This window comes from Perca flavescens, chromosome 22 (genome assembly GCF_004354835.1).
Source record: "Perca flavescens isolate YP-PL-M2 chromosome 22, PFLA_1.0, whole genome shotgun sequence".
Lineage (NCBI taxonomy): Eukaryota > Metazoa > Chordata > Actinopteri > Perciformes > Percidae > Perca > Perca flavescens.
The window spans coordinates 1,860,335-2,088,895 of record NC_041352.1 but is presented as its reverse complement, the minus strand read 5'-3'; the positions used below and the strand labels follow the sequence as shown (position 1 = coordinate 2,088,895).

At 41.3% G+C, this 228,561-nt stretch overlaps 5 protein-coding genes and 2 long non-coding RNA genes across 20 annotated transcripts in view; 4 read left to right on the top strand and 3 right to left on the bottom strand.

The window, feature by feature from the left end:
* Positions 1-14,296: 14,296 nt before the first annotated feature.
* aoc1 (amine oxidase copper containing 1) lies at positions 14,297-34,302 on the bottom strand. Of its 8 annotated transcripts, none has more exons than XM_028568813.1 (6): positions 33,854-34,302; positions 27,461-27,545; positions 20,784-22,322; positions 19,629-19,917; positions 18,447-18,579; positions 14,297-14,783 (listed from the first exon to the last, which is right to left on the bottom strand). In XM_028568813.1, the coding sequence occupies exons 3-6, from the start codon at positions 22,318-22,320 to the stop codon at positions 14,514-14,516; spliced, it is 2,229 nt and encodes a 742-aa protein (XP_028424614.1). In that variant the 5' UTR covers positions 22,321-22,322; positions 27,461-27,545; positions 33,854-34,302; the 3' UTR covers positions 14,297-14,513. The 8 variants fall into 8 exon arrangements, with proteins under 8 accessions (XP_028424614.1, XP_028424613.1, XP_028424609.1 ...); XM_028568812.1 differs by having other exon boundaries at positions 27,461-27,541; XM_028568808.1 differs by lacking the exon at positions 33,854-34,302 and adding an exon at positions 29,306-29,451.
* sspo (SCO-spondin) lies at positions 33,878-138,505 on the top strand. 6 transcript variants are annotated; one of them, XM_028568803.1, is made up of 118 exons: positions 33,878-34,719; positions 34,997-35,081; positions 38,423-38,632; positions 39,576-39,658; positions 40,753-40,923; positions 41,672-41,895; positions 42,227-42,329; positions 43,005-43,163; positions 46,500-46,585; positions 46,869-46,994; positions 48,299-48,455; positions 48,627-48,879; positions 48,998-49,139; positions 49,245-49,377; positions 49,998-50,170; positions 50,306-50,524; positions 51,786-51,951; positions 52,519-52,771; positions 55,970-56,180; positions 60,213-60,307; positions 60,392-60,648; positions 60,732-60,866; positions 61,741-61,943; positions 62,063-62,190; positions 64,602-64,711; positions 64,851-65,000; positions 66,923-67,016; positions 67,115-67,324; positions 70,364-70,569; positions 70,837-70,951; positions 71,134-71,255; positions 71,374-71,547; positions 71,633-71,866; positions 71,991-72,113; positions 72,424-72,521; positions 73,193-73,424; positions 73,559-73,711; positions 74,109-74,246; positions 74,382-74,564; positions 74,707-74,857; positions 75,070-75,229; positions 75,410-75,458; positions 76,201-76,305; positions 76,441-76,568; positions 77,266-77,386; positions 83,791-83,918; positions 84,030-84,171; positions 84,286-84,417; positions 84,629-84,803; positions 85,031-85,106; positions 86,048-86,069; positions 86,256-86,376; positions 86,540-86,753; positions 87,183-87,324; positions 87,503-87,679; positions 89,003-89,179; positions 89,310-89,387; positions 89,493-89,648; positions 89,913-90,071; positions 90,526-90,690; positions 90,783-90,974; positions 91,117-91,239; positions 92,048-92,177; positions 92,470-92,595; positions 93,469-93,560; positions 93,781-93,984; positions 95,724-95,894; positions 96,079-96,334; positions 96,493-96,539; positions 96,689-96,859; positions 97,013-97,147; positions 97,542-97,678; positions 97,785-97,879; positions 98,022-98,071; positions 98,358-98,528; positions 99,102-99,272; positions 99,413-99,492; positions 99,606-99,775; positions 99,894-99,940; positions 100,178-100,378; positions 101,364-101,534; positions 102,064-102,264; positions 102,370-102,481; positions 103,199-103,419; positions 104,221-104,373; positions 104,493-104,659; positions 104,910-105,055; positions 105,221-105,441; positions 105,735-105,770; positions 106,039-106,203; positions 108,565-108,777; positions 111,259-111,426; positions 111,735-111,872; positions 112,269-112,506; positions 112,714-112,866; positions 112,988-113,034; positions 113,308-113,478; positions 113,726-113,902; positions 115,677-115,832; positions 115,938-116,062; positions 116,444-116,583; positions 116,873-116,919; positions 116,997-117,239; positions 119,574-119,735; positions 119,870-119,986; positions 120,130-120,268; positions 120,508-120,704; positions 122,706-122,876; positions 123,211-123,338; positions 123,485-123,639; positions 124,490-124,536; positions 126,053-126,217; positions 128,688-128,897; positions 130,619-130,716; positions 135,458-135,518; positions 136,034-136,164; positions 136,725-136,875; positions 138,099-138,505. In XM_028568803.1, exons 2-118 carry the CDS (start codon positions 35,029-35,031, stop codon positions 138,119-138,121), a joined length of 17,193 nt encoding a protein of 5,730 aa, XP_028424604.1. In that variant the 5' UTR covers positions 33,878-34,719; positions 34,997-35,028; the 3' UTR covers positions 138,122-138,505. The 6 variants fall into 6 exon arrangements, with proteins under 6 accessions (XP_028424604.1, XP_028424603.1, XP_028424605.1 ...); XM_028568802.1 differs by having other exon boundaries at positions 88,985-89,179; XM_028568804.1 differs by lacking the exon at positions 126,053-126,217 and having other exon boundaries at positions 88,985-89,179.
* Positions 108,205-109,953, bottom strand: LOC114548837 (uncharacterized). The gene is made up of 2 exons (XR_003691431.1): positions 109,914-109,953; positions 108,205-108,769 (listed from the first exon to the last, which is right to left on the bottom strand). It is a non-coding gene; the product is annotated as an uncharacterized LOC114548837 (long non-coding RNA).
* A 5,273-nt stretch (positions 138,506-143,778) lies between the features above and the next one.
* On the bottom strand, positions 143,779-152,461 carry LOC114549419 (amiloride-sensitive amine oxidase [copper-containing]). The gene is made up of 4 exons (XM_028569722.1): positions 150,935-152,461; positions 149,417-149,705; positions 148,114-148,246; positions 143,779-144,220 (listed from the first exon to the last, which is right to left on the bottom strand). Exons 1-4 carry the CDS (start codon positions 152,457-152,459, stop codon positions 143,951-143,953), a joined length of 2,217 nt encoding a protein of 738 aa, XP_028425523.1. The 5' UTR covers positions 152,460-152,461; the 3' UTR covers positions 143,779-143,950.
* Positions 152,462-157,658: 5,197 nt separating this feature from the next.
* On the top strand, positions 157,659-171,631 carry LOC114549550 (uncharacterized). The gene is made up of 4 exons (XR_003691566.1): positions 157,659-157,857; positions 158,020-158,039; positions 164,651-164,776; positions 171,102-171,631. It is a non-coding gene; the product is annotated as an uncharacterized LOC114549550 (long non-coding RNA).
* Positions 171,632-171,776: 145 nt separating this feature from the next.
* LOC114549310 (SCO-spondin) lies at positions 171,777-203,028 on the top strand. 2 transcript variants are annotated; one of them, XM_028569559.1, is made up of 16 exons: positions 171,777-171,816; positions 172,478-172,673; positions 173,216-173,355; positions 173,641-173,687; positions 173,765-173,962; positions 175,881-176,042; positions 177,032-177,228; positions 177,509-177,623; positions 177,935-178,074; positions 182,454-182,500; positions 185,849-186,055; positions 187,170-187,265; positions 195,375-195,435; positions 195,962-196,092; positions 200,699-200,849; positions 202,532-203,028. In XM_028569559.1, the coding sequence occupies exons 10-16, from the start codon at positions 182,498-182,500 to the stop codon at positions 202,549-202,551; spliced, it is 669 nt and encodes a 222-aa protein (XP_028425360.1). In that variant the 5' UTR covers positions 171,777-171,816; positions 172,478-172,673; positions 173,216-173,355; positions 173,641-173,687; positions 173,765-173,962; positions 175,881-176,042; positions 177,032-177,228; positions 177,509-177,623; positions 177,935-178,074; positions 182,454-182,497; the 3' UTR covers positions 202,552-203,028. The 2 variants fall into 2 exon arrangements, with proteins under 2 accessions (XP_028425360.1, XP_028425361.1); XM_028569560.1 differs by lacking the exons at positions 171,777-171,816; positions 172,478-172,673; positions 173,216-173,355; positions 173,641-173,687; positions 173,765-173,962 and adding an exon at positions 175,569-175,751.
* Positions 203,029-207,479: 4,451 nt separating this feature from the next.
* Positions 207,480-228,561, top strand: part of kcnh2b (potassium voltage-gated channel, subfamily H (eag-related), member 2b) — a 321,502-nt gene continuing 300,420 nt past the window's right edge. Inside the window, exon 1 of the mRNA XM_028568846.1 lies at positions 207,480-208,217. Coding sequence (XP_028424647.1) covers positions 208,142-208,217 — 76 coding nt within the window. The 5' untranslated portion in view covers positions 207,480-208,141. The remainder of the gene's footprint in view (positions 208,218-228,561) is intronic.

The window sequence follows — 228,561 nt, the reverse complement described above, 5'->3', positions numbered from 1 at the left end:
CCCAGAGCACTAACTATAGTGACATTATAACGTTAGAAGTGAAATTTGGAATAACAAGTACGCTAGCTAACATTAGACTCATTGGTAATAACATTAACACCTAACATTAAATCAAAATAACTCAACCTTATCAGGCTAATTAACAGTCCCATGCTTGTCATATATATTTATATATAAAAGCCAATTAATAATATTATAATCTCATAATTCGGCTAACTATTTCAAAATGTTGTCTTATTATTTCACAACCTTGACTTAGTAATTCAAAGCCTTGACTGATGATGAGAATCTTTATGTTGAACGTTCCATATATTATTATGTCTGTTCTTGGCAGAAATGGGCTTCCGTAGATTCCTGTACAGCAACAGGGCATTTATTGTTATTGCATTCGTGGAGCGGAGAGCCTACTTAAGCTATCTTCTTTGTGACAATATAATTTCTTTAATTTCTTTCTTTTTCTAAATAAAATAATATTGTTGTACATTTGCTGAATTACATCAGCTATGAAAAGAACAGGAATGTTGTATTCATACTGAAAGAAATGAGCAGGTTTGACTGGATTTTGCATGATGAGTCTTGGCTCATTAGAAATAAAGATCAGCAGTCTACAAACAGTCTCCTCTCATACCTTTTCTGTTGTCACAGAGACTGTCCTCTGGGAGGGAACTGAATAAACTGGCTGCTGAGGTGGAGCTGTTGTCAGGGTGCTTGAGTGAGACACATTTAGCCCTCTTGACCTAGCTTTCTGTTTTCAATGTCAAAACCGAACAAAATGAAGATTATCACACGGTTGAGTGTGTTGTCCTATTTATTGTAATTATCTGGAAGTTGCCTTTCTAGTGATACCAACTTTGTATTTTTGTATCATTCTAGTTTTTTTTTAACTGAAAATAAATGTTTAAGCTGAATCTACTCTCAGCATTTGTTCATAGTCTCTTTTTATTATTATTATGTTATACAACAGTGCTCATGTTAATGTCAATACTTGACTGCTTTCCTCCAGATTTCTAAATCCAGAGTGGGTAGGCAGTTACACTCAGTGCTCTATGGCAGCAACCAGGTCATTTACGCTTCTAGGCTAGTGGGAAGGCACTGAAAATCTAGAGAAAGAGAGAAAGCGCACCTGTGAAGCTTGACAAAAAACATGTGTGTGGATATGTGATTATAGTCTTAGTAACATAACACCCTGTCAAAATAACAGTGCGTGTGTTTGTGTGTCTGTCTGTGTGTGTGTGTGTGTGTGTGTGTGTGTGTGTGTGTGTGTGTGTGTGTGTGAGAGAGAGAGAGAGAGAGAGAGAGAGAGAGAGAGAGAGAGAGAGAGAGAGAGAGAGAAAGAAAGCCCTTTTTAATATTCCAATAATGTTAATACAGGGGTGGAAGAAGTACTCAGATTTTTTTTTTACTTAAGTAAAAGTATCAATACTACACTATTCCCATTTCAGAAGTATATATAGATAGCTAGATATGCATATATATTTAGAGATTTTTTATTTATTCATTCAAGCTATTCACATTGTGTTTGATCACTTCTTTTATTTATGGGGTGTGTCACAATATCTGTCAGTTTAACCCCTTTTGCATTCAAATGTTTTTATACAAGACTCAATGTAATATGTGGGAGATCTAAGAGAATATGAAAAACATTGCTGTGCTTTGTTCTACCTCCGGTAGGGGTATCTCAATAACTAAAGCACTTTTATGGGTCTTCCCTCCAGCCTATTGAGCTGTGTTGGGGAAATGATTGGACCCAACGATGCGTGCCTGGAGTGTATGTAGGTCAGCGCTATAGCATGAAAGGAAGCTTTCACCATGAAAAGGGTCCCCCATTGCTGTGTCATTGTGCCCCCCCTGTCACAACAGACAGTGGCGGGTCATCAGCAGCACATCCGGGGCTCTGTAGTCTGAACAAATCTCAGAGGGGAACATGACGTAAGAGTGTACGGAGATGCTGTGAGGAGCAGAGACCCAGCTGCCACACCTACATGTGGTTGGTAGAGCACCCCCGGTACCCAAGACTCAAAGGCTTCATACTAGGGATAGAGCGATTATCGGCCCTGGCTGATTATCGGGCCGTTTTTTTGGCAGTTTGCAGATGATCTGTATCAGCGTTTTATTTACCTGATAACTGATAAAGTGAATGAATTAAAAAGTGTTCTACTCTGGCTCTGCTACAGCTCTGTGTCTGACCCTCTTCTTCAGTTTCACTCCCCACTGAGTCTGACTTCATGTCCCCCCCACAACACTATCTGACTCTCTGTTACTGGGGATTATGGTGAACGTTTCTCATTTATTAAATAATTGCTTAAAGTATTTAAACTAAGTTTTGTGTTGGAGTTTGCAACATTCCAAAGTCTAATTTTGACTTTAAGATTTTCATTTTCACTGTAAATACATATTGGTTCCAAATATCTGTCATCGGCTTCATTAACTGATCGGTATCGGGCCTGAAAAAACAGTATTGGTCAATCCCTACTTCATTCTGTTTAACACTAAAAAGGTCTGTTGGTCTGTCTGGTTGTTTTATTTTTTAAATTAAAATGTCTGCACACAAATCAGGGGAAGATTTACAAAGTCACACATGCTAACACTGCATAGTTCAGATGATATAAATTATATAGCTGCATAATCATTGCTTTTTGTGTATCATAAAATGAAGAAATATTTTGGTAAAAACTCAAATTGAATGATCTTCATTTCTTAATTTAGGTGTGTGTGTGTGTGTGTGTGTGTGTGTGTGTGTGTGTGTGTGTGTGTATGTGTATGTGTATGTGTGTGTGTGTGTTTTTGCCCCAAAGTCGCCTTCCAGGCAGCGCGGCAATGGTTATGTTTAGGGTTAAGGTTAGGGTTAGCTGTCTGGAATGTGATGTTGGAGGCAAAAAACCCATTGAGCGTGTGTGCGTGTGTGTGTGTGTGTGATGAGGAAATTCTAGGCTACATCTTTCATTCATGAAATCTATTGGTAACTTTCATAAAAATAGCTTTTTGTCATATTTGCTCACACTTTTGCTATATTTTGACAGTACTACATGAATCAGATAATCGGTGAAAAATCGGTTACTGTGGCCAATCTGTCAAACTTGGCAGCGCTGTGGCCAGGTTGGCTCAGTGGGTGGAGCGGGCGCACATGTACTGAGAGGTTTATGCCTCGCCGCGGAGGTCCTGGGTTTGAGTGCGACCTGTGACGATTTCCTGCATGTCTTCCCCCTCTCTCTCCCCTTTCTCAAATATGAATCAAGAAACATTTGGGGTGAGAAATAGACAATGCAGTAACAGAATCGTGATTGGAGATTGATTAGCGCTGCCTGACAGTTTGATCGCAGTTCACCAGCTCTCACTGACACTGCGTTAGAGACTCCTCGGCTCTGATTGGTTGTTAATCTACGGGCACAATGGGGGAGGCAGAGGAACCTGATTTCACAGATTATCTGTCATATGGGCTACTGTCAGGATATAGTGAAAGTTTCAGCAAGTATTACAGATGAAAGATATTTTCATAAACGTTACCTACTGAACCTTTAAGCTTTTATAATTCTGATACGATGAACCAGGAAATGCAGCAATCCAAAAACAATAATACTTTTTTTTTTACACATTAATATGCAGTATAAAAAAAATCATGTGTACAACACTGTAATGTACAGTATGTAAAGGTAGTTTAAGCTATAGTGCGTAGTTTCTGTTGCCTCCATGAGGAATTCTAAGTAATAACACTGTGATCGCACCCCCCACCCCTCCTCCACACACTTGCTAACATGGAGGATTGAAAAATCATGATGGATCCTTCAAAAGAGGTCATTTTTATGTCCTTTTTGTCTCCAAAACTGTTGTCCTTTCTCAGCGGTGACGTAAAACGCATCACTCGAGCTGCTGCGTGCGAAAGTCATCAGCTTTGTAGCAACTCATTTAGAAATGGATGGAATGTAACGGACGTTCATTAATATCAAAAAGTTACGCACTGAAGCTTTAAAGCCGGCAAAACCATAACTTTGAATGTGTGCCACAGGACATAATGTGTGTAAGAGCTATGATTGTGAATCAAAGGTTGATTGGCTGAAAACCCAGCCCACAGGGGACGACATGCTGAAGCTGAGAGGTAGTGATTTCAGAGGAGGATGGAGACATTAAGAGGACTTGTTTTTTAGAAACAGTTTGCAGATGGCACGCTGCTTGTAACAAGATCCCACGGGATGCACTATTCATAAGGGACACTGTGTGTGTGTGTGTGTGTCTGTGTAGAATTTGAGTACCCTTTACAATTGGACTTACATATATAGTGTGTGACAGTAACTGCCTTTACAATGTGTAGGTAAATCACAGATGGGTGAGTCTGCAGCCAGGCAGCTAAATCATTTTAAGTTGCCTGGCTGACGACAAAACTGCCATGATGCTGAAAAAACTGCAACACTAATCAAATTTTCCACACGTTGCAAGCGAAAAGTGTGTTTTTATCGCATATTCAAATACTTTATATGCACTCCTTAAATCAAACTGCTTGTAAATGTAGTGGGGATTGTAGTTGAAGTTCATCTTTCCTACTTTTTCTACTTTAAAAAGAGGTGGAGCTGAGTTGGAGGCTGGGGCTTACGGGGCTTGAGCCCCAAATGGTTTTAGCAAACCCCAAATCCCATGTTGCTTTTTTGAGATCGCTTTTTGAGGGAGGTTTTGTGGTTATGAAAGTCTGTCAAAACCACTTATTACACTGAATGTCACATCACAGTTATTATGAATAGCACACTGAAGTAATAAACATCTTGGAGTTGTGAGGACATTTTATTTTACAAAAAGAATGTAACGTATTTCAACACAGAAGTAGACTGACGCACAAGGCACTCACATGCGCTAATATGCACCCACGGCGGGTTGCCTATCCAGGGGCGTAGCACAAAATTCTGGGCCATGTAGAAAGGCATTTTCAATGGGCCCCTCCCCGCATCCACAGCTATTCATTCTAGCATCTTTTTGGGCCCTCCGAACATTTAAAACAAGCAACAAACTGGAAAAGGTATACAAGTATACGAGTACACAACCTTGCTGAGACACGCAGCATGCCACCTGCATAAAGTTTCCCTGGATAACACGCATACATCATTTTCCTGTGACTCTGAATCTAATCCAGCACGGGAGCGCAGGACTCCGCCACTATTCTCTGAGCTGGAAAACAATCATTTTCAACACAACGATGTACCTTCAAGGATTTTGGCCGAGCGAATAATCTTTTACATTGAGAACACCAGTATGGTTTCTCTCTAGCGACTGAAACCCTTTTCACACTGATCACACTGGTATGGCTTCTCTCCGGTGTGGACACGCTGGTGGTCCTTGCAACTACTTAAAGTGTAACTCTCGCCAAAATGCAACCTAGGGTGTTTTTGTGAATGTACCCAAGTCAAACTTTCGTTTAAAAGCATATTTAGGACAGAATTGCCACTTTTAAGATTCACCGTATTCTCGTTTTTTGGTCAAATGGCCTTTTGAATGGGAGTGCTTAGGGCACTACTATGATCGCATCAAAATCACTATTTTTAAAACACTAAGAAGGCTCGACACAAAAAGGAGGTTTCGAGCAACTCACATTATAAGATGTTGTTTACGCTATCCGCCATTTTCCCAGTCAAAAATAGGTGATCTCCGAATGCGAATGAACGGACTCCATGGCCCTCATTTATCAACCTAACGTAGAAACCAGCGCAGATATGAGCGCAGAAATCATCTTACAACAGGCTTCACGTGGGATTCATGAAAAGTTCGTATCACACCAATCCGAGCGTAAGAATGGTCGTACATTGATAAATGCGGCGGCTGGAAACGATCGTCATTTAAATATCACGCCCCAATATATTCTGGGTTTTGAGGCCTCGCCCCTACAATTTACGACATGGCGAGACATAATCCGGCTGAGAAGCGGAACTTTTCAGAGATTGAAACCCTGATATCTCCGGTTCATTTGCACTAACGTGTGTACTATTTGGCAGCCTGAAAACTGGACTCCAGCTGAAGTTTAGCCTATTTAATTTATACATCCTTGACACATTTTCTATAGTCCTAATAGTAATATACAGGCTTCTATTGCAATCTCTTAGGCCTACATGTAGGTGTACCTATAATTAAATAAACACACGGTAGCGGAGTTTATGCAGTGTCTTTTATTTTAATCGTGTTCGTCGGAACGAGGCAACAGCTGAGGGAGAGCGCGTGTCCTCCGCCCCCCCGTGCTGGACCCGGTCTCCTGACAGCAGAGGGGCTGGAAAAACAAGCCAAAATAACTCGGTCAATGGCAGAAATAAATCATTCACTTGAAAGAGAAACAAAAACCTGAAGAATAAATAAAAATGTTGTGCATCGTCATGTTTCCTGTATTGAATATCATTGCCAAACATGACACTATAGGCTACCTTTTAAAAGTGAGGAATAATATCCTGTCTCCTTCATATAGCCCTCAGTTGGGGCTGTGCTGGACACTGCTCTCTGGACATCGGCTCATCTGGCTCCATCGCTACATTTATGGCACTGTGTTTTCCTGTGTGATGTTGTGCAGAACCCCCCCAGGCTAAAACAATGTTGCAGACCGGCGCATAGAGGTCTTCTAAAAGAGCCAGATCTGCCATTGCTGATACGTGATCAACTGATGACTTCTCCTTCTCCTGTTAAACTGATTATATGCTGCACCCCAAGGCCACACTGACTCGAAAACTTGCGTACACGAGTTCAGACCAGACGTGAGATTTGATCGCAGCCTACGCTCATGTCCAAATTGATAAATGCCGAGCTTTGCGTAGGAATCGACGTACGCCCGTCGTACGCCTGTTTTAGGTCGTACCCACGTTTCATAAATGAGGGCCCATAGGAGGAAATGTCATTCTTATATGAGGCTCCTTTTTTAACTACGAGGCCAATATTGTGTTTCACTAATGACAAAATAACGGTCATGGAAGGCTTGTATCATGTGAACGATCCAACAGTTTTGTAACTAGAATTCCTCATGGGGGCGACAGAAACTACGCACTATAGCTTGTTTACATATTGTCTTTATAAATCCATTCCACAGCACTAATTCCATCAGTACATCAAGTCAAACTCGCCATCTGTCGCCCTGAGTTTCTTGACTCTACAGCCCTTTTCCGACGTGGACATACGTAACATTGCTGACTTCATCTATCTTAAGATTTATTTATTTGAATAGGACAATGCACATTAATTAACATTTCTGTAAATGCGCCAGTGTTAGCCAGTCGGCTAATTTTCACCTGTAGATCTATCTGTTAAAGTGACGGCTTTTTGTTATTCACACTGGTGACTTTTACATGTACCTTATGGCTTTATTCAGACATGACAGGACATTCAGTGTAAGACCCAAAATGGTCACGCTACATCACATGATATTTGTGCACCAGGTGCATAAGGGGGAGCAGAGAGAAAGAGAGAGACAACAATCGAGTCAAAAATGTTATGAGAGCAAGGAACAAGAGGGTTATGTTCTTTCACACATTTCATTTGAATTGTATCGAGTTATTTGATGCCTGTTGCCTGCATGACATCCGTGCACGGTGTGATGTGTTTGGTTACTGTTATGTTCACAGGCTGTAATGTGAAGCTTTTTGCTAGATATTCATTTATTCATCCATGCAGTTGGACTAAAAGTTAAAAATATAGAGAGACTGTTATTATATATATATATAGATTATTACTAAGGTTGAACAAGATTTATTAACCTCTTTTGCCACAATCACATCCAATTTATTTTTTATAGACTGATCTGATATGAGAAGGAACTTCAAACTGGTGGTTTATTAATCTGATAACTTGTATTTTATTTGTGCTTAAGAAATGTAGATTGAGATAATACACAGTTATCACAGTGATGTTAGAAGGCAGTACAAGACACACGTCTCTCTCTCTCTCTCTCTCTCTCTCAATCTCTCTCTCTCTCAATCGCAATCAGCACAATCCTTATGTAAATTCAATGCTGTGTGCAGCAAAAAGTATACTGGATAATGTTAATGTAATTTGATTTGACCTTTTCTAAAGAACTCATTTCTTATTGGTCAAAGTTTACATCTTCCAGATGCTTTTCTCACATGTCAGCTCTGAAATCATCAAATAAAGGCAGACTGGTCAGAGCAGGATCACCCACTGAACTAGTAATAATACTGCCGCTAGACATGACCTAGGCAGAATTCAATAATTGAGTTTTATGCTTTATTAGAAGTATGCCTGGTCAATAAAACAATAGTAATATACCGCGATAGACAAGTCATCAATAGCATTAAGACATTTTTTGATAGCAATAGAACGTTGGCACGCAAACAGCCAATCATTTGACAGCTGTAGTTTGATTGCACCATCAACATGTGACACAACAACAGAGTAAATTCTTAGTAAAAAAAAAAGAAAAGGTCAGCTCGCCAGTTTCGCTGGTGGAACTTTCTCTCTCTCCCTATCATTTCCTTTCTAGAGTAGGGTTTAAAGTTGTATTTGCACGTCACACAAATATACTTCCATTTTATTAAATGAATCAATCCACACTCACCGTGCTTTTTTTAATGCTTCGAGTCTATTTTTCCACATTAAGTGAAATGTAATCTGCATGTATATATTGTTTAAATCACACAAATATCCAACTATACATGTGTTTTGAATGTATCGAGCGTATCTACATTTATTGATCTAGGTTCCCAGTAGGGCTGGGTGATATCACGATATTCTTTACCAAATACCTTGTGGTTGCTATTGTAACAATATTATATATGTAGGGTTGACAATTGGTGCTTTGACAAAATATCTTCACAATTAGATTTAAGATAAATAATGTAATGACTAAGTGGGTAAAGGCAAATAACAGAACAGCTAGAACAGTCTGGTAAGTTCAGAAAATGACATCACTTTACTGTAATGCAGCCTTTAAAAACAAGTACGTTGGAAGTGTAAGAGGAGACCAGAGCTGTGTCTAAAGAACCATGACCTTGGTTGACCTGATACATGTTCAGATTGATGACTCACTAGCACATTTACACCAATGACACCAGCATACTTATTTCAGTGACAGGACATTTTTTACACCACCAAACCTAAAATGATATCTAAACTAAACTGAACAGGTGTCAGGGCTGATTTATAGATCGCATGTCCTCCTTAGAAATGTGTGGAATTCCTGTTTATCGAGACGAAAAGTATATATATATATTAGCCAACACAGTTCCACTCTTCTACTGTTGACCTTTGGACACTAGTTCAGGGTTGAGAGTTTTTCCTAAAAGCATCATGTAAAACATGAACCAAAAAAACAACCAAATCAACCGAAGCAAAACATGCAGTAGCAAGTTGCTGGCTATCCTGGTATTTAAGCTCTGGTGGCAGATGATATGAGACCAGTTAATATCCTCATTGGATATTAGCTATCCCTCTATCCCTCTTCTAGCTCTCTTTTTGTTTTGTGCGGCCTGTCTGAAGTTTTGTCTCAGCTGCCGTTGGGGGGCTATTTTGAGAAGTAGACAAAGAGGAATGGGATGGTTGGCATACCATCGGGGACAAACACCACCATGCACCCATCTACAGATGCACGCATGCATGCGCACACACACACACACACACACACACACACACACACACACACACACACACACACACACACACACACACACACACTAACATGCACTTGCACACATACTTGATGAGGGGCAGTCTTATTATAAAGATATTTTCAGTTTATATTATATGTGCACTCCTGCTTGATGAATGAATTTTACAACAGTGTTGTTGTCATTACTTAGAATTCCTCATGGGGGAGACAGAAACTACGCACTATAGCTTTAAAACAACACCAAAGATTCTTTTGTACCTTAAAATAATGTTTCCAAAATCGTTTCAGTGGTTCATCAACTCGTAACAGAGTGAAAGGCACTTCTGCATTCGCTTTGCGGCTCTCTATCGGCTTTAACCGCACTGTGCACAGGTTTGCCAGATCAGGTAGTGGATCTGTAGTTCGAATGATGGTAATCGTAATGGTAACGGTAATGGACAATTCTGCTTCCAACCTGTAGGGGGACCGAAGAGGAAAAGTGCTTTGGTGTTGCTTTAAAGCGTAACTCTCTCCAAAATGCATCCTAGGGTATTTTTGTGAATGTACGTGAGTCAAACTTTAGTTTAAAAGCATATTTATATTTAACAACAGCTGCGGTGAGTTGCTCAAAAACTTTTTTTTTAGTAAATCTGCGTACACAAACAATGTTGTCAATGCTTGCTTTAAGGTGTAGAGCCCCTGGTGATACTTTGGAGCAAAGTTTCATGTTGTGTTGAGCCTTCTTAGTATTTCGAATATAGCTATTTTGACACTAGCATGAGAGTGCCCGTAGCACTCCCATTCAAAAGGCCATTTGACCCAAAAAACGAGAATACGGTGAATCTTAAAAGTGGCGCTTTGGTCCTAATTATGCTTTGAACTAAAGTTTGACTCACGTACATTCACAAAAACACCCTAGGATGCGTTTTGGAGAGAGTTTAAGTGAGGGAATTGACGTGAAATCCTGGCCACTGGTTACACATCCGAACTGTGACTATTGCACAGTAGCGCAATGTTCCCTGCAGGCCTGTTGTGAGGAAATATAGACAGGGGATAACATTTTCCAAATTGGGCTCCCTAATTCCCCCCCCCCTCATCCCCTTCAGCACCACAGACCTTACAACAAGGTGAGAAGTTTAATAATAATTAAAACAAATGATTAGTGCAGCTTTAATGAATAAACAAACTGTTTGTCTGATATGTTATCAGGAATTATGCCAGAATAAAAAGTGCAGGATTTACAGTCAAATGATACCTCAAAATCATTTATATAATTACAGAGTCTTATGTAAATGAAGCCTCCTACCAAACCGCAACTCCTTCAACAACATTATGTTCTGACGTACAGAAGAAGTTTTAGAATATCATTTTACAATTAACATGTTGTAATATGATGACAGAGAGACAGTGAGTTGAAAGGCAGGAAATAAAGGCGTACGCTTACCTCAGCTGTCGGACATCTGGTCCAGTAATACATTCCTTCCGTACAAATGTGTTTACTGTCACATCTTTCTTTTATGCACCACTGGAAATACTCTGCTGTTTCTCTGAGTCATTATCACATCACATTCATAGCTGGGACTTAGAGGATCTCGAACAGGATGTATTGAAACACCGGATCATTCAAACATATGTGACATTTTCATATTCAAGTGACACTGGGATTCACACAAAGGCTTAAATGAATGGGGTTAATCATCTATTGATGATAACAGATGATTAAAGCAAAGTCACAAAACTGGAAATAGAAGGGGAAAGATGAACTTAGTAACGCGGGAAGGAAGGATGCGTCCTGCTGAACCCTGCTACGTCCTGCTGAACCCTGCTACGTCCTGCTACGTCCTGCTGAACCCTGCTACGTCCTGCTACGTCCTGCTGAACCCTGCTACGTCCTGCTACGTCCTGCTGAACCCTGCTACGTCCTGCTACGTCCTGCTGAACCCTGCTACGTCCTGCTGAACCCTGCTGAACCCTGCTACGCCCTGCTGAACGTCCTGCTGAACCCTGCTACGTCCTGCTGAACCCTGCTACGCCCTGCTACGCCCTGCTGAACCCTGCTACGCCCTGCTACGCCCTGCTGAACCCTGCTACGTCCTGCTACGTCCTGCTGAACCCTGCTACGTCCTGCTACGTCCTGCTGAACCCTGCTACGTCCTGCTACGTCCTGCTGAACCCTGCAGTGTCCTGCTACGTCCTGCTGAACCCTGCTACGTCCTGCTACGTCCTGCTGAACCCTGCAGTGTCCTGCTACGTCCACCCATGCTCTGCTGGGCCACGCTACATCCTGTAACTAGGGATGGCTGACGCGAAACTGACGTTCCGAAGCTTTGTCGAGATCCCGAAGCGCAGAGTTTCAAAACACTGATCCGAAGCGTGATTCAAAACACCCATGTCACGTGACTACGGCTAAATGAAGCATCGGAGTGTTTCACAAGTGTTTCGACAGGTGGCATGGTCCGCCGAATCAGCGTTTGATTGACAGGGTCTGGAACAAACCACACAATCGCACATCAGTATAAAAGTGAAGTCAATACATCTTGACCTCTTGGTTTTAGGAGTTTGATTTTGAGATAGCGGATTTTTGGTGATATAGTGACATTTATAGTGCGATTTGTTTAGTTATATTTAGGCTTACATTTAAATTTACACATTGACTGATAGGCTAGAAACAGACAGAGTATACATACAGTGACACATAGATAGATAGATAGATAGATAGATAGATAGATAGATAGATAGATAGATAGATAGATAGATAAAAATGGAAGTGACCACTAGGTGTCATCGTTGAGACAGGTGTTGGATTGTTTCGAAGCCTCGACACAATATGGCACATTTGCTTCAACTGTTTCATTGTTTCACGAAGCCTCGATTTGGTGGGCAGATCGAGGCTTCGTGTAACACATTTTCTAGCATCATCTTGGAAGTCCCAATGGAAATGAGTTGCTCTAAGATGAGAGAATCCTAAAGTTCCATCCGTCAGGAGCATACAAGTTAAAAGCATTCTTTTCTAATTTACAATTGCTGCGTGCCGTGATAAGTCTAATGCGTGTCTGTGAGCGAGTCTGATATGTTGTGTTAGTAAAATGTATGAAATGAAAAGACAACCAGGAAAAAGAAAAAGAAAAAAAGTATGAGCATCATTGTTAAAACATTTTTGCACGCTAGTTTGAAGAAACTGAAAAATCATAAGAAATATAATGCAAATCTTTAAAGCACATTCATGGCATGGCATGTGTCTAGGGTCAATATATCATCCAACAATTATCCAAGGAACCGCTAGATGGCAACAAAGCACCATTTAAGCTTCCAGGCTTTTTATTCAGGCCCAAAAATACCTTTTCTCATCCTCTAGAGTCTAAGCTAGAAATATTTCATGTGGAAATATCAAAATATTATTTGTTCCATTGTTTGTGTTCTTTGGCAGATAGCCTTTTGAAATGTTCTTTATTGGTATCTTTGAGACTAGACCCTATATTATCATGATACTATAATTTGTGAGACATTATGTGCTGTCTTGTCTTATATGTCAGATTAAAATTTGACAGAACCCAGAGAATGTATTAAGGCCATGAGTGAAATGAAATGTCACATTGTTATTTGGATGTTTTTGTACATGTAACTGTGAACTACATGTCACTTTAGAATAAATAAACTGTTGTCTGTCTGTTGTGGCGTCAAGCCCATCATTGCCATGGGAATAGCTATTGGAATGCTTGTTACCCAATTCACATTGTTTTTTTTTGTCTTCTCTGCTAGCCCTGTCCATTCACTCATGCATGCATAGCGCTCATACTATGACTCTTTTACCATGAACACTGTAAAACATCAGCACACACTTATTAAAAGGGTTTTTAGATTGGATTCCCTTTCCCTAGTCCAAAAAACACTCAATTACCCTTCAAACAATCTGACTGCCACTGCGAAATCAACCTTCTTTTTGGCTGTTATAGTTTGTTGGCTAACATAAACATGTTTATTAATCATTGTTTAATACAGAAATGTAATAAATCAAAAACATACAATATGACATTTTGATTTATTTATTTGGCACTTTATTATCTTTTGCTTGAGAACTGTTAAGTGACATTGCTATGTTAGGAATGCGTACATAAAGGAACAGTAACATGAGCTGTTATTGATTCTCTGTATATTGTGTCACATTGTATGTAAAGTTAGGTTTCCAGGGGCGATGGGGCAGCCAGGTGGTATCCTGGACTGTTTGCGGGGAAGGATCCGGAATCAGGCTGTTTGCTCTGTAAGGCCTGTTGTCTTTCCAGGAGAAAAAAATCCCACCATGGGGACAAGACGAGCATAGTGAGGGACAGCAGTTTACTACAAGCAGGGCGGATACAGAGCATCCTGCATCCTGGATGCTTGCTGCTGCTAAACCTCAGCCATGGAGACCCAACATGGGATTAGAGGAGCTCTCAAGGCCCGCATGCTCCCCTTCCCCCTGCCAGGTTACATGTGTAGTTTGATTTGGTATGGTGGTACAGTAACTTTAACATTAACATTAACTTTACATATAAATGATTTGGGTTAAAATCCCTGTTTTTTTCTTCATTTGACACAGCAGGAAAGATTGGAGAGTTACAGGGAGAAATGCATAACCAACACGTGCGATTTATGCAACTTGCAATGTGTGGAGTCTGCAGCTAAATAATTAAAAAATGTTGTTTATATATAACCAGCCACAACAGGCTCATTTATGACAAAAACACAAAATCAACTTTTTTTAAATGCTCTAATTCTTTATTCTTTTCTTAATACATGGATTTAGTTTCTTTCACAAATTTAAACATTGCACAAAATCTCATAAGGCTGTCACATTGTAAGACATTGTTAAGAATAAATCTGACCTTGTATATTATAAATTGATTGTTATATAATCTGAGATCCTTGCAAAAATTGTATTAGAGCCAAAATACTTTTTGGGAAACCCAAAGAAACACCTCTAGACTCCTGCATGAGTGCCATTGTAAAAGAATGGCTTGTCTGTCACACAGTGACCTACGACCTCAGGTGTCCATCTCTGGATCTTGGGCTTGCCGTCCTGTCCTGGCCGGACAATGATGGTGCTTCTGGAAGACAAGGAAGGGTCTTCATCGAAGAAGTTGAAGGGCCGGAGGAAGAAGCCCACTGCGTTGCCGGGTGTTGCCGTGTTGGGGATGTCTTCTGAATGAGGCACATGCAGGAAGCCCACTGTCACCCAGGCTACCAGGTCCTGCACAAAGCAGAGCAAACATTACATGACAAGTTTTAGAATACGACACATTACAGGTGGGGTTTATCTACTTAAAAGTGCAAACAGAAGAAAATGTCAGCATTCGTGAGTTACCATCATGGTGAGTGACCAAAACTGGTGAACAAATTCTTTTAGGAAGAGCAAACATGAACCAATGACGTAAACTCTAAAATACCCCAACCCCCGCAATGTAAACCACAGTTTTAGGAATCCATTTAACACATCACAAAGGATGCTGTCCATTAGTGGATTGTGACTCATGCATCAGTACAAAAGAGGGCATTTAGCCTGAATCATCACTAACCCCCCAAATCTCAAAAACCATGTAACAATATGGTGATTGAACTGTTACCAGGGTTGGTGATCATGAGATCCTATTGTATCATCTAATAACGTTCTGGATAGATTTATGCTCACAGATTTTGAAGTAATTAAGTGTTAATTGACATTAGTGTTTGAAAAAAAAAATGAATGGCTTTAAATGCACAGCATGTCATTTCTGCCACTAGGGGGTCTCTCAATCAAAACAATAATAAAAGACACCAGACTTTGACGAATCATGTAACGTAGAAAGTAGCATGGGATTATGGGAGTTGTCTTCATTAACAGCCACCATTGAGATGAGAATCTATCTGACATGACTCAATCTGAAATTATGTTCAAAGACAAGTAGTGTGTAACAACGTTTTATTCACTTCACCATTCATGTTTATTTATGTTCTGTAATTTCATTTTAAAGAAATTGCCACATAATTAGATTCTATTTGTGGTGGTAGGTGTGGAGGGGACACAGACCTTCAGATTACGGTTCCATAGGAAAGTGAGATGGCGACTCTCAGCTCTCGGTTTTGGTGTATAGTTTTCCTAATGGCATGGATGTTTTTGTGTGTACGAGTGTGTGTGAGTGAGATAAAACACACCTACACCCCAGCTCTGCTGAAGAAGGTGGGATTCTCATGTTGGGTGGACATTACGATGGAGTACCAGCGACTCCACAACATTCCGCTGGGCGTAGCGAGATCGCCGGGCACACCCTGGATTGTTGTCGGGCCTAAGAGGTGGCGCAGAGAGCGGAGGCAGAAGCGAGGCTGCAGGGGCGGCCTACTAGCAGGGCTAAGGAAACAGCCCTACAAACCCCCGCTACCATGCATCTTCCTAACAAATGCCAGGTCCATCGTCCACAAAAACTGACAAACTGGAGTTACTGATGGCAAACAACTGAAACACCCGTGACTGCAGTGTGATGATTATCAGCTGGCTACACCCGCCGTTCAGCTAACTGGCCGCTCCATGCACCGCTTTGACAGGAATAAAAGCTCTGGTAAGAGCAGAGGAGGGGGGCTCTGTATTCATGCTCATATGGACTGGTGTACAGGCAGTAGGGTCATACTCACACAATGCTCCCCGGATCTAGAAGTGCAGTGTAGACCCTTTTACATGCCCAGAGAGCTTACAACGGTGACCATCGCTGCTGTGTATATTCAACCAGATGCTAATGTTAGCACAGCGCTCTCCCAGCTGTACGCCACCATAAACAAACAAATGCAGGCCCATCCAGAGGGAGCCTTTCTTGTGATTGGGGACTTCAACCGAGCTTGCCTTAAGACCGTGTTCCCTAACTTTGTACAGTACGTACAGTGCTCCACCAGAGGGAAGAACACATTAGACCATGTTTATTCCAACTTGAAGCAAGCCTACAGGGCAGTACCCCTCCCACACCTGGGCATGTCGGACCATCTCTCACTGCTCCTGGTCCCTGCATACACCCCCTTCAGGAAGAAATCCAAACCTGCCACCAAGAACATTAAAATATGGCCTGAAGGAGCACTCTCTCAGCTTCAAGATTGCTTTGAGCGCATTGAGTGGAGCATATTTGATCATCTCGATCTAAAGGAGTACACAGAGACTGTTCTTTTCTACATAAATATATATACCCCAACCAAAAACCATGGATGACATCTGATGTCCGGACACTCCTGAGAACCCGCAACTCTGCCTTCAAGTCAGGTGACAAAGAACAGTACAGCGTGGCGAGGGCAGAGCTGCAGAGAGGCATCAAAACTGCTAAGGCGGCTCATAAGAGGAAAGTGGAGGACCCTCTCGCCAACAACAACCCGTGGCTGGTGTGGCAGGGGCTACAGAGCATCACCAACTACAAAGGCTCCACACCCGTCACTACCATCGCTGACGCATGGCTGGCTGAGGAATTGAACATTTTCTTTTCCCGCTTCGAGATAGAGGCTCCACACATAGCTGCACGGCCACCACAGACCTCCAGTCACAGCACACTGTGGAAGGAACAGCAGGCGAAACAGATGCTGATGACTGTGAACACCAGAAAAGCAGCCGGTCCGGAGGACGCCATCGCTACAGCTCTTCACACAGCACTTAGCCACCTCGAGCAGCCGGGGAGCTACGTCAGGATGCTGTTCACAGACTACAGCTTGGCATTCAACACCATTGTTCCTGACATCCTGGTGGACAAGCTGACCAACATTGCTCTCCACCCGTGCCTGGGTCAAGAACTTCCTGACTGACCGCCCTCAAACGGTTAAGGTAGGCACCACCTGCTCCTCCACCCTGACCCTCAGCACAGGCTCCCGCCAGGGCTGTGTGCGTATAGGGACGAGGTCAACAGGCTGGCAGGTTCGTCCTCTGAACACAACCTGCTGTTCAACACCAGCAAAACTAAGGAGATGGTTTTAGACTTCAGGATACGCAAGGGGGAACCAGCCCCACTGAGCATCAACGGGGACTGTGTTCAGCAGGTGTCCTTATACAAATTCCTTGGGACATATATAGCCGAGGACCTCTACTGGTCTGCAAAGACATCCGTGGTGGTAAAAAATGCCCGACAATGACTTCACTTCCTAAGGATACTTAGAAGGAACCATCTGGAGGAGAAACTGTTAGTGGCCTTTTACCGCAGCACCATCAAGAGCGTCCTGGCGTACTGCAATACGACTTGGTATGCCAACTGTAATATGGCGGGCAGAAAGAACCTGCAGAGGGTCATAAAGACAGCATATCATATCACTGGCAGTCCCCTACCCTCGCTAGAAGACATCGCCAGTGTCTCAGGAGAGCTAGGGCAATCACTGCCGACCTCTCACACCCAAGACAACACCTGTTCAACCTCCTGCCCTCTGGTGCCTCGAGAGCAGGACTAACAAAAAACAGTTTCTTTCCCTGGGCCATGAGGTCCCTGAATTCATAAAGTGTGTGTGAGCTATAATGTGTCAATTATGTATATACTGTATTGCTTACTTCTCACCTTTTATTGTTTATATTTATTATGCACTGGCCGAAGAAGCACTGACAATAAAGATTACTTATCTTATCTTATGCTCCGGCTCAAGTTCTGCTATCCACTGTATGTGTACAGTATGTACTTTGAGCACCGCTGTTGAGTAAACTCTTTAGGGGCCAAATTTAAAATGAAATGGAAATGGGTTAAAGGACATTTTGGAAAATAGGTTTGCTTACTTTCATTTCAAGAATACTGAAATCAATCAAATGTCCGTCATGAGCATTGTGGACAGAAACTACTGTCCCTATTGACTTGTCTTCTTCTTGTGGAGATGTGTGACATAGACATTAACAGGGGATGTACATGTGTCTAATATTAATGTACTACTGTACCTGGTTGACTATGTCTTCATTGTTGCGGATGTAGTCCTCAAAGGACACAACAGGTTCCCATGGGTCACACTGGGTGTATATGCTGCTGCTGGTGGCTTCACTATCTTTATGACGAGTCACAGCCAGAGGATACCTGCAGAGAGAAAGCTTTTTTGTTCAGTTTGCCAGGTTATTTTACCATTTAGCATAGTAATCTCCCACTTGGTGTTTGGGAACACTAGCAGTTTTCCTGAGGCAACTTAAAACGACACCATAACTTTTGCTGAGCAGCTGCAACAGTAGCCACTGCTGCCACAAGTAGTATGACACTGGGGCATTTCAATCTGTTGATATCTGAGCGGTGAGGGGTACCACATTATTCTAACAAGAAGCAGGAAACAATCAGAAAGAGGGAACAGTCTCTGACACAAGACAGAGATGGAGAGGAAAGGATGTGACATCCCTTGCCATGCATATGCCTGATCTGATTACATCTGAACCCACAGCAGCTGTGTGCTAAACTGTAGCTACTAACAGATAGCGTTAATCTCCAAAGCCCACTGACTGAGTGTCGGGCAAAAGGTAATGGTCTTACCTCAACAGGGGTGACGACTCAAGCCATGGCAACAGGCAGTGAGTTAATCATTTGAATATGTCCCACTCACATTACAATCCACATCCTCTTTAAACACTACAGAAAATACAGTCTGATGATTGTAAGTATCTAATTTGGCTCTGTTGATAACGATAAATCACATATTGGAGAGCTGGCAAGCTACCGTAATTCACTGAAGAGCTGATAAATAAAGTGAACTCTAATGTTTGTTTACATTGTAGCAGTAACCCTCATAATCGTAAAAAATTTCCTAACTATTTACTTTGATAGCCAAGCAGTGATAGTCTACTATTAGGTAAGGAATGACAATATTCAACAAAATGTTGCTGCACCTCTGTTGACTCTCTCTAACTCTGATTTAAACTGATTTCTAACTCCCTCCAAATCCAGAAATGCTCAAATGCACAGAACCTGAAACTTACCAGATATCACAATGTGTCTAAACATACCAAGTATGAGGGGGAAGTATAAGATGTTGGACAAGCCATCTGGAATGGTGGCAACAATAAAAACATGGCATATTGGGTTTAAATATTTTACTCTTTTTTTTTTCTAGCTACATATATAGGGATAAACATTTTGATTACCTTGACCAACTAATGCCATTTTCCTCTCTCCAGCCTCTTGGAAGAACACTGTCGGCATGTGAGTTAAACTGAATCCGGTATCCCTTCTGGTGTCCCCATTTATTTTTCTCATTGGCATTGTAAAAGTGCACATAACGGGGGAACTTTTTGCCAAAGCGGAAAGCGGCAGATCGCTCGGTCTTGTGCTCTGTTCTGTGGAGTTTGGACTGGACGATGAAATGGTTTGGGCTCCAGGGATTGGTGAAGTTGACATATTTCAGATCAATCGTCTCAAAGCTGTTCTCTCGCCCTGTGTTGTGAAGGCAAAGAGTTGTAGTTAGTAAGTGAAGTTAGATGTCAGGGTATAATTTGAGACAATACAGTACATTTACATTTGCATCAGAAGTCTTCCTAGGATTAAGTTGTTGAATTATGTATGGCAGATTGCCTTGATCTCAGATAGCCTTGACTACATATTTTAACAGAAGAATTTCACAGGCTTGATAGGCTAAGCCACGTCTTTGTCTGTTTATGACTGGGTAAAGTCTGGAAAAACATTTTTATCTGGACTGGCAACAATAAAAGTCTCAAAGCTAAGTTTCTGTCTGCACTTTTTTTTACCTCATTTCACAGCCCTCAGATTAAAAAAACTAAACACAATTATTAGGATTGATGTCAATGGAATAATTAGTCACTTTGAAGACCACACTGGAGGGCATACTTGTAACCCATTGTATTCTTCACAGAAATATTGTGTGATGGTTTCCAACCCCTATTATCAGTGTTTTTCCCTAGTTTTTTATGACCAGTTGCAACAATTAATGTCATACTCACTTTCAACATTTGTTTTTACATACATTTACATAGCAACTAGGGTATGGGAAATAATTGTGGTTATGGAAAATAAATAATGGTTAAGGAATGGTTAGAGTCTTTCTACTAAAACATTTGGTTCAGGTTGGGGAAAGATTGTGGTTGTTACAGTAAATAAAAAGCAAATGTTAATTGTAGGGCATGACAGGTCCGGTCTGAGACATAAATCGTGAGGTGCAGAATCATTCCATATTGCTGTAATTCATTTCCACTGTTTTCCACTGATCTTGACTTTAGCTTTTTTTTAATTAAGTCATAGGTCAATAAAGAGATACTGCTTTACAATTGTAACATAATACTCACCAGCAATATCCAGGTCCACTTTATAATGGATGAGGTGTGTGTGCAGGTTACCCAGCACATAGTTGTACACCTTGGTACCATAGTGAAGTCCGTTAGGTGTAAAGAAAGTGGCATGGATGTATCCGGTAGCGCTGACCTTTACCTCCATCACCCCATTCTGGTAGAAGAGGAAGTCCCAGATGTAATCATAGTTGTAAACCGTTGAGGTTGTCCGCAACACCAGCACCGTGTTATCCAGCCCTCCATAGAAGTTGTATCCGCCCTTAAAGTTGGAGTTAAAATGCCTTCTCAAAGGCACAGCAGTGGTCATCTCAAAAATACAGAGTGCATTTTTGTGACGCACAGGTTTGTCGGTGTCATAGTAGTGGTAAAGGTCAACAAAGGTGGCAATTTCTGGACAGTCGATTCCAGGCGCCAGCTCGTAGGATAAGGTGCCCATTGCCCAACCAGCATCTATGTACTTTGTTTGCATGGCAGCGGGAGTATCACCAGAATAAAAGGCAATTGCTTCTTGGAGGCTTATCTCATAGGCAATCCTTTCTCCATTAAAACGAAGGTCAAAGACTTGAAGCCCAGCTGATGAGCGGACTCGGTAGGCGAAAGACCATCCGGCATATTCAACAAAGTTGCGGTCAACTTCATAGCGATGCCCCTGAGGCTCCACAAGCTTCGGACCATGGACATTAGTGTGAGTGTTGCTGTGGCCCCGGGGGATGAAGGTGGAGAAGAGGTCCTTGTCGTCATGATCGGGCAGTTTGATCTTCTCCACACCTCCTGATTCATATTTTTCTATCAGTTCCTCAACACTGTCAAAGTACATGCTGTTGTACCAGACCTTCTCAACAGTCCACTTTTCTGGATCCAGATCCTGGTGGTTGATCAGAACCTCAAACCCAACTGGGTGGATGAAATACCCCTCCACAAACTTCTGCAACATGATCCAGCTTCTCCTCTCACCTGAATCCAGCCCACGGGGAGCTATGTCTGAGAACGTCAGGCAGCGGTCAGAGCAGTTAGTGTAGGAAAACCCTCCTGTGGTCTCAAACAGAAGCTTGTGAGCTTTAATCGCAATCTTCTCGAGCAAATCTTCAATATGGTCATACTCTACTGCAGAAATAGGCCTTGACTCAAAGCGGACAGGCCTATCCCCCTTGAAAGTCTTGACTTCGTGGGTCTTTGGGGTCGGCAGAGGACTGACAATGTACTCAGTAATGTTGGGGTTGGTTTGGTTCCCGAACTGGATGATCACACGCGCTTGACGTGGGGGTTTGGCCTGTCCACGGTCCAGAGCTCTCAGGGCTTCATGCTTTCTTGGCACATGGAGTTCTATCAGGAGGATGCTGTTTTTCATCAGAGTCTTGCTACGAGCGTCAGTGAGCTCCAGCTCTTGAATACCATGCAGGTAGGCCCGAACAGCTTTCATCTCACGTACTGTGAGGTCGGCAAACATGGGAGCGCCATGATGAGCCCAATCTCTTGATGTAGATGTACTACAACCAGCCAAGCAGACCAGCTGCAGTAGACAGAAAAGCCTCATGGCTGTAATATAATGACAAAACAATATCAAACTCAGAATTAGATTTATGTTACGCATATTTTTAACAGTTTGACTTAGGGAGCTTCGGAAAGAAGAAATCTTTCTATTCAAACTATTTTACATCCTAAAGCAGGGTTCTACTATAGAATAGAATAGAATACACTTTATTGTACCTGAGGGGATATTTGTCTTGGACATAGTGCTACAATCTGTTGCTTCACAACATAAACAACATGTAACATAAAAACATTCTCAAATTAACTAAAATAAAAATACAAATACAATACAATAAGATAAAATCAACAGGAAAGTGAGATCAGCAGGGCGTCATAAGACACAAAAGAAGGACACACATGACAGCACAGACAACACAACATCCTAAGAATTAACTGTAATAATTAAAGTGCGAAGTGCAAAAAGTGCTGGTATATTTACTGCACCCCTGCTCTGCTGGGCTAGGATTTACTATTGGAGTTCAGCAGCTTGAAGGAAGTTGGAATAAACGATAACTTTAGTCTGTTTGTTTTGACATCTTGGCACACGGAATCTTCTCCCTGATGGCAGAAGTTCATATTCAGGAAAGAGAGGGTGTAGAGAGACTGCAGTGATTCTTTCAGCTTGTTTTCTGACGTACAGGATCTGTGTGGGCTTGTACTCTTTCCTGATCTGGCTGCTTACTCCATACAGTCTCAGTCGCCTTAAAAAGTATAATCTCTGCTGCAGTCTATTGCACAGGTGGTCAATGTGTGTTTTCCAGCAGAGAAGATTGTCTATATGGACATCTAAGTATTTTTAAGACATTACCTTGATTTTTAGATTTTTTTATGACAACTGGCTCATGGTCAATCACTTGCCTTGGGTCAAGGATCATCTCCTGTGTTTGTGTGACATTTAAGATAATGGTGGTTGGTGTCACACCACTTGATAAAGGTGTCTATCTCATCATGGTACACAGAAGGATTTGTGTCCTTCTGGAAGACTCCAGAAGGACACAAATCCTTCTGTGTACCTTAAAATTGCTGTATCATCTGCAAATTTTATAATATAGTTATTTGGGTGTACTTTCCTGCAGTCATTGGTATACTATGCTTTTAGACCATGGCCCCCTTAACTGAAAGAGAGACAGAGCAGGGACCCCTACTACATATTGTATCAAATTCAGTTGCATATTAAACTGGGCCAGATAGATGAAAATTGATGTACAGTATAGATATTCATGTATTATTTATACATCATGTTTTGATGTTAAACATATGGAAGTCCATACTATGGGATAAGTTTTGTGACTTTAATTCCAAGCAAAACTTCTCAAGTATCAAAGAAAAAACACTAACTCAAGCAAAAAAAATTGTCACCTCAAAGGTAAAACTTAAAACTTGCAAACAAAACATTTGTGTAGTTGTAAACTATTGGTCTTATATTTGTTTGATATGATGTCCTTTTGTTTACAGTTCCCTCTGCTTCTTTCTCAATGATCAGTCTTTTGCTCTCTCCATCACGTTTGCAGTCATGCTCCCAGCTTTCTCCTTTGCGCTCCCTGAGTTTTTGCTTGCGATTCTGACACAAATATCTCGCGTGGGCGGGTCTTACAGGGGTGCGTCCCCATTGGCTAATGAGTGTTAAGGGAAAATTTGAATGACAGCTCAGCCTCAGTGCATGTAAACTAATGTTAGAGACTCAGAGTATATGGAGGAAATATTTATTCATAATTCAAATTGAAAGTCCAAAGATAAATTGAAAGTCCAAAGGGAAAACAAAGCGAGATCAAATTAAAAATATTATTATTATTTTTAAAATTTTCCATTTGGCTTTGGCTTTTGAATTTAATATTTGGCTTTTGAATTTCAATTTATCATTGGCTTTTAATTTTCATTTAATAATTGGCTTTTGAATTTTAATTTAATATTGGATTTTAATTTTCATTTAATATTTGGCTTTTGAATTTCAATTTAACATTGGATTTTAATTTTCATTTGGCTTTTGAATTTCAATTTAACATTGGATTTTAATTTTCATTTAATATTTGGCTTTTGAATTTCAATTTAACATTGGATTTTAATTTTTATTTAATATTTGGCTTTTGAATTTCCATTTAACATTGCCTTTTCATTTGGACTTGACACATGTCAATGTAAATGAGGAGGCGTGGCCCAAAGGCTGGTGGGAGGGTCTGAAACGAAGGGAGTGCAGAGGCACCTTATGAGCAGCAGGGGGAGCTTACTGCTAAGGAGCACACTGTTAAGCATCTGTCTGCAGATTCACCACTAGGCTGGCTCTTGTTTAAACATGATAGAAAATGATGATGTAAGCTAAACACAAACCACATTTCATGCAACAACCGTGAAGTTTTCATGTAGTTACTATAATGAGGACTAGATTAGGACTGGATTTAAAGCTGATTCTGGTTCCCAACTTCGCCCCAGGTGTGTCTGTTTAAAATATGACTCAGACAACTTCTCTCTTTTGATGTTATATTTAATTAAGCAACAGTAGAAACATGGGTGTGGGTAGCTCTGCTTACGTGTGTTTGTGTGTGGTCAGATCTCGAGGACGCACACACACACAATCTCAACCGGATAGTCATCGTCCGAACTGCGACCTCTCCTTTTTCTTTCTCTCACTTTTTTCTCCGGGTGGTGCGCGCGGTGTGAGGTGCGTGTCCGCGCTATTATAAAAAAGCAATCGATTCTATGGGCTATCTAGATCGGGAGTTTGCCGTATTAGCAGCAGCAGCAAACAACTGGAAACTTTTTACAATTTTCATCTGCAATTCCACCACTAAATTCACTATTGAGACTTTTTTATGCGATAAATTAACTGTGTAGAGTCTGAATATGGGCAGTTTTACAAACGTTGATGCCCAACTGCACATTTTCTCCGATGTTGTCAGAAGCTTCAGTCTGACGGGACAGCCAGCTGGTGGCGGCCGGGATCGCCTCCCTGCTGGCCGGCCAGTGATGCTCACAGACACCGCTGTTAGCTGGAAGTCTAAAAAAGTACACGGGCTGTACAAAAGGCCGTCAATCAGGAGTGATTGTTGTGAGGAGGCTCCATGTTGGAGAATAGCGCGGACACGCACCTCACACCGCGCGCACCACCCGGAGAAAAAAGTGAGAGAAAGAAAAAGGAGAGGTCGCAGTTCGGACGATGACTATCCGGTTGAGATTGTGTGTATGTGCGTCCTCGAGATCTGACCACACACAAACACACGTAAGCAGAGCTACCCACACAAAGTATTTGTCAAGGGCCTGGTGTGTTAGTTAAAGTACATAGTTTGGACAGTAGTAACACTATGCATTAATTCTAAATATTGTTGACATTTACAGTGCTAAAAAATACAAAAAAATACGTCCGTTATCTGCCATCTTAAGGTAGTGCAAAGAAAGAAGAAACAGTGTGTACAGATGGAACATTATCTAATGTATGTGTCGAACTCTAAATATAATATATTACATTCACAGCTTCTACATTGTACAACTTAACCAATACCCTAGCATTGTGTATTATCAGGCCAATAGCAACCACAACAATTATTAGTTAGCTGGATAATCATTTTTCCTAATAGACCATAATATAGCTACGTTACTAACCTAAGGTAACCTGGGAGAGCATCGTAGCTCTGCTCGGGTCCTGCAGGTCTCTACAGAGAGAAGTCGATAATTAATACAGCTCCATTGAGTAAGGCCTCACGAAGAATACATGATTCCCATGGTAAATTAGCTCAGAAGGTAGCCGGTGGCTACAAGTTTTAGATAACGTTAGCAGTATAGCTACCGTTAAATGCTAACTTAAAAAAGCTTTACTAGCTAGCTAGCTAGTAACTTAACACAACGAAACAACAAATGTCTAGTAACCATGCTTGCAACGTAGATCACAGATAATAGGTATATATATGATCAATACTTACACTTTATTAATCTTGTAGGAATCCCCTGTGGAGTGGCTTGTGTCTCCTCTATGACCAGACTCTGAGTCTCTAACATTAGTTTACCTGCACTGAGGCTGAGCTGTCACTCAAACTTTCCCTTAACTTTCCCTTAACACTCATTAGCCAATGGGGACGCACCTCTGTAAGACCCGCCCACGCAAGATATTTGTGTCAGAATCGCAAGCAAAAACTCAAGGAGCGCAAAGGAGAAAGCTGGGAGCATGACTGCAAACGTGATGGAGAGAGCAAAAGACCATTGAGAAAGAAGCAGAGGGAACTGTAAACAAAAGGACATAATATCAAACAAATATAAGACCAATAGTTTACAACTACACAAATGTTTTGTTTGCAAGTTTTATGTTTTACCTTTGAGGTGACAATTTTTTTGCTTGAGTTAGTGTTTTTTGTTTGATACTTGAGAAGTTTTGCTTGGAATTAAAGTCACAAAACTAATCCCATAGAAGTCACAGTAAATCCCTAAGCTTAACTGGGTCTGTGGATAGCTACCATAGTGGCTTCCTTACCTATAGTAAGCCTATCATCAATGTTGTGTAAATTAAATGTATTTTTGTTTTTATGTATAGGTCGATTCATCTTTGCTAATAATATGTTGGATTTATGTTATTGTATATGTTCGGACATGGAAGAAAAAAAACTTTCCAAAAATGATCAAACCCCAGCTGAAACTCTGAGGACCCCTTAGGGGCCACAGACCCCTTGTTAAAGATCTCTTGCCTAACGAATCAAAAGCTAGAGTAATCTCTGTCCTGCAGAATTCCAAGAACATTAGGCCATTTTTCTTTCTCCCATTTCTTCTTTTCACAGCTGGAAAAGCAATTCTTGTTTTGGCACTTCTCACTCTATCTGTTTTTTGTTATATCAGTCTCTCCTATACTTCTCAGGAACACAAATGGTATGTATGAGCCTCTGTTATAAGACACTCACCTCAACATGGTCTATCTCTATGCTCTTTGCTTGTCTTCCTGCACTGTTTTGACATGAACTTCCAAGATAATATTCATCTAATTCCAATATTCCCATCAAGTTCTAAAAGCAATTTTGTCACATTCTGCAGAACTAATTAGAGTTTATAACAGTTTTACACAATAGTATTTATGTAATAATGTTAATAACTTTTGAGTAGTTTCATGCTTCCTTAAAAAAACATGCACTTCTGAATCACGAACAAAGAAATAGACCAAGCTACTGTACCTGTAGTCGTCCTCCTGCTTCACGTGCTTTGTATAACAGGGGTGATCAGTCAGATCGTCCTGCTTCAGCAATTGAAGAAACCTTTCTAATGGAAACAGGAATCAGTGCACTGCAGCTAATATTTAACCACCTACTTTGCATTGACGGAGGCTGATGATTGGGCAACAGCAAGTTGTAAATATGATGAAATAACAGATGCAGAAGGCAGGTTTATGTATAGCACCTTTCAACTACAGTTCAAAGTGCTTTACGTAAGACATAAAAGTAATTAAGAAAAAAGACATAAGGTGATATAAAACATAGACATATATAATGTAAAAAGAGTAAAATAAAATAGAAGATAAAATACAATAATAAAGAATAGAACTGGCAATGCAGTGCAAGATGTGAATAAATCAAAGACATTTTTGAATGCAAGGAAGTGTCAAACCAAAGTTTTCATACCTGATACCACTGATTAAAGTGAGTGAGATTTGCAGCAGATCTCAGGTTTGTTTCAGATATGTGATGCACAAAAAGTTAAAACTACCATGTTTAGTTTTTGGGGGGGTGATCAATGTTTCTGCCAAACTACCAAGCCAAGGCCAATAAGGTGGTGGGGAGTTTTGAAGAAGCTGGACAGGAAGCTCTTTAAGTGCAACAACTGTTGTGTTTATTAAAGGTCCCATGACATGCTGCTTTTTGGATGCTTTTATGTAGGCCTTAGTGGTCCCCTAATACTGTATCTGAAGTCTCTTTTATATAGGCCTTAGTGGTCCCCTAATACTGTATCTGAAGTCTCTTTTATATAGACCTTAGTGGTCCCCTAATACTGTATCTGAAGTCTCTTTTATATAGACCTTAGTGGTCCCCTAATACTGTATCTGAAGACTCTTTTATATAGACCTTAGTGGTCCCCTAATACTGTATCTGAAGTCTCTTTTATATAGACCTTAGTGGTCCCCTAATACTGTATCTGAAGTCTCTTTTGTATAGACCTTAGTGGTCCCCTAATACTGTATCTGAAGTCTCTTTTATATAGGCCTTAGTGGTCCCATAATACTGTATCTGAAGTCTCTTTTATATAGACCTTAGTGGTCCCATAATACTGTATCTGAAGTCTCTTTTCCGAAATTCAGCCTTGGTGCAGAATTACAGCCTCTACGAGCCAGTCCCACAATGAGCTTTCCTTAGGATGTGCCATTTCTGCGTCTATAGCTTTAAATGCTATGAGGAGGAGAGAGGGGGTAAAGGTGGGTGATAGGGGTGTGGCCTTGACCAACTGCCATGCTTCGCCTGTTTGCAAGCCATGATGTTGCTCTCTTTGTCATGGTGGGCCAAACTCTCTGGGCGGGCAAAGCAGAGAAAGGGGAGGTAACCTTGCTCCTTATGACCTCATAAAGGGAAGATTCCAGATCGGTCCATCTGAGCTTTCATTTTCTCAAAGGCAGAGCAGGATACCCAGGGCTCGGTTTACACCTATCACCATTTCTAGCCACTGGGGGACCATAGGCAGGCTGGGGGAACTCAAATTAATGTTAAAAAAAACCTCATAAAGGGAAATTTTCATGCCATGGGACCTTTAACAAAACAAAAAAAACATTCTCAAACAACGGGCACAAACTGAACCCAGATAGATACAAAAACTAAATTAAACTGAGGCAAATAACAACAAACAACAAAACAGCAACCTCTCAGCAAGCTGTCCAATCCTTCATCTCTAGCTCATTCTCCTGAAGCTCTTTTAAAGTGCTCATATTATGCTTTTTGGCTTTTTCCCTTTCCTTTATTGTGTTATATATCTTTGTGTGCATGTTATAGGTTTACAAAGTGAAAAAGCCCAAATTCCCCCCAAAAGGGACTTACCATTACCAACAGAAAACACTGTGCACACACCTAATTGGCACCTACCACATGTATTCGTAGCCTGGGGTAAGCACAACAAAAAACACTCAGTTCTTGAAAATACCACAACCTGTGTGTACAAGCATTGTGCACCCCACATAATTGCAGAAAACCCATAGTGATACATCTTAGTAGTGCCCTGCCCCTGCTTGCTGAAGAGCATCATCATGCAAACCTGCAGGCACTCTTCTTAATTGCACCACCATGGTTGGTGGTGTAACCTGGTTTGTCTGCATTTCTGGGGACAGACGAGATAAGTCTCAGCTGCAGGCAGAAACTGATCAGTTTGATCCTCCTCAGATTTTACAGCCCTGACCAAGAGCTGCTGGCTGGGTTGAAAAGTTTTTGCCTGCCATTCTTTGAGAAGATTTACATGATACGTCTGCTTCTTCTTCAGATGGTAAGGCATGTCAAGTTCATACATTGCAGAACCCATCTTTTGGGGAGAACCTTAAAGGGCCCCTGCCACTTGTCCAGCAGCTTGTTGTCTGTGGTTGGAAGAAGCAGCAGGACATCTTGCCCTGACTGGAAAACTCTATCCTTTGCCTTCTTATCAAATGAGTCTTTTCCATCCTCAACCACAAACTTCCTTAGCATTGCCTTTTTTTATTTGGTTGTTCCTCTCCACTAATTCATCAGTCTGGGGGTGGTAAGGAGTTGTCCTAATACTTTTAACCCCTAACAAGCGATACACCTGCTGTAAAGTCTGGGATAGAAAAGCAGTACCCTGGTCTGTCACTATCTGTTGGGGAATACCAACTCTGGAAAAGAGTTGCAAGAGAACAGTTGCTAATGGCCCTGGCTTTAATTCGTCTCAAAGGAAATGCTTTGGGGTAGTGAGTAGCACAATTCCATAAAACCAGTATTTACTTATAACGTGTCTTAGACCTCTCTAAGGGCCTAGAAAATGGGACATCAGTTATTGGCATGGGCTGCAATGGGCACTGCCTAACTTTCTGATGACTTGCCAACTGGCACTCAGAACAGGTTTTACAAAATATTTGGACATCAGTGTACAAACCTGGCTAAATAAATAATACTAGTATTATGGTCTAAGGTTTTAACACTGCCCAGATGACCCGGCCATGGTGTGCAAGGCTGGATAGCTTCATTGATAAAAAATAAATGAAAAAATTCACTAATGGACAGTCAACATGGGTTCAGATCAAGTAGATCAGTGTCTATGGCACAAATCGTAGATAAATTAGTAGAAATATTAACTTTAAAAAAAACATTTGATACTGTTGATCATGAAATACTGTTACACAAAATGGAAAGGCATGACACCAGAGGTGTGGCCTATGACTGGATAAAAAGCTAAGTTAAAAACAGGAGTCAGTTTGGGACATCACAGGTCAGTGCGCTTCAGCATTTCCTGTGGCGTCCCACACGGGTCAGCGTTGGGTCCAAAAATGTTTATCCTCTACCTTAATAACATTTGTAAAGTATCATATATATTAAAATGTATTGTTTTGCAGATGACACAACTATTTGTGGTTGCAGGGTGACTTTACAGCACATCTTCAAAGTGGTCCCAAAAGAAATGAATACATTTAAACTTGGTTTATCTAAATTAAATACATTATCTAAATTATCTAAATTAAATACATGTTATTTCGAAATAGCACAATAAACACAAATGTAACAGAGTAATTGATAATGAAAAAAAATTGAGTCTATGAAAATAAGTTTCGGGGTCTCGTACTTGACCACCAGCTGTGCTGGAAGCCCCACCTTAAATATCTGTGCAAGGTGGCCAGGAGCATTGGAATATTTAAAAAAACTACATACATCTTGAACCAGAAAATACTACTCTGTACTACACACTCACTTCACCATATCTGTTCTATTGTGTGGAAGGGTAATCTATATAATTTAATCCGAGTACACAAACTTTGAAATGACTGAAAATGCCCATCCCTACTAGTAGCAGTGATAAATTAGGGTAAGGCGCAATGCTTGCCTGCACTCGCCTGATCTGGAGGAAATTATCTTTTAAATTAATCACCTTCTCCGGTAATGAAACTGTTAAAGATGCCAATTTGTTTTTAGGTTGGGTAGAATTAATCTCTGTTAATCCAGTTTGTTTGTTTGCTGCTATATCATGGCTGCAGCATGTCTGCGTTTAATGTCTGGCAGCCTGGGACATTCCCGGAATAAAAAAAAGGAGAAAATACTGCCTGTAGCATTGCTGTTAGGGGAAATTGTATTTCAACATGTTTCCTTAATAGCTGATGATATATTGTGGTATTTTTTTAATTTAATACAGTAAATATATTACATATTGGATCTTTAAGGTATCAAAAGTACTTCTGCTACTTGGGCGGAGTGATTTGCTCGCAGCACCTGAGAAGCCCCGTGGTGAGGAGCAGAGAGTAACAACGGTGTTGTACTAATCACTCCGCTCAAGTAGCAGTGCTTTGCCTTCTGAGAATATAGTTCCCAGGTTAGAAGATGGCTGTCTCATGTGACCTTGTTATTTGTACACGCTGTGACTATACAAATCACAACATGTAAATAGGAACATGTTGGCATTATTTTGTGACTTATTGGGAGCAGTAGGCTAGATGGAGCCGGTTGCCTCCAGGATCTGGGCTAAGCTAGGCTAGTGGTGGGTGCGTCAGACAGAGTTACGACACACACGGAGATGAGAAGGTTATGTATGGACTTATCGAACTCTGGGGGATACGGGGAATAAGACAAAGTCTCAATAAGTCGCCATGTTCCTTTTTAAATACTGCTTAGTGGTTTAATCTGTAACAATGCATCATATGTTTATGTAAATTTAGCAATAGAGCTCGGGCGTAGACGTTATGGAACGGTGCATTGTGGGTAGCGGCGGCCATTTTAGAGGCAACGCAAACGCCGGTTGGGAATAAGATAATAGCGTAGCTGGCCGGTCTCCACCTCCACCGGCACGGAGAAAGAGTTATGGACCGTGACAAAAAAAAAAAAATTGGCTATACCGTATACTGACAAACTTAATAGTGAAGCCAAACAACGCTACTTAAAAAAAATGAGGACATATTTATGTATGTCATAAAAATATCAGTTAGCGTTAGCCGCGATGCTAACGGAGTTGACCGCAAAGCAAAAAGACCCCAGCTTTGATAATAATACATTAACTTTGTGAAAGTGCCGTGAGCTTGTCAGTGTCAGTCTGTGTGGTAGCTAGTTCCCTTAGCCAGGCAAGCAGCCTTCATCCCCCTCCTGCAGTCGACAAAAATCTCCAGAGTGCCCGGTGGTCTGGTGGATGTCCTGCATAGGACAGATCATAACTTCATAGCGAAAAGTTTAGTTTATTTCCCCCTCAAAATTGGTAAATGAGCACTGTAGTGGTTATGACCATATCAGTGACTATGTAACTACATGGAAACGGGATAAACGATGTCTGTGGCTTGCACAGTAATAGCGTTACTGAAGCTTAGCTAGCTGAAAAAAAAGGTAATAGTGTGCAGATTGGAGCGTAGTGTGTGAAGAGCGGAGTTGTTTACAAGGGAAGAAGCTTGGAGTAACGTAAATATGGAGAATATAGCAGATATACAACACACTGAAGAGCCTTTTGAGTTTGATGGTCATCCTTATTTATTCAAACCCGAGTATACAGACGAAGAACTAGCCTCACAAGAGTTTGATAGAACGAGTCAGACAGAGGGGCAACAGGCAGATGAACTTGCTGCTCCAAGCGCAAGCTAAAGCTAGCCTTCAGTAACTGGAGGACATAGCCACACCACCACCGCTCCGTGGATTGTTATTGGGATGATTTTTATCACAGAAGCCTGTCTGAATACACTCACCGGACGGCAGCTAGCAGCTAACGCATATCAGCTAGCAGGGCAGTTAGCAGCTAATGGCTATCAGCTAGCAGGGCAACCTAGCTACTGGCAGGATCGAGACAGGGACCAGGGTAGGTGAATTTAAACAATGTCTGAGTTGAAAACGCATCTTGTTGTTGATGCGTAGGGGCACTGTTCATGTGGCACAGACATATTCATTTTATTTTGTATCTGTTAAGAGGCACAAAGGCACTCTAAATCTTGCTCCGAAAACTGCCGTTTTAGCTCAGGGGACGCTTCTACACGTAGCTGCAGCTTCTCCGTGTTACCTGCACTGATTCGGGTCGGGTTTTTTTCTATCGAAAGTACTCGCGTAGCTATAGCAATCAAGATTAACGTAAAAATTGGCCGGAATTCTCCTTTTAAAATAACCTAAATAAAACCTAATATTCTCAAATGACCAACGTTACAATTTCAATTACCTACTGCCTACTATCAGCCTACTATACAGTACATCTACTTCCGTACAGTGATTCCCACAATGCATTGCGACGTGACGAAACAATCCCGAACTCTATAAGATAATTAGCAATAGCAGGGTATGTTTTATGTAAAATTTTGAAACCTCCTTTGTCATTTTTTTTTAAACTGAAAATTAGTCATCCATGACCAAAATAGTCATACGTTTTGTCATTGCGTTACTTATGGATGAAATTATAAAGAAAATAGTCACCTTTTTGCTGGGGGCCCCCTGTAACCTCCTCAAGGACCCCTGGTGGTCCCCGGACCCTACTTTGGAAACCAGTAAGGTAACTCGTTCAATGCAGGTGACAGTTACTGGTGGGGATGTAGCTAGCTAACGTAACGATAGCTTGACTGGGATGCTGCTAACAGTATCAGCATCAGACTGTCGTCTCCAACTAGCTAAATCACAGACTAACGACCAAACAGTTGGTTATGAATATCAGGTTGGTTATTTACAGACAAAACTTAGCTAGCGATAGTGACTCAGTCAAATATGTAGCCTAGCCTACTGTATGTACAGATAAGCAATATGTGTCGGGTAAATAGCCCGAGGGGACATGGCGGCTGTTGTACACTATTCGACGAGGCAACAGACTTCATAGACACAACTTATGAAAACAACACTGAAGTACTGGGAGGCTGGTTTGGACGTCGATAACCATGGCAACGGTCACTCTTCGAAGCATTCGGGTCAGCCCGAGATGGCACGCTTCATTGAATAAATGCCTTCATCATCATCATCCTTCCCTTAAACGCCTCTCTTTACAAGATTAGGCTGTGCTAAACATCTCTTTATTAAGTGGCTGAGGCTCCAGTGGCCCCGCCATCCCCAGCACCCTACACCGCCCTCCAGTAATGTTTGACGGGGCGAGGTCAGTGGATGTGCCCGGCCGTCACAGGTCCGCTGACCAATGCCTGTCCTCCCAGCTGTGACTTTGCCACTTCTATCCAATGGCAGCAGGTTCACATGCTACTGTGCACCCCATGAGTCACCCCCGCTCCCCCTACCCCACATTTAAAACCCTGCATCTGGGGCTCCGCAAGGACTTTTTTATGGCAAGGGCTTCCTAAAAGGTAAGTGGACCTTTTGTTTATTGTAGCAGGACAATACGATTATAAAAAACATTTTAAGGAATTTAAGATGTATTGGGTTGATCACTCACAATGAAATACAGCAACAACATCGGATTGATTGGTAAAAGTCCATAGGCATACTCATTAGGCCTGAACCTGCCTGACTGAAGAATTTCTTCAGCTGCTAATTATGGGGACTTTATTTCCTTTAAGACAAAAATGATATTTAATTAGAAATTATGAATACAAAGACTTGACCGCAAACTTTTTTTTACAGGAATTCTGAGCACAAACATTCAGCAGAGGACCATGGGGACTCTACTGCTGACTCTCCTTGGACTGCAGATAGTGATGGGAATGGGGTAAGCATGATTCAGACCAGTCAAAGCTGGATTAAGCCCATTCTTTAGACTGTTTACTGGGGCAGGGGTCTTCAGTGATTTTTAGTCCAAGGACCCCTTAGCTGAAAGTCAGACATAGCAGGGACCCCCTACTTCATATATTGTGCATAAAATGCAGTTGCACCAGGCCAACAATAACGTGTAGGGCGGCCTAAAGCCTTTACATGTAGCCTACCTTTTTATGATACGTACAATACTAATCTCAAAGTAATAATTATTGATATCATGTTGTAATGTTAAACATACATGTGGAATGCACAGTAACTGCATCTGTGGATGGCTAGCTTACTGGCTATCTGTAGGCCAGTAACTCTATCAAACACGTTGTGTAAGTGAAATTAGTTAGCTTTTTCCATGAATAGGCAGATTTATCTTTGCTAATAATACGTTGGATTAAAAAAAAAAAACTCAAAAAACTCTGAGGACCCCCTAGGGGTCACATACGCCCTGTTGAAGATCTCTATAGAGCAGGGGTCTTCAACATTTTCAAGCCAAGGACCCCTTAACTGAAAGAGAGACGGAGTAGGGACCCCCTACTACATATATAGTGCCCTCCACAATTATTGGCACCCCTGTTTAAGATGGGGTCATGGACTTCTAAAAATTCTCCTTCTTTTTAAACAACATAGAACCCAAATGCAAAAAAAGAGAAAAATCCAACCTTTTATTTAAATACATTACTTTGGTGGTAAAAAAAAAATCACATTTAGAAAAAAAAAACTTGAAATCATGTGTCCCACAATTATTGGCACCCCTAACAATTCCGCTGAAAAATTTAATTGATTTTTTTTTAAATATATTTTTCTGTAGTGGCTAAAGTTGGTCAGGGTATCTAGGAACTTTTAAATAGTAATTCATGACTTCCTGTTTCCCTGGTGTATAAATATGACGTGACACAGAGTCCTAATTCTCTTACCCATTTGTCAACATGGCAAAGACAAGAGAACACACAATTCAAGTAAGGCAGATGTGTGTTGACCTTCATAAGTCAGGCAATTGCTACAAGAAAATAGCCACTCGCCTTAACTTGCCCGTATCTACAGTCAGAGGAATCATTAAGAAGTTTAAAACAACTGGAACAGTGACAAACAAGGCTGGAAGAGGTCCCAAGTTCATCTTGCCACAACGCACAGTGAGGAGGATGGTAAGAGAAGTAAATAAAAGTCCTAAGCTCACTGTCACAGAATTGCATCAAAGAGTGGCATCTTGGGGTCACGAAGTCTCCAAAACAACCATCAGACGCTCTCTACATGCCAACAAGCTGTTTGAGAGGCATGCAAGGAAAAAGCCTTTTCTCACTAACACTCACAAACGTAAACGTCTGGAGTTTGCTAAGCGGCACTCGGACTTCAACTGGGATTGTGTGCTTTGGTCAGATGAGACTAAGATTGAGCTTTTTGGCAACAAACACTCTAAGTGGGTCTGGCGTAAAACAAAAGATGAGTATGCCGAAAAGCCCCTCATGCCCACCGTGAAGTATGGTGGCGCTTTGGGGCTGTTTCTCTTCCAAAGGCCCTGGGAACCTTGTTAGGGTGCATGGCATTATGAATGCTTTGAACAACCAGGACATTTTAAATAAAAACCTGATGGCCTCTGCCAGAAAGCTGAAGATGGGTCGTCACTGGGTCTTTCAGCAGGATAATGATCCTAAACATGTGGCAAAATCTACACAAAAATGGTTCAGCAGTCACAAACTCAAGGTCCTCCCATGGCCATCTCAGTCCCCAGACCTCAACCCAATCGAAAACCTGTGGGGTGAGCTAAAGAGGAGAGTGCATGAGAGAGGACCCAGGACTCTGGATGATCTAGAAAGATTGTGCAAAGAAGAATGGTCAAAGATCCCTCTCTCTGTGTGCTCCAATCTTGTGAAATGTTATAGAAGGAGATTAAGTGCTGTCTTGTTGGCAAAAGGGGGTTGTACAAAGTATTAACATCAGGGTTGCCAATAATTGTGGGACACATGATTTCAAGTTTTTTTTTTTTCTAAATGTGTGATATTTATTTATTTTTTTTTACCACCAAAGTAATGTACTTAAATAAAAGGTTGGATTTTTCTCTTTTTTTGCATTTGGGTTCTATGTTTAAAAAAAGGAGAATTTTTAGAAGTCCATGACCCCATCTTAAACAGGGGTGCCAATAATTGTGGAGGGCACTGTATTGTATAAAATGAAGTTGCATCTTAAACTGGGCCTACAAAAACCTGTGGGTCCACCTAAAACCTTTTATACATGTATTTTTGCATGGAATACTAAGCTATTAAAATTATTTTATAAATCAGGTTTTAATGTTACACATACATGTAGCACTGTGAATCCTTATACTGTATCTGGGGATGACATTAGTGGCATCCTTACCAATAGGCCAGTAAGCCTGTCATCAGTATAATAATATGTTGGATTCATTTTAGGACTTTTTCATTTTTTAAATTGAAAATAATTACAAAACGTAACAATAATTTAGAGGCCCCCCTGCATTGACTCTGAGGACCCCCTAGGGATCACGGACCCCCTGTTGAAGATCCCTGCATTAGAGTATACTGTAGAGATGAGGAAGGTGAGAAAGATATAATGTGAAAACGGTAATGAGCAAGACTCACCTGTCTGAGTGCATACTGTGTAAATCATAGTAAGTTCATATTAAAATAATGCTTCTCCAAGCACAAGGCCCTAACCCCCCCGACCAACCAGTTTCAGTAGAAATACTTGTTACAGTAGATAGTCCAAAACACATCAGGCTCTATACTGAAGGTAAAGCTGTTAAGGTTTTAATAGTGCTTAGGATTTAGTTTTTGAATAATGTAAATGGCTGAATGTGCTTCATAGACTGGAGTGTATTGAAGTAATGAGCAGTTGCAGCAAATGAGACAATATTGTAACGCTTAACTCTATTATTCTGTTAAAACACATTATAGAAAAAACTAGTTACATTAATAAGCTTCCACTTCCATGTTCTGTGTATCAGTAAGGAACTTGTTTATATGTTGCTTGCCATAATAAAATTACATAAGAACGGCTACTGATGATATTTTTCTTCTAATTCCGTGTCTTTTTATTACAGAACTTCATTACAACCTAATTACATTTGCACTATCAGTCAACACATACCTTACTAACTTTGTCTGTTGCTGTCTTGGTATGTGTTTTATAATAGGGATCTTTTATGCAAGTAGTGAGCAGAAGTATCTTCTTGGCCCTCAGTATTCAGGACCTTGAATTCAACTTTATGCAAGTACCAATGTGGACAACAGTTCACTTGAAAATGAAGTATTAGAGAGGACATTAAATCTATGTATTGTGCTTCAGACACTGGTGTGAACACACGGTGGAGGAGAGAGTGGAGCGAGTCCTTTCCCCACGCCTGCAACTTGAAGTGAGCTGTTCACAGGTGTATCAGTACAGCACCCAGGGCTGGAGGCTGGATGTGGACAGGATGCGCATCAAACACGGCGGTGATGATGGCATCGCACTCTACTACATACAACAGGGTCTGAACGCATCCTGTTTCTTGTACAAGTAAGTGAAAAGTTAAGTCATTGTCAGTCTGTTGGTATGTCTCTTCGTCTTTCATGTTTGAAGAGTTTCTGGTAAACAGAGTAACTCGGGGTGTTCTCAGTTCTTGACTTCAAAAGCATAATGGAAGTATGGCTGGTGTTGATTATATTAGAGATGTTACAATTCCATTTTTTTCTTCCTGTAACCGATTCTCATTCCGATACCTGAACCTGTGCATGGCCGGTACCGAGTACCGATCAGACACCAGTGCGTAAAAAACGTTATAGATATTATTATTTTTTTAACAGTTGTACACTACTAACCATGTATGGATGTGATATGATATTTTAACTTTCTTTTGTTGTCTACTTTGATAGTAGAGATAAAGAACATAAAGAAACTACTTTATCTTTCCAATTTCAGATGAAAAAGCCAGCATGAAACATTTCCCAGATCACATTTCCTCTAGTATTATGTGTTGTGGTGGGAATGTGGTGACGGATCACGTTTCGGTTGGTAAGGGCACGTTTGGGTAAGGTGGGCGTGGGTAGGATTAAGGGGGAACAGCTGGAACATAAATGATATGTGTATATTACACCCTCCTGGGGAAACCAACTTAACAACCAACCCAGTGCAGAGAATAGTTATATACAATGATCCAAATCTGGAAAATTCCACCAAATTCAGCGTCCGCAAATTCTGTGTTGCCCTGGTTATTGCCTTCACAAAAGTGAGACATTTCTTAAAACAATGCCTAATGCTATGTGTTTTCTTTAAAGGTGTACACGTTTGGTCAGCTCGGGTAGATGATGTACTTTTGAACATACAACAGTATCCAATTAACTGGCTTTAAAGGATAACATGCTGAATCTGTAAGGGAAGCTGGTCCATAATGCCCGTAATTCATAGCAATGCAGTATGCAGTACCTATTGGCTCTTCACCTGATGTGTCTGTTGTTCTAAGGTCCCCAGAGATGGAGATCCAGATGGTGAACCAGACAGTGAGGGCATGTTGTGAGGGCTGGGGCGGACCACGCTGCACTGAAGGTGAGAACAAGAAACTAACCAATCAAGATGCATGTACAGTATGCCTGCATCATGCTTAGTTTACATGTGAAATAAAATTGTGGTTAGGTTCAGGGACAGATACAGGTTCCACAGTTACCTGATTTAGGTTACAGGGACAGGTTCTGGATTCTGGTACAGGTAACTGTACAGGTTCAGATGGCATGGCAGGGAATGTGTGGAAATGGACCAGTTATACTGCAGGGCTAATGAGACAAAGTGGAAACAGGTGAGCAGGTGAAAGAGAGACAAAGTCAGGATGGATGGAAATGCAGGGTGCTGGGGTGGTGAGACTGTGGCTGAAGGGTGGGAATGACTGAGGACGACTATGTGACATTGTCATTTCAAATGAAGTACTAAATATTATACTCAAAGAAGTATAGCAGCGTATGACATTACACATGACATTGTGTCTTAGGAAATAAGCCTATAAGAAAAGTATTACAAATCACTGTAACTACTTTGAATTACCAATTAATAATACGAAAACAACCTACCAATGACTTTTCCACAGGTTTCTTTCAAGATCTAATCTGGATTTAATAAAACACTATTTCTCACGTATTTTAAAGATCTAAAGACAGTGACTACACCAGGATAGTCTATATCCTCGATGTTCCACTTCCGGGATTGCTCTGGTGCCGTGGGAAATTCAGCTGGATGCATGTATTTTCCGTCCCCCTTCCTCTTTCTTTGCGTTGGCGTTCTAACCTCTGGTGGATTGGTGAGGACTATGGTTAACTGCTCCTCAGATCTCTGCAGGGTAAATCCAGACAGCTAGCTAGACTATCTGTCTAGTTTTTGACTATTTTTATTTTCTTAAAAAAAAAAGAAAAGAAAAATGCCATTAAACCAGAGCACCTTATCCTCCCATCCCCGAATGCTATGTGGAGTAGCCAGACCTTCCTTCAGTATGCTTTGGAGGAGGGTCTGGCAAAGCGAGACTAACACCAGGATGTTCCTGTCCCATTTTCTTTTCTCATATATATATTTTTTCATCCTTCTTCTCTCTAACCCATTTCCTCTACATTTCCATCCTTTTTATAACATTTTTCTCTCTGTCCTCCACCCCCCAGGTGTGGGTGTACGTGGCCAGTGTTACTCTACGTGGAGTTGTGAGAAGTTCCCTGGGGTTCAGAACTCCTCTCTCATGCCCATGGAGCAGTGCTGCAGCAGCCTGTGGGGGCTGAGCTGGAGGAATGCCTCCGACCACACCTGCTTGTCTTGCACCTATACTCTTGTCCCTGGTCAGAGAGCATCCATGCACATCTGCACACACATGCACATACACATACTCAGTGGTGGAATACGTATTCAGATCCTTGACTTAAGTAAAAGTACTAATACCACACTGTAGAAATACTCTGTTACGAGTAAAAGCCCTGCATTGAAAATGTTACTGAAGTAAAAGTGTGTAAGTATTATCAGGTAAATTTACTTAAAGTATTTATTATTTATTTGAGTAGTGCTCAATGCAGAAAAATCCTCCCATTTTAGAAACTGGACACAACAATAGTTCTGTTTTTAATCGGCTAGTCCTTTCAGCTGTACAGGCCTGTATATTGTTGGGTAGTTTAATTTATAATAAAACATCAGATTTTATGCAAAAAAAAAAAAGTAACTAAAGCTGTCAGATGAATGTAATGGAGTAAAAAGTACAATATTTCTCTCTGAAATGTAGCGGAGTAAAAGTAGAAAGTGGCATGAAGAGAAAAGACTCAAGTAAAATACAAGTACCTCAAATTTGTACTTAAGTACAGTACTTGATTAAATGTACTTCGTTACATTCCACCACTGCACATACCGGACCTACGTACCTGTTTTTGTTGTTGTTTAAGCATTGATTAATGGCATATGAATTAATTTCTCTTATTCTTAAAATCTCTCTTTTTTTAGTCGTAGTTTTCTTTAATGCACTGAGAAGACTGCAGATGCTCACTGCTTGTATTTCATATATCACATAACTTACAAAGACTACTTATCCCTCCCCCACAGACTCCCAGTCCTCCCCTGTGGTGCGGGGCGGTCTGCTGGGTAGCGTCAGGGTGCCTCAGAGCTCAGCCACCTGCATGTCCTGGGGTGGGGCCCACTACCAGACTTTTGATAGGAAACACTTCCACTTCCAGGGCAGCTGCACTTACCTGTTGGCCTCATCTACTGATGGCACCTGGGCAGTCTACATCAGAACAGTCTGTCACGGTACAGGAAACTGCAGTAAGGTATGTAACATAACAGATTCCACGGCTCAAGATGTTGATGAAGCGGTATAATTATTATTATTATTATTATTAGTCACAAATCCTTGAACTTTTTACTAGAATTTTCCCACAAGTAGCCATAATATAGCAGTAGTGAATATGCATTAACAATGATAGCGACATTGTGGAGCTTAGCTGGGTGCCAGTGATAGACAGTCTGGCTTTGCTTATGATTTGGTAATGTGCAATAATATAGGCCGTTTGTTAGAAAAGTAATAATGGAATTGTCTGCTTATAACTTGTAATATGTATGTGTGTACATACTAAGGTGTCTGTGGTTCTCTGCTTTCAGGCTTTGAGGATGATGCTGGGTCTAGATTTGGTTTCAATTCATCAAAAGAGCTTATTGCTGAACAACCTCACTGTTCAAAATGGAGAACCACTCTTCCAGAACGGTAAACTATTTCAGGAAAGCTCTTTTTTAAGTTCCATTTCTTGTCTGATATTGTTAACCAGGCAACATGAGACTAGGTTCAAATTATATTGCTCTTACAAATTGGTATCTGCACTGAACCTACTGGACAGAGTATACTTAAATCAACATTTTGGGTCTTAATAAATTGATATTTAAATTTAAGTGTCTTATAGCATCATTCAAAAAGTTTATATAATACACTTTTTTTTTTATTTAACACATCTTATTGGAAGGTAGGCCAATAAATATATTATATATTATAAAAAATGAACAAAATACATATGTGTAACAAAAGAAGTTCCTCATATATCCAAGAGTACAGTGTTTAATGTGAATCCTGTTTGTTTTCTATTTACATACATTGTTAAATGTTCATGATGTTGGGTGTACATGTATATGCAATAATTAGCTGCATTTTTACAATATATATATCAACATATGGATGGATGGCTGGCTGGCTGGCTGGCTGGCTGGCTGGTTGAATGAATGGATGGATGGATGGATGGTTGTACATACTGGTTGTTTGCTTTCTTCAACTCCACTAGAAATACTATTCACTGAACGTACAAAAATGAAATGCTGTTGATTATATTGCACTACAAAGTAGAAACTTGCAACACAAGAACTTTTTTTGGTTATTGTTTTAATCTTACAGGAGTGAGTGTTCATTGGCTGGGGGACTTTGTCTTTGTGGAGAGCGGCCTGGGAGTAAGAGTGAAGTTTGACCTGACCAACACAGTCTACCTGACAGTGACCGCCGAGCACCTGGCAGCCACCAGGGGGCTCTGTGGAGTCTACAACAACAATGCTGACGGTGCGGGAAGTGGAACAGATACAATCGATGCAAACACACACAAAACAAAGCAGTAGAGGAGAATAAACCTCCATTTTCGATGCACGCAGAATTTAAAAATTACATTTAAATAACACAACAGCAACATCTATTTTTGAAAAACTATTTTTGCATTCTGTCTTAAGATAGTCTATAGACCGCTTTCTGACCGGAGGGATTTTTGCATTTCCTAAAACATAACATTCCTAGAACGCTTTTCTTCTTGTGTTCCAACTGGACCAATTTGGGGATTATTAAGTTCCTCTGGCCACAGTTCCTGTAAAGGTGTCTACACAGCAACCAGACGGCCGACCCTCGGCAGAAAAGCCAGTCGAAATGATCAGTCTCCCCATGTTGGTCCAAAAAGTGCCACAGAACACACCAAAAAGATGAGACGAGACGTAATACGGCGCTAATCTGTATTGTTGCCCAGGAAATGAAAACCGGCAGCTGATTGGACGAACGCGTCACATGGGGTTTGTTTTCACCTGTCATGGCGGCCGTTCAGAATACGATCTCATATTGTACTAAAATAGTTCACTGAAACATGTTTCTGAAAACATTTTAAGCGAGAAGTAGGCCATGCAGTTGCTGAATCTGTCTTCATTTCAGATCAACAAAGGTCAGTTTAAAAGATTTTGTCAGATTTTGAGAGACTCTAGTTACCTCATTCCGCTCCCCATTTCCGGGTGAGTCCTGACTGCCCTGCCGGCGACGGAACATGTCAGGTCGGCCAAAATGAACGCCGACAGCCCCTCAGACTGACGATGGCACGGGACACACCGAACAGATTTGCGTCACTGACCTCGCCAGACTGTCTAACGGCCGATAATCGGCTAAGTGTGTCCCGGCTATAACTCTATAGCTCCTACTTCAGGGCACGGTCTTTTCCCTTTTCCCCTTTACGCATAGTGGAGGTTAGATTGTATGGAGTTAGAATTATGCCAAAACCTCACACACACACAAAAGATGTTTTACTCACGCACAACGATTCACAAACAAACTCAGTGTGGTTTGCAAATGCAAAACATCATTCACAAACTAATGCATTTTGTTCTGCAAATAAGAAACCTACCTATCAAACAAATACAGTATGTTTTACACATACAAAAACGTATTTCTTCAATGACTAAAAATATCTTGCAAGTACAAACTAAAATCTTTCAAGTACAAAAAAAAATCCATCAAGTACAAAAAAAAATCCTACAAGTACAAAACAAATTCTACAAGTACAAAAAACTGTCACGTGACTTTTGGCACTAACTTTCCGCCTTGCTGACCGACACACAAATGTCCTCAGATCCACACACAAATGCAGGTAAATTTTCTAACAAATGCCCTGTAATTCGCACTCCACAACAGCAGGTGGCGCTGTTAAGTCAATTTAAGCCTACCAGGACCATAAATATATACACACGCGGATTTTTTTAAACGTTATTATGGTGCATAACTTACTGGAACAAAACTGAGCAACGTGTTGTTGCTGATGACAAAACCACTGATTATATATATATATGTATATTGAAGCGATGCTGGCGTTAAAGACCCGCTGATTGTTGTCTGATTCTCTGAAATGAATGCCGGCATTGCATTGTGGGAAATCGGCTTTGCATGCGCCCAACTCTGATCATATCGTGTTCTGTCTTACAGCCTACTGTAATATTTCACCAGTAATAAGACCAAAATAATATTATTAAAGTAAAGAAATACATACTATGATAATATCTACATATATGTTGCTAGATGTAGTATTATAGTTTAAAAAATATCAAAACAACAAAGCAGCTTCCCTGGCCGAAATAGACCGAAATAATAACATTAAAAGAAATACAATTAAACCATGATAAGATCTGGTGAATAAATGTTGATTAAAACAGCGGTTATTGGGCTAAAAATACCAATAACAGCAAAGCTGTATACAGTACAGCTTCTCTGTACAGAAAGAAACGTGCTGTGATCAGGGAATCTGTGCGTAGACCACGGATGATGATGATGTCATTGACCTGCCACAGTTTTTGAGTTAAGGGGCCATGTTCATTTCGCAGAATTCTGTGAGACCGGCAGCCTGTAGGCAAGAAGCAAGATCAACATGCTGGATTTCTTCAGTTACCCGGCTTCACCTAACCTAACAACCGGGGTCCTGCATAAGCTGTGTCACGACGCTGGTTATCAACTAGTGACGCAGTGATGGTAACGGTGGATCAGTTGTTACCGGGTACAATCACCGTGTTTTGTTCCAGTAAGTTATGCACCATAATAACGTTTAAAAAAATCTGCGTGTATATATCTATGGTCCTGGTAGGCTTAAATTGACTTAACAGCGCCACCTGCTGTTGTGGAGTGCGAATTACAGGGCATTTGTTAGAAAATTTACCTGCATTTGTGTGTGGATCTGAGGGCATTTGTGTGTGGATCAGCAAGGCGGACAGTTAGTGCCAAAAGTCACGTGACAGTTTTTTGTACTTGTAGAATTTGTTTTGTACTTGTAGGATTTGTTTTTGTAGTTGACGGATTTTTTTTTGTACTTGAAAGATTTTAGTTTGTACTTGCAGGATGTTTTTTGTCATTGAAGAAATACGTTTTTGTATGTGTAAAACATACTGTATTTGTTTGATAGGTAGGTTTCTTATTTGCAGAACAAAACGCATTAGTTTGTGAATGATGTTTTGCATTTGCAAACCACACTGAGTTTGTTTGTGAATCGTTGGGCGTGAGTAAAACACGTTTTGTGTGTGTGTGAGGTTTTGGCATGATTCTAACTCCATAGGTGGCTGTGATTATAATAACAAAAGGTCAGTCCCTATGGCCACTTGGCCAGTGTGAATGCAAATGGTAAAAACGGTTTTGGGGGAGAGTAGTTAGTAGAACTGTTTAGAAGTGGACTGTTCCTATATCTACGTTCCTGTAACTACTTGGTTGGAAAGAGGCTGTTGTGAACAGTTTTGATAGGGACTATTTTTTTTTGTAGAAAAAATTCCAACCAGGGTGTAGTCAAGTTTGTTCTCTAAATTACCAAAACCAACTGCATTGTTGAATACCATTATACAATACAAAATTTAGGTAAATTGACCCTTTGCAATGTGAATTTGAACTTAGGGTTAACAGCAACCAGGCTCATTCAGTTACAGCTTGTGCACCTCAAACAAACACACACACACACACACACACACACACACGTACTGTTTTTTACTGTCTCCGACCCAGGGTTATTTGTTCCCCATTTTCTCACGATTTAACTTAGCTAACCCTAATTCTTAGATGTTTTAATGTTCACACACCTTTGCAACGCATTAGTAACCACTTTGTGTCTTGCTATAGATGATTTCACCACAATGGATGGAACTGTGTCCCAGTACGCCGCCAGCTTCGGCAACTCGTGGAAAGTTCCTGACGAGCAGAGTGAGGTACTACACTGAATGCATTAAAGGAGTATTTCACTTTTGTTGCAACATTATGGCTTTTTGTTACCACTATACATTTTATTTACCAGTTTGAGATATATCTGCTCTCTGAATACACACTTACAACCAAACACAGCATTTTGATGCTTCTAACAAAAAGCAAAACAACAACAAACCATCTGGTTGTAGGAGATGAATGGTTCAGCAGCTGTTTTTGAGTTCTGTGATATTTCTACTGTATGTGTCCTCTGTAATTGAGCTTCTCCGTGTGCCATGCTTCCCTCAGGGCTGCAGCGATGCGGCTGAGCTCGGTCACAGCTGTGACGTCTCAGGAGACCCTTCCCTACGCAGCCGGGCAGAGTCAGTGTGTCACCGACTACTGGAAAACCCCTTCGCACACTGCCGCCTCCGGGTCAGACACACTTGATACTTACTTATCAACTGTTTTTTTTTCATTCCATGGTAGTCCTTTTGGTTATGCTTTAATTGAATTTCTTTGAAAGCAAAGCTTGTAGTTAGCTGAAAATCAAAATGCTCCTGGAAGTAAACAATTGACCAGGTGTTAACAGTTAACTGTTAGAGCAGAAATGGGTTAGATTGCTATAAGCCATGGGACTTTCTTACTGACTATTGAACTGTAATGACTAAATGTAAAGCACTAACTCATAGCTGAGTGTCAGTTGCAGAATTAATTACTAGTTTTAGTTCAACCTCCTTTTAGAATTGTCTTGAAATTTGTTTGAAATCTCTCTGGCTTTATCTTTATTTATATTATATAGGTTATCTTTATTTTGGGTGTTAGATGGGTGTTGTAATACCATTGCAGCTAAGGGCCTAAAGGAACACGCAGACTTATTGGGAATTTAGCTTATTCACCGTAACCCCCAGGGTTAGACATGTCGATACATATCCTGTCTAACTCTGGGGGTTATGGTGAATAAGCTAAATTCCCAATAAGTCAGCGTGTTACTTTAAAGCATAGTGCCATCCAGTTAATAAAGTGTCAAAATTGAATCTGGAGAGGATTTGGAAAAGGTATGGCCATTCCAGCCTGGAAAAGGCTTTTTCTAATTTTGCAATGCCAGACACCTTTTCCAAAGCCGTAAAAGGTCTATCTAGAATATCTCAATCCTCTTCTGCGAAGTTGGGCCATTCTACATAGGAAAGAAATGTGTCCAGCTCTGAAGTGTTGTTCAATGCTTCAGAGTTATAGAGCTAAGAATAGTACTGTTTTAATCATTTATTTTCCTCAGAAGTGGATGTTGTGCTGCCCTTGTCTGTTTCTCTGGCCTTATCTTACACTGAAAATAAAGTTCAATAAAATTCTGGTTAATAATTTATGTGATTTCTCTATAGCCTACCTCTCACTGTCTTTACTTGCCACCTATTATTGGTACACTCGTTATTTGTATGGTAACATATTGTAGTGCATAATATGCATCTTTGCATAACCTTGTTTGTATGCATGTATTTTGTAAGGAAGGATTAAAAATAATCGATACTCTGTCTGCCTCTCAGTAAGTCCACATAAGAATAATCAATACTGTGTGTGTATCTCTGTTGATTAAAGCCTACATGTGCAGGAATACTTACATTTCTGACCTTGGAAACTCCTAGTTCAGTCAAATTTTCTTTTCTTTTTTTACATGCAATATTTGATGCAGGTTTGCCATAAATAACCCAGAAGTGATAAGTTTGAGTCTTTGTGTCTTTCAGGTGGACCCAGCAGTGTACATAGACACCTGTCTCTATCTGTACTGTAGCCTGCCACCCAAAGAGAGAGATTCGGCAGTGTGTGACACCATGGCCAGCTATGTCCGAGAGTGTGCTCAGCAACACGTCATCATAACATGGAGGACAGCCACCCTATGTGGTAATGAAATATAACCATATTAGTATCCTGTGGACTATGTGCGCAAAGCAATATTAATAATACAGTGTAAGCAATCACAGTTGTCTTTATGAGACTGGCAGCAGGAATGTGAAGTACATTGGCATGGTCCTTTTTATCTCTGTTTAATCCTCTTTTTCTCTGTCTTTCCAGGTCGTGTCTGTCCCAGAGATCAGGTGTTTTCGGACTGTGTGTCCCTCTGTCCCCCTAGCTGTTTGTCTCCCCAGCACCCCGGGCCTGCTGCATCCATGGGCCAGTGCAGGGAGGAGTGTGTGGGGGGCTGTGAGTGTCCGCCGGGCCTCTACCTTCACCAGGGACTCTGTCTGAAAAGAGACAATTGTCCCTGTTTCCATCGCAGACGCTCCTACCAGCCAGGGGACAGAATACAGCAGAGATGCAACACTTGGTAAGGGCTGACCGTTTGTGTGTTTCCTAAGTCCCTTCTCCCCATATATTTCTCTTTCACCCATTCCCATGCTTCTCTTTCTGAATCTGCATCCTTCTGTCTACTTATTTACTCCCAGTGTGTGCAGAGCAGGCCAGTGGCAGTGCACTGGGGAGAAGTGCGCAGCTCAGTGCAGCTTAATGGGGGCGCTACAGGTGACCACCTTTGACAAAAAGAAGTATTCACTACAGGGAGGAGACTGTCCCTTTATTGCTGTGGAGGTAAGATACATAACATGCAACCATGCACACAGTTATATACACTATGAGATGCATTTGTGTGTGACAGCCACGTCTCCTTTGTGCTGATGTTCTGTGTGTGTTTAGGACTTTGTTGATAGGAAGCTGGTGGTAAGTGTGCGCTGTGGGAAGTGTGCAGCCAGAGGAGGAGGAGGCCTGGGTTGTCTAAGGGAGGTGTCAGTCACAGCACTCCGCACCACAGTCACCATCACAGACATTGGTGAGTTATACGCTGCGACCTGACTACTTATGCCTGTCAGCACTTTATAGTTACATGATCATTTTACACTTTGACATTGGGGACAGTAAACTTTAGTAAACTAAACATTAAAGCCCCTGTGTGTAGAATTGTGATAACATTACTGTCTGTTCCTAGAGAAATTAAATCATTCCAGTGAAGAGTTTCCATGTTGTTCTCAGCCAATTCGTTTTTAGTAACTGGATCAGATCTGTGGGTGGGAGAAGGTGTCTTTTTTTTTATGAATAATGGCTCAAATAACTTATGTCTAGTGACAAACCCACAGAAACTCAACTCTGTAGGTCCTCTCAGTTCTATGGAGCCTTTATACAGTCTTCCTGCTAAATATTTTGATTTTAAATCACATAATCTTACTGTTTTGGTTTCACTCTTACTGTATGCTCTCTTTTTAAATTGTTCTTAGGGTAAACTTACAACCTATCTACTAAAGTCAGAAACTTTTTCAAATTCCACACACGCTTTAACTTCTTACGAAAAAAACATATAATTTGATCAATAAAAGCTACTGGCAAGGACTTTTAAAACTAGCCTTTTAATTCTTTTTGAATGTGATTACTTACAGATGGTATTGTTGCTTCCAGGTACAGTGACATTGAATGGCCTGAGCAAGCCGTTGCCTGTGGTGACGGGGGACCTGGTTGTGCGTAGGGTCTCCTCTTCATTTCTCCTCATTCAGACTTTTGGAGCCCAGCTGCTCTGGTACCTAGATGGACCTTTGGCCCTCATCACCCTGCAACCTGGCTTCGCAGATAAGGTGACCCTCACACCTCATATGGTTCTTTCACTTATGCCCTTTGAGTCCCAAAGTGGTTCTTTTTAACTTGAGAACTTGCACTTGTGCCATTGAGTTATTTGTTTCAGCTAAAGAGTGTGAAATGCTGTATTTAAGGTGCGCGGCCTGTGTGGAACCCTCAACTGGAACCAGCATGATGACTTTACCACCCCTGAAGGCGACGTGGAGAACAGTGTGTCATTGTTTACAAGCAAATTCACAACAGAGCACTGTACTCTACCTTATGGAGCTCCACCTGACCCCTGCACCACATACAGCCAGAGGAAACAGTACGCAGAGACAGTGTGCTCCGTCATACACAGCCCCGTCTTTCAGGTATACTTTGCACGGAGTGTGTTGATCTCTCCAAAGCTTTTGACACTGTAGATGTGCAGTGCTCTTGCAGTGGTTGCATAATATTGGTTTTGATATTAATGCCTGTAGATTGTTTAAAAACTACCTATCAGAGAGACAACAATCTGTTAAACTGGGAAGCTACAATTCTGAGTTTTTATCAGTAACTAAAGGTGTTCCACAGGGTTCAATTTTAGGTCCAGTTCGTTTCACCATGTATATCAATAATACAATCTTATCTTTGGTAAACTGTCATGCCCATCTGTATGTGGATGACACAGTACTGTAGTATGTTGCTGATTCTGTTCATCTAGCAATTGAAAACTTACAGCATTCCTTTAATATTCTGCAAGAGGCTCTTAAAGAACTAAGACTTGTACTAAACGCTGATAAAAAAAAGTTTATGCTTTCTTCCAGATCCAGAGCTATAGATTATTCTAACCTTAATATTTCCACTATGAATGGACCTCCGATTGAGAGAGTCACAGAATATAAATATCTTGGCCTCTGGATTGACAAAAAGCTCTCCTTCAAATTTCACATTGATGTCTTGAACTATGGTGATGTGATTTATAGACATGCATCATCTTCAACTCTTAAATCTCTGGACTCGGTCTATCGCTCCGCCTTGAGATTCATAACCGGTAATGCCTATGGTACACACCATTGTATTTTATATGAAAGTATTGGGTGGTCTTCTCTCCAAGAAAGATGTGAAACTCACTGGTATCTCTTTATCTATAAGGCTCTTATTGGAAAACTGCCATCTTACAGAACTTCTCTGTCACTCAAAGGGACATTATCAGACTCGTTCTGCTGACTCGCTTCTACTTCATGTTCCACGAGCTCGCTCCGAACTTGGAAAAACTGCTTTTAGTTTAAGTATACCCAACGCCTTTTGGACAATTTAGAAATCTGGTTTTAAACCTGCAACTTCTACTTGTAACTGTTTTAAATAATTGTATTTTCTTTTGCATCCCTATTATCCTAATTTATTTATCAAATCATTTTCCAATTCCAAATTTGTATTGTCTTTCTATATTTCTTATGATTGTTGTTCTGTTTTTGTCTTTGTAATCTGATTCGATGACATTGAAAATGAGAGTCGCCCCTCAATGATCTCTCGAGGATAAATTAAGGTTGAATGAATTATTGAATGTTAAATTATTTTAGGAGTGAGTTCATCTTAATCTGTCTCCCTCTCCCTTATTCACATAATGCACCTCCCCCTCTGATTTTGTAGATGTGTCATGACGTGGTGGAGAGGGAGCCCTATTTCCGTCTCTGTCTGTGGGAGGTTTGTGGCTGTGTTCCACAGAAGACCAGTCACTGCACCATCCTCACTGCCTACGCCCGACACTGCGCACAGGAGGGCGTTGTCGTCAACTGGCGCAATCACACCTTCTGTCGTAAGTTGGGAGGTCGTTGGTTAAAGGAACACGCCGACTTATTGGGAATTTAGCTTATTCACCGTAACCCCCAGAGTTAGACAAGTCGATACATACCCTTCTCATCTCTGTGTGTGCTGTAATGCTGTCTGACGGCTCCAGCGGCATCAGGCCAGCACAGAACATGCAGGTGAATGGTTCCAGTAATCCTACCCCTCCGAATAAGTGACAAAATAATGCCAACATGTTCCTATTTACATGTTGGCGTTATTTTGTCACTTTTGTCACAATTGGGAGCAGTAGGCTAGTTGGAACCAGTTACCTGCAGGATCTGTGCTGGGCTAAGCTAATGCTGGAGCCGTCAGGCAGCGTTACAGCACGCACGGAGATGAGAAGGGTATGTATCGACTTGTCTTACTCTGGAGGTTACGGTGAATAAGCTAATTTCCCAATAAGTCGTCGTGTTCCTTTAAGTGGTTACAGGTTACAATGGTAATACTGTATGGAGTTTGTAGAAATGTCCACACAACAAATTGCAAACAGTTTTACCTTTTTTTCAAAATCTTTCCTCCTCTCCTGTCTTCCCAGCGGTCCAGTGTTCGGGGGGTCAGGTGTACCAGGAATGTGGTCGTGTCTGTGGGGTCTCCTGTTCAGACCACTTGAGCTGCGATGCCGGTGGTGGTGGAACGGGTCTTAGGATGTGTGTTCCAGGTTGCCAGTGCCAACCAGGACTAGTGCAGGACCACCAGGGCCAGTGTGTGCCCATCACTATGTGCCCCTGTGTGCAAGTAGACAAGATGTACCAGGCTGGAGCTGTTATTCAAAACAACTGTAACACCTGGTATGTAGAAGGGAACAACTTGTGGCTGAGGTTTCACAAATTTGTTCAAACCAGGTTCTTCCTAGCTAAAATACTCAATTTCTTACTATACTAGGGGTGGGAATCATAGGGTACCTCACGAAACGATACACGGCTCATGATACTATATACGATAATATCACGATACAGCAATTCTGCGATAATCAATACATTGCTAGACAATCCTTAAATGATACATCATGATATTGGTCTTACTATGAATACAAAATGCCTGTGCAAAGGTTGAGTGCAGGTAGTATCTCTTTATTCACTGCAAGCACACGTTTTTCAGTCTGTAAATTAGGATTACAGAACTAAAGAGCAGCTATTGATCCAGACTTTGGACTTAAACGTTTGTTATTTTCCTCAAACTGATGTCCGCCATCCCGTTGAAAACCTTTCTCTTTGGCCAGTTAACTTCTGTTCATGTTTCCCTCATTCATCTGTTAAACACCACCTTGAGGAGCCATGAAGAAGCGACACTGGGAGAAGGGAATCTATTTAGCATGCCTTATTTTATTTATTTAAATATCAATATTTGGCCCCAGTCTATCAATCCTCATATCGCACAAAGGACAATGATATATATATCGATTTTTTTGTCACACCCCTACTTCTCACTGGTCTTTTTGACTGACACTGCATGTGTTAGGTCTGAAACATTTGTTGAATTCGTTTTTGATTAAAAAAAAAAAAAAAAAAGGCAACAGAAAAAAACTAAACCAAACCACAATTTCAAGTTTTCTAGTTGCTACTTAGAAATATAGAGAAGTGAAACAAATAAGACAGTCGAAGACTAAACCAAGTTAGGTTTTTGTATTTTATTAAGATATATTTGCAAATATAGGAAGAACAAATTTCACAATAGACAGCAGCCCAGTGTGGAAAAATTTGTTTAATGAGCTTACAGAAACACTGAGTTTATATGCACAACAGGAAAAGGGGAGTGATAATCACACATGTTCTGGTCTAAACATGACTTTGCATTTCTTACAGGCAACTTTAACCTAAAAGAGACAATCTGAAATACAGGGACATCATGGAGCCACTTTCCCCTGTGCACTACTTTCACCCCGAGGTCACATGCCCCGACTGGCAAGGGAGAAACGGATCTGCAGAGAGAGATAGTTTATTGTGACCTTGTACCTTTTATCAGTTCAAACAAACACATTATGTTCCAGACTTTGGGGCTCTCACTTCATTTAGTGAGAATCAGAATCTACATGTGGGAATGAGATAAACTCCGTTTCAGCATTGTGAGAGAAACTAAAACAGAAATAAGACAAAAACATAAAGAATCATGCTTAAAAATAATTTTGCCATTACACCTTCTTGGACTCTTAATGGCAGAATTTCACTTAGGTTAAATATTAACAGCACTGTACAGATGTAGTACTGTTGCAACTAAAGGAAGCAGACATACTAAACTTGTCAAAAGTAAACATCATGGTAGAGGTTAACTTAGTGCAAGCTCTTACTGAAACTAACTGCAAAGATTATATTTTTACAGCACGTCATAAAAACAGCCCTTTTTCTTTCATGTCTATCTACGTGCTGCTTTTATCTTGTGATAAAGAATCAGAGGGTGTAAGCATGTTTCCCCTATTGTCAGTAGAGCACAGCTACAATATAAGAATTGCACAGTTTAAAGAGCATGGTTCTGGTACTTTTGAATGAGCTTTGATCCCATGGGGAGACTAAATCTACTCGTGCTGTAAAGTCTGAAGTCATTGAAATAGACCATTTTATAGAAGGTCTAGCTAGTCTGCTAAGTACTAACAAATCTGTCACTGTTTGACTTTCAGGACAATGTACTATTGTTTTATAATAACCCTTACCCAAAGGTAAATGATAGTTTTTTGATTATGAATTTTTTAATTTCATTCCATTGCCCTGTTAGGATGTATTTTCTAGGTGTTTTGTGGTGATGGCGCAGTGGATATGACACATGCCTTTGGTGTGGGAGATCTGGGTTCAATTCCGACTGTGATACATCAACCAATGTGTCCCTGAGCAAGACACTAAACCCATAGTTACTCCAGAGGTGTGCGACCTCTGATATATAGCAATTGTAAGTCGCTTTGGATAAAAGCGTCAGCTAAATGACATGTAATGTAATGTAAAATCGAATGCTATAATCACATAAAACGTCTACACTTTGTAGCTTTAAGCGTATCCCCTATTTAAAGAATTGCCTGCCTTGCACTGAGTGTAAATGTGTGTTTGAATGACTTAAACGGCATACTGTATAGGTATATGAGAGCATGATATCCCTCAGTGAGTCCCTATGGTGCAAGAACTCTGATGAAACCTCTCTGCTCCTGCTCCCTGATACAGGATAAGTTGATGTCATTGCGTCTTTCACTAACCACACTGAGCGTCACTCCTTTGGTTTGAGTCATCTCTTAATAACTGAGTCAAAGTAGTCAAAGTAACTTAGAAAGTTACTTATTCATTTTTTCTTTTTGCGTTACTCATTTTCATTGTGTTGAAACTGCTGAGATTGGCGCCCGCACTTTCCCTTAACCTGATTGATTGCTATGAGGAAACCTTCAATGACAAGCCTTGGCTGTTCACTCCAGTGAAATGGTTTTCATCACACCTCATAACACATTTTGTTGGTCTTATTGGTCTCATTTTAGATGAGATACGATAAACCTTTATTGATCACCAGTGGGGAAATTTGGTTTTTGCAGCAGTACAACTAATATATAACTAATATAAAATAGAAGGAAAAATAGAGACTATATAAGAGTATTTGGAGACAAAATGACTTAATAAAGTAAGTGGTGCTGATGAAGTGACACAGTTGTGATGAATAGCAGCAGAGTCAACAAGTCTACGTAAACAGTGTACACCAGTAAGTACTGGTACTCAGTGAATATATATAGTGCAAGAGCCAATGTACATCCACATACAGCATACATTTACATCTGCTGTTTAGAGTTTAATAAGTGTAAAGTGAAACTTTAATGATCCAAAGTTAACTCTTGAGGCAGCAGATATTCAGCATAATGCTCAACTTTGTTTTATTTATCCACTACTGTTTAAATACAAAGATGATTTTTGCTGAAACAGTCATTAAGCTTTAATAGCCTTTCATGCCCACCTGACATAAGATGAATTCCTTTCAGTCAATGACAGCTCTTATTGTGCTCTCTTTCTCCTCTCCCTTCACAGTGTGTGTGAGCAAGGGCAGTTTAACTGCACTGAGGAGCACTGTGAGGAGGTGAACCAGTGTCCAGGCTCTCTGGTCTACTCTCCACGCTCCTGCCTCCTCACCTGCTCCAGCCTGGACCCTCCTGGCCAACAGTCGGAGTCCAGTGTTCCACTGCCGAGCTGCAGAGAGCCCTTGTCTGGCTGTGTCTGTCCCCAAGGAACTGTGCTACTAGTGAGTGAAAAATTAAATGTTGGTCTCTAATCTGATATAGGATGAATATGTTTTTGTGAAAGATATCAAATGTGAAATGTTGACTACAAACCTTTTTCACAGAACACTTTTTGACTTGGCATAGTAGGCAAAGCACAGGTGTAGTTAATACATTTAACAAGGCTCTGTTCAATTGCAGTTTTCTAGTAAACCATGCAGTGAGCCAGCATATGCACAATACCAGGAGCCAGCAACTGGTAAAGCTAAACCTAAATATCTTCAATGAAAAACTTCCTAGTTATTTGATCAAACCTGCATTTATTCTTTCATTTAGCCATGTGTGGCTGTAGAGAAGCTGAAAACACAAAATTGACATACTATCACTAGACATTAAAGTAGTAAACAAACAACAGTTGCTCACACATTCAATAGACATTCGCATTACATTGGGGCCCCATTTCACAAAGCGTGAAAACTCAGAGTTAGTGGATGCAAACTCTGGGTTTTCGGTTTCACAAAGCCAGTTCAGCTTAACTCTGAGTCAGTTAGTATGGCAACATACTCTGATCTGATCTAACCTGCTCGCTAGCAGTTTTTTTTTCCAACTAACCCAGAGTTTCTTTCCCCCTTATAACCCAATGTGTTATGTCTATAGTGTATCTACCTCCTTGTGTTAAAAAAAAAAGTATGACTTTTTTATGAAGTCTTTTTATGAATATATAGGCTATCCTACAAGTACAAATACAGTACTTAATATTTGTCAAGTTGAAACAAGTAAAATCATCCACCTCACCCACCTTTAACTGCTGTTCTAGCAGTTGTATTTCAAATTCTGTCTTTTTCATCTGCAGCAAGATCCTTTTAAAAAAAAATCTTTTTCTTCAAGAACACCTTGTACACTTGTTTTCACAGGGAACTACTGTATATGACCACAACATTACAAAGAATTTCCCAGTGCCAGGCCTTTTTAATTGTATTGTAATGGTGCGTTCTTTTTGTCTTGTAATCGCGACTAGTAGCTCGAGTGTGACATCACATCCATGTTGGAAAACGAGTAATCGTGGGTTGTTGCGTTCTTTTTGTCACACAATACTACGAGTCGGAGAAAAGATGCATTTTTGTAACATTTTTAGTAACATTTAGGATTCTATTCACCCAGTTATTGACATATTACACACATATATTTCACAGTTTGATACATGAAAATTACGTTTTGATTAACGTTAACGTTCGGCTACTGCTCTGCTTTCTGCTCAAGGCTCGGCTTAAGCCGTTGTTGTCATATAGCAACCGAGCGTCTCTAGCCAATTTCAGCTGCACAAGCTACAAAGTAACTAATGAGGCGGTATTTAACTCCTAATAAGACTGTAGAGACATGTCTATAGGTAGCAGTATACAGTGCTATGTGTACCACTTCTTCATTTGGTTACAACAAAGACAAAAGTGCTTAAAATTGTAGAAAACCACAATGTTTACTACGTGTGATGCACGACGTAGCCATCTTTGAAAGTGAACTCTGGGTCCTCTGACTTCAGACTACTTGACGAGTTGTATATACAACCTCGGTGGCGTTCTTTTTGCAACTTCCGGTTCGTAACTCCAGAAAACAACTCGTAAATCGACTTCGGTGGACAAAAAGAACGCACCATAAGTCATGGGCCAATGCTAAACATCTTTGGGCTGTGGAATTGGATGGCCCCTCTTCCTCGTAATCCCCAGCATTTATGTAAAGAAATAAGGTGCAAGTTTTATCAAGGTACACCATCAGTTAGACTGTTAGATTTAAGGTGTAAACCTCAATAGGCCTCTCTGTATCTTCCATTGTGGCAGCTAACAATGTGTGTTCATCATCGTTCTCTAAGGACAATGTAAAACATCTTGTTTTCTCTTCTCTAATCCATTATGAACTGTCTGTGGAGAATTAAGAGTACTTACAGTTGCATGGTCTGTTAGCAGGCTCCACCAGACAGATTAAACTAGGCCTATCTGTAACTGGTAGAAAATGAATGATAAGTGCCCAACATAATTCAAATTAACAATTAACAATGCAGGCCACATCACAATTTCCCAAATAAATAACTCAATTGAGTCAACCTTAAAATAGACTGAAATATGTATATAGGACAAGAATCTGAAAAAAAGAAACAGACATCAATAAAGCCAACAAAGATTTGTACCACTATAGAAAACCAGTGTGCGGAGTTGTGTCTATGGTGATGGGTGGATAGCTAGCACTAACTAAAGCAAGCTTCCACCAGAGAAGCCCTCAGGCCGGTTACACACTGCCTGCGTGGCGTGAGCGGGGCGTTTCTGTCAGCTGCGTGGATTTTTCTCTGTCTTTACACACCAGAAACGTGTCTGACTCGGCGCTGCTGCTGCTAGCCTTGTCTGGACACATGTATGTTTCCCATTGATAAAATGAAATAACATGTTAAACGTAAATATATACTGATCTGATTACAGCAAAGACAATGTCAGCAGTATTGACGGCAAAATAGGCTAAAGAATATTTCGTTCTGTATTGACAGGTGCAATATTAGAAAATCAAATTTTTTTTTAAATTACATTTATATCTGCATTTATCAAAACTTACTTTCAAACATCAGCATGTCAATTATTAATATGTATTCGTGTCTAAATGTCATATTAACATCTTTCCCTATTCTATTTTGCCTGGAAACGCTTCCAACACGCTTGCGTGTCGTGTGAAAAATAGGCGTCAGTTCTATTTCTAGCAGGGACGCGTTTTTGGCACGGCTCGAGCGTGTCACGCAGGCAATGTGTAAGCTCTAACCTTAACATGGGAGCCAAAATATAAACGGACACGCCATGCAGCTGATGCTGTCCAGTGTGTAACCGGCCTCAGTCATAGGTTGCCCACTGTTCTGACAGAGGACCATCCCTTCAGCCTCAGTGAGCGGTATGGTCCCTCTCCTGTTTATTGGGCCTCAACTTTTTTTTTTTATTGGCTATAATGGAGGTTGAATTTGTCCATTAGCTAAATGCATAAGTGCATTTAATGTTACCTTCAAAGCAGTTTTAGGATGGCTGAAAAAGTTACTTTGTTAGCTTAGAAAATTCTACTACTGTAGCCTACAACACAACAACAATTGAACAATTGCTTGAAATAAAATTAGCTATACCTGTTTGATGTAAGCTATGTTTTTTTTTTTTTTACATTTCATCTTCAGTCACTGTCAAGTGCGTTTTTCTACCTTATGGTTTGACCTAAATGAATATAAAGACGCACATGCACACAAAGGTTGAATAAGGGGAATACTCCAGAAATAGAATTCATTTTAAAAATTAATACTCTCACACTAGACTCGGTCGGTAATTTTTGACAGATAAGAGTTAGTCAACCTAGAGTACAGGTTTGAACTAAGAGTTTATTAAACCTGCTTTCTGAAATACGCGAACAATATTACAATATAAATGTACTCTCTTTATAGCAGTTTTGGTCTCCACAACTCCAGAAGGGAAAAATATCTAGCTAGCTAGCTCTTCAACGCAAGCTACGAAATGGTTATAAAAATAAAAGAGCAGGTTTACGCTGTAACGTTAAGTGTTTGAAAGGTTATATTTTGAGTAATAGGAGGTATAACTAGACAGTTAAGGTAATAACTGGCAGGATGTTTTGTTGTTTTGATGAAACTTGGCTGGCAATTTCTTACCACCATCTTGTGCTAAAGAAGGTTTGACATGGTCCACAACTATCATTGTACTGAATGCACAGGATTCTTTTGACGTTAAATAGAAGAAATACTTTTGTACCTTCAGTTTAAATTTTTTTGGTCCATTTGGCTTTGTTAATTATGAAGTGTGTCATTACATCATGATCTGTTTTTTTAGGGAGCGTTTCACGCTGCTGGAGGAGTATTACATCCAAGCTCATTTATCATTTATCGCACCATTGTTGTCTAACACCACTGTTAAGACATTATATAGGGTTGATTTGTGTCTGATTAATTATTGAACACAGATGATAGACCCCTAATGTGATGACCCCTTATAGCTGTGTTTTGACTAATGTACCTCTCCGGTTTACCTCAGGGGGATCAATGTGTTTTGCCAGAGGAGTGCCCATGTCACCATAATGGTCAACTTTATTACAGCAACGACACCATCACCAAAGACTGCAACACATGGTAATGTATGCAGTTATCTCATTGCACCACACCCCTTTAACATTTAATTACAGTATCTTAACTATTCTTCATTCATTCCCGCAGTGTTTGTAAGGAGCGCCGCTGGCACTGCAGCAAGTCCGCCTGTGCTGGTGTGTGCGTGGCAACTGGCGACCCGCACTATGTGACATTTGACGGCCGCTGTTACTCTTTCCTGGGCGACTGCCAATACGTGCTGGCAAGGGAGAGCAGTGGTTTGTTCAGTGTATTTGCAGAGAATGTGCCATGTGGGAGCACTGGCGTCACCTGTACAAAGTCGGTCACCCTCAGCCTGGGAAATACTGTCATACATCTGCTAAGAGGTAGGAGGGATGGTGTTATAGGGGAATCAGAGGATGATAGAAGGAAGTAATAGGAGGTAAGTTGTCTTGTCTTTCTCCTTCAGGTAAAGCTGTGACAGTAAATGGGATGCCAGTTAGTCTGCCAAAGTCTTACAATGGCAGTGGTCTGACTTTGGAAAGAGTCGGCCTGTTTGTCTCCCTTTCCTCCCAACTGGGGGTCACTCTGCTATGGGATGGAGGTAAAATACACACACATTAAATTCTGCAACCTTACATAATCTCTCACTGAACCCTTTCATGCTCCGTGTCATGTGTTTTTCATTTGTTTGTGGATGTTGTTTTTATGCCTCCGCGCCATGACCGGAAGCATTATGCCTTCGGTCTGCTCGAATGTCCGTCCCATTTTTGCAAACGCGATATGTCAAGGCCTTGAGGGAATTTTTTTCAAATTTGGCATCCACCTGTACTCAAGGATGAACTAATTACATTTTGGTGGTCAAAGTTCAAGGTCACTGTAACATTACAAAACATGTTAATGGCCATAACTCAAGAATTCATATGCAAATTATGACATTTCACACAAATGCCTAAAATGATGAAGTGATGACAGTTTATATCCAAAATGTCAAAGGTCAACTTCACTGGGATATCACAATGTTCTGCAAAAACACTTTTCTAGCCATTACTCAACGCCATAACTCAGGAATAGAAGGGGAGATTGACCTTGATCATATTTCACATTTGGTCGGATACTGAATTAGTAACACTAATCTTGAGGGCCCACGTTGAAACTGTGGTAATTGTATAGATCTTCTGTGCTTCATATCACATGGATGTAAACTACAACTTTATTGGTTGGTGGCGGAGGCATACAGCTGTGAGGCAGTAATTTTTTATTTTTTTTTTACTTATTCATTAATCCTTATATGGCTTTCTTATTATTGCCAAAATATACATTTTCTATAGATAAGCCATTTTTATTGTAGAAATGTATTGGAGAGGCAAATAGTTAGTATACGTATGTCTGAGGCTGTAAATGCTTTAAGGTTATTTAACTTGACTTATTTAACAAATCAGTGGTAATGTTGTTGTCATTCCACATGTTGTCTCAAGGTATGCGTGTATATGTGCGTCTGGAAGCCCACCTGCGGGGTCGGGTCGGGGGCCTGTGCGGTAACTTTGATGGAGACACAGAGAATGACTTTACTACACGGCAGGGCATTGTGGAGTCTACAGCAGAACTGTTTGGTAACTCCTGGAAGGTCAACCCCTCCTGCCCTGACGTGGCAGACCAGGATCTCCGAGACCCTTGTGTTGTAAGTTCAATACAGACACATTGTTGCAAACTCAGTTTTGATGATGAACTATCTTTTGCTCTCTCTTTCTCATACAACTTGCCAAAGTAAACTAACTTCCCCCTCCTTGTGTTGTTCAGCTGAACCCCCACAGGGTGACCTGGGCCAGAAAAAGGTGTGCCGTACTGACTCAGGAGCTCTTTTCTCAGTGCCACCCTGAAGTGCCCTTCCAGCAGTATTATGACTGGTGTGTCTTTGATGCTTGCGGGTGAGTGACAGTGCTAATCTACACAGTACTACAGTATCAGGCACACAAACGTATGGACCCACAATACACAACTCAGGTACGTATTTGCAAATGTTTATTGCAAAAAGTCAGAATAAACTCACAGGCAAAGGTATCCAAAAGTGGCAGGCAAAAGGGTAAATCCAAACACAGGCAAAAGTCGAAATCCAAGGAATAAACAAACAGATAAGGACACTAGGAAATAACGCTCGAAGGCTGTACCCAGGGAAGCAGACAATCTCGCACTGGGGTAAGGGGAAGACCGAACTTAAAGGGAAACTTCACCGATTAGCATTAAGCTTTGTATCAGTAGAACCCCGGTAGTATTTTTGAATGACCATGCTTCCCTCCCTCATGTCCCCCTGAGAGGGGAGATCTCTGTATTGAGGGTCTGGAAAAAAAACTCAGATGACGCAAAATGACGATTTTTGCGTCAGGCTTTTTTGCCCAGAGGCAAAAGACTACAGCCTGTATTCATTGTGTATTAGGAGCCACTTCCGCATAGCCCAAAGGGGGTTGGACTGTCGGCTTTTTCCGGAGATTGCCGAGGAAAAACGAGTGTCAGCCATCTTGAATCCTCGCTTAGCTTCTCAGCAGGAGCAGAAACTGTTCATCCCGACGGAAATTTTGGGACGCCAGCTTTTATTTTGAAAAGTAGACGGGACGGCATGATATGGGACGCTCCAGGCTGCAGCCATACAGTCTTGGAAATTTTAGAACAACAATTATGTGCATTCAAACTACCACACCGTGTACCACCGGGATACATTGGAACACATCGGAGAATATGCAGGACACTTTATTACGGACGCAATACTCGACACACTACGCAAGCTTTGCCTGCACGGAGACCAGCGGTGGTGCTTGATTCCTGTGGCCGGTAAAGTGACCTCATCAGTGGGGAGCGTTGAACGAGTGTGCCGGTGGAAAGCTAAGGATAACACACCGTTGCCATGCATAGCAGAGCATTGCCATGGACACAGTTCTGGTTACTTTGGAGCTCTCAATCAATCCGCTGAAAGAAGTGCGGATAATGTTTCAGCTGTGGCAAAAAAAAGCATGTTTTGTGTAATGTGTAACACCACTTGAGCCACGGTAAAACGTTTTTTCGTGTATATGGTTGAAATGACAATAAAACACACTTGAGTTGATCGTCTCACTGTCTGTCTGTAAAGGACAGGCGTGGCTTGGGAGTGGCCTCATACAGCAGCAAAGCAAGTGCATTCTGGGATTTGGTGTCTTTCATCCATATGAGCCTTAAGTCTTATCTTGGCCTAGAAGGCACCAATTTCAATTTTTTTTTTACATTTCTACTACATAAGTGACCCAATTTAAAGATATATTCAGATTTCCAGCGGTGAAATTTCCCTTTAAATACACTAAACAGAAAGGACAATGAGGCACAGGTGCAAAACATTAGGGCGGGGATAAACAATCACTGACAACAGGAAGTAAACAGACAACACAAGAAACAACAGGGAACCTTCACAATAAAACAGGAATGTGAAAATAACCTGAAACAAAAACGAATCAAAAACAAAACACAAACGTGACACAGGAGCGGAACATGACATACAGTTTCTCAAAATAATCTTTTGAAAATATGTAATCTACTATGTACAGTATTTTTGCTCTATGCATGATGCTTCAGTGGAAAGAAATGGCTTTCTTTCATGTGTGTGTGTCGGATAAACAGACACACCGACCGACAGCACAAAGCAGAGGTCTCCTCTGGGTGACTTGTGCGTCGGTATCAGACCCTGCACGCTGTTATTTGCTGGGGGTTACACACCCACTTGGGGCCCAAAGGCTCTCTGCTGACGCACATAAACGTCCCCACATACAACAAAATATTAAAAGAGCAAATACTGGCAGGGTCTCTCCAAATACAGACACCTTTAAACACTTCTAGTAGGTCATAAGTGATGATTGAGAGGGATTATTGTTGTACGGGTCTATACATTGTTTTATAGGAAAATCCTACACATTATACCTTTTTTAAAATTCTAAAAAAAACATGTTGAATGAATTTCCTACCTCAGAAAACATTTGCAAAGCCTTTTTTTCAAATGTTTTGAAACATACTTTGTTAAGTTTCAAAATGGGATGCTTCTTCTTCTGTTTATTGATATATTGGTAACATTTGTGGTCCATTACTGCCACCAACTGGGAATATGCATAACTGCCCTTCAGTCAGCAGAGATGTGTATTTCTCCATCCTCTTGCATGATCCTGCATGTGCTTCTTCATAAGCATGCTTGTACACAAAGTTATATAGCAGAGCATCAAAACATTGCTAATAGTGGTAAAAAACTGTACAGGGTTATCTTGAATTGAAAGTATGTAATGTTCATATTTTATCAACAAACATCATTCATTTGTGTGTGTTTTAGCTGTGACTCAGGTGGGGACTGTGAGTGCCTCTGTACAGCCATTGCTGCCTATGCTGAAGAGTGTAACCGCAGAGGGGTTTACATCCGCTGGAGGTCCGAAGAGCTCTGTCGTATGTGCAATGCCCACACTCACACAGTCGATCTTCAGCACGTGCACCTTTACTCCTATTTTTCTGTAATCTTCATTTTCTAACCCGGTCTTGCTGTCTTTTTTATTTTATAGTCTCTTGTGTCCTTTATTCCCTGCAGCTCTGCAATGTGATAATGGGATGGTCTATGATCCCTGTGGTCCGGCTTGCTCTCCATCATGTCCCAGTGTTCAGCAGAGTCCACACACCCAGTGTGGCACTCTGTCCTGTGTGGAGGGCTGCTTCTGCCCTGCTAACATGGTGCGACACGGTAAGCCAGATTTACCAAACTCATCCTGAACCACAGAGGGTGATATACACTTCGGAGTAGCATTTGTATATACTGTACTTACCAGCATATTTGTGTAACTTACGGATCGTCAGATTCACTTCTAAAGTTCCCCTTGACAAACACTTAGTGTTCTGGCGATTTTGAACAGGGTGGCGCAGCAGGGGGGTGTCAATGAAATAGCCCATTTGTGTGATGTCCCGTTACGTTCTTTAAAACCCCATCAAAGCACAAATAGACTTTATATTTCACAGTTACGGTTTTCCGTCAGATCGTTTATAGATATCAACATTTACAACTGCACTTGAAGGCAGCTTTGTTTCAAAGGAGAGAGAGAAAGAAAATAGACGAGTGAGACATAGCGAGTGGTTTGTTGTTGCAGGAGACATTCAGCTGTTACACAAACTCTCAGGCAGTTCAGTGCTTGTGTTTCGTTTTTTACCCTCATAGTGTTTTAAAATGTTCTTGTAGCAGCGATAAAGGCAGTGATGTTTCCTGTTTCCTGTACATAGTCTATATCCACGATGTTCCACTTCCAGGATTGCTCCTTTGCTGTTGGAAATTCCACCGGATGTCACTCTTTTTGGCTGGATGTCAATTACCTTCTGCTTTCTATTTGTTGGAATTTAAAATGTATGGGTGGATTTGTGAGGACTAGGGTTAACTGCTCCTCAGATCTCTGCAGGGTAAATCCAGACAGCTAGCTAGACTATCTGTCCAATCAGAGTTTTCTGTCGTACGACTAAAACTACTTTTGAACGTACACGTTCCACCAAATCAAGTTCCTTCCTGAGACTATTTCGCAGAGGCACCGTGGCTTCGTCCGACGCTTAGCACCGCCCAAGACGATTGTCCATCCATCTTCGTCCGCTTATCCGGTGTCGGGTCGCGGGGGGAGCAGGTCCATCAGGGGACCCCAAAACTTCCCCACATTAACCAGCTCCGACTGGGGGATCCCGAAGCGTTCCCAGGCCAGGTTGGAGATAAAATCCCTCCACCTAGTCCTGGGTCTTCCCCGAGGCCTCCTCCCAGCTGGACGTGCCTGGAACACCTCCCTAGGGAGGCGCCCAGAGGGCATCCTTACCAGATGCCCGAATCACCTCAAACAAGACGATTGTGATTGGTTTAAAGAAATGCCAATAAACCAGAGCACGTTTTTCTCCCATCCCGGAATGCTGTATGGACTAGTCAGACCCTCTTCCGCAGTGCTGTGGAGGAGGGTCTGGCACAGCGAGACTATACTGTATGGGATTCTTACACCACCTCAAACCAGAGCTCAAAACACACTGACAAGTCTGATCTCCGGTTACATATTTGGCCACCACAGCGTGACATGGGGTTGTGTTTCTCCAAAAGTTGAGTCAGTGTCAACTTTTCCCCGCAGGTCTGCTTCATTTTTTTTACTATCCTCCCTGCGGCAACCCCCGCCGCAACCTAAACGCAAGCACTATACCCATTCAAAATGAATGGATAGAGACTGCGTTTTTGCAGTCTGAACTCAGCCTTAGACCATGACAAGATATCTGCAAAATTAAAAGTAGGATTTCCTTGAAATTGTCAATGTGTATATAAATCATTTCCAAAGGATGAATTTAGTTGGATCCTTGATATTTTCTCTGGCACCACCAATAGGCCAGAACATTAAAATATAATGGACAGAATCCACTGAACACTTCCATGCTTCCTAGCAGATGAACCCTTTTGTTTTGGACACACCATGAACATTGCCGCCATTCTACCCTCATAGCAAAATGTCAAATTTGCAAACAAGATGGCATAAAAGAAAGTCTTTTGATTTTAATGAGCCCATTATTCTTTTTGTCTTGAGTCACCCTCAGGACTAACTTTCTTGCCTTACAACTGGCAAAGCTCTAGAAGAATTGTCAATATTTTCTGTTTTACAGGCGACAGCTGTGTAGTTCCCATTAAGTGTCCATGTGAGTGGGAGGGCTCCATGTTTCCACCTGGAACTACCATCACTCAACACTGCCAAACCTGGTCAGTCAAATTAAATGCTTATGAACGTATATTCCACTCTCTTTCCTATAACAATCAAAATTGAAGTCAGAGGGGTTTCTTTGCCTTTGTGTGTCCAGTTCCTGTAAGGATGGTGTGTGGCAGTGTAAAGGTGTGGCTTGCCCTCCTGCACCCCCACCCTGTCTGGAATCCGAGTTTACCTGCTCAGGGGGGCGCTGCATCCCCTCCCAGTGGGTGTGTGACAACGAGAATGACTGTGGCGACGGCTCAGATGAGATCTGCCCATCCACCTGCTCTCCGAACCAATTCCGCTGTACCAGCACACCAAGGTGAATCCAAACTCACTTTAGTTTATCACCATGCACAATTTCTATGTGTGAATCTATTAAGGAAGACTAATAACTAAGGAATTAAGATCAGATACGATGAGCAATCAATCATGAAGTCATACTTCCAAGCCTTTATTGGAGAATAGAGGCATTATTTACAAAATAGGCCAAGGATTGCCCACTGGCTGAATGTCCGGAGCAAACTTCCTCATCTAACAGCTAAACAGTACACTAAATATACATTTCTGAAAACATTTGAGATGAAAAACAGGCAATGCAACAGAACAGAATCTTAATCTTAACTGTCAAAATATATCCATCCATCCATCTTCGTCCGCTTATCCGGTGTCGGCTCACTTTGGTCGTACAGAGATTGGATGGCCCTGAGTAGAGACCCCCTCACCCCATACTCCCGCAGCACCTCCCACAGTATCTCCCGGGGGACCCGGTCATACGCCTTTTCCAGATCCACAAAACACATGTAGACTGGTTGGGCATACTCCCAGGCTCCCTCCAGGATCCTTGCGAGAGTGAAGAGCTGGTCCGTTGTTCCACGACCAGGACGGAATCCGCATTGTTCCTCTTCAATCTGAGGTTCGACTATCGGCCGAACCCTCCTTTCCAGCCCCTTGTAGTAGACTTTACCAGGGAGGCTGAGAAGTGTGATACCCCTGTAATTGGCACTCACCCTCTGGTCCCCCTTTTTAAAAAGGGGAACCACCACCCCAGTCTGCCACTCCTTTGGCAGTGTCCCAGACTTCGACGCAATGTTGAAGAGGCGTGTCAACCAGGACAGCCCCTCCACACCCAGAGCCTTTTAGCATTTCTGGACGGATCTCATCAATTCCAGGGGCTTTGCCACTGTGGAGTTGTTTGACTACATCAGTGACCTCCACCTGGGAAATTGACAATGATCCCCCATCATCCTCCAGCTTTGCCTCTAACATAGAGTGCGTATTAGTCTGATTCAGGAGTTCCTCAAAGTGCTCCTTCCACCGCCCTATTATCTCCTCAGTTGAGGTCAACAGTGTCCCATCTTTCCTGTACACAGGTTGGATGGTTCCCCGCTTCCCCCTGCTGAGGTGGCGAAAAGTTTTCCAGAAGCACCTTGGTGCCGACCGAAAGTCCTTCTCCATGTCTTCTCCAAACTTCTCCCACACCCGCTGCTTTGCCTCTTTCACGGCAGAGGCTGCAGCCCTTCGGGCCCTTCGGTACCCTGCAACCGCCTCTGGAGTCCTCCGGGATAACATATCCCGGAAAGACTCCTTCTTCAGTCGGACGGCTTCCCTGACCACCGGTGTCCACCACGGTGTTTGTGGGTTACCGCCCCTTGAGGCAACTAAGACCCTAAGACCACAGCTCCTCACCGCAGCTTCAGCAATGGAAACTTTGAACATTGTCCACTCAGGTTCAATGCCCCCAGCCTCCACAGGGATGCACGAAAAGCTTTGCCGGAGGTGTGAGTTGAAAGTCTGTCGGACAGGGGCCTCCTCCAGATGTTCCCAATTTACCCGCACTACCCGTTTGGGCTTACCAGGTCTGTCCAGAGTCTTCCCCCACCCCCTGACCCAACTCACCACCAGATGGTGATCAGTTGACAGCTCCGCCCCTCTCTTCACCCGAGTGTCCAAAACATATGGCCTCAGATCAGATGAAATGATTATAAAATCGATCATTGACCTTTGGCCTAGGGTTCTCTGGTACAAAGTACACTTATGAGCATCCCTATGTTCGAACATGATGTTTGTGATAGACAATCCATGACTAGCACAGAAGTCCAACAACAAACAACCACTCTGGTTTAGATCAGGGAGGCCGTTCCTCCCAATCACGCCTCTCCATGTATCTCCATCATTACCCACGTGCGCGTTGAAGTCCCCCAGCAGAACAATGGAGTCCCTCACTGGAGCCCCATGCAGGACTCCAGTCAAGGTCTCCAAGAAGGCCGAATACTCCGAACTCTTGTTTGGTGCATATGCACAAACAACAGTCAGAGTTTTCCCCCCCACAACCCGCAGGCGTAGGGAGGCGACCCTCTCGCCCACCGGGGTAAACTCCAACACAGCGGCGCTCAGCCGGGGGCTTGTGAGTATCCCCACACCCGCCCGGCGCCTCACACCCTGAGAGAGAAGAAAAGAGTCCAACCCCTATCCAGGAGTATGGTTCCAGAACCGAGACTGTGCTCTACTGTGCGTAGAGGTAAGCCCCACCAGATCTAACCGGTAGCGCTCCACCTCCCGCACCAGTTCCGGCTCCTTCCCCCACAGAGAGGTGACATTCCATGTCCCCAGAGCCAGCGTCTGCTGCCCGGGTCTGGTCCGTCGAGGCCCCTGACCTTCACTGCCACCCGTGTAGCAGCGCACCCGACCCCAGCGGTTCTTCCCACAGGTGGTGGGCCCATGGGATGGACAGGGAGTTGCCACGTTGCTTCTTCGGGCTGTGCCTGACGGGGCTCCGTGGCAAACCCGGCCACCAGGCGCTCGCTGACGAGCCCGCCATCTGGGCCTGGCTCCAGACGGGGGCCCCGGGCTTCCTCCGTGCAGGGTAACTTCACCTCTTCTACGTTGTTTCATAGGGTTTTTGAACCATTCTTTGTCTGGCCCCTCACCTGAGACCACTTTGCCTTGGGAGACCCTACCAGGAGCACACAGCTCCAGACAACACAGCCCTCAGGTTCATAGGGACACACAAACCTCTCCACCACGATAAGGTGATGGTTCCCGGAGAGGAACAATATAATAAATAGTGACAGTTTTTTTACTAAGTTTAAGTTACCAACTGTGGCTTTAAAGGCTCTACTCAGGCATGTTGAACAAAGAGTGTAGAATGTAGGTTTGGCATGCTAGCATATTATCATACTAATATTTTAACCTTAACATTACATGTAAGCTACAACCCAGAATGTTAACTTGGTAATGTGAAATTACATGCTAAACATCAGCATGTTAACTTCGAACAGATTGCCAAATGTTTTTTGCACTTTGCTGCTACAATGAAATTCCTTTAGTGAATAAAGTGAATTGACCCAAATCTCTACAGTGGACCATGTTTGAACCTGGCTCTGCGTTGTGATGGCCACCCAGACTGTGGTGACCAATCAGATGAAGAGTTCTGCGGACCTGCCACCCCCATCCCCCTGTGCCCACCAGGGGAGTTTCAGTGTGCCAATGGAAAGTGCCTGTCAGCCAGCCGTGTGTGTGACGGACGGCTGGACTGTGGTTTCGCTGATGGGTCTGATGAGCAAGGTAATCTATCGCTCTATCCAGCAATATAAACTATACAAAGTCAGCTTTATTGACAAACTATCAAACAAAAACTCTATCTGCATGATTTCATCAAAGAAAGGTGCTCTATTAAAAACTCTAATGAGCAAGCTTTAATTAAGCACAGCAATATTTTAACTATTTAGTAAATTGTGTCTTGTTTTCTGTTTTTACAGAAAACAAGACACAATTGCTTTTCTTTACGGAATGTATGTTACTATGTGATGAACTGTACTTTTGTTGGTCCAGACTGCGGAGTGGTGTGTGATGAGGGGGAATTCCTGTGCGCCGGAGGACGTTGCATTCTCTACCTCCACCGCTGTGATGGACATGATGACTGTGGGGATCTCAGTGATGAGAGGGGGTGTGTTTTTTAGGTGGTATTTGGGAGTGTCAATGGTTAAATAGACTCACATTTATGAATATGCTTTGAAGAGTTTGTCCTGAAGGTCACCAATATCAGAGACCATCAACAATATTTTAAGAAAGTTACATCAAATAAATGACTTATGATAATCATAATCTAAATGTTTTGGCTGGTTATAGGTGTGTGTGTGCACCGGGGGAGTTTCAGTGCCCTGGGGACCTGTGTGTCCCTGCAGACAGAGTGTGTAACGGACACAGAGACTGCCCCTCTGGAACAGACGAAGCTGTCTGTCCAAGTAAAGGTACACATATTCTTACAGCATTTAATTGTGTTAGCTATAAGTTAAATATGTATTTGCCCAAAGCCATCCTGCATGGTTTAAATCTGTGATCAAATGTCGTCCTTTGTGTTACTGGCAGTGACCTGTGCTCCTGACCAGTTTGCCTGTAGTGATGGTACATGTGTTGCCACCACTAAGTTGTGTGATGGAACAACAGACTGTCCAGGTGGAGAGGATGAGAACAAAACCAACTGCTACACTGTTACCATAACACCGTCACCCTCACCTGTCACCCCAACTATGCCCACTCCAGGTAAGGATAGTCATGATTCAGAAATTTTAGTTTAGGATATTTTTTCAGTATTCAGTGTTTCTCTTACACAGCCCTGTTTCTCCAGCTTGTAGGTCCTATGAGTTCAGCTGTGCCACTGGTTGGCAGTGTGTGCCTAAGGCCTGGCTTTGTGATGGAGAAACGGACTGTATGGATGGTAGTGATGAGCAGGAGTGTAACGCCCCATGTGGCCCTGGCCAGGTGCCTTGTCTTAGTGGGGACCAGTGTGTGGACCACCATCAGCTCTGTGACGGGACCCCACACTGCAGGGATGCCTCAGACGAGAGTATTGACTCCTGTGGTAAATTACTTTTAATATAAATGGAAAGGTGCCAAATGACAAAAGAAAATGTTATCAGGCAACAAACAGTCTTTGTCTAAAGACGTGTTAATGGACACTGACAATAATTCTCGCTGAATACTAGGCTCTACTCGAATACCTCCCTGTCCAGGCAGCTTCCTATGTGATAACCGCACCTGTGTGAACATGTCGCAAGTGTGCAACGGCGTTCCAGACTGTCCACGTGGCGAGGATGAGTTATTGTGTGGTGAGTTCTCATGAGATAAGGAGAAGAGAGAGGTGAGAATAGAAGCAAGGATAGATTGAAGAGATGGAGCATGGACTACAGATAACCTTACAAAATGTTCATTGTTGTGTTCAGAGAGTGGAAGATAGGGAATACAAAAGGAAAGCAAAGAAGAAATGAAGAAAGGGAAGCATAAAGAGAGGAAAAAATAAAGGAAGGAAACTTGAAGGCAGAGAACATCCCAGTCTACCATATTCACAGAATTTGATGGTGACAGATCTTGTAATCTCTAACATGTTTAATAATAATTTTGAAATCTTGCTCTGTCCAGATAAAACCATCTCACCAGTGCCACCTGGCAGTAGGAACACCACTGTCCTCTGCCCGGAATTTACCTGTATGGATGGATCCTGTGTCCCCTTTAACATGGTACGTCTAAGACTGACATGATATCCTCCACCAGCAAGCCATATTTAGGTAGTAGTGGGTGATCGAATAGGTAAGAAAAATGATAACACAAAAGTGCTGGTAGAAGATGATGCAATTATGCAATGCAACAACTGGAACTTCCTCTAACATTATGGTACAAAAGAGCCTACTGCACCTTTTAAGCACCTATCTCTTTAAGCCCCCCCTCCCAAAAAAGCCCAGTCTACTTTAATTGATCAGCGTTTTTGGGTCTTCCGCATCCATCGCTCACAGCATCTGCACCGTCATTGCACCCAGGGAATGACTGTAACGGCACTATAGCAGCAGCACTTTTTACATATATATATATATATATATTTCTCTGTGGATTGAGTTTTTCTGTGGATTGAGTTTTGATACTTTCACAGTATTAATATAGCAACTCAACCTGATTTATAATAAAAAAAGACATGGAAATCTCACTTTTTAAATTACAATACGGGACCTTTAATTAGCAGTCATCTTGGTAAGTCATCATCAGTATACACTATATAAAACATTCCATTTATTTCATTAAGTTAAAGAAATGTTGGCATTAAAAATTATATTACATTAAAAATTAATGAAAGTAGCAACAATGGGCTTCCCCCCTCACACACATTCCTGTTCACTAACCCCACTCTATTACTTAGGTGTGTAATGGTGTGGTAGACTGCCCAGACTCCTCACTAGCACCACTTGGAGTTCCAGCTGATGAGCAGGACTGTAGAAGCTGGAGCTCCTGGGGTCCGTGGAGCCCCTGCAGCACCTCCTGTGGTACAGGCTCCATGAGCCGGCAGAGAACCTGCCCTCCAGGAGATCCACTGCGCCACTGTCGGGGACAGGACTTCCACAGGCAGCAGTGCTTCAACATTACGTGCCCTGGTATGGAGATGGACATGAGCTTAAAGAAGAAAAAAATGTTTCAAAAATAAACGTTCTCAAAGTCTTGATGCATAGTTTTTTAATATGTACAGTATTTGTTTCTAAATTGTGAAGCTCTTTCTTCCCCTCTCCAGTGGATGGTCAGTGGCTGCCATGGTCGAGCTGGTCGAACTGTTCCAGCGGATGTGGTGGAGTGCAGGTCAGACACAGAGGCTGCATCCCTCCTCACTACAGAGGCCAAGACTGTTCCCAGCTCCCTGGACCATCCAACCTAGCCATGGAAATCAGTAAGAGCTGTCTGTAAACTAATGTTGAGCTGAAATAAATAATACTGACTTGGCTAAAATCCACTGGTCAGAATGGATAGAAATGTCTGTCTTGTACAATAATAAGGGACAGAACACTAGAGGTAAGAGAGAAAATATAGCCGTTTTAGTAAGAACAGATGTTTTTCGACCAAATCAATCAGCGTATAATTTTTATGAATAAAGAAATTATTATTAAAAGAAACTCTTAATACAAATTTATGTAATCTTAAAATGTTGGCAGGGTATTTTTCCTATGATAGTGCTGTTTCAAAATGCAAAAATTGAACAACAAAACAGACTCATCTCACAAAAAATGCTAAGAAGGAATAAACAATAATAATAAAAAAGAACTATTCTCCTTTTCTTCCTACTCTAGAGCATTGTCCTGATGATGGATGTGCCAACACCAGCTGTCCCACTGGGCTGGTGAGACACAGCTGTGCTCCCTGCCCGGTGTCCTGTGCCCACATCAGCAGTGGGACGACCTGTGATTCAATTGCACCGTGCTTCTCAGGTCAGTCAGAAGAAATCTGGAATATCTTGTACTCTAAAATAAATGGTTGCTTCTTGGCATTTTAAAATTGTCAAGTTCATTTTGACATTTCTCTCACAAGACTTTTTCTCACAATCAACTTGTCCCTAACTCCAGGTTGTTGGTGTCCGGAGGGCCAGGTGATGAGCCATATGCAACAATGTGTGTTACCAGAGGAGTGTGTGTGTGAGGTGGCAGGTGTGCGCTACTGGCCGGGCCAGCAGATTAAGGTGGACTGTGAGATTTGTGTTTGTGAGAGAGGAAGGCCTCAAAGATGCCAGCCTAACCCAGACTGTTCAGGTGAATATTTCAAATACACATAATCTGTTGTTTCAATTCAGGATCAACATCAAATCCACAGTTGACTTTTGCCCACAAACTGGGTATCGTTCTTACCTTAAAGTCTGAGCAATCCTACACAGTGAGTTTTGTAATACTGCAGTGGACTGTGGCTGGTCATCATGGTCTGAGTGGGGAGAGTGTTTGGGGCCCTGTGGTGTTCAGAGTGTCCAGTGGTCATTCCGCAGCCCAAACAACCCCATCAAGCATGGAGACGGGAGAACGTGTAGAGGAATTTACAGGAAGGCCCGCCGGTATGTAGCCCTCTTCTCATGGGACTGTTAACTACTTTTAATGTTTCTACTACTCAACTTTTCCACTACTACTACTGTCTTAGTGTCTAACACCATGCACTCATGAGCAAACACACATGCATTCCATTACTTGTGTGTGTGTGTGTGTGTGTGTGTGTGTGTGTGTGTGTGTGTGTGTGTGTGTGTGTGTGTGTGTGTGTGTGTGTGTGTAGGTGCCAGACAGACCCCTGTGATGAGTGTGAGTACCAGGGTCAGTCCCATGCTGTGGGAGACAGATGGAGGTCAGACCACTGCCAGTTATGTCACTGCCTGCCCAACCTTACAGTGCAGTGTTCCCCCTACTGTCCATACGCTGTCAGTGGATGTCCACAGGTAAGATTTTAAGTGTGTGTGAGACTACACTTACTGTATATGCTTGAGTATGTGCTTATATGTAGATTACAGCTCTGCTTACTCTGCATCCTTTGCTTTTCCTCTACATAATTGTGTCCTATAGCAACTCTTCAACACGTATGATTGAATCAAATGGTGATTGTTCTTTTGTTTGTGCAGGGCCAAAGTCTGGTGCCTGGAGAGGGAGACAGGTGTTGTTACTGCCAAGGTAAAATCATACCCGTTGTTCTGCTATCTACACTCAATAAATGTCTTCCTGTTTAATGATGAATGAAAGTATTTCCATTCACCAATTATAAACAACTGACTGCACTCCATGGTTACTAATGTTGCCACTGAGTGATCATTAATGTCAGAGATGACGTTGATCCCATTAAATGATAGAAAGAATCCTTTTTTATTTGTCCCCCCCTTGTGTTTTATTTTCCTTGTTGTCCATACACATGTCCTTTGTTCTAAGGATGCTTGTATCAAGACAAACTCACATCTTCTGCTAATCCAGAGCAGAGAGAGGAACTCCACTCTTCTTCTGACCACAGACATATCTTACATTTTACCGTTTACTGTACCTGCTAAAGAAAACTCTAAACAAGAAAGTGGTAGTTGACAACAGTATACAGTATATATCAAACAATACCTGCGGAGTCAAACATCTCAAACCTGATAGAAATTGCTCAGGGTTTTGTGCCAAAATGTGTAACCGTAGTAGTAGTAGTAGTATTTTCACTTTTATATAAACTTAAAGATGCATCAAGAGCTTTTGAAGATAAAGAAAATGAGATGAAAAGAGGATTAGTCAAATAAAATCTATATAAAGATCCTAGTCATTTGGTTCCTTAATAAAATTGCAGCCACTCCAGATATAAGGTCCAGTTCATTCTTGCAAACATTGCGATAATAAAGTGAGTGTTTTATGACATTAATCTTTTTATTCTACAACTACTCTGTAGAAGGAATTGACAACATTGTTGTGACAATAAGCCCTGTCACTGTGACCACCAAGCCAGCAGAAGACACTACACCTCTGATTCCCACATATCCACTTCCTCCTGGAGGTTTGTGTTTTTCTCATGCCATTTCACAGGTAGAGCATATACGTTTTTATTAAGCATCTATGATTATTATTCAGGGGTTTATCTATTTCCACTCGTATTTTTTTCTTGGAATCTCACCTCTCCTCCTCTGTTCAGATGAGTGTTGGGTTCCTCTGGGCGTTCAGACTCTCCCAGCCTCCAGTTTCAGTGCCTCGTCACAGCAGACTGGTCACCCCCCTGAGGCAGGTCGCCTCCATGGGTGGGACCCCCATAGGGACCTCCAGGTACAGTACACTTTGCCGATAGATTTATACAATACAACCAGACTTTATACTGTTCATCCTGGTGAAATTTCTTCGAGCCACGTTGCTAAATCCCCAAAAATATTTTTTTGACTAAATTTAAACTGAGTATTTAAACTGGAGAGAGCAACAAAATAGACAGTTTTCGTGACATAAAGAAACTTGAGTAAGTGATTTTTTTTTTTTTAACTGACCATGCCTGCTCTTCACACTCATCAGGTGCTCTTCTGCCTCTGACCACTGAGTTGCTAACATGGTCTCCTGGGCCTGAAGGTTCAAGGCTCAAGGGATGGCAATGTCGGTTGGTTGGTCGGTCAGTCAGTACCTAGACCACTCCAGACTGTAATATTTACAATTTATTTTTTTACCATGGCATTTGGCACAGACATTAAGGTCTCCTGGGGATGAATCTGAATGTCCTTGGTGATCCTCTGACTTTACCTCTTGTGTCAGCAGCACAACTTGACACCTATTAATGCGAAATTGCTTTAAAACCAAATAACTATGGTTGACAAAGACTGTCGTTCAATGACATGGTGTTATATTGTCAATGCACAGTATTTTCCCCTTTACATCACCAACTCTGTATTTATACAACAGTCCTAATGAAAGTAGCGCTTGCAAGTCTTTAACATGCAATATTAACATTACATGTAATCTGCAAAACATGTATCTGCAGGGCTGGAGTCCAGAGCCTGAGGAATATAAGGACCTACCACAACGGAGCCCTGAGGGACACACTAGCAACACACAAAGTCCATACCTTCAGATAGACCTGCTGAAACCATACAACATCACTGGTAAGCATCGTGCATGTGCCGTTGTACAAGTACAGATTGAAATGCTGGTTTACTAAATCAATTTTCATTTCAATTTCAATTTTATTTATAGTATCAAATCATAAAAGTTATCTGAAGACACTTTACAGATAGAGTAGGTCTAGACCACACTATAATTTACAAAGACCCAACAATTTCCCACGAGCAAGCATTTAGTGCAACATTGGCAAGGAAAAAATTCCTTTTAGGCAGAAACCTTGAGGGGTGAGGAAAAACTTCCTTTAGGCAGAAACCTTGAGTGGTGAGGAAAAATATATATCTGATACAGATATACAGATATGGAGAAATATGATTCATAATAATGAAGCAGTTGGAATGATGAACAGTTGCAGTTATAGTAACAATAAAGATAGTGGAACTATGACTAAATAAGTAGTTGTAGCAGTTCAGGGCATAGCGGGGCGATGTGGGGCGTAGCAGGGCATTGTGGAGCATAGCAGGGCATAGCGGGGCATTGCGGAGCATAGTAGGGCCCGGCACAGCAGGGCTTCGAGCAAGACCACAGCAGCTGCAACCATGATTTAGGTGCCACCCCAATCCAAGGAAAACTGCGAGGCTAGAAAACATAAGGACTCCAGGGAATAAGCTTGAAAAATGTAGTTGATGAACCCTGGCTTAGAGGAAGCATATACAAGGTGAATAGAATTGGTCCAAGTACCGAGCCTTGTGGAACACCATGGATAACTGCATGGTGTCTGGAGGATTCATCATTAACATGAACAAACGATCGATTTGATAGATAGGACTCAAACCAGCTTAGTGCTATTCCTTTAAAGGGGTGATAGAATGATTCTATAGAGTATTTCACACTGTTCCTTATGGTCTCCTAATGGGGTATGTAACACTGGTTGGGCTGAAAATGGCCTGGTTGATATTTTATTGGCCCTTATGCATCCCTGTGTTCTGGCCCTATTTTTAACAAGAGCTTTTCTTCCAAATATGGTATGCTCGTGAATATTTAGATGAGCTGCGCGCTGATTGGTTGAGCGAATTGCCATACGCAGACATTAGAGATGCGCGCTGATTGGTTGAGCGAATCCCCAATACACACACATTAGAGAAGCGACAGAATCTCATACTCCAGACACTGCAATGTTTCATTACCAAATTCACTTCTGAGACTTTTTTATGTGAGAAATCAACTATACAAAGCTCAAATATGGGCCGTTTTAAGAAAATTGATGGCTAATTGCAAATATGGTAAGACGTATGGTAAGTGTCGGACTTCAGCAGCGGTGCTGCTGCCTCGCCGCCCGGCCTGACTTCCTTCACAGACCCTGGCCTGCTGTGAGCTCCGTTAGGCTGGCAGCCCTGACAGAGCTCCAGGGGCCTGTAACTCCCCTCTTCCTGCTAGCTAAATGGCCCGTTGTGTGAGAGTGAGAGCGCGGTCAGCGCGCTTGTTACACCAGCAATCACTTACCAAATGTTACACACAATGTCACGCCACTTAGCTATACAACATCTAAATGTCTTATAAAGCTAACAACGGTGTCCGATTTCAAGTTAATTAATATTTGTGAAGTTTAGCTAGGTGTTTTGTTAGCTGCGACTGTCACTTCAATCCTATCTATGTGTAGCTACAAATCACGGATAGTTAGCTTCATTTTTGGTCGTAATTCGAGTATATTTACAGTTTGAATTTCGTCACGCCACTTACACAACATCTAACTAAATGTCTTATAAAGCTAACAACGGTGTCCGATTTCAAGTTAATGAATATTTGTGAGCTGTAAGGGTTTCGTTAGCTGCGACTGTCCCTACAATCCTATGTGTACAAGATTGCGGCTAGTTAGCTTCATTTTTGGTCGTAATTCAAGTATATTTACAGTTTGAATTTCATCATGCCACTTATACAACATCTAACTAAATGTTTTATAAAGCTAACAACGGTGTCCGATTTCAAGTTAATGAATATTCTTGAGCTGTAAGGGTTTCGTTAGCTGCGACTGTCCCTACAATCCTATGTGTACAAGATTGCGGCTAGTTAACTTCATTTTTGGTCGTAATTCAAGTATATTTACAGTTTGAATTTCATCACGCCACTTATACAACATCTAACTAAAGGTTTTATAAAGCTAACAACGGTGTCCGATTTCAAGTTAATGAATATTTGTGAGCTGTAAGGGTTTCGTTAGCTGTGACTGTCCCTACAATCCTATGTGTACAAGATTGCGGCTAGTTAGCTTCATTTTTTGTCGTAATTCGAGTATATTTACAGTTTGAATTTCGTCACGCCACTTATACAACATCTAACTAAATGTTTTATAAAGCTAACAACGGTGTCCGATTTCAAGTTAATGAATATTTGTGAGCTGTAAGGGTTTCGTTAGCTGCGACTGTCCCTACAATCCTAGCTATGTGTACAAGATTGCGGCTAGTTAGCTTCATTTTTGGTCGTAATTCAAGTATATTTACTGTTTGAATTTCATCACGCCACTTATACAACATCTAACTAAATGTTTTATAAAGCTAACAACGGTGTCCGATTTCAAGTTAATGAATATTTGTGAGCTGTAAGGGTTTCGTTAGCTGCGACTGTCCGTACAATCCTAGCTATGTGTACAAGATTGCGGCTAGTTAGCTTCATTTTTGGTCGTAATTCGAGTATATTTACAGTTTGAATTTCATCACGCCACTTATACAACATCTAACTAAATGTTTTATAAAGCTAAAAACAGTGTCCGATTTCAAGTTAATGAATATTTGTGAACTGTAAGGGTTTCGTTAGCTGCGACTGTCCCTTCAATCCTAGCTGTGTGTACTAATCACGGATAGTTAGCTTCATTTTCGGCGAAATTCCGAGTATATTTACAGTTTGAATTTTGCCACGCCAGTTATACCACATCTAACTAAATGTCTGATGAAGCTAACAACGTGTCTGATTTCAAGTTAATGAATTTTTGTGAATTCCAGAGGAATTCTAAGAGGAGGCTAGCTAGCTCCATCCAGCCGCAGGCTCTATCAATGAGACTCGCGGACAAGAGGCGTGTATTTCCCCAATCGTTTGTTTAAATAACTCAACCCATTATAATTACACACATTAAAACATTAACTGAAACCTGTGGTAAGAGATTGCTGGTGTAACAAGCTTGCTGACCGCGCTCTCACTCACATACACCCGGCATTTAGCTAGCAGGAAGAGGGGAGTTTCAGGCCCTGGAGCTCTGTCAGAGCAGGGGCATTTAGTTGTCTATTTCCCCAAGAGACGGTGACTTTGCGCGGGTATGGAGTGCTGTGGGCTGCCAGTCGTGACGGAGCTCCAAGTGCCTCATAGTCTGTGAAGGAAGGCAGGCCGGGCGGCGAGGCAGCAACACAGGCAGCACCGGCGCTGAACTCCTTCACACAGTCGGACAAGATTTGCAATTAGCCATCCATTTTCGTAAAGCGGCCCATATTTGAGCTTTACATAGTTGATTTCTCGCATAAAAAAGTTTCAGAAGTGAATTTTGTAATGAAATAGCAGAGATCTGCGTGACCTAGCTAGATTCAGAGGACTACCTGATCTCAGGTCAGTTGTGTAGCCTATGTAAATGTTGGGGCGTGACTGTTCTCTTAATAAACCCAGGGCTGACAAAGGTTCCGGTTTTTGGGAGGTTGACGTCAACTTCCAGCTTTGTTGAGATTCGCCCGTTTTAAGCGGCAGTTTCAAAATATGAGATTTTCATAGTAAAGGGGTGTCAGTGGGACTTTGAGATTCTATGTATGTCCTATTTACCCAACAAACTGTCGTTATTCAACTATGACAGGGTGAAATCAGTTTTGCATTCTATCACCCCTTTAATGCCAATAAAAGGTTCCAGTATCTGTAACAGGATGTTATGGTCAATAGTGTTGAATGCAGCACTAAGATCTAGTAAGACAAGTACGGAGCCAAGTCCTTTGTCTGAAGCAGTTAGAAGGTAATTTGTAATTTTCACCATTGCTGTCTCTGTGCTATGATGCATTCTAAATCCTGACTGATAATCCTCAAATAAACTATTGTTATGTAGAAAGTCACATAACTGATTAGTGACTACCTTTGTAAGGATCTTGGAGAGTAAGGGGAGATTAGATATAGGTCTATAGTTGGCTCCGACCTCAGGATCGAGAGTGGGTTTTTTAGGAAAAGGTTTTATCACAGCTATTTTAATGACTGCAGTACATGACCTGTTAATGAAGACATATTGATCATATCTAGTAACAAAGTGTTAACCACGGGTAAAGCTTCTTTAAGTAGTCTAGTTGGGATGGGGGTCTAAGACACAGATAGATGGCTTAGCTGAAGAAATCTTTTGCGTTAATTGGTGAAGGTCAATAGGAGAACAGCAGTCTAAGTATATGTCAGGTCTTAAAGCTGTGTCTAGCGGTCCTGCGTTTAAAGATAAACCGTTAGAAGTTGAGGTCAGGAAGTGATGAATTTTATCTCTAATTGTTATAATTTTATCATTAAAGAAGATCATGAAGTCGTCTCACTCAGAGCTAAAGGAATACATGGCTCAATAGAGCTGTGACTCTCAGCCTGGCTACAGTGCTGAAAAGATGCCTGGGGTTGTTCTTATTTTCTTCTATTAATGATGAGTAATAGGCTGCTCTGGCATTTCTGAGGTCCTTCCTTTATGTTTTCAGATGATTTTGCCAGTCTAAACGAGATTCTTTTAGATTGGTGGAACGCCATTTACTTTCAAGTTTTCGCGGGGTTTGTTTTAATTTATGGGTTTGGGAGTTATACCAAGGTGCTATTTTCCTTTGTTTCATCACCTTCTTTTTGAGAGGAGCAACAGAGTCTAAAGTAGTCCGTAGCGAGGCCGCAGCACCGTCTACAAAATTATCAATTTGGGAGGGACTAAAGTTAACATAGAAGTCTTCTGTTATATTAAGCCATGGCGTTGAATTAAATGTTGTTGGAATTACTTCCATGAATAGCACCACCAGATAGACATCTAATGTAGAAACTTTTATTATGGCATATAGTCATGTAATAACAATTCAAAAGTTATTAAAGAATGGTCTGATAATGGCTAGACTTCAACTAAGGGATACTGCACTATGCTGGCGATGTAACAAAGATATAGGAACTATGGCTCATATGTTATATGAATGTGACATGGTGGGGGAAATGTGGGAGAAAATCGTACAATTGGTTAATGATATTTTTTGCCTTTCATTATATAAGAACCCTGCCTTGTGTATGTTGGGTATTGTACCGGAGGATACACACATATCTCGACAACAGACGCTATGGTGCCGTTTAGCTATGGTTTCTGGTTGCAGAGTCATTCTTAGACACTGGAAGTCAGACACACCTTCCTCATATGATGAATAGTTGGACCTTATGTCAAGCATGGCCAGCTATGAACGTGTGATATTTAGAACCTCAGGTCGCTTTGATGTGTTTATGAAAATGTGGGGTCCTTTTCTCTCATTAACTGAGAATGTATCACCGGTATAAAAGGAAAAAAAAAATAAGAAGTCTTCCAAATATATATCTTGCCTCTGTGTTGTAACCTACTAGTACTGTAAAGTCTAAACATTATTTATCTTCTTCTTTGAGACCTGTATCCCTTTTTTATTTATTTATTTTTTTGTATGGGGGGGCATTAAGCTGGGTTAAGGCGTTTAAAAAAAAAAAAGCAAGCATGTCACTATTAACACTCATTTTCTGACTGTTGTTCATGTTCAAAAAAAGTTAAATAAAAAAAAAGAATGGTCTGATAATAAAGGATTCTGTGGAAATACTATTAAATCTTCAATTTTGATGCCACATGCCAGCAGAAGGTCTAGGTGTGGTTAAAACAGTGAGTGGCCTTATCACACTCTGACTGAAACCAATTAAATCTAGAAGTGAGATAAATTCAATACTAAGGCTGTTGTTGTCAACGTCCACATGGATATTAAAATCACCTACAATAAGTACTTTGTCTGATTTAAGGACTAAACATGATAAAAACTCAGAATACGGACCTGGAGCTCGGTAGACAACAACAATATGATCTACTATTGCACTGGTAGTTTTAATTTATATCAGTTTTTGACTACAACTCCTCTTTTGTTTACCTTATATTTAATTAATTTGAGTTGGGGGACAGATACCATGGTTATGGAACCAGGAATGGGTAACTGCTCCAAAGAAAGTGCAGAGAAGCGTGTAGCACTGCACCTCTGATTCCTGGTTTCAACTCTGGGTTGTCATGGTTTAGGACCGGTAATAGACTCAGGTCAGATTTCTTGATATGAGAGTGGCGCTGTCCAAAGTGGAATGAATGCCGTCTCTCCTAATCAGACCCTGTTTTCCCCAGAACGCAATCTAATTCCTATGTGAGATTATGTAGCCTACTGTATATCATTAAAATAAATTAATTTCTTTCTATCCCTCTACCGTCCTGTAGGTGTGCTTACCCAGGGTGGTGGTATGTTTGGCACATTTGTGTCCAGCTTTTACCTCCAGTTCAGCCAGGATGGCAGACAGTGGTACACTTATAAAGAACTGGTTACTGATGCCCGGCCTAGAGCCAAGGTTAGACATCAAACCCACCAAGTCCATGCAACTTTCCATCATATACATCAAAGGCCATTTGCCATTACTTTTTTAGATCATAAAATGGATGTATCACCATTTTGCCTTCAGGTTTTTCATGGTAACGATGATGATGAAGGGGTGGCACAGAGCCGACTGGACAGGATGGTGTTGGCGCAGTTTGTCCGCCTGCTGCCACACGACTTTCAGAATGGCATCTACCTTCGACTTGAGATCATGGGCTGTGGAAATGGTTAGTGCATAGTTTAACGTTACTTTGCTGGTGTTACTTGACTTTGTCTACAAATGTGATTCTAAAATGCTCTCCTCTCCTCTGATTGAATACCCCCCACTCCTCCCTCCCCAGTCTCCCCAATAGGTGGCTGCAGAGAGAAGGAGTTTCAGTGTAAAAATGGTCGCTGTGTGCCAGCAGGTCCACTGGGAAGTGTCTGTGATGGAGTTAATGACTGTGGGGATGGATCAGATGAGATGTACTGTGGTGAGCTTGCCAACCTAACACACCTTAGTTTCATTAATTGTATAAGAACCATGCAACTGTAAAGTGTTATTATTAATGGTTTTGCCAAATGTTTGTGTAGCATTTGATCCTGCTGCTGTTTAGTTTTTTTAAAATGGGCTTTTTAAGTCACACATACTAAAACTGAATATAGAAATCCTTCTCACTTCGTCTGACCATTCTCAACATGCAGGTACGCAGCCATCCCCTACAGCCGTCAGTCCACGCAGCTGCCCTGCTGGTCAGTTCTCCTGCCCGCCACCAGGGGGCTGCATCGATGCAGTAAAACGTTGTGATGGGATTCCCCACTGTCCCAAAGGACAGGATGAAACTGGCTGCCATCCCTACATCACTACCCAGTCAGACAGGTACTGCAGTAGAGGATATTATCATGATTTGTAGCTGTGGTAATAACAGTTGTAGTGATTGTGATATTTGATAGATCACGTGGTTATTCTACTTCTGCATTCTGCTTCTTGCTTTGTATGTTATCTCTGCGTATCCAGCTCTTTTTTCATTCTTTCTTGGTGTTGTAAAATAATCAAGAATTACTTTTGGAATTTCCTCTGCTTTCATGTTGTGTGCTAATTTACAGACCACACACACCTACCCCTGCTCCTCTTAGGACTCCGTCCAAGGCTGCTGTCACTTATCCTGCAGTAACGGCAACGGTAATCGAACACTTCCTTCAAATTCTTAATTTCTGTGTCACTGATGTTTATGCCTCAATATGTCCATATTTTCACTTTTCTTTTCAATGTAATCTAAATGTAAGAGTAACGGATTAGCGAAGGTTCTACCAAATACAATATGATAAGTATGGGTAGTATATTTTTAACTTAAAAATAGAAACACACAAATACAAGAACATGCTTTAGCATCAGACAACACAGACGGATGTAGCAGTGATGACTATCAATGCTATTGATGCTGAAAAAACCTGTGATCATTGTGACTGGCCTTTAAAGCAGGGGTGGTAAACTTAATTTCCCTAAGGGCCACCCTGGAAAATGAGAATCACGGTACGGGCCAGACATGTAGAGTTTATTGCTTTTATGTCTTTGAAAAGTCAAATATCTTTTAGTGTATTATTGTCCCATATAGTCTTCTCACCTACATTTTGGTCAACAAAAATGTTGAAGAAAATGCCAAAAAGCATCAAAAACGTCATATAAAGCAACAAATACTGGAAAAAGTGTACAAAAGAATGTCGTAAAAAGCCTCAAATGTTGACAAAAATTTTGTAAAAAGTGATAAAACAACTAGGCGGGCCAAATTTTATTGTGAACCTAAATATATATGGAGGCCCGATCAAAATTTGCGAGGGGCCAGATTTGGCCCACAGGCCTTGAGTTTGACACATGGAAAATTAAATTTTTTTCCAGTCAATATTATACATTTTATAAACTTGTTATGTAAAAACTTTACAGCTGAAATGTACACTAATAATTTAATGCCTGAGGCATTTATTTTGAAAAGGGGTACAAAACAGGGCTTCCCTATTTTCCCACTCCTCTTTGAACTAATAATTGAACTGCTTCACCCAAAGATTACAGGTGTTAATATAGGTACATCAGTATCCCCCTCAATTTATTTTCATTTGTATTTACAGGATGGTGGCCCAGGATATCGTGGTGAGTGTTAAATGCAGTTTGGATGGATTTATTTTTTGTGTTTGGAGAACAGCAGCCTTTCTTAATTTCTTATTAAAAACATTCAAATCTTACTGCGTGCCAAATGTTTTATTGTGTTGTGTTTGAAGTGTTCAGTGTCCCAAACTGGCTCAGTTGGATGGTGTTAAATTTCATCCTATTCCGCAGGCATCTGCTCCTCTCCCCTTGGACTGGAGTATGGGAGAATTCGATATGGTCAGCTGACCTCATCCTCGCATCGTGAGAACAACCCTGCTGATGGTGGACGACTAAACATCGTCCCTAACGTGTGAGTGATCGGGTCTTTGTTTGGTTGACACCCCTAAAGCATATACTAGTCTGAACATTTTATGAGTTTTTTCGCATGAGACTAAAACCTTTTGAATCCTAATGTGAATAAAATATAAAGCATCCAGAAAAATAACAGCCCATATCATCTTTCATCTGTGCAGTCAGGTCATGGATCCTGGATGGAGTCCCTTACCTACAGATCCCCAGCCGTATTTTCAGGTGGACTTCCTGGAACCCACATGGATATCAGGGGTGGTGACCCAGGGCTCTGAACGCATGTTGGGTTACCTCACTAAATATCGCCTGGCCTTCGCCCTGCACAGCAGCCTCTTCACAGACTATACTGTGGATGGCAAGCCTGGTGGCCCTGCTAAGGTATTTCTACTAATGTGGACATTTCTTTTATTTACCATCAGATGTTTTCTGTATTTACATTTATCCTCACATGATGAAATGTTTCATAGATGTGGTCATAAATGCGAGACAAAAAGAAAAATCAGACAGGTTATTCTAGTCATAAACTCGCATTCAAAAGTAGTTTTAGTCGTGCAACAGAAAACTCAGATTGGACAGATAGTCTAGCTAGCTGTCTGGATTTACCCTGCAGAGATCTGAGGAGCAGTTAACCATAGTCCTCACAAATCCACCGGAGGTTAGAACGCCAAAACAAAGAAAATGGAAGGTGTGGGACATCCGGCCAAAATGAGGGGACATCCAGCGGATGATGAAATGAACAGCATCAATATGGAAAATTCTAGTCATTACATATGCTCAGGTGGAAGTGTCCTCTTGATTGTGGTGTAGGTGTTTGAGGTGCGGATGGTTGGCAGGAACCCTGTGACCCGCTGGCTCAATCGGCTGGTCAGAGCTCGCTACCTGCGCATCATCCCTGTGGAGTTCAGACACACCTTCTACCTACGTGTGGAGATACTCGGCTGCAGAGGAGGTAAGGAATTCACGTCTGAGTGCACAACTGAAGGATATCACTGATAATTCTCAGGACTTAGATCCTTTTGTATACTAGCTCATCTAAAAGTTATTTGTTTTACAGAACTAGTGCTGGGCTGTTCAGCCTACTTCACATCATTGTTAATATGAAACAACCTTTCCTCCTGCTCTTGTAGATGAGCTGGTGACCCCCAGTAGTGTGACCACATCTCCCTCTGGTGGTGGGAAAGTGACTGTGCAGCGCTGTAAGCGAGGCCAGTTTGCATGCCAGCGCAGTGAAGAGTGCGTCTCCGTCTCTGTGCTTTGTGATGGTCGACCAGACTGCAAGGACCACTCTGACGAGATCGACTGTGGTGAGAGCTCAGCGATATTTGGTCATGCATATTTTTCATCTTCTTTTGAGTCATCCCACACCACCAATTCTTTATCTCCTATATGATTAAGTGATTGAAGTGACAGTTTATTTGACAATTTATTAATAATATAATACACTTTATTTATATAGCACCTTTGAAAACACAATTACAAGTGCTTTGCAGAAAAAACATAACACATTTAAAACAAAGAGAATAAAATGAACTTAAAGTTACTATATTTTAAATGTTTCTGAAACTGTGTAATGTTCCATCTAATGATCATAAATGACCTGTAACAGTAAACGAGACTAACAGAACACTAGTTTTATATAGTTATCATAATGTCTCTGCCCTGGTCTGATATTTCTAGCAAAGTCACAGAATGATTTAGGGCATCTAGACAGAGCTACAGTAACACATTCTGAAGGGTCACAGATTTCTTTGGAACACCAGAAAAGCCTGTGTTAGTGTATGCCAGGTTAGCGGAGCCAGGTAAAAGGTAGCAGGAGAGTTCTTTATATAGGCCTAATTGTATTCTAATGTTATTTTAGAAGTTATATGTTCAGAAGTTATGGCTGATACTGGGGCAGGACCATCACAGGAAAGAAGGAAATGAAACCAAGAACAACTAAAAGCTGAAAGGGAAAGTGAAAGACAACGGGTGAAACTGAGTCAATCTCAGTCGGCCTTTCAACAGATGGAGAACATTACGGGATTGTAAATGATTCAAAACCGACATGGAATTGGCCCTCAGATATGTCATATGTCTATTTCATTTATAAAATAACTTTACAATGCACAATGTGGTTATACGTCAGAGGCCTAGATTAAAGTGATGTCCCCCCTCTATTTAGCGCAGATATTTTATTCTCTTTAGTCCGTGTTTGTCTTCCCCTACTATTTTCTTTTCCCTTGTCCCCCTGTACTTGTGTAAAGTGTCTTTTAGGTTTCATGAAATGCGCTATATTAATCTAAGTTATTACTAGGTTGGATGCTACAACAATCTCTTAATGCTTTGGCTTGTGACCCAGTGACCGTTATATCAGACTAAGTTACTGTATGCTACACTGGAAACGTATTCTCTTATTGTAAATTAATAATTTTCTGGTTGAGCAAAATTTTCACATATAGCCACATTAAAGCCTCAAATATATTAAGTGCAACATTTAAAGTGATAAAAACAAAGTTAAAAACCAATGATTTAGTCAAGAAATATACAGCTTCGTTACTTACTTTTGTTTCATTTGTCTTTATCCTTGTGTGTCTTTGTTTATGTTTCTTCCATCTCATCTTCTTCTTAACGTACGGCTACAACCAAAGGCGCTCCAGGGCTGCAGAACCAGACCAGTTCCACAGGGGGACCAGGTTTCCATGGTGACAGTACAACAGGTGCCCCAGGCCTCCATACCACCATGTCCGAAGGTGGTCTTCCTGGTGTGGCTAGCCCAGGGGTCACAAGTCAAACAGGACTTCATAAGACTACAACTTCAAGTACAGGTATAATCAGCTGATGATAAATCTACTTTTTACTCCTTGTTGTTGGGTTTTTATTAGTCTCCCCCTTCCCTTTTTGGGTATGTCTGTTTGCAAGTCACTTTTGATCAATTCAGACCATCCCTTTACCCAGGAGTCACCACAGGTCAACCTGGACTGCATCCCCCCACAACCACCTATTCTGGAAGACCTGGGTTGCAATCCACAGAAGGTGAGAGCCACAACAGTCCTGCTAGTTATGCTACAACCAGGCAAGACCCATGGATTAACACTTACAGAATAGACCTATATTGTAACCTTTTATTTTTATTTTCAGCCCCGTTGATCGCTACAACCCCCTATGATGGTGGCCTACCCAGAGTGCTTTGCATGGAGGGTCAGTTTGTGTGCCGGACTTTAGGCTGTGTCGACTCGGCACAAGTGTGTGACGGCAAACCGGACTGTTTGGACGGGTCAGATGAAGAAAGCTGTGGTATGCATCAACAACCTGTCAGACTAGAGGAAGAATGGCAATAGAACAACTTCAAGTCAACAAACACTGTAAATGTAGAAAAGATGATATTGCTGATATTGGTACCTTATTGAAGATTTATAATTTCATGATGGACTTCACACACATGGAAAATATGATGTGAAATAAAAGAAAATGAAATGAATAATAATTAATGTGTAATATATGGAAAAAAACATTTATATAAGCATAAAGTTCTATTATTGTATTCTCATGTCTTATCAGGCACCACAGCCAGACCAGCGGTGACTCCACAGGGCCCCCAGGTGCCCAGCCTCTGCTCTCACAAGCAATTCTCTTGTGTCAGTGGGGAGTGCGTTCACCTGGACCGCAGATGTGACCTGCAGAAGGACTGTGCGGATGGATCAGATGAGAAAGACTGTGGTAAGATATAAGACACCAAAAGTGGTAATAAGACTATAGATGTAGCCTCCGATACTGCCTAAAATGCTGGTATCGGAATCGTAAAGTACTGGAGTTTATGCACCGATCCAATACCACGTAATTTAGCCCTGAAGAAAATCTACTTTTAAAGTTGTTAATTTATGTTCTTTTTCTGTGGAATTTGTTTGTTTTTGTTCATGTTTCACAAAAAGTCTAATTTAAGTTTAGAAATCATACCACATCTATACAGGGATAGCAGTATACAGCTGTCAAAACCTAATAAAATATATGACACACTGGTATCGGATCAGTACTTGGTATCAGCCAATACGCAAGTTGAGGTATCAAAATCGGTATCTGGAAGCAAAACATGGTATCATACCATCTCTAAATAAGACAAAACAAAACAGGGAAATTCTGATATTCTGGCTTCATCCTTTTTCCTCTCCTCTAGTGGACTGCATCATGTCCCAGTGGACAGCGTGGAGTGCGTGCAGTGTGTCCTGTGGTCTAGGCTCCCTGTTCCGGCAGAGGGACATACTGAGGGAAGCTTTGCCCGGAGGGGCCTGTGGTGGAGCTCAGTTCGACAGTCGAGCCTGTTTCCCTAAAGCGTGTCCAGGTGTGTCCTCTGAACCTGAAGTCAAATAGGACGCATCATTCATCAGTACCCTGTCTCTAATTCGTTGGTTTCTATCCTGTCTCCTCTTGTAGTTAATGGCCACTGGTCAGAGTGGACAGAGTGGTCAGTGTGTGACGCTCAGTGTGGAGGTGGTGTCAGACAGAGGAACAGAACCTGCTCTGCTCCTCCCCCCAAGAACGGTGGGCTGGACTGTAAGGGCATGACCCGGCAGAGTCAGAGCTGCAACAGCCAGCCCTGCACCAAAGACATCAGCACACAGACAGGTGGCTTATACACTGTCAAACAGTAAATCCTGCGGTTGGTGTAATACTATGCCACATTGATTATTGCATTACTGCATGATTGAGTCTGTAAACTGTCTGAACTATTGATTTATTGACTATTGTTCCCTGATTGGTTGTTCAGGCTGTGTCAACAGCATGGTGCTGGTGACTGAGGCAGACTGCCATGCTGGGAGGGTGGAGCCCTGTCCTCCTACCTGCTCACATCTCAGCTTGACCAGCAACTGCACAGCAGCATGTATACCGGGTAGGACACACAGGAGGGGATGGGGTCTCATTTTGCACCTACGTCTGTAGAGTGGCGTCCAGTGTTCAAAATTAGCACCATCCACTTCACTCACCAGCCAAAAAACAATGGTGACCTATTGAGTGGCTGGTAAAATTTAAACATTAACTAGCCATTTGACTGGTGGACGGAAAAGTTTATTTTGAAACCTGGTGACGTTATTCTTTTCTTTATGATGTTGTGTATGTAGATATGAGAAATTGAGAACATTTTGGGTAAGTTTCTGAGACCCAGTGTCACAGTGAATGAATAGATTAGAGTATTTAGATTTTGACATTGTTCTGTTTGTACAGTTCAGTATCCATTATTGCACATAACACAAGACAAAATAATCCTCTTTTATACATGTATGCTTCAAATATGCTCAAAAGAAATTATTTGTCATTGTGATAATTGTTGAGATAAACAAAGTCATATTTTAATCATGGATTTGGGTGTTTTGGGTTAGTTGCCAAAATTATACAGGTCTCTTGCTGTTTAAATTACATGAATTTGAGGAAATATCAATCATTTAATCATTTATTGGAAATTTGTAAAAAAGTAGGACTAAATGAATTGGTCTGTGGTCTGTTGTCTATTAATCAATGCCCGAATGTGATTCAGTGGGTTGGCATCTTTTCATGTTTTATTATATTATATATAGACAATAAAGATAAAAAATGTCAAAGCAACAAACCTGTACTGAAGCTTCTAGAACAATAGTAGCTCACACAGGCTCATTCCCTGGACACTGAAATGCTGATTAAGACAAACAGTTGGTCTCCTCCAGGGTGTCGCTGTCCTGATGGTCTGTACCTTCAGGGTGGGCGATGTGTGAATGCCAGCCAATGTGTCTGTCTCTGGGATGGTCGAACACTGCAGCCAGGACAGACCGCCAGCAGGGACCAGTGTACCACTTGGTGAGAAACAGATTTATTTTTTGCTTTTATAGCGAGCCTGGTTTTCATAACTGGTTATTTTTAAAATATTAACTAACTAAAATGTAACTTTCCAAATAAATCACTCATTACTATGCAAAATTATGTTTTCTTTGTTTTTCATGTCATAAAACCATTTTGTCTGAGTAGTCGTCATATTTATCAGTTGATAGAAAGCAATATTTGAAATGACACTCAAGTTCTTCTTAGAAATGTCTTGGACAACTGGACTGCTGCAAATTGGAATGTAAAAAATGCATATTTTTGCCAACAGTGTTTGCAAAGATGGACAAGTAACCTGTGACGCCTCCCTTTGTGTTGCGACCTGTATTTGGTCGGCCTGGTCGTCATGGTCACCATGTGATGTAACCTGTGGACCGGGGCTCCAGCAACGCTACAGGTGAGCCTGTTTAAATTAATAGATTTGTAAGGCACTCTTTGGAACACTCCTCATTACACTTTCCAAAACACCAATTTCAATCAGGAGACTTTGTTTCAGATATGTGATGATTTATTGTACATGTGCGTGAAATGTACAGTACAGTCTTTGGAGATTAGACTCCACCATCATTTAAAAATTCGGAGAAACTTTTAAAGGGGTAGGGTCGAAATATGAACCCCCCGATGGAGCCTAGACACTGATGGTGGCGTGAGGAGCCGGAAGACCAACGCCGAAAGCCGCTGGCAGAGGCCTGCCGGAAGAGGCCTGCCGGAAGAGGCCTGCCGGAAGAGGACCCAGGAGCTGAGAGGGGCAAAGACCGGAGGAGCAGGGGAGGAGGAGGGCGGTGCACTTATCCTGAAATGACAGCTGAGCAGCAGAGAAAGACAGGTTTAAAACAGGGATGTCGTGCAGTGATTGGCTCGTGATTTCCATGGCCGCTTCTGATTGGTTAAGACTAAAGTGAACACCTCTACAGCTGATTCATTCAGGGGAGTGAGAAGTGCTTATGTTTAGGAAGTCGTCCTGAAAGAATTTGCGCTCAGCTCCATTTTCACAACAGAAGTGTGATTATTTGGAATTTTGCTATGGAATATTTGCTCTTTTTGCTATATTTAGTACACTTTAAATTATGTTGTAGATGCATGCTTGCATTATACATTTTATTTAAAGGTTTAAATTTAAATTGGTTTGCGTATTTTTATATGATCGTAATGCTGCAACAACCTAGTTTACCTACAGGTATCGTTACTGTAGGTTTATGTCTTAATGCTCTTGTTATGGACCCATTACATTTGAATCAGGACTTTTTATGCTTTGACTTTGTCTCTTCAGGTCTCAAGTGAACCCAGCTGGAGCAGTCAGAATCCAGCCCTGTGCAGGAGACTCTTCAGAGGTCCGCCCCTGCTCCAGGTCCTGCCTCCCAGGTATACCAACTCACACCCCAGGGACACAATAGTAGCATCAATGCAATCACATTTGATGATTAAACCTTTTATACAGAAGCTTTTATTTCTTGAGCAACACTTAGTATAAGCCTTTCTCCAAATACTTTATGCAAGTCACTCTCAGGCCAGTATCCTAGTCTTGTAAATCAATCACACGCCTACAGTATGATGATGACGACTCGGTCTTCCTCTTATGCAGTTCTACCAGATGGAGTCAGGAGTGAATGGACCAGCTGGTCAGAGTGCAGTAAAACATGTTTCAACCATGTAGATGATGTTGGAATCAGAAGACGATTTCGCAGCTGCAACCACACCGTCCTACCCTTCAACGACACACTCACAGACTCTGCCTGCGATGGAGACAGCGAGGAGCAAGAGCCTTGTAACACTGTACACTGTCCAGGTATAACAGGTGTAGATGCAAACACAGAAACGACAACTGCCATAATTTTTCTGTTCCTTCCATTTTTTACAAATGATGTGTTAGTAAGAAGACTAGCAGCGAAAACACACTGGATATGGAAACAGAGCTATTTTAAATTTTTCACAGATTAAACTGCTCCAATATGATAAACTCACAAAGACCCACAAAAGAACTCACCTTGGTTGCAGAACACCAATGTTGAAAATGGCAAGTCAAATCACGGACAAACTCTACATTGGTCTGCTTATCCCCCTTTACCCAGTTTCTGAACTTCAAGACAGGTGCTTTCACAGTCTTATAATCTAAGCCATGCTCACCACATATAGCCGAATAGGCCTTCTGGGCCTGACCAGTGAGGATGCACTGAAGCATCAGCACCTGGTCTGAATCTGGCCAATTTCTAGCATGTGCAACATGTTCGAAGAGAGTGAAAAAAGCATCGGGGGTCACGTTCATTAAACCTCGGCACCAAACGCAAGTTTGCAACCACATCCAAATCACCCTGTGCAAAACCAATGGCGACATCATCCTGACCCCCAGAAACCCCAGGAACAAGCTTGCCCTCTCTTATTAACTCCAACTGAGACTGCTCAAAGTCCAGCTTCCTCCTCTCTGTATCCTGCCGCATTTCTCCAACTCAAACTTTTCCTATCTCTTAAAATGCCTGAGATACTTCTCCTGCTCAAACTCCAAAGCAAACAGCTCCTTCTGCTGTTCAAAAGTCAAACTCACTGCCTGCACAACTGTCGCTACAGATGACATGGTTACAGACTCAGCCTCAGCTTTATTTAACACACCACATTCAAATAAAGACAACAACACTTTCCTTTTAATCTCATCCTTATGACATACAACCCTGTAGCAGCAGCGGATGTGCCCCCAAGACAATCGCTCTAGCCACTTTCCCACCACACTGACAGAAAAAAACAAATGGACACCATCCCTGGAGGAAAGCACCGTACAACCTGAAGGAGAATTCTCTGCCCACAGGGCAACAGATAGTAACAATTGTTCTCTGAATTAACCACATACAAATCACCTCACAAACAAAGGCTTCCAACAAAACACATGGTGCATCTCCCAACAAAGAAAAACAACCCCTGTGAAGCATAGCTAAGATCAACCATTAGCTGGACCAACCAATTAACACTAAACACAAAACACTACTAATATAACTTAATTGGACGAGCCCCCACTTGTCATGACCTGGCTCAGGTGGTCATAAGTTGAATGTTTAAACAATACTTTATTAAACCAAATGGAACCAAAGTATACCAAGTTAACAATATACAGAATAAGATGTAGAAGTGTGTGGAAGCAGTGGTGTAGGCTGTGCACGAGTGAGTATTGTCAAGTGTAAACTCAGCAAAAGGAAAACCTAGGAGAACCTAACCAAGCCAAACCACAGTGTGTCTGTGGAGACAGCAGGGAGAGGAAGAGACAGAGAATACTGCAGCTTAAGACCCTGTTTACACGTACATTGTTATTTTTACAAACGGAGACATTTCCCTTCGTTTGTACCCTTCGTTTACACACAAATGGAGAATTTGCCTCTGAAACAGAGTCTTTCTAAAAACTCCGGCCAGAGTGGCCACACGCTGCAGTGATCCAGTTTTGCCGTCTCCTCTATTTCTTCCTCCTGCCTTCTAACATCACTGTGCTTCAGTGTCCGGTGTGTTTTTGCTGTTAAAAGCAGATTTTTGTTGTATGCGTTCTAGTGAATGGCAGCTGGTCAGCATGGTCATCTTGGTCTCCGTGTTCATCAGAGTGTAACTCTGGCGTCAAAGCAAGAGAGCGATTCTGCAGTTCACCCACTCCACAGCATGGGGGCAGCAGCTGCCCCGGGCCGCAAATGCAGACAAGAGACTGCAACTCCCACCCCTGCGCAGGTACTGCATCATCTTTTTTTTGTATTATTATTATTACTCAGCTATGTGAATAATATTACTCTATAATAGAATTGTGCTTGTGGTGTTTTTGTATTGGATGGATTATATTTTTGCTTCCCATTATTTTTTTCCACCACATTGAATAAATGCATGTGTGGGCATGTGCAATATTCCACCGTCACAGGTGTGTGTCCAGAGGGCATGGTGTACATGACATCAGCAGAGTGTGAGGCTCACGGTGGTGCATGTCCGCGGATGTGCCTGGACATAACCTCCACAGAGGTGCAGTGTGCCACCGCCTGTTACGACGGCTGCTACTGCGCCCTGGGCTTTTACCTACTCAATGGCAGCTGTGTTCCCCTGGCACAGTGTCCGTGTTACCACCAGGGGGAACTGTACCCGGCCGGTGCCACCCTGCCTGTTGATGCCTGCAATAACTGGTACTGTTTACCCTGTGTCCAAAATGTATACTTATTGTAAAGTAGTAGACAAAATGACACCTCTGCCTAAAAGTTTAGATTAATATTTTGGGTGTTGGAATGAACTGCCATTTCTTAAATCAAATGTCACCCTTTCTTGCATCGTGTGTTTCAAACAGTACCTGCACTAATGGAGAAATGAAGTGCAGAATAGCTCCCTGTCCTGGTTAGTGGTTTATCTATTAATTGTTTTGATTGTACATTGACTTGTCTCCCTCCTCGTGTCTTGCTGTCTTTTAAGTCTTTTCTTCTCTCCTCATTTGTCTCCCATTCTCTCTGTCTTTCTCCACCTTTTATCCTGTGTGTGTCTCTCAGTGGACTGTGGCTGGAGCAGCTGGACCCAGTGGAGCGCTTGCAGTCGAACATGTGATGTTGGTGTGAGAAGGCGGTATCGTTCAGAAACCAATCCTCCTCCAGCTTTCGGGGGCCACCCCTGCAAAGGAGACAGAGTTGGGATCGATACTTGCAGCATTGAACCCTGCTATAGTGAGGACAACGGCTGCTTGGTTGCTAATGTTATTATATACTGTACAGAATCCATGTTTTCAAATGTGAAAGATGAGTTGCCTGTTTCTTTTTAACTCCTGTGTGCACAGATTAAAATATAAGGAAGTTAACATAGTTGTTATGTGTCTAAAGGTGTAAAGGAGCCATGGAGTGCGTGGTCAGAGTGCTCAGTGACGTGTGGCGGCGGTTACAGGAGCCGAACCCGCGGGCCCATCCGAATCCACGGCACCAATCATCAGTTCAGCGCCTGTAACCTACAGCCCTGTGGTACAGCAAGACCTACACATCTAACAATATTGTCAAGTTTAATATCAGTATTGTATAAGTTGTATATACAATTCTAGTTTGCACAAGAAAACAACAATAGGAATGCATCGTTTATGTCAACATCAGTATTTAAAGGTTGATTTCCTTGCCAGATTAATGGATGATACTGTACATATTGTTTTGGATTCAAGCTTTTGCTATTCAAAAATGTGTTATGTCTGGGCATCATGGAGCTTCTGTTATATCCGTAGTGGGCAGCATTGGATCTCCAGTTTTTTAACAAAATCAGATAAAAAAATAGATTTGTTTACTTTTTTATGCATTCAGATTTGTTTGTTTTTGATTGCATTGAGAAGGTTTTCATTGATCCCTGCTTGAACTGTTGCTCTGTCAGGAGATGGCATGGTGTGTCCTCCAGGCCAGCGGTGGAAGCAGTGTGTGACGGGAGCAGTGTCATGTACAGACCTCACAATGGACCTTAGCAGGAACTGCACACCAGGCTGCCTGTGTCCAAACGGGACTGTCCAACAGGTGGGTGGGGGTGGCTAAACACAAATATATATATATATATATATATATATATATATACAGGAACAGGAACCACAGTCATATTGTTAACGGCCCTTCATATTTACAGGATGGTGTGTGTGTGCGGGAATCTAACTGTCGCTGTGACTTAGATGGAGAACAGTTCAAACCAGGAGATATTGTGCCGACAAACTGCAACAACTGGTATGGAAAACTGACGTTATTTTTGAATTGCTCTATGAGCCATAATGAGTTTAACTCCACCAGAATCTGCTTCCCTTCATCAGAATATAAAGAAAAGATGATTGATGATGATGATTTAACTTGTGTGTGTTTATATTTTCAGTACATGTGAAGCAGGGAGGCTGGTGAACTGCTCTCAAGTCAGCTGCAATGGTAGGCCAAAATTCATTGAATTTATCTTTTAACAGTAGTTTGCATGCCAATAATCAGTCATTAGTCATTAATATCCTGTCCACATTAATGTATCTATGACTTAGCTTTTCTAGCTTGATGAATTATAGTCCCAGACAATGTGAATAACTCTTACGATTGAAAATGAAGCTGTTGTGATGCAAAACAGCATGTACTGTAAAAGTAGTAAAGTTTCCTTTCACCTCATTGTTTCACGCTGTATCCTTCTTGTTCTGTTCCTTCACGTACAAACACACACTCTCTCCAGTTGATGGCCAGTGGTCATTGTGGACTCCCTGGGGTCAGTGTTCGGTGTCGTGTGGAGCAGGTCTCCAGTCTCGGTATCGGTTCTGTTCCAGCCCCCAGCGCTCTGGCAGTGGCATACCATGTCTGGGCCCTCGCAGAGAAGACCAAATCTGTCTCTCTGCTTCATGTGACCGTGAGTTTGTATTGTGTTAATTTGCATTGACTAGCATTCCATTCATATTAATTTAATATTCTATTAAAGGCATTGGTATTACATTTTCCACTCATCTTTTACATAGCCTGTATGTGAATTTTGACTGGATTGCATCCAGGCAACTTAGAATTTTAGTGCAGTCAGACCACAAGATCTTAATAATATAATAACTTAATTTGTTTTATCATGAGTCGTTGGCCCGGAAAATTTAAATTGAACATCCTGTAAACCAAAGGTATTGTTTAAGTTTCAAAAATGTTCTTCTTTAAAACTGTTCTATAAATATTGAGACTGATATATAATACAAAATTATAAATGAAAACAAAATAAAGTTTTTGTTCTCGCTGCCATGTAAACTTTTGCCAGTCTTGTGTAAACGGGTAAGTCTGACAGAGCCATACTGTACATCCAGTGATATGACTGATGTTACCATGTTTTGTAAACTACTGTCACTTCCTCTGTGATTTATACGAAATGGATTGATCTTTATTTACCGTAGAGTTTTTTTAAAATTTTTTCACTATTTCATCATGATGTGTTGGCTCTTTCCAGGTGACGGGGGCTGGAGTCAGTGGAGTAACTGGACGGAGTGTACCAAGTCATGCGGTGGGGGGGTTCGCAGCCGGAGGAGAGAGTGTGACAGTCCCCGTCCAGAGGGTGAGGGGAACTACTGTGAGGGGCTGGGAACTGAGGTCATAGTCTGTAACACTGACCATTGTCCAGGTACGTTTACAGAGTGTGTAGAATGTAGATGAGGCTGTGAGTATGTGTTTGGTCTGCATCTGCAGTTTGAGTTTTTGTTCACAATACAGCCAATTCTATGTCAGTGTTTTGACAATTTGTCATCATGTGTGTGTTTTTAGTGCTGCCATGCTCGCAGGTCCCAGGCACAGTGTTCAGTAGCTGTGGTCCCTCCTGCCCTCGCTCCTGTGATGACCTGGCTGTGAGTATCACACTGATCATAACTCATGTTTCCACCCATTACCACTGGTTTAACTTTAAGTCATGCTTAGTGGATTAAAATATAGAATTCTAAATTGTCTTCTTGTCCTCCAGTACTGTGAGTGGCAATGTGAGCCAGGGTGCTACTGTACAGAGGGAAAGGTCCTGTCTGCTAACGGGACAGTGTGTGTAGAGAAAGAAGACTGTCCCTGCATGGACCTCAGCACTGGACAAAGGCTGCAACCAGGGGAGACCACTGTAGCCCCTGATGGATGTAACAACTGGTCAGAATAAAACACAGACAAAGAGAACATACTGTACACCACATTTAGATTTAACAGAGAAACATCCACAATGAAGGAACAGGATAAGAATGATGCTGGTATTTCCTTTTTGTTTCAGCACCTGTGAGGGTGGGAGGCTCAACTGCACCAGATACCCCTGTCCAGGTAAGTTGGACCAGCTGTATATGTTATAACAAAGTGGAACTTGTGCGTGATCAAAAACTTGACTTTTAACTGGCTTGTGTGCAGTCTTTCTTTCTTTGACTTAAGTTTAAACTCACAAACAACAATAAAGGCAACAAACAGCAATAACAACATTTTCAGTTTTTATTTCTGACTTCATGATTAAAAATTTTGTCTGGGGATGTTCATCAATGTAGATTTCTTTCTGTACGTTTCCAGTGTCAGGTGGCTGGTGTGAGTGGTCAGAGTGGACTCCGTGCTCCAGGACCTGTGGATTGGAGTCGGTGTCCCGCTACAGGAGCTGTGGCTGTCCTGAGCCCAAAGCTGAAGGAGCGGCCTGCTCTGGAGAACAGGAAATACACAATGGGGTCGGAGTTCAAATCCAGAGACAGCCCTGCCCTGTCATCACCTTCTGTCCTGGTACCACTTTCATTGGTTCCTAATGACAAAACCTAAGCTTAGCTAATGGATGAAAACTAATTTGAATAGAATTATTTAGCCACAGGAAACTAGTATGTAAAGGTGCAGTAGGTAAATCTTATAAAACTAACTTTCTGTCATCTTTGCTGAAACTGACCCTATGTTCCAGTAGAACTACATGAAGCAGGTCATTTAAAAATAATCCAGCTCCTCTGGCACCACCTACAGCCTGGAGTGGATTTGCAAAAATCCACCGCTCCCTGTTCAGATGCACCAATCAGGGCCGGGGGAGGGGGAGGTGTCTAACTGCGTGTCAATCACTGCTCATGCACACGCATTAATTCTCCCTTGTGGGGGGAGGGGCTTAGGAGACCGTTTTGGGCTTTAGCGGAGACGGGAGAGGGACTGAGAAGTTGTCGGGGACTGTTCAAAGTTTTTGGCTAAGTCCTGGATCTTCACAATCCTACCTACAGCACTTTTAATGTGACTGGAGAACAGAAACAGGTTCCAAATCTCTAACAATTGTGCAGCACGATTACTGTACATACAAAGTGAACGCAAAGACGCGAAAAGATGGCAAAGCAAATGGCGCGACGCAATAAACGAAATTCACGCTATTCTCGTATCTGCATGAGTTAAAATATTTCAACGTAAGCGACCAAACTTAGCCGAGTTACACAATGTGAAGCAAAAAGAAAAGCAGCCCGTGTCACTCCTTTTAGATATAAGTTTTATTTGCATGATAACTTGATAAAGTGGCATTTTAATATCTTTCACTCTTATTTTTGTCTTGATTCATTCTTCATATCTCCTCCCTTTTATCCTTTCTTGCTTCTATTCTTTGTATTTATATGTCTTTCTTTTTATCATCTTTTGATGTCCTTTCCTACAGGCAGTCAAATTTAAATAACCGCTATCTCACATAATGTGTTTGTGTCTCTTTCTTCATTGCTCTCTTTGGTTCTTCTCCTCCTTCTCCCTCTAGTCCATGGTTCGTGGAGTCCCTGGTCAGCGTGGTCAGAGTGTGATGGGTGCGCCGGGTCGTCCACTCGCACCAGAGAGTGTAACAGCCCTCCCGCTAGGTTCGGGGGGCTGCCCTGTCTCGGAGAAAGCAGGCAGAGCCGTGGTTGCCATGACAACATCACTGTTTGCTCAGGTCAGCATAGTAATGGATTGTATATTAATTGTGTTTTTATGTTGAAAAATGCATGCGCCACTTCAAAGGAAGGTTACTGGATGAAAATGAGGAATGAAGAGAGAAATTTAAGCTCTGATGAAGATGGGGAAAGAAATTAAGAGAGTCCTTACAAGAAACAACGCAGCATCCATGTCAAAAGGCCTGCTAATATGAAATGGCTGCCTGAAAGGAACGATGAATGAACTCTCCCTGTTCTCCCATCCCATGGTCCTGTGCATGTATAACTAGCACAGAATGAGAACAGGGGTTACTGATAAGCAGCAAGGTGACAGACTCCTGCACTGCTGCCAACAGGACTGCACACACAAGAACACTAGCTAATCATTTTATCAGACTGACAAACACAATCTTTTACATCTAGTCTGGCTAGTGTCATCTTTGCTTTTATATTGTCACAAACTGTGTGAAAGCATACTTAACCATAAAACCCATCACTCCACTCTTGTGTTAATTCTCTTCAAACTCTACCTTCTCCTGCATTCTGCAGACTGTGGTGGAGGCCAAGAAGAATGGCCTTGTGGGAAGCCCTGTCCTCGCTCCTGTTCAGATCTCCATGGTGACACGGAGTGCTTGGACTCCCCTGGGTGCAGACAGACCTGTGGTTGTCCGGGTGACAAGGTTCTGCAGGATGGAGTGTGTGTGGCCAGGAAGGAGTGTCGCTGCAAATACCATAACAGCTCTGCTGATGGTTAGAGCCACACTCTGTAATGTAAAAAGGGTTTACATTGTATTGGTAAACTGTGTTAAACTTAGCAGAGATAATCTAATCAATGTGTCTTTGTCTCTGATATAGTGAGCACATTCAGCGGGCTAGATTCCAGTAATGCATCATGGGCATGGCCCGGTGCATCTGATTGGCAGTTTGCAAATCCAGGAGACATCATCATCAGTGACTGCAAAAACTGGTACAGCACAGCTGAAAATCTCTACAACATTTAGATTCTTGTCCTAAAACCGATGTGTATAATATAGAATGTTATTAAATTTAAAGTGGCTATATGTAACTTTAACTTTGTGTTGATTCTAGTGGCTGCTTTGGACAAAAGCGGTAGTGTTTTTACCATGCCTGCTGTTGAAAAGCTCTTTTCTTTATGGAGCTGTATTACCCACTGTATATTACTGAGTTAGTGTTACCGGGAGGTCATATAATCACAATGAATATTTTGCTCAGACAGAAAATCATTCATTTACAATAAGAGAATAAGTTATAGATGCATCATTGCGTTTCAAGTGTAGCATACGGTAACTTAGCCTACGCAAAGAAATCTCCTGCCACCTGGCTGGATACACTAACACAGGCTTTTCCGGTGTTACACCGAAATCTGTGACCCTTCAGAATGTGTTACTGTAGCTCCGTCTACCTGCCGTAAATCATTTTGTGACTTCGCTGGAAAAATTAGACCAGGGCAGAGACATTATGATAAATATATAAAACTAGTGTTCTCTGAGTTAGTTAGTCTCATTTGCTGATACAGGTCATTTATGATCATCAGATGGAACATTACACAGTTTCAGAAACGTGTAAAAATTACATACAGTCACTTTAATGTACAAAAACAAAAATGCCAATGTCTTTATTTTCCTTTTTGTGTTTTGTCATCCTTCTCACTTCGTCATCTCAGTTCATGCAAGGCTGGGGTCCTGCGGTGTCAATCTGTCCCTGGTTGTTATGTTGATGGTGGCTGGAGCCAATGGGGGGCCTGGACCGAGTGCTCACTCTCTTGTGGAGGAGGAGTCAAGCTTAGGAGACGCCAGTGTGATAACCCGTCCCCTCAGAGCAGTGGGAGAGGCTGCCTTGGAGTTGCTGAACAGCAGAAAGATTGCAACATACACCTGTGCACAGGTAGCCCTGTCTGGCCAAGCTAACTTAGAACTTGAGCTCTTAGATGCAAACACAACTTCTCTCAGCTTTACTGAAATCTAAAAGAGGAGTTAATTTCTTACATTACCCTTTGAAACATGCTTTCGTTCTCTTGGAAATTTGAACAAGTCCTTGCCTACTGTATGTTCATGTCATATGATTTACTGTATTGCAAAATGAGATATCCAACAATACAGTGATACATGAATAATGAAACTGTAGATTGTATATGCCTAAAATGTTAAAGAAACCTGAAACCTTTATCACAGAGCAGACTTGTCAGTACAGAGAGCGAAACACTATCATCGTAGCTGTGTTAGCCAATGGCAATAACAAACTAACAACATAAAAAAGCTAACTACCACTAACTACAATACAATACAATACAATACTAAATACATCTGCTAGTTGCCGATTTCGCTGCAGATTGCTCCCTGACTTCGGGGCCCCCTCGAAGTGCTTCCGTACATTACTCTTTTGCCGGTCATTCAACTTAGTGCAAACAGCGGTGGTGGGGGGGCCAGGCCAGATCCAGAATTTCTCAATGGAGAAAGAACAGATGATTTCAAAACATGTCTCGAGGGGGACTTTTAAAATTATGGAAACATGTTAGCAATAATAGAGAATCTTGTCATTTCTGTATTGAAAATACTAATAAGAGTATGATTAATATGATAAAGAGTATTTCTAAATAGATATACAATCTTTGGAAATAAATTGAAGGTGTTTTACTATGTTTATTTATGCCGATGTGTCACATTTCTGTGTGATTTTTGCTTCCAGACTCTGTGGGTCCGTGGCTCCCCTGGTCTCAGTGGTCTATGTGTTCAATCAGCTGTGGTGGAGGACAACAGAGCCGCTCGCGCCTCTGCAGCTCTCTACCTTGCAGCGGCCCCAGCCGCCAAAGCAAGACCTGCAACACCCAAGTCTGCCTCGGTGAGTCCTGGTTCCCTGTAGAATATCTGTCTATCAAAGTTAGATTAATCGTAAGATCCACGGTAACCTGGTAGAAAAGCTCTACTCTGTCTCAATGGTGACATCATATTATTGTGCAGAAGTGGGCTGCCCTCCTGGCAGGTTGTACAGGGAGTGTGATCGAGGTGAAGGCTGTCCATTCAGCTGCACTCAGGTCAGCGGCAGGGAGGGCTGCTACTCCGATGGCTGCGAGGAAGGCTGCCACTGCCCCCTGCACACCTACCAACACCACGGTGTCTGCCTACAGGTGGGTTCCCTGTCATCTGGGCAACTTTAGCATGCTGATATTATGCATCTGAACAACACTAAAGCTTGCAACACAAAAGGACAACAAGTTGATAGTTAATACATTTTCCAAACAATGTAAATTTAAGTCCAAAGGTACTCGCTGCAAGTTTCCAAACAGACTTTAAGTGATTAAATGAATGTACCATTGAAATTGTTATTTAACATTGACATTTTTTTTTCTCCATTTAATGTGATTCTGTGTGTTTCAGGAGTGTCCGTGCCTGGTGGACAAAGAGTTTGTGGCCACTGTGCAGAGTGTTTCTGTCTCGCCAGTCTCATCTCTGCTCCTCCATAACATCTCTGAGGGAATGGAACTTCAGTCTGGAGACACACTGGTCCACGACTGCAGCACCTGGTGAGCAGAAACTCAGAATATTTGCAGCTATGCTACATTTCGTACAAAAGGAGTAAATAAGGTATCTCAGTTGAAGATCAAAACGAAGCGCCCCGGTTGTATATGAAATTAAAAGCACATACTATTAGGCACCACACCTCACTCTTCCTCCCCTCTGTTCTGTAGCACCTGTGAACATGGCAGGTGGAACTGTTCATTGGAGCATTGCCCAGTCGATGGTAGTCTGTCACCCTGGGGCCCCTGGAGCCCCTGCTCGCTCTCCTGTGGAGGTCTGGGACTAAAGAGTCGCTACAAGAGCTGCACACAGCCTGCCCCGGCCCACGGAGGGAGAGACTGCCAGGGGCCGCGTCAGGAAACCACCTACTGCCAGGCCCCTGACTGCCCAGGTACAGAGGCTAGTTTAGGTAGAGTAGATACTGTATGTAATGGGTGTTAGGGATGATGGAAGATTGACAATTTGTTACAATGACCAGCAATCACAGGTGAGGGAGATGGTACTGTGAGACTGTTTATTTTAAATTAAATCATACATTTAATTTAATTATAAAGGGCTATTCTGTATCCTTTCTTCGCAGCCATTATGAATAACAGAGACAGTATGTACTGCCAGCTGCTTGTTTGAGCACGATAGTAATGGTGGAACTTGTACTGATTTTGAATTTTTGCTTGTTGTTGGCAGTGATTGTGGGTCCTACAGAAGAACCAGTTTTACCAGGTAAATACAAAGTTTAATACCAGCTAGGTCTTCTCCGCTGTTGATTTACAGTATTTTTTTACTAAATTACTTTTTATCTTTTCTGTTTGTCTTTTTTTTTTTTTTTTTTTGCTTCCTTCGCCCCTACTGGTCTTTGCTATTTTTTTGTCTGTATGGTAAATGGTATTGAGATTTGTTAGGTTTATTTTATCCATCTTTATCCATTTATACCATCTTTTCCCTCATAAGACAAAAACAATCACCCTCATTCCTCCTCCTTCTTCTTTAGATGAGGATGCTGGCTTCTCTCCATGGTCATTATGGAGTCCCTGCACTAAGACTTGCACTGATGCTCTCAGCCCGGCCACGAAGTCCCGTTATCGGCAGTGTATCAGACCTCCCTGTTCTGGAAGCTCTCACCAAGAGAAGGCCTGTAACCTGCCCCTGTGTTCAGGTACCACCACTCACATTCTCTCTCTCTGCTGCTCTCAGAGTCAAGGGGGTAAACGAGCATCTGGAAAGCGTACCTCCTATTGTAGGCTAACAAGCCATCACCTTTCGTTAGCATCCCATTGACTCCCATTCATTTTGGCGTCACTTTGACAGTGAATAACTTTACATCTTAAGCGTCTAAAGACTCTATTTGTCCATTGTTTATTTCTAAAGAAACACAACAATGTATAAAAGGCTCCATTACCTTGTACCTCACGTTATGGCTCTGTAGCAGACGTTTTTATAAAAATAGGCTAACAAATGTGTCATAACCACGAGACTTACTGTCGCATAGTAGAGGAATTACCGTATAGTACAGGAGAAGCTCACAGGCAGTTTGGACTTACGTTAGCTGTTTAAGTTTAATTACTAATGTTAACTAGCATTGTAGTTAGCAATAATTAGCCTGTGCCCCTGTTATCTCCTTACATATACCTACGCTCTCTCCGTCTCAGGTTGCTCACGTCACATCTACGTCGTCAAGCTTAGGTTGAGGCTGCGCAGCACGCTCAGCCATCACCGGAAAAGTGTCTTCACTGGTCTCGGTCGAAGCATATGGCGTCACTGTGTCCATTCTTTTACGGTCTATGGTCTGTCTATGACCCAATCCCAAAGGCCCTGAACCCACACAGACTTTAACTGACATCACCTAGTGGTGCTCGAGTGCGAGAGGCTACACCTAGTGTTAATATTGTGTACGAAAACTATAATGAAATATGTAAGTCAACAACCTTTTTTTCCATGACTTACACCAGATAATGATAATGAGACGGCACCAACGTCATTAAACACTAACTGTAGCCATATCAACATGCAGTATCGAGGAAAACCGACGAGACTAAAATATACTTTTAAAAATAAAGACTACCAAAATCTCTTCCTCTCTGTGATTTAACTGAGCGCTGCAGCGAACTGAGCGCTGCAGCGCCGGTGATTTTAAAATCACCGGCGCTGCAGCGCTCAGTTCGTCTCTGTCTCCTGTCCCCAGTCCTGACAATTCTGCTGCTATAATGCGTAAGGTATGCGAGTCAGGTTTGGGTGGTTGATTACACATATTTTTGCATGTTGGGCGGTGTGGTCGGTAGTGTTTCTGTAGACAAATAATATACCAGGCATTCCAGCCATGTGCCAGTCCTTGTTTACCTTTTTTATTTTTTAACGTTTCCGAGCATCCCCTGGTAACCCCATGTTTTAACATCACAATGCTATGACTTGTGGGTAATTCCTTCAGAGAAAGTCTGCAGAGATGCAGACTGAAGTAAAGTGTGCATAAAGGTCTGTAAGATGAGCTCTAAAGCACTTGAGGATTGACGTCGCTGACTTACCTGGAACACACCTCAAAGTCAGTGAGTGTGGACATTGGGATTGGCCCCAGGACTGCTGCCAAGTCTTTCCTTGTACCAGTCAAACATACATTTCACAAACCATCTGCTTGTTTACATTTTTTTAATGTTAAATTTTGAGAAAATAACTCAACTACCAATATTTTAGTAGCTCATAGTAGAGCACAGTATTTCCCATTTGTGACTGATGGTGCATGTCAGCAAGCCACTGCTCATTAACATTTTTATAAAAAGACAGCAACATTTGTGGTAAGATGAAAACTGCCATGCTAATGGCTTATATTAGACAACAGAGGATGAATTATTTAGATACTAGGAGCCTGTGTGTGAGAGCAGCTTTCCCTTTAATAGTAAAATCTCTACACAAACACAGTTTTATAAACATCTGTTGGTTTGCTGTTTGGGACTGTTTTTGTTGTGGCTTGGTTTGTACTTTTTCACCATGCTTATCTCAGATGACAGATTTTTGAAAATACTTAATTGTTTTACTCATAGATCAGCGCAGACATCAGAAGAGATTAGTACAGGGAAGCTGTATTATTTCACAATCTTGTTTGAGAATAATGTGAAGTTGTATTTGTACATAATTAAATCTAACCACAAAGTAGGCAGCTGAAGTGTTTACGGTTTGAAGTTTTTATTCCAGGGAGGGGGTAAACAGGAGTAACATTCAAATGATTCAGCTGTGTTTCTGGCCTAAACTGAAACATATACTTAAACTTAATAAACTGCTCTGTGTTTCAAAGGAGCTCTGTGTACCGTTTTCAATTTAATGAATACATATTGCGATATTACTGTAAATACAGTAAACAAATCTGTAATTATATTAAACTGTAACAACAAGGTTGAAATTGTAAAGGAGATGAGATACCAGCAATTAAACCAAAGCACCACAATTGACACTAATACTAAGCGAGGCTATTTTACTATATTCAATGACTCTGTCAAGCAGTCTTGTGGCTTTTGTAATATGTTCCCAGATGGAGACGATGTGTGTGTGGGGGCAGAATGTGTGGAGAGGAACTGTTCGTGGACAGAATGGGGGGAGTGGCGCTCCTGTTCACGGTCCTGCGGAGTGGGTCAGCAGCAGAGGATCCGAGCCTTCCTCCGCCCCCGGACCAACGGCTCGTGGTGTGAAGACATCTTGGGAGGAAACCTGGAGCATCGCTTCTGTAACATCAGGCCCTGCAGAGGTCAGCCGACTGATCAGCACGTAGAGTCACCCTGCGATCTTTAATTCATCCCTTTCAGAAAATGTTATATTGTCTTTGACTGATTTTCAAGCTTTAATGTTTCAGTGATGATTGTCATCAGATTTGCAATATTGTTCTGTAGAAATCAGTCTGCACCTACAACTGCATTGCCACAAAATAACAGAACTTTGACAGCAATGTAAGCAGACATGATGTTTATATTTTAATGGAGTGACTTAAGCATGAGCCAGTTAGCGGTTTCAAAGTATACCGTGGTTTGAAAAAGTCAAGGTTTGAAAACCACTAAAATGTTCTGTCATACCGTTCATAAGGTATGAGCAGTTTTTTGAATGATGAGTGGTAGGGGTGTGACGAGACGCTTACTCCACGAGACGAGACACATCACGAGATTGGGTTCACGAGAACGAGACGAGATTTTAAAATTTTTTTTAAAGAAATCCTCAATGATGAAATATATGAATGGAAAATAGTTTTTTTATTCAACTGAAAAATCACAAAATGCAAAACAATTTAGGTGCCTTTTGAAATCAACTATTAATGATGAATGTTATTTAACTTTTTTTTTACTATTTTAATGAATCATATGCAGTAAAGGACATGCAAACACTGCAAAATGTTTTGTATAAAATCTACCAACTGGCTTCTGCCCTGTGAAATCTAACTCCTTTCCACAAATCGAACATAAAAAAATAAACAGTATAAATAAAATAAATGTGTAAACAACAGAAAATGTTTAAATCCAAACAGTAAGTGTATCAATAACCAAAGTACTGCTCTCTCAAAACTACAAGTGCAAACAGAAACTATTTTTTTCTATAAGATAAACTACACAGAACAGCCTAAGATATGGTCATGTTATTTTTCAAGAATATAAGCATGTCGACTATTTCTGGCAGCAGTTGAGACCTTTGGGCAGTAACTATGTCTCCTGCAGTAGAAAAAACACACTCACTTGGAACTGAGGTAGCAGGGATGGAAATGTATGCTTTGGCAAGTGGAGACAGCAAAGGATATTGTTGCCGAAATCCGACATTTTCCACCACAGAAAATGGCCTCATATCAGCTGCAATGAAAACGCCTATGTCCCTCGTTATTGCCGTGGCTCTTGCACTTACCGGTGGCAGAGATGCAAAGGCTTTTAGAGTTGTTTGGCCTTTTAATGTTTTCGTCGCGGGTGCTGTAGTTGGTAGAGAGCTGTGGTGGTGCTGTAAGTGTTTTTGCATAGTGCTCGTGTTAGCCGCGGTATACGGCATTTTTTTCTTACAATATTTACATATTGTGTTCGTCTTGTCTGTCACTCTTTCGCCGTTTATTATTTCCGCAGGAAAACCAAAATGTTTGCACACAAATGATTTAAAAGTGGCAGGGGGATCTTCAATAGTAATTTCACGCTCCATCACGCGGACATCACATCGCCTCACGAGACAACTTTTCACCTCGACGAGAAGTCTCGTCACGTTTTAATCTCGCGAGATCTCGTCACACCCTTAATGAGTGGTCAGGGAGAGAAACTGCAGTTTAGTAATCTGTCTCCCCGCCGTGTTTGAAAATAAAATACATTGTGTTAAAAAAATAAAAAATAAAAAATATATATATATATATTTTAAAGCTGTAATTGCAATACCGTGATATTTTTGCTAAAGGTTATCATACTGTCAAAATCGTATACCATGCCTAGAGTGACTATGCAAAAACAGATTAACCTACTAGGGTTTTTTTGCTGTGGGCCCCTAGTGACCCCTCACCCTCAAATTCCTCCCACACACTGTATTGTTTTTGTGTTAATTGGTAATTGGTAATCAGTTTGTCATAACATTAAGCACCCCACCAAATAACAAAGGCTTTAAAACTAGTTTTTAAACTCAGTGCCCTACAAGATTGGTAGTCAAGATTTGGTAATAATGCCAGTGTTTCCTTCACTATTAATTCAGTTTATATTGTGCTTAAGTGAATTAATTTTCAATTAATAAAATGACTACAAAGTAATTGCCACATGATGAACCTGGAGCCTTGCAGCCCCTCCCGGCCCTCTGTGGGTCTGGGCTTATCTTGCCTAAAAGTTTGGACACACCTTTTTATAAAAACATATTTGCTTAAAAAAAAGTATTAAAAGATGAAAAAGCATTTTATCACAACCCAGGTCCTTTTTTTTCGGTCATCATTCCAATCTGTAAAAATATACCATTGTATTAATCAAGTTGATTGCTGCAGTCAATTACTTTGGTGAGAACATTTTAACCAATAGAAATTCTGGCCAAAAAAAATAAGAATCAAGTTGATATATAATATATATATATATATATATATATATATATATATATATATATATATATATATATATATATATATATATATATATAATATAGTCTATGTGATTACTAGTACATGTTATATAAACATGGAAAAACACTGGTGTCATATTTTATGTATGTTCTTATGTTCATGTTTGTTTGTGTGTAGTGGATGGAGGTTGGTCTCGCTGGAGTCCCTGGTCTCGTTGTGATAAAGGCTGTGGAGGTGGGCGCTCCATACGCACTCGCTCCTGCTCCAGCCCTCCGCCCAAGAACGGAGGGAAGAAGTGTGTAGGAGAGAAGAACCAGGTTAAACCCTGCAACACCAAACCCTGCGGTGAGACAGACCTACATGTTCTCTCTCACACTCACACACACACACACACACACACACACACACACACACACACACACACACACACACACACACGCTTGTTCAGCTTATAGTTTGGATTGCTGTATGACCCCAAGGAGAGTTCATCCTTTGCAAAGACGAATTATTCATTTCATATGCTGAATCATTTATTCAGCATAAGGCCATTTTTCTAGGTAAGCCTCTGATTAGCATCCTTGGTGAGGCACGTTATGCAAAATAAATGCCTGCAGTATCATGGGAAAATTCATGACCTGTTTGTGTATTGTCAGATGAGAAAGGGTGCCCGCCAGGCCAGGAGTTTGTGCCGTGTGCCAACCAGTGTCCACAGCGGTGCTCAGACCTCCAGCAGGGCATAGAGTGTCACGGCAACACCCCCAAATGTCAACCTGGCTGTCGCTGTCCTAAAGGTACTTTGTGTGTGTGTGTGTGTGTGTGTGTGAAAACCGTTTACAATGAGGTATATGGACTATCTTTAGACAGAATGCAAAAATAGTAAAAAAAAAAAGATGTGTTATTAAATGTAATTTTTTAATTCTGTGTGCAGCATAAATGAAGGTTAATTTGCCTCAACTGTTTAGTTTTGAAGGCAAACTTCTTTGACAGATATCATAAAGCTAAAACAGTCTACATGCAGCTTAATACAACTAGGTGACAAAATATGTATTTTTGTGGATGAGGAACCCTATTTAAAGTACATGTGGGTCTTTCAGTGGAATGTATCAGCTACAGTAATGTAAGACTGGGCCCTAACAAAACCCCTGTCTGTTTATTAACATAGTGCATATTTTTGCGTGCGTGTCCAGGCCAGTTGCAGCAGGATGGAGTGTGTGTGCAGCTGTGGCAGTGTGACTGTGTGGACTCACTGGGGCAGATTTGGGCAGCGGGTAGCTGGCATCAGGTGGAATGTAACAACTGCAGCTGCTCAGATGGACAGCTCCTCTGCACCAATAACAGCTGCCAGGCCACATGCGTTTGGAGCTCCTGGTCCAGTTGGGCGTTGTGCAGCGTGTCCTGTGGGCAGGGCCAGAGAACCAGATACAGGTAAGGAAAAGAAAAGAAACACAAATACCTGTTTATACTTATTAGAACATCTTTATTTGTAAATTTGTGTTCTTCTAATTGAAAACTTTAATTCCCACCCTCTCAGGGAAATTTTCTATTTTTATAATTTCTTTATAATTAGAAATATTCACTCAAAGTAAACCAGAAACACAAACTCGCCATTTTGTGCACACTGTTATGTGTCAGGTCTCTGATCCCAGAGACTGAAGGAGCAAATTGCTATTTTGAAGAAGTCCAGCATAAAAACTGCGACCCAGGACCCTGCCCACCTCTCTGTCTCCATGACGGCCAGGAGCTCAGAGTGGGAGACACCTGGCTGCAGGGCGAGTGTAAACAATGGTGAGATGGAGACCCTACAAACACAGAGGAAAATAATATTTTGTTGATGGTTTGCAGTGAAAACGGAAATGACAATTCAAAGGGTTCTGCTTTGCATTTTCTAATTTGTTTTTCCTCCTAGCACTTGCACCCCAGAAGGAAATATCTGCCAAGACATTGACTGCAGAGGTGGGTCACTGCAACAATTTTAAAGACAAAAAGTGTGGTAGAATAACATGGGCACTGATGCAAACACAGTACCCAGCTTACATTGCTAACTTATTTTTAGTGAAAGAGTATATACCAGTTCCATTTGACCTGTGACAGGGATCACAGTACAGGGACAAGCTTACATTGTGTAATATGTATTTATGTTTGTCCCGTTGTAAAAACGGTGACTGGCATGTTGTTAAGATGCCTTGTAAGATAAGTGAATGACCAATTCCTGTGTGTTGTCTCCAGTGGATGGTGGTTGGACCCCATGGTCAGTGTGGTCTGACTGCTCAGTGACCTGTGGTCAGGGCGCACAGGTTCGAACCCGTGCCTGCATCAACCCCCCTCCACGTAACAACGGGACTCACTGCAGCGGGCCGGACAAAGAAACACAGGACTGTCACGCTCCTCCGTGTCTAGGTTTGTTTAGAAATGCCACAATTATAGTTATAATTGAATTATATTTATTTATTCTTTTATTCATTCATAGCCATCTAAAGGTTCTGTTTATTACCAAAAAACAGACATGCATAATTTCCAGTTACAGTACATTGATACATACTGTATGAACTGAATAATCTTGGAAGGAGGATGTCAGCAGAACAGGATCATGAAGTAGGTAAATACAGTTCACATTTGATCTGCTCATACTGACTCTTGCCTACAGATGACCTTTGCCCCTGGTTGCCATGGTCACCATGTTCTCAGAGCTGTGGCGCAGGTTCTGTGTCACGGCGGCGGGTGTGTGTGTGTGAGGAAGGAGGAGATGCAGCGTGTCCCACTGAGATTGAGGCTGAGAGGAACAGAGAGGAGACCCAGCTGTGTTATAAACAGCCATGTCCAGGTACAGACAAAGCTCAACAATGCTACTCTTGGTTCTGGTCAGCTTGGTAAACTGAGTCAAATAGCAGGAGGCCCTCTGTGTGCTGTACAATGAAATCATTTTTCATTGTAATTTCATTCTGTGGTCCTCTTTGTGGTGGCTCTGTCTGATGATGTTATGTGTGTTATGAGAAACCATGGTAATCAGGGTGATGAGAACAGATTCATATTGGTAAATTGAGTTATTGCAACAGAACAAGTGGATGTACAGTGGTTGCAGGGTTTGATTGGTGAAGACAACACAATGAGTTCATAAAGTACCTAACTTCTACGATTTATTAAGACAAACCAGAACGTCACGCTGAGAGGGCCATGTCCTAAGAAAGCCATGTCCTATTTTACAATGTCAATGCAGTGTGAATTTTTACCCTTCCACCAAGTTTAATGAAAATCTGGTTCGTAGTTTTCTGTTAATACTGTTGACAAACAAGGTTTCGGTATTATGTCTTCATCAGGTAATATTCAACATGATCAAGAAGGTTCATATCTAGACCCGGCCCAGATGTGAATCCCAGGCTGAGCCCATCACTTATACTGTATACACATCAAATGATTTCCAACAGAAAACTGAGATATTAATTCCACATCTATCACTGGGGGGCAATCAAATGCTTAACCCCCTGAAAGAAAGATCCTAGTAAATATAACTAATATAGTAGGCTACGTCTTACTAAGATCTGAAAACATATGGTACTATAGTCATAAACCTGTTCAGACTAAGAGAGGATCCGTCCCTCTTCTATAAACAAGTTAACGATAAATTACAAGACAAACAAACAGTGGTACACATGGATAACCCAACTTACTAAATGATAATGTGAATAATTAAATGTGTACATGATATGTTGACTTAAGTAATGAGTTAGACCTGGTTTGATCCACAAACCTAGGTTGAGTCAGTTGCAGTCTGTATATCGACCCTCTTGGTCACATGTTCGGAATGTTGAAAGGTCATTATTGTACTTAATGAACAATCTTTTTGGGGGGATCTAGTGTGTATGCACCTCTTTCTCTTAAGGCTACACAATAAGACATTCATAAAAAAGAGCAGTGTGTGTTGCAGACAGCAAATTACATTAACATTAATTAGTATTACAATTAATATTATATTTAAATGTCAGGAAGCAAGATCATGTATTTATTTTAAGGCTGGACAATATGTACCAAAAACTTGAATCTCATTCATATATTTACATCAATAACAAATGTTTTTAAATACATTAGTCCACAATCTTTCCTTGTGTGTGCAGACTGAAAGATTGGTTTAAATTGTGGGTGAATGTCATAGAATGCTGTAACTGTTCTGAATGTATATGAGCTAGAGATTATATGTATTTTGATGACTACATTTATTTTGGTTTGCTATTCAATAATTCAATAGATGAGATATATTTCCAGCCCTGTCCTTAGCTGAATTTGACAATTGATTAATGCAATGATTGATTTAATATTATTGAACCACTTGTCATTGTTAGTGTCAGATCATCATGGTTGCTAATTGAATCTTTTCTACTTTACTATACTTTAGTACTGGATGCCGGTAAGAAGATCTTTATATTGATTGTAAAAGAGGATAATCCTAATGTTTGGTTAATAAATAGATCCATTATACACTGATTAACTTAGCAGTAGACTCACTGGGGCCAACTCTGAGTCATATGAGTCCAACTTCAAGCGCTGCTTCACAGATTATCAGTGATTTAGTGACCAATTGGTTGACTTGTTTTCTTCTGCAGGCTGTCCTATGTCGCAGTGGAGTGTTTGGTCCCAGTGCTCGTGTGTGTCTCAGAGGCAGCAGCGCTACCGTGTAGCTCTCTCCCCAGCCACCAGGGGACAGCAGTGCACTCCTGTTGAAACAGAGAGCAGGACATGCCGTCTCAGTCAGTGTGATGGTGAGTTACAACCAAGTTGGTCTGTGTGTTTGATTCTGTGTGTTTGATTTTGTGCATATTGATAGTGTTCATAATCTACTTCATGTTTTTTGCTCATGTTTTTAGATTGTGAAGCCCCATTAGTGTACTCAGCATGTGGTGCGCCCTGTGAGAAGCAGTGTGCACTGCAGGGCCAAAGAGATCTGTGTTTAGGCGTCAGGGAGTGTACACCTGGCTGCTACTGCCCACAGGTGAATATTTCATTTGCCCTAGTCTATTTTATACAATATGTATAGGATGTACATAATGTGCAAATCACTCCTTTACTCACAATGAAGCAAACCTGAATAAAATAAAAATAAAATAAAATTGAATAATAATGTCAAAACATGAAAAATGGTCCTCAGTGTCCTCAGAGATTGTGGTTTCTGAAAATTAACATGGCATGTTTAAGGTAAGGCATCTTTTTGATTGCTGGTCATTGAGGACAAATGTGAATCAGACAGTTTTAGGCAACTTATCAAATTTGTTTTGCTACATATTGCTAGACTGTGTGTCTGTATGAGACCTGAGCAAAAATATACTGGCATAAACGTAATTCTGTTTTGTGAATTGTGTGTTTTCCATTCTAGGGCATGCTGCAGCAGAACGGGAGCTGTGTTCCTTCAGAGGAGTGTGGCTGCGTCCACCTGCAGCACCACGCTTCAGGACAACCACCCACACCTGTCACTGTCCCTCAGGGCGCCTCAGTCACCATAGGCTGCAGTACCTGGTTAGACACTGGCTGTTAAAAACCCATGGAGCTATGGCAGATGGCCTTATGTTTTCTGTATCAGTCTGTCTGTTACACCAAATTAGTTTTTAACTCATATAGAAAGTTACTTATATACTAAGTAACTGTGTTTTAATTGTGGTGTACATAAAATTGGATAAATCTCTTCATTCTCTGCAATTTCTTTTTTCATCCACTTGTTGTTTTCTCTCTGTCTGGGATATACTGTCTATGACTCAGTTTGAAATATAGTGATTATAATCTGTTTGTTGGCTGTTCTGTCCTCCAGCCTTTGCCATGGTGGAACTTTTCAGTGTGACATTAGAGAGTGTGAAGGTAAGAACGCAGGACAATGAGATTAATTTATAGGGGTCCTGGTTGAATAGTTCCATAATCCTGTTTCTTTCTTTCAGTCATCATCAGCGAGTGGTCGGAGTGGACTCCCTGTTCTCCCTGTGTGCCCTTTTCCTTCCTCCAGAACGGCACCTCCCAAGCAGGAGTTATCAGTGGCAATAACATGGTCTCAATCCAGAGGCGTTTCCGAGCCTGTTTAGACCTGGATTCTGGTCTTCCGGTCTCTAGAGAGGAGGAGGAGAGCCAATGTCCAGAACCAATGGTAGAAGAGAGGCTCTGTCTAGATGCTAACATCTGCAGAGGTAATGGCGTTCGTCCAAGAGAGATTTTTAAATAAAACAGAACAAATTGAAGAAATAAATTACAGTACAATTACACTCCAGTGAGAAATATAAATAAATAATTTAGTATAAGTAGTGTATTGTGAGAGAAACACTTTACTTGAAGGTATCGGCATAATTGTGACATGACACTGTCATAACACATAAACAGTCATAAATGTTTATGACTTCTGTCATTAAGTGTCATTCAGTTTTTGTCATGACAAGTTGACGTTGTTTGGGTTGTCTTGATTATTACAATAATTACAACTTGAAATTACATTTCTTTGGAGTGTCCTTATTAAAACAACTTTACATTAAACAGGATGACATTATATCATCCTGGTTAATATCAAGTTGTCATAACAAAGACATCCCAAACAAATTTAATGTCAACTTGTCATGACCAAGACAACTTCTGGTAATGTCGCTTTGATTAATGTCAAGTTGTCGTATTCAAGACAACCTAAACAATGTCAACTTGTCATGACAAAAACCGAATGACACTTCAGAAGTCATAAACATTTATGACTTGTTTATAACGTTTATGACATGTTCATGACAGTGTCATGTCATAGTTATGAGTGTCATGTCATGATTATGTCGATACCTTCAAGTAAAGTGTTACCCTAACTTCTCTGTTTAGTTTGACCCTGGGAATGGTAAGCAGATCTGTCCCAGAAGACCAGAGAGGTCTTAATTGTAGCTTCAGATCAGATGTATTTTAGCCCAAAACCATTGCGTTTAAGATTATTATTATTATATGACAGACTGGACGTCAGTGCCAAGACCTAAGAACTGAGCTGATATATTCCACTTTCTTAGTCTTAGTAAGAGCTTTAGCAGAAGTGTTCTGAATGAGATTCACCTCCCGGATTAACTTCTTGGAGAGACGTGTAAAGACACAATTACAGTAGTTGAGCCTATGCTAATTCCCGCTGAGACATAAGTGCTTAAATGTTTGATATAGTCTTACAGCTACTTGATGACTTGGTGATATTGTTATGTAATGATTTGTGTCCTTCACATAATTATGGTAGGATGTATTGATGTATGTTTTCCACAATCTGAGCTAGTGGAAGATAGTTTTAGAGGTTGCACAGAAGAGGCCCGGGAATGGACCCTTGGGGACCTAATTGTTATGCGCTCAGATGGAAGTGGAGGTGGAATTACAGATCGAAACAAAGTAGTCTCTATAATGCAAGTAAGATTAATACCAGATTAGGAAAAATGTCAGAAAGTCACACCATGTATACACATTTTTAATCTGGAATTTCTGGAAAAACTTTAAAGTGCTCATATTATGCTTTTGGCTTTTCCCCTTTATTGTTTTATACATCTTTTTGTGCACATTATAGGTTTACAAAGTGAAAAAGCCCAAAGTCCCCCCAAAGGGACTTACCATCTCCAACAGAAAACACTGTTCCCAAACTGCTCCAAACAGCTCTATTGTAGTCCAGCCTTTACTTCAGAGACAAACGTGGTCACTTTGGAACACACGTTATAATGCTCGCCTAGCTGCTAGCATGGCACGCCCTCATACTCTGCTTCTGACTGGCTAGTAGTCCTTACCTAGGTACTGTCAGGGCACACCCTCATACTCTGCTTCTGACTGGCTAGTAGTCACTTTTTAATTTACAGTCAGTTCACTGCTGCCTTTTGAGAATAATAGTTACCATCAGTAGATAGTTTAAGAAATAACAATCAGTATCCAAAATGGCATTGTGCATCCCCGCTGCCCTATTCATTATTTCCCAAAGGACTAAAAATGGAAAATGGATTTGAAGCAAGGACTAGTTTGTTGTCCATGTTTCTGTGGGGATACAGACTGTATGGTTGGTTGGATTTGGGGTTTATTTGTGTGCAAAGAATGATTCATCCTGAACTCAACTCTATCATCCCTTAATGCTTCTCTGGCCCTTCCCTTTTGGACATGAATGGAATTGTCTCTGAATTAATACCATGCCCAATGGACGGTTTGATTCTTATGTCAAATATTTGAAGTTTTGTACTTCTTCATAGTTAGTCCAGATATATACAAGACATCTACAGATATCTGCTCAGTGAGGATGAACAGGTTTTAATTTACTATGAATAAATAGAAGAAACTCTTATCTCTAAGATATAAATCAGACATTTCCCCAGCTCAAGGATGCTTGTACAGGAGTCCATAAACAGTAAATACGCTTTTGTTACCGAGGATGGTGATTACAACAATTACAGCTATTACAGCAGTCATCATGACAATTACAGTCATTTTAATTAGGATGAGAACAGACTTGTTGATGGTTATGATAATCATTCTAACCCTTCCAGATCTGTGTCAGTGGAGTGTGTGGAGTGCTTGGACAGCTTGTGCAGAGCCTTGCAGCGGTGGCGTCAGGCAGCGCTACAGACAGCCCCTGGCCTCTCTTCCAGGACCCCACTGTAAAAGCCAACAGACACAGACCCAAAGCTGCAACACAGGACTCTGCCCAGGTACAACTGCTCCTTTTTAAAACTCACTAGACTTAGATATTTACATACCATCACTTTTTGTGGCACATGCAGTGAGCTTTTCTTATCACTTTATTTGTGAAAATTGTGAAAGATTGATTTTCCTTGTTCCCTAGGTGAGCGCTGTGAGGATAGGGGGCGGACCTACCAAGAGAGCTGTGCCAATCACTGTCCTCGTAGCTGCACTGACTTATGGGAGCATGTGCAGTGTCTCCAAGAAGCCTGTCATCCAGGTGATCTTTGAATTTTGACTTTAACAGTACCTTAGAAGACTTACTGGATCAGCCACCAAAATATCTGTTTCTCTATTTTTTTTTTCTTTTTCAATTTTTTTTATCTGTCTTTCATTGTACTACTTTATTCTTAAATTTCTCAGGCTGTCGGTGTCCGGAGGGACAGTTGTTGCAGGACGGCCACTGTGTGTCAGTGACAGAGTGTCGCTGTGGTATCCCATCAGGCAACGGGACGCTGGAGTTCATGTCTAAAGAGGAGTTTTCCATGGACTGTAACACCTGGTGAGAACAGATTTGTGTGAATTTTATTATAAGTTGTGAAAAGTCAAGATTACAAGTTTGAGTTTGTAGAAAAGTGCATCTAAATTAAACTGTAATATTAGTAGAGGATGTCTAACATTAAGATCAGACTTTACAGCCTGTTCAGGTCTGTAATACTTGATTCTAGGCATCAGATAGCTTACTTTGCCAGCATGAGATCAGCTGTTATCTCACCTCTCGAAACACCCCTTCATCTGCAGTGTGTGTGAGAACGGCACTCTGGTGTGCACCAAGCTTCAGTGTCCGGTGTATGAGCCATGGAACCCATGGAGCTCCTGCTCAGCATCCTGTGGCCGTGGCCAGATGACAAGGACACGCCTTTGCCAGGATACAGAGGGCGGTCCTTCCTGTGATGACACCATGCAGAAAAAGAACTGTGATCTGCCATCATGTCCAGGTTTGACTTGGAACAAGTACTAACATCCACATTTGACAATTTCCCAACATTTGTACATCGTCCTAGTTCAACCTAGCAGACATGAAAATCACTCCCCTTTCGGCAAAATTCGCTGTTTTGAAACCAAAATAGGTGACCTACGTGAATTGTGTAGATTCAATGAGAAAATGTTTAAGGGGGGGGTGTAAGTACTCGGGCCTGGTGCCCGATTTCTGGCAAATGACTATTTTAGAAAAATAAATAAATTAAAAAGTCCACATGGGATTTGTTTTGATGCGCTGGATTTAACCATACTGTCTATGGATTTAGTTGAGAAAGTAGTTAAAACAAATGGCGCTGGGCATGAATAGAGGACAAGAGGAAAAGGGTGGAGACGGGAAGCCGTTTAGCACTTGGTGCCTCAAATTGAGTAGTAATAGTCATTAGATGCTGGTTACAAACGGTGTTGCCACAGTTACTTTGAAAAACGAACCGCTACCGTTGCGATTGCGACTGCGCCTTTACTGACCGACCGTGATACAAACAATACGTGTGTGCACGTTCATAGCGGAACATGATTTGTAAAAGCTATCTGAAGCCCAAACTGCCTTGACAAAGCTGTCTGTTTGGAATTAGCATGGCAGGTATTTAAACATAACGGCCTTGTCCCAGAGTCTAGACGTCTAGCTATATGAAAAGATAAACCTTTTTTTAATAAATGTAAATAAAGCAGCTAATATCAACATGGACAAAATTAACTTTAATGAGTGCATATTGAAATATTACACTGTTGGTTGGCAAAAAAGGCATCTCAAAATGCATCAGATTGATGCTTTAAATATGGAATATGGAACTAAATATGGAAAGATTTGTCCATGTGTGTCCATTGGTGGAATGTAGCTAAGTACATTTACTCAAGTACTGTACTTAAGTACAAATTTGAAATACTTCTACTTTACTTGAGTCTTTTCTCTTCATGCCACTTTCTACTTCTCCTCCGCTACATTTCAGAGAGAAATATTGGACTTTTTACTCCACTAGATTCATCTGTTACAGCTTTAGTTACTAGTTACTTTACACATTGAGATTCCTGCACACAAAACACATGTAGTTTATAAAATTCGATGCTTAATCATAAATTAAACAACCCAACAATATTATGCTACAAGTACAGCTGAAAATAGCTGATTAAACACTTAGTTGATTGTTGATACTATAAATAAAATTGAATTGAATTTATTGACAGAACTGTTTGGATCGTTTCCACTTTCTAAAATGTGAGGGTTTGTCTGCATTGAGTAATTTTACTTTTAATACTTAAAGTGCTCATATTATGCTTTTTGGCTTTTTCCTTTTCCTTTATTGTGTTATATATCTTTTTTGTGCATGTTATAGGTTTACAAAGTGAAAAAGCCCAAAGTCCCCCCCAAAGGGACTTACCATCTCCAACAGAAAACACTGTTCACCAACTGCTCCAAACAGCTCTACTGTAGTCCAGCCTTTACTTCAGAGACAAACGTTATAATGCTCACCTAGCTGCTAGCATGGCACCCCCTCATACTCTGCTTCTGACTGGCTAGTAGTCCTTACCTAGGTACTGTCAGGGCACGCCCTCATACTCTGCTTCTGACTGGCTAGTAGTCCTTACCTAGGTACTGAGCATGTGCGACTCCCAACAAAGATGGAACAGAAGGGAGATGTCTCACTCTGTAGCTAAAACAGAGAGCTCAACACACAGGGTGAAAAGATGAGCTGCAGCAATGTGCAGTACAACAAAAATATGTTTTTTGAAAATTAAACCATGTCAACCTATTCTGCTATAACGTTTAAATACAATTATGAACCTGAAAATGAGCCTAATATGAGCACTTTAAAGTACATTTTCCTGGTGATATTTACATACTTTTACTTAAGTAATACTCTCAATGCAGGATTTTTACAGTGTGGAATTTGTATTTTTACTTAAGTAAAGTATCTGAATACTTCTTCCACCACTGTCTGTGTCCTCCCTTTCTTCTCCAGTGGGATGTTTGTTGAATGAGTGGTCACCCTGGAGTGAGTGCAGCGCCACGTGTGGCGGCGGGTTTTCAATGCGGAACAAGACGGTCCTTAGAGAGCCAGAGCCTGGTGGGATGTCCTGTGTTGGACCACTGGAACAGCACACCGTCTGTAACACCAAAAGCTGCCTGCCTGGTTGGTAACAAAAACACACACATCATTGAAATTCGTAAATTGAGCACATTTATGTACTTTATTTCTACCAAGCACTCAGTGTTTACCACTGAATTCTTCTTAAGTGGTTGCCATGCAACTCATAAGAAGCTTAATGAGTGATATTGGCAGTTTATTTATAGTGTTATGCAGTCAAAGGTGTGACCTCAAATGTGACCTCAAATGAGACAATCTGTTCTGAAGACATATATTGTAAAGTGTGCATAGAGAAAAAACACACACATATTTGTGTATTGAAATATATATGAGACATGATGTAATTCATTGTATGTTAATCATTCTATGTGTGTTGCAGGGTGTCCTACTGGGCAGGTGTTTAGTAACTGTTCAGGTTCCTGTCCATATACCTGTGAGGACCTTTGGCCACACACTCAGTGTTTACCTGGAGCCTGCACCCCTGGGTGCCACTGCCCTCCTGGACAGGTCGGAACACGCGTGTGTGTGTGTGTGTGTGTGTGTGTGTGTGTGTGTGTGTGTGGGGGGGGTGGGTGTAGTTGGATTGCTGTGATAGAATTGTATTTTACCCCCGATAAGATCAGATTTTTCTAGTCTCACTGTTTCCCTCATAGGTGTTGCATGAAGGCTCCTGTGTGTCTCACGCTGACTGTCCCTGTTCACCGCTGTCCCTGCCGACTGGTGACCAGCGCTGGAATGTCAGTACTGAGCAGATCACAGAAGCTCTGCAGCCACCTGGGACGGTCATTCAGCACCTCTGCAACACATGGTAATTCACACGGTTTCATCCATGCATTCACTGATTTAACAATTATTTTTCAGCCAGCCGTGCTGTGAGCAGCCAGACTGTCCTGTAGGATTTGGACCTGGTTATATACTCACATATTCATGAATTAATAATAATAATAATAATAATAATAATAATAATAATAATAATAATAATATGATGCAAATACAAGAATAAAAGATATGGTGCCGCGTAATAAATGAATAATTATTAGATTGTTTTTAGGGACGGGTTTGGGAGGGGAGAGGGAGGTGTTTTATTTTGTGTGGCGTGTAAAGTGTTCTAAGTAAATAGGATAAATAGGTTTGGAATTAATTTTACAACTGAAATTATTTTTTTGTTATTACAGAGGGAAAGTAGCGAAAAAAGGTACCGTTGGGTACCGGAACCAAATTCCGGGCTCCGGTAAAAAAAAAAGAAAAGTGAACGGTACCCAACCCTAAGTACAAGCAGTGCCACTGTGAAGTTGACCATGGTCTAATTTATTTATCATAAATGTACCAAGATATCCCAAGTAACTTGATTTCTGATAGTGTCACGGATCATTGGCAGAGTTGAGTTTCACTGTCTCTCTCAAACTATACAGTCAACAACAATCTGGTCTGCTACAGTGATATCTGCTGTAATAGATAGGCCGGCATGCAGCAGACATGCCGTACAGGTACGGGTAAGTCATCTCATCTCCCTCACAGTGTGTTGATACTCATTTGATATATTCTGATGGGCTCAGCTGTGTGATATGATGCTTGCTTTGGTATCTCCGTGTTCAATAATATTAGCCTTGCTGGTTTCCCCTCATATTATTTCACTCACCTGATTCTTCTTTCTCCAGTGTGTGCCAAAGAGGAGTGTTCAACTGTACCTCCAAGTTCTGTGATGGTGAGTGATTCTCCCTCACAGCTGTTCTTACTGAACGCATTTCTTGCACTTTATAGGCCCCTCGGTTCTAGCATTGACAGCATCAGCAACAATAATCAGTGGTTGAACTGTCAGGACCATGATAGACATGTCAACCTATCTGTAGTTAGTAACAGCTGCTGCAACAGTTGGCTCAAATAACTGAGCGACAGTCACATCAATCACAGCCTACCAAGGCCATTACTGGGTTTTTGTTTCGTAAACAGCTGATACCATCTTAAACTAGCAGGGGGAGAGAGAGATAAAAAGAGGATGGGGAGCAGAGTGTCACAAAGTGCAACCCCTCATATCTTCATAAAAGATTAGGTTTATATATGTCATGATTTGACCAGCAGGGCCTTTTATCATCCTTCTGTCTTCTCTCTACTGGATTTGGCCATAGTGAAATCCCCCTTTCTCAGAGAGCGGTGTTTAACAGCAGAGTTTAAAGGGCAATTCAGGTATTTGTCAACCTGGGAGTTATACACACTCAGTGTTTAAAGAGTGTTGCCTCCTTCAACTTTTAATAGAACTTCAGTTACTTCATTTATCATGTTGTTAGAAAAACAAAAAGTGATTGTGGTAATGACAGCACATAGGTGGTCACGATACCAGAATTTTAAACTTCAATACGATAGTATTATAAGAATCTGACTCGTAATCGGTGTAACTGTACAAAAAACTAACCCAGTAAAACACACTAGATATTAGTTGTGGAGCAATTGCTCTCCCTTTATTGGATGGTGTCATTCCATTTAAAACTACAAAGTATGTGCTTGATTTTGATCATTACTAATTGGGGAAACTTGCTGTCATGAACCGTCTTTTGACATTTGCTACTCCTCTTCTAGCGTGCACGTAAGATAAATCCAAAGTGAGCACATTCCCACATGAATAGAAACTGCTGTTTGTGCATGAATACAGTCGGTGGTTGTTCTTGCCAGAGTAGGTGATTCCCAAATCTCTACAAAGGAGTTAATGAGTAAGTGTTATCATGACCAATTGTAATAATAGACAACAAAAATAAGATCCGGGTTGACAATTACTGGAATTTGCCTTCAACCCCCAACAGGTTCTGTCTCTTTCAGACAGACAACAGAATGATACAAACGTGTATTAGGGTTTTTGTGTGGGAGTCCTTTTTCTTGCCTCCTCAATTTTCTCCAAGAGACCTCTGAAACCAAATCTAAAAATACAGCAAGCTGTCTTTAATGAGACTTTGTCCAGAAATGTACACATTAATGAAAAAAAAAATTGCATAATCTTATTGTTTCATTCAGCATTATTAGTAGTAGATGTTGCCGTTAACAAATGGCTTTAATAAAAAAAACAATGTGGGCTTAATATCTGTAATTGTAGTTTTATTTGGCCGAGCTGAGGATTAGTGCTCAGTTGACACATCCTTCTAAATGCTGCTTTATTGCTGCAGGTAAATTAATGTAAAACTAACACTGACCTAAGTGTGTTGATATTTTTCTCCCACCCTCTCCCCCTGCAGAGGACTGTGAGTGGTCCAGCTGGTCCCAGTGGAGTCCGTGCTCAGCAAGCTGTGGTACTGGGCAACAGATCTCCACCAGAAGCATCCTGCAGCCCAGCCAGTACGGAGGGGCCCCATGTGAGGGCCCTGACCACCGCACAAAAACCTGCATGGCCCCTGACTGTGGTGAGTGTGAAGAGGGGAGATGAAGGACGTTTTATTGTTCATTGTGGCGAATCAATTGTGACTAAGCTGCTAAAAAATGATTATATTATATTGTAACAGTTGCTCAAAAAAGTACTTACAGCTCACTGTAGAATTATAGTGCTTATGCTAGATAGAATGGAAAAATCTATGTATGTAATGCCTAATAGAATTGTCATTATAGGAGACCTATGTGAGAAAATGCATTTCCTGCAGAAAATGCATGTGAATGCTGAATAGCTAAATTGCTGAAGCTAAACTGGATTAATGGCTTTAATCTGTAAGAAGAAATTGAAGTAGTGAGAATAGTTGGAAAAGTGGGAATGGTTTTAATAAGTATGAATTTCATTGACAAGTTCAATAACACCACTAATGCAAAAAACATGGAATAATTAAAGTTTTCTTCTTTTTTTAAAAGCTAATGCTAAAGCTAAACTGGATTGCTGGTTAAAATGTGTAAGAAGGTGAAGTTGTAAGAAATGTGGAAAAGTGATAATTGTTCCAATTATTATGGATGTCTTTAAAAAATGTAATGATAGCCATATTGTATGAAAGTTGTAGTTGTAGTTAACAACAGTGGCACAGCGGTGGCAAGCGAGCGACATCCATTCGTCTGCAGACTGCAGTTCAGTGTGGCTGCCGTGTAGAACACATCTCTCTTTTTTCTCTCTGTCTATTTTAAAATGAGTCGTGAAGACAACAGCAAAGCCCATCTGTACTTTAAATGAAATCAAACAAAGAGAAATGTTCTCACCACGTCCATTGGTGTGAAAGGGGCAAAACGGGTAGGCCATCTGTATATCACATTGCCAGACCTATCTCCACAACAACACAGTGTACACAGATCGCAGCATGAGCTAAAGTCTTTGACAAATACTGGCTGTATTAAAAAAAAGCCGATGCTGGGCGCCCGGATAGCTCAGTTGGTAGAGCAGGCGCCCATATATAGAGGTTTACTCCTTGACGCAGCGGGCCAGGGTTCGACTCCAACCTGCGGCCCTTTGCTGCATGTCATTCCCCCTCTCTCTCCCCTTTCATGCCTTCAGCTGTCCTGTCAAATAAAGGCCTAAAAATGGCCAAAAAATAATCGGTTACACTTTATTTGAAGGTATCTACATAAGAGTGACATGACACTCTCAGGAAGGTGTCATAAACATTATAAACACGTCCTAAACATTTCTTTTAGTAAGTGTTATTTGGTTTTTGTCATGACAAGTTATGGTTAGGGTTAGAGTTAGGGTCCATGTGTTCGTGACAGTGTCATGTCACTCTTATGTACAGTACAGGCCAAAAGTTTGGACACACCTTCTCATTCAATGCGTTTCCTTTTTATTTTCATGACTATTTACATTGTAGATTCTCACTGAAGGCATAACAACTATGAATGAACACATATAAAATTATGTACTTAACAAAAAATTGTGAAATAACTGAAAACATGTCTTATAGAGTAGCCACCATTTTGCTTTTTTATTAATAAGGGAAGAAATTCCACTAATTAACCCTGACAAAGCAAACCTGTGAAGGTAAAACCATTTCAGGTGACTACCTCATGAAGCTCATTGAGAGAACACCAAGGGTTTGCAGAGTTATCAAAAAAAGCAAAGGGTGGCTACTTTGAAGAATCTAAAATATAAGACATGTTTTCAGTTATTTCACACTTTTTTGTTAAGTTCATAATTCCATATGTGTTCATTCATAGTTTTGATGCCTTCAGTGAGAATCTACAATGTAAATAGTCATGAAAATAAAGAAACACATTGAATGAGAAGGTGTGTCCAAACTTTTGGCCTGTACTGTAGATACCTTCAAGTAAAGTGTTACCAAATAATCTTTAATAAAAAGAAGCTTAAGGGTTTGCACTAGTGGTGTAACTGAGGCTTGCGGGCTCCTTTTTTTGTTGGGGCATTTTGGTGGAATAAATCTGCTTTTGCTTCAGCATCATTGTGTTTTGTGTCGAACAGTGTTTGTGCTGTGTGATACGCGAGTGACAAAGTTTCTTTTTGTTAATTAGGACACACCTGTGCACAATAATTAATTAAAACAACACGTTTGCTGTGGAGTCACACACAAAGGGGCTCTGTGGTTAGTTCACAACAGTCTGATGCTGGTAACACAACATTAAACCAGTGGATCTGCTGTGCGTAATTGTGGCTTATCAGTGACTTATTCATTCCTGTTTGACTTTTTTCCTGTTGAGGCTTTATTTTTTTGGCTCATCCTGACTATCCTGTTATGATGAAGTTACCAGCTTGGACCTTTATTTAAAATAAAAAAAACGACAATTACATTTCTGTCTCCACCCCCTTTTGATTCCCCGTCCTCCCTTTCCCCCACCAATGTATCATTAAATTCTCTCCATAATTTCCCCTCTCCATCCTACCATCTTTCTGTCTCATCTTCCCTCCTCTTTCACTGTTCTCACTCCTTTCCCTCTCCTCTTCCCCCGTAGCGTGTCCTGACGGGGAGCAGTGGAAGAGGAGCGCGTCGGAGGAGGTCCCGCTGTGCGAGAGGAGCTGCCAAGACATTTACTCCTCCTCTCCTGTCAACTGCAGCCGCTCCATCGAGGGCTGCGTGTGTGGGGAGGGGCTTTACCGCAACACTGAGGGGGTGTGTGTCATCCCCGCCCTCTGTCCCTGCCATGACCAGGGCATCCTGCGGGAGACACACACACACACACACACACACACACACGCACACACTGGCTTACACTCAAAGTAAACAAACATCTTCTGCCCAGCTAACTTGGCAGCTTTGACTCATTGTGTCTGCCTCATTGTGTCGTGCATCTGAACCTTACCATTACCATGGTCTCATTGTGTTATTTACTCAGGGCCTATTAGAAGATGAGTGACGTGCCCCACGGGCCACATTACACCACAGTGCCTTTCCACCTCTCAGCCTAATCAATTATGTAGGAAGTGGCGTAAAAAGCCGGCACTGGGACCGCAACTGGGCAAGCCTGCCAGAAATTATTTATGAAGGAAGGGATATTATAGGATTATAAGAGTTAATCATACACTGACAAGAGGTCACATCCCCCTCGTGATCGTTCTTCTTCAGGCCTTTTATTCTCTCTTTGTTTTTTTATTTCTCCACCCATACGTAACCTCTGTTTTATTCCTCACTAGTACCTCTTGTGCTTTCATTACAGGATTCGTGTTCAATCCCTCACTTTCTCCATCGCTTTTCTTTTCATCCCCATTCTCCCTCAGTCTTCCTCTTTCTTTCTTTCTCTTCCTTCATCTACCCCTCTGTCATTCTTCCTATCTTACTCTCTTTCTTTCCACCTGTCTACACTGTTTCTCTCCCACTGTCTGTCAGCTGGTGATGACTAATGTCAATATAAAGACCCTCTATGGTTTTCTAATTAACTACCTCATGACTATTAAGCCAAATGTCTGTGTGAGCCACAAAGGCACTCCCTAGTTGGTGCCTTTGTACGGGTAAAAACTGGGCACTGTTAATGATTCCAATAGCTAACACACACGGAATGAATGAATGAAACCTTTATTTCCCCGAGGGAAATTTGTTTTGCAAAATTAAACATTAAGCACATACAAAAGTACATAACCATAAACAATAAAAACCACACCAAACATCCAACTACAAAGAAGGCGTAGAGGATACAGAAAACACAACATAAACAACAACAACAACAATGCAGCAATGGTGGTGACACGCAATCATCAGTCCAATAGCTAAGATGACTTAATAAATAAATAAATAAATAATCAATAGTGCACATTATAAAATGTCTATGTGCCTGTGTCTGATCTGTTCAGTAACTGAATGCTCCTCGGCACAAATAATGTAATGGCACATTTGTTTTTTGTTAGGGTCATTCGAAATCTACGTCCAGAGGGGAGGGGGGAAAACTCTGAGCATAGTGGGTGGGATGGAGCCCCCAGTATCCTCAGGGCCAGATTGAGGGTATACTGTTCTGTGAGGTTGCAGATGCTTTTAACATCGGATCCAGTAATTTCCCTGCCCATTTGAGTCACCTTGTCCAGCATGTTCCTGTTCTAGACAGAAAGACCCCCCCCCCCTCCACTGGATGGCGAAAGTCACCACACTCTGAATGAAAGTTAAATAAAACAATGTCAGAGTTGTTGTCTGCATTAAAACTATGCAGTTTCCTTAAAAATACATAATGTAATCTGTATTATTTTTTAATGTTATGATTACAGCATCATAAAGGGCCTCCATAACCTAAACTATGCAGGCAGAGCTTCATCCTGTGCTATGACCAGTTGCACTTTGTCAAACCTGAACAGTTGAACTGACAGACTAACAGGCTATTGAGGGATCTTCATATTTCCTGCATTTCTAAAGTCTAGTAAGTAAATATTAACATTGTGTGTGTTTTTGTTAATGTGAGCCAGGCCGGATCAGAGTGGGATGAAGGCTGTGTGACATGTCACTGTGTGAACGGGAAGAAACTGTGCCAGTTAAGATGTCCGCCACTCAACTGTGATGAGGTAAGGCACACACACTGACACTCAGTACTAAATTGACATCTGAGGCATTAAGGCAGAAATCCTGTAAATATTGCTTTAAAGATCTCTTGCTTGCAACATTGCTCTTAATGGCCTAATATACACATTAGAGGGATAGTTACCTTAGTAGGAAGCGTATAACAAAATCTCTACCAGCTGATAAATCATTTAATATCACTGATCATGCATCTGTTTATGCAGCTTCATCTCTCTTTACAGTAGAATGTGTCGCCTGGCAAACAGACTGAATGAGTCTTACTGTAAAGCTAGATCAGGGTTCACATACAGATGCACGATCAGTCTCTCAGACAAACACATCTGTCAACTCAACCGCCACTCCTATCCCGGGGTGGTACAGTTCATGCAGCGTCTCTGTTGGTCACAAACATCTCAATTACTCTGAGCGAGAGATGCTTTGCTCCCTCAAGAATGTGTGGGATGTTCTCTGCAAGTCGCTGGCTGAAGTAGATCAATACCTGACTGTCCGATCCTCCCACAAGCCTGCACTTCTTCCTTTACCATGCCCTTCTTCCTGCCATGAAATACTGAAACCTGGTTTCCTCATTAAGCGTAACTGAATTTCATTTCAATATAACATATCAACTTTTTGGCAATGCTGAAACCTGTTCTGTAAAATTAATGTATGTTATGTAAAGCACACTTTTAGTTACAGTTGAAATTTTTAGTCAGATTTAAGAGCATTATATGTCAAGTATAGCATCTTCTTTAGATTTGAAGAATTAAAAAAGATTAACTTTTTGCATATGGTTTGGGTAATTGGATTGTCGTGCATGAGGGATTATGGGTACCAGTGCATGCTTGTCATTGTTAGTGAGAGCACATCACAGAAAAAAATGACTTCATTTCACAAATAAAGCTAAATTGTGTGCATACTGTATGAGTGGTTAACAGCTGGTCATTTTACAAAAGATGTTGAGCCAAGTGTTCAATTATGTATGTTCTCTGTAGAAACTAGATGAAGAAAAAAAGGAGAGGTTGATTGCACTGTGAGCTCCACAAAGTAAACCGTCTACTGAGTGTTCCACCTGTGGTGTACACTGGTACACTGTTGTTTCTGGAGGGACTCGGAGTTGTGTATCCCTCACCTCCCCTGGCAGCACTAAGTTATGCCTCAGTGCACTCCTTATCCCGGTCAATATGAAAATAAAATAAACATGTCATTTATTGCACAGTGTTCCCTCTCCTGACAGGCTGAGAAGTGGCATTCTGTCATTTATGACTCAGCTTATAGTTAAAGAAGTATTTTACTGCTGGAAAGAGGGTCTTTTGATAAAACTGAGCTGTCTATGCAGTAGAATGGCACAAACGTTTTTTGAAATTGGTGCATAGTGTCCAGAGAAAACAGAAAAAGAAGCTGTGATATTCCCTTTTGCTCAAAAGGTAGAAAACCGCACCAGACCAAGAAACTCTCCCGCTGGTGGGGTAATGCAAGCACGTCAAGCTTGTCCATATTGACACAGAATGGCAGCCGGCTGGTAACAAACAATCTTGTACAACAGTTAGCAACACTAAGCTGAAATATGTTTCTGAAAACATTTTAGGCAAGAAATGGACAATAGAGCAACCAAATCTTGGTTTCTATATATTCTATAGAAATCCACTTCAATACTCCTTCCGTATGTGGAAGTCTAGTCTCAAGTTCAAGTAATAGGCCCTGGGAAATACCTTGTTTTGGGTCAAACTTGGAGGTTTGTCTCCGGCCCGTGAGTAGGGAGTTCATGGCACTGGTAAGATGAAGGGAAGTTGACCATTATTAATATTATATTATTATGACACAAAGTTGGTCAAATATCTGGTTAGTATCTCTTTCACTATAATGCTTTAAGGAAAATGAAATCTCCCGTGGCCAGTTTGGCTCAGTGGGTAGAGCAGGAGCACATATACTGAGAGGTTTATACCTCACCTAGCTGTCCAATCTAATTAAAGGCGGAAAAGCCCAAGTAAATGAAATCTCCCAATATTCCTTCAGCTGGCCCTTTTTAACGTAATGGATTGAAGGTTTGTTATTATATTGGGTGATAAAAGTTATCAGGATGTTTTCAGCTCATTTCTCTTTCTGTACCAGACACATTAATAGAGCTCTGATGTCTATCTCACAACCTGTAGACGACACACATTGGACTACCCTTTACTTTAAATGCCATGTGCCCTTTCATTTGAAATAACCAGGAATCCACTTTTCACACAATTTCTACCCCTTGCTGCATTAGACACACACACACACACACACACACACACACACACACAACACGGGTTTTCTCAGGACTGTTCTGGATCTCTCTTCCTCAGTGGCTTCGCTCCCTCTGTCTACATCCTTTGTGTCCTTAACGTCACTGTCTCGCTCTCTCGCTATTGTTGATCTTTATGTGGGTTTTAGGGCATGTTGGTCAGCCCGCCACTTTGGTCCCAACTGAAATATCTCAACAACTACTAGATGGATGACTGTGACATTTAAAGATTATTTTTTTGGGCTTTTCCGCCTTTAATTAATAGGACAGCTAGGTGAGAAAGGGAAGAGAGAGGGGGAAGACATGCAGGAACTCGTCTCAGGTCGGATTCCAACCCTGGACCTCTGCGTCGAGACGTTAACCTCTCAGTATATGTGCGCCTGTTCTACCCACTGAGCCTCCCCAGGGCTACCTGGTTGATCCTGCCAGTAGCATATGCTTGTCTCAAAGATTAAGCCATGCAAGTCTAAGTACACACGGCCGGTACAGTGAAACTGCAAATGGCTCATTAAAATATGGCCACGATGACCATGAAATTTAGATACATTTTAATAACTTTTCATCTAGCCATCATCAGGTCAAATTTATTTGGTTTATGCCCAACACTAATGACATTTTCACTAGCTTTGGCTGATTAGCAAATGTTAGCATCTCCTATGCTAAACTACGATAGTGACCATGGTAAACATTATTATATTATCAGAATTCTAGCATTGCCATTGTTAGCACTTTTTGAGTACAGCCTCACAGAGATGATATTTCCTTTTTTGTTTTTTTAGACAAATATTGACACAATTAATATGTTGTCCATGTAATTCTTGTCATTTTAATTATAAGCAACCTCAACCAAACTGTTGCTTATAATTTGTAAACTTGTATTGGGTATGTTATCCCAGTGGCAATGCTTCACCTGGGTGGACCTTAGTTTTTGATTTATTTTTTTCCCCGAGTATTGGATGTTGTCCTTTCAAAAACTGCGTACTGTATATTAGGGGTGTGCCATATCATATTGTTCGCGATAATATTGGTATGTTTTTAATGTCATACAAAAAATGAATATCTTGATAATGGCATTGTTCTGGCTTGTTGACATACTAATAAAAACTTTATATAGGGCCTTTCACAAAACAAAAGTTGTAGGCTGTGGTGAACAGGTGGTCTTTGAGGAGTTTTTTAAACACGTCCATGGATGACGTAATGACGTCATAGCGTTGTGTGGCTCCATGGTGGTGGGTAGTTACTTCCAAAAAGGGAAGCATCTTTAGTAGTGTGGAAGTGGTTTGGTTACCAAATATCAGATGTAAAACAAACTACGTTAATGTGTAAGAGGTGCAAGAAGAATGTAACATCAAAAGGGGGCCATACAACAAACTTATTTTACCATCTCAAGCAAAAGTACCGGGGTTTTATAAATCAACATAAATATCACAGTTTGCCTTTCAATATAAAATTAAAACAAAAAGTATCTCAGTTCTTTAGTATGTAAGAAAAAATTTGTCATATCACCTAGAATATCGCAAGAATAACCTGAAATAATGTGATATTGTATTAGAGCCATATCGCCCACCCCTACTGTGTACTATATGTGTGCTCATTCTCACATGTTGAATGAAATGCATGATGCAAGTGGTTATGCCCAAACATAACTCCGTCCAATAAATTGGCTGTGAGTGTTGACAAGGTAAGGGAGATTATTTGAGATTCAATTTCAATTGTATTCATAGTATCAAATCATAACAAGAGTTATCTCTAGATACTTTACAGATAGAGTAGGTCTAGACCACACTCTCTATAATTTACAAAGCCCCAACAATTTTAGTAATTCCCCCAAGAGCAAGCATTCAGTGCGACATTGGTGAGGAAAAACTCCCTCTCAGGAAGAAACCTCGGCAGACCCGGACTGTCGGTAGGCGGTGTCTGACGGTGCCGGTTGGGGGTGTGATGAACAGTGGCGTAATAGTCACATTAAAGATAATGGAACAGTGACTAGAAATAGTAGTCGTAGTACTTCATGTCATAGCAGGGCACTGCAGGGTGTCACAGGATGTAGCGTGGCCCAGCAGAGCATGGGTGGACGTAGCAGGAAGCAGCAGGGTTCAGCAGGACGTAGCAGGACACTGCAGAGCGTAGCAGGGTGTAGCAGGGAGGTGAGCAGGACCACGGCGACAGCTGCAACCAGGATCTTGGTGCCATCCTAATCCAAGGAAACATGCTGGGCGAAAAAAAAAACATAAGAACTCCAGGGAGTAAACTCCCCAGAGCTAGGTTAGTAACAAGCATTTCTGGGACAAGGATGCACACAAATGGAAACAAATGGAAAGAGAGAGGAGAGAGCAGCTCAGTGTGTCAAAGGAAGGAAGAAAGTCAATGTTTTGTTCATCACTAAATCTTTTGTTCATCACTGCATATGTCTGTTTTCTGTCTGTGACTGATTAAAAGAATGGGCCATAACTCGCGTTATCTCTCTCTCTCAGGGCGAGGTCAAGGTGGAGGAGCCAGGCAGCTGCTGTCCAGTCTGTAGAAAGCAGTTTCCAGGTTAGTACACCATACAGTATGCAGGAAAACACATCAAACATCAACTTAGAGACTGTTCAGTGGCTCAATTGTCATCCTAAACCCATGCTCATCTATGGTAATGCTACATAAATGGAACAATTAAAATACTACTTGTTGTAAAACATGCAAATCTCAAACAAACAGAGAAAACCACAAGGGTTCCCTTTATTCCATGTCATGACTTCCAAACCCATTCTTTGGGTTTAAATATTCTATAGTTCATTTTATAGGAGGCTAAAACTACTACTTAGTTAAACTACAGCACATTGGGGCTTTAATACTGTATCTCTCCCAGTGGAGGAAATGTCACATGCTGCGAGCATGGCAATGTCACTATGCTCTCTGGAAGGAACTCTCTGGCTAAGTCTCTTCTATTGTTCCTCCTTTTTTTTCATGCAAAATTGATGGTTTCTCTCCTTGCCCTCTGTTCCCTCCTTTGCTCTGTCCAATCTCATTTTGCCCCTTTCCCTCCATCCTCTCTGTGTTTCTACCAGACGAGCCCGTGCCAGAGTGTCGTCGCCATGTGCAGGTCAAGAACATCACCAAGGGAAACTGTCGGCTTGACAACGTGGAGGTCAGCTTCTGCCGGGGACGCTGTCTGTCCAGAACAGATGTCATCCTGGAGGTACAGAGAACACACAAAGACAAGATATTCCTCTCTGAACATGACGAGTATTGACTTTAACATGAGGGAAAGCACAGTAAACATCAATGCAGGCAGCAAAGTGGACTAAAAGGGACCAGAACTGGAACAGAAAAAAAACTGTTGGTTATGATTGTTTGGAAATTGCCCATCTGGATTTCACACCTAATAATGTTTAATCATGAAGTGCAATAACCGCCTCTAAAGGCAGATATTTCTGCAATATTAATTTAAAGTCTACCTATCATTCTCTGCTACCAGCCATTGTAGCCTTCCACAATCTCTATCCTCTTCCTAAACTAATTGGAAACACAAGCACACTTCCAAGCACACTTCCAACCCCCCAATGTTTTTTTTAATTCTAAAATTCTCCAATAACCTCCTCCTCCTCTAATTTCACCCTCTCCTCATCATATTCTCCTCTCCTAATTGGCTCCCTCTACCTTATCCCTCTGGCTCTCCTTTCACCTCTTCTCGTCCTTTTGCTTCACTCCTCCTCTTCCATCATATCATTCTCTCTTGTCCTCTCTCCTTCTCTACAGGAGCCCTACCTCCAGTCAGTTTGCAAGTGCTGTAGTTACCGTTTGGACCCTGACAACCCAGTCCGTTTCCTCAGCCTTCAGTGTGAGAGTGGAGAGAGCGAGCCGATCGTCCTGCCCGTCATACACAGCTGTGAATGCGCCAGCTGCCAAGGTGGGGAAGAATGAATGTGGCTGAATGGATTTGCATGTTCATCTCTTACATCAGTGTGAGAAGCCAGAGTTTGAATAGATGTAAAAATGTTGTACGTCGCACACGTTTACACACTCCAGGCTCCCAGCACACACAGAGGAATGGCACGGAAGTGCTAGGCATGTTCTCAACAGGGAGAGTCAGGGAACTTGATTGAAAAATCTAGAAGTGTATCGCAGAAGTTATTTTACAACTTTTCTCATATGATATTTTCATTTTACTGATCGTGAAATATTAGAGAAAACACCTTTGAGCGGGTTAAATGGACAGAAAACTGCTACTGCTCTTCTTCAAATGTGGCTTAACTAATATAGACTAACAGCATGTAAGCCAAACATGATTCTTATCATTCTAATGCCACTAGCTTTGGATAAAGTGAGAACAGTTTGTTTTCCATTCAGCACCATTATCAACACTCCCACACTGATGTGGGGATCATATAACTGAGCTCATGAGTGGCCGACATGGCACGGTGGCTAATTTAAAGCTGAGGGACACCGTTAACATGTTATTACTGTGCAATGAAACCTGACAAAATCTCAGATTAAAGGCACACCATCTTGCTTAAACTATTGACCTATAATGTGTTGCGTGCACCTTTTCAGGTTTGGGTTCTTCTAAATTCCAATTACAAACTAAGCCAGCTTTAAAGAACTTGAAATCCATTTAGTTCAGTAATCCACTTAAAGTATAAAGAACAGAACCCTGGGGCCACACCCCAATCAGTGATGTCACAGCAGGTGTTCAAAATGAGAAGTGGTCAGTGTGTTGCCTGTTAAAGGAAATGGAGTGAAGGTGGCACATGAGTGGGCAGGTAGATGTAGGACGTTACACTAGCTCAGTGGTTCCCAACCTTCTCTGTCTGACAGTCCCGTAAGATGTAGTACCCCTTCATCAACACCACCTGTCATGTTCCAGATGGGTTCAGGTAAAGGGATTTAACACTATTGATGATGATGATAAAGTGGATATTTCTACTGTGGCCCTGGAATTGTCAGCGTTTAAGCCTGGTCACTTTTTTTCTTTTTTCAGTAGATTTGGTTAAGGTTGCATTTCCACTACTACCATTTGCAGTTCCAGAAGCTGAACACATCAACCATTAATCCGTTACCTTTAGTTATTTTGACGTCTGTCGTCCCTTGCTAACTAGTTTTTAATCTACTTTCTGTTTCTCTTCTTCACAGGAGGTGACTTGTCCAGACGTTGAGCGTGCGTGTGCATCAGGGCGAGTATGAACACCAAGCCGAGTGGGAGCGCCACACTGAAAGCCAGCTGGGTGATGGTTCGTGAATTTTGGGAAGGACAGATCGTTGGATGGATTGTTGTAAAAATGTTGATGTACACATTGTTCTGTAGTCCTTAGACATCATATGACTGGATGCTACTGCTGATCATAGAGTTTCTGTTCTGAAATGTTAACCTTTATTCTTCAACCTGTACAGCTTTTTTTCTACTGTAATATTAAAGGACCTATGATCCAATCCAACTAAGACCTATTATGCATTGAAATGTGTTGTTTGTATGTTTAAAGAAAATGAAAACAACTATATGTGCCATCAGTTTTCTTTAAGTTGGAGTTTACTCTCACTGTTTGATGAAATCTTTTTCAGTACAGTTCAGGTCCAATGGACTGGTCAGTAACCAGTTTCTACACATGAAGAATACTGTCAGCTGTCTGTCTTTTTATTATCAGTTGTTCCAAAAAAGACCCATGCCTTTTCCATCATGTATATCTTTGAACAGCACTTACAGTAACCAGCAGTATGTTGCAAAACTCCCAGTCCCTCCGATTCCCCTCATTTCCCCACATCCTTCTCTCCTGTTACATACACCCAATTTATTACAAATAGTCAGCAGCACTGACTTGTGAATAAAGATGAAATAGTTCCAGAATTCCTACAATAATACCATACAATGCACCAACTGTGTTTGGCTTTCATCACTTTCTTCACAGTTCAGAGCAATAAGTGACTAGATCACATACGCAGAGTTTGCGGGGCCCCCCTGGCGGCTGAAGCGGGTAATTGCATTGTTTAAAAAAATTTGTGGAATAATTACTTCTGGGATGATCAGATATTTTATAAATATTGTAAATAACACAAAACAACTAAATGGTGGTAGGTAATACATCTGGTTTCATATAGGCCTACTGCTTTAGGGCTCTGGCTCTCACCTGAGACTAGAATGCAGGACGCCAAAAACTAAAGAGACTGATGCACTAGTCTAGACCTCTTACCGTGCCAACGTTGCAATAAAGGTTTCCTAAATGCCATGTATATACATTTTCTGTCAGTTACTACTTGATTGCGCGTTTTGGGTAGATTTGGACTTTTGTACGTTTTATTCCACATTGTTTAAACGGCGAGGTGGATCTTCTGATCGCTGTGGATTACTTTTTTTTCGTTTCATTGGATTACGGCAAAATACAGATTTTCTTAACGTGTTTTAACGTTTTACGGTGTGATTGCGCTTGGTTTCTGCGTTTGGAGAGGCATCTCAACAGACTATAGGTCCAACACTGATTGTTCACTGTTACATTTGAGTTGAATTTAAGTGTCGGGCCATTCCGCCACCGTCTGTCTATTGTGTTCCAAGACAGCCGCGATTGGATTTCATAAGTGCGAGTTGTTAAATTGTTACAATGTAATTTAAAATCTGTTTGTTTTGGCCAGGTCTCAGCTACTTTTTTTTTGCTTATATTTAGTTTGCCGGCTAACATAAACATGTTTATTAATCATTGTTTAATACAGAAACGTAGCCTAATAAATCAAAAACATACAATATGATCAGGACATTTTGATTTATTTGGCACTTTATTATCTTTTGGTTGAGAACTGTTAAGTGACATTGCTATGTTAGGAATGCGTAAAGGAACAAGTTATTGATTTTCTGTAAATTGTGTCACATTGTACAGTATGTAAAGTTAGTAGTGCTGTCAAACGATTAAAATATTTAATCGTGATTAATCACATTAATGTCATAGTTAACTCGCAATTAAGCGCACATTTTTATCTATTCTAAATGTCCCTTGATTTCTTTTTGTCCTATTATTTTTTCTCATTTTAATGCTCTTATCAGCATCCAACTCCAATCCAACTTTATTTGTTAAGCACTTTAAAACAACCAAAGTTGACCAAAGTGCTGTACAGAAGAATAAATAAAACATCACAAATAAGACATAACATTATGACATGAATAAAAATAATAGCTGCGCAATAAAAAGCAATCAAAAAAAATAATTAAATGAAGTAAATAAAATTGACATCTTACTAGGTGTCAAAGGCCACAGAGAAGAGATGGGTTTTAAGACGGGATTTAAAAACAAAGACAAAGAAGAGGCCTGTTTAACGTTCCGAGGCAGATCATTCTGTAATTTAGGCACACTCAGGAGCAGCTGATCATCTGACCTGAGAGAGCGAGTGGGGATACAAGGGCGTAGAAGCTCAGAGAGGTAGGGCGGGGCAAGACCATTCAGGGCTTTAAAAGCAAATAAAAGAATTTTAAAATGGATCCTAAATTGAATAGGCAGCCAGTGGAGTGAGGCTAAAATGGGGGAAATGTGCTCATGTTTAGGTGTGCCAGTTAAAAGACGTGCTGCAGCATCCTTTACCATCTGGAGACAGGCGATGGAGGACCCATTTACCAGTATTGTCTTTATTTTGGCCAACTGCCTCAAGTGGAAGAAGCTTGATTTGACAACAGTCTTAATCTGACTGCTAAACTTAAGGTCCACTTTAAACCCTAGGTTTTTGGATGCCAGGTTTAATATACTGGGCCAAGGAACCCAGATCTACAGGGGGGTCCCAGTGGTGTCACTAAAAACCATCACGTCTTTTCATCATTCAAATTTAAAAAGTTCAGAGCCATCCAGGCCTTTATGTCGTCGACACTTAAGTAGCAATCTGACAGAGTATGCATCTTTCTTTTTGAGAGGCACATAAATCTGACTGTCATCTGCATAACAGTGGAATCAAATGCCATGCTTCCTAAGTATGGAACCAAGTGGGAGCAAATAGAGAGAGAAAAGGAGAGGGCCAAGAACTGAGCCCAGTGGGACCCCACACGAGAGAGGAGCAGTGGAGGATACACAGTCACCAAGGCTAACACAGAAAGTTCGGTCAGCCATGTACGACCTGAACCACTCCAGTGCTATGCCCCTGATGCCCACCCATTGCTTCAAACGTGAGATCAATATTTCATGATCCACTGTGTCAAATGCAGCAGTTAAATCTAAAAGCACAAGGATAACACAGTCACCGGAGTCAGTAGCTAAAAATATCATTGATGATTCTGTGCTGTGCAGGGTTTTAAAACCGGATTGGAAAACCTCTAGAATATTATGTTCTTCCATTAATTGACTGTGCACAATCTTCTCCAGGATTTTTGAAAGGAAAGGCAGTTTGGAGATAGGGCATAAAAAAAAATAGTTTGGTTCTGGTTGGTTGTCAGTTGAGGTCATGGGTTGATGGGGAATTTATTTTATTTTTACCCAGTGGCAAGGGATAGGTAGGATTTTTTTCTTTTTCTTTTCAGTAGCGATGGATACTAATTTTTTCATAACATAGCCTACCTGTTACTACATGTACAGTTGTCGCTTAGTAAATGAAAACATGGTGAGGCGTCATTCACACGCATATTAAGTAGTCACATGTATCTGTTTTGGTCTTATACATCCACAGGTTTACTGCTCCAGCAGAGAGAATGGTTCGTTTAGACAGCAGCCAAGTTTACAAGAGTTTGTGAAAACCAAAAATCAAGATTCGTTGCAAACTAAGATAAACAGTTAGACTACTGTATCGGTATCCTTTCCAAACAGTTACATGTGCCGCTGCGGCGACATCGGGTCCTCTTCCAGCATTGCTGGAGGACAATATGCATCTTGCATCGCAAGAGTGCTGTACAAAAATGTAATTATAGTTCGCCTCAAACTTTTTATTTGTGTATTTATTTAATTCATATAATTTCTTCCCCAAGCTCATAAAATAAATTTGGGTCACACATAAATTGACAGGGCCGGTCGGAAACCGGAACCAAACAATTATTTTTGTTAGGCCTAGGCCTGAAATTTGCAAGGACTGCAGGATGGAGCAGGTTTTTTAATCAGAGGTTGTACTACTGCATGTTTAACATTTTCAGTGACCAAACCTGAGGACAGACTGCTATTAATGACAGATATAGAGAGAATAACAGATGGTCCTATAGTGGGGAAAACCTTAAATAGAGAGGAGGGAACGCATCATTTGGAGAACCTGAGGGCTTCAAATGACCAACAATGCCCTGTTAAAAGGAAAGAGTCACAGGCTCAAACTGGTCAAAAACAGCATAGCATGGGACAAAGATTGAGGAGTCATAAGCTGAAGGTGAGATTTAAGCCCTAACTGAAGTGACCTTATCAATAAAAAAGTGAAGGAAGTTTTCACACACAGACGCCTCCATACAGGCAGTCTGCGGGGCATTTAGAAGTGAGTCAATAGTGTTAAACAAAACACGAGGCTTGTGACAGTTTGACAGGATAATATCTGAGAAATGTTTTCTTTTAGAATCTTTCAAAGTTTTCTGATAATGACGCCAGCAGTCCCTTAACATTTGAAAAGACACCTGCAATTTGTCCTTCTTCCACTTGCGCTCAGCTCTACGGCATTCGCGTATGACAGTATGAGTCGTGGTTTAGCCAGGGCTCAGATTTAGTTTTAGGCTGCCTGGATTTTAATGGAGCCACAGTGTCTAAAACAGTTTGGCAGGTGGAGTGAAACCATGAGCTAAGCCCCTCTGTATTGCACACAGACTCAGGAATGATGGAGTTCTGACTGAAAGCAACCGAGAACCAAACAGCAGTGGAAGGGTTAATAATGCGACAGCGCTGAGTAGCAGCGCCAGGTTTAACTGTATTACAGGCAAGAGCATCCTCAAATAAGACAGGCATATGGTCAGAAAACACTGCATCACATATCTCTAGATTAAAAACGGGCAGACCATATGATAAGACAAGATCAAGTGTGTGTCCGTGTTCTTGTGTGGGTCCAGACACAGATTGCACAAGATTAAAAGAATCAATGAGGTATAAAAAACCTTTGCCACTGGCATTTCAGGACAACAAACATGAACATTAAAATCCACAACAATAAGGACACGGTCATATTTAGGCATGATTTCAGCCAGGAAATCAGAAAAGTCATTTAAAAAGTCCTTATTGTACTTGGGAGGCTGATAGACCACAGCACACAACACTGTGTGAGAGCGACCAAGCTCAAATAAGCTTGATATGATTGATCTGACAAAAAAAGGACCACAAAATGGCGAAAACAACCACTGTATGGGAAAAGGGTATTTTACAACAACTTTGAATGCACTACGAGGCTGAGGCTGTGTTTTTCAGACAATGGCAGACTAAGGCCCTAACAGCTTTGCCCAGTATGCACAGTTGCGTTGTCTGATACCTGATGTGAGCTTTACACATAGTGGGAATTGCTCCCTCTCTCAACCTCATCCTCCTTTTTATTTTATTTTATTTTTATTTATTTTTACTTTTGTTTTGTTTTGTTGGTAATGGCAGTATGTGGGTAGTGTGGGTGGGATGGGATTGATTCTCAAATAAGAAAACAAAAATCAATGCACTGTACCTAAATGGATCCATGTTCTTTTCTTCATTCGACACAGCAGGAAAGATTGGAGTTACAGGGAGAAATGCATAACCAATGCATGTGAATTATGCAACTTCCAATGTGTGGAGTCTGCAGCTAAATAATAAAAAAAATGTTGTTTATATAACCAGCCACAACAGGCTAATTTATGAAAAAAACACAAAATCAACTTTTTTTAAATGCTCGAATTCTTTATTCTTTTCTTAATGCATGGATTTAGTTTCTTTCACAAATTTAAACATTGCACAAAATCTCATAAGGCTGTCACATTGTAAGACATTGTTAAGAATAAATCTGACCTTGTATATTATAAATTGATTGTTATATAATCTGAGATCCTTGCAAAAATTGTATTAGAGCCAAAATACTTTTTGGGAAACCAAAAAAAAACACCTCTAGACTCCTGCATAAGTGCCATTGTAAAAGAATGGCTTGTCTGTCACACAGTGACCTACGACCTCAGGTGTCCATCTCTGGATCTTGGGCTTGCCGTCCTGTCCTGGCCGGACAATGATGGTGCTTCTGGAAGACACCGAAGGGTCTTCATCGAAGAAGTTGAAGGGCCGGAGGAAGAAGCCCACTGCGTTGCCGGGTGTTGCCGTGTTGGGGATGTCTTCTGAATGAGGCACATGCAGGAAGCCCACTGTCACCCAGGCTACCAGGTCCTGCACAAAGGAGAGCAAACATTACATGACAAGTTTTAGAATACGACACATTACAGGTGGGGTTTATCTACTTAAAGGGGTGATAGAATGCAAAACCGATTTTACCTTGTCATAGTTGAATAATGACAGTTTAGTGGGTAACTAGGACATACATAGAACCTCTAAATCCCATTGACACCTCTTTCCTCTGCAAATCTCACAATTTGAAACTGCCTCTACATCTATTTACATAGGCTACACAACTGACCTGAGATCAGTTAGTCTTCTGAATCTAGGTTGTGCAGATCTCAGAAATTGTATACATTGTTCATCTGCTATTTTACCATTAAATTCACTTCTGAGACTTTTTTATGCGAGAAATCAACTATGTAGAGGTTAAATATGGGCCGTTTTACGAAAATTGATGGCTAATTGCAAATTTTGTCCGACTGTGTGTCGGAGTTCAGCGGCCGGTGCTGCCTGTGTTGCTACCTCACCGCCTGGCCTGCCTTCCTTCACGGACCCCGGCCTGTCACGGCTGGCAGCCCACAGCACTCCATACCCACGCAAAGTCACCATTTTTTGGGTGAATGGACTACCAAATGCCGCTGCCTGGACAGAGCTCCAGGGCCTGCAGCTCCCCTCTTCCTGCTAAATGCCCGTATGTGTGTGAGTGAGGGCGCGGTCAGTGAGCTTGTTACGCCAGCAATCTCTTACCACAGGTTCCAGTTAATCTTATAATGTGTGTAATTATAATGTGTTGAGTTATTTAAACAAACGATTGGTGAAATAAACACCTCTTGTCCGCGAGACTCATTGATAGAGCCTGTGGCTGGATGGAGGTCTATCAATGTGAGCTAGCTAGCCTCCTCTTACAATTCCTCTGAAATTCACAAAAATGTATAAAATTGAAATCGGACAGCTTTATTAGACCTTGGGGTAGAGGTTATATAAGTGGCGTGACGAAATTCAAACTGTAAATATACTCTAATTACGCCGAAAATGAAGCTAACTAGCCGCATTCTGTACACATAGGATTGAAGGGACAGTCGCAGCTAACGAACCCCCTAGTGTTCACAAAAATTCATTAAATTGAAATCTGAAACTATTGTTAGCTTTATAAGACCTTGGGGTAGATGTTATATCAGTGGCGTGACAAAATTCAAACTGTAAATATGCTATAGTTATGCCGAAAATGTAGCTAGCTAGCCACGGTATTTTCCCATTGTATTGAATGGGACACATAGCTAGCTAGCTGCTCCTCCTAACAAGACCCCTCACGTTCATAAAAATGCCTTGAATTCAAATCGGACTGTTAGCTTTTGTTAGCTTTGTAAGACCTTGGGGTAGCTGTGATATAAGTGTCGTGACGAAATTCAAACTGTAAATACATTATCCTGTCAACCGGCCCCAGAGCCCCGGTAGTGCAGTAATCCACAAAGCGTGACTTTGCCCTGGGTATGGAGCCCAGCAGGCTGCTGCTTTCTCATCAGACTGCGTGGAGCTCCTAAAGTCTGACACGTCTTACCAAATTTGCAATTAGCCATACATTTTCGTAAAAAGGCCCATAGTTGAGCTTTATATAGTTCATTTCTTGCATAAAAAAGTCTCAGAAGTGAATTTGGTAACAAAACATTGCAGTGTCTGGAATATTAGATTTTGTCCGTCTCTAATTTGTGTGTACGGGGATTCGCTCAACCAATAAGCGCGCAGCTCATCTAAATATTCATGAGCATACCATATTTGGAAGAAAAGCTCTTGTTACAAATAAGGCCAAAACACAGGGATGCATAAGGGCCAATAAAATATCAACCAGGCCATTTTCAGCCCAACCAATGTTACATACCCCATTAGGAGACCTTAAGGAACAGTGTGAAATACTCTATATAATCATTCTATCACCCCTTTAAAAGTGCAAACAGAAGAAAATGTCAGCATTCGTGAGTTACCATCATGGTGAGTGACCAAAACTGATGAACAGATTCTTTTAAGAAGAGCAAACATAAACCAATGAAGTAACCTCTAAAATACCCCAACCCCCGCAATGTAAACCACAGTTTTAGGAATCCATTTAACACATCACAAAGGATGCTGTCCATTAGTGGATTGTGACTCATGCATCAGTACAAAAGGGGGCATTTAGCCTGAATCATCACTAACCCCCCAAATCTCAAAAACCATGTAACAATATGGTGATTGAACTGTTACCAGGGTTGGTGATCATAAGATGCTATTGTATCATCTAATAACATTATGGATAGACTTATGCTCACAGATTTTGAAGTAATTGATGCTTGTTGACAGTGTTAATTGACATTAGTGTTTGAAAAAAAAAATCATGGCTTTAAATGCACAGCATGTCATTTTTGCCACTAGGGGTCTCTCAATCAAAACAATAATAAAACACACCAGACTTTGATGACTTCGTGAAACAGCATGGGATTATGGGAGTTGCTGTCTCATCAATGCTGTCACATTGCAATGAGAATCTAACTGACATGACTCCAGCAGAAATTATGTTCAAAGACAAGTATTTGTATCAAAGTTGTATTCACTTTACATTTATTCAAATGTATTCATGTTATGTAATTTTATTCTAATGAAATAGCTGCAGTGTTTCCCACATAATTAGATTCTATTTGTGGTGGTAGGGGTGGAGGGGACATGGACCTTTAGTTAACATCTGACATCTAGTCAGTATATATATCTATGACTTACCATTAGATGAGCTATTAGACAGCTACTGTAGCTAACGTTTTTTGGCAAATCAATCATTGGGTAGCCCAGTGTTGTTATCTGCAGTCAAAACAATCATACTAAAAATGACATTAGACGTTGTTGTAGGCTACCGTGCGGTTACAGGCATGAAACATCATGCCACATCTAGGATGTGTCATCATAGCACATCCTAAATGTGATCGATATTGAAATATCATATCAATAAATTACTGTGATGCAAATGGCATGCAATCAATGAAAAAATGATGCTGTGAGGCAGAAAAAATGCTGTGTTACTGAATATAATTCTTTGACATTGTATGATTTACAATTACTCTGATGTATCATCCTGTGGTGCGCCCCAGAAGTTGGAGCAACTAGAGGGGTTAAAGGTTATATGACAGCATTGATAGGCAACTAGTCACGCATTGCCAGACCTTCCTCCATAGCGCTACAGAGGATGGTCTGGCTAGTCCACACAGCATTCCGGGATGGGAAAAAACATGCTCTGGTTTATTGGCATTACTTTAAACCAATCACAATCGTCATGGGTGGCACTTAGCTCCGCATGGAGCCGCTGCCAAATAGCCTCGGGAAGGAACTTGTTTTGGTGGAACATTCAAAAGTTGTTTTAGTCATGCGAGAGAAAACTCAGATTGGAAAGATAGTCTTGCTAGCTGTCTGGATTTATCCTGCAGAGATCTGAGGAGCAGTTAACCATAGTCCTCACAAATCCACCGGAGTTTAAAATTCCAACACAAAAAAAGACATTGGCGAAAAGACATGCATCCGGCGGAATTTCCTGTGGCACCGGAGCAATCCCGGAAATGAAACGTCATGGATATAGACTAACATGCAACCAAATGTAACAGACCGTTACCTATTTGAACATTTTTGGAAACATTTGTGATAATGTAAGTACACAACTCAACTAAATATATAACATAGGTCTAGTTGTTTTTAGTCATTTTAATGCAGAAATATTATATTGTTATTAAACCGTTTGAAGTCTTGGAAAATAGATTTGCTTTCTTTGATTTTAGGTGAACAGGAACATTGAAATCAATCAAATGTCCGTCATGAGCATTGTGGACAGAAACTACTGTCCCTATTGACTTGTCTTCTTCTGGAGGAGATGTGTGACATAGACATTAACAGGGGATGTACATGTGTCTAATATTAATGTACTACTGTACCTGGTTGACTATGTCTTCATTGTTGCGGATGTAGTCCTCAAAGGACACAACAGGTTCCCATGGGTCACACTGGGTGTATATGCTGCTGCTGGTGGCTTCACTATCTTTATGACGAGTCACAGCCAGAGGATACCTGCAGAGAGAAAGCTTTTTTGTTCAGTTTGCCAGGTTATTTTACCATTTAGCATAGTAATCTCCCACTTGGTGTTTGGGAACACTAGCAGTTTTCCTGAGGTAACTTAAAACGACACCATAACTTTTGCTGAGCAGCTGCAACAGTAGCCACTGCTGCCACAAGTAGTATGACACTGGGGCATTTCAATCTGTTGATATCTGAGCGGTGAGGGGTACCACATTATTCTAACAAGAAGCAGGAAACAATCAGAAAGAGGGAACAGTCTCTGACAACAAGACAGAGATGGAGAGGAAAGGATGTGACATCCCTTGCCATGCATATGCCTGATCTGATTACATCTGAACCCACAGCAGCTGTGTGCTAAACTGTAGCTACTAACAGATAGCGTTAATCTCCAAAGCCCACTGACTGAGTGTCGGGCAAAAGGTAATGGTCTTACCTCAACAGGGGTGACGACTCAAGCCATGGCAACAGGCAGTGAGTTAATCATGTGAATATGTCCCACTCACATTACAATCCACATCCTCTTCAAACACTACAGAAAATACAGTCTGATGATTGTAAGTTTCTAATTTGGCTCTGTTGATAACGATAAATCACATATTGGAGAGCTGGCAAGCTACCGTAATTCACTGAAGAGCTGATAAATAAAGTGAACTCTAATGTTTGTTTACATTGTAGCAGTAACCCTCATAATCTTAAAATATTTCCTAACTATTTACTTCGATAGTCAAGCAGTGATAGTCTACTATTAGGTAACGAATGACAATATTCAACAAAATGTTGCTGCACTCTTTTGACTCTCTCTAACTCTGCTTTAAACTGATTTCTAACTCCCTCCAAATCCAGAAATTAAAACATCTGAAACCCCACTTATTACATTACATTACTGATACTGATCCTCCCGGGTTAATCATTACAAAAAAACATATGACATATGACAAACAACTTCATGTGTGCAAACGTTGCTCAAATGCACAGAACCTAAATCCTATTGGAGATCCCAATGTGTCCAAACAAACTAGATATTAATTTTGGGGGAGATGTGTATAAGATGATGGACAAGCCATCTGGAATGGTGGCAACCAAAAAAACATGGAATATTGAATTTATATATTTTACCCTACATTGTGTTTTTACAACATAAAGGGGAAAATATTTGATTACCTTGACCAACTAATGCCATTTTCCTCTCTCCAGCCTCTTGGAAGAACACTGTCGGCATGTGAGTTAAACTGAATCCGGTATCCCTTCTGGTGTCCCCATTTATTTTTCTCATTGGCATTGTAAAAGTTCATATAACGGGGGAACTTTGTGCCAAAGCGGAAAGCAGCAGATTGCTCGGTCTTGTGCTCTGTTCTGTGGAGTTTGGACTGGACGATGAAATGGTTTGGGCTCCAGGGATTGGTGAAGTTGACATATTTCAGCTCCATCGTCTCAAAGCTGTTCTCTCGCCCTGTGTTGTGAAGGCAAAGAGTTGTCAAGTAAAGTTAGATGTATAAGCAGGGTATAAGCAGTTATTTGAGACAATATACAGTACATCTACATTTGCATCAGAAGTCTCCATTCTTAAAATTAAGTTATTGAATTATGTATGGCATATAGCCTTGATCTCAGATAGCCTTGATCACACATTTCAACAGAAGAGTCTCACAGGCCAGGAGACTGTTATCATCTTTTTAGCAATTAGAAGAAGGACTCTCAGTAATGATGCCTGACTATTTTCCTCTACATCTTCTGGTAGTAATTCCTATAAAATAGGAAGGTTCTAATGTCAGTTCTATTTCCAAACATAATTTAATTTTGTATGTATTTCCAATATCCTGATAGTTTTGGACAGTTCCAAAATATGTGCGCATGGTCTCCCACCAGGCCACAGCACTGATCTGAGGCACCACCAAATTTTGATATGACGAGGAGTCCTGAAGAATCTCATTTTGATTTTCCATTCGAATTCCTTCCAGATGGGACTATTTGTTATTTTATGTCCCTCTCTGCATAATGATTTCCAGTTTGTATCTGAGATAATGGTGTTCATCTCCAATTCCCATTTTTCTTTTATATCCAAACTATTATTATCTGACTCCTCCTGTAGTATCTTATATATATGTGATACAATAATTTTTTGATAGTGCCTTTATTGTCAACATAAAAAAATGTTCTATATTGGACGGTGGTGTACATAATTTATCCCATTCCTCGTGCTTTTTGTAAATAATGTCTAAGCTGTAGGTATTTAAAAAGGTCATTGACTGGAAGGTCATATTTATGTTGAAGCTGTTCGAAGGACATCATGTCTCCTCCTTCAAATAACTGCCCCAGCATGATAAACCTTTTTCTATTACCTTATACATATGCTGTTGGGAGAGACATAAGTAATCAATCCTGGAGTAACTATTGGGAACACTGGGGTGTGTAGCTCCCCAAGGGTCAACAAGTAAACTTCCTGCCCTCTTATGGACATAATGCACAAAAATAAATATTCTGTGTTTTTTTAGAACGAATATTCAAACGTAATTTTTGACAGCCCTATAGTGACCATTATATTATTACTTTCCACCTGGGACATAAATCGTAAGGTGCAGAATCATCCAACATTGCTGTAATTCATATGATATTGGGTTTTTCACTTAAGTCAATGGTCAATAAAGAGTTACTGCTTTAAAACTGTAACGTAATACTCACCAGCAATATCCAGGTCCACTTTATAATGGATGAGGTGTGTGTGCAGGTTACCCAGCACATAGTTGTACACCTTGGTACCATAGTGAAGTCCATTAGGTGTAAAGAAAGTGGCATGGATGTATCCGGTAGCGCTGACCTTTACCTCCATCACCCCATTCTGGTAGAAGAGGAAGTCCCAGATGTAATCATAGTTGTCAACCGTTGAGGTTGTCCGCAACACCAGCACCGTGTTATCCAGCCCTCCATAGATGTTGAATTCAGAGTCAAAATGCCTTCTCAAAGGCACAGCAGTGGTCATCTCAAAAATACAGAGTGCATTTATGTAGCGCACAGGTTTGTCGGTGTCATAGTAGTGGTAAAGGTCCACAAAGGTGGCAATTTCTGGACAGTCGATTCCAGGTGCTAGCTCGTAGGATGAGCTGCCCATTGCCCAGCCAGAATCAATGAACTTTGTTTGCATGGCAGCGGGAGTATCACCAGAATAAAAGGCAATTGCTTCTTGGAGGCTTATCTCATAGGCAATCCTTTCTCCATTAAAACGAAGGTCAAAGACTTGAAGCCCAGCTGATGAGCGGACTCGGTAGGCGAAAGACCATCCGGCATATTCAACAAAGTTGCGGTCAACTTCATAGCGATGCCCCTGAGGCTCCACAAGCTTCGGACCATGGACATTAGTGTGAGTGTTGCTGTGGCCCCGGGGGATGAAGGTGGAGAAGAGGTCCTTGTCGTCATGATCGGGCAGTTTGATCTTCTCCACACCTCCTGATTCATATTTTTCTATCAGTTCCTCAACACTGTCAAAGTACATGCTGTTGTACCAGACCTTCTCAACAGTCCACTTTTCTGGATCCAGATCCTGGTGGTTGATCAGAACCTCAAACCCAACTGGGTGGATGAAATACCCCTCCACAAACTTCTGCAACATGATCCAGCTTCTCCTCTCACCTGAATCCAGCCCACGGGGAGCTATGTCTGTGAACGTCAGGCAGCGGTCAGAGCAGTTAGTGTAGGAAAACCCTCCTGTGGTCTCAAACAGAAGCTTGTGAGCTTTAATCGCAATCTTCTCGAGCAAATCATCAATATGGTCATACTCTACTGCAGAAATAGGCCTTGACTCAAAGCGGACAAGCCTATCCCCCTTGAAAGTCTTGACTTCGTGGGTCTTTGGGGTCGGGAGAGGACTGACAATGTACTCAGTAATGTTGGGGTTGGTTTGGTTCCCAAACTGGAGGATCACACGCGCTTGACGTGGGGGTTTGGCCTGTCCACGGTCCAGAGCTCTCAGGGCTTCATGCTTTCTTGGCACATGGAGTTCTATCAGCAGGATGCTGTTTTTCATCAGAGTCTTGCTACGAGCGTCAGTGAGCTCCAGCTCTTGAATACCATGCAGGTAGGCCCGAACAGCTTTCATCTCACGTACTGTGAGGTCGGCAAACATGGGAGCGCCGTGATGAGCCCAATCTCTTGATGTAGATGTACTACAACCAGCCAAGCAGACCAGCTGCAGTAGACAGAAAAGCCTCATGGCTGTAATATAATAAGAAAAAAAATTTGGAGCATGAATTTAGTAGATGAATAAGAAGAATTGGATATATGTTGAGTGGATTCACGCATATTTTTCTTCTTCTTTGAAAAGATACCAATCTTGTGCAGTTTGATTCAGGGAGTTTCAGAAAGAGCTCGGTTATTTACAAATTTCATTTACACTCTTTCTATTCAAACTATCTTATAGCCTAACGACTCAAAAGCTAAACTCTGTACTGCAGAAATCCAAGAAAACACTTGGTCATCTTTCTTTCTTCCTCTTCTTCTCTTCACAGCTGCATAAGCAATTCTTGTTTGCTCACGCTTTTATTATATCAGTCTCTCCTCTACTACAAGTGCCCCGAGTTTACAGCTAATTATCCAAAAGACAAAAACAAATATTGTTAACTTGCGTCTTGCAAACATACTGTACATGAGCTACAGCTAATGCAATAAGTTAGCTAAGGTTAAGCGAAAGCATCATGGCCATATGGGCTAATGTACTGTACTTAACTGAGACACTACAGGTGAATACAGTAACATTTGTGTCTAATAACATCATCACAATCACAGCATTGATATGCAAATACGGCGTTAACTAATTAAAAAGTACTAATTTGTATACAGTACATATGACAAGGCACTGCAGGTGAATAAGATAACTAAAACATATCACCACAGAACTTTCCCAGTTAATGACTTACATCAAGAGTCTTTTCCCCTGAAATGTTATGTTTTAATATATATAAAATCTACATACAGCAAACAGCCGTAGGGTACTAGGCCTAAAACAAACATCTAAATGTGTATTTTGGAAGTTTTCTTTCCATTGGAGTTAAAGAAGACCAAAGCAAAATAGACAAAAAACTCAAAATTGACCACTACAAGAAACAAAGTTTCCTGCGTTAAACAATAACTTCCTAATTTGGATAATAGGCTCCTTATCTAATAAGTTTTATTTTCATTATTATTGCAGTGTTTTTTGCTGTAAAATTAACAAAATAGCAGCAACAGCCTTTTCCTCTTAGTGTGAAGATTTGTGAAGTGTTGATTTTTAGTTTATTCCAATAACACCAAAAGAATTAAAAGATTTATTGCCATGTACAAAATAAACAAATTATTAGTGAAAATATGTCCCTCTCCTTGGTGCAGACAGTTATTCTAAATAATTATACTTGAAACTAGTAGCATAGAAATTGTGGCATAGTTTCCTTTGCTGTTGCCTGCTCTTGCAATAAACCTAGTGAATACTTAAGAAGACCATGGTCTCGGTGTGAACTGAATATTTTGTAGAAATCTGAATGTAAGGATATTAACCCTCGTATTATGTTGAAAAAAAATTACATTGATGATGTAACAGGTCAAAATGACCCGTACGGTGTAAATACACTCAAAACAGTCAAAGAATTGGGTAAAACCAATAAGGAGTTTATTTTGCATCATATGAACATTTAGAAAGGAGAAATGCAATACATTTTTAATTCCAAAACTATATTTAGCAATTATTTAGTCAACATTTTCTCCTCATCATATAATTTTTTTTCATGGAACTTGTCCCATTTTCTCAAAATATTCTTTTCACATTTTCAATACTCTCCACATGATGGGCAGAGTGTAAGCGTGTGCTCTCTGCCGATGTAACTTTGTGTGATGTGCATTTCACACAAGGTGCTTGTTTTACACTTGCATATGCCATGCATAGCTGGATTTGGCATCACAGGATGCCTGTATTTTGATGCCATACTTGGCAGTGGCAAGGGACAGCACCCCCTGAATTGAACAAAGCTTTCGTCTACAGTGACATGGGGACCAGGATTGTACAAGACAGGTACAATTTCGACCCATTTATCCCTTACATCACTGATTGCAGCTAGTTTGTCTCTTTCACGTCAACCAGCTCTGGTGTGGTGGAACACCCGAGATATCACATGAAATGACTCCAGATCAACAAAAAAGAAAAGATCCGGAAACCTCTTCCTCTACATCACGATTAGAGGAATCAAAAATATGTGCTAAAACTTCTTGAGTTGCAAATCTTCTGGAGCTCTTTTTGTAGTGTGCGTGTCAAAGAGATGACATTACAGCAGAGACGAGGACAAGCGTGAGAAAGCTTCTCCTCCTTTACAAAATGTTCTAAATGGGTGTTGAAAGATAGATGCAAATAAATGCAATCAAAATAAAGGGCATCAGAGAGAGATATTTATTTTGGGTCTTAACAACTACCTACCCACATCAAAGTCTCTGGGTCAAAATGACCCGCAACATCATCTTTGTATACAAACTCTGAACAGACATTCCACTACACATCAGTCTGTTCTGATTTTAAACAGAGTTTATGACCCTAAATGAGGAAATGTCATAAGATTTCATGAAGAAAAAGATAGGTTAACCAGTACTTTGGGCAACACAAAAACAAAAATGGGTCAAATTGACCCTTAACATAATACGAGGGTTAAAATAAATTGGTAAGGAAGTCAAAGTTGTTTTATATAGTGAACGTTTTGTTTAAAAATTGAATAATTATTTATTAAAATATTCACACTTTTTTTCACTTGATCCCTGCCACCAAATGCCTGTGCACGTCCCTGCACTATGCTCTTTGTTTATCTTTCTGCACTCTTTCTGCAGGAACTTCCAAGATAATCTGCATTTCATTTCAATATTCCTAATCAAGTTCTAAATGTGAATTTGGCTCATTCTGCAGAATTAATTAGATTTAAAACATTTGTACACAATAGCATTTATGTAATAATGCTTTCTTGAATAACACTTGCACTTCTGAATCAGGAACAAAGAAATAGACCAAGCTACTGTACCTGTAGTGGTCCTCCTGCTTGAAGCGCTTTGTATAACAGGGGTGATCAGTCAGGTCCTCCGGCTTCAGCAATTGAACAAACCTCAGTGTACTGCAGCTAATATAGAACCACCTACTTTGCATTGATGGAGGCTGATGATTGGTCAACAGCAGGTTGTAAATATGATGGAATAACAGATGCAGAAGGCAAGTTTATTTGTATAGCACCTTTCAACTACAATTCAAAGTGCTTTACATAAAAGAAAGACATAAAAGGCATTAAGAAAAGAAACCTAAGGCGATATAAAAAGAGTAGAGGGGCTCAAGTGAAAAAAGGGCAACTAAATACATTTAAAAAATAAATAAATATATTAACACAACTCTGACTTCCTTACCAATTTATTTTAATATCCTCATATCACACTCATGCAGATTTCTACAAAATAATCAGTTCACAGAGAGACCATGGTCTTCTTTAGTGTCTAGGTTTATCACAAGAGCAGGCAACAGCAAAGGAAACTATGTGATTGTTTTCTATGCTACTAGTTTCAAGTATATATTTAAAATATCTGACTGCACCAAAGACAGGGACATAGTTTCACTCATAATGTGTTAATGTTGCACATAGCTGTACATAATTTAATCAAGTTACTGTTTAACACAGGACCATGTGTCATTATTATGACATGACATCTGTCATGAACATGAAGGAGTCATTTTGAGTGTTCATGACTGTTGTCATTAAGTGTCATTTGGTAAATTCTGACACTTTTAATGCAAAGTTAACATTGTCCGAGATGTCTTTGTCATGACAACTTGACTTTAGTGAAGACAACAATCTCTAACTTCACATTAAGCAAAACAGTACAATCTGTTGACGTTGTAATGACAACTTGACATTAACCTAGACAACATAACCTGTCATAAATATGTCATGACAGGCCCAATTATCAAACTTTAATAAACTATTTAGCTTTATGTGTTAACATTACATTAAAATGTCAGTAAGAGGTTGGTTTTTACATTGGCTGTCATGAGAGTGTAATGGGAAAAATTACATTTAAGCATAATTCCTGATATTTTTATGTTTTATTTCTACTTTAATTCTCTCACAAATGCTGAAAGAGTCTATCTCATTTCCCACATGTAGATTTTGATTCTAACTTTGTGAGACATCCAGTCTGGAACATTATGTCAGCACTGTTTGCCTAAACCGATAAAGGTACAAGGTCACCCTAAAACTATCTCTAGTTTTCCCATGCCAGTTAAGATGTAACTGGAGGGGGTGAAAGTCGTACAGGGAGGAGGAGGTAAGATGGCTCCAAGATGTCTCTTGTATTTCTCTGATTGTCTTCATGTGTATCAGATTGCCTGTCAAAATTGTAGCGTCATAATAATCCAAGTACGTGTGTGCTGTCACTCTGAAGATGCAAATAAGCCTGGTGTTCTGTTCACTCATTTGAGAAACTGACTCCACACTGGGCTGCGGCCTTTTGTGAAATCATGTTGCTCCTATTTGCAAATAAATCTTTAATAAAATACAAAAACCCAACTTGGTTTTAGTCTCAGACTGTCTTATTTGTTTGATTTTACTAAACTCTGAAAACTTCCCCCTGCTGCAAAGGAAACTTCCACTGCAAGAGCATTATAATTGTGTCATGAATATTTTTCCTTGACCTCAAGTAAAGTGAAACTATTTGGACTTGTCATTAAGATGTCTTAAAAGTTATAAAAATCAGTTTGACAACAGTGAATGCAGTACCGAGGTGATTTAATTAATTTTGAACAGCTAACGAACAGATAAATTAAAGAGGCACATAAACTAATACAAAATAGAATGAAAAATAGAGAATATATATGTCTATATAAGAATATTTTGAGACAAAATGACTTAATAAAGTGAGTGGTGCTTTAAAAATCACATTGTTGTGATGAATAGCAGCAGAGTCAACAAGTCTACATAAACAGTGGACACCAGACTGTATTGGTACTCAGTGTTTGTCTGTATTAATATAATAGAATATATATAGCCAATGTAACATACAACATATATTTACAGCTACTGTTTAGAGTTTAGTAACTGTAAAGTGAAACTTTATGGATCCAATGTAAACTCTTGAGACAGCACAGATTCAGCATCATGCTCAAGGGCACTAGCTCTAGATTTCTAAACACATCTGGGCTTGACTCCACACAATAATTCTACTTTGTGTTATTTATCCACTAGTGATAATTCAATACAAACCTGATTTTTGACTAAAACATAGTCATTAATTACAAGCTTGACGTGAGCTTTAATAGCCTTTCATGTCCACCTGACATAAGCATTTATAACATGAATTCCTTTCAGTCAATGACAGCTCTTATTGTGCTCTCTTTCTCCTCTCCCTTCACAGTGTGTGTGAGCAAGGGCAGTTTAACTGCACTGAGGAGCACTGTGAGGAGGTGAACCAGTGTCCAGGCTCTCTGGTCTACTCTCCACGCTCCTGCCTCCTCACCTGCTCCAGCCTGGACCCTCCTGGCCAACAGTCGGAGTCCAGTGTTCCACTGCCGAGCTGCAGAGAGCCCCTGTCTGGCTGTCCCCAAGGAACTGTGCAACTAGCTAGTGAGTGAAAACTAAAAATATTGTTTTCTGATTAGATATGGGATAACATATCTGTTTGAAGTGTGAAATGTAGTGTGGGAGCAACTTTCTAACAACGTTTTTGTTCCCTTTTTTGTCCTTTGGAATGTTCCTTGGTCGACGCGGACTGGGCCTTTTTCACAGCATTTTGACTTGTCATAGCAGTAAGTCAGCCTTTAGCTATTCTTAAACAAAACATTTAACGTTAATTTTCTTGCTTCCTAGCTAAAAAAAACAACATTTCATTGTTTGCTAATTAACTAAAAAGTCAGTTAGCTAGTTTTCTAGCCAGCTAAAAAACTGTTAGTTAGCCTTTAGATATGTCATTGTTTGTTAGCTAACAAGCCAGTTAGTTTGCCTGTAGCTAGCGCTACTCAATAATAAAACATTACACTGTTTGCTTGCTAGCTGAAAAGTCATTTAGTTTAATGTTACTTATGAGTTGGCAGATAAACTCTAATTGCAGCTTCTTCCCTCACTCTGACATCTCTCCATTAGTGCATGTATAGGTTCTGAGCATGTGTGTGTAATTCAGACCTGTGTGTAATGTGTGTAATAACAACAGAGTGAAAACATTGGAATTTCCCCTTGCGGGATTAATAAAAGTATAAATGATTCTTCCTACATGCTAATATTGAGTAATAGGAGCTTATAACGGACAGGTGTATTAGGAGGTTTTGTTTTTGGTGAAGCTAGGCTAGCAGTTTCTTCCAACTAGCTTGTGCTAAATAAGGTTTAAAGGAACACGCCGACTTATTGGGAATTTAGCTTATTCACCGTAACCCCCAGAGTTAGACAAGTCGATACATACCCTTCTCATCTCTGTGTGTGCTGTAATGCTGTCTGACGGCTCCAGCGGCATCAGGCCAGCACAGAACATGCAGGTGAATGGTTCCAGTAATCCTACTGCTCCGAATAAGTGACAAAATAACGCCAACATGTTCCTATTTACATGTTGTGATTTGTAGAGTCACAGCGTGTACAAAAAACGTAACATGAGACACAGCCGTCTTCTAACTGTAAACAAACCGGGAACTATATTCTCAAGCGGAAGAATATAGTACTTGGGTGGAGTGATATGCTCGCAGCAAGCCTGTCTGAGAATATAGTTCCCGGTCTTCAGTTAGAAGACGGCTGTGTCTCATGTTACGTTGTTTTTTGTACACGCTGTGACTCTACAAATCACAAGATGTAAATAGGAAAATGTTGGCGTTATTTTGTCACTTTTGTCACAATTTGGAGCAGTAGGCTAGTTGGAACCAGTTACCTGCAGGATCTGTGCTGGGCTAAGCTAATGCTGGAACCGTCAGACAGCGTTACAGCACGCACGGAGATGAGAAGGGTATGTATCGACTTGTCTTACTCTGGAGGTTACGGTGAATAAGCTAAATTCCCAATAAGTCGACGTGTTCCTTTAACATGGTCCAGAACTATCATTGTAACATAACATAAAAGAAAATACTGGTATTGTACCTTTGGTTTAAAATGTTCTGGTCCATTTGGCTTTGTTAATTATGAAATGTGTCATTATGGGACGACCTCTAGCTCACCCAGGAGAGTGTGCGCCCCCTTGTCCTTAGCAGCAGCCAGGGTTCGAGTCCAGCCTTGTGGCCCTTTGCTGCATGTCTTCCCCTCTCTTTCTTCCCTTTCCTGTCTTTAAGCTATCCTGTCAATTAAAGCCCATAAAAGCCCCAAAAATATCAAAAGAAATGTGTCATTACCGGTAAATCATAATCGTTTAAATTGTAAGGAGCGCCGCTGGCACTGCAGCAAGTCCGCCTGTGCCAGTGTGTGGGTGCCTTCCCGCCCTGTCTGAAATCAGCTGCCTATGCTGAAGAGTGTAACCGCAGAGGGGTTTACATCCGCTGGAGGTCCCAAGAGCTCTGTCGTATGTCAAAGACACACAATGCACACACACACACACACTCATGCAGTCTATCTTCGGCACATGCACCTTTTGCTCCTCCTGTGTGGAAGGCTGCTTCTGCCCTGATGGCACGGTCTGACACGGTAAGCCAAATTTACCAAACTAATCCTGAACTACGGAGGGTAATATACACTTTGGAGGAGCATTTGTAGGGCTGTGCTCGATTAAAGAAATTCTTAGTTGACTAACACTCATTCAATTGTACCGACTAATCTAAATCTAAAAATTAGTTGATTTAATCGACAGATCTGTAAATCTGAGTTTCTCCGCAAAGAGTCATGCAAATGCACCATTTTAATTCTTGTGTTTACCAGAGATGTGCTCGTACGTTTCTTGGAAATAAGTCATTCAGCATGAAAAAAGCATAAAACATGACTAATCAACTAAATAAATCTAAGTTGACTAAGACCAAAATGACCGATTAGTTGACTAATCGACTAAGAGGGAGCAGCCCTAAGCATTTGTATATACTAGTACAGTGCCCATTGAAAATATGCCTGTTTGGAATGGGCCGATTGCTTGGCCTGTGGTATTCTCGTCATATAGCCTATTGTTAATGAATTTAAGACTTCAGCAGAGGTGTTAATTTCCAAACAGGCTAGTGGCTTATCAGTTAAAGTTGAAGTATGGATTTGATTTGTGGGTGTATTTTGCCAACGGTAATGTTATTAGTGTTATAAGTTAGCAGCACACTTGAACAACCGGACCAAGGGCGAGCATAAAGGGTGAATTTAAGTGAGAAGGAAGAAGTGGTGAATTTACAGCTCACAGCAACTTAATACCATATAGTGTCTATAGGATCTAATGTCGGCAAAAATACCTTTTGATTGAGTTTCCTCTAAGCAAAATGATCCGAGTGAATTTAAGCTGGGCTTTTATTGTGAAGGGTAGAACTCGGTTTTTATTGAGCTTCATTGCATGAATAACGTTGCAGATTCAGATTTTACTAACAAAATATCACAATTAAAATGTGGAGTAATCACTGACATATTCTGAAGGATAGAAATGCATTTTTTTGAGTTTCCTCCTAGCAAAATGCTCTGAGTTAAGCTGGGCTTTAGGGTAGACACGGAAGAGCAAGCGTTATGGCAGCGCTTTTTTTTCTCATCCTTTTTATTGTTTGGTCGCCCAAGTTCAAAGTTGGGTACCCAGGAAACCCAGGAAAGTAGATCGGATTCATGGTTAATGAGATATTTCAAAGACAGATCACCCACCCACACACACACACACACACACACACACACACACACACACACACACACACACACACACATACAGAGATTTCCTGATTTATTAGAAAGATGTAAAATGAGGATTATGGATTATTATTATATTATTATTATTATTATTATTATTTAAGTCTAAAGGTCCATCCATCCATCCATCTTCGTCCGCTTATCCGTGTCGGGTCGCGGGGGAGCAGCTCCAGCAGGGGACCCCAAACTTCCCTTTCCCGAGCAACATTAACCAGCTCCGACTGGGGATCCTGAGGCGTTCCCAGGCCAGGTTGGAGATATAATCCCTCCACCTAGTCCTGGGTCTTCCCGAGGCCTCCTCCCAGCTGGACGTGCCTGGAACACCTCCCAGGGGGAGGCGCCCAGGGGCATCCTTACCAGATGCCCGAACCACCTCAACTGGCTCCTTTCGACGCAAAGGAGCAGCGGCGGCTCTCTCCGAGCTCCTCACGGATGACTGAGCTTCTCACCCTATCTCTAAGGGAGACGCCAGCCACCCTCCTGAGGAAACCCATTTCAGCCGCTTGTACCCTGGATCTCGTTCTTTCGGTCATGACCCAGCCTTCATGACCATAGGTGAGGGTAGGAACGAAAACTGACCCGGTAGATCGAGAGCTTTGCCTTCTGGCTAAGCTCTCTTTTCGTCAGCAGTGCGATAGATTGAATGCAATACCGCACCCGCTGCGCCCGATTCTCCGACCAATCTCCCCGCTCCATTGTCCCCTCACTCGCGAACACAACCCCAAGGTACTTGAACTCCTTCACTTGGGGTAAGGACTCATTCCCTACCTGGAGAAGGCATTCCATCGGTTTCCTGCTGAGAACCATGGCCTCAGATTTAGAGGTGCTGATCCTCATCCCAACCGCTTCACACTCGGTAGCGAACCGATCCAGTGAGTGCTGAAGGTCGCAGGCCGATGATGCCATCAGGACCACATCATCTGCAAAGAGCAGCGATGAGATCCCCAGCCCACCAAACTGCAACCCCTCCCCACCCCGACTACGCCTCGATATCCTGTCCATAAATACTACAAACAGGATTGGTGACAAAGCGCAGCCCTGGCGGAGGCCAACCCTCACCTGAAACGAGTCCGACTTACTACCGAGAACCCGGACACAGCTCTCGCTTTGGTTGTACAGAGATTGGATGGCCCTGAGAAGAGACCCCCTCACCCCATACTCCCGCAGCACCTCCCACAGTATCTCCGGGGGACCCGGTCATCGCCTTCTCCAAATCCACAAAACACATGTAGACCCGGTTGGGCATACTCCCAGGCTCCCTCCAGGATCCTTGCGAGAGTGAAGAGCTGGTCCGTTGTTCCACGACCAGGACGGAATCCGCATTGTTCCTCCTCAACCCGAGGTTCGACTATTGGCGAACCCTCCTTTCCAACACCTTGGAGTAGACTTTACCAGGGAGGCTGAGAAGTGTGATACCCCTATAATTGGCACACACCCTCTGGTCCCCCTTTAAAAAGGGGAACCACCACCCCAGTCTGCCACTCCTTTGGCACCGTCCCAGACTTCCACGCAATGTTGAAAAGGCGTGTCAACCAGGACAGCCCCTCCACACCCAGAGCCTTGAGCATTTCTGGACGGATCTCATCAATCCCGGGGCTTTGCCACTGTGTAGTTATTTGACTACATCAGTGACTTCCGCCTGGGAAATCGGCGACAATCCCCATTATCCTCCAGCTCTGCCTCTAACATAGAAGGCGTATTAGTCGGATTCAGGAGTTCCTCAAAGTGCTCCTTCCACCGCCCTATTACCTCCTCAGTTGAGGTCAACAGTGTCCCATCCTTACTGTACACAGCTTGGATGGTTCCCCCCCCCTCCTGAGGTGGCGAACAGTTTTCCAGAAGCACTTTGGTGCCGACCGAAAGTCCTTCTCCATGTCTTCTCCAAACTTCTCCCACACCCGCTGCTTTGCCTCTTTCACGGCAGAGGCTGCAGCCCTTCCGGCCCCTTCGGTACCCTGCAACTGCCTCCGAGTCCTCCGGGATAACATATCCCGGAAAGACTCCTTCTTCAGTCGGACGGCTTCCCTGACCACCGGTGTCCACCACGGTGTTCGTGGGTTACCGCCCCTTGAGGCACCTAAGACCCTAAGACCACAGCTCCTCGCCGCAGCTTCAGCAATGGAAACTTTGAACATTGTCCACTCGGGTTCAATGCCCCCAGCCTCCACAGGGATGCACGAAAAGCTCCGCCCGGAGGTGTGAGTTGAAAGTCTGTTGGACAGGGGCCTCCTCCAGACGTTCCCAATTTACCCGCACTACACGTTTGGGCTTACCAGGTCTGTCCAGAGTCTTCCCCCACCCTCTGACCCAACTCACCACCAGATGGTGATCGGTTGACAGCTCTGCCCCTCTCTTCACCCGGTGTCCAAAACATACGGCCTCAGATCAGATGAAACGATTATGAAATCGATCATTGACCTTCGGCCTAGGGTGCTCTGGTACCAGGTACACTTATGAGCATCCCTATGTTCGAACATGGTGTTCGTTATAGACAATCCATGACTAGCACAGAAGTCCAACAACAAACAACCACTCTGGTTTAGATCAGGGAGGCCGTTCCTCCCAATCACACCTCTCCAGGTGTCTCCATCATTGCCCACGTGTGCGTTGAAGTCCCCCAGCAGAACAATGGAGTCCCCCACTGGAGCCCCATGCAGGACTCCAGTCAAGGTCTCCAAGAAGGCCGAATACTCCGAACTCCTGTTTGGTGCATATGCACAAACAACAGTCAGAGTTTTCCCCCCCACAACCCGCAGGCGTAGGGAGGCGACCCTCTCGTCCACCGGGGTAAACTCCAACACAGCGGTGCTCAGCCGGGGGCTTGTGAGTATCCCCACACCCGCCCGGCGCCACACACCCTGGGCAACTCCGGAGAAGAAAAGAGTCCAACCCCTATCCAGGAGTATGGTTCCAGAACCAAGACTGTGCGTGAGGTAAGCCCCACCAGATCTAACCGGTAGCGCTCCACCTCCCGCACCAGTTCCGGCTCCTTCCCCCACAGAGAGGTGACGTTCCACGTCCCCAGAGCCAGCGTCTGCTGCCCGGGTCTGGTCCGTCGAGGCCCCTGACCTTCACTGCCACCCATGTGGCATCGCACCCGACCCCAACGGTTCCTCCCACAGGTTGTGGGCCCATGGGATGGAGAGGGAGTTGCCACGTAGCTTGTTCGGGCTGTGCCCGGCCGGCTCCGTGGCAAACCCGGCCACCAGGCGCTTCGCCGGACGAGCCCACCGTCTGGGCCTGGCTCCAGGCGGGGCCCCGGGCTTCCTCGGGCAGGGTCACTCCATCTCTGCTTAGCTTTTTCATTGGGGTTTTTGAACCATTCTTTGTCTGGCCCCTCACCTGAGACCACTTTGCCTTGGGAGACCCTACCAGGAGCACAAAGCTCCAGACAACACAGCCCTCAGGTTCACAGAGACACACAAACCTCTCCACCACGATAAGGTGATGGTTCACGGAGAGGAAGTCTAAAGGTATTCACTGCAATTTTTTAAACAGACTTACAGTGATTAAATGATTGTACCAATGTAACTGTTATTTAACATCGAAAAAATGTTTTCCGTTTAATGTGATTCTAATGGGTGTGTTTCAGGAGTGTCCTTACTCTGAGTTTTTTTGTCACGCCGGTCTCATCTCTGCTCCTCCATAACATCTCTGAGGGAGTGGAACTTCTATCAAACTTGTCTGTAGACATACTGGTCCACGACTGCAGCACCTGGTAAGCAGAAACTAGCAGACTCCAGGGGTCTTATTTATAAAACTGTGGGTAGGATCCTTAAAATGTGTACGTACGCCCAAAAGCCCAAAATGGCGTACGCCAAAAAAAAGTCAGATTTATAAAACACACCGGTAAACAATGTTCCCTTTATAAATCACAGATTGACTACAAGCGTGCGTACGTGGATTAGCCTCTTATCCCGCCCTGTACACGCCCATTTTTAACCATAAATAGCCAATGCAAAGCACCTCGTGAATGCTGATCAGTATGTTAATGACCCTGGCAGTTGTTCTATCGTTACACCGAATCATGCTGAATCATGACGACTGGCGGAGAAAAAGCAATAAACCTCTCAGACGCTCGGGAATTGCTGCCAGGGTAGGGAAACCGGATCTATAGACTACCTTTATTAATAATATCTTCCAAAACGGCAGGTATTACGGCACTCGGGGACAGCTTCGATATACCAGACCTACTGTATATGATAAGATTTAACAGAACTATAAATTATATCCAAACAAGCCTTAGTGATGAAGGTGAAGATTATATATAATATGTACTGTGTATATATATATATATATAAAAAACACTTAGCTGTCTGACATTTCCCTCTGGAATGGCGAGTACCTGTATTTGGACCGGGATGGCATGGTTCCGGTGTTCTGTCGATTTATGCTACCTATCGAGATGTGCTACTTAGCGGTTCTGCGCATGCGCACGACCCACAAGCATGGTCTGATTCCGTGCCCATAAATCTATGCAACCTTGCGGTCGGACATACGGCCGATACTGTGGTTAATAGAGTAATATCTAATAAATAATTTATTCATTGTACCTTTTGATAGGGTATATTTGTCTATCAGAATACGCTACCACTGAAATATTCAATAAATATAATTTAATAGAATATCAAAATATGCTCCTTATCTCCTGACAGTGCACATGGAGTGAGTAGTGGTGCAATATATAATGATTCTGTTGGGGGAGCATTATTTGATAGGGTATATTTGTCTAACAGAATATGCGACCACTGAAATATTCAATAAAGATATAATGGTGTATCAAAATATTCTCAAATAAACATAAGATGTCAATACTGTTAGAGTTATATACCTCTATGGGATTCAGCCTGCCTGCACATTTGGAAATATGCAGGCAAATATATCACATAAGGAAGCACATTTCGATAGGGCAGCGCGACTCGATAGACTCTACTATCGATTTACGCTACGGTAGCATTTTTCGACAAGGCAGCATAGATCGTCAGAACACCGGCGCGTTGCCCTCTCTACTGGACCCAATTCAGTACACAGATCCAAGAGCGCAGCTTTAGGGAATTTAGTCATCGTCATGGTCCCTGAAGTTTCTCTCCTGATTCTTCCATTGGGGGTTAGTCGTCCTGCAGTGCCATCATGCAGCTTTACGCACGGGGTCACCGCAGTATAAATATGTTTCCATGTCAAATGTTTCTTCTAATATGCCCAGCCATTGTTCCTTTGTAGGTGGGTCTGATTTGTACCATGCTCTAGTTATGGTTTTCTTGCTGGCTACCAGCAGTGTCTAGATCAGATATCTGTCCCCACCCCATGTGTTTTTTGCTGTACCAGATTCCCCATATATAGCTCAGAGCCGGACATAGGTATCTCATAACCTAGTATTGCCTTTAATACTCCCCATACTTCTTCCCAATACTCTTTCATCTTTTGGCACTTCCAAAATATGTGTGTGTGGTCCGCCTCCATCTGTCCACATTGCCTCCAACACATATTCTGGAAAATGTACAAAAGCTCCTGCCGGGAGCTCCAGAGTTAAGTTTGAATGTTGGACAATTCTAGTGAGCTTGGGAGATCACTTGCAGGGAAGATCTCCGCCACTAAGGGGGGCCCTTTCACTAGGAGAGGCTTTACCATACACCCACTCTTTTAACTCCAAAGTGCAGCAGTTTGATACTTTGATCCCATCAACAGATTGTATGCAGGCTCAAACGCAGTGAACTAGTCAAAACTAGACAAGCATGGCACCATAGAAAAAATAAATCACAATGAGAGAGGGAGTTACGAGGAAGTGACAAGCATGGCTTTATCTTGGGAGGAGAGGGAAATACTTGCATGCCAAAATTTGGGTGGAATACAATGCAAGGTAAATTTATTTGTACAACAGAATCCAATGTGTTTACATAAGATATAAAAAAGTGTTAAGACAAGTTTTATGAGAGACATGAGCCAATATAAAAAGACACATCTAAAATGAATTTTTAAAGAATAAAAAGATAAATATAAGCTCAAATTACAGAAATAAATTACAGTAAAATTACACTCCAGTGAGAAATATGAATAAATAGCTCAGAATTTAATTTAATAGTGTCATGTGAGAGTTTGTTCCAGGTATTACGTGCTTACAAACTCAAACTTCTCTCTGTTTAGTTTTAACCCTGGGAATAGTAAGCAGACCTGTCCCAGAAGACCAGAGAGGTCTTAATTGTAGTTTCAGATCAGATGTATTTTTAGCCCTAAACCATTCAGTTAAAGATTATTATTGTTTGACACACAGGATGTCAGTGCCAAGACCTAAGAACTGGACTGGTGTGTTCAATTTAATTCAATTCAATTGTATTTATAGTGTCAAATCACAACAGGACTTATCTTAGGACACTTTACAGGTAAAGTAGGTCTAGACCACGCTCTATAATTTACAAAGACCAAACAATTTCCCACGAGCAAGCATTTGGTGCGATAGTGGTGCGGAAAAACATCCTTTTAGGCAGAAACCTCAGACAGACCCAGGCTCTAGGTGGGCAGGCATCTGCCTCTGCCGGTTGGGACACAGAGACACTGATACAGACATACAGAAATATGATTAATAATAATTATAGCAGTTGGCATGGAACTTATAGTAACAATAAAGATAATAGAACTATGACTACAAATAATAGTCCGCCTCCATCTGTCCACATTGCCTCCAACACATATTCTGTTCCGGGGCGAACCGTCTTTGGGGTTATGAAGTATACCCTCGATCCAGTGGTTGAATGCTGTACCCTGCACACGTTGTACCATTCTTCCTCCGTCAACTCAATCCCGAGTTCCCTTTCCCACTTTTCTTTTATGTACATTGTTGAATTCCCTCTACTCTTCAACAGAGCTTGATAAAGGGCTGAGATCACTTTACCATTCTTCCCATTGTATACATCAATCATTACCTTAATTACCCCATTTTGCTCAGTAGCCTTATCTATTTTTATTTTCTTATATAGTAGTCCCTCACTCGTAGGTATCTAAAGTAGTCCCCTCTTTCCAAACCAAACGTATCTTTTAAATATTGAAAGCTCTGCATTTCCCCCTTTTCTACTATCTAACATATTGCTGTGATACCCCCTTGTGTTGATAGATGAGAAAAATAACCTGCATCTCCTCCCTTCTTAATTTTGTCAACACTTTACCCCTTTTAACTGGATTGTTCATACCATTAACATGTAAGGACACCATTTTAAAACCTCTATGTCGCATCATATTTCCCCTCAGAGCATCTTTCTGTCCCCAACATGTCACAAAACATATATATAATATATAATAGCAACCGCTAAGCTAAACAAACAAATATTAAGGAACAGAACCTGGCCTTCCAAGGCATTTGGGGGTTTAGCGCGTATCCCCCTTTTCCCAGCTGGTGGGTGTATGGTAAAGCCTCTCCTAGTGAAAAGGCCCCCCTTAGTGGCGGAGATCTTCCCTGCAAGTGATCTCCCAAGCTCACTAGAATTGTCCAACATTCAAACTTAACTCTGGAGCTCCCGGCAGGAGCTTTTGTACATTTTCCATTCAATCTTTAAACCCTCGACCTTTAAATTTGTGCCACAAGTGCTCCAGTGAGTCCTTCTGTTTATAATCTTATACATCAGTACATCTTTAATGTGGAGAAGAGGGACAATAAAAATACTGCACACGTCACATTTGCCAAAATTAACAAATCCCTGATATACCTGTTTGAGGCCCCTTATTATAGATTAGTTTCTTATTTACTGACTGCGGCATTCCAAAAGGACGTTCAGGGAGCAAAACAACGAGCTGTCTTCAAAAAGAATTAGGCTGTGTGTCTGTGTTCTGTTCTTTTTGGGTCACCGTGGCTCTTCACCTCTCATCCTTGTGACCTTTCATTCTCCTTTGTGTCTTGCCATCCTCCCTTTGCTTCTATCCCCCGTCTCCGATTCTGGTCCACTTGCGCACAGCCTCCAGTCTCTGCAGCGGTGTAGGTCCCTCTTCTCCCTGATCTGCCATCCTCTCTGTCACATCGCCCTCGCCGCGTCCTCAGTGCTGTTGTACACTTTGATTCCATCAGCCCAGTGAACCCTCAGTGTGTCCATTAGGGTTGGGTACCTTTCGCATCTGAACCAATACCAATATCGATACCGGTACCTCAAATTCGGTTCCGGTACCCAACAGTACTTTTTCTGTACTTTCACTGTTTGTTACACAAAAAAAATATTTCAGTTGTAAAAATAATTCCAAACCTATTTATCCTATATACTTAGAACATTCTGTTATTTATTTAGAATATTTTACACTGACAGAAATTAAATAAAAATAAACCCCTCCCTCTCTCCTCCCAAACCCGTCCTTACAACCTATTAAAATGAATAATTATTAATCTTGTATTTGTATATTATTCTTTTTTTGCCTATTTTATTTTCATCATGACCGTTTTTAACTGCTCTTTAATGTTTCATGTAAAGCACTTTGAATTGCTTTGTTGCTGAAAGGTGCTGTAGAAATAAAGATGCCTTGCCTTCAAACAATAGCCTGTCAGTCAGACCCCAGGGCACAGAAAACATGTTGTGCCTGCTTGTCTCACAGGAAGTGTAATGTCAACAGCACCGCCACCGCTTTCGCCTCACCATTAATATCATATTGCAGCAAACACTGTCTGCGTGAAGTTTTGAAAAACTGTAACCACACTTGAAACCACTTCATCGGCACTGCTGTGACTCACTGTGACTTCAACAAAACTGCAGAGTTGACGTAGTTTGCTCCGTCCGCACCTCTGCACTCTACACTGTGTGTGTGTGTGTGTGTGTGTGTGTGTGTGTGTGTGTGTCGGAACTCTGCTCTCTGTCAACATGCAGAGAGGACAGATAAGCTTGCGCTTACATGCTCTCAGGTACTGAAATTTGGCACTGTTTGATTTTACCAATACTCGGTAGTACCGACGTGATTCGGTCGGTACCGGTAAAAGTACCGGGTTCGGTACCCAACCCTAGTGTCCATTGGTGATTGGAACCTAATCCCTCTCTCTTTGAGAATTTTCTTTAGCTCTGCGTCCTTCCGTCGTTTAGCAGTCACTTCTGCCGCGTAATCATGGTCAAAAGTCACTCTCCGTCCTTCCACTTCCACCGGCGTTCTCCAGGCCATTCTGAGGACATTTTCCTTGACATCAAACCTTAAAAAGTTGACAATAATTGCTCTTGGGGGTTTGTTCGGCTGTGGTTTAGGCGCTAATGCTCTGTGTGCCCTTTGGATCTCCAGTTTAATATCATGCGACATCCCCAGCTCTTTGTGGATTAGCTTGTCCACGTATTCAGTAACCGAGTCCCCTTCTATCCCCTCCTTCAGCCCCCACATTCGGATATTATTTTCTTCTTGACCTCCCTTCTAAGTGAGATACCTTCTCTCTGAGCTTGTTTTGTTGTTCCAGCAAAGCTGTGAGAATTTCCTGGATCTCGGTGCTCCACTCCTCCACATCGTCAGTACGCTCTTCTAGCATCTCAATGTCTTTCTTTTGAGCCCGCATGTCCACGTCCACAGCCTCGAATTTTCTATTTGTGTCCTCCCTAAAGCTGTCCAGCCCTTGTTTCATCTCCTCTCCGAGTTTGTCCATATATTCTCTCAATTGTCGCGCATTTTCACGAACTCCTTTCAGATTGTCCTCCATTTGCTTGCTAATTTGGTCTAATTTCGTCCATGCTGTGCTGGCCCAATTTTAGCCTGCATGCTATCCAAGCCATTCAAAACACTAATCAAAACACTCCTCTTCAGATTAGTTTTCCACATCCAATAGTCTTACATTTCTCATCTGATAGTTACTGGTTTCATTGTTTTTAATTGCTTTTAATATGCTGTTTTATGTGTTGCTTTTATTGCTTATCTGTATTAATGTGATATATGTGCTGTTTTTTTACTGTAAAGTGTCCTTGACTGCCATGAAAAGCGCTATATAAATAAAATGTATTATTATTATATATAGTCTTGGGAGGAGGATGTCAGCAGAACAGGATCATGAAGTAGGTAAATACAGTTCACATTTGATCTGCTCATACTGACTCTCTTGCCTACAGATGACCTTTGCCCCTGGTTGCCATGGTCACCATGTTCCCAGAGCTGTGGCGCAGGTTCTGTGTCACCGCGGTGGGTGTGTGTGTGTGTGAGGAGGGAGGAGATGCAGCGTGTCCCACTGAGATTGAGGCTGAGAGGAACAGAGAGGAGACCCAGCTGTGTTATAAACAGCCATGTCCAGGTACAGACAAAGCTCAACAATGCTACTCTTGGTTCTGGTCAGCTTGGTAAACTGAGTCAAATAGCAGGAGGCCCTCTGTGTGCTGTACAATGAAATCATTTTTCATTGTAATTTCATTCTGTGGTCCTCTTTGTGGTGGCTCTGTCTGATGATGTTATGTGTGTTATGAGACACCATGGTAATCAGCAGTGTTTTTCCACAGATCACAAAGCAATTTGTGGCAGGGGGGTTGTCGCTGGGACATAACAATCAAGTATCAAAAACTGAGGACTCGCTGTTGGATGCTGTACTCCTTTCCTACTTTAATGCCTAACTAATCTATCTCTTTCTCTCCCTGACCCTGTCTTTCACTGGTTGAAGACTGAAAATATTGTAAACAAATTAATAACATAACTAATTACACTGGTGGGACTGTTGAGCTCTGTTTCAGACCGATACCTCCAGTTCAGGCTGGTCCTCATCCTCAACACGTGCCTTTTTCAGTTGCGGAAAATACTTTTCAATACTCATCTGGATTGAAGCAGCAAACATTCAGTGTAAGAGTAAAAAATGACATAACATTATTTATAATACGTTTATTTGATTCACAGATGCTATATAGTGTTTTGACCTTGACTGCATTTTACCACAAACTTGCAACTAGTTAACTTTCTAAAGCAGGCGCAATCGCTTGTTTGCTAAGAGTCGGGTCACACAATGAGACATTCATAAAAAAGAGCAGTGTGTGTTGCAGACAGCAAATTGACATTAATTAGTATTACAATTAATATTATATTTAAATGTCAGGAAGCGAGATCATGTATTTATTTTAAGGCTGGACAATATGTACCAAAAACTTAAATCTCATTCATATATTTACATCAATAACAAACGTTTTTAAATATATTAGTCCACAATCTTTCCTTGTGTGTGCTGACTGAAAGATTGGTTTAAATTGTGTGTGAATGTCATAGAATGCTGTAACTGTTCTGAATGTATATGAGCTAGAGATTATATGTATTTTGATGACTACATTTATTTCGGTTTGCTATTCAATAATTCAATAGATGAGATATATTTCCAGCCCTGTTCTTAGCTGAATTTGACAATTGATTAATGCAATGATTGATTTAATATTATTGAACCACTTGTCATTGTTAGTGTCAGATCATCATGGTTGCTAATTGAATCTTTGTTTCTGCTTTAACTATACTTTAGTAGTGGATGCCAGTAAGAAGATCTTTATATTGATTGTAAAAGAGGATAATGTTGCAGTGGAGTGTTTGGTCCCAGTGCTCGTGTGTGTCTCAGAGGCAGCAGCGCTACCGTGTAGCTCTCTCCCCAGCCACCAGGGGACAGCAGTGCACTCCTGTTGAAACAGAGAGCAGGACATGCCGTCTCAGTCAGTGTGATGGTGAGTTACAACCAAGTTAGTGTGTGTGTTTGATTTTGTGCATATTGATAGTGTTCATAATCTACTTCATGTTTTTTCCTCATGTTTTTAGATTGTGAAGCCCCATTAGTGTACTCAGCATGTGGTGCGCCCTGTGAGAAGCAGTGTGCACTGCCGGGCCAAAGAGATCTGTGTTTAGGCGTCAGGGAGTGTACACCTGGCTGCTACCGGCATGAATTTAGGAAGTCAATTTTGCTGTGTTACATATTGTTGTTAAAACATCTCTTTCATAGGAGTTGTGATGCCAACTTTTGTAGTGTTGTTTGGCCCTATTTGGGAGCTTCCAGTTTTATTGATTGCAAAAAATCCTCTCTGATAGCAGCATTCAGTAGAACTGAAAACAGCTGTCTTCTTGGGCCTATTCCTTCAAAGTCTTCACTACATATATTATATGAGTCTGGACAGACATGGATGTAAACAGCAACTTGACTGGTTTGTCGTAGGCATAGGCCTACAATTGCCTGGCGGTAATTCTGGTTTATGAATTGTGTTTTCCTTTCTAGGGCATGCTGCAGCAGAACGGGAGCTGTGTTCCTTCAGAGGAGTGTGGCTGCGTCCACCTGCAGCACCACGCTTCAGGACAACCACCCACACCTGTCACTGTCCCTCAGGGCGCCTCAGTCACCATAGGCTGCAGTACCTGGTTAGACACTGGCTGTTAAAAACCCATGGAGCTATGGCAGATGGCCTTATGTTTTCTGTATCAGTCTGTCTGTTACACCAAATTAGTTTTTAACTCATATAGAAAGTTACTTACTAAGTAACTGTGTTTTAATTGTGGTGTACATAAAATTGGATAAATCTCTTCATTCTCTGCAATTTCTTTTTTCATCCACTTGTTGTTTTCTCTCTGTCTGGGATATACTGTCTATGACTCAGTTTGAAATATAGTGATTATAATCTGTTTGTTGGCTGTTCTGTCCTCCAGCCTTTGCCATGGTGGAACTTTTCAGTGTGACATTAGAGAGTGTGAAGGTAAGAACGCAGGACAATGAGATTAATTTATAGGGGTCCTGGTTGAATAGTTCCATAATCCTGTTTCTTTCTTTCAGTCATCATCAGCGAGTGGTCGGAGTGGACTCCCTGTTCTCCCTGTGTGCCCTTTTCCTTCCTCCAGAACGGCACCTCCCAAGCAGGAGTTATCAGTGGCAATAACATGGTCTCAATCCAGAGGCGTTTCTAGAGAGGAGGAGGAGAGCCAATGTCCAGAACCACTGGTAGAGGAGAGGCTCTGTTCACAGAGGAACCAAGTGAGTCGTTGATCTCAGTCCAGAAATGCAGTCAGTTCCTCAGTCAAGCTCCAGTTGCTCCTTTAACTCCAAAGTGCAGCAGTTTGATACTTTGATCCCATCAACAGATTGTATGCAGGCTCAAACGCAGTGAACTAGTCAAAACTAGACAAGCATGGCACCATAGAAAAAATAAATCACAATGAGAGAGGGCGTTACGAGGAAGTGACAAGCATGGCTTTATCTTGGGAGGAGAGGGAAATACTTGCATGCCAAAATTTGGGTGGAATACAATGCAAGGTAAATTTATTTGTACAACAGAATCCAATGTGTTTACATAAGATATAAAAAAGTGTTAAGACAAGTTTTATGAGAGACATGAGCCAATATAAAAAGACACATCTAAAATGAATTTTTAAAGAATAAAAAGATAAATATAAGCTCAAATTACAGAAATAAATTACAGTAAAATTACACTCCAGTGAGAAATATGAATAAATAGCTCAGAATTTAATTTAATAGTGTCATGTGAGAGTTTGTTCCAGGTATTACGTGCTTACAAACTCAAACTTCTGTCTGTTTAGTTTTGACCCTGGGAATAGTAAGCAGACCTGTCCCAGAAGACCAGAGAGGTCTTAATTGTAGTTTCAGATCAGATGTATTTTTAGCCCTAAACCATTCAGTTAAAGATTATTATTGTTTGACACACAGGATGCCAGTGCCAAGACCTAAGAACTGGACTGGTGTGTTCAATTTAATTCAATTCAATTGTATTTATAGTGTCAAATCACAACAGGACTTATCTTAGGACACTTTACAGGTAAAGTAGGTCTAGACCACGCTCTATAATTTACAAAGACCAAACAATTTCCCACGAGCAAGCATTTGGTGCGATAGTGGTGCGGAAAAACATCCTTTTAGGCAGAAACCTCAGACAGACCCAGGCTCTAGGTGGGCAGGCATCTGCCTCTGCCGGTTGGGACACAGAGACACTGATACAGACATACAGAAATATGATTAATAATTATTATAGCAGTTGGCATGGAACTTATAGTAACAATAAAGATAATAGAACTATGACTACAAATAATAGTTGTAGCAGTGTAGGGCGTCGAGCAGGACCATGACAGAATACAATACAGTAGTTTAGCCTATTGAAGACAACCCATGGACACCTCTAAAGTGTGGTACCAGTATTTTATTGTTATTCCTGTAAATATTAAGTGTGTGTCAATTTACTGTTTCCAGTTGAGAATAATAGTTACCATCAGTAGATTGTTTAAGAAATGACAATCAGTATCCAAAATGGCATTGTGCATCCCCGCTGCCCTATTCATTATTTCCCAAAGGACTAAAAATGGAAAATGGATTTGAAGCAAGGACTAGTTTGTTGTCCATGTTTCTGTGGGGATACAGACTGTATGGTTGGTTGGATTTGGGGTTTATTTGTGTGCAAAGAATGATTCATCCTGAACTCAACTCTATCATCCCTTAATGCTTCTCTGGCCCTTCCCTTTTGGACATGAATGGAATTGTCTCTGAATTAATACCATGCCCAATGGTTTGATTCTTATGTCAAATATTTGAAGTTTTGTACTTCTTCATAGTTAGTCCAGATATATACAAGACATCTACAGATATCTGCTCAGTGAGGATGAACAGGTTTCTGCTGGAGCTGCTACCCCCGTGACCCGATACCGGATAAGCGGACGAAGATGGATGGATGAATAAATAGAAGAAACTCTTATCTCTAAGATATAAATCAGACATTTCCCCAGCTCAAGGATGCTTGTACAGGAGTCCATAAACAGTAAATACGCTTTTGTTACCGAGGATGGTGATTACAACAATTACAGCTATTACAGCAGTCATCATGTCATTTTAATTAGGATGAGAACAGACTTGATGGTGGTTATGATAATCATTCTAACCCTTCCAGATCTGTGTCAGTGGAGTGTGTGGAGTGCTTGGACAGCTTGTGCAGAGCCTTGCAGCGGTGGCGTCAGGCAGCGCTACAGACAGCCCCTGGCCTCTCTTCCAGGACCCCACTGTAAAAGCCAACAGACACAGACCCAAAGCTGCAACACAGGACTCTGCCCAGGTACAACTGCTCCTTTTTAAAACTCACTAGACTTAGATACCATAGATTTACATACCATCACAAACACAAAGGAAGTTAACAGAAAGCTAAGTAGAAAGGTCAATCAGCAAACTGTGGGTCAAAAAATTATGTTGTGGGTTTATAATATTAATAATAATAATAATAATTCATTTTAGGGCCGCCTTTCTCGACACTCAATGACACCTTACATGTACAAATAATAAAATATATAAAAATTGACAGCAAAAAACAAGAGAAATACAAGCAATAAACAACAACAGACAAATATAAAATGTAATATAAAAAGTATGACAGTTTGAAGAGGTAGGTTTTTAGATGGGATTTGAATGTGGGGAGAAAGTCAGTTTTATGGATGGCTTGTGGGAGTGAGTACCAGAGACGGGGGCTGCACGGCTGAAAGCTCTGGACCCCATGGAAGACAGCCGGGCAGGAGGTGTGATGAGGAGCATTGAGGAGGAAGAACGGAAAGTATGGGTAGGGGTGTAGTTATGGAGGAGGTCAGAGAGCTAAGGAGGTGTCATGCCAAAAAAGTACATTACTTTCTGTGGCACACGCAGTGAGCTTTTCTTATCACTTTATTTGTGAAAATGTTGAAAGATTGATTGAGCGCTGTGAGGATAGATGGGACTGACTTATGTGAGCATGTCATCCTGGTGATCTTTGACTTCTAACATGAACAGTAGCTTAGAAGACTGTTTACTGGTTAGACCAGCAAAATACATTTTTTCGGTACAACCACAGTCTGATCTGCCTGCTGCTGAGGTTAAGGGCCTTGCTCAAGAGTACCTCAGTGGTGCTAATGATGGCTGTTCTTTCATTTTCCACACCCAGATTTTATTGTGTCTGTCTGGGGAATTGAACCAACAAAGTCTTGGTCACAAGCTCGCTTCTCTAACCTTTAGGCTACTACTCCCCCCAGCATGAGATCAGCTGTTATCTCACCTCTCGAAACAACCCTTCATCTGCAGTGTGTGTGAGAACGGCACTCTGGTGTGCACCAAGCTTCAGTGTCCGGTGTATGAGCCATGGAACCCATGGAGCTCCTGCTCAGCATCCTGTGGCCGTGGCCAGATGACAAGGACACGCCTTTGCCAGGATACAGAGGGCGGTCCTTCCTGTGATGACACCATGCAGAAAAAGAACTGTGATCTGCCATCATGTCCAGGTTTGACTTGGAACAAGTACTAACATCCACATTTGACAGTTTCCCAACATTTGTACATCATCCTAATTAGACCCTCAGAAAGGAGTTTATTGCCACAGTGGTTACCCTACGAGGAATTTGGTTTGGTGATTGGTGCATACATACAAACAAACATAATAAGCCATGGACTTCATGGAGGGCATTATAAGAATAAACAATAAATACAGAAACAGAAAAGAAAGCATTGTGTGTGTTAAGCATTGTGTTTATGGTGTGTGGTTTTGGTCCTGATGGACAGCAGCTTCCTGCCAGAGGGGAGGGGTTCAAACTGTTTGTTTCCGGGGTGACGGGGATCGGCTACAATCTTTCCTGCTGGTGGTGGGATGTCCTGTGTTGGACCACTGGAACAGAGCCTGGTAACAAAAACACACACATCATTGAAATTTGTAAATTGAGCACATTTATGTACTTTATTTCTACCAAGCAATATAACTCCTGAATTATTCTTAAGTGGTTGCCATGCAACTCATAAGAAGCTTAATTAGTGATATTTTCAGTTAGTGTTATACAGTCAAAGGTGTGACCTCAAATGTGTCTGAGACAATCTGTTCTGAAGACATATATTGTAAAGTGTGCATAGAGAAAAAACACACACACATATTTGTGTATTGAAATATATATGAGACATGATGTAATTCATTGTATGTTAATCATTCTATGTGTGTAGGGTGTCCTACTGGGCAGGTGTTTAGTAACTGTTCAGGTTCCTGTCCATATACCTGTGAGGACCTTTGGCCACACACTCAGTGTTTACCTGGAGCCTGCACCCCTGGGTGCCACTGCCCTTCTGGACAGGTCTAAACCAAGGTCATTATAGTTTTGCATTTTTCATTAGTTTTTATTTTTATTTTGTTTTGACTTTTCAAACTGAAATTCATTTTAGTTTTAATTCTTAAATTAAATTGAAGCAGGTTTGCTAGTTGAGTTTAGTTTTTATTAGTTTTAGTGTTAGTTTTAGTCTTTTTTTGTAATATGGGTTATTTGTCAGGGGCAAGATTCAAAAATGTCAGAAAAAGTATGTTGCAATATATATATATATAATATATGCAATAATAACTCAACAAAAACATCATACAATTTTAGAAATATGTGTTCACAATGTATACAACAATAACACCACTACATAAAATGTAAATATGATGAGCACAAATATGTCAACAGTCTACACAAGACGCAGCAGTGAGTGCAAAATGTGTTAATGACGTGTGCCAGAAAAAAACCTAAATAGCCAACAGACTAAAGAAGACAGACATGAACAGGTGTTTTGAACTTTGCTTTGAGTAAAGTGGCGAACTTTTTGAAGTCAATCGACTCACACAGTTGTGTAGACATCCCAATATTAATACACATATTAACCCACGCTTCCTCACGCTTTTAGTGTTCATGCATATTTACTAACCAGCAGCTATCGGGTCGCCGGTGAAAGCATGCCTGTAGTGTTCTCTGTCCTGCGGTTGTCCTGCAGTCATGCTGCCTGGCCCTGTACCCATACATCCATTCCCTGTACCCATACATCCATGCCCTGTACCCATACATCCATGCCCTGTACCCATACATCCATACCCTGTACCCATACATCCATACCCTGTTCCCATACGTCCATGCCCTGTACCCATACGTCCATGCCCTGTACCCATACATCCATGCCCTGTACCCATACATCCATGCCCTGTACCGGGGTTAGCTTCTGTTTCGGGGAAAGGGGGCTATGCGTTCTCCTTTACCTTGTTAAGGTAAGCTAGGTTAGCCTCCTTGTGCGCGCTTCTCAAATGTACTTTCAAATTGGTGGGACTTTTCCCTGTAATAAATTGTACACATATTTTACCACCTTCCACTGCCATGGTCTATGGTATAGACTGTATAAAACAGGTCTATGGTCGGAAATGTCAACACAAGATATAACGTTATTTGCTCTATGAAATACATTGATAAAGACGAAAACATTTGTTGAAAACAACAGACATTTTCTCGATCATTTTATTTTATTTTAGTTAGTTTTGCAAACAGACATTACAGTTTTAGTTAGTTATAATTTTTTTGTAATGCCTCGTTTTTGTTTTTATTTCTGTTAACAAAATTTTTTTCCAACCTAGTTTTCGTTATTTTGTTCATTTTCGTTAACAATTATAACCTTGGTCTGAACGCGCATGTGTGTGTGGGGATGTGGGGGGTGTGTGTGTAGTTGGATTGCTGTGATAGAATTGTATTTTACCCCCGATAAGATCAAATTTTTCTAGTCTCACTGTTTCCCTCATATCCCACACTGACTGTCCCTGTTCACCTCTGTTCCTGCCAAATGTCACGGTAACCAGCTGTGTTGTGAGCAGCCAGACTGTCCTGTAGGATTTAGACCTGGTTATATACTCACATATTCATGAAATTAATTTTTAGTTTTGTCTCTTCACACTGTTTATTTTTATTTTTAAGCTCTTAGTAAAGTATGTGACAATAATATTTATTTATTATTCTTAGTTCCAAGATAGCAATTGGTATATAATAATACATGAAAGATGCAACATGCATCTAGCATGCATCGCTCATACACAACGTTCATTTTGCAATAATTTTGATACTTTCAATATATATAAATATATGTCAGTGATAAACATTTAAAGCCCATGTGAAACATTTGTATGTCACTAAAAATGTCATCATCATAGTAATCATTGTTAAGATTGTAACATTATTTATGACCCAAAAACACCCTAACATCTAAACAGCTTTTATGTCAAGGCCTTCCGAAACAACATATATGACTGTTAAAATAGTTTATATGTTTTCTGATCTTCAGTTTAGTTAGGCAACTAAAACTACTTGGTTAAGGTTTCGGGGAAGATTGAGTGTTTGTAGACGGGATGCAAATAAACAGCCTAAAAGTCAGACACATTGTGCACCCATCTAACTGATCGCCAATCAAAGAGTTTTACAGCACAAAACTTAAATATGTCTTCGGAGATGGTAGAACAATTTAAACTCCTATAAAAACAACATATGTTTTCTAAAAGTGAAAGCCTTCGACCTAAGGTTAGAAGTAACTAACTGTCTTTGCAACCAAATGCACAGGGCTTTATGGAATGTGTTGTTTAACCCTAGTACAAGCAGTACCGCTGTCAAGTTGACCATTGTCTAATTTATTCATCATAAATGTACCAAGATATCCCAAGTAACTTGACAATGATATTTGGATATAAAAAATGCTACTCAAATCATCTCAGAGTCGATTTCTGATAGTGTTACGGATCATTGGCAGAGTTGAGTTTCACTGTCTCTGTCAAACTATACAGTCAACAACAATCTGGTCTGCTACAGTGATATCTGCTGTAATAGATAGGCCGGCATGCAGCAGACATGCCGTATAGGTACGGGTAAGTCATCTCATCTCCCTCACAGTGTGTTGATACTCATTTGATATATTCTGATGGGCTCAGCTGTGTGATATGATGCTTGCTTTGGTATCTCCGTGTTCAATACAGTTTTTTACAATCACTTTGCTACTAATTTCAGAACCTTGATGTGATTTTTCAAAACTCTAGACACAAAACTCAAAACAGTCATCACTTGTAACACAGACTGTCCAATGTTCAAAACATTAGATTGTGCATTTATATCTCTAAAGAAGTCTTGCACTTGCACAATCACTGGTTCAAAAAACAAATATATTATGAAATACCATTGAAACATTACTTTAGATCACCCACACACAAGCTACCCATGGTTTCACTGGGTCATCGTTCGTACAATCATTAAATATTGTAGTACAAAATAGGTGATACATGTTTCATTATGGTACTACAAGTAAATACATCCCTGTAAAAGTACTGCAGTAGTAGAGAGAATACTACAGACCAATGTGGTATAAGTATATATATATATATATATATATATATATATATATATATATATACAAATTCTCATTTGCAAGGACAACACACACAAATATATATATATATATATATATATATATATATATATATATATATATATATATATATATATATATGTGATGATGTGGGGGTATGGTGAAGGGTATGTGATGATGTGGGGGTATGGTGAAGGGTATGTGATGATGTGGGGGGGCTATTTTAATGCCAAAGGCCAAGGGAACTTTATCAGAATGCATAGTATCCTGGATCCATGAAATAACTGGCCTTTAAAAATAAAAATCTGCCGGCCTTTATGGGAATTTAACATAGGGGTGTACTCATTTATGCCCCCTGTATTTTAAGAAAGAATATTTATTTATTTACGATACATTATTCATTCACAAAGAAAATTGGTGTCCTTAAAGAGTGGATTTTTCCTCATTTTTTTTAATTAAGGCATTAAGATCAATTTGCAAAAGATGATTTTTTTATTCCTCTTTTTAGTCAACTTTAGCATGGGTGTCCGAATGTTTTTCACGACTGTAAATATATATCTCAATCATCAGTAGCGAGTTGGAAGAATTGGACAAGCAATTCCAAGGTCCTGAATCCATACAGTGCAATACTGTCAATACTGTAAATAGTCTGAAAAGTTGGTACATGGGACCATAGAAACAGTGTCTGGTAAACAGTAGTACAGTACAGTAAAGGTAGTACATGGGACCATAGAAACAATGTCTGGTAACAGTAGTACATTACAGTAAAGAATGATGATAAAATATGACATCCATAGATACTGTATTCTAATTGGTTCATGCTTCACGCTAACTGGTGACAATGAATCTCAATCTTGAAACTTTCATGATCTAAACATGGAATATTGTTTGTCTGTTTCCATACAACTATGCATTAAGAGTAATGCAACAGTTACTTATCATTTTGAGTAGTTGTATGGATTGATAGTTAGATGATTGTAAGAAAATGAATAGACAATTATCTGAAATGTAATGTGTGAATTGCTTTTTGAAATAGTAGTACTTTGATGTTAAGTTGTGTCATATTGAACAAGTGATCTTTGTTAAATGAACAAATGATCTTTTGTTTATGTGTATTGTATCCAAGCAATTGAAAAAAGTGTTAGAGTTTTGAAAAATGTGTATTTTGATCATTGGTTGTGAGTTTTGTGTCTAGAGTTTTGAAAAATGACGTCAAGGTTCTGAAATTAGTAGCAAAGTGATTGTGATTGTAAGTGATTGAACTGCAATATCAGCCTTGCTGGTTTCCCCTCATATTATTTCACTCACCTGATTCTTCTTTCTCCAGTGTGTGCCAAAGAGGAGTGTTCAACTGTACCTCCAAGTTCTGTGATGGTGAGTGATTCTCCCTCACAGCTGTTCTTACTGAACGCATTTCTTGCAGTTTATAGGCCCCTTGGTTCTAGCATTGACAGCATCAGCAACAATAATCAGTGGTTGAACTGTCAGGACCATGATAGATATGTCAACCTATCTGTAGTTAGTAACAGCTGCTGCAACAGTTGGCTCAAATAACTGAGCAACAGTCACATCAATCACAGCCTACCAAGGCAATTACTGGGTTTTTGTTTCGTAAACAGGTGATACCATCTTAAACTAGCAGGGGGAGAAAGAGATAAAAAGAGGATGGGGAGCAGAGTGTCGCAAAGTGCAACCCCTCATATCTTCATAAAAGATTACGTTTATATATGTCATGATTTGACCAGCAGGGCCTTTTATCCTCCTCCTCTTTGGACTTTCAATTTGAATTGTGAATATATATATCCTCCATATATTCCTAGTAGCGTAGTTAAATAATAATATTTTTAATTTGATCTCTATTAGTTTTCTCTTTGGACTTTCAATTTGAATTATCAATAAATCCATCCATCCATCCATCTATGTCCACTTATCCGGTGTCGGGTCGCGGGGGGAGCAGCTCCAGCAGGGAACCCCAAACTTCCCTTTCCCGAGCAACATTAACCAGCTCCGACTGGGGGATCCCGAGGCGTTCCCAGGCCAGGTTGGAGATATAATCCCTCCACCTAGTCCTGGGTCTTCCCCGAGGCCTCCTCCCAGCTGGACGTGCCTGGAACACCTCCCTAGGGAGGCGCCCAGGGGGCATCCTTACCAGATGCCCGAACCACCTCAACTGGCTCCTTTCGACGCAAAGGAGCAGCGGCTCTACTCCGAGCTCCTCACGGATGACTGAGCTTCTCACCCTATCTCTAAGGGAGACGCCAGCCACCCTCCTGAGGAAACCCATTTCGCCGCTTGTACCCTGGATCTCGTTCTTTCGGTCATGACCCAGCCTTCATGACCATAGGTGAGGGTAGGAACGAAAACTGACCGGTAGATCGAGAGCTTTGCCTTCTGGCTCAGCTCTCTTTTCGTCACAACGGTGCGATAGATTGAATGTAATACCGCACCCGCTGCGCCGATTCTCCGACCAATCTCCCGCTCCATTGTCCCCTCACTCGCGAACAAAACCCCAAGGTACTTGAACTCCTTCACTTGGGGTAAGGACTCATTCCCTACCTGGAGAAGGCATTCCATCGGTTTCCTGCTGAGAACCATGGCCTCCGATTTAGAGGTGCTGATCCTCATCCCAACCGCTTCACACTCGGTTGCGAACCGATCCAGTGAGTGCTGAAGGTCACAGGCCGATGATGCCATCAGGACCACATCATCTGCAAAGAGCAGCGATGAGATCCCCAGCCCATCAAACGGCAACCCCTGCCCACCCCGACTACGCCTCGATATCCTGTCCATAAATATTACAAACAGGATTGGTGACAAAGCGCAGCCCTGGCGGAGGCCATCCCTCACCTGAAACGAGTCCGACTTACTACCGAGAACCCGGACACAGCTCTCACTTTGGTCGTACAGAGATTGGATGGCCCTGAGTAGAGACCCCCTCACCCCATACTCCCGCAGCACCTCCCACAGTATCTCCCGGGGGACCCGGTCATACGCCTTCTCCAAATCCACAAAACACATGTAGACCGGTTGGGCATATTCCCAGGCTCCCTCCAGGATCCTTGCGAGAGTGAAGAGCTGGTCCGTTGTTCCACGACCAGGACGGAATCCACATTGTTCCTCTTCAATCTGAGGTTCGACTATCGGCCGAACCCTCCTTTCCAGCACCTTGGAGTAGACTTTACCAGGGAGGCTGAGAAGTGTGATACCCCTGTAATTGGCACACACCCTCTGGTCCCCCTTTTTAAAAAGGGGAACCACCACCCCAGTCTGCCACTATTTTGGCACCGTCCCAGACTTCCACGCAATGTTGAAGAGGCGTGTCAACCAGGACAGCCCCTCCACACCCAGAGCCTTGAGCATTTCTGGACGGATCTCATCAATCCCCGGGGCTTTGCCACTGTGGAGTTTTTGACTACATCAGTGACTTCCGCCTGGGAAATCGACGACAATCCCCCGTTATCCTCCAGCTCTGCCTCTAACATAGAGGGCGTATTAGTCGGATTCAGGAGTTCCTCGAAGTGCTCCTTCCACCGCCCTATTACCTCCTTAGTTGAGGTCATCAGTGTCCCATCCTTACTGTACACAGCTTGGATGGTTCCCCGCTTCCCCCTCCTGAGGTGGCGAACAGTTTTCCAGAAGCACTTTGGTGCCGACCGAAATACCTTCTCCATGTCTTCTCCAAACTTCTCCCACACCCGCTGCTTTGCCTCTTTCACGGCAGAGGCTGCAGCCCTTCGGGCCCTTCGGTACCCTGCAACTGCCTCCGGAGTCCTCCGGGATAACATATCCCGGAAAGACTCCTTCTTCAGTCGGACGGCTTCCCTGACCACCGGTGTCCACCACGGTGTTCGTGGGTTACCGCCCCTTGAGGCACCTAAGACCCTAAGACCACAGCTCCTCGCCGCAGCTTCAGCAATGGAAACTTTGAACATTTTCCACTCGGGTTCAATGCCCCCAGCCTCCACAGGGATGCACGAAAAGCTCTGCCGGAGGTGTGAGTTGAAAGTCTGTCGGACAGGGGCCTCCTCCAGACGTTCCCAATTTACCCGCACTACGTTTGGGCTTACCAGGTCTGTCCAGAGTCTTCCCCCACCCCCTGACCCAACTCACCACCAGATGGTGATCGGTTGACAGCTCTGCCCCTCTCTTCACCAAGTGTCCAAAACATACGGCCTCAGATCAGATGAAACGATTATGAAATTGATCATTGACCTTCGGCCTAGGGTGCTCTGGTACCAGGTACACTTATGAGCATCCCTATGTTCGAACATGGTGTTCGTTATAGACAATCCATGACTAGCACAGAAGTCCAACAACAAACAACCACTCTGGTTTAGATCAGGGAGGCCGTTCCTCCCAATCACGCCTCTCCAGGTGTCTCCATCATTGCCCACGTGTGCGTTGAAGTCCCCCAGCAGAACAATGGAGTCCCCCACTGGCGCCCCATGCAGGACTCCACTCAAGGTCTCCAAGAAGGCTGAATACTCCGAACTCCTGTTTGGTGCATATGCACAAACAACAGTCAGAGTTTTCCCCCCCACAACCCGCAGGCGTAGGGAGGCGACCCTCTCGTCCACCGGGGTAAACTCCAACGTAGCGGCGCTCAGCCGGGGGCTTGTGTATACAATAAATATATCCTCCATACCATCCTACCATCTTTCTGTCTCATCTTCCCTCCTCTTTCACTGTTCTCACTCCTTTCCCTCTCCTCTTCCCCCGTAGCGTGTCCTGACGGGGAGCAGTGGAAGAGGAGCGCGTCGGAGGAGGTCCCGCTGTGCGAGAGGAGCTGCCAAGACATTTATTCCTCCTCTCCTGTCAACTGCAGCCGCTCCATCGAGGGCTGCGTGTGTGGGGAGGGGCTTTACCGCAACACTGAGGGGGTGTGTGTCCGCCCTCTGTCCCTGCCATGACCAGGGCATCCTGCGGGAGGTACACACACACACACACACACATGCACGCACACACTGACTTACACTCAAAGTAAACAAACATCTTCTGCCCAGCTAACTTGGCAGCTTTGACTCATTGTGTCTGCCTCATTGTGTCGTGCATCTGAACCTTACCATTACCATGGTCTCATTGTGTTATTTACTCAGGGCCTATTAGAAGATGAGTGACGTGCCCCACGGGCCACATTACACCACAGTGCCTTTCCACCTCTCAGCCTAATCAATTATGTAGGAAGTGGCGTAAAAAGCCGGCACTGGGACCGCAACTGGGCAAGCCTGCCAGAAATTATTTATGAAGGAAGGGATATTATAGGATTATAAGAGTTAATCATACACTGACAAGAGGTCACATCCCCCTCGTGATCGTTCTTCTTCAGGCCTTTTATTCTCTCTTTGTTTTTTATTTCTCCACCCATAACCTCTGTTTTATTCCTCACTAGTACCTCTTGTGCTTTCATTACAGGATTCGTGTTCAATCCCTCACTTTCTCCATCGCTTTTCTTTTCATCCCCATTCTCCCTCAGTCTTCCTCTTTCTTTCTTTCTTTCTTTCTTTCTTTCTTTCTTTCTTTCTTTCTTTCTTTCTTTCTTTCTTTCTTTCTTTTTTCTTTCTCTTCCTTCATCTACCCCTCTGTCATTCTTGCTATCTCACTCTCTTTCTTTACTGTCTACACTGTTTCTCTCTCACTGTCTGTCAGCTGGTGATGACTAATGTCAATATAAAGACCCTCTATGGTTTTACCATTAACTACCTCATGACTATTAAGCCAAATGTCTGTGTGAGCCACAGAGGCACTCCCTAGTTGGTGCCTTTGTACGGGTAAAAACTGGGCACTGTTAATGATTCCAATAGCTAACAAAATACATAATGTAGTCTGTATTCATTTTTGTCATGATTACAGCATCCATAACCTAAACTATGCACAGAGGTGCAGGCAGAGCTTTATCCTGTGCTATGACCAGTTGCACTTTGTCAAACCTGAACAGTTGAACTGACAGACTAACAGGCTATTGAGGGATCTTCATATTTCCTGCATTTCTAAAGTCTAGTAAGTAAATATTAACATTGTGTGTGTTTTTGTTAATGTGAGCCAGGCCGGATCAGAGTGGGATGAAGGCTGTGTGACATGTCACTGTGTGAACGGGAAGAAACTGTGCCAGTTAAGATGTTCGCCACTCAACTGTGATGAGGTAAGGCACACACACTGACACTCAGTACTAAATTGACATTTGAGGCATTAAGGCAGAAATCCTGTAAATGTTGCTTTAAAGTGCCCATATTATCATTATATTATATTATTATTATATTTTCTGGGATTTGGGGTGTTATTTTGTGTCTCTGGTGCTTCCACACTAGAGGTGTTGAAATTAATCAAATAATCGATACATTGGGATGTGGACATGGACAATGCTGCATCGATGCAGTGGCCCACCATTATCGATTATAGCGCAATGACGTCGCTCGTTAATTTTCCGGCCGCGGCATGAACATTCAAATAAAAAATAACATTCTCAGTAGCCTAACCAGTTTCACACACACACAGACAGACATGCACACAGACACAAACAAACAAACACAGACACACACACGCAAAACGGCTGAGTGGAGACACGGGAGAGAATCACAAATCAAGTGCAATGAAGTTTGTCAAGTCAAATATCCTATATGGCTTTAATAGAAAAATGTTTTTTGACGCATCGTGATCCATCGAGATATTGAATTGAATCGAAGATAATCGTAATCGAATCGGGAGATCAGTGAAGATCCACACCTCTATTCCACACGCATACAAACTTTGAAAAAAATCCACCCATCGTGTTCTGAGTGAGATACGGTTTCTGAATGTGTCCTGCCTTCAGTCTCCGGGTGAGCTGTTCAAAATCTGCACGGCTTTCTACGTCACTAGCCGCCCTCGTTTAGAAGTCTCCCAGCTAATCCTGCCTTGTAACTGACCGAAGTTGGAGAAACAACCTTTCTTTTACTGTCTATGGAGCTAGCTGACATGATCTACGATCTGAGCTACTACGCATGTGCGAGTGCAATCAAAGATAGTACAGAAGAAGAAACAGAAGAAGAAGAAGAAAAGAGGTCTCACTCTGTAGCTAAAACAGAGACGAGGTGAAAAGAGGATCTGCAGCAGTGAAAGAGAGCTGTGCAGTACAACAAAAATATGGTGTTTTTTGACAATTAAACCATGTAAACCTATTCTGGTACAACCTTAAAATACAATTCTGAACCTGAAAATGAGCATAATATGGGCGCTTTAAAGATTTCTTGCTTGCAACATTGCTCTTAATGGCCTAATATACACATTAGGGGGATAGTAACCTTAGTAGGAAGTGTATAACAAAATCTCTACCAGCTGATAAATCATTTAATATCACTGATCATGCATCTGTTTATGCAGCTTCATCTCTCTTTACAGTAGAATGTGTCGCCTGGCAAACAGACTGAATGAGTCTTACTGTAAAGCTAGATCAGGGTTCACATACAGATGCACGATCAGTCTCTCAGACAAACACATCTGTCAACTCAACCGCCACTCCTATCCCGGGGTGGTACAGTTCATGCAGCATCTCTGTTGGTCACAAACATCTCAATTACTCTGAGCGAGAGATGCTTTGCTCCCTCAAGAATGTGTGGGATGTTCTCTGCAAGTCGCTGGCTGAAGTAGATCAATACCTGACTGTCCGATCCTCCCACAAGCCTGCACTTCTTCCTTTACCATGCCCTTCTTCCTGCCATGAAATACTGAAACCTGGTTTCCTCATTAAGCGTAACTGAATTTCATTCCAATATAACATATCAACTTTTGGCAATGCTGAAACCTGTTCTGTAAAATGTATGTATGTTATGTAAAGCACACTTTTAGTTACAGTTGAAATTTTTTGTCAGATTTGAGAGCATTATATGTCAAGTATAGCATCTTCTTTAGATTTGAAGAATTAAAAAAGATTAACTTTTTGCATATGGTTTGGGTAATTGGATTGTCGTGCATGAGGGATTATGGGTACCAGTGCATGCTTGTCATTGTTAGTGAGAGCACATCACAGAAAAAAATGACTTCATTTCACAAATAAAGCTAAATTGTGTGCATACTGTATGAGTGGTGAACAGCTGGTCATCTTACAAAAGATGATGAGCCAAGTGTTCAATTATGTATGTTCTCTGTAGAAACTAGATGAAGAAAAAAATGAACTCCGTATTAAATATGAATACATTTTGAGACAGGTGGAACTTTTGATACCACATAAAAACAATATAAGCTAATTATGGCACTAGTGGACAAGTTTGGATCACCAAAATGAATACAGTTCACCCTGATGGGGAGCGTTAATGTTTGGACATCATCTGATGGCAATTCACTCAATAGTTGTTGACATATTTAAGTCTGAAAATGATTTCAATTATCATGAATATCTTTCTAATTACCATGATGACAGCCTCAGTGGAATGCCACAATCAAAAGGAATTTTTACATTGCTCTAATGAAAAGTGCAAAGTTCCCCTCTTATGTCTATCAGGTGCGGAACTGGATGACATCCATGTTTGTTTAGTATAAAAAACGTTTTATTTCATTGATCCTCTTGTCTTAAAATGTGGGTAAATAAAAGTAAAACTGTCTGCATGGCTACATACTACAAGAGGTAAGTGAGAACATTTCTCTTATATATATATATATAATGTAGGTGACATAACCCTTTAATTAGAAGGCTACCCACTAATGACTTCATTTATAAAAGATCTCTCTATGGTGATGAACTTGAGAAAAGTCACAATAGAAAAGTCAACTGTCTCATCCTTGCCACAGTGAGCTAAATTTATAACTGTAGCACACCAGGTCTGTATAAAGGCCGGGGTAAAAATAAATTCTGCTGACGTCCAGAACTATGAAGGAGAGGTTGATTGCACTGTGAGCTCCACAAAGTAAACAGTCTACTGAGTGTTCCACCTGTGGTGTACACTGGTCCTTACGCTGATGCACTGTGTTTCTGGAGGGACTCAGAGTTGGTTCTCCCTCACCTCCCCTGGCAGCACTAAGTTATGCCTCAGTTAAAGCACTCCTTATCCCGGCCAATATGAAAAGGTCATTTATTGCACAGTGTTCCCTCTCCTGACAGGCTGAGAAGTGGAATTCTGTCATTTATGACTCAGCTTATAGTTAAAGAAGTATTTTACTGCTGGAAAGAGGGTCTTTTGATCAAATTGAGCTGTCTATGCAGTAGAATTGCACAAATGTTTTTTGAAATTGGTGCTACATGTCCAGAGAAAACAGAAAAAGAAGCTGTGATATTCCCTTTCGCTCAAAATGTAGAAAACCGCACCAGACCAATAAACTCTCCCGCTGGTGGGGTAATGCAAGCACGTCAAGCTTGTCCATATTGACACAGAATGGCAGCCGGCTGACAGAGGTGGGTAGAGTAGCCAAAAATTGTACTCAAGTAAAAGTACTGTTACTTCAGAATAATATGACTCAAGTAAAAGTAAAAAAGTCATCCAAATAATTACTTGAGTAAGAGTAAAAAGTACTTGGTGAAAAAACTACTCAAGTACTGAGTAACTGTTGAGTAACGTCTGGTTTATTTTTTTTAACACAAACATTCAATCAGACAGACAAAAATACAAAATAATCATCTTTAGGCAAATTATAGTCTACTTCATCCAATCAATAAAATAATTTAAATTAATTAATTACAAAATAGCTTAAATTAAAATAATCAAGGAAAATTCAAATACTTAAAAAATAAAATCAATAAAATAATAATACATAAAAAATAAATAAGCACAAGTAACACAAATTTCCAAACCTTTATACTTTTTTTACCAAACTCTGCAGGCAGAACTAGAACAAGGTAATGATGCTGCTGTTTTGGCACTTTTACTAAGGTAAACATGCTCTAAATGTACTACGAAGCAAGATTTGGTTTTCTGTATCATGAAGGTGGATCACTTGTTACCGGGTTCAATCGGGGTGGTAACTCATGCTGGACGCCTAACCTGGTCGGGAGCAGGTTATGTTGGAGATCAGAGATCAACCGGTGTAAAAGCACCGCATACTGACCAATCAATAGTCAATTGATAACGGCGTCACCATTCTTAGAAGACCAGGCGGAGCTCGGTGCGCAGAGAGAGGGAGAGAGGGGTGCGCTCATACAAAAAACATTTAGAGACCGACAACCCCGTTAACATTCCCTGATGGGTATATTTATGAAATATATAGATTTTAATGGGAGGGAATTACATGTCGGCTATTTGTCGGCTTCTTGAGCCATGTGTTGCCAATGCGCACAGCGGTTTGAATTATGTTTTTTATATTTTTTATTTGCTCTCACGATCGCTTCCACTGCCAGGGTTGCAACTGAAATAATAGGCTAAAGCAACGGCAGTTTATGGAAAGCACAAGTGTAATTATGGTCAGATGTTGTGCCTGACTGATGGGGAAGTGATATTGATAAGCGTTGTGATGTAGGCTAGCCTACGCATCTACAGCGTCAGCTATTTATTTATTTTTTGCCAGCTTTCCTCCTGTTTTAGGAAGCAGCGACTGTATTGCGTTTTGTCTGTAAAACCGTGTCTGTGTTCTTCATATTTATGTAGAATTATAGTTTGCTCTTCTTATGTAAAATATGTGGCTATTGGTCATGTTGTGCAAACATCGCCTCTTTTATGTGAACACGCGCCGCTAGATTGGGAAAACCTGGGTTGATTGAACTAGTTGTTAACCACCGTTATATATGTCAGTGGTCGTGACACAGCTTGCGGGACCGCGGTTGTTAGGTTAGGTGAAACCAGGTAACTGAAATAAAATCCAGGACATGTTGATCTGGCCTCTGTGGTGTTCCTCCTCGTCTGTGTAGAATGACGCGTGGAATACCAAAGAGGTAAAAAGAAAAGTAACGAGCTCATTGTAGCCTAATGTAGCGGAGTAAGAGTACAGTTTCTTCTTCACAAATCTACTCAAGTAAAAGTAAAAAGTATAGTGATTTAAAACTACTCCTGGAAGTATAATTTTTTCAAAAACTTACTCAAGTAGATGTAACGGAATAAATGTAACTCGTTACTACCCACCTCTGCCGGCTGATAACAAACAATCTTGTACAACAGTTAGCAACACTAAGCTGAAATATGTTTCTGAAAACATTTTAAGCAAGAAATGGACAATAGAGCAACCGAATCTTGGTTTCTATATATTCTATAGAAATCCACTTCAATACTCCTTCCGTATGTGGAAGTCTAGTCTCATGTTCACGTAATAGGCCCTGGGAAATACCTTGTTTTGGGTCAAACTTGGAGGTTTGTCTCCGGCTCGTGAGTAGGGAGTTCATGGTACTGGTAAGATGAAGGGAAGTTGACCATTATTATTATTAATATTATATTATTATGACACAAAGTTGGTTGAAAATCAGCAAAGTATCCCTTTAACCACAATGCTTTGAAGAAAATGAAATCTCCCAATATTCCTCCAGCTGGCCCTTTTTAACGTAATGGATTGAAGGTTTGTTATTATATTGGGTGATAAAAGTTATCAGGATGTTTTCAGCTCATTTCTCTTTCTGTACCAGACACATTAATAGAGCTCTGATGTCTATCTCACAACCTGTAGACGACACACATTGGACTACCCTTTACTTTAAATGCCATGTGCCCTTTCATTTGAAATAACCAGGAATCCACTTTTCACACAATTTCTATCCCTTGCTGCATTAGACACACACACACACACACACACACACAGACGCATACATGCATACAGTCTCTTGACTTAAAGGCTTAAAATGGTCCTCTTCGTGACCTCCCACCCGTTAAGTGAGTGGACTCCCTCCATCCCTGAGGGAAGGCTGGCGGCAGTGCAGAGTTGAAGGAGAAGTCCTCGGGGTGAACACTTAAGAGAAGTATGTGTGTGTGTGTTTGTGTGTGTTAGAGGCATTTTATAGTTGGGTAAAGTTATTAGGGGTGAACTGAGGCTGGTGTTGGTGGGGGTGCTGTATGTGTGTGTGTGTGACTCTGCATGCTAACAGCAGCTATTCTCAGACAGGGACACCACGGGACACCCTGCTTTTCTCAGGACTGTTCTGGATCTCTCTTCCTCAGTGGCTTCGCTCCCTCTGTCTACATCCTTTGTGTCCTTACGTCACTGTCTCGCTATTGTTGGTCTTTATGTCTCCCTTTTTGCCTTTTATATATCTGGTCCTTTTCCTATCTCTATGCTGGATCTCAACCCTGGTCTAAATTGGTCCTAAACTTGCTTAAATTAATCCCAGTAGTGCTCTGGGAGGAGAGAGTTGGGACTAATGTTTTTAATAAAGCAGTCAGTTCTCAGAGGTTTTCTACTGGTGTATCTGTTTTAATACTATATTGGTTTTTAGCCATGCTAGCTCTTGGGCATGTTGGTCAGCCCACCACTTTGGTCCCAACTGAAATATCTCAACAACTATTGGATGGATTACGATGACATTTTATACAGACAATTGTGGTCTATCCCAGGGTCTTTGGTGATCCCCTGGCTTTTCCTCTAGCACCACCATGAGTTTACTGTACATTTTAGTTTTTTTTGTGAAACGTCTCAAAAACCATTGGATGGATGACCATTAAATATAGATAGATACATTTAATAACTTTTCATCTAGCCATCATCAGGTCAAATTTATTTGGTTTATGCCCAACACTGATGACATTTTCACTAGCCTTAGTTGATAAGCAAATGTTAGCATCTCCTATGCTAAACTAAGATAGTGACCATGGTAATTATTATTATATTATCAGAATTCTAGCATTGCCATTGTTAGCACTTTTTGAGTACAGCCTCACAGAGATGATATTATTTCCTTTTTTGTTTTTTTAGACAAATACTGACACAATTAATATGTTGTCCATGTAATTTGTGTCATGTTAATTTTGAGCAACATCAACCAAACCTACTGTATATTAAACTTAGCACAAAAAGTAAGGGAATTTGTGTTTGGTAGATTATTTATCTGTGGTAACAATGCTTTTTGGCAATAAATCTTATACCGTTGGAAAGCCTGTTTAGTTCCCTTTCAAATGGTGCCCGATTTGTAAGGAACATGCATTTGTGGGATGAGCAGCAGTGCTGAGTATGTGGGTTGCACCCATGAACAATTTGCCAAATCTTCTCTGCCAATGCCAAACAGCTTATTCTGCCATTGACTCGTTTGGTGTTTGGATGATTCTGCCTACAGCCGATGGATTGTAGTGTCAAAGTGTGGAGAAGACACGGAGAAAACTATGCTGATTGCTGCACCGATAGAGTAACAACTTTTGGTGGAGGCATCATGATGGTGTGGGGTGGCATCTCCCTCACTGGAAAAACAAGGCTCGTCATCATTGGAGGCAATCTCAATGCAGAGATATAGAGATGAGATTCTGCAACCAGTGCCAATCCCATATCTCCACAGTCTGGGACCGAACTCTATCCTCTAAGATGACAATGCTCGCCCCCACAGGGCGGGGTTTATCAGAGACTACCTCCAGGATGTGGGAGTGGAGAGGATGGAGTGGCCTGCCAGCAGTCCTGACCTCAACCCCATTGAACACTTGTGGGATCAGCTTGGGCGTGCTGTTCGTGCCAGAGTGACCAACACAACCACGTTGGCTGACTTGCGACAAATGCTGGTTGAAGAATGAGATGCCATCCCACAGCAGTGTGTGACCAGGCTGGTGACCAGCATGAGGAGGAGGTGCCAGGCTGCTGGGGCTGTGTATGGTTCTTCCACACGCTACTGAGGCTCCTGTTTGTGAAATGAATAAATTGTTAAATTGCCAATATGTCTTGTTTCTTCAAACTTCAATCATCCAATCCACCAAATGAGTCAATTGCAGAATAAGCTGTTTGGCATTGGCAGAGAAGATTTAGCAAATTTTTCATGGGCGCAACCCACATACTCAGTGCTGCTGCTCATCCCACAAATGGATGTTCCTTACAAATGGGGCACCATTTGATAGGGAACTAAACAAGCTTCCCAGTGGTATAAGATTTATTGCCAAAAAGCATTGTTACCACAGAGAAATAATCTACCAAACAAACATTTCCTTACTTTTTGTGCTAAGTTTATATGTGTGCTCATTGTCACATGTTGAGTGAAATATATGATGCAAGTGGTTATGCCCAAACATAACTTCATCCAATAAATTGGCTGTGAGTGTTGACAGGGGTAAGGGAGATTATTTGAGATGTTTTGTTTATCACTAAATCTTTTGTTCATCACTGCATATGTCTGTTTTCTGTCTGTGACTGATTAAAAGAATGGGCCATAACTCACGTTATCTCTCTCTCTCAGGGCGAGGTCAAGGTGGAGGAGCCAGGCAGCTGCTGTCCAGTCTGTAGAAAGCAGTTTCCAGGTTAGTACACCATACAGTATGCAGGAAAACACATCACACATCAACTTAGAGACTGTTCAGTGGCTCAATTGTTATCCTAAACCCATGCTCATCTATGGTAATGCTACATAAATGGAACAATTAAAATACTACTTGTTGTAAAACATGCAAATCTCAAACAAACAGAGAAAACCACAAGGGTTCCCTTTATTCCATGTCATGACTTCCAAACCCATTCTTTGGGTTTAAATATTCTATAGTTCATTTTATAGGAGGCTAAAACTACTACTTAGTTAAACTACAGCACATTGGGGCTTTAATACTGTATCTCTCCCAGTGGAGGAAATGTCACATGCTGCGAGCATGGCAATGTCACTATGCTCTCTGGAAGGAACTCTCTGGCTAAGTCTCTTCTATTGTTCCTCCTTTTTTTCATGCAAAATTTATGGTTTCTCATAATCTCCTTTTCCTTGCCCTCTGTTCCCTCCTTTGCTCTGTCCAATCTCATTTTGCCCCTTTCCCTCCATCCTCTCTGTGTTTCTACCAGACGAGCCCGTGCCAGAGTGTCGTCGCCATGTGCAGGTCAAGAACATCACCAAGGGAAACTGTCGGCTTGACAACGTGGAGGTCAGCTTCTGCCGGGGACGCTGTCTGTCCAGGACAGATGTCATCCTGGAGGTACAGAGAACACACAAAGACAAGATATTCCTCTCTGAACATGACGAGTATTGACTTTAACATGAGGGAAAGCACAGTAAACATCAATGCAGGCAGCAAAGTGGACTAAAAGGGACCAGAACTGGAACAAAAAACAAAAAAAGCTGTTGGTTATAATTGTTTGGAAATTGCCCATCTGGACTTCACACCTAATAATGTTTAATCATGTAGTGCAGGGGTCTCCAACCTTTCTTCATCTGAGGGCTACTTTAAAATAACGAAAGTGGCGAAGAGCTACTTGCATCACATTGCTTACATTTATTTACATAACACACATAAGCTGAATGAAGCTACTGTTTGCTGAAATTGCTATACCCAAAGCTTATGAAAAATCTTAACTTCACGTCAAGGTTCATGACTATTTCGCACTTCTTTAGCCCACAAAGTTAGCTACATCACTGAAAATATTCCCATCAGGGTCAAGAAACAATTACCACTTTACACGTCTCTGGGCCACAAAGTTAGCTACCTCACTTTTAATAATGTTGGGGTAATTTTGTGTCTCAGTTTGTCAACCTATTGGCGAGCTACTGGAAATCTGCTTGCGAGCTACTGGATGGAGACCCATGATGTAGTGCAATAAAGTTAGACAAAAGCTGTTAAACAATTTTGTCCTTTAAAATCCTTACAAACTAACCATTAAAACAATTTCACAATATGCAAGAAAATAATCAGAATTATTGCATCAGGGTGTTAAGAGTGTTTTTTTTTTCAAAACATAATGTAGTCACACACATGGCCCATGCAGCTGGTCACACCTGCTGTAATCTAACTTCGTCATAGATAAACACAGGCCAGTAAGACACTTGCAGAGAACAGCTAACAGTCTCAAACTGATTGTTTTGCCTTCTGTCAGCTGTGGCTACAGTTAAATACACAGTTCACATGAAGGCAGGACAGTAAAATCCCCAGTGATCTACAGTACAGGCCAAAAGTTTGGACACACCTTCTCATTCAATGCGTTTCCTTTTTCTTTTCATGACTATTTACATTATAGATTCTCACTGAAGGCATCTAAACTATGAATGAACACATATGGAACTTAACAAAAAAGTGTGAAATAACTGAAAACATGTCTTATATTTTAGATTCTTCAAAGTAGCCACCCTTTGCTTTTTTATTAATAAGGGAAAATATTCCACTAATTAACCCTGACAAAGCACACCTGTGAAGGTAAAACCATTTCAGGTGACTACCTCATGAAGCTCATTGAGAGAACACCAAGGGTTTGCAGAGTTATCATGTGTTCATTCATAGTTTTGATGCTTTCAGTGAGAATCTACAATGTAAATAGTCATGAAAATAAAGAAACACATTGAATGAGAAGGTGTGTCCAAACTTTTGGCCTGTACTGTACATATAGATGTTTTGTATGTGAGACTTGTGTGGGGGTCACATGTAAATTCTGTTAGAGATTCTATCTGTTTCTTTTTCTCCTTTTGTCTTTCCTGCTTTCACTCGTTTTCGTTTTTTATCCTTGCAAGACAGCAAGCTCATCACCATGGTGACATTGTTCTCCCTTGGCATCCATACATCACTGTAAAAATAGAGTCATTTAGATTAGTGAAAATAAACATCTGCTCAGCCACATATGTCATTACCTCCTGTTACTGTGGCAACCAGTGACTAGGCAGTTGCAGAAAAGTTCCCTTTGGATTGATCAGCAGGACTGGAGGAAGCAGGAATTTATTCACAAGAATCACATGCTCTTTCCCACCACCAGCTGAAGTCCTCAATGCATGCAGGCACACACATGCACACACACTGTGGACTTTTCAAAGTGTGTGAAGTATTAATAACTATTTTACAGAGAGCTTGGAGGTGTTTTTGATCCTGGACTTCCTCTCACCTACTTATCCTATTACCTATCATTCTCTGCTACCAGCCATTGTACCGTTCCACAATCTCTCTCCTCTTCCTAAACTAATTGGAAACACAAGCACAACTCCCAAGAAGCTACCTTCATGCAAAACACCAAGGCTGGGGTATTTCAAGAGTTACAAAAATACCAAATTACCACCTAATTCTCAATGATGTGGTTGTATTGTGTTTGAGCTGTCTAAGTTATCTGTTTTACTTTTTGGATTTGTCATGTAATGCATCAGGCACAAACTATTATTACAATTGTTAATATCATTATTATTCATCTTTATAATGTAAGATCACCAAAAGGTGCTGTGTCTCAGTATTTTGTCAACCAAAAGCTTAAAGGTCCAATGTGTAATAGTATATTTACTATAATAAATCCAAAAATGACCCCAATGCGTCATCAGATATTAAGGAAACATAACAAGTTGAAATACTGTCTTTTCTGACAACAATGCCAGTATTTTCTCCTTTTGAAATTTCCAACAGAACGTTTTCAGAACGAAAACGTAAACCCAGCGCGCTACAGCTGTAACGTTAGTACAGCCATGAAAGCAGCATACAAACAATGGGATCAGCGGAGATAGATTCTACCAGACCTAAAAAAAAAAACGGCATGTCTCTAACAGTTGTGTGGCCAGAGACGTTACAAACCCCAAAATATTGGAGATGTATTTTCAGGCTAATTTATCACAGCTACTAGGGACGGCATTTTATGTCATTTCAACATTTGTGTACTCATATTGAATTATATAGCTAGAGTACCCGAGTTGGTTACTCGCAAAAACAAATTGAGACATAGCCAGTAAAGTGATCCTAACTGGTCCTCGCTAACGCCGCCGCCGTGTTCAGTTGGATGGAGAAGACGGCAAGTTAGTGTTATTTTTAGCGGTTCCTACTGTAATTCTAAGCCGAAAAAGTGTGTCTGTCAGTTGGGTACAGAGCTGTGTGAGCATGGGCTTCTATGACTGTCAATATAGCCAGCATCTAACGTTAGCTACTCCGCTGTGCTGTGGAGTAATGTCTGGCTATGTGAGACTAGCATCTAACGTTAGCTACTCCGCTGTGCTGTGGAGTAATGTCTGGCTATGTGAGACTAGCATCTAACGTTATCTACTCCGCTGTGCTGTGGAGTAATGTCTGGCTATGTGAGACAAGCGTCTAGCAACATAGTTGTGGATGCTCCTTCAGCGCGCTTTGGAGGAGGGTCTGGCAAAGCGAGACCATGGAGTCTGGGGTCTCAGCCTGGCAACCTCCGGCAACTTGGAGTCTGGGGAGGAGGGGGCGGGGAGACAACTCTCTCCAGTATTTTTAAGTTGTACTGCAGCAACTATATCAAACACTAGAAATAACAGTCAGTATAACATATTGCACCTTTAAAGCTGCACTAATTAATAATTTTGTATTTAAAAATGGGCAGTATTTGTAAATGTAAAAGTGAACCTACAGATAATTGTCAACTGACTCTGCAGTTCCCCTCAGCTCTATGAAGCGTTTTGGCATCTTTCAGCTCTGTGATTTGATTTTACCACCTGCAACTTTAATGTTTTGGTTCACACTTATTGCTCTTATTTTCAGCTGCAGAAAACAGCTGTTTTTAGTGAAAAAAAACAAACACTGATAAACCCACTGTAGGCCAACTGCTCAGCACCAAACGCAGACAGACACAGCAACAAGCTGGTGAACATGTGGAGTTGAGCAGCTAAAAAGCCAGATATTTTTTCTATTATTTCCCTCGGGGAGTTGTGAAGATGTAACAGAGCTAAAAGAAGAGTGATACTGGACTTACAAGTGGACAGACATTGTCTCCAAATGAATGCTGCTGTTGCTCTGTGTGTGATGGATGTATACATAAGCAACCCTCTGCTAACACTTTATATAGTCATAACATGTCAGTGCTGTGTTTACAGCTTCTAACCCCACTTCCACAAGCGGCCAAAATAATTGCAATTTCTAATTGCTCGACTATGTTTAGCAGTCTGCCGTTTGGTTATTGGGCTTATCGGAGCTCATTTGCTGACAGCTGGCTGAAATTACCTTTATGAAAGCCGGATTTGCTGGACAATGTAAGCAACTAACTAAAAGAGGCTAAAAAGCTCTGTGGAGCTGCATAGTTTGATTCTAATTCTCTGTGGCTTCTTCAGTGTGAGCGACCCCTTACACATTACGTGTCTTGATATGATTCTTTGTTAATATAGAAAATATTTCCATGTGGAGCTTTAAACTATAGTCTGATGTTGATGATTTTATATTTTCAGGTGATATTTTATTGCCTGTTGGTGTGTGATATACTCCCCCTATATTGAAGTTAGAATCAATTTGTCCTTAATACTGTAAACTTTAGTCCACCCTCTCTCATTTTGTCATTGAATAGGTCAGGGTTCTAATTTCTTCATCTGCCTCCACTCTCCTCCTATATTAATCCTGCTGATACCATTTCGACTCCTTTAAACTCATCCTCCTTTTTTCCTCTCTTCCTTGACTTCCAACCCCCCAATGTTTGTTTTTTTAATTCTAAATTCTCCTCCTCCTCTAAACCTCCTCCTCCTCTAATTTCACCCTTTCCTCATCATATTCTCCTCTCCTAATTGGCTCCCTCTACCTTATCCCTCTGGCTCTCCTTTCACCTCTTCTCGTCCTTTTGCTTCACTCCTCCTCTTCCATCATATCATTCTCTCTTGTCCTCTCTCCTTCTCTACAGGAGCCCTACCTCCAGTCAGTTTGCAAGTGCTGTAGTTACCGTTTGGACCCTGACAACCCAGTCCGTTTCCTCAGCCTTCAGTGTGAGAGTGGAGAGAGCGAGCCGATCGTCCTGCCCGTCATACACAGCTGTGAATGCGCCAGCTGCCAAGGTGGGGAAGAATGAATGTGGCTGAATGGATTTGCATGTTCATCTCTTACATCAGTGTGAGAAGCCAGAGTTTGAATAGATGTAAAAATGTTGTACGTCGCACACGTTTACACACTCCAGGCTCCCAGCACACACATAGGAATGGCACGGAAGTGCTAGGCATGTTCTCAACAGGGAGAGTCAGGGAACTTGATTGAAAAATCGAGAAGTGTATCGCAGAAGTTATTTTACAACTTTTCTCATATGATATTTTCATTTTACTGATCGTGAAATATTAGAGAAAACACCTTTGAGCGGGTTAAATGGACAGAAAACTGCTACTGCTCTTCTTCAAATGTGGCTTAACTAATATAGACTAACAGCATGTAAGCCAAACATGATTCTTATCATTCTAATGCCACTAGCTTTGGATAAAGTGAGAACAGTTTGTTTTCCATTCAGCACCATTATCAACACTCCCACACTGATGTGGGGATCATATAACTGAGCTCATGAGTGGCCGACATGGCACGGTGGCTAATTTAAAGCTGAGGGACACCGTTAACATGTTATTACTGTGCAATGAAACCTGACAAAATCTCAGATTAAAGGCACACCATCTTGCTTAAACTATTGACCTATAATGTGTTGCGTGCACCTTTTCAGGTTTGGGTTCTTCTAAATTCCAATTACAAACTAAGCCAGCTTTAAAGAACTTAGAAATCCCTTTAGTTCAGTTATCCACTTAAAGTATAAAGAACAGAACCCTGGGGCCACACCCCAATCAGTGATGTCACAGCAGGTGTTCAAAATGAGCAGTGGTCAGTGTGTTGCCTGTTAAAGGAAATGGAGTGAAGGTGGCACATGAGTGGGCAGGTAGATGTAGGACGTTACACTAGCTCAGTGGTTCCCAACCTTCTCTGTCTGACAGTCCCGTAAGATGTAGTACCCCTTCATCAACACCACCTGTCATGTTCCAGATGGGTTCAGGTAAAGGGATTTAACACTATTGATGATGATGATAAAGTGGATATTTCTAGCTCAAACTGGCATTGTGCTGGTCAGTCTTCGGAAAGCACCCACGAAAAATACCTGCTGTAACATCACTGAAAGTTTTACCCTGTAGAAGGCAGCTCAGTAAGCGACTGGAACACTCAACCATCATGTCTGTCTCAGTCACTTTCCATTAACACCAGGCGGACATACACTGCTAATCTTAGCGAAACATACGTTTGCCTTTGCCCAGCATGAATAATTCAATCACGGATCCCACCTCTGAAGCAATTATGTGCTAATCCATTCATCAACATGGCTGATTGCATTAGTTAATTGGATGTAGCCAAATACTATACAGAACATCCCCCACCAGCTCATATTCCCCTCCCAGCTCTACACTCCGGCAGTCTGACGGATTTGGTTGTTACAGTGATCAGTCTTGGATAGCGTGTGGTCGCTCTCACACACACACTTCTCATCTGATGCTCTATCTTCTGACTGCTGTTGGGATTGTGCTTTATGTATTTTTAATGTTATACATGCATTTGAAATAACTTTCTATACATTGGCAATATATTCAATATAAAACATTTTTAAATACAGTTCAAATATGAAATTCAACGTGTATTAAGTCATGCTGTTCAGAGAGATTTCCAAATGAAGATAACATGCTTTAGAGACACTGGATGTCTGTCTTTTATCCTGCAGAGGAAGCAGTGAAGTTATGATTCCATCAGTCTCCTCCTCACAGGACTTCTTGTCCAGACGTGTGTGTGTGTGTGTGTGTGTGTGTGCGTGTGTGCGTGCGTGCGTGCATGCGTGCGTGCGTGCGTGCGTGTGCATCAGGGCGAGTATGAACACCAAGCCGAGTGGGAGCGCCACACTGAAAGCCAGCTGGGTGATGGTTCGTGAATTTTGGGAAGGACAGATCGTTGGATGGATTGTTGTAAAAATGTTGATGTACACATTGTTCTGTAGTCCTTAGACATCATATGACTGGATGCTACTGCTGATCATAGAGTTTCTGTTCTGAAATGTTAACCTTTATTCTTCAACCTGTACAGCTTTTTTTCTACTGTAATATTAAAGGACCTATGATCCTAAGACCTATTATGCATTGAAATGTGTTGTTTGTATGTTTAAAGAAAATGAAAACAACTATATGTGCCATCAGTTTTCTTTAAGTTGGAGTTTACTCTCACTGTTTGATGAAATCTTTTTCAGTACAGTTCAGGTCCAATGGACTGGTCAGTAACCAGTTTCTACACATGAAGAATACTGTCAGCTGTCTGTCTTTTTATTATCAGTTGTTCCAAAAAAGACCCATGCCTTTTCCATCATGTATATCTTTGAACAGCACTTACAGTAACCAGCAGCATGTTGCAAAACTCCCAGTCCCTCCGATTCCCCTCATTTCCCCACATCCTTCTCTCCTGTTACATACACCCAATTTATTACAAATAGTCAGCAGCACTGACTTGTGAATAAAGATGAAATAGTTCCAGATTTCCTCATCAACACTCAACTTTGCCTTTGCCTCACACAGTTTATGATATTTTAATACCATACAATGCACCAACTGTGTTTGGCTCCCAGTTCAGAGCAATACGTAGCTTTGCTTGTAATAAACACGTATCTGTAAGTGTATACACTTTGTTTAAGCTCTGGAGGGTATAAGTAAAATAAAAACATCTGCTGTACTAAGGGAATTTTAAGTTTAATAAGACACACAAAATACATTCATTTTAATGAGACACCCAAAATATATACATTTTCTAACAATCGCTCCATTCACTCGATGACGTGAGTGTAGATAGATAAAACGGAGGCTCCAGAACAGTGGCGGTTTTAGACAAATTTTACTAGGGGGGCTAAGGAGGTGCCAGTGTTTAACCAGACGGGCACATAAAAAAATAGCAACAAATGATGTTTAAAGATTCTAAACTTTATTTTACTTTAGAGTAAAAGGGGGGGCCACAGGGGTGTCCAGGGACATGTCTACAGAGGCACGGGCCTCTACTACTGCTCCAGAAGAATGGAGGATTGATACAAGGTTGGTCCACACAGATCCATATTTAGGAAGGAAAACAGTGTAACAAATGATGACACAAATTTATGATAGCAATTAAAACAGATGAGAAAGGCTTTGTTCAGAGTTTTTACAGAATAGAATGTAACATGACACTGGCCTTGACACAAGCATCCTTCCATAAGAGCCAACTTCCACACTTAAGGTTTGAGCCCTGAGAACCAGATATAAATCAGCCGTAAATGAATCGAATTACATTTTTTTGTTTGTTTTTTTCCAAAGATGAAGGTGTGGGCATGTTCCATGATTTATATTAGTTCAGAAAAAATAAAGTTGTAAATATTGATTCAGATGTTTCCCTGGAAATGCTATATATACATTGATAGAGTTTAATTTGCTGCTAAACTGTTTGTATATTATAAGTAGATGTAGCTTTTATTGGATGTGTCAAAGTGAAGCCTGGAGCTTTTTCACTTCCTTTATTCAGACATGTTTTAATTATTGTGCAAGGTAAAACACATTAAGAACTCCTCCATGATTGTCTTTGTGTGTGTGTGTGTATGTGTGTGTGTGTGCGTGCGCGTGGGCATGCGCGCATGTATGTGTGTAAATAGAAAAAGAGTTGGCCAGGCTGGGATCTGTCTTATCTATGACAAGAAACTGTCTGCCTTTTTCTCTTCCTCCTTCCCCTCACCTCCTCCCCTCCTTGTCTCCTCCATCCTCCCCTCCTCCCTCTCTCCTTTCCTGACTAAATAAGGGAGTTGAGAGAGGAAGGCTGACCAGCAAGCTTCCTCTGGCTTTCAGCTGCTGTAGTAAATACTGCTGGATGTAATAAGAGCAGGAACTGATGCATTTTTTTTTTTTTTAATTCATACCAAAATGTCACATTTTGATAGATGGCTTCTCAGGCCTTGTCCCACTGCAAGGCTGCAATTCATCATGTCTGACCAATCATTAAAGCACTGATTGCTGGAAAAATGAATGCATTTATGCTGCTGTGCAGGTCATTTTGATAAATGCACCCAGCGAGCAGCAGTGTTGCTTTAGGTCCGCAGCTATTACTCAGTCAAGGCTTATTACATCCCAGAGATGGATACAAAAACACTCAAGTTCTGATGGATTTAAAGGGAAAACTCTGAGAAAGCATGATGTTGTTGGACATACAGAGGGACAGCTGTCTGCTGCTGCCTTCAAGTGTAGTCAGAAAAAGAAAAAATCTGTCTGTAGCACATATCTTTTCATACATCATCACAGCAACTTTTGGATTCCTATAATATGTATATCTAATTCCTGAATACAAAAAAAAAACAAAAAAAACACTGTCTCACTTACTGCTTTTTTGTGTATTTACTAATGTATTAAATGAGTTCCATATATACATATCTACATACAAAGCTACTTTTGCTATACTTTACTTTATTCTTTATTCAGGACCCAAAAAAACGGCCCATAGCACAATACAAAACATACAATAAAAAATGACTGCAACAGTCAGAGTTCCACAATACACAAAAAGAGTGTTCAGAGATTAGCGTAAGGACTAAAAGGCCAATGGTTCCACGATCTCAAAGTGAACCTAATGATGCTGCTGAATGACTCCGTTAGTCTACACGTACATCTGTACATGAGATTCCTGAGTACAGCAGGACAGGTGGATACATCAACACTTACAAACATTTGGCTTGCACTGCTCCATCGTGGCACTCAGCAGCCTCAGGCCATCGTTATATACCACATGGAGTTTCTGCATACTGCTTTTTTTTATAGCACCGCCACAAGTGGGCAGTATACATTAGGGTGCAAAAAGCTTTAAAAAGTGTGGTCTTCACAGACAATGAACACATACTAAATGTGCGATTCAGCATATTAGCGTGTTCATATGTCATACAGTATAGTCTGTGAATGTCCCTATCATCAGACAGGTCATCAGTAATATAGTGTCCTAAGTATTTGACCTCATCACACACTTTAAGGACAGTACCAGACAGAGAGAAAGCAGGAAATGACAGTTTATTGTCCTGCCTGCTTCTAGCAATCATTATATTACTCTTCTTAGGATTGTACTTAATGTCAAAGTGTGAGCCATATTGGGAGCAGACCCTTAGTAACTGTTGAAGGCCAGCACTATATGGACAAAGAATCACCAGATCATCTGCGTACATCAATCTATAGTGTCTATAGTATCTATAGTATCATCTATAGTATTTGATTTGGTAAGATTTCTACCAGACACGTGGAGGGGCACAATTAAGCACTTTCAAAGTAGGGAGAAGCCTACAGGGAGCCTGGAAATCAATATATGAACTACATTATTTTAATCATTAAATGGTGACAATAATTCCACGGTCTCTGCTCCCTGAACTCATAATGTAACAATAGGCCCACTCAAATCTTTCCACAAATCAAACTAAATTCAAAAGGCATCCCAATGTGAAGCCAGTGTGTAGAGAATTAATATAATCTCAGCATTCTGCAACATTAAGAAAAAGAAAAACAATATGACCTCATTGAAAGCCAATCATCATCGAATTCATTTAAATGGATGGATTTGTATACATTTGATGACATTTCAGTATTTTGTGAGATGTGTGTGTGTGTGTGTGTGTGTGTGTGTGTGTGTACATATATGATGTGGATTTAGTTAGATAATTTGTGCAATCAAGTGTAATTTCCCTGTAATTTGGCTGACTATGTTTTAAATTGTAGTTGCAGAAACCACATGGCTAAACTCTGAGTTTAACGTCAGTACATTCCTTACACAAAGACTAGACATTACAGTCCTATGCACACACTGACTAAATAGAACTGGTCAATAATTCGTGTTCTCTTCAGCCTAAGCCACAATATCCGACAGTACGTAAAGGCATCATCCCAAGCATGACGGCGGGGGGGGGGGGGGGGGGAACCCCGGCGATGTGACGTCACGTAGCTGAGCAGCCTGAGTGGGGAATCCCCATCCAACCCTGAAACACAAAGAAGCAGCAGCAGCATCAGAATTGCAGTACCTCGGCACATTCACATCAAAGTCACTGATTCAGTGACAGTGACAATTTACCTCAGGGGGCCTAAATGTTCCTTAGTGGGGAAACACATACAATGGGAGCAGACAGCCACACGTGTGTTTATGTCTCACTCTCAAATGAGTCCCTCCCATACAGCAAGACAGTCCTGCAGCCTAGAGCGAACACCTGTCACCAGCAGCCGTTTGGCCGCAGCCTTTCAGAGCAGGTGTGTGATAAAGCTGCGGTGTAACCAGAGACTCTATGGGGGCAACACACAGAGCACGTTCCTCTTTTATCTGATACCAGCTGCATTATAAATGCTTAAGTAGCTGGGCTTACCCTGCCTGTGTGTCATCCCCCCCAATTTTAACACATGAATAATTTATAATAACATTCTACTGGGGCCCATAGCACACAAGAGTACCCATGGCCCCACTTTGGGAACATCGGGTGTAATACAAAGGTTGTTTTTTTTGTTTTTTTTCGGCGAGTATTTGGGTAGCTGGGAGCGCATCTACTTCTTCATCCATCACAAGTGTGAGCAGTTTCCGATGAGCAAAGGGTTAAAAGAGGCGCAGCTAGACGCCGGTGGAGCTGAAGTCATCCGCCAGAGCGCACAGCGAGGAGGAGGAGGAGTATGGAAAGAGAACACCTCCAAAAAAACACACATCAAGGACGATTCAAGCCGCGGATCTGCTGCATCCTGTTAATCACCATTGTGTTCCTTCTCCCTCCGGTTACACGCAGATATTTAGAGGCAGAGAGAGAAGGTGGAATGAGAAATAAATAAATAAATAAACGCGCAGCCCAGCGCTCCAACTATGGCTCCAACGACGCTCGCCGGGAAGCTCGCCCAGTCTGCTTCACATGAGCTGGCTGTAGCGCAGGATGAGAGGTCTGCTGTGCTCCACCGAGTGTGAGACCAGGAGGAAATATCACCTGACAGGCGGCCCTCCCCGCGGGGGACATAAACAGACACCTTCGCTCCTCTTAACCTGGAAACTGGAGGCTGGAAACGGCCCAGATTTGCCGTGCGTACATCACGCCTCCTTTTTCAGAACTCTCTCCTCTCCTCACTTTCTCCCGGAGAGCCACGAGAATCTACCGTCTCTCTGACCAACTTGGGGAAACTTTGGCCACCGGATTACTGCCGCTGAACCTGTCAGTGCTGAGTCTCCATGCAGTGAGCGCAGTGCTCGGCTGCGGGGACTGGAAAACACAGCTTCGGTGTGAGATTATTAAAAGTCCTGCAAAGTCTCTCAAAGTCCAGGGGCTACCGCAGCGAAGATGCCGGTCCGGAGGGGCCATGTGGCTCCGCAGAACACCTTCCTGGACACCATCATCAGGAAATTCGACAGTCAAAGTAAGATCATTGTTTGCTTACCTTCTGTAAGATAATTTATATAACATGCATTCTGTTTTTTCTTTTATTGAGGCCCACTTTTAATAATTCATAAAAGCTTTGAAAATGACATCCTGATGATGTACAGTAGGCTTCCAGGTGACATTTTCTTTTCCAGAATTAGCCTCAATAATGATGTTTGCTGATGCATGGTAATAGTCACATGGTGGCGCAGAGATGTTACATCAGCTGAGGTTAGAACATGTGTGATACATTTGATAAACAGAAATCAAGTAAAATGTCAGAAAACATCACTTTTCCTTTCAAAGATCAGTCCTAAGAACATGATGCTATCAGCGTGAGACTGACTTTAGGTGGCTTTATTTTCCACCAGATTAATTTCTCATCAAAACATCTTCATCTTTACCTTTTATTTTTATTTGATTTGACAGGTACAGTGCATATTAATAAACTAAAAATGCCAGATTCAGCCAAAAGGCTGATTTTCAATAGGCTTCCTAAAAAACAACAACAACAGCTTATGTAGTTTGGAACTGCTGAAGTCTGTTATTTGTGGATCTGAACCCTGCAGCTGCAACTGGGAAACGATTCTTGTGGTGGGCCGAACGTGTGTAATCACAGCCATCCAGTACAATACTTTAACAAATCAGATTAGTTTAGTTTCTGTTCATCGTCTCGCTTTGTCTCATGTCTCGTGCTGCTGTTGTCTTGACAGATGTCAGAAAAAGCAATCTGCAACAAAATAACACATGGACTGTAGGTGCTTTTGGGGGCATGGGATCTATTATCTTTGGCTCAGTTGATGTGGATATGTAAAATAGTATTCATACTGGGGGCTGGGTTTGTTTAGCTTCACAGTATGTGATAGAAACCATCTCATGCGGAACATAGTGAAGGGAGGAAAAAGCCACATTCATGGTAGAGTAAGCGTGGCAGAGCCATTTCTTATCCAGGATGGGACTCCTTTTAAAATAATGTACTATTGATACTTGATGCTCAGCCTCAGAGGAGATGATTAAGGAACAAACAATGGGCATCTGTTGTCACACCAAGACCGTTTCCACTCGACACATCGTGTGAGAAACCCTGTTGTATATGTATATACGACCCAGATCTGGGACTTCATTTAGAAATTGGTTTGTACTTCTCCTGCATTTACATTCAGTTGAGTTCTCTGCAAAATGTTTGTCTCTTCAAATTTAGGAAAAAATGTCGCATCTCGCTCTTGATCATTTTGCTGACTTTTATTTTCAGCTGATGGACACGCATATATTTATTGTGTATATGCTGTGATGCATGACGTCATATTTAAATGTGTCAGCAGTTTTGTCAGACCATTAGTTAAAAATAAAATTCGCCAAACGATGATACGAGGGGAGTCTTTAGTGCTGCTTTTTTACCCCTAAATTAGCTTTGGGGAAATAAACCCTTTGCTGTTTTACAGTCTTGTTTTGTCTCAATGATTTAAGCAGCACCCTGCAAACAGTAAGCGGTTATTTATAAAAACTTCCTTTGATACTGTGCCTGAACAGTAGTAGACACAGACCTGAAGCTGCTGCTTACTTGCTACAGTACACTGGCTGTGTACACAGTGGTTCCTGCTGAATACGCTGTGGTCCTGCAGGTTTGCACTGTAAATGGGCTTCCATGGGCATGGCATCTATTATCTTTGGCTCAGTTGATGTGGATATGTAAAATAGTATTCATACAGAAACTATTGGACACCTCAAAAAAACAATTCCAGTATGCACATGCTTTTTTTTTCCATATCCTCTCAACAAATCTACAATAAGTTATAAGCTACAAAACAATATATCCAAGCTACTACATTTTTCATAGAGGCCATGATGAGCATGCAATTTAAAGCTGTCTGTATTTTGAAATAAACAGACTTCATCCGTTCTCACTTTCCAGCGGTGGTGTTATCTTTGATGTAAATCATTCATCTCTGAATGTGTGTGACCAGACTTCAAATGTGCCTCAGCAGCCACAACGGCACGTTCCCTGTGGAAATTCACCACAGGGCTGATGAAGAAATAAGGATGTGATAGTTGTTAGGTGTGAGGAAAAAGTGGAGGATGTGAATAGTTCACATTTGGTCAGTTCAGGTTTTGATGCAAGAGACACATATTGTAGATTTAAATGTCGTGTTTAAAGTCCCAGTGTGTAACGTGTTCAGTTGTTCATTATCAAAATCTGTGTTGCCCGTTCACAAACTTGTCCTTTTTTATGAAAATTTACCACCACCATCAATTCCAAGTATTCCTTTTGGCTTGAAATTTTACATTTGCATGAACTGGGGTAGACGCTCCATATTCATGCTCCATCTTGAAATACGTTAGCCGGTAAGGGACATACAGGACATACTGCTCAACCTTTGTGTGTGTAAGGGACATACAGGACGTACTGCTCCACCTTTGTGTGTGTAAGGGACATACAGGACATACTGCTCCACCTTAGTGTGTGTAAGGGACATACAGGACATACTGCTCCACCTTAGTGTGTGTAAGGGACATACAGGACATACTGCTCCACCTTAGTGTGTGTAAGTGACATACAGGGCATACTGCTCCACCTTAGTGTGTGTAAGTGACATACAGGGCATACTGCTCCACCTTAGCGTGTGTAAGGGACATACAGGACATACTGCTCCACCTTAGTGTGTCTAAGGGACATACAGGGCATACTGCTCCACCTTAGTGTGTGTAAGTGACATACAGGGCATACTGCTCCACCTTAGTGTGTGTAAGGGACATACAGGGCATACTGCTCCACCTTAGTGTGTGTAAGGGACATACAGGGCATACTGCTCCACCTTAGTGTGTGTAAGGGACATACAGGACATACTGCTCCACCTTTGTGTGTGTAAGGGACATACAGGACATACTGCTCCACCTTAGTGTGTGTAAGGGACATACAGGACATACTGCTCCACCTTTGTGTGTGTAAGGGATATACAGGACATACTGCTCCACATTAGTGTGTGTAAGGGACATACAGGACATACTGCTCCACCTTAGTGTGTGTAAGGGACATACAGGACATACTGCTCCACCTTTGTGTGTGTAAGGGATATACAGGACATACTGCTCCACATTAGTGTGTGTAAGGGACATACAGGACATACTGCTCCACCTTAGTGTGTGTAAGGGACATACAGGACATACTGCTCCACCTTTCGCATTTTCGCTGTCCCGTGATAAACTCACAGGTGCTGCTAACGCTGCTAATGGGTATCGTAGCTTCCCGGCTCCCGGCAAGTTTGAAGAAGGAAACGTGGAGGACCACACGTATTCAAAATCCAAATGTCAGGAACAGGAGTCTTCTTCTTCTTCGCCCAGAAAAAGATAAAGGAGATTGAAAAGAGCAAGAGAGCGGCTTTTTGAAGTGTGAAGGCTAACGTAGCTTTAATACGTACTTTGAACTGCGTGGCGCGAGAGAGTTGATTGCGATATATGATCTCAACCCTAGATGGGAGAAATTCCTACACACGGGACCTTTTAAGGAATATAAAGGCCAATTGCTCCCCTTAGGAGCACATAAGATAGAACTCTTGAGATACCCTTTTCTAATTGCTAAAAAATGCGGTCAGCCTTCCACCACTTACCATATGCTCTTGGGTTAACCCTTGTGCGATCTTCCCATCAACCTTGAAAAAACCTTTTTGATGCCTTTTTTTCACAGTTTGTTTTTGCTTTTTCCAAAGTTTTAAATTGTTAAATTTTTCTTCTTTACATTTTCAGCGCTTATTTCTACGTCCCATATTTTCTGATATAAAACTAAAATTGAAAACGGGTCAATGTGACCCGAAGTCAACACAAGGGTTAAGCTGTTCGCAAGGCTGCTTTGGAACAGCAAGTGATGTCTTGCTGTGCTCGCAACACCCAAGAGTCACAGCAGCAGCAGAGCTTCAAACCAGGTGTGAAGCCCCCCCCCCTTTATCCCGACACAGAGGTGCTGAGAAGGGACTCCACATAAGTGCACTCAAGTTGAATAATTGACGTTGGAATTGGGTAATTGACATTAATCCTGCAGTACTTATTTTTCCATCCTGATGAGCGTGGATAACTCTGCAAAGGTGAACATATTCTACTGCTCACTGGAACGCTGCCGACTCATTCCACTGTGTTCATATCTTAAATGTTTCTTTACAGCAGATTTGCATTGGTTCGCCGTGTGGTAGGAAGCGTCTCTTTGTGGTGCATGTTTATGAGAGCAGCGCTTCAGTAGTTACACAGCAACAAAACCTACAACTGAGAGGCAGAGAACTTCACATCAGCGCTTTCCAAATGCTTTCCCTGTGACTCATATCTTCAGAATAGTTGTCTATTGATTGTTGGAGGCTTTTGGGCCGGCTGCAGCCTGCTGATGATTGTGATGACATGGTCTCTAATGGCTGTGGGTAATGAACTAGTGGCAAAGGGTCAGTGGACACTAGCAGCTGTTGTTGCTGTACATTAAAACTGAGAAAATATGTATTTAATACAGTAAACTCATCTATTGATTGAACTTTAAACTGCAGTCTAAAGATTTGCCAATACTGCTGGATATTTCTTTAGAATAACTTGAAGGTACCATTTCAGTCTTTCCATGCCTTCCTCTGAAGCCACTTGGTGCTTCACATCAGTGAAAGCTCAGCCCACTCCTCTCACGTTGTCCAGAGCTGGGTAAAGGCAGAGCTTGGTGGGGACTTCCACACGGTAGTACACTGCACATTCATTCATCTGATCCCTTGCGGTTCCTTTATTGTAATGGAGGCTGGGTTTGTTCAGCTTCACAGTATGTGATAGAAACCATCTCATGCGGAACATAGTGAAGGGAGGAAAAAGCCACATTCATGGTAGAGTAAGCGTGGCAGAGCCATGTCTTTTCCAGGATGAGACTCCTTTTAAAATAATGTACTATTGATACTTGATGCTCAGCCTCAGAGGAGATGATTAAGGAACAAACAATGGGCATCTGTTGTCACACCAAGACTGTTTCCACTCGACACATTGTGTGAGAAACCCTGTTGTATATGTATATACGACCCAGATCTGGGACTTCATTTAGAAATTGGTTTGTACTTCTTCTGCATTTACATTCAGTTGAGTTCTCTGCAAAATGTTTGTCTCCACACAAGAAATTTAGAAAAAAATTTAGCATTTCACTCTTCATCATGATCATTTTGCTGACTTTTATTTTCTGCTCATGGACACGCATATATTTTATTTATTGTGTATATGCTGTGATGCATGACGTCATATTTAAATGTGTCAGCAGTTTTGTCAGACCATTAGTTAAAAATAAAATATACCAAACAATGATATGAGGGGAGTCTTTAGTGCTGCTTTTTTTACCCCTAAATTAGTTTTGGGGAAATAAACTCATTGCTGTTTTACAGTCAAGTTTTGACTATAAGCAGCACCCTGCAAATATAGTACATGGTTATTTATAAAAACTTCCTTTGATACTGTGCCTGAACAGTAGTAGACACAGACTAATGTGCTGCTTACTTGCTGCAGTACGCTGGCTGTGTACACAGTGGTTCCTGCTGAATACGCTGTGGTCCTGCAGGTTTGCACTGTAAATGGGCTTCCCCTTAGAACAAGGTGATCTGTGCGCTCTTTCTGTGCAACCTGATTAGCATAAATTGTAAGTTTAGGTAATGTTATTTTCCCGTCAGTAACATTAATAGTGTTGTAAGTTAATATGACAAACTCACACATTTTGAAATACACAGTGGAGGTATCCATTTCAAAATAGTCCCCGGTAGCCTGCTGCAGACATTATGTGGGAAACACTGCAACTACTTCATTAGGATGACATGACATAACATGAATAAATGAATAAATAATGAACTTGTCCGTGAACAGACACTTTCATCGGCAGTGGTGGTTATTTAAAGCTACATTGTGTAAGAATTTCTCCCATCTAATGGTGAAATTGTATATGACAACCAACTGAATATTACTTTCCTAGACGTCGTTCTAGCGTTATGCACAATCATGCTATAGTTAGCCAAGCAAGTAGCACAAACTATAGAACTTAGGCTGAATTACCTGTCGAGAAGAAAGCAGGCAACTTTGGCGTCCCTTTTAAAATCCTTGCTCCTTATTAGCTCTTTCCATCTTGGAAAAGCCACTCCATTATTAACTTTGGTCTTGTTGCATTACTTGTCGCGTTGTCGTTTCAATTCTCTTGTTAACTTCCTTGGCGACTCCGGTATCTTCTCCCCCTCCCTGGCATTCATCACGTTGCCACTGAGTGTAAAAGCGCGAAAGGCGGAGATTATGTCCCTCTTTGGCTAATGTATTTTAAAGATGGAGGTGCAACATGGCGGCCGTTATTTGAGCGACTCACTCGTATGTATTCTGAATGATTCTGAATGGCAGATTCTACGCATACGAGAATACTTTGATTAGTTGGTGGAAGTAATTACACATGAATGAGCACATATTTGTGAAAGAACAAAGGTTTTTTTTGCTAAGAATCAACTCAAAGAATTACACAATGGAGCTTTAACAATGACGACAACAACTCCCATGATCCAACGCAACTTCACCACGTCATCAAAAAGTCTTTGTTTTGATTGACCCCTAGCAGCAGAAACTTACGTATTGTATGTTAAAGGACTGCGGATGATAAAATTGCTTTAAGCAAACTCTTTTGCATAGGCCTACATCAAATGGTAACATTTATGTCCAATACTGTACGTTGTTTTTAAAAATAAAAAAAAAATTGAATAATTGAAAACAAAGGGAAATATACTATGAATTGTGTACAGAGAGAGGGCTACACAGAGAAGCTCAAATCTCAGGTCGGATGAACTGGTTTTCCCTTTGGCATTTAAATTTATAAGCTGTACCTTTTACATACAGGCAAATCCCAAGCTCTCCACCAATCACAACGCTAAAGACAAAAGTGTTTTCAGATTTAACTTCATTTGAGACTCGTCAATCATCAAGATACATTGTAGCATATAACATAGAATTATGCAACATATGTATGTTTTATTAATTAAACATAATGCATATGATGGAACATGATCTCCCTAAAGTATATATAGACCTTTGCAGTACAAAGTGCACTGATCCAACCAGGGAGTGCACACAAACCAAGCAGGTAACATACAGCCTGGACAGTAATGTACAGTAGCTGTTAAAAAAGGATACAGATGTTTACCAAAATTGCCTCTCATTTTTCCATGTTGGCACATTTTGAAATTGCAGCGATTGGCCAAAGGGAGTCCTACTCATAGCTAGTGGCCCAAACAGAGAATGCTTAACTCATGGGGGACAAAGTGTTTACTGTTGCCTTGTTTTCTATTTGTTCTGAATACTTCTGTTTGGACAAGTTTAAAAAATAATTAGATTTCACCTTTTTAAAACAAAAACTCATTGGATCAGTCGATGCAGCATGCCATGGTTTCCAGCTAAGGTATTTTGTGCACTGTTACCCCCACTTCAGACCTTCTTTTTCACTGTACTCTGACTCTTTGTGCATGTAGCCCTCTCTGTTTACTGTACAGTGATCCTCCATGCCATGCTGCTCCACGCAGATTAGACTGCACATACAGATTGCGTGCCTTCTTGACAACAACAAACAGCAGATTTGACCTCAATATGAGGTCATAGCAACCTTTTGGGTCATGTGTTGTTGTCTGTGCTCCTTAGAGAAAACTTTGCCCAATTACAAGCCTGAAAGCCACTGTCCTCCAGGGAGGATGTTACCATTCTACAGCTGAAGTACTAACACTTCATCGCCATGGCAATTGTCCCCCTGACTCCCCCACATACGCACAGCCATCCTCATGCACACACACACACACACACACACACACACACACACACACACACACACACACACACACACACACACACACACACACAGGAATAGTCACAATAGTCATCTCCAGTTAACTGCGTTCTTCTACTTTTAAAAATAGTTTTCAATATATTGTGCAGTACACTGAAAATGAACTATTACAATGTAAAACAAGTGCTTGCCAGCTAATTCTGATCATATAGACTAAGATGACAAGTGGTTGGTTCCAATTTTAGGCTGATATGTTAGAGTAAACCAGGTGGGACTTGTGAGCCTTTAATATCGAGACTGAGGCATTTATTAGATATTAGGTTTATTAGGTATTAGCAGCATGGCTTAGATGGAGTAATACATGTGAAGAAGAGAACATCCTAGTGACAAGTATTGTGTATGTATCCAAAGCCTGATATACCAACCCGGTCTCACGCCGGGCTGGATATACCTTATTATTCCTCTGTGCCATAGAGCTCCATTGTTGTCCACAAACTATTATAAACACAGTAAGCCACACTGTTGCACTAGGTGACATTTTCCTTCATTACATGCACTGTATCAGATAATAAGACTTTCATTTACAGTTTTTTACAATCACTTTGCTACTAATTTCAGAACCTTGATGTCATTTTTCAAAACTCTAGACACAAAACTCACAACGGTCATCACTTGTAACACAAGGTGTCCAATGTTCAAAACATTGCATTGTGCATTCATATCTTTAAATAAATCTTGCACTTGCACAATCATTGATTCAAAAAAACTAATTTATTGTGAAATACCATTGAAACGTTACTTTAGTTCACCCACACACAAGCTACCCATAGTACAAAATAGGTGATATTATGGTACTACATATAAATACATCCCTGTAAAAGTACTGCAGTAGTAGAGAGAATACTACAGACCAATGTGGTATGAGTATATACAGTTTTTTCCAACTGCTTACACACAAAATCTTTTCATGTCACACGATTTTTCAAACCTCTCACTCAAAGTGAAAAACTACACAGCAAATCTCCAAAACCATAAGCTATTTCAATTGCATAAAAAACTTTTTTTCAAAATACTACACACAATTTTCTACCTAAGATACAAAAAGGAAGTGACTTGCTTTCCTTTTCTAAACACAACCAATCAAAATGCTACACTTATTTACCAGGGCACACACACACACACACACACACACACTCCTCATATGTGCAAACACATTATGTCATGACTGAACACTAACCAATCACTGCTTTAGTATAGGCCTATACATAGGTCAAAGGTCAGATTACCTGTTTTGAACAATGGAGGCCAACAATAGACAGAGAGCAAAGGGAAGAGGAGGGAGAGACAGGGGATAACAACGAGGAGGAGGAGGGAAGAAGAGGATGAAGGAGAGCCATCCCTGATGAGATCAGGGCCACACTTTTCATTCACTTTCAATTCATCATGTGATCAACCACGGATTGACCAATGAGAGAAGCCCATCTTGAGTAGCTTTACTGTGGCATCCATACTGCATGCAACTATCTGCATTACAATACAGTACAGCATTACAAATCAATCAGACTTTGTTTTGCACAAAGTGCATACAATTACCCCGCCCCGACACACAAGCACGCACAAACACACACAACACACACACACATATATTCTTTATTCTAAAAATTATACCTTTGGTTTATATATGTTTGTACTTCTGTTTTCTTCTTTCATTTTACTGTATACAACACTGTGCTACTCTTACAAACGTAAAGTTTTGCCCAATCAATATTTTCTGTTTTACTGTAACATTACATTGTTGTTTGTAGTGCACTTTTCAACCACTTTCAGCAGATGACTTTCTCTCGAGAACATTGTAAATGTAGATATAAGACTAGGGAAGACAAAAGAGCTTTAGATTTAGAACAACAGTGTGTACATGGCATATGCAAAAAATTACTATTATGAAAAGTGTTTGCCCTTGGATGCAAATGCTTGTGTTTATGGTATTTTGAATGCAGTGTTTCATTTTGAAGGAGATTTGAGGCCTTTTGCATTTTGTGTGTGCAGTTTTAGGAATTGTGTGTAGAGTTTTGAAAAAAGGAGAGATAGATTTGAAAACGTGTGTAAGCAGTTGGAAAAAACTGTATATATATATATATATACAGTACATATACATCCACACATCCACACAAATAAAGGTTAAATATAAATACATACACACATAAATAACGGTTAAATATATATATAGTACTTTATATATAGTATATATATATAAATTATATATCTCAATCATCAGTAACGAGTTGGCAGAATTGGACAAGCAGTTCCAAGGGCCTGCATCCATACAGTGCAGTACTGTCAATACTGTAAATAGTATGAAAGGTAGTACATGGGACCATAGAAACAGTGTAAACAGTAGTACATTACAGTAAAGAAGGATGATGAAATATGACATCCATAGATACTGTAGTCTAACTGGTTCATGCTCCACACTAATTGGTGACAATGAATCTTGTCATCTTGAAACTTTCATGATCTAAACATGGAATATTGTTTGTCTGTTTCCATACAACTAGTCTTTAAGAGTAATGCAACAGTTACTTATCATTTTGAATAGTTGTATGAATTGATAGTTAGATGATTGTATGAAATGAATAGACAATCATCTGAAATGTAATGTGTGAATTGCTTTTTGAAATAGTAGTACTTTGATGTTAAGTTGTGTCATATTGAACAGCTGATCTTTGTTAAATGAACAAATGATCTGAGGTTTATGTGTATTGTATCCAAGCAATTAAAATGTGTTAAGAGTTTTGAAAAATGTGCATTTTGATCATTGGTTGTGAGTTTTGTGTCTAGAGTTTTGAAAAATTACGTCAAGGTTCAGAAATTAGTGCCAAAGTGATTGAAAAAAACTGTATTTTGAGTCAATCCAAAAAAACACCATCCTGCTGCTGGAAATACTCCCTAATGCACCAGATGTGTTAAAATCCACAGGTGATATGAATAGTTCCAAACAAATGCGCTATTTCCTCCTGTTTGAGTGACATTTGCTAAAAAAAACAAGAACCAGTGCTTCACTTTTTCAAGTAATGGCTTAGACTAGTGGAACAGTTTACAAGCTGAACTTAGTAGCTAAAGGGACAATACATTAACAGTTTATTCAAAAGACCTATTTGTACCATTGACTCTTGTCTCGTAACTGTCTGCAAGCCATGTCTTATTTGTGGAAGTTTGTACTCCAGCAAAGGAGGGACCAATAAATGGGCATGGAACACGGACACAGTAAAAGGCTACAATAGCTTCCTCCATTTTGGACCCTAGCTCTCCATTCCCTTAAATGCGCGTGTCAAGGTTCACCAAAGCTGAACTTGACGCAAAAAATGAGCCCAGATTTAGTTTGACCTTTTATTAATTCAGGAAAAGGTTTCACTGAGAGAAAGCCTCTCTTTTGCAGGAACACCCTGATCACGTTCACACAGTGACACATTCATACCTGGAAGCTGCCCAGTACAACCACAGTCTGATCTGCTGGCCACTGGAGCCGTTGGAAGTTAAGAGCCTTGCTCAAGGGCACGTGGTGGTAATGAGGGAGGGACAAGTGCTGCTCTTTCACTTTCCCCACCCAGATTTTATCCTGTCGGTCTGGGGAAGTGAACCGACGGCCTCCTAGTCATATCCTCACTTCTCTAACCTTTAGGCCAGCACTGCCCCAAATGCACTATCTCTCTAGAAATATGTAGAATAGACTGAAGAGTTCCAATGTGTAGAAGAATTAAAGTCTCCAACTAAGAACTACAAAGTATCAATTGTAAAAAGTTCTAGGAATACAGAATAACATTCCGGTAATTGACTTACAGTATACCGCCACCAACGACGTCATGTCTTAGCAAAATGTGTACAAATTTGAAAAGAAACATAAAGTGTAACAACTTCAGAAGCGCCAAAAAGCTCTATTGCCTTCAATGTTCTGTAATTTTCCTCTCCAGCTCGTGCCAGTCAAACAGAGCATTTAGAGCTCTGTGCTTCCTCGCTTTGATGAGCTTGGCTTAGAGTTGCATAAGGTGCAGAGCCTCGATGTTCCCCATGCAGGAAGGAAGAGATGACTTCTGTGCTTCTGTGAAAAGACATGTAAGCGCTGCAGCGTACATGCAAATGTTCTGCGCACACAACAGCATGTGGCTTGCACACATGGATTAGGCTGCGAGGAGACATTTGAGGGTTCCGTCTGACGCCTTGCTTGTTGGATTTGTCAAATTCGACTCTTGCTGTGGTAGTGATACAGAACTGTTTCCCTACAGCTTCATGGTCATCCTCCAGATGTTTAGAAAATCAAACAGTATCAAATAGCTTCTACTGTATACAAAGGCTCCTGTAGTTACTATAGTGTACCAGTACAGTAGCGAGGCTTTTCTCTGGTGCTTAGCTTTAGTTCTGTGCTCCATCTGTTTCACTCGGAGGGTGTAAACAGCAACACAGCTACACTGGTGCTGAGGTCAGGAGTGAGCCAATGCCTCATGATTGCACCTTATTGGTGTGAAATCACACTCTCTCTGTCTCTTTTCCTGTCTTCTTCCCTTTCTCTCGTTCATACACACACCCAAGCGTTACCAAGCAGACACAAAAAAAACGCGCACAGACAGGAGCGCACACACATACTTGTAAAATCTTGTAAACATTCTTCTCTCTCGCTGCCCTCCTTCCCCACCTCATTCCCTCCTTCTTTCTGCTCTTTGTCTCGTTTGACAACCTGTGTTTTTCTCTCTCTCTCTCTCTCTCTCTCTCTCTCTCTCTCTCTGTCCTTCCTCCTCTCCATCTCTCTGGTGCCCAGCAGATGCCCTCTGTGCTGCCATGCCTAACTGGCTTCACATCTCAAATGGGCATGCATCCAAATGGGCAACATGGCACCTGCTGGGGGGTGCTGAGAGGGAAGAGGTTGTGTGTGGTATATGGAAACTGTGTGTGTGCTTGTGAGTTCAAACTTTCCATAAAAATAACCTCAACAAACAAGCTAACTATTTCTGTAAACTACAAAAATGTGATTGGTCTAAAATTCTGTCAATGGGGCAAGCAAAAATGACTTTCTTAAAAGAAGCTTACTAATCCGTATAAAACACTATGGCCTTAAAATGCTTAACCAATAATCTATTTAACATACAGAAAAGGTTTTGTCTTCTTCTTGCATTTATTAAGATAAGATATATCTAAATAGCTGTTTGATGTAAGTGTGATGCAAATTACTTTTCAGACTTGTTTCTTGTCAACATTTGCTCAAAAATACTGTAGATGGAATATCTTGCTAAGAAAAATCAAGACAAGTTACATTGAAACTAGTCTAATATGTCCAAGTTGTGTTTGACAAGATTATTTGCCTGGGATAAAAAAAAAAAAATCATCATACTTAGTCATTATATAATAAGATATTATGATTTTCTTGAATTTCCCTTTTTGGCGGGTTGTCTGTCTTCTTTCTACAGTAGTATACTGTATCAGTGAGCTGAATCTCAGTACGATTTGTTTGTAGAGTTTATATTTATCCGTTTGTCTCTTTGTGTGTTCCTCTTTAACCAAATGTCTGCATACTTACCATGATGTACTGGCTTATTATTGAAGTCCTCTATCAGGCCTTGCTAGCTAAATTAATTATCATAGCAACATAACAAATATAAAATACCAAGTGATCAAACAATAAACTAAAATATTCTGACCTTTTTAGCTAAGTTTGCAACGTAACTAAAACATTCACGTCTGTAAATAGTGAATTAAGATCTTTTCTGTCATCCTCAAATTATACCCAGTTCTCTATCGTATCGAGACTATCTTTTCACAGAGTTCCAGAGATGGTCTCTCTTCACTCAGAGAACCAAGGTTACTTTGTAACCGAACGATCCTGTGAAATGTTCATTCTGCATGCCAGTGCTCAGGTGCAACGTCTGTCTTCCTAGTTCAGTACACAACCTGTGTGATAAGTGACACCGTAAAAGAAATACTTAATCATCATTTTAGGGTCTACTGTTCATACACAGCAGGGCAGGGTTTAGGCCATACACTAACTCACACACATTCACAACTGGGAGCTGCCCAGTACAATAAAGTGTTTTTAATGGAGCAGTAGGAAGTTTGATGTCTTGCTCAAGAACACACTGGCAGTAGTTGTTACAGAAGGGGAGAGTGTGTTTCACTCTGCGAAAAGTAGATTTTTCAAAGCGTTTGTTGTTGTAAATGAATACTCATTTGGGCTACAAGAGGCTAAAGTGCATTCATGTTTTCTTCCAGGTGAGTTTTTTATTGTTTTTTATTTCTCCATGCACTTAAAACACAAGGTAACGACAGAATAGTGCTGATTAAAATACATTTCTAGCCAAGAGAAAGACATGACAGTAATGTTACATAACTTGCTAACACACAATTTATATGTACCTTGTGTTTAAAGTGCATGGAGAAATTAAAACAACACAAGAGCACACACACACACACACACACACACACACACACACACACACACACACACACACACACACACAGACACACTGTGTGGCTGTTGTAAACCACGAGAGAACATTTAGTCCTAAACCTAAGACACTTCATTATGTAGGAGTTTTGGATCGTCTGATTATTCCAACTATAAAGATAAGACAGACTTGGATACTGAGACACAGCAGTTTCAGCTTCTAGTCAAGGACGCTTCGATAAGGCTGCTGAAAGAATCTAACTTGCAGTTAGCAATCTGTCTTGACCACCAGGACGATGGTGCACCGTGATCCTGTAGAAGGGTTGGTGAATATTACAGCAGGAATCGTATCCATTAGGATTGGCATTTTAGGGCAACAGTTGTGAAGTCCTCTCTCCTGCAAGAAAATCAATCCATTTACTTGGTAAAACAGTACGTTTTTGTATTATTTCATAATGTGTATATTGGAATGTTTTTACTTGGAGAAAGTTAGGTTCACGTTCAAGGTGCACAAAGTTCAGTTTGACATCAAAACCCAAATTTTGATTGACCATTTATTTGCACAAATAAAGGCCACATCTCAATCTATATTGAGTCTAGCTGTCTGCAAGTATGACGTTATGACAAATCTGACCTCACAGTCGAAACTAATATAAACACAACAGCACACAATAATGCAACTTAGTATGTGTTTTTGTTTAATGCAATATTCACAATGAAAAGAAATGTTATTTATTATGTGCCTGGTTTGAATTACCTGTCATGCTAAATGTTTTTCTTGCAGACCATTCGAAGCACAATTCATACATGAGTTGTTGATTCATGTGTGATAATCAAGTTTTGTATAACTTGTGTTTGGAAAAGGAAGCTTGTAAAAATGTAGTTACATCTAAACATGTTAATCAAAGTATGTTATTGACCAAACATGTACCAGAAATTAGGCAGATCACGTGCGTTGGGTACTGTACAAACATTAATACATATAATATTGGTTTCATGTAATGTAACATGATTGATAAAGATCAGGACAGAAAAATGTACCGACCATGGAGAGAAAATAGACATGGAGACCAAATGCTTTACTTTTTTCCTTTAATGGTTGCGTTGAGTTGCTTGGTAATTGCATCATGATCAAGTTCATCAGTCGATGCAGTTGGGTGTTATCTAAATTTGATAAAGCCGAGGCCGTGCTGGCTCCCCTGTGAGAATTTATGAAAATCTGTAGATGCGCCGAGACCAGCTTTAACAAAAACACTTTTGAAAGTCTGTTTTTTTCAAAGTCAGAGCTTTTTGTGGCTGCACAGCGATTGAGGGAAAGACGAGCTCCCGATCTGTTTTCTCAGAAGATGATACACACTTGAGAAGCATCACTGGTAGACTTATATCTCCCTCCACATCACCAGCTTCTAATTGACTGTGCCTTTCTAAAAACGTGTACCCCACAGACTAAAGCATCAAACATCTCTGCTGTGTTTCTTCTTGGAAAAGATGAGACAAGCTTGAATGCATCAACAGCACCTTGTCAGCTTTATTTCACACTTTGATGTAAAGCTATAAAAAGTGCTGCATCTTCCCTGAAACAAAGCACAAAAGAAGAAAATGATTCAAAATGATAATAAAAAAATGCTGTAAACTTTTTTACATTAGACGATGATTAATGCATTACTTTGTGGGCCATTTGTGTCTAGTTTTAGCTTTCAGTAAATACTCATAATGATAGTTTAGACAGATAAACAGGTATATGTCACAATCTATTGCTGGATTGTAACACAAAAACAGATAAGATAGATAAGATAAGATATACTTTATTGTCCCCAAAGGGATATTTGTTTTGGACTCTGTCCGTTCCGCAGCTTTACAAAGACAACACAAAATACAGAAAATAAGCATCTCTCAACACATACTCTCACGCAGCACAAAACATGCTCTCATATACATTAGACAGGTATAGTAAGCACATTAACTCCTCCTTTCAGTGGCAGTTTCTAATTGAACGACCCTGTACGTATTGCACAAAATGACAGTGCACTGACATAATGCACAACCCAAATAGCATACATATTGCACAACTAACATATTGCACAACCCAAATAGCCTACGTATTGCACAAAATGACATAATGCACAACTCAAATAGCCAACATATTTCACAAATGACACATTTCCACATAACCTATGCAGTACATAATGACATATTGAACAATCCAACAGCCCATGTATTGCACCACTAACATATTGCATAACCCCAATAACCTACTTATTGCTAGATGACAACCCAGCCAGCCTACAGCTGATACAATACAGTGCTGCAGCAATCTAAAACATAATGTGATGCGAGCATTTCTGATGCATGTTTATGATAAGTAATTGAAACAGGGAGAAAACTTAATTTGCTGCTGTTTAGGAACTAAATTCTGAAATGTTACTAGACATTGTCTTATAATGTCACCCAGTCTTATTGCCTTATCATCTCAAACAGTCAAAATTCAGAACCCCAAATGAATTTATAACCTTCAAATATGGGTGTCGGGATCAATAAGTGCTGTACTTTTTGTGGCTCAGAGGTAAACTGTTTATCACCTCCTATCGTTTGAAATCCAAAGTTGACCAAAGTTGAAGCAAAACGGCCAAGTGCAACCGTCCGGCTGCTTTGGCAGCTCCCAGTATTTTGCTGTCCTTCTCCTCTCAGCCCTTTGCCTGTACCTCTATTTGTCACTGCTTTATCTCCTGGCAGCTGCCCTTTCACTCTCGTCCTCCCATTCATCAAGTCTCCCTCCTCCGGTTTCTTCTAAAACTTGATCACACCTCTCTCATCCATTCTCCCTTTGTCTCCCTCTCACCTGTTCGGACTCTTTCTCTCATTCACCGTGACGCCTCTGCCAACCCAAAAGTGGTCGCACAGAAAAGGCCAACTAACCGATTTAAAGACCCGGAGTCCCCAGCGTTCCAGGGATTAGACCTCATTTGCATAAATCTGCATAACCTCGTTAAGGCAGGGGGAGACGCTGTACACACTGTAGCCTGAGACACTTCAGAGCAAAACAGCCCATTAAGGATCGCGGTGATTATGGGATTATCACTCTTAACGACTGTTGGGGGACTGGAGCGGTGTGTACGCTCTCTGAAAAGTGCAATCTGTGTGGAATGAGGGAATCCATGCTTTCCTTCCGGTGACCTTCAGATTGCATTTGTGTGTGATTTGTTCCTAACCACGACTTTATTTCCATTTCATTATTGTTTCAAGTAATGTACAGTATGGATACCATGGATAAGGAATACAAACATGGTGGCCCATTTGTTTTAATGAAAGCTGCTCTGTCAGCACATTCACTGAAAAAGATTCTCCCACTTCCTGTCTGGCTCCTAAATACACGCAAGAGTCAGCTTCTAGTTGAACAGATTTTTGACTTGACCTCACCAGGATGCATATAGGTTGTTGTGTAGTCTCTCCTGTAAGGTGTCAGTAAGCCTCAATTGAGGTGCTTGTCAGCTGGTCGAACTGTGTCTGATACCTACTCCGCCCATACCTTTCCAAAGTCAGAATTGCATCCCAAAAATGTTTGTTACTTTTCCAAACAAGCACTGCCATTTTGCACAGCAATCTGTCAGGAGAAAGGAAGCTGGATCTGATCTTCTCTCTAGTTCCATGACTTCAGTCACTTTTTGTGTGTACAACTGAGTGCAACACTATGATTTCCTAGCCATTCAGAACAGCTATAAACATCTACCTTCAGACATGGAAGGACAACAGGTTGTACAAACTAGTTCATTCATCATAACCTGGCATTAACACGTAGGCCTACCAAAAACGGGGGTTGTGGAAACAGGGATGTGATTATTTTTTTGGGCTTTTCCACCTTTAATGGACAGGACAGCTAGGTGAGAAAGAGGAGAGAGAGGGGGAAGATAGGACCTGTATGATAAAAGTGAGCCCAATTTAGCATCAATAATAAATATTAAGTTTGAGTGCAAAAATTATCTAAAACTAAAATCTTGATCTTAGTAGTTGTAGAGTCTATTATATATTATAGAATATCTGTCCCTATTTTTCCTCCTGTATTTGCCAAAATATATGCTGTTTATCTCATGAAGTGGCGTATGTATGACACGGCAATTCATCGAATTTGGCCGTAGCGAGTAGTATAAAGGGACGTTGGTTGGGGTGGAGGATGGGTAAAACACTTTCACCCAGGAGAAACGGGATCGCGTCCAGCGTGTGGCGATTTTTAGCCGTTTTTTTTTATTAATTTTTTTAAGACTTCCCCAATGTTTCTTTCCTAAACCCAACCGTTTATTGTTTTGCTAAGCGTGTTTTTGTTTATTTTGTCGCTTTTTTGTGTTACTAAAGCCTTTCCCTGTGTTCTCTTCCTAAACCCAACTTTTTTTTTTTTTTTTTTACACACGTGTGACGTTGTTCTCACGATAGTACGTCATGTTCTCGTGATAACACGCAATGTGGCGACGCCACGTGGTGGGTATGTTTACATCTGCTGTATACAGCGTAGACATACACGTGGATAGCCCAAAATGCATACCGATAACATTTAGGAAAGTGGCGTGTATGTTTACGTAAAGTCATGATGCCATGTTGCTCCAATGATATGGGCTGACACAGAAGACAAAGTGCCAGCTACACTTTTCTGTTCAGTAAATAAATGAAAGCATATTGGTGGAAATGTATTATTTATACACACTGTTAAGAAAACCGACTGAATAATGAAATGAAATGAAATGCTCTGGCTGTCAAAACATGACAGGACCCCCCCCCATCCGCCTGTCAGCTGTCTCACACTGATGACATCAGCACTTCTCCAGCAGTGTACACTTCTGTCTTGCTAACACTGTGTGTGGCCAGCATCTCTAATGGTACAAAAATGTGAGTACATTTTGGAAAGACATTTTGGGGAAACACTGTAACGCTTTTGCAAAGCTAAGCAAACTGCTTAGCTTTGGAAGTTAGATGTCCTCTAATTATTTCTCTGGCACTGGGAGAGGGATGGGAGTCGAGTTTGAATGACTATTGGATGATAATCAGGAGGGGCTCCGACAGATGTGTCCCACCTGTGAGCTGACAGCTGGAGGCTGGACTGGTTTACAGTGACAGTACTAGATGGAGAACACCATTAAACCACGATGCACTCATTTTCCAGCTGGAGATCAATAAAGGTGTCTCTTATCCCATCAGTCACTGGCACATGGCTCATATAGCAGTGGGTATTGGTTATTAGAAATGTATACATAGATTTTACTTGGTCCTTTGGAAGAGTTTTCAACTCCAGCTTTGTTCCACATCTATTTAACCGAAAGAAGTGGAAACTTACTTACATGCAATGTGGGAATGCCCAGATTTGCTCCCTAATTAGAACTTGAATTTCTATTTTACAAAAGGCTTTACTTTAAAATGATGATACATAACTTTCTTTTTGATCCGATGGCTGCTAAGAAAATACTAGCATTGAGCTGGAAACACCCCCTTACAATTCATTCAGTATGACTCAATGGACTGTGTTATTCTTCCTAGTCATCATTTCTTTGGAACTCTCTATAGCTTGGACCAATAGAGAAAGCAAAAATACAACTGCAGTCTAAAGCGGTGGAGTGTAAGGTGAGAAAAAGCTGCTTTATATAAACATAACATAACATAAACTTATTCATCATATGAAATAATAATAAAAACTTATGGAATAATAGTTTAAAAAAAGCAACACTAACTCACGGTCCTCTTTCTAGCTATTTCCGGAGCTTGCAACCACTTCTGTTGGTATTCATAAGTGAATGGGGTTACTTTAGTTGTCTCCAGCGGGCATACCGGGCCAATGGGTTTAAGGCTTGGATGATAAGAATCCTGCGCCGACTTATGACCAGGATAGACACTGTTCAACAGGGACCAACAGAAGCTTCCCAGTGAGACCCACGTATGTGTCTAGACTGTCAGAAGATCTTACAAGAGTCTTCAAGTCACTAAGAGTCAGCACTTACCACAAACCAAAAGAAAGACTGCCGTGGTTTAGGGGACACTACATTGGTTAAACGGCAAGTAACCTGAACAAGAACCAAGAGACTTTAACAGAGACAATCTCTCCTCTCATATATGATCAAATGATATACGTCTCACACT

What these genes read in the sequence shown, in the direction of transcription:
- aoc1 (XM_028568813.1), bottom strand. Translation starts at nt 22,320, where the DNA reads ATGAGGCTTTTCTGTCTACTGCAGCTGGTCTGCTTGGCTGGTTGTAGT. An exon ending in AGTGGACCTGGATATTGCTG is followed by an intron (nt 19,918 to 20,783) that starts GTGAGTATTATG and finishes TTCACAACACAG; the next exon opens with GGCGAGAGAACAGCTTTGAG. An exon ending in ATGAAGACATAGTCAACCAG is followed by an intron (nt 14,784 to 18,446) that starts GTACAGTAGTAC and finishes TGCTTTGTGCAG; the next exon opens with GACCTGGTAGCCTGGGTGAC.
- sspo (XM_028568802.1), top strand. Translation starts at nt 35,029, where the DNA reads ATGGGGACTCTACTGCTGACTCTCCTTGGACTGCAGATAGTGATGGGA. An exon ending in AGCCTGGTGGCCCTGCTAAG is followed by an intron (nt 86,754 to 87,182) that starts GTATTTCTACTA and finishes ATTGTGGTGTAG; the next exon opens with GTGTTTGAGGTGCGGATGGT. An exon ending in CCAGGCCCCTGACTGCCCAG is followed by an intron (nt 105,442 to 105,734) that starts GTACAGAGGCTA and finishes TGTTGTTGGCAG; the next exon opens with TGATTGTGGGTCCTACAGAA.
- LOC114549419 (XM_028569722.1), bottom strand. Translation starts at nt 152,459, where the DNA reads ATGAGGCTTTTCTGTCTACTGCAGCTGGTCTGCTTGGCTGGTTGTAGT. An exon ending in AGTGGACCTGGATATTGCTG is followed by an intron (nt 149,706 to 150,934) that starts GTGAGTATTACG and finishes TTCACAACACAG; the next exon opens with GGCGAGAGAACAGCTTTGAG. An exon ending in AATGGCATTAGTTGGTCAAG is followed by an intron (nt 148,247 to 149,416) that starts GTAATCAAATAT and finishes TTCTCTCTGCAG; the next exon opens with GTATCCTCTGGCTGTGACTC.
- LOC114549310 (XM_028569559.1), top strand. An exon ending in CTGTAGAAAGCAGTTTCCAG is followed by an intron (nt 195,436 to 195,961) that starts GTTAGTACACCA and finishes TGTTTCTACCAG; the next exon opens with ACGAGCCCGTGCCAGAGTGT. An exon ending in GGACAGATGTCATCCTGGAG is followed by an intron (nt 196,093 to 200,698) that starts GTACAGAGAACA and finishes CCTTCTCTACAG; the next exon opens with GAGCCCTACCTCCAGTCAGT.